This window comes from Drosophila santomea, chromosome 3R (assembly GCF_016746245.2).
Source record: "Drosophila santomea strain STO CAGO 1482 chromosome 3R, Prin_Dsan_1.1, whole genome shotgun sequence".
Lineage (NCBI taxonomy): Eukaryota > Metazoa > Arthropoda > Insecta > Diptera > Drosophilidae > Drosophila > Drosophila santomea.
Window position 1 is genome coordinate 11,105,390 of NC_053019.2, and position 233,398 is coordinate 11,338,787.

The 233,398-nt window shown below is 45.7% G+C and overlaps 19 protein-coding genes and 1 pseudogene across 34 annotated transcripts; 10 read left to right on the forward strand and 10 right to left on the reverse strand.

The window, feature by feature from the left end:
• Window positions 1-12,315: 12,315 nt before the first annotated feature.
• Window positions 12,316-12,906, reverse strand: LOC120454051 (annotated as a pseudogene).
• Window positions 12,907-73,073: 60,167 nt separating this feature from the next.
• On the forward strand, window positions 73,074-142,397 carry LOC120453005 (homeobox protein prospero). Of its 6 annotated transcripts, none has more exons than XM_039637516.2 (8): window positions 79,064-79,141; window positions 83,197-83,245; window positions 114,647-114,691; window positions 115,736-120,389; window positions 120,885-121,839; window positions 122,586-122,768; window positions 127,047-127,191; window positions 127,440-142,397. In XM_039637516.2, exons 4-8 carry the CDS (start codon window positions 116,663-116,665, stop codon window positions 127,617-127,619), a joined length of 5,190 nt encoding a protein of 1,729 aa, XP_039493450.1. In that variant the 5' UTR covers window positions 79,064-79,141; window positions 83,197-83,245; window positions 114,647-114,691; window positions 115,736-116,662; the 3' UTR covers window positions 127,620-142,397. The 6 variants fall into 6 exon arrangements, with proteins under 6 accessions (XP_039493448.1, XP_039493447.1, XP_039493446.1 ...); XM_039637517.2 differs by having other exon boundaries at window positions 120,885-121,780; window positions 122,614-122,768; XM_039637514.1 differs by lacking the exon at window positions 79,064-79,141 and adding an exon at window positions 73,074-73,163 and having other exon boundaries at window positions 115,736-121,839.
• Window positions 90,115-92,106, reverse strand: LOC120453008 (serine/threonine-protein kinase MARK2). The gene has a single exon (XM_039637519.2). It carries the CDS (start codon window positions 92,101-92,103, stop codon window positions 90,289-90,291), a length of 1,815 nt encoding a protein of 604 aa, XP_039493453.1. The 5' UTR covers window positions 92,104-92,106; the 3' UTR covers window positions 90,115-90,288.
• LOC120453007 (MAP/microtubule affinity-regulating kinase 4) lies at window positions 92,299-97,142 on the reverse strand. The gene is made up of 2 exons (XM_039637518.2): window positions 96,986-97,142; window positions 92,299-94,963 (listed from the first exon to the last, which is right to left on the reverse strand). Exon 2 carries the CDS (start codon window positions 94,438-94,440, stop codon window positions 92,299-92,301), a length of 2,142 nt encoding a protein of 713 aa, XP_039493452.1. The 5' UTR covers window positions 94,441-94,963; window positions 96,986-97,142.
• A 1,073-nt stretch (window positions 142,398-143,470) lies between the features above and the next one.
• On the forward strand, window positions 143,471-144,394 carry LOC120452091 (39S ribosomal protein L40, mitochondrial). The gene is made up of 3 exons (XM_039636165.1): window positions 143,471-143,582; window positions 143,647-143,892; window positions 143,953-144,394. The coding sequence occupies exons 1-3, from the start codon at window positions 143,557-143,559 to the stop codon at window positions 144,269-144,271; spliced, it is 591 nt and encodes a 196-aa protein (XP_039492099.1). The 5' UTR covers window positions 143,471-143,556; the 3' UTR covers window positions 144,272-144,394.
• Window positions 144,395-144,503: 109 nt separating this feature from the next.
• LOC120452092 (prefoldin subunit 3) lies at window positions 144,504-145,515 on the reverse strand. The gene is made up of 3 exons (XM_039636166.1): window positions 145,326-145,515; window positions 144,854-145,248; window positions 144,504-144,787 (listed from the first exon to the last, which is right to left on the reverse strand). Exons 1-3 carry the CDS (start codon window positions 145,410-145,412, stop codon window positions 144,685-144,687), a joined length of 585 nt encoding a protein of 194 aa, XP_039492100.1. The 5' UTR covers window positions 145,413-145,515; the 3' UTR covers window positions 144,504-144,684.
• Window positions 145,516-145,647: 132 nt separating this feature from the next.
• Window positions 145,648-148,077, forward strand: LOC120452090 (ATP-dependent DNA helicase 2 subunit 1). Its single transcript, XM_039636164.2, has 2 exons — window positions 145,648-146,451; window positions 146,710-148,077. Exons 1-2 carry the CDS (start codon window positions 145,779-145,781, stop codon window positions 147,930-147,932), a joined length of 1,896 nt encoding a protein of 631 aa, XP_039492098.1. The 5' UTR covers window positions 145,648-145,778; the 3' UTR covers window positions 147,933-148,077.
• Window positions 148,078-148,232: 155 nt separating this feature from the next.
• On the forward strand, window positions 148,233-151,846 carry LOC120451300 (importin-9). Its single transcript, XM_039634866.2, has 6 exons — window positions 148,233-148,498; window positions 148,581-149,228; window positions 149,285-149,703; window positions 149,760-150,311; window positions 150,372-151,160; window positions 151,223-151,846. The coding sequence occupies exons 1-6, from the start codon at window positions 148,360-148,362 to the stop codon at window positions 151,733-151,735; spliced, it is 3,060 nt and encodes a 1,019-aa protein (XP_039490800.1). The 5' UTR covers window positions 148,233-148,359; the 3' UTR covers window positions 151,736-151,846.
• Window positions 151,847-151,975: 129 nt separating this feature from the next.
• LOC120451302 (sodium-coupled monocarboxylate transporter 2) lies at window positions 151,976-154,863 on the reverse strand. Its single transcript, XM_039634868.2, has 8 exons — window positions 154,018-154,863; window positions 153,890-153,955; window positions 153,475-153,749; window positions 153,160-153,409; window positions 152,723-153,103; window positions 152,473-152,657; window positions 152,233-152,416; window positions 151,976-152,181 (listed from the first exon to the last, which is right to left on the reverse strand). Exons 1-8 carry the CDS (start codon window positions 154,375-154,377, stop codon window positions 152,119-152,121), a joined length of 1,764 nt encoding a protein of 587 aa, XP_039490802.1. The 5' UTR covers window positions 154,378-154,863; the 3' UTR covers window positions 151,976-152,118.
• On the forward strand, window positions 154,407-155,074 carry LOC120454054. The gene is given in 3 exon segments (XM_039639060.1): window positions 154,407-154,425; window positions 154,877-154,977; window positions 154,979-155,074. Coding segments are annotated over 3 exon segments (216 nt in total).
• Window positions 155,075-155,138: 64 nt separating this feature from the next.
• LOC120451301 (neither inactivation nor afterpotential protein G) lies at window positions 155,139-157,506 on the reverse strand. Its single transcript, XM_039634867.1, has 6 exons — window positions 157,473-157,506; window positions 157,286-157,420; window positions 155,931-157,207; window positions 155,667-155,878; window positions 155,559-155,599; window positions 155,139-155,412 (listed from the first exon to the last, which is right to left on the reverse strand). Exons 1-6 carry the CDS (start codon window positions 157,489-157,491, stop codon window positions 155,303-155,305), a joined length of 1,794 nt encoding a protein of 597 aa, XP_039490801.1. The 5' UTR covers window positions 157,492-157,506; the 3' UTR covers window positions 155,139-155,302.
• A 490-nt stretch (window positions 157,507-157,996) lies between these two features.
• On the forward strand, window positions 157,997-165,921 carry LOC120451366 (zinc finger FYVE domain-containing protein 26 homolog). Its single transcript, XM_039635002.1, has 8 exons — window positions 157,997-158,410; window positions 158,469-160,256; window positions 160,314-161,592; window positions 161,650-163,349; window positions 163,407-163,665; window positions 163,721-164,790; window positions 164,852-164,979; window positions 165,051-165,921. Exons 1-8 carry the CDS (start codon window positions 158,336-158,338, stop codon window positions 165,478-165,480), a joined length of 6,729 nt encoding a protein of 2,242 aa, XP_039490936.1. The 5' UTR covers window positions 157,997-158,335; the 3' UTR covers window positions 165,481-165,921.
• Window positions 165,922-165,969: 48 nt separating this feature from the next.
• Window positions 165,970-166,720, forward strand: LOC120453426 (D-aminoacyl-tRNA deacylase). Of its 3 annotated transcripts, none has more exons than XM_039638130.1 (4): window positions 165,970-166,074; window positions 166,130-166,224; window positions 166,289-166,521; window positions 166,577-166,720. In XM_039638130.1, exons 2-4 carry the CDS (start codon window positions 166,136-166,138, stop codon window positions 166,684-166,686), a joined length of 432 nt encoding a protein of 143 aa, XP_039494064.1. In that variant the 5' UTR covers window positions 165,970-166,074; window positions 166,130-166,135; the 3' UTR covers window positions 166,687-166,720. The 3 variants fall into 3 exon arrangements, with proteins under 3 accessions (XP_039494064.1, XP_039494063.1, XP_039494065.1); XM_039638129.1 differs by having other exon boundaries at window positions 166,130-166,220; XM_039638131.1 differs by lacking the exon at window positions 166,577-166,720 and having other exon boundaries at window positions 166,289-166,427.
• LOC120453425 (probable ribosome biogenesis protein RLP24) lies at window positions 166,717-167,523 on the reverse strand. Its single transcript, XM_039638128.2, has 2 exons — window positions 167,359-167,523; window positions 166,717-167,288 (listed from the first exon to the last, which is right to left on the reverse strand). Exons 1-2 carry the CDS (start codon window positions 167,437-167,439, stop codon window positions 166,794-166,796), a joined length of 576 nt encoding a protein of 191 aa, XP_039494062.1. The 5' UTR covers window positions 167,440-167,523; the 3' UTR covers window positions 166,717-166,793.
• A 228-nt stretch (window positions 167,524-167,751) lies between these two features.
• On the forward strand, window positions 167,752-169,498 carry LOC120452594 (apyrase). Its single transcript, XM_039636892.2, has 2 exons — window positions 167,752-168,895; window positions 168,950-169,498. The coding sequence occupies exons 1-2, from the start codon at window positions 167,937-167,939 to the stop codon at window positions 169,245-169,247; spliced, it is 1,257 nt and encodes a 418-aa protein (XP_039492826.1). The 5' UTR covers window positions 167,752-167,936; the 3' UTR covers window positions 169,248-169,498.
• On the reverse strand, window positions 169,433-171,711 carry LOC120452592 (exonuclease 3'-5' domain-containing protein 2). Its single transcript, XM_039636889.2, has 3 exons — window positions 171,365-171,711; window positions 170,181-171,308; window positions 169,433-169,918 (listed from the first exon to the last, which is right to left on the reverse strand). The coding sequence occupies exons 1-3, from the start codon at window positions 171,577-171,579 to the stop codon at window positions 169,510-169,512; spliced, it is 1,752 nt and encodes a 583-aa protein (XP_039492823.1). The 5' UTR covers window positions 171,580-171,711; the 3' UTR covers window positions 169,433-169,509.
• Window positions 171,712-171,847: 136 nt separating this feature from the next.
• LOC120452595 (solute carrier family 35 member G1) lies at window positions 171,848-173,680 on the forward strand. Its single transcript, XM_039636893.1, has 2 exons — window positions 171,848-172,088; window positions 172,159-173,680. The coding sequence occupies exon 2, from the start codon at window positions 172,209-172,211 to the stop codon at window positions 173,250-173,252; it is 1,044 nt and encodes a 347-aa protein (XP_039492827.1). The 5' UTR covers window positions 171,848-172,088; window positions 172,159-172,208; the 3' UTR covers window positions 173,253-173,680.
• A 139-nt stretch (window positions 173,681-173,819) lies between these two features.
• On the reverse strand, window positions 173,820-188,351 carry LOC120452591 (DNA ligase 1). 7 transcript variants are annotated; one of them, XM_039636882.1, is made up of 9 exons: window positions 187,630-187,718; window positions 183,696-184,942; window positions 177,293-177,416; window positions 177,040-177,129; window positions 175,993-176,743; window positions 174,817-174,924; window positions 174,467-174,729; window positions 174,189-174,411; window positions 173,820-174,132 (listed from the first exon to the last, which is right to left on the reverse strand). In XM_039636882.1, exons 2-9 carry the CDS (start codon window positions 184,744-184,746, stop codon window positions 173,932-173,934), a joined length of 2,811 nt encoding a protein of 936 aa, XP_039492816.1. In that variant the 5' UTR covers window positions 184,747-184,942; window positions 187,630-187,718; the 3' UTR covers window positions 173,820-173,931. The 7 variants fall into 7 exon arrangements, with proteins under 7 accessions (XP_039492816.1, XP_039492821.1, XP_039492819.1 ...); XM_039636887.1 differs by having other exon boundaries at window positions 184,062-184,942; window positions 187,630-187,717; XM_039636885.2 differs by having other exon boundaries at window positions 183,696-184,939; window positions 187,650-187,665.
• LOC120452593 (trichohyalin) lies at window positions 174,017-203,127 on the forward strand. 2 transcript variants are annotated; one of them, XM_039636891.1, is made up of 2 exons: window positions 174,017-174,150; window positions 201,329-203,127. In XM_039636891.1, the coding sequence occupies exon 2, from the start codon at window positions 201,357-201,359 to the stop codon at window positions 202,860-202,862; it is 1,506 nt and encodes a 501-aa protein (XP_039492825.1). In that variant the 5' UTR covers window positions 174,017-174,150; window positions 201,329-201,356; the 3' UTR covers window positions 202,863-203,127. The 2 variants fall into 2 exon arrangements, with proteins under 2 accessions (XP_039492825.1, XP_039492824.1); XM_039636890.1 differs by lacking the exon at window positions 174,017-174,150 and adding an exon at window positions 200,374-200,521.
• LOC120452596 (peptidoglycan-recognition protein LB) lies at window positions 189,367-197,256 on the reverse strand. 2 transcript variants are annotated; one of them, XM_039636894.1, is made up of 3 exons: window positions 197,116-197,256; window positions 190,024-190,392; window positions 189,367-189,850 (listed from the first exon to the last, which is right to left on the reverse strand). In XM_039636894.1, the coding sequence occupies exons 1-3, from the start codon at window positions 197,219-197,221 to the stop codon at window positions 189,555-189,557; spliced, it is 771 nt and encodes a 256-aa protein (XP_039492828.1). In that variant the 5' UTR covers window positions 197,222-197,256; the 3' UTR covers window positions 189,367-189,554. The 2 variants fall into 2 exon arrangements, with proteins under 2 accessions (XP_039492828.1, XP_039492829.1); XM_039636895.2 differs by lacking the exon at window positions 197,116-197,256 and adding an exon at window positions 194,212-194,845.
• Window positions 203,128-233,398: the final 30,271 nt, after the last annotated feature.

The window sequence follows — 233,398 nt, forward strand, 5'->3', positions numbered from 1 at the left end:
GGTGCACGAAATAACTATCAATATAGTGCGGATGGTGTTGATCGGCGCGGAGTCTACCATCAGAAGGGTATGAGAACAAGGACACTCATTAAACACACACATACAGGACACCCACGCTGGAAACTGGGAGCCAACACTTGCTAACCGAATTTCCGGCTGTAGTTTTTCGGCCATGATGGGTTCATTTTTCAGCACCCATACACACGCACACACACACACATTCATACTTGTGCAGGGACATGTGAGGCAACCACTTATGAAGCGAAAGTTGGCATGCGCACACACACTTACAGAGGCACAGACTCTTAAGGGGGGCAGTTATGTGGGTGTGTGCGTGTGGCGTTCTTTTGCGGATTTTGCAGTCAACTTGAAAGCCAACAGGCAAAACTATACAGCTAATGTGTGTGCATGTGTGTGCGAGGGTGTGCATAATGTGTGATTGTGTGGAAATTTTTGGGCAGTTTCATTTCGTTCATATTTATTAGTTGGCCCAGACACACGCACACACACAGTCACACGGTCACATAAATACTTATACACCCACAGGCAGACAGAGAGAGAGTCATCAAAACAGGACAACAAGAAACGGAAACATTTTTTTACTTTGTATTTCGTATTTTGTATTTTGTATTCACCCTCATCAGTGCAAGTTTAAATGATGTTGCCTGTTCTATGGCAACTATCTCCAGAGTGGCAGTGCAGACAGAAAAACGCGGAGTCTTTTAAAACAAGGCAAAGTTGATAAGTTTACAGTTTATTACGCGTTTATTGGAATATAATATAATATATATATAATATAAAGTAACTTATTGATTTTGTCAAAATATGTATTATTCTTAGAAAATGTTTTATTATTCTTATTATTCTTAGTACATTGGTTGCTTACAAAAAAAGATACTCATTGAGAATACATTTATTTACGAATTTCTGCTTGTAAGATATATTACATAAATAGACTTAGTTTTTATCTTCTGCTTGTAAGATATAGGACATAAATAGACTTAGTTTTTATCTTCTGCTTGTAAGATATAGGACATAAATAGACTTAGTTTTTATCTTCTGTATAAATATTTAATATCAATCTAAAACAAATCCACAACTTATTTCTCAGTGCTCGAGCGTAAGACCCATTTTCATCCACAGATACACAAATACTGTGACACGCTTGGGCCTCAAGGATATTTCCCCCTCTCCCCCCATAATAGTTGGTGTTAGTGCAAGAAAATAGAGGGAGGAAAGCTTAAGACCAGTGGCCTGGAATGGGCTAAGCCTCAGCTCCTTCTAGCCCATTTCCTGGCCAGCCAACAGTTCTGTATCTCAACTATAACTAGTGGACTTCTGGCTGCTGTCCCCAGCAAATGTAATCAATTTTTATGCCATTATTGATGCTTCGCAAGGCAATTTAATTTGGTCAAGGGGTTGGGCGTCGTAGTCGGTTTCTATTTACGTCTGAAAATTGATGTGCAAATTAATTGGGAATTTTTGGCTGATTTTGCCTGGCGAAGGAAATGGCTTCCGGTTGTGCCTGGCCTCTGGATCGAGTCAGCCTTTAAATGGGGGCGTGGCTGGGATGTGGTTGGGATTTCTGGATCCTACCGATGGCACTGGAGAACTTGAAACCAACTGTGGGCACGAAAATCTGAAAGAAATTTATCAACTGACTATATGAATTACTTTTTTTTGAATTACTTTTTTATTATTAATACTGATACTATAATAGAAGTAATGAAAGTCTTGCATGTTCGTATACACATTATGATCTTTTGGCTTTTTGCTTAATTTCTTTGCTAGCATCCTTAACTTTTTTTCTCTTCCATTTTTTCTCACTTTACCGCCCTTTTTACCATGCTTTTATTAGTCCTTTGCGTGGGTCTGTGTACGTGTCCTTTTTCGTCCTCCAACCAAGCTAAATGTGTTTGTGTTTGTGTGGCTGCCGCATTTGGCATTAAACATGTGTGTTACCCATTTTTGTATTTTTATCATTAACGATTTTGTGTGCCAAAGAAGAATCCTTTTGTTTCAGCTTGAACCCTTCAGATATGTGTCTCTGCTTTTGCTTCTGTTTCTGTTCCTGCTGCTGTAATTGTATCTGTGGGTCCTGCGAGAGTCCCTCGGAAAGTGTGTATGGGTTTTTCTGCGATTGTGTGTCCGTGTGTGACACATTTGTTTCTTTTTATAATTATGTCAGCTGCAAGTATTCCTCCTACAAAAGAGTTTATCAGCGCCATAAAGACACAAGTGCCTAATGGCTCTGTCCGCTCAACGCTGTGAGTTGGGATTTGTTTTGCTTCGGGAGTTGAAAATTTCCCTTCCAACTAATAAAAATGTTAATGAAGGATGTGAGGAAATGGCAAGACTTATGCTTTAATGAATGCAAGGAAATGTTGCAGACTTTTTATGCCGAATTAAATGCCAGAAAATGCACAAGAAATCTCGTTTTTCTTTATTACTTTTGCAGGGCTGCTTTAATTTTCGTCATCGAGTTTTCTAAAAATCTTGTGAAATGCTGAAGAAATGACATTTTAGTTCTAGGTTGTAAGATAAGAAAGAGTAGTTTTCTTAGATTTAATTTGTCTCAGAAACAAAGTGGAAATCTGTTATAAGTTGAATTTTACCCTATTCTTTTCATGCCAAATACCTTACTCTTAATTAATTTCCCTTCAGCGATTCTCATCGTACATTTTGTATAATTATTTTCTCGATTGCATTTCTCTACTGCTCCATATTCCTTAATGAATATTTTAATACCCGCCATAAAATGTCTGTTATTTTGCCGCCATCTGCAACAATCAGCACACCACACACACAGATTCAGACGAACGAGTATATTAAGGATTCGCAGTGTTTTCTTATCAGAGGCCTTAATCCCCGAGGGCCACACACACGCACCACACACTCACACATATGAACATGAGGACAGATTCCATTAGCATAAAAATGTCATAAATAAGAAGCACGCTTACTCAGCCCGCACTTATTATCCTCCTACAGAACCGGGGGTTGTTCTCAAATTCAAAATGGCGCCGCTTTCTTATTAGAATCGCTTAGGGGCGGAGGTTGTTCAGCCGGCAGCATCTTCCTGCGTTTTCGGGGGTGAGTTTTCGCACACCAAGCGCAAAAACCAGTTCTCAGACCCTCACCCCTCGACCATGCCACGCCTCCTCTTCTACTCTTGGCCATGGGCATGGATGTATGTGTGTGTGACTGTACCGTCATTGCTGGTCGAAAGTCTCGGAGGCGGCCAAGATGACGTGTTCTAATTGATGTCGCCACGAGGACTACAAAAAGGATTCCGCATCCGGGCATTTGAATATTGATTTTCCACTGCCACCACACCCCCTGGTTTTTGGGTGGGAGGCTGTTCATTAATTAAGCTGACTTTGACGAGGGGAAAGTTTCCGCAGAAGGCGGCGAGATGCCGGAATAGTTGCTCCGTCCAAGGCAGATCCGTAATGCGTGCGGTCGAACATCAAAAGTGGAACATGAAAAGCACTCGGCCGTGGAGTATGTGCGCCCAAAACCACCCACCAATCCCCCAAAGCAGCATGCAAATTGCGTGTGTCCCACCTAATCGGCCCACAGTGCACTGAGAGAAATATTTCTTTACATGTTTGAGAGCAGGCTCCTTTGCTTTCAAAGAAATTTGGGAATTAAAGATCTTAATTTTAGTTCAAAGAATGTATTTCAATACGTTTAAAGAGCCAAACTTTTTAATTTTGATAAATAAACGAAATAAATATGCAATATCCTTCAGCATAGTGCTGATATATTTTAATATGTTGCTAGATCGTGACATCATAATTAATGGCTTTCTAAAAATGTGTAACTGATATTTTCTGCGAGTGTCCCCCACTTTGGCCTTCCACTTAGACGAAATTGAGGCTGGGGGCTTCTTCTTGATGGTTGCGATAAATCATAAGCAAAGAGTTGCAAAAAACTACCAGTCGACAAAATGTTATGTACATGAATGTATTTAGAAGCCATGCTAGATGCGACTTTCATCCTTTGCCATTTCCTGGCCCATTTCTCCCATTTCTACCACTTCTGCCACCGAAGCTTGGCTAAAACTTCTTGGAATTTGCTGCTGCAAATAGTTGGAGTCTCGTCCTGCCATAACCCCCTCCACTTCGTCTCCGGAATATTTATAAATGAAAATTCCAACAAGAACGTTTTCTATTAAATTTCAGCTCCCTCTGCACGAGAAAGTTTTCTTGCCAAGGCCCTCCGTTTGAGTTTTTGGTTTTGGGTTGGGTGCCGAGGCCAAAACAGTTTTCGTTTTATTGCATTACATTATATACGATTCGTATGTACACATAGATAGATATATATCCGTATATATATATGTATATACATATACATATATAGGTTCTTTTTGCTGAGCAAACTTTTTGCTTTGGCAAAAGTTTCTTGCGAATAGAGCGAGACGGAGAGGACCCATTCAGGATCTCCCATTACTTTTCAGCTGCAAAGTAAAAGTTCTTAGCAGCACCTCCATCCCGATTGCCGCCCATTCCCATGGCCATTTACCAAATGTGCCAACTACTTTTTCTCAAGTACCACTGCGGGACATTAAATCCGGCTACGTGCCTCGTCCTGGCCACTGCCACTGGGTTGTTGGATTGTTCAACTGTTGGAGGTATTATGCCATGACCGAAAGTTTGAATAGTTCTTCTGCAACACACGAATTGTGGGTGGATGCGAACGGATGCCTCCCTTTTTTGCCACTGCAATTCGTTTTGGCCCCAGCTATTAGATAAGGCTTGACCCTGCCATTACTCACAGCTAGTCTTGGATGCTTCCACTCCACTGCCACTGCCACTGCCACTGCTACGAGTGTTCTCCTCGAAGATGCTCTTTCCCACACGGAGGTGATTCCACAACTGGACAGCATCCGTTCCCACAGGCGAAGAGGAGGCTGCTCGAAGGTTCCCAAAAACCTGCCTGTCCGGTTGCCGGCCGCAGAAAAGAGTTGAAAAGCTGCCCAAAACAGTGTGAGAAAATCTTGGTCAATTTGACCTCTGACCGGCTAGCAGGAAAGATTGCTAAGGGGTTGGAAAAATTCTAAGATGCTGTGTGACTCTAGGTATCACATGATTTTTTGAACACTTCTCTAACTCAGTAATGGTGCTATTGTCTTAGAACTCTTATTACATTGAACTTAGAAAATAAAATTTAATTTATTTTTTTAAATGCAAGTTTCATATGATAAATTTTGTTTTTATTTTTGAACTTATCAATCGATTGTCGCAACCCTTAAGTCAAAGTGACGTCTGCTAAGATATCTGAGGGCTCTTAGCCCCGTTCCATGATTTCAGAATAAAGTATAATATTCAGTTGTCCAATATCCAAGGAACAACCACAATGACCAGCTCCAACAGCTATTCGTTCCGAAAATTTATCAAATTGGGGGTTGGATTCCACGCAAACTGGATTCCGGAGTGCGGGGGGAAAGGCTTAGAGGGTGGGTAGGCTGGCTGGCGATAAGTTTTTATGTCTTGAGCTGATGGTGTTGAAAAGTTTTTGTGAAACTAAACACAGAATTTCGACCGCCCACCCACAGGTCCCTGAAAAAGGATATAGTTCGGGGGTTGTTGGCCAGGAATATGGCCGCAGCAACTTTTATGCGGGCGTGTGCGAGTGGGTTTTAATGAAAGAGTGTACATACACTCACACACACACACACTCGCCGAGATAGAAGTCCGAACCCCAGGAACGTTTTCTTGAAGGAGCCCAGGCTGGAAGCTGGAAAAGGGTTGGAAGGGCACATCCTTGCCGGACTGGACGGGCTTGTCAGGAGGTGGATATGCCGTTGTGCATAAAAGATAATGATGTTGCCTTAAACTTTTGGGAATAAATAATAGTTGTAGTTCTCCTGCCTGCTGACGCTCACCCCGCAGGCACAATGTCCTTGTTTCAGTCTGGCTGTAAGCTAAGGTTATTATCTTTCAAGTTTTCAAGCCCCATGTGGAAGTGCCACAACAACAACATGCAACAACAACATGCAACGAGCCGTAAAGCGTAAAGGGACGGGACCCAAGGCCTTAAGCTTATAATTAATTGCATGTTTGGTCGAGACGAAATAATCCTTTGTACTGAAATACACCCGACCCTGGTCTTCTCACATCCAGCCATCCTCGCCCCCACACATCTTATGTTTGCCCATGCGTGTTTTTCTGGATCCAAACCTCCCTCTTTGAGGATAGTTCGAGCAGCGCCCCAAAGTTTCTAACACGCCTTTTGGGAAATTCACAGGGAAATGAATGTTATCATAACTCCCACTGCTCCACAGGCTCCCCATCTCCGCAGGCCTATCCACCTACCAGTGACCAGCTTGTTCAACTGTAAAGAACTATGCTGTACAACATATCTGCCTTATACTTGTATATAAATACATACTCGTATATGGCAACTTTTCGAGGACCCCCATTTCTCTGGTCCGTTGCGGTTGCAGCCCGTTGAATGTTACAAAATTATATTAAAATTGATGAAAGAGCCGCTAATTAACGAAACGCCGACCCGTCAAACGGAGCTAATGCAGCCTTTGTCCCTCTGATTTAAAGTGATCCATCTGGGCAGAAGTCGTTCCGGCCTTTATGGATATTAATGACGCGCTTTTGTACGTGGGTTCCGCTGACTAATCAGCCGAGATAGAGCTGTCTCGCAGTTAGATAGCACTGGAAAAAAATACGAGTATACAATACTCAGTCAGTTCAGGTCTGATTCAATTGATAAGTACTTATTCAGTTTCGTGCAAGTTATCATATCATAAGATACTTTATAAAATATTCGACAAAATATGGCGAGATGTTCATTTGCTTAGTAAAAAACTGCTGTTTCTTTGTCACTTTTTGCTCAGTGAGTTGACAGTAATCAAATCAGATTTCGGAAGTTTAGAACTTATTCTTGATTGTCCTTGCAGGCTCAGTGGTACATAGTCCTTCTGCGCATCTCACGCCCCTTGGCATTTTTCGGCTCTATCCTATGACAACCAGAAGCTGGGAAGATTGAGGAGGGCAGGCAGCCAAATGACAACAATGGCCAAATTTTAATTGAAAACTTTAATTTGGCAACACAACGAAGTTTGCCTGGAAAAGCCGAACTGCAGGGTGAGAAAGTGGAGTCTGGACTCTGGATTCTGGAGTCTGCATCTTGGTTGAGGTTTAGGTTTATTTTGTCGCTGCTGTTGGCATTGCCATCGCCGTTGTCATTGCCCTTGGCTACGTCTTGTGCAAAAAGGAGCAAAGGATCTGGGGCTGGGGAGGAATTTGCCAACAATAAAATGCCGAAATAAAACAAGAAATTCAGCTCGGTGTGTGCTAGAGTGTATTTACTTATGGCCAGACAGCATCACTCCTCCAGGCTGTGAGTGTGAGTGTGTGAGTGTGTGTCTTCTGGATGTTGTCCTTCGCACGCTTTGGTCCTTGTGCATCCTTGTTTCTTGCTCTTGATTTCTTGTTGCTATCTTTTATAGCTGCCTTTGCCTTTGCCGTTGCCGTTGCCGCTGCTGCATTGTTCAAATATATGCACATGTCCTTCCGCCTGTCAGCCAGATCCTTTTGCATTTATTTCCAGCGCTCTTATTTATTTATAAAGCCAAGGCTCGGAGCTCGTCTGATTCTAACTGCTTCTTGTTGGGCTGCCATGTAGCTGCCATGTTCGGCTCAATTGTTTGCCATTCTTGGCCATTGTCTGGACATCTCCAGTATTCTCCATTCTGAAACCTCCCCTCCCCCCATCTTCAACTCCAGCTCCAAGTTGGCCGTACTCTTTTGTCGGCGCAAAGTGTGTGATTCTTGTTCATCTTTTGTCTGGGGCCCATTTGAAATTGATTTCTGAATTATTCACAAATTTGCGCCAGTCCTGCCTTCGTTTCGCCTCAATTGGCAGCCTCGCATTAGCCAATAACTTTGAACGCCACTCGTCCACATCCTGCATGTCCTGGCCATAAGTCATCGGAGGCCGCCTCCTTCTTGCCGTTGGCAGCAGCTTGCTGTTGATTGCTCCATCGCCTCCACAGCTTCTCCACTCCACTCTTCTGCCAGTTCATCAACTCAAATTTTATGCATTTTAGATGAGTTTTCCTCACAGTTTGTTTGCAACAACAAGAAAAACCAGCAAGAAGGAACATTTTGTTTTTCGTTGTTATTTTTATGCAACTTGATGAAAATTTTCAACATCAACATCAAGTTTGGGCAAAATGTCAATGGGGTGCCTTGCCTTGGCCAGCTTCTCGTTCTCTGCAGTTTGGAAACTCAAACCCGTTCACCCTAGCATGGCAGCATTTTGTGGCCAGATCGAAACAGGAGCGAATCCTTGAAATATATAAGAGTAATGTATACAAAAATACACCATGTACCGAGTATACAAGTACTTATTTTAAGTAACATTCCACCAAATGTTGAACTGATATAAAGAATACAATATTAGGTCGCTTATTTGCATATCCTGGCGCCCAGCAAATCCGCTCCATGTCCCCCAGAAAATTCATCAACTTTTCTGCATTTTTACTAATTTCAACAGTTAACTTCCTTTGGTTTTCATAGTTAACTTTTACCAGCATCGAAAAATGTTGTGCCTTGGCAAAATTTGAGCAGAGCCACGGAGAAGGCGCCCAAAGGATGTGGAATATTGGGATGACTTTGCTGGAGCGCAGCTCGAATATTCAACTCACAAGTTCAATAAAAGTTTCGACGCTCTCGTCCTTGTTGCAATTTTATTTGCTGGCTGGCGAAAATGCAATTTCCAGGACATGGCTTTTCCGTTTCCAGCCTCCTTGATGCTGATGCTGATGCTCCTGCTGCACCTAAGGCAAGAATTTTCGCCCCTGGCTAATTGCATAAAAGTGGAGCATGCCGTTCGCCTCGAGCGGCGCAAAGCAAGTGTCCTGGCAAAACTCCGATGCAGAACTTTGCTTTTCTTAATTTATTTTGCTCACGAGCTGGGCGAATTATAATTACCAGCCAACTCACCGAACAACAACAGCCAGTGGTGCATTTTGGGGATAGTGTACTGAAAAAAACGACAATACAATTGTATTGCAATATTAAATGTTAAATTAAAATCAGTTTGGCTATACTATATTTATATTTATTATAGAAATTATAGTACAAGAATTTGTTTCGAAATATTTTTTTTATAATTTCGCAGAGTTTTTTTCCACTGTAACTCCAGTCCAGGTTGGAGTTTCGTTTTGGGGTTCGCCAGCTCGATTTATTGGCTTGGCTGGCGTTGAGTTCGATATTAGTGGTCGGGGCTCTCAACAAATTGTGCAGTTAGGCAAACGCCTTCCTGCGGAAGGACGAACTGGGCGAACAGGACGAGGAGGTCGCGCGGCGGGACAGCCATAAATATTAAATATGATACTTTATGCACTGGTCCTGCTGCTCGAACGGAGCTTGGCGGCTACTGCTGCTGCTGCTGCAACCTATCAAATATTCCTGGCTGGCAATTGGCCATCATCTCTGACGCTGCCTTGGCCACATCCTTGCAGGATATCCAAAGCGTGGCTGAATGAGCTTCATTTGCTTGCCCAGATACGCGCCGTATTTTGCATAACAAACTTTGAATGGGTCTGCGATGGGATGGAGCTCTCCGTAGTGGAGCCCCAAAACTAATTAGTCGCGTAGTCCTAGTCGCATCGCTTGGTGTCCTGTAATGGTAAAGCCAAAGGAAAGAGGTCCTCGAGCGAAGACACGTGAGCTGCTGAGTGGTGAAACTTGCTTTAATATTAATAGCTAATTGCGACTAACTTGTCTTTGGCCTCTACGGATCCAAGTTAACAACGCTATAATATACATAATACCAAAAATTAAAGTGAATGTATCTATACAGCTTTATTGATGATTTACAGCTCGAATGAGACCTAACAAGAATTCTTATTTCTGGTATTTTAAATTAAACAGTCTCTGTTGTTTTAAATAATCATTTGTAATTTTCCAAAAATTGTTCTTTTCAGCCTGCATGGCCAATCCACTTGAAGTTCCATTTGATTCACCAGCGGAAGCTGTCTCAGTCCTGGCAGGAAGCTTAGCCATGTCTCTGATCCTTCCACAGATTCATTCGGGAGGTGGAACTTTGTAGCTCATTAGAATATTTTCTGCCCAAAAACTTTCCGCAGCTAGAGAGACGGCATCGAAAAGGACAAAAGAGATAGAAAGCAATTGAATGGGGGTAGTGAGGAGGCAAATGCATGCATTTATTTATAGCGCAAAAGTAAAACGAGTGAAACGAGAAAAAAGGCATTCTTTGTTGGCATTCCATTTAATTGGTCTACGAGTTGTTCCTGTCGAGACTTTGGACCAGCATATCCCGCTCCTCATCCGGCAAGTTTCCCAGGCTCCGCACTCATATGTGTTGACCGCTCTGCATCTTGCAACTGGTTGGAAGCGGCTGGGACCTGAACTGGTCCTGATGGTCACTAACCTTTGGCCCTTTGGCCCAAGCACTGCATGTTCAGCTTCCCAAAAAAAAGGGTAAAAACCTCCAAAGATGCTGCGCAGATTTCTCAGATTTTCTCATGATTTCCTTCGCTTCAAACTGGTCAGTGGCTGGACTTAGACGGGTCAAAGGATTGACGGGCATCTAAGGGTGGTTTTAACGGACAGCTTCAGCTTGGCAGAGGCATCTTTACCTTGTAGGGGTGTGTAAAATGTTCGGCAAGGATATTTTTGAAAAATGGTACATCTAGGTTGCGCACCTGTTCATCATTACAATTACAATAAAATCAATATATCCAAATGATTTTATAAAATAAATGTGGATAAGATGTAAGATGTTTAATGGCACACCACCTTTTTTAATTTATTTTAAGTTAATGCACAAGAAGCATCATTGGCTTGCATATATAATATTATTATATCGTTACTACATTTCTAAAAAATATATGCCTTTACAAAAGTATAGAAAAATACCAATTTGGACATTATTTTGCATATTCAAAATTCGTTCAGTTTCCTTCAAACTCGCTCAGTGGTTATTTAATTTCACTTTGTTTTCCTGCTTTTTAAAAGTGGCGCCCTCTGTTGATTGGCTGCCCGAGCCAGTTCGGATAAATGGTTTAAGGGTTCAGCTTTCAACCACCAGGTGGTGGCACTCCGGATAATTAAGTTATCCAGAAGTGAGAGAGCACTGTTCTCTTGGCGAAATGGATAAAACGAAACCTTTTTTTTTCAAAACTGTAGGTATTTATTCTCATTAACATTATCTGGTACAGTTACATATTTTAAAATAATAATTCAATTATGTGGAATTAATCTCCCTTAGTTTATAAGACTATTAATTAATGAAAATATTTTAACAAAATCAAATTATAAATAAAAGTATTTTGTATTGACAAAATTGGTATTAATTAAACTTTTAAACATAAAATAATATTTTCTTTCTTAATCTAAATTTGTTTACTTTAACATAATGAATCCAAACTTTGAAAAATGTCTTCTTTGCCTCTACAGGTATAATCAGTGAAACCTGATTGAATTCTATAAAATTGCTTAGCAACAATTAATTAAATGTACCCGTTGTCCGCCTGACCTCTCCTTCTCCTGCCATATTGCCCGACCATTCCCCGGCATCCTGTTTTCCATGTTACCTAGCGAAAATCTTATTGGTGAAGGCGAGTCAAGGCGACCTCAAGCCAAGTCCTTCGTTTCAACTTTTTTTGCATTCGCGTTCGGTTTTGGCTTCGCATTCGTCGTCGCGCAGAAAAAGGAGGCAGCGATATAAAATAAATTAAAAGAAAGAGCCAGTAGCAGGACGAAGCCGTGAAGAAGAAGAGAGAAGGTCCTACAACAAGAAGCAGAAGCAGGAGCAGAAGCAGGAGGCAGGCCAAAGCAAAGCCAAGCAAATGCTTTGCATTTTTAAAATAGAAAAGGGGCGGAGCACATTTAAATGTGGCTTGGTTTTTTTCCCCGGCATTCCTCTTCTTCATCGTCCTTGTCGTCCTTTTTTTCACTTGGCTGCTGCCACTTACTCTGCAGTCCAATAAGACGAGGCCAAGGCAAGGAGGCGAGCGACAGAGACGCAGATAGAAACTAGTTGGAAAAATAGATGAGAGGTGGAGAAAGGGTCCTGGAAATGGCAGGACGTGCACTTAAAAGTATAAAAGGCAGCAAAAGAAAATTATCAAACGAAAACAAATATTAATGCCAGTTAAGGGGAAGGAGATGGGGAAAGGGGAAAGGCAAATGCAAATGACAGCTGGTGGAATGAGTGCGAGAAGAAGTGGAAGTAGCAGAAAAAGGACCCAGTGACAAAATGGCACTTTGAGGGCACGTAACGATGGTTGAAAAGGATATGAAAGAATTTTCGCAAACGTAGTTAGTTCGGCTGGGCGGTTGGGTTGTTGCGAAGTTGGGCAGTTAAGGTGGTTGGTTCAACAGCCGCTTGTCTGATTCTCCAAAGGACCAAGCCCCCAAGGACCGAGAATCAAGGACCAAGCGCCCGGCACCGGACTGCATTCATTTGTAAATATTGTAGCCTGCAGGATACGTATGCAAATAACATTAAGAGCATCGCATAGAAAAATGTAATTTCACTTGATTTGCTCAAAAATGCAAACAGAAGAGGCGAGGAAGCACACACACATACACACACACCCACACACATAGGAACCAAACACACACCGACACGAAGGACACGTACACGGGCAGACAGATAACGGGCCATAACATGGTAGAAAGTTAAACGAAGATAAGAGCGAGAAGAAAGGAAGGAAGGAAGCAGCGGCAACAGGAAAAAGTCAGCTCCTGACAGGATATGAAGCGAAGGACGAGGGGCCACCCCAGCTGGAAGGCATTCGAGGACATCGAGGAAGTAGGCAGTTACTTCGATATGACGACTGGAGCGGGCAGTAAACCACTCGAGGGGAAGAGAGCAAATGGAAATCGGTAGGGTGATACATGCGGTCATCTCAACAAGTTTTAAGTCTTTAGCAATAAGCAAAGAATCTGTCAAAAAACCGGAATCACATGGAACTACAAACATAAATAAGAAAGTCAAGGTACTTGGTCACTTAATATTAACCCTATTGAATTACATGAAAAGGAAAATATACATTTTAAAACACAAGGCATTCTTTGAATACCATAGACTGATTTATTTATAAACTTATCAAAACAAGGGCTTTAATGTAATTGGAGTGCTTATTTATTTATATCCCGCGTCATCCGCCAGTTTCTTTATATTTTCATGTTTGGTTTCCTGAGATACCCTTTTGCAGTAACAGCCTACTTTCAGTATTCTGAGCCAGTATCCTTCTGGTCCCCATTCCCCTCGAAGTCTGGCCTGGTGTCTGGCGAAGCTAGCAACTCAATCGTGGCTGCTGCTATACGGGTGTCCTGCTCCTCCCGCTTCTTCGCTGCCTGCGTGTCTATGGAAATATCTTATGGCTGACATCTACGAACATCGTCGGGCAACAATGGCATATTCACTGGAAAAAAAGAGTTGAATTTAGTTGACAGCATACTGTAACGATTTGAAATGAAAAGGATCGATATAATCAATCAAAAAATCTGCGCCATCACATATTCTTTAAATTACGTTTATTTAAATGATATTAGGACTATACAAATTAAAGTTAAACCATTTAACAGATATTTGTTTATTGTTATCTTGCTTATGTCTATGTTTTCTTTTCAGTGCAGCTGCACACACTTACAGTTGGGCGAGCACACCGACACAGAGGCAGACAGTCGGCCTTTGGCTTACATTTTAAGTGTCTGAGGCCTCAATTGCTTTACTGGCTTTTCGACTGCCCAGAGAAACGATGGCGATGGCGATGATGATGACGACGACGATGATGGGCTAAAGTCTGGGGAGTATGGACGGGGATGACTGGCTGGGTTATGCAACCAAGGCGGTGAGTCAATGGACTCCAATTCGTTCACGTTTCACTTTGCCTTGGCCCGCCGGTCGTCCCTTGGTCCTTTTGTTGCACATTTTATCAGCGCTTTAACGTTCAATTCAATATAATGACTCCCCTATGCATAAAACGCCCGATGCACGAGGATTGAGGATGACGGTACGAGGAGGTCCTGGCAAGTGGAACGTCTGTGTGAACGAGCACATACTTTTTATGGCGCCACCGAGGGCAGGCGAGGATGTGAAGCGGGACTGGGGTTCCTGAAGCCGTCGACTTAAGGGGAAGATTTTAATTTGCATTCGTTTGCAGGGCTTGCAGGATGTTGTTGCTCCTGGATGCCTGCCTGCCAGCCTATATTTAATCGTTTTTGCAATTTCTCGTGATTTTCCCCTGCAGTTTTGCTCCGTGTTTGGGGTCTTCGTCCTCGGCGAACCTATGCTTGGGTCCGGCAAATTGTTAAGTCGCCCATAAATTTGACTTGTTCTTGCAGTTTGGGGCTTTATGGGGCACCCACTGAGGCTATTTGCATAATGGTTTATAGAAAAGACAAAGCCGGGGCTTGGGATCTGGGGCCCAGGTTTTGGGTTGCCGAGTCCTCGGGTTCTGGACAAAGAACACGGCACAATGCCATCCAATGCCATCCAATGCCCGGGTTGATTTTTCTCGGTTGTGTTGTGGTCTATATCGCCCACTCCGTGCCCGTGCACCGTTTCGTTTTCTAAAACCGGAAAACGAGTGGCTTTAAGGGCTCGTCTCCTTTGTACGGGCATCCTTGGCTCGAAGTTAAAACCATCAACCACTTAAAATAAATTAAGGCGACGCCATTTTCCTTTCGCCCCGAGAGCATTCAGCAAACAACCCCGAGCTGAGGACCAACGAGCAGGGACCAGGACTTGCAGGATACACAGACACAGGCACAGACACTGGCACACATGCGGACACACATCCCTGCACTCCCCCCAAGATGATGGTCTCCATGCGCCGTGTTGGCCATTACTTTTTCCAGCTTTTTCATTTATTTTTATATTTCTCCGTATATATGTATGTATAGAAACCCGAAGGGATCCTTTTTGCTATTAGTTTAGCAAGAGCTGCAGGGTTGGTTGTGGGCCCTGTCAAGTACAGTTTCGTATTCTTCTGCTTAAGCATAACGAATGTCCTCGCCGGGGACCACTGCCACTACGACTCCCACACATCCATACCCATACCCATACCCATAGTCATACCCGTTGCCATTCCCATTCCGGCTGCCACTTTTGGCCAACATAGTTGGTCGGACAATTCCCTGGGAGAGAAACGTCCTGGGCAAAAGTAATTTTTTACTGTTAGTTAAATAAATGCGAATGCGAAGCAGCTGCAGCAGCTGGCACCGCAGGACCCAGGATCCAGGATTCAGGACCCAGGACTCAGCATCCATGGCCCAGGACGAGGGCGTTAAAAGTTTCCACCATTTACTTGTGCCGCATCCTGTTCGTCCTGCCAGCCTTGTTTCACTTGTTTTTTTTTTGTGTTTGCTGTGTTTTGCTGGCATTTCTTTGGGGACCAGGACGTAGAGCATTGCCTTGTCTCGCTGGCTGAAAGACGTGCCAGGACCTCATCTCTGCCTCGCTCGCTCCCACTCAGTGGCTCCTGCCGGACTGCCTGGCTGGCAAGATAAAAAATTAGTTTGGCGAACAAGATGAATGCCTTTTGCTGATTAAAATTGCGCAGCCAGCGAACCGAAGGGCGGAAAAGCGGAAAAGGCAAAGAAAAACAAGGACAGCTCTTAATGAAATAATATGCCAAAGAAGTTTAAATTATATGCATACAAATGCTGGTTCTTTTTCAAGCTTAAAATCGTTTATTATAATATTCCAATATTGATATAGAAATGTATGTTTTGATCAGCTTTCCGTGCCATTCATGATTGCCCAGATACATCCGCTGTACACCATTGTCCTGAAACGAATTAGAAACCGAAAATACGTTAGAGAGATGCCAGCAAACATTTGCGATTCGACAATGGAGCAACAATTAGAGTAATATTCAAATCGTAAATCATAAATGAAATGATGCTGCGATGGTCGGTGGGTGGAACTGAAGGGCTGACCCCGTCTGGCCAATTATTTGGGCAATTGCGAACAATAATTTCCACGCAGGACACCTGATGGCCACCGCAGTGGGTCACTGTGGGTGAAAGGCCGGGTGGTGCGAATTAGTCGCGTGGCGAGGGCAACAGTTGAACGGTCAATTTTGATTTGCCATAAATAAAGCTTAATTGAATTATTGAACGGAAAGCCGAAAAGAGCGCGAGCGGCACTCATCTGTTGCTTCTGACCCCCGTGATTCTGCACTGGATTCGCTGGTTTCGCTGGTCGGTTGGGCTGCTCCATTTAAATATGAATTAAACCAATTTCGAGTCGATTAATGTCGACGGCTCTCCGCGTTCGATTTCGCCTTTCTCTCTCTTTCGCGAGTGCACAATTTGCATTTGCTTTTTTTTTGGCTGCAATTATATTTATTTTTCGGGGTTCCCCAACCTTTCCCTCATTTCGGCTCGATGCCACTGCATTTTTTATCCGTTTTTTCTGATTTATTTTTGGCTTTCTTCTTTTTGGTTTTTTTGATTTTTTTGGCTACCCGGCACTTTCGATTTCGCTGCCGCATCGGCACCCGGCGCCCAGATTCAGTGTTTCGGATGCGTATGCCGGGACAGAGTCCGGTGATTCGGGGCTCCGGGAATCCGGGACAGTCCGGCTTATTAATGCGTGCATTGATGGAACACGCACACACCCATCCAGCTGACCCACACACACGGACACATGCGTAATGCAGGCGGTTCCACTTTGTTTTTTATTATTTCTTTTTACGTCCGTCGTGTTTGCGCTTTATGTGTTTTTTTTTTGGTTTTTTTTTTTTGGGAAAAACCCAAATAAAAATTGCATATTATGTAAAGAGCGGCGGCGCCGGACGCTGCTCATGTTGTGGCAATGCTACTGCTGTTGTTGTTATTGTTGCTGGTGGTGGGGCGCGCCCAAAAAAAAGTGTACAAAAATAATTCTGGGTGAAGGACGAGGACACTGGCCAGCCGGCGGGTGCATCCTCCTCCACTGCTGCTCCGCATACGGGGCGTATGTGCGATGCTCGCTCATTTTTCTCGCTTTTCCTCATTCCCATTGTATGCTGAGCGTTGGCTGATGGGTGGGTCACTTTCGGATGGTGCAGCCGGAGTAACCGGAGTCCGGCGTTTCCGCATGCATCATCACAGCTGGCAGACGAGCGGCAGACACCGGGCCACTTCCCCGCACGGTGTCCCAGCACTTTCCACTTTCCTCTCATTAAGTGCAATAAACTGTGGACGGGAAAACAGAAATTAACTCCCGCGCCCAAGGAGCCAATTGGCATGGCAATTGTTTGCGCAAATCGGTTAATAAATTCCTGGATATATCGGGGAATCTGGATTTATTTAATCAGCATTTAAGTATTTAACGTCATGAATTGATACAACTTAGTTATATAGTTAGATGTTAATCGGTGCTTAACAGTTAGCATGCAGACTTTTTCCTCGAAAAATTGGAAAGGGATGCTATAAAGTGACTCTTTAAAAAAAAACATTATCACCCTTAATTGATGACATAAATAAAAACGTATAATGCAAAATCAGTCTTTATTTAACTACACGAATAATTTAATTCAATTAAATGAAAACGGGTAAACGCCAAATCGAAAACGTCAAAGCTCAATGAGTTTTTTTCAACCTTTCATGGAAACTAAAAGTAAACTAAAAATTAATTTAATATTTAACTTTATATTTAGTATGGAATGAGCATTAAGTTACACACCATCCTGACCAATAAACTGGAAACTTAATTGGAAAAAGGATGAAGGACCCTTCATATAAAAGTCATTTCTCTCTTCGAATTTCTCACAGCATACTTTTCGGCTGGCGACGCTTTTTATGTAGCTTTTTTGGCGAATTCGCCCCGGCGAAAGTATCTGTGTGTGTGTGTGGGCTGCAGCAGTATGCATTTCGGAGTGAGAGTGTATGTGTGTTAATGCGGCTCATACACGTAATTGGCATTAAATTAAACGCTAGCCCCCCAAGCCGCCCCCCATTTTCCGTCTGGTGTGAAAAAAATGAATGACCCGCCACAGTCTGGCATTCGTCTCTTCTCTCCAGGACATTTTTAGTTTATTCTTTTTTCGGCTGGCACTCACACAGATCCGCATGCATACATACATACATACATATACACACATGCACGTACATATAAGTATGTTCGTATGGAAGGCTGTTGCATCTGCTGCTTATGATAATTGCCGGTTGCACTGCGTTTTCTGGCTCTCCGGCACGTGTCTCTTCTTCAACCACCCATTCTACCCACTCGGTGGGTTTCTCTTTTTTCGGCTGTTTGTTTTTCGCATATGTGTGTGCAGGATTTTTTATCCTTTTTTTGGCCGTTCATTGACATTGTCAATGTCATTGTTGCCATTTGAGTTGTCGTCGTTTTTCCCTCATTTGCTTTTTTCCCCATTTTTTCATTTGTATTTTTATTTTATATCCGCATTCTTTGCAGCGCATTTTTATTTTTATTTTATTTAATTGCAATTTGTTTTTTGTTGGCGCGTGCCACTTTTGCAGCGGCGCATTTTAAGTTCTCTTTTTTTTTTGACACTTTTATGATGTTTACATTATGACGTCACGGGCGGGAAATGTTTGAGCGTGTGTGTGTATATGGAGTGTCCCAATGTTTTCGTTGTATCCTTTTTGGCTGAAAACTGATGGCAGGCCGAAAATCAGCTGTTTGCAGTTTAATTGACGGTTAATCGATGATTACTGCATACATTTCATCAGATGGATTTTGGGGAGAGTGTAAATTCATTTTGGGGCAATATTTGGATTGCGCACAGACTGGAGCAATCTTGAATTAGATTTAGCTCTTAATAATGCAATAATTGTTGAAATATGTTATACAAATTCTAATTAACATTAGATTTGAAAAGTATATTGTAAGGGAGACTGTAGAGTCATTTTGAAAGCCTGATTTCCCTGCTCTCAAATATTTTTTTTAAACAAAGCTAGTACTTTTTGTGTAGTACAAATTAAGGATAATTTATAAATTTAAGGAGCGCGAATTTTAAGTCATGTTGAAATGCATACAACTGACGAACTTTGCTTTACAAATTCAAAGCTTTTCAATTTAAATGAAACGAAAACTTTAGTTAATTGTGAAACTTAAGATTACATATTATCTCTGAATTTAGTAGGCTCTTAATTAAATTTAAATGATTGCGAGGCAAAAAAATGAACTAAAGTGTCAGGTGCATACACACATTTGACGTTTGAGTGAAAATGGTAGAAATTTAAGCAGGTGGATGTGCAAAATTCCCAGGACTGTGTGCGGCCCCTGAAACAAAAGCAACAAATTTCCATCACACTTCAAAAATGTTGAATTTCATTTTTCATTTTAATGAATTTGTGTTGTTGCCGCTCTGATGTTGTTGACGTTGCTTGTTGTTGCTGCTTCAGGTTGCCGCTGGGCGGCCGCACACGCAAATTACCTTATTTAGTGCACACACATCGCCGCATATAATATAATTTACTGTACATAGACCTTTTTTTCACACATATACACACATACTCGTTATACATGCCATATCGCCATGTTGCTGTATGTGTGTGTGTGTGTGTCCTTGTGAGTGTGCGGTTGTGCGTGTGTGGTGGGCTTACATTACCGATGTGGATGTGTCTTTTGTTGTTGCAGTACATAATTTACTCAACTGGTTTTTGGGTTGGCGCTTTTTTCCTCTGTGGCTATCTGTCCCAGTCCCATTGGCATCCCAGGATCAGGATCTCGACCAGGCACACTTCCCCCCTCTCCCCAGCTGAAGTGCTTCCCTCTAACCTTTATCGTCCTGGCTATTCGCTGGCTATTCGCCAGCTTGCATGTGTGTGGGTGCGTGTGTGTGCGTGCCTGTGCGTTTGGGGCCATTTTTCGGGATATCTATTGGAACCGGGCGTACACTACATTTTGAAGTTGATGTCACTTCGCTGGAAGGTATTTCTCACTGAATTTATGGACTTTAGATAAGGAGAATACGCTAAATTGATAAGGAAATAACATAAGACGCAAATGCACTATTAAATATCGGAAAATATTAAGACTCACAAAACATTCAAATTCTTTAAGCTTTCAAGCATATTTCCCTATACATAAACTCAGAGTTCGAATTTCTCGGCTTTCTATGTTATTTAAATAGGTATTAAACAAGCTTCTTATTGTTCCAATTATTTTTAATACGGATCTTGCTAAAATTTACAAAGAAAACCTTTTTAAGTGAATTATAAATGGATGGTTTGCAAGCAACCTTGTGAACCACATGGTCTGCTAGATCCAATTAAAAATTAATATGAACAAGAACAATGTTTGGAATAATGGCGTCTTAATTGGAGTTACTCCAGTGTTTTATTAATTAAAGAATACGAAACGAGCTGTACGCTTATTTGATTTAGCCTCCTCTTTCTGTAGGACTTTCCCGATTCGTTTTGGCTGTCAGTTTGAAGCTTTTCCCCCAACTTTTTGCCTGTCGGCTTAAACTAAAAATGGTAAAATTTTAAATTAAGGACGAGCGCACGCACACAGCTGCAGCTGGAGCAGATCTGATGGGTGTGTGTTAGTGTGCGTGTGTAAGTGTGTGTGTGTGTGTGTGGGGGCTTTGCGGGCATTTTATGTAATGTCGTCTGTAATTTGACGTTGGCGTACGCAGCCTGCATTTAAAATGAAAATATATATATGGCCATACGCTCTGATAAATGTGCAAAGAGATGGGTAATCCGTGCGTGTGCCAAAGCTCCAACTTTTGTGTTTAAGTATCTGATGGATAGGAAATGGCAATCCTGCGCAAAAAGTACTATTAATCAAAGGCCTCGAAAATGTTCGAAGGGTATTGTTTAGCCCTAAATCCCCAACAATAAGCTGCAGCTGCTTTCGAGGATTCGCGGTTTCTATTATTCACGGCAAAAATAATTGCAACTCCCAGCTGCTTTTTCGTCAAATACACCCAACCCTTGTGGCGAACAGCAAAAAGGGGTGGAATGGGCTGCAAAGTCTAAACAAACCCTTAAGCTACCGAAAAAAGGGGGTAAGTTCGCCGGTCGGCCATTTTGGATTCGCAGCCCACAGCATAAAGATGCAAAAAGGTAAAACCTCAGTTTTCACTTTAAATTCAATTCAATTTCGCTTCGCGGAACAGAAAATAAAAAACGTTACAGCCATTGTGTGCAGATGCAAACGATTAAATTGGCAACAGAAAGAAATCACTTTTGCCGCGCTTTTTGCAGCTGCGAAATATCTGTTAGATACAGATACAAGTGAAACTGAATATGCGCCATCTTCGTCTTTAATTCCTCGCAATCCTTTATTATTTGAACAGCCAGCTCTTAAGATTGTCGGGCACCCCACGTAATTATAAGTTATTTGCCGAGCAATTTTTTATTGCGTTTTCCACTTCTCGATTCATGGGGTATTATTCCACGTCTGTTATCTCTTGAGGTGGAGCCGATTACCTGATGAAGCTGCCGCGATAATGATGACAATGTGAGCCGGCACAAACAAGGAAAACTTATTAATGTAATTAATTAAAACAAACAGCTTCAATTGAAACGCGACAGTTCGTACGACGGCAGGGGGCGTGGCCGTGGAAGTGGGCTGTGGGGTTGGGCGGTCGGCAATTAAAGGAGTATTTGGCTGCCCTTGTCCTGCGTCTGCAGGCGACACACATCAAAAGCAGAGGAAAAACGCACACTCCCACAGATATCCTTGCTGGCAAGGGATGTGCGCAGTGTTGCCAGGTTCAAACACATTTTTGTACTAATAATAAACATATGGTTTGTACGAAATAAAGTCTTATAACTGCCAATTACATTTTAAAAAATTCAGCTTCATTTTCTGCATATTTTTTAGATAAAATTCAATTAGCAATGAGTTTTTGGGCATTTCTTAGATCAAGTTTTCAGTTTCAATGTCAAAGTTGCTTTGATTTAAATGCCCCATAATAAACGCACATATTTCAGGTATATTTCTTAGTTTTCCAAAGACTAAGGTCATAAAATGTGTCTGAAAAAGAGTGCGAAAAACAACTGAAGCGAAAAACAGATAGGTTAAATGTGTTTTGCCATTAAAAACGCCCCAAAAAGCTGGATTTGACGTGAAAAGTGCTGAAATGGCAGCACGGGATGTGGGTGAGTGGCTGGCTAGGATGCTTGCTCTTCACACCACGCGCTCGAAATTTAAATCATAAATCATGAGCTTTTCCTCCACGGCATTTTTCATGTTTTTGTTTTCCACCTCCCATCTCCCATCTCCCAACGCCCACACCTCCTTTCTCAAACCACTCGCGATTTTCGCTCAGTGTTTTCTGTTGTCTCTCTCTCGCTCGCTCGCTCTTTCGAGCGCTGCGTTTTGTTTTTCGCATTTTTCTTTGGCCAACGGACTCTGGGGCGCTTTTTAGTACGCATAAAAAGAGAAAAAAGAGCCGCCATTTTGTTTTTTCCACTTATTTTCTCATTTTCGCTCGTTTCACTCACATATAGAAAATAAAATGCCGCAACATACAAAGGCAGTGGCAGTGGCAGCAGCAGCAGCAGCAACAACAATCATCCAAATTGCAGCATACAGAAAATGCGATGCTCCCCTTGGCTCATTTATTTTTCAAAAACCACCCACCCACTGACACCACCCCCCCTCGACCAACCGACCTTAAGCTCTATTTGGGTATTAAGGGTTTTCGCTTGGGTCCTTCGCCAAAAGGGTTTTGAACTGCCTGCCTGCTCCTTGTTTATCTGTTTATATGCCGTATTTTTTATTTTTCGCTTTTTTTGGGGAATCGCTCAAAGACCCTAAATTATTCACGCTGCCCTGTCTACCAGTTTTCCCCTCTTCCTGGGTTTGGTTGGGGGTCCTGTGTCGCGCAGAGGGAGGAAGTCCTGACATGGAAAATTTCGTAATTCAAAATTAACATTTAAGGATGACTTGGAGTTGGCCGCCAGTCCGCTCGCCATTTCCCTTGACGCTTTCTCCTCTGCCGCACGGCGAAAAGGATGCGAAATGTGTACACAAAATTAACGAAAAAAGAGAAAAAGCAGCGTGCACAACAAAAAAGGATAAAAACAGTACAGTTGCGACAAAATGCGAATTTTACTTTGCGTTCGTGGCGAATTTACGCATTTTGAGGATGTTTGCTCAGGCTTCTCGCCATCGCCCTCTAATTAAGTTTGGGAAAATGCTGTTTCTATGTGGGAAAAATGGAATTGATGTCAAGGAGTCCAAGGTTAAATTGCTTGTCAAGTTGGATCTATTTGCAGAATCTTGTTTCTCGGTTTTGGTGTCTAGATGTTTTTGTCTTCACTTTATAACAAAAAATGGGCAAACTTTTTTATATGACTAGTAACCAGCAAATAGTAATATTGCTATAAATTGTTCCTAAATACTTATTGCGTTCAAAAAATATTTACTGCCACATATAGTGCGTCTTTTTTTGTAACAATTTGTTTATTTCTTTTGAATAATTTCAAGTTCAACTTTGAACATTTTTACAAATTAGGTGCTACTTATGCACACAATCGTATATTTTGCTGAACAAACTTCCGGATCCTATTAAATTTTGGGTAGCTAGTTGTAACAACATATATATATAAAATTTTATAATAAAAAGGTTTTCATTATAAAGGCTATTGACTTTGGGCAAGATAAGCCTTAAGCATTTAATTTTAATATTTCATTTGCCTCGCTTAACTGCTGTAACCGATACATTTACATTTCAACTTTAATTTAAATTCACGCTCATTTCCATTGAATAGTAAAGTATCTTGATTAATGAAGGCCTTAAGTGCTTAAATTAAATCAATTAAATTATACATTTTTATTATTCACGTTGATATATCAAAATATTTAACAATAAATAAAGGAATTGGTTGATAAAATTCATTTTATATCCTTGACGTTTCTTTCTCATTTTTCTTTTCTCTTTTCGAGATGCTTCTGCATCTTTGCCTTCCTTGTGGCCAGGATGCAAACAATTTACGCAATCTGCCATTGCACTTTCTTTGCCCCACCACCCACTAAACGGAAATCGAGCGCAAAAGAGAGAGCGAGTCCTGTGAGCGAGTGAGAGAGCCAGTTAGCCAGCCGAAGGATTTCTCTCTCGCCGAGTGACTGAAGAAGCAGAGGAGTTTGAATAAAATAAAATCAAATAATATGCACGGCACAAGAAAAGCATGGATGCCTTGCCATTCCAGCTACACAGCCTCCCAGCCTGCCACCCCCTTCGTCCCGAAAAAGCTCCCCCACTCCACCAACCCCCCCGGAAGTTTCTTTCCCACACACAAGCAAACACAAACACGCACAAGCGCTTGCATACACTCTCACAAAGCGTTCGGCTTCGTATAGAAAAACGTGGCAAAAAGTCGAAGCCACCCACCTGACGCCCCCAGTTTTTGCTTTTTTCGCTGGGGAAATTTTTTGTCTTTTTTTAAGCTCCACCTACTTGCTGCTCTGCCATTGGCTGCTGCTTCGCAGTCGACTGCGAAAAGCAGAAAAAGCAGGAAAAACCAGGCAGCAGCCGCAGCTGCAGCATCGGCAGCAGAAAACAACAAAAACTGGCTAAAAGGGGGAAAAAAGGCTAACTCGGCACACACAAAAACCCCAAGCACACACACACACCCACACAAACACACACACATCTGCACCACTGACGCCTTTGATTCTGTGTTGTTTGCTTTTTCACATTTTATTTTTAACATTTATATTTTGCGTGCGTGTTCTATGAACAGGCTTCAAAAGGAGCAGAGCGGGGGGTGGTGACGGGCGGTGCACACAAAAACACACACAAGCTCGTTGAGGGATATATACTATAGTTAACAGCATTATGAAAAATGAAAACGATTTCCCTTTGCTGCGCTTTTCCTTCAGCCGAGTAGACGCGTCTGTGGTACGTCTTCTCAATATTTCCCCACCCACAATGCACCGAAGAAAAATGTTCCAACTTAGAATAGGATATCTATCCATAATTGCCGTGTTATAAAAAATCCCAATGTTAGTTAAAGATACGAAATATATTTGGCAAGATGACTTTACTTATGTTGTAAAATGCTTTGAAATGGAAAAACACGTAACACTGTTTGACTCTTTACTTTTGGAGAACTTAAATATAAATGAAATACGGCATTCAAAGTAATTCATTCAGTAATTAAATTGTCGTATACCCAATTAAGAGCTACTGATTTCAAGTGAAATGTATGGAGCCTAAAAACCCATAAGACATATCTTTTCTCTGCGTGCACTTTGGGCCCTATTCCTTTTGCCATAGCCCAACTTTAGCCGCTTGGTCACGTTGCACTCGTATCCTGGCATCCAGCAACAATGCGTTCCTACGTCCGTTGAGCGGTGGGCAGTTGTTGAGTGTTTAGTAAGTGGTTTAGTAAACACATTTAGTTATTTGCCAAGCGGCGACCCGGCAAACTGGGAGGCCGTAAAAGGACATGGGGGCCACTAAGCAAACTAACTAAAGCAAGGCCTCCTGCACGCACCGAAGGACATCGAGTGGAGCACTTAATGACACTTAGTGATACTCAATTATCACTGCGGCTCCTTGCTCAATTACTTGGCAAGGCCTCTGTCTTTTCCTGTCCAAAAGAGAAATTAAAAAAGGACTCCTGCCAAGCTCTAATCCTTCAACCAACCATGTAAATGTAATCTGAAAGCTTGGCGAAACTTCCGCGCGATTCACTGGCTGCTGCAGTTTTGGGCCAACTTTTATTAGCTTTTCCGCTAATTGCTTCTAATTTAATTAAATTTAAAAACTTTTGCGCGCCTTTAGTTGGAAAATATAGTGTGCATGTGGATTTTTTGTGGGTACGGCACCTAGGGGATATGGTGGGTTTTTCTCTGTCTATGCTGAGCTGGCAAATGAGTTTGGGCGTGTGCGTCGCATAATAGTTTGCCTATAAATTTTATGCGTCTGCTTGCATTTTGCAGTAAAATATTTTATAATTAAATATTTGTTTAATTAGTGCGAGTGGCCGTCGCTGCAGACCATTTGGGTTTGCTGCTTTTTTGCGAAGGGTCTGGGGTTTTGTGACTGCGGTTCCCGAAAAACTGTTCATTTAATAAGTGGCCAGCATTACATACATTATTTTCCTGCTGCCCAACAGTGTTAGTTGGATACATTTAATATGGTTGGGGGTTGTAATGAATTTTCACTTGTATACGTTCGAATTGGCTGGCAAAGGAGTTTTGCCAAATTTATTCAATAAAATCATGTTTGACTGCAGAGAGTAATTTCTTACAAGATCATTTTTCCTGGAGCAATGTCAATTATTCTTTGAACATTGCTTGTGCAATATAAATTAGAAATTGTGTTTGCAGCTCAACAGAATTGAAGAGATGGAGGCAAGTAAATTAATTACACAATTTATCAATAGAAATGTGAAATATCAAACGCTTTTATAGGTTTAACTTTTAATTGTTTGTAAAGTCTTCTAGCAATAAGTAAAAAATTAAATATTCTGAGTCTATAAATTGTATTAGAGGTAAAGCCCAAGTTCTCTGCAAATATTGTTTGATTTGTTGTTAATAATATTGCTTCTGAGTTTTCAATATTCATTTACTGTGATTTATGAGTGCAGCTCATTAAGCCGACCACTGTGGCTATTCGTATTATTTTCGACTATTTGTAACTGTCGAATATTCCACGGAAAACAGCTCCTTAGCCCGGAGATGAGCATGGACTGGTGTAATTAATAAGCGTAAATCCTCCCGACATCGCTTCAGCTTTCAGCCATTTGTCAGCCATTGTCTGAACCCGGTAATATATCAGCCGGAGATGTGCAAAATACGCTAGAAACCATTTTTGGGGGCCAAAACAAATTGGCGAAAAGAGCGTACGAAATAGCGCTACAATAAGTAAAATTAATGAGCCAAAATGTAATTTTATAAATTGTAAAATGCTTCCGGCGTATCCTGTCTAAAATTTGTGAAACCAAAAAAGGCATGCGGCAGGCGAGGGAAAGTGACGAATTATGGATGCTGTATTTGGCAGAAGGAGCATAGCGGAGGAACACAACTGGTGAAAAGCAAGGGTGAAAGTGGATTTACTTTCGTCTACGTGACACGAGTCCTTGCCCCCCTTTTTGCGGTTGTTGCCGGCGACGATGATGATGAGCCCTGTCCAGCCAGGACCTTCTCCCCTTTCTCCTTTCCGCGCTTCCTCAAGCAGGAGACACGCAACGCGTGGAACGTCTGCGAGCAGATTAACGTTCACGTACCGAAATGGGGGACGGATGGAACAACCAACGCCACCCCACCACACCGGGATTCCCCTGGGTCCTGGCCACGTCCTTGCTGTCAGTGGCAGCAGGAGCAGCTCGAACATGGCGGCCATGATTTTCGAAATTAATTCAACTTGATTTTGCTTTCTTCCTTTTTGTTTTGATCCCTCACTTCGTTCGTCCTTCTGTTTGCATGTGGGGCGTAGGACTTTTTGCCACTGGGTGATGGGGGGTGGATGGTGTTTTTGGAGCGAATGGTCGTGAATGGCTGGGTGCTCGGGCACCGCAGACAAGAAATTAAAATTCATTTCAAAGGCCAAGCGGGGAGAAAAGGTTTTGCCTTTCACGAATATTCAAGGCGCAAGCCTAAAAGTATGCAAGGACCATGGAGACAACCAACCCCCATAAGGCAATGCCAAACAACAACCCTTCTTCGGGGCTGTTTGGTTTGGTTTGGTTGGGTTCGGTTCGGTTTTGTATTTTTGCTTTTCTGTTTTTCCACAATGGCTGCCATGTTTCCTTTTCCTTTTGCTGCAAGCCAAAAACTTTTCTATTGTTTTTCAACTGTCATGATGAACTTTTGCCTTTGTTGTCGCATACTTTTGGCAACAAATTTCCGTAACCCCATAACCCTCTTCACCCCATCCCCCATTCCACAACCTACAACTCGTATCGACTGCACATATTTTATTCTGCTCGACTTAATGCGGGGCGAATGTCATTTGTGCTTTGTTCTTGTTGCGTGTCTGCCAGCTGTCGTCTTTATGGCACAGATCCATTAATATTCCCTCCCAAAAGTGTGTGCCTCAGGTGCTGGCAGCCTTTGTGTCCCGATTTTTTGTGCGTTTTTCAGCCATTGTTTGAGACGCTGCCATAGGAACTTGTCCTGACAGCTCGCCTACCTGCGAGAATTGAGCCGTAAGCTGTTCAATTGCCGAGTCCAGTCGAGAGCGGAAATCTGTAACAAATCATGGCCTCTGCCTTGGCCCAAGGGCATGCCAAGCACAGCGTCTCCATTCTGATTTGTACACTGATCAAAAAAGATCAGTGTGAAGTGTTCTTACACAGTTCGAGATGGATCTTAGATAGACAATTTTTAAAGATATTTCTACAATACCACATACTATCATACATACTATACTATTTTTTTCCTATTTCAATTTTCGTTTGACATTTAAAAAAGTTGAAAATATTTAATTATTATATTTTGGCAGAACTAAATGTAATTTCGTTTGGCTTCTAACTTCTGGCGAAGGAAATGTATCCCTTGATTCAAAAGCTTAAGCTAATTGACTTGCTTTTTAAAATTTTCTTTAAAAAATGTTTAGAATAACATTTCCTATTACTTTGAGTTTTATTTCTTTCTGTGTAAGTGGTTTCGAGTATGCGAAAATTGTTATGCCGTTTCATTTTATTTGCATGTCTCCCCATTTTATGTGCACAAGTTTTTAACCCTGGCGAGTCATAAAATTAAAACCAACGCCGGCTCTTAGGGTGCGACTGGTGGTCCTGGTTCAGTTCCTGATCCTGTGTCCCTGCTCCTGCCGGACTGCCTTTGAAAGCAGACCCACCTTGCCCCAGCCGGAGGCCATCTTGTGCTTCACCTGTCCAGCCGCCCACTTCCTGCCGTTGGGATGCCACCTTCCACTGCCCCATTCTGCAGCAGACTCTGAATGCAAGCCTAACGACCTGGCATTGTCGTTGATAAGGTCCAAAAATGCTTGTCTACCGATTTTTTTAAGCCGGCTCTTTGGTGAATATGGTTGGAAATGGTTAATGTTTATGCAGAGGAAGACTAGAAGGTTTGCGGATGGGGAGGATGTGCTCAGTTGGATTCATCCAGGCGAAAGTGCTTGGAATCCTGTTTAGAGCAAAGTGCAGAAATTTCAGGTCTACAGGTTTTTAAGTAAATATTCGGCTAAGCTTTAAGATAATCCTTCTAAATTTGACTGCTCTTTTCTGGCGTCGTTGTTGTTGTCCATAATCTGTTAAGTGGTGATTGTAAAATTACTCAGCTTATTATTAAAATCAAGTGGACCATTGTGTATGGAATTTTCCCTATTAAAAATCAAGAAGTAAATTTATGTTGGGTTTTTATAACATAAGAGGTTTTAAAATAAATCAATTTTAAAATATTCTTTTAATTAAAAAAAAAAACATTCTTTTGTTTATAAAAAGCGTGGCGTATTTCTCGAAATTGTAAGAAGATTTTTGAGCGAATTCACAAAATGGAACAGCCCGCTCATATTACCCAAAGTACTACCCTCCCTCAAGTCATATTCTAATTTGCATATTCAAGTTGAACAGGACGAAAGCTCAGGACAAAGCTTTCTGATTTGAAATTTTAGAAAGCGTTCCACCTACAACCCCTTTTTTTCCGAGAGATGCGAGCACTCAACTATAGATGGCGCTTCTAGTAACCTGGCATATTAGGGGTGAACTTATAATTCTAATTGATATTATGTATATATATGATATATGTATAGTTTAACCAACCTGTTAGGAAACATATTGATGCATCGATCCAGAGACTGCTACACCTCCTCATCATTGTTCGATTAGCTCAAATATTAAAAAGCGCAAATCAAAATTGGCAAAACTCAAAGCATTTTATTTAAAGTACGAATTGAATAATAATAATAAGCACAAGCATAACATTGATCAACTAAGAGCCAAACTACATACAAATATGGGATTACAGCTAGTAATACTAAAGCTTTTCTTATCGACTAGTTTGGTTAGTTAGTGGGCCTCTAGTTAAGCACAAGCTAAATGCAATTTTCTGGCCGGGTGTCCTTGCTGGGATCTGGAAAGATAAAAAGAGAGAGAATCGGTGAACAAGTTGAACATTTGGTTTCTGGGGACAAAAAAGCCACAGGAGACGACCCGGAATGGACATCTCCGCTTTCCTTTCAGAGGCGCCCCAACGCAAGAGTTTACAACAAATTAAACTTGCTTGTGGGCACTAAAGCAACGGCAACAACACTGGCAACATGGCAAAGTTTTCACTTCAGCGAAAAGTTTTAATAGAAAATTTTAGTTAATAGTTTTTAACTTTGGCGCTGCGGTGGATTTGATAAGGGACCTCCACCCAGCAGCACACAACACATGTAGAACTTTTTAGGAAACGACCGCAGCAACAAAGGAGGTGGCCCCATGGATGAAATGGTTCGGTTCTGGGTTTTGGGGGCTGGGATAATGGGGTACATAGCCAGCCCTCAGCTCCTGCTCGGATCTGCTGGCCAGCGTCTGTCTAATTAATTAAATTCGCTTTTGTGAGGACATCGCCTCGTCCAGCGAGTTCAGTCTAAGCAGCAAGATAAGCAAAAAGTTTCGGTTTCCTTGGGGTGGATAAGCTCAGTTGGACGATTTGAATTTGTGATAACTCTAGCGTGTTTGAAAGCTTTATATACAACCACTTTTTCCGGCAATAAAATAGTATATATGTATATTCTTAGCTAGACTTTACTTACAAAAAATATCTAACTACTCTCCACATTAATAGGTATCTTGTAGCCGATTCCCTGAAACTAGCTGCCCGCTTGCTAATTTCCTGTTTGCTGATAAATAATGCGCCGCACATACAAGGCAGGACATAGAAAGGAGTTAGAACAGCGCTGTCCATCCCCGCGTTATGTAACTTTAGAGCACCTAAAATATTAAAACACCCCTTGAAATCCCAATCCCCGGTTGGAAGGTCTGTTGGTGGCTTTCCTGAGTGACTGGAGGAGCGGCGGTACTGCAGATAAGGCGTAGCTGGAGCCCGCTGGCTTAGCCAGGATGCGCAGGACACGTTGGCAAAGAGCTTAAAATGTGGCCCTAAAATAACTTTGACTGACCTCCCACCCGCACACCCACACACACACACCCATACTCCCACACACACAATTGCCAACCCTCACGTACTCTCGCTGCTAGGATTTAGTATGCCACGCCCACTCCCCCATAAGCCATACCTCCCACATTTTAACTGCTTGGGGCATACATCAAAACTTTGGCTTACGCTTAGGATTTATTTATTTTCATATTTACCGAGGGCCAACACGGACGCACACGCGCCCCAAATGAGAGGGGGCATGGTGGCGTCGGGGCGGTCAAGAGGTGGCGCATTTTGGAGGGGCAGACAAGGATCTCAAGGATTTGCACCTTGTGTGGGGCACACTTCGAAAAATATCCCAGCTGCACTTGCTCCTAACTTTTTGGTTGTTACAGATGGAAATTATTTAGCTGCTTACATGATTCTCATCTCATGTTTTGTTTTTCGAATCTGTTCGCCTTGGCGTGGAATACATAATTTTTCACGGTGCACCTACATCTAATTTAGGTTTTGGCTACCTGGCGCCACTGGCCGTAAAAAGGAAGCTCGACCAAGGGGGCGTGGCAGGTGGCCTTTTTGTGTGTTTTAATGACTACGTGACCAGTTCCCAGGCGGCGTGTCCAGCGCTGCTTGGAGCGGCTTACGTGGCGTATGCGCGTTATCAGCTGGACGACATCTTTTCGGCAAGGACTCGCTCAGATTTTACGTACTCGAAGCTATTAAGAAATGACATTAAAAACCGAGCACTGCCCCCGGCCAGTCCCAAAACCCCTTCACTCGTTGCGTATTTAAATGCGCCATTTGCATATTTATTAGAAGGACTCGACGAGGGTTTTATTTGGTTGAGTATTTTTTATGTGCGCGAATCTCTTGGACAGTGCGTGGCTGGAAATTATTAAAATAAGACAGCGCTACGTAATTATTTTGCACCCTTCTCGCTGGGAACAACTGGGCATTTATGGAAGGCAAACAAAAGTTAATTTAGACGCTGCTTACATTTTACAAGCAATTTACCCGGCGGACAACTCCGAGGTCCTCACATTTCGCCCCCTCATCCTTGGCGGCCATTGATGTCGCCTTTTGCCTCAACCCATACCCACATTTGGTTTGGATGGCTTTGTGCCGCCGACTACGAGGACTTTTCATCCTTTTCACAAACAAATTTGCACTTCCACGCATTCATTAATTTGCTTATTAAGAGCCGAAAGTCTGGAAAGAGTGACGGTTTGTTCAATGTTTCCTTTCCCTATATGGATCTCACTCCTGTACAAATCCGCAAACCCATCTGTGCGTTGAGCTCTTGTCCAAATTTAAGCAAAGTGGAGCCAAACCAACTGAAAACTGAGAACTTATGCCAAGAGCCATAATAATTGCATATGACAGCCTTTCCTTTTGCTGACAAGAAGAACTTTCCCTCGGTTCCCATCCATTTCAACTCCGGACAAGTCGCACTATATATAATTTTATAGTCGGAACTGCTGTACTTGCGGTAGCTGCAGTTCTACATGTCAAATGCAAAAACGAAGATGTTCTCTAAAGGAATTTCTCTGGCTAATAGAGCAAACTCTATGCATAGATTACAGAACTATTGTTCTTAACCTTAGCTTAGTACCCTATGTGGAATCCCAGAGGATCAGGATAAGTGTTTTTGTTAAACTCAGATACAAGTTTTATCTTATAACAGAGTGAAATATAAATCCAGAATGCGTCTTACTTATATGCATGTATCTCTAAGTAAATGGAAGCCACCGCTGGGGCAGTTAAAACTAAAGTGCCAGAGAAACTTACGCAGAGTTAGAGGGCTGATGGAGATGGTTTGTGACGGGGGACAGCGAGCTGGAGAAAGGATAAAGGAGGAGATGGGCCAGGACAAGGCCAGTCGCAGGCATGCAGCAATTACAAAGCCAAGGGTTGTCTCTGGGAATGGGAATGGAACTGAATATCGGGGGTGTTGGGCAATGGACAGTGGAAATCGGTGGGTGGACACGTAGAAACTTGCAAATATAAAATTGCACAATTTAAAACGCAGACAAAAGAAGGAGTGGGCGCGGCGCTGCAAAGCGAACCGAGAATGGGGCGTGGCGGGGCACGTAGGAAGCCGTGCTACGTGGAAGGAACAAGCGGCAAAATGTCCTTGTGCGACTGGGTGTAATGGTGTCCTGTTCGCCATTTACATTTCACATTTCTAGTTTTCAGTTCAGTTGAGTCATTATTTTATTGCCAAGATACGAGCGGGGACTCTGCGTCGACTTCAGTCCACTCAGTCCACTCAATCCACCCAAACCCACACCCAATTCCACATTCACCCACGCCATTCCATACATGAGTTCCAGCAGGACGAGAAGGACGAAAGGACAGATGATGGGGCAGGAGTAACGTCTAGCACCAACAACACTTTTGCTTTTGCATTATTTCCAGAGTGTGGGGAGGGGCTGAAAGGGAGTTGCAACCACGGACGTTGTCTCGTCTCTTCTGTGGATGACTCCTTTCGTTTTCGTCCTTTTGGGACATTGCTACTTGCGCATATGTGTGTGTGTCAGTGTTATTAGATTGTTTCAGCTGAAATGTTATTAGAAAATTTTGAATTCAAATTCAAATGACTTCATACTTCCTGCCCATTTCCAATGGCATTTCGTCCTTTCTGCAAAGGACGTGCACTTCCTTTGTGCACTTGCATTAGTCTGCGTGTGCGTTCCTAGCTGCAACTGTGTGTGTTTTTGTGTGTGAGTGCGTTTACGTATCTGTCTGTGGCTCAGTCTCTTGCATAATAACATGGTTGCTGTGGATGCCTTCTCGTCCATTAAACCTAAAATGTTTGGAGTGCAATTTGGGTTCGTTGTGGCACGTTGGCGCACTTTTCGAGGGGAGTTTAGAGGTACGATGGCAAGGGCGAAATATCCACAAGTGTGGATTTCTGAACCACCTAGGGTACTTTGCTTTCTTAAAGCTTGAAAGAAAAACAAGGGGATGACAAGTTCTATTGAAAGTCAAAGGAAAATGCACTCTGCTGAGATATTAACACAGGTTCTCTTTAGCAATTATCAGTTTATCCGTTTTTCGAAGGGTATTAGATCTCATATTGAGAACACATTAGTATATTAGTAATTTCGAGTTTAGTTTGCCTTTATTTCATAAACCTAATGTAAAACCAGTTTTTTGTGCAAGTACATTACTATATTTTCATTTTCCCGAAATGTATTACTTTTCACAGGACTCAGAATCAAGTTATAAACTTGATTTGAGAGAAATGTTTGGCTCTGGAATGAAATTACTAGACTAAAACGAGTTTCGAAAGAGGAAATTCCTACATGCCAGATGCAAACTTTGCTCCGATCTTGGAGCAATCAATTATTTAATTCCACCAGTTTGCATGAGTTTTCTCCCCGCTCTGACCTCGATGCATTATGCCAGTTGGCAAAAGGAGGAAACCCAGAGCAGCAGCCTTAAGTTTTGCAGGGGAAAGCCGGGAAAAGGCTATTTCAAATATTCCTTGCTACGTTTGCGGCAAGGAAAAGTTTCAATAAAATCCAAGCACACAGGCGGGCTTAGTCCGGATGGCCAACCCCCGGTTCTGGCCATGGCCAATACACAACACCCACAGTAACCGCAGTCGTAACACGGTGGGAGGATATATGTATGCCAAAGTGGTGGATGTGATGGGTTTTGGGTGGAAGGGCAACCTGCAGCGTTTGCAAACTATCTGAACTGAGTTGGGGTTCTGTTGAGGAACTGCGGTAAAGTTGCTAACGTAATCATACCAAACCTTGCTCTGGTTAGATGACCATTGTGGCATATAGCCTCTTTCTCTGTCCGTTTGTCCTGCCCCGTCTCTTTCTGTCCGTAAGGACGGTAAAGGACAAAAGACGACTTTGTCCAGTCGACGGCATAAGATGGTGAACATGGCAGTGGCCAGTGCAGCAGGAGGGTGCCTTTTATATTCAAATAAAATGAAATTACATTGTTTTCAGCAGGCAAACAATTTGAATAGAATTTTAACTTTTTACTATTATTTTATTTCAATGCACACAAAGACAGGAGGCCAGCAAGGACACCCAAGGACCACAAGATGTGACCGGGCTGTAGCAGAAAGGCAGCTGCTTCTCCTTCTTTCCCCCTTCCCCCACTCCCCCTCTGTTTGCAGGATCAGACTTTTGTGAAATGGCTGCTGAGGCCCTTCGCTTGGTATATTTCTTAATTAGAAAGATTTTGCCAAAGGGTTGTTCGGCAGTTCTGCCGCATCATTCCCCTGTGCTTTTTCTTAAACGTCATTAATTTCTCTTGGAAATTTACGTTGCCCCTGGGCAGCGAAGTCTGGTTACAACCCAAACCTTCCATAACTTCTAATTCGACGACCCTTTTTTGATGTTTTTAAGGTTTTAGGCTTGGGTTCCAGCTGGAAACGTGACATCTCTGCCCTTTTGGCGTAATTTATCGTTTGGGGATTTGCGAATTTTTAGTTTTATGAAATCGTTCCGGTCAATTAATTGTTGAAATTACGCCGGTCGGGCGTTTAAAGCTTTAAGTTTGCGAGTTAGAACCAAAACCAGATACAGTGACTGCCACAGCCCCTTTTTGTAAGCCATGCCAATCCATCTGGCAGGAAAATGGGCGGTCTTCAGGCCGGTCAGCGGTCCCGAATGCATTTTCCCCAAACGAAATTTCCAGGCTTTGAAATTGCAAAATGCAGAAATTTTTGCCATCCTATTTTCAGATGGCGTTGGCTAAAAAATTTGCATTTTTGCCCAAGCGAGCTGGCCCAAATGAATGCACATGCACGCACATAGATGCACTCGGAAAAAATCCTCACACACATCCTCACAAAGAGTGATGGAGTTGGTGAGCTGGTGGGGGGGATGGAGTTGGAGAGGGACACATGTGAATATGCACGCCCAGCTCTTTGCCTTTGTTGCATTTTTGCCTAGATTGCAATTTTTTGCAGCCCAATTGAAACTGCAAAAAGCCCGAAACCCCGATCCCGAAACCAGACGCAGCACTACAAATATTGTACATCAAACGTGCGAGTCCTGCATCCATGTTTGTGTTTTAGTGTGGACCTGAATCGCCCGATATTAGGATGCTAGACTTACAGAACAACTTAGAAGCCATAGATAAATTTGATATGAGACTAAACTAGGCAACCATTTATAAATGATCTAAAAAACTTCCATATCTTAAAATGAATTTTATAGTAAATAAAACTGGTTACCTTTTATATAAAATGATTAAAGGACATTGAAAAAATTTGGAAAATATCATGCTATTTATATATTTACCAAACATAAGACAAATAGTTTAAGAGATTAAATTTTAGGGAGTTATCAATTAGGCACTTGGTTAAGGTTCAACCTAATGGCCCTGTGCGAGTTTTTGTGTTAGTCCGGAGTCCTGGGCTCCATCAGCCGGACGAGGCAATGCATTTGTGGAGCCCGAGTTGGAGCAGACAGATCCGGAGTCACAGAGCCCCGAGTCGCAGTCACAGCCGGAGCCTAAAATGCAGTTTTTGGCATGCAACGGGTACTCGAAAAAGGGAAGTGGGGGGCTGTTTGGGGGTGTTATGGGTCCAAAAGCGATGCGAACTGCAGAAGGAGTTGTTGAAAAAATTTTGAAATTGCATTTCAGATGAATAGACGGGTGACAAGGTGGACGGGGTGGAAGTGGTAGGTGGACAGTGCACCGAGGGGCTGTTCCATAGTGGTAGGTTCGCTTCGGTTCTGGCCACGGCCTCCTCCGAAAAAATGGCATCGAACAACGGATGCTGTGACGATGGATGATGGCCCAACTGCCCCTGGATGCTTGTGTGAGTGACACGCATGGCTGCCGGAGCATGGCGGGGAAGTCCCTTCTGGAACTGAGCCCCTCCCCTCCCCCCCCCCTGCTTTTTGGCCAGGCGGCCATTTTGATGCAAATGCATCTCGGGGTCATGTTTGTTGCTTTCGGTAGGCGCACACCCCGCTCTCCCTCAAGAAGCACCACAAAAAAACAAAAAAGAAAAACAAGAACAAAAGATACAAATGGCTTGGCTCAGATTCCTTCTACAAGAATTGTTAGTGTTTTCATTTTTCGGGGGGGTAACATCAAATTGAGCAGAGGTCTTAAGTCGAGAAATTGGATGCTGCTCTTGCGGCTTGTATTTGTGCAGTATTATTCGAAAGCAGCAAAAACAAAATCTGTTCTGAAATTGAACGAAAATGTTTGTTTGTCCCGCAATAAATCGGATTGAGGGTCCTCTGTGCCGAGATTTTGGCATATTGCTAGGATTTTACTACAGAATTGTTCCATCAAACCACAAAGGAGTGAAATATTTGGCAAGATTTCATCAGAACAATCTGAAGTATGAAAAAAATAAATATAGATAAATTAATATATTATCATGGGCTGAATTTGATCGTCAATGAATAAACGGCCGCATTTTCTGCATTTCTGTGTTGTTTTTCGACTGTTTCATATTATTTTATTGACTGGTTTATTTGGGCAGCGTTCTTCAATTGTTTTGTCATTGCGGGGATTCCCCGTTTCCGCGATTCGGTCTGTGTTTTCGCTTTCTGGATGTTTGTTTTGAGTGGCCAGGGGACTAGGTCCGGTAGCCACACATCCATTCATTTCTATTAGTTATTTGTTTTCCGAACGTTTTTGTAATTATTTGCCCGCCTGCCGCATGCTAAATTGCCTGAGTAAATATTTGACAATTTTGCATTTGGCCATTTCAAAGCGAATCGCCAGACCAAATGCACTGCCTAATGACACTGAATTCGGGAATGGAAAGTGGATGGAGGTGATTTTGACGTGTTTACCTTGGCGTTAGTTCGATTAACCACACCCATGGACATTTCGGAGTTCTGCGAGTGTTAAGGGCAGGTCAATCAATGACAATCGATATTGTTGGGCGGCGTGGGGCAGAATGGCGTAAGCTTTATCCTTTTTGGCATCTCTAACTTTTCTAACTACTTCAATTTGCATTCCAATTAAAACCGAAACTTACCCAGCGATGATGGCTCCGTAATATCTGCAAATAGAGAGTAGAAATATTCCATTAAAATAATTGAATAAGTTGCAGCTGCCACATGAGAAGTGCGATAAAATATGGCTTAAGTAAATCCCCACAGAGTGGGGCGGAAGGAAAAACTTTTGCCATGGCTAAAATCCTATTCATAACTTTTGTTTTGTTGCAGTTTTGATTGAGTGAGCATAATGGAAAATTTGCCATGCAAGTTCCTGCCATTTTCGCCCATCCTCCCCATATTTCCACCCATCCAGCTGTCTCCGCGGAGAGTGCATTCGGTCAGATTACGTAGCCTATCCCCCTATAGCAAAAGGATATTCCATGGAGTCCATGGACCCCCCCATCGGGCAATTGCCTCCATTCGCATGCAGAGTCCAGCATATCCATGGGGTTGGCAAAAAGCATGCGGCGATTTTTTCAAATTTCTTTTCTTCTTCTGCACGCCGTAGTCGACTACATCAAAATGCATTTTGGCCAAAAACGGTTCCGCGACGAGACTTCCCCTTCCCGGTGTCAAAACCAATCCCAAAAACAAAGCATCGAGCAGCACTCGGCAAAAATTGCAAATTTACAATGGACCCGGGCACGGGGAAATGGCCCCAATCGGGAGTCCATGGATTCGTACATTTCATCTGCTCCTGCCCTCATCCTGAACTGCTCCTCATCCTGTCGCTCCCTTTCCGCATAATTTGTATGCGCGAGCCGCATAACCGTCTCCCATTCCAAGGACCTTTACCCCTAGGAACCTAACACGGAGAAAAAGTTCAAAGTGCAGTAGGCCGAGAAAACTAGAGAAAACGTTCAGTACTACTAGTAAAGTACAACTACTTTATTAAATGTCCAGTTGCTGTTCTAACATATCTTGTAAATCAAATACGATTCTGCCAAATTCTTTTAAAATAGTTATAAGTTTATAATAATAGAACAAATTGATTGGTATTATAATATCAAAATTGATTGCTAGCTAAGACTTAGTAATCCGACTGGACTTAAAGGGTATATTTCAAATATTTTGTAAATATCTTGCATTTTTCTGCAGTGCCTGAGCTGCAGAGTTGTACTCCTCCTTCTTGAATGTAACACTTTGGGAATCAGTGCAGTGGCCAGGCCGCCGTGGCCAAAGAACCGGCCAAATTACAATGAAGAAAAATTGCATTGCCCGGTGGAGAAGGACGGCAAAAAAAAAAAGGATGAGACAGAGCGAGGGTCAAGTCTCAAATCCCTCAAGGCAGACGTCTGAGTGGGCACTTTTTGCATATTACGCACACTAGACATCGTCACGTTAGCTGCCCCAGCGAAATGTTCATCAAATCAACGTTGCAGCAGCTGCGTCTCGCACTTCCCACCGCCGACATTTGGACACCCCCCGCCCCACATTGCACCTGCCACTGGCGTTAGACCTCCCCCCCGGTCCAAAGCCCCCCTTTGGGCTCAGTTTTGTTGCAACGTTTTATGCATTTTTTCAGCGTCTGCATTGGCAACGTCTGTTGTTTCAGCTCCAAGACAAATGCCACAGTATTAAGGCCTGTGCCACGCCTCCTGCCGCCCACTTCCCCGCCAGACGCTGGAAAAAAATGGCCAAGCTTAACAATCCGCGTTTCTGGATATTCCATTTTTCCACATTTCCCCCAAAACTGCCAACGTCGCGTACGTGCCGAAGTCGCCTTGTCCCGATGTCCCGAACTAGCCCACAGCCGGCCAACTGCAGCTTTCCTTTTGCATCCAGAGAGTCCAGTGGCCAGAATCCTCAGACCCAATCCCCCAGTGCAATAAATACAAAATGCAGAAATGCCTGACCAGGACGAACTGGGCACATCTTCAAGGCGCCCACTCACCCATTCACTCCCCACGCAACATTTTTTGCACTATATGAATTGCATTGCCAACCCTTGCAACCATTTGCGAATGCTACACTGCGCCGAAAGAATCATAATTATGAGAGGTACATTACCTCTTATTGTACATCATATAGCACATTACTTAAGTAGTGAATTTCTCTAAAATCTAAAAGCTTTCAATAAGTTTGCCTTTTATATGTTTAAAATCGAACTTTTTTGTGCAAGATCAACAGCATTTGCCCTAATAAATACTTGTATGAAATTATTATCTTTCAACTTTTTCCATTTAAATATTGAGTAATGAGTTGAATAATGCACCCTCCTTGATATTTGCTCTCTGTGCACCCAGTGACGCCCCAAAAACCCCCATCTTCTGGGGCAGCTGAGGCGTCTCGACGACGAGTCCGTTGATTTGGCATCGCTGCAGCACCGTGGCCATATCCCGTGTCCAATCCAATTCCACTGGCTGGGCCTAACAATGTGCATCCGCCTGGGAGGGGGGCAGTGGGGGCGTGCGTCCTGGGGTCCTTGGGCTCGTCCTGCCACCACTGATTCGTCGTTGTCCTCCACATTCGGTTTGCTTTGTTTGGGATTTGTGGGTTGGGTGCTTTTCGGAGTGAGTCACAGCGCGCGCTGCTTGTTTTGTGCCATTTTTACTGCAGCCTTTGGCTTGCATTTTTTCTTGCTGCCTTCACTTGAACTGAAGTAGAGATACCCATACCCACACTCATACCCACACTCATACCCACACTCATAGCCATACCCATATGCATGCCCATGCCCACCCATTGTCCCTTCGTCCGGCGGAGCTGCAGTTTTTGATTTCACTTTTTGGCCACCCAACTCCGCCCAGTGCTGCTTTTTCCTTGGGACCAAGCTGCACTGAGCTTCGATTCGGATACAGATTCAGACAGTCAGTCAGTCGGGGGGCGTGGTGCTTGGCCCGCCCCTTTGGCGTCATGCAACACTTTCGTGAACGTTGCATACTTTTTTGCGATGCCGTTCTGCAGCAGTAGGCAAATAGCAACATTTTTTTGCCCGCGTCTTTCTATTTTTCAGCTGCAGAGTTTTTCGCATTATTGTGTACCATAGAGAATACACTGGGTGCAAAATGATGGTGCATCTTGGGATCTCTGAAGTAATAACATTTCCTTAAGTACGCTGGTTTTGCAAAGGCATTGTGTATGCTCTAAATTAGAAGGTAATGACTTTCCTTTCAAATCAGCAATTTAGAAATTTAGCTTGTATTTATTATATATGTCACGATCTGAAATTTGTATCAAGCTAAATTGTTGCTTCATTTTGTTGTATTTTTGTTAACTTAGTCGAAAACCAATGGGCTAAGAAATGTTGTATACGTTATATAAACTTAGGAACTTCGATTGTGTCCTTATTATCCTGCAATATATTTCCTTAATGCTGCATTAACTCAATATATTTGCGGGGGCTGCAAATTATGAAAGGTAAACTAAAGGTAGGTATCCCTTTGCATAGTGCCGAATGCCTAGTGCACTTGCAGGCTTAGTCCAGTCGAACAGGTCCAGATTTTAGCCCCAGTACGGGGGCTCAGAGGCAGCAAAAGCAAAACACATTGCTGATTGCATTTGCTTTGTCTGCCCCATGCCGCTGCAACACCACCACCCCGTCCTCGCACCCTTGTCCACCCTGCTGCTCTGTGTCTTGATGTATGTGTGCGTGTGTGGAAAACTTTGGTGCCCAACTGCAGTGCCAAAAAGCAAACTTGTTGTTTACGTTTTGTCCCAAGCCCAAACTCAACATCCACAACCCAATCCCTGTACCCATTCCGCATACCCCATACCCCATAGCCCATTCCCCCATTCGCATCCACTTCCTCATCCTCGCCTGCTAGGCCCATGTGCAGTCTTATGATGCTGACAGTTGTCGCCATTGCTGCTGGTCCGCAGGATCCTCCCCAGTTCTCCTGCAGTCACGTTGCCATTTTGAAATGCAGTGCAGGCGGGAGTGGGTGATCCATAAAGGAGAGTGGCAGTGGGCGGGCAGGGCCAGGACATTTCATTTCTGAAGAATTGCTTTGTCGGCTCGGCAACGTCGCCGTCGCCATCGTCGTCCTCCTCGTCGGTCGGTCTCATCCAAAACAACAGCAACGGCAGACGCAGAATGAGCAGGAGCTGCAGGAGCAGGAGCAGGAGCTGGAGCTGGAGTTGGAGCTGTTGTGGGTGGTCCAGGACCAGTGCATTTGGCCAGGGGCGGTTCCATGGTAAAAAGGAGTGCCGCACGTTGCACAAATGAAATTTTGCATTTTCAATTTTTTGAAATAGGCTTTTCCTATGCCCCAGACAGAGAGAGCAGGCCACCTCCGCTTGCATATCCTGTTCGCAGGACAGCGGCAAGGAAAAAAAGCTCCCCATGGTGACCTGAAATGCGGGGGGTGGTGTGGGGGGCTTGAGCAAAAACCTTCGACTTGTCTCGTTTCGCTTTTGTTGGGGGACGGAATTTTATTTCTCGGCATTTGATTTTGTCGCTTTTCGCTGGCCTGCACATCCTGCACACTCACACACACACATCCTTTTCCCATGCTGAAAAGTGCACTTTTTATTCCTTGCCCACTGCACTCGTCCAATGCATTTCTCTATGGCCTTCTTTTCTTTCTTTTCCAGATGGGGCGCGAAAGTGGATCCCGGGGTTTGGGACGGCTACCCCTGCGCACTTGTTATTCAAAATGGTGGCCATGCCATGCATTTTGAGTTTTTTCTTTGCATTGCTTATGTTTCAGTTTTGTTGCCATGGCTGCTTCCATCGCTGTTTGCTCTTTGCGTTTTGCTCTGTTTTTGTCCTGTTTTGCTTTCAGCCGCCGGTGCAACGAAGGGTGGGCAAAGAATGCAGTTGTACATGGGTTGGGTGGGGGGTGTGGGGTGTGGGGTTGGTGCATCTGCATCTGCAGTTAGCTCTGCGAATTCTTTCCCCAATATTTTGTTGTTTTTTTGTTTGGTTTTTTGGGCGGTTGTGGGTGTGTAGTTGCTCTAGGGAAAGCGCCTGCAATCGATAAATTGAAGAAGACTGCTCCCAGCTGAGCGCAGCTCCACCTCCAACCCAAGCCTACCCCCCTCATCCATCAGTGCCACCACCCATCGCGCACCACCCACAACAACGATGGCATTCGCCTTTATTAGTTTCAGGCTGGAGGACAAAAACTGCATTCGGGGCGGGCTTTGTGAAAAAATGTGAGACTACATGAGATCCCGATCCCGTGCGGAGTTCGTTAGCAGTACATCCTGTGGCACGGATTTGTGCCTGCTGCTCCAAGGACTCTTCTGTTTTTCGGATGCAATTCGGTATTGATGATTTCAGATTTTTCTGTGCAATACTGTCATCAAACGTAATGTATGTACATACGTAAACATACATGCTAAGACCTGATATACTTTTCAACCTAATGCAATCTGTAAGCTATCCTTAGTTATAGCTTACAAATAAATGCTTTCATTTCGAACTAATGATATATACAAGTAACAGTTTCAGTTTCGATGCATATTTTTGGAAACCTATGCCGTGGCATTGGAATTTGTTTTGGTGAAATGCACACGCCTGTGATCAAAGAGTGACTCTGATACCATGATGATGCTCCTCTGGACGCCTCCATCCTGGAACAATGGCAATCAATCAGCCGGCGGACAGCGCTTAGATAAATTACCAAACTGGACGGTCTGCAGCAGGACTCTGGCAATTACATGGCCGGCATTATGAGTGTGTTTTGGGTGGGTGATTGGTACGGAAAATGCATCAATTAAAATTAAAGCTGCCGCATCAGCAACGTGCCATGGCAAAAATGTGCAGCATGCAACACAAAACCAGCAGTGTCGCCCAAACATTGATTAGATACGAGTGCATTGCTCCGAGTACATAGATGTTTGGTTGGTTGGGTGGTTTGGGAGGTGGTTTCTATGTGCTACGTATGGACCCGCATGCATGCATTGCCGTACATGGAGGACGGCTTACGTGGCGTATGAAAATGCATTTTGGCAAAAACATGATTTCTGGCCCGGACTGTGAGGGAGGACTCGCTGCCTGTGCGCCACTGTAAAACCAAAGGGCAAACATTGCAGGCTTTCCCATCGCTTGGTCGACAATGCAAATAGGAAAGCCGGAAAAACGCAATGCACACACGCATACATATACACATACACGCACACACACAGAGCTCCAAAAATAACATTGCACTGGGTGGAGGCCTATAAATTGGCAGCAAAAAAGGATTTTGGTGCGTGGGTGTTGTGTTTAGGTGACTCCCCCTGCCCCCTGCCGCCTGCCGCCCGCCTCCCGCACATATTCGCCCAAAACTCCGGAGGACAATGGACGCAGACGCAGCGGAGATGACATGCATAAATTGCATATCAAAGGTGCATCAGGAGCGGCATCAGCAGCAGCATCGAAATCAGCAGGAGGTGGAGCAGGAGGAGCAGGAGGAGCAGGAGGCGGGTGCATAAAACCTTCTCTATGCAATCCATAGATTTATGCAGCCTAGTCGAACCCCTGCCACATATAGTTATGATGCATAACCCAGAGCTACTGCCATTGCAGCTGCAGCCGATGCTGGCCTCCGGCCATCCATGGTCGAAATGGTTTGGTTTGGTTTTCGTTTGTTTGCCCATTTCGTCCCCAAAAGTTTTTGATGAAAAATGATGCACTTGCCCGACTGCCTCCCAACTCTCCTGCTGCAACTCCAACGCCAGCTGCTTTGTTGTGTTTTGTTTTTGGAAAATTTTCAATTTGCCGGCGTCCAGCGGAGACCAAATTGGAAAAATGCCATGGCCAGGACTAGAGCAGGACGATAGAGGATATTGCGAGTCCTTGCAACAACGAAAGCAACGGCGATGGCAACGGCAACGGCCGAATATTATTAATGAAAATCAATACATAAATTCTCGCCATATTTAGATTGTTTCGGTTATGTGTTTATTTTGTATTATAGTTACGTTTATTATGGAGCCGCGGTTGAGTCGCCGAGGCAAAAACAATGCCGGTCATTTTGGCCAGCCTGTGTTGAGGTTTTGTGCGATTGGGTTCGCTTTTAATCTGGCCATGTGAATAGGCTTTAATTCATTTGAAATTAAATTGCACGCTCTTGTGCCACGCATATAGTTAGGTCTATAGATCATCGTGAGATGAAAACTCTCGCGTGATGCCGTTTTAAAAAATCGGTTCAATGAAGACTTTTCTTTTTGGCCATGTTAATAAAGTCTTCTTTTTCTGCGCATTAAAATGGTTAAAAAAATTCGACCAGGGCTTAGAAGACAAAAAACTTTAAAATTTTCACGTTTAAGGAATTTGAACTACAATCGCAGTAGAATAAATTGATATCTAATTTTTGGCATTACAAATCTCCTTTAAAGAGGAGAAACTAATGCACTGGGTGTTAAGCTTCTTGCTTTATTAAATCGATATTATGATAAAAAGGTTTATAGAACTTATGATCTGTAAATATGTTTACTACTATTACCAGAAGCATTTCCGAATTCGGGAAAGCTATTTTCCTGTTCCTTACGCTCAACGTGTTAAACTCCCAACTCAATCAAGCATACGCACCATTAACTCCTAAGGACGCCCAACATAAAACCAAGACCAAACACACGCATCCTGGCAAGTGAAAAAGGAGGCATAAGCTGTTTAAATTATATCCCTGCGTCTGTGTGCTTCTGCACATACATATGCTAATACCAACACACACACACTCGCTTGGAAAGGACGTGGAAAAATGTGAGTGTAGAGGACAGCGTTTCTGGCATATTTCTATTTGTGTGGGGCTAATGTTAAGGACTCGCATCCGAATCCAGCTTCGGCTGTTTTTCCTTGGGTATATAGCAAAAGACGCGAAGAGAAAGATTGAACAAAAATGATGCTTTCATAAGAAAAACGTAATCGTAAGTAAAAGTCCTGCGATCTGCGGAAAATCCTTTTCTTGGATCGATTGGCAGGCCCATTAGCATCCCACCTCCCCCTGAAGCACCCACATCGTCCTTCGTCCTGTTGCTGCCGCTCTCTCTTGTTCGGCGACCAATGCTCTCTCTCTCTCTCTCTCGCTGCGCAACGATGGCAGTTCGGCTCGCTCACCAACACCAATGCGCAGCGTTTTTCTAATGTCTGTTTCTCTTTCTTGCGCATTAGTTTTAGTGTTTTGCCTCTCGCTTTTTTGCTCCTTTTTGCACGGCCCACACACACATACGCATACATAGCGATGCTGCGCATGTAAAGGGCTCTCACACCCCCTTTAACCCCCTTCACAACCCGCATCCTGTACATAAAACATGGGCGTGTTTGTGCGGCCGACGTCGCTGCCGACGGCTCTGCCGGCGCACCAAAATTTTGTGTACTTTTTTAGGATACCAAATAGGGATACGCACCGACACAGACGCACATCCTTTATGTACTACTGCTGCAAAAAGGGAGTAAAAATGCATTCCGCCTGCACCAACTAAAAATGCTCGTAGCAAAAAACTGCAGGGGTGATACACTGGGGTATGAGTACTGTGCTGGTGTGCGGAAGTGTGTGGGTGTGTGTAAAAGTGCATGCTGCCATTTTAGGCTGGCAACATGGAGCTGCAGCTCCAAAACTCCTCGGCTCTAATGCACCTCTGCCTGCGTCAGCGTCGCTGCTACTTTTCCATTTTGCCACACCCAGAAAAAGTGCATTTTTCTACGACAGTTTTTGGCATTTTTGCACTGTTTTTATTTGACTTTTATTTTTCGCCCCTGTTTCTGTGTTTTTGATTTCCCTTCGCAACGGCTGCCCATGTACAACAAATATTCACTTGCCACTCTTTTTTCTCTATGTACATACATACGTGCATGCATACATGCAGGCTGCCGCCTATGTGTGCGTGTGCTTGACTGTGTGCATGTGTGCGAGTGTGTGTGTGTGGGAAACTGCATTCGGTTGGTGCTAAAAGTTGCACTCTATATGCACATTTTGTGTGCGTGGCCAAAGCCAATCGGGTGCCTGCTGCAGTTTTGTGCTGCTTACTTTTTCTCAACCAAACGACCCCACCACCTTGGATACCCAACCCTGCTTGGGAAATGGGCTTGCAACTCAAGCCCCTTTTTGGGGTCCTCGAGCTGAGGAAATAGACTCCTCCGCCCACTTGGATCTTGGTCTTCCTGCTCCAGCAGTTCGCAAGCTAAAATATTTGGAAGCTATAATTTTTCAATGAGCAAACGATGATGTGAAAACATTTTGGAGTAATTGAATGTGTCGTTAAGACATTTTATCTTATAAGCCAGCAACAGACATTTCGGATTGATAGGGCTTTCAATTAGGGAGTGCAAACTTAATGCTTGATTTGTATAGAATGCTATTCAATTAGGGCCTACAAAGATACCAAATTCACTTCCAATTATTTTCTATGAAAAGTAGAACGTTGTCTTTTTGTCATATCAAAAAGAAAAGTTTTCAGCACATTCTTACAGTCTTTTAAATCCAGTTAGAAATTTTATTAATATTTATAGTAAAAAGTAATAGTTTCCGTAAAATTGTATAAACTAATATTGTCTTAGCCGGTGTTTGGGATGAATTAGGTATCTAAGTATCAACCGTAATGTAAATTATACTTTCATTTAGTAATAATAACTTCAAGTGCGTAGACCGATCCTAATCAAATAGGTTGAAATAAGGATAATAGCCTTTTTCCAAGTATAGAATGAAAAAATGTTTAGATTTTTTTTCCAACCAACTTTGCTTAAAAAAAACATTTTTAATTAGACTTTCCCTTCAAATAAAAAAGACATGAAAGTCTAATCCTTTCAGATCAATGGACATTTAGTCCCCCTTCTAATTTCATTTCACAGTCCTTTCTTTATCCTCCGACTAGAATCGAAAAACAATCGAGGGCAAATGGAGTCAACCGCATTGGAAACAAATCGGATCGGCATCAATTAATAACAAATTAAAACTCCTGCCGGTAATCGACCCCAGGATTCTAATCAAACAAATATAAAGCAACCGGCGGAATGTCAGACCCACAGCGAGGACTGAAAAAAAACATTATTACAATAAAAAATGAACACTGCGCCCACAGAGTAGTCGCTCAGGTTATTCACATTTATAATATATTTTTTCTATATCCTCTCACCCATACTAAAACACACACTCATACACACACACACACACACACATGTCCTGGTGGATTTTGCTGATTTTTTCGCGCGACTTTTGTGCGGGGGTCGGGATTTGTATTTTTTGCATGCAGCCATTTGTTTGTTTGGGTTGTTAGAAAATATATTTTTTGCGAAATTTACGACACGGGCGGCGGTGAAAGGGGAGAAAGCAGAGAGGAGAGAGGAGAGAAAGCGGGTGCCGAAATGGAGAGGCGGCAAAAAATATGCGATATGTGGACGCGCCAGGAAGGAAAAGGAAAGCGGCAACAATTTTTTCTATGCTGCTGCGTTTCGTGTTTTGTTTTGCTCTGTTCTGTTCTGGTCTGGTCTAGTATGGTATGGTCTGGACTAGCTTGGGTTTTTTTAGGCGAAGGACGTTTGAGTAACCTTGTAACCCTTTTCTCGCACTCTCCATTCCCATGTCCTTTCTCCTGCGGTCTGTCGAAAGTGTGTCCTTTAAGCGACTTCCGCTCGCCGTTTCCCCATTAAATTGGATAGTTCTTCATTCTCGAGGGAATCCCCCAATTTTTTCGGCCGAGACTCACCAGGATAAGACGGCTGTAGTTCAGTTCCGCTTCGATCACATCGCGTTCGCTGCTAAATGCCAACTGATCTGCGCGGCGGCCGGTGAAAAAGCATGGACCCAAAAAGGATCCTCTTAGGTTCGGAACCCGTTTCAGTCTACGGATTTGGGTGAAAATATTCATTTTTCAGCCAGAGTTTTTCTTTTGTTCAACCAACAATTGATGACGGAAGATCTTCGCGTTGTCTTCAAACTGGTTTCGCGACCATCGAGCAGCGCCTCACCTTTTTCACCCGGTTCACCCGTTCACCCTTTCAGACTTTTCCCAAAGCAATTTCGGTTAATAACCTTGACAAGGGTGCCTGCAAGGGGGTGGGGTTATGCTTTTTGCCTGGGAACTAAAGAGCCGGCCAAACGGGTTTCCACAGCTTTCAGAGCTAGCAGTCCAGACACCAAGGACAACGGCAAATATCCAGTGATCCTCAGTGTTGTGATCAACACTGAGCACTCGCAGATTATTCGCCATTTCGGGTAATTGGGGTGCTATATTCCTGAACGGGACACCACCTCAAGGGGCAGAAGTCAAGGGTTAATTGATCTCCACCCCGAAATGGGATGGGTTATCTGCGTCCGGGACAGGCATCATCCCTTACGTGCGACCAGCACGCTTGCGCCCTCCGATCTCGAGATTCCAAAATGGGACCCGGACTGGAGTAGGGTTAAATTGAATTTGATTAGGGTTAAAGCTACGAAGTTAAATATCAAGAAAATTCCATTATTAACTATACTTATATCACAACAGTAACATTTAAGGATTTAAATGACATAATAAAATATATAAACAATGGTATTTATTTCACAATTTGTTGATACAGGTATGCTGTGCTTATTAATATATTTATATGCATTTATTTCCAGAGGCACAGGGCATTTGAAACTCCATCGTACGTCCAACTATTTCCAGAATGTATTGCTCTGCATTTAAGCATTTATCTTACAAACAGAAACTGCCTTTTCTAACGAAATAGTTTCTCCAAATTGCTTTGCCCCAGCTCCAAGGATAAACTTTGCCCACAGGATGGGTGCACTGGGATCGTAGGGAGGAGCTCAGCCCCCCGTTAAGAGGAAAGTTTTAGTTTGCGCTTCCAAAAATAATAATTATGAAAATGATTCTCGAACTAGTATGAGCAGCCTTCCCCACATCCAACTTTTTCTTCTGCCACAATCCCTATTTTGCGGAGAAGATTGAGTTTCCCGACCGACTCCATTTCCTTTTGCCCTGCAGCTTGATTCGCGTGTTCCTGCGTTATTAAAATTCTAAAAATATATAGTCTGCGGTGGAAGCCAGTCCCTTTCGTCCTTTCGGCTCTCTGGCTGCAGTTTTGCAAAAGGTAATTTACTAGAAAATTTGATTGCAATTAGTGCATTTTAAAACGTTGTATGAGCAGGGATTTTCGCTGTGTATGTGACTGCACACACTGAGGCACTCAGATACGCCTTTAAAATTTAAGTACTTAGAAGAAATTTCCGTTCGACATCGATCTGGGCGTTGTCAAGGGGTTAACACAAGCCAAGTTAAACAAAGAGCATTAATAAGAAACGCGCTACTCCCTCGTCCTTTTTATGTCGTTGGTTTAGCAATTTGATCCGGCAATGAAATGGCAGACCAGGCGAGGCCATTTCCGAACCCCAAGGACCCAACTTCTTAATGTCATTAATTGTTTAAGCTTACTTGGAATGCAAATGCCCTGACCCTGGCCGCATAAAAATGGCAGGCCATCAAGGCATCGCCACCAAACGAAGCGGGCGCAGGACGAAACCGAAGGGGTTAGTCAAGTAAAACGGAACGGAAAAGGGTTTAATTGTTTTGGGCGCCAATGAGGTTGGCCCGGGTGGCAGATTTAGTTTCAAAACACACTTGAGCCTACGCAACGCATATAATTAAAGGTCTCCCATCCATCCAGCCATGGGGGCTGAGGTCCTGATGATTTATTGTTCGAGAGACAGAAGTTCCAAGTACCGACTCCGGACTGTTGGTGTTTTAGGCAAATTAGAAAGGGTTCTTAGCTGTCTCCAGCAGCTGGGGAGTCTCCTTTTCAAAAGTACCCGCACCAGCACCCCCACTACCACCATCACCCCCACAACCACCATCACCATCACCACTAAAGACCTCGAGTCGTGAGCACTTTCACTTCCTCCCAGTCTGTTTGCTGTCACGCTGTCTAGCTATTTATTTATATTTAGTGTTATGTTTAATTTAGTAATGGATTAGAGTCGGCAAACGGAAGCTGTTCATTACGGCCAGTCACGTAGTGCCGCTAAGGTCAGGGTGATTCCGGAATATCTCCAGGATCTGGCCAAAACCCATCACTCTCGCCTAGTCTCTCTGGGGCCAAAGATTTATGGAGATTGTTCCTTGAAATAATGCTATGCAAATGTGGCATTTACTCCCAACAGCGGTAGTGGTGGTAGATGCTTTCTTCTCTTTTTATATAATTTCTGTTTGCCTTTTTAGTTATTTTTTGTCCCAAGTATACCCCAATCTTTAAAATGTTCTTAGAGCTCCAAAATTAGATTGGTTTTTATTAAGTCCGTATGTATTCTTCCTGCTTTAGTTTCATAGTTAGCTAATACATTTTGCAGATAGAAGAAACTCGTACGCCTTTCTAAATCAATTTCAGTTGAAATACTTTCCAGAATTATTGGTGTGCACTTTTCCTGCTTGAAATTCAATATAGACAGCCAAAATTTCGGTTATGGAAATGGTGTTCAAGGAAATGGTGTCCTTTTTGGCAGCGAAACCGCTCGAAATACAAACAGAAGTTTAATGAAGCAGCACGGCAGCGCAGACCATGGATTGGTTATTATCTTTTAGTTCAGTGCATAACTTTTTCACTCTGCATGTAAATTGTATGCCACAAAACCAGAGTTTTGCCAATGTTGCCCCTGCCGTGGGTTGCCCCACATCCACATCCACAACTACTCTCCCTTATCCTGCTGCCCGATTTCACGTATTTCGGCGAAATTATTTTATAATGAATGTTCGTATTTAGCTAAAGTTTTATGAATGGCTTTCATTATGCACGTTGTAGGAGCCAGTTCAGTTCGGGCCAGTCCTCTCTGAAGTGAACCACAAAAATATGAAAACCACATTTATATTGTACATCGGGCAGCTGTTCCAAAACTTTGTCTGTCTCCCTATGTTGCTGGCCGTTCAGATTGGCGTTGGCTCCACTCAGATAGTGGTTCGCATGGTAGTTCGCGGTGGTTGTGGGTTGGTGGCTACGGTGGGTACGGTGGGTTCAGTGGGTACAGTGGTGTTTGGGCTGGTGCTGGGTGGGTTTTTTGGCGGATTGTGCCGGGCAGCGGCACTTTTTGGGCCAAAAACACAGTTGCTACTAGCTACCAGAAGTGGGCAAGTGCACTGATTTTGGTTGGCGAACTTTCGTAGAGTGGTTTTTCGAAAATGAAATGAAATGGCATGGAATGCGCCACAAAGGATGCCCAAATTGATGAAGAAATTTAAGTATCTAATGGAGGAACGGCACCCCTTCGTTTAAGCCAGCATTTAAAGCATTTATTCTCGTACTTCCTGCTCAAGCCCCTTTCCATAGTGCAGCAAAAGAGCAGTGAAGCAGAAGCGTAACGAAAATTTCAACTTAAGTAAGGCTGAATGGGGCGTCCTGGGGGTGGCCAGTGTGCTGACAACCCTTTCACAATTCCGACTTGACAATTAAGTAAAATAAATGAGGAGTCTACGGCATCGGAAGCTCGGCTACGTGACGCAGTCCGTTGAAGATGCCCGCAACTTTGACACCCCACAAGGGCGGTGGAAAATGGGAAATCAGAGGGGGGAAAACAAGAGGAAAGCCCTGGTGGTTGCCAGCTAGTATTTGTGGCAGATTGTACCCCAAGGTGCACGGCAAGTGCTGACCCCCATCCACCACATCCCTATTTCATACTGCTTCTGCCGTTGGCAGCCATTATGGCTAAACTTATATTTGCACTACGAGAGCACAACAAAGCACAAGTCCCCATCCACCTGCCCAGGACACAAGCCACTGCTCCCCTGCTCCTTTGCCTGATTATCCTTCCGCTGCCGCATGTTTGTGCGCAGTTGCCGAGGTCACTAATGTCGTAAGATGAATCCTTTCGGCAAATGCCTTCAGGGTGCAAAAATAAAACATGCCAACGGTAAGCCCTTCGCCCGCTCTAAAAATTCGTTGTCCTCGCAGCTCGTACACTGCAAGAAAACTAAGGGCTTTAGCGGCAATACACTCTTAAATCAGAAGAACAGAGACATATTCGGAAAGAGCTGGATTTGCCTATCAACACGAGCTGCAAACTAAGCTGCTTACTTCTTTAACTTGATTTAAAAATATATTTTTTTTCAAAAATCTGTTTACCATATTCGTTTGACTCAAAGAAAGCAACGTTTTCCTATGTGTATAACCCCGCCCTCTTTCTGAGCCAGCAGCCGCGTTTTAAATGTAGATTAGTTGTTGTTGTGGTGGGTGCTGGCCTCCTGACATCCTCGCGTCCTGGCATCCACATGCTCTCCGCCTCGTCGAGGAAAATAATGAAAACAGCAACTTTCATAATGAAGGTCCTACGCCCGTCGTCCTTCGTCCCGCTCCACAGTTGCTCTCCATTCCCCCTAAGCGAACGGAGCTCAACTCAACCGTTTCTGTCCTGTCCGCTCGTCTCTTTTGAAATTATAATCTGCCACGGCGCCATCCTGGTCCACAGCTCCTCCGCCCTGCTCCTTTGCCGCGTTGCGTTTATTTAAGGACATGCGCTCGTTTTACACGCTTTGCTCGAAGGACTCGAGGGCGCCACCGGTCCAGCTCTTTACGCTGAGGAGGTACTGGGGTACTTTGTTTTGCCCGGTTTTGTAAATAGCTTTCAGTTTTTCGGCTTCTTCTGGGCAAAACTCATGCCCTGCCTTAAATTTATTCAGCAAATGTCCTTAGTCGACTAATTTGCATGCAGAAATCAAATAAGCTGCATGTTCACATAATGAACACACACAAGTTGGAGCCGGAGTTCGCAAATGGTCAAGTACTCCGGACTCAGGACCGCTATCCTAATTACTTTGACGGACAAAAGCAGCTCGAGGTTTGAGCTATGCAAACACAATGGTTCCGACAAATCAACATAAGCGAGAAAATTGAAAAGTTGACTGCGAATTATTTGCCAACCGGCATCTGAAACTATTCAATTTCCTGCGCCCAAAACGAATTCAATTTGCCCAAGGATCCGGGATAGTAAGTTTTATTGCCACCCCATTGCGGCAGAAGCCAAGCCAGCATTGGTCCTTCGTCCTGCGATGCCTGCGCAGACGGAAGTCACAACTATCCCAAGTCGGCATGCGGGCCCGCCTCCTCGAAACATTCGTCCTTTGCCCATTTCACCCCATCCCAATCCCAAGCCCGAACCCAATCCCAATCCCTGCCCATCCCCGAGAAAGTTGCGACTTTTTGGCCACACCAAAGACGCCATATTAGATTGGAGTTTGCATCGGAGCAGGAGGACAATGAACGGCCGGCTGAATTCAATTTGCATTTTACTGCTAGTTACAAATATTTGTCTGGATAATTTCGAGTTGGGGGAATGAGTTATTGAATTAGTCGAGGGCTTCGTGTGTCTTGGCCAAACCTCCGCCCCTGAAGTGAGTTATTAATTTCGATGGAATGAGGCATCCCGTCTGGCGACGCACTTTAAAGTTTATTTATATAGAGGGTAATACTAAAATTAAAGTAGCAGTAATAGTACTGTAAGAAAATTGCTGTGAAAATTGGATATAATATTTTCATTAGCTAAAGATATCGTTCTCAACTCCACTAAATATATTTAAATATATTTAGAAGATAGCCCACACTTTTCTTGAACAAATAATACCAGTAATATCGATTATCCTCATACAAAATGCATTACTCTACTGACTACAATATCGTACAACTTTTAAAGGAGCGCCTCATACTTACCCTTCTAAGGAAAGGGTTCTTAGAAGGTCCCTTGAAAACTAAAACCCAGAACTTGGAGTTTCTGGGAAAATCCTTCCACTTCATCTCCAACCCGTTTGGATCTGCGTGGATTAACCCTTTTCTCGGCGTAATGTGTGCACCGCAAATATTGCCTCAGACGGTCGAATGAACTCAAGAAAGGAAAGGCCGCAGGGAAAGGATGCTTCGAAAGGACGAAAAGCAGCCAAGCCGGCCAAACCAGACACGCTGTGAGACGATGGATCAAAAAACAGGCAAGTCAACAAAAAAAAATAGTGCAAAGTAGAAGCCAAGAAGATGAGGGGTGGCGTCTGGTCTTAGTCTAGTCTGGTTTGGTTTGGTTTGGTTTGGTGCGTTTTTTATGTCTTTGCTTAGGCATTTTCCTGCTTGCTTTTCCTCCTTTTTGAGGTTTTCATTCCCCTCGCATTGTTGCCAGGTCGGGACTCTATTAGAACCGATTTGAGGACATTTGGCGCGTGACTAGATTATTTCGTCCTATTTGGGGTGCTTGAACTTTTTGTAAATATGTTGAAATGATAATTAGTGCCAGCCAGGCAAATCCATAAATAATCCCGAAAAATGATTAATTACCAATCGAATCCGTCTGTGGGTGCAGCTTTTGTCTGCTGTCCATCGAGTGCATCCTGCTGCCCATTACCCGAAATTTAGCAATTTATGATTATGGCGAGAAATTGCTCTGCCGACGGCAGCTGCACTTTCATCCCGCTGCTGATTTCCCATGGCAAGGACATGCGCACTTCGCCGCCGTGTAGCTATGTATCTATGTATCTAACAACGATGCGGCCATCCTGGGCCATGGTTTCCATTTAACACGCGTCGTTCATGGCGTTCGGTCGCATCGCAGCTGCCCACGCCCGCTTAAATTCCGCCCCGATTTGATGTTACCATCGTACCACCCATGCACCCAACCCACCAGAGCCCTCCTTTTGAACTGAGTTGGCAGCACCTGTCGGGTGGTGTCCTTCCACCCCTTGGCCGGCTCTTAAATCCAAAGCATGTCTAGTTTCTCTTCGCTTATCCGCTTCCCATTACTCTTAGCTTCAAATTCTAACTTCTAGCCACCCGGCAATAGGGGGCGCCTTTCTAAGAACTTATGTAGGCTAAATTATCCATAGAGGAGTTTCATCAAATAAATGAGGGTTGCTTTGCATTTGCTTAGCTAAGGGGAAATCAGTTGAGATTATTTTAGTTTTTGGGAAATTATCTTCCGGGGAAATTGATAATAAATACTTGTTGTGAAATTTACAAGCACGCAATGGGTATTTTTACACCCATATCTTTGATTAATTAAAATTTAAATTTAAATATATAAATTAATAAAATTTGAAAACCTGTGGATTGACACTTTAGAACTTTAAAGGAATAGATGAATGTGTGATATTAAATACTTATATAAAAATTTCATTTTACAAACAAAGGACGTTGGCCAAAAATGCTGAAAGAAAGCCGTTTAAAAATAAACTCTTTTTAAATCGAGCAACGTACACATATCATAATTCTATTTTATTGATCAATGCATTCAAACCAGTTCCCTTTGCCGGCTCAATTGATTTTCATTGGCAAATTGTTTGCAATTTTCCCTTTTCTTTTCATGCAGTTTTTTTCGCTCTGCCTTGCTATTTACCTTGTGTGTCATTGTGTTTGTGTTTGACTTTCGACATTTTTTCGATTAGGCCCCCAAACCATCGAGAATATGTTTGCTTTTGTTATAATTCGCATCCCTGTTGTCTGCCTAGCAGGATAATGTCGAGATGGAGTTTTGGACAATCGCAGCTCACCTGCCGATGTATGGACATCTGTGTCCTTTTGGTTTTGCTAGTCAATTTGCTGTTGTTTTATGCGATTAATCCACGACTATGGAAGCCACTTTGGCGCACATAATTGAGGTTACGTTCGGCTGCGCAAATTGCCAGCATTAATTGATTCTGGTTGGGTGAAAAGGCCCAAAAAATAAAATGTAATAAGCGGATTTTTCATGGCTGCATTTTGGCACATTTAATGTTTGGTGTGGCCACATTTTGGCTGCTCCTGACCTGCTCAACGAGTCCCAAGGATCGACCCCTGCCCCATTGTCCTGCAGCACAAACCAACCACCAAAAAAAGAAATGAAAAGAAAAAAAGTTTGCGGCATGTGTTTGGCTCGTTTTTATCCCCAATTCCCGGCATACTTATGTTTTTTTAACAACTCAGATTTATTGCTCATCCGCGTACCCAGTTAATTGCCTCGTTTTGATGGCCGATTTGCTCATCTTTCGATCTTACAAGCGGCTATCTTAAATCTCGCGGTTTCGCACAGCAGTTGCCTCTTACATAAATTCACGCGGGGCAATGACAATTTTCGGCTCTCCATTTTTTATTACAAAGATGATGGCAAATTGCCCAATTAAACTTTTTTCATATTTGTTTCCCATTGTGGTCTGTCTGTCTTCCAAGTTTCCTGTTAATGACTTATGTGTTTCGCGTTTTATTGGCCCCACGTGACGGACTGGCATTTAACTTAAGCCTAAGAATCTGTAAAAGTTGCTGCTGACCGGGCGACTTTGATTTCATTTTTTGGCACTGCCGGAATATTAGGACATATAACTTCTATATTAGCAGTAAAACCATACCAAAACCAAAAGCCATTTCTTGGGTGGAAAACAAAGATATATTTACACTGTGCTGCATTCGTCATATGATCTGTATTTTTCTACATAGTTTCTAAACTTAATAATAAGTGTCATTTGGTTAAGTTACCTTTCTATTTCTTTCCCTGAAATGCAAGTAAGCTGCAGTGAACTTGCCAGTTGATTACCAGCATAGGTACATACAACATTGCAAGAAGTGGTCTGGAAAGTGTAGGAGCTGTCACCACTGACGTTGGCCAATAATCCGTGCATCACTCATACGAGACGTTGTCGGTGTGCAGGCTGCAGCGCGGCAGCAGCGACAACGAAACGCACAAATTGCAAGTTGATTTAGCTGCTGGCTTTTTTATTTGCCTCAAGTGCAGTCGTCTAAAAAGTGCAGAGGCCGTGTGCCAGTCGCAATTGCAGTGGCAGTCGCATTTCCAGTGCCTGTGCCAACGCATCCTTTTCAAAAAAGAGTCGGAGCCTGATGGCCTGGATGGCGTGGATGGTGTGGATGGCGCGATGGTGTGAGCGCGTTTTCAATCAAAATCGCTCAGGCTCTTGACGGCAACAAGAACAACAACTGGCGAAACTTCAGGGGATTGCACTCGGCAGCATTTTGGCAGCAAACTCGCCAAACTCTCCGCCGCTCACATGAGCGCACAAAGCAAACACTGTGCGGCTGTGTGAGTGCGTATGGCACTTGGCTCTTTATCTTTTTGCCTATAAACGTCGCTGCCACTGCCACGGCCCCTCTTGTCCGTCCACCCCTCACCACCTCCTATTCGAAAATTTCCCGCCTTGGGGCGGCTGAATGCATTTTTGGTCAGCTGCAGCTCGCGACTGGCATTTTTTCTCGCTGCACTTTAAGTGCAGTTTACCTCTTTGGCAGTTGTGTATGTTTGCTTTGCTCCCCGCCCCCCACGTCGGGGACTCCGCCAGACTGTCCAGCCACCACCCACTCCACCCGTTCCACCCACTCCAACCCCTTGGCGACTTTGAGTGTGTGGCGTTAGAAATTGGGAGAAAAAAGTTTCGCTGTGCAAATGAATTCTTACAAAGGACATGGCCCCAAACCGCCCCAGCACACATACACATGCACACTCACACACACATACACTCACACTCGCCTGCATTGCCAGGGGCGGGCAAAGAGGGGGGCTAGAGGTGTGGTCAGGGGGCTAACTGGCAGTGCATTTTTGTGCGTCCCTTGGCTCGCTGACGACCAAGTGGCATGTGGGATTAAACCACTGCGCTTAAGTGCTGCCGCTGCATCCCCGCCTTTCCGGCCTTTCCGGCCTTTCCGGCCTTTCCTCGCCGCATTTCTTTTTCATTTAATTAAAATTATTTGCCTTTGGCCGCGACGGCCACTCGGAACTTAGCTCTTGGGCCGCGATTTTGTGATTTTGCGATTTTGGGCAGCGAGTCTTTGCCGCGTTAAGTGCGTGCGGCGTTGGCCAATTGTCAATTAGCCAGATGCAGACAGGATGCCAAATGCAGCGATGCATTCAGGCGGCACTAACCAAAGCGAGCCACGCACAAAAGTATCAGTTGCACGGCAAACAAAATGGCTTTCAGGATCGGGCTAGTTTTGCGGATGTTTGGATGCGGATGGGAAAGAACCACATATATGGCCAAAATAATTCACAACAAATGTATCAAACATTTTGGTTCAATGATTTCTCTTAAAAATTAGAACTCAAAAAAAACTAGTCCGATTTTAACAATCATTGGATTAAAAAATTCGTATTCTTTAGGTTTCTAAATATTTTGTTTATTTATAGAAGCAAGTATTTATTACAGTGCATTGCATGTGTTTCAATGCAATTATTTTGCAGCGCACCGCTCAAAAAAGGGAGGAGCACAAAAGATGCCGAATGGAAAAAATCAAAAGGCTCAAAACAGAAACAATTGCACGAAATGCTTTTTATGTTGCCAATTACATTCAACGCACAGGATCCAATGAAAGCGGACACTCGTCAGCGGAATGGAATACCTTTGACCGGAACAGGAGGGGCTGCAAAAAAAAAATCAAAGAAAAAAACAAAAACAGGACCTTCTTGGTGGCAGCAATTGCCATTACGCACACAATGGTCGATTACCGTCTATGCCCAGCTGCCTGGCCTCCTATTAATAATTCCAAGATGCGTAATTATTGATTTTCCATTAACACTTCGAGGCAGGCAGAACGCAGAAAAAAAGAATAGATAAAACCGTAGGAAAAAACGGGGAAAAGGTTAAGAGTAGCGAAGCGAGGAGCACGCATGTGGATGTGGCCCTCACTTTGAACTTAGGCAGGACGCAGGACCTCGGCCAGATCCTGTCGGCCGTCTCGCAGCGGGAAAAACTCCATCTCGCCTGTCACCTTTGTGACAATTAGTCGGCGGCGTGTGTGTGCTTATTTATTAATAAATATTTTACACTTCGACGCGTGGGGTTAATTGCAGAGATGCGTGTAGGAGGACTCAGCTGAGCGAGAGATCCTTTAAGCCGAGTTCCAGTTTAGCCTCGACATCCGCAAGATACTCCCTCGTTGCGTAATTAAAAACTGGCCTTCTGCTTGGGGCTGTGTTATTAAACTTGGCTGCGAATTGAAAGTCAAACTGTTTAAGACAATGTACAAACACACTTTGAGCCCGAGATTGACAAGGGTAGGCTCATGCTGCGCTGGATACGAATATAGCATCACAACCCTTGCCCATTGTCCATCCTTCCAACCATCCAGCCATCTAGCCATCCATCCATCTATCCATCCATCTGGCTGGCCATCGGAACATCCACCAACGTGACGCTAATTTTCTTTGATTACATGTGCGCTGCGAAGAGTCGAGTCCAGGAGCTTGAGACTACGGGCATCCGGGCATCCTTTGTGCTCTGTCTTACGGCGGAAACGAAGCGCCTGCAATGACCAACTGAACTTCAAAACTTCGACTTGACCAGCGGCCAACCCTGCAATTCCGCTTCCTTTCGCTTGATTATCGAGCCAACCCATGCCATAGAAATCAGCATTTTTCATTCATCCACCTCGGTCGCCGAGGGACTTTAAAATGTGTTAATTTCAAATTATTGCTGGATTGTAAGAACGAGCAGTGTTATACCATACCATACCATACCAGCCAAGTGGCGGCAAATGAAAATCTTAATTAGGACTAGCTGACCGGCTGGCCAGCCCATTCAACCTTTGACCCCGGGGCAATTGCGAAGATGTGAGCTGCACGTCCAAAAGCCGGACACACAGAAATAAATACTATTTAATTGCAAATCGACATTGACATTTATTTCGTATATTCGTAATAATATATCTTTAGATTTGCTACTAAATATCTTAAATATCTAATATGACTTAGTACACTTTACCAGGATCTTAACCACTTTAAAAGAGGTATATAAGTAAATTAATATGTTTATGTAAATATATGAATATGTTTTCAAACCTGCCTTGTCAGCACAATCCTTCTTTTTTTCTCATTTCAAAAACGATTTCAAAATAGATTCCTCCGCTGAATTGAAGGGTCAATCGAATCTTGACGTCCTCGCACTCACTAGCTCCCATCTCGAGCTCATTCACAAAGTTCTGGTGCATGCGATTTACAGGACGACGGGCGGTGATTGATGGCCGCCTAAGCAGGATGAATTCATATTTATATCCGCACATTCATTTGCATTTGCATGCGAAGTCAGTGTAAATAGCTAAGCCGAACAAAAAGTCCTCTCGCCAGAAAGGAACTTTTGCCCACATGCACTTGCGGACTCTTGCCCATCCAGCATAATGCTGGATGAATGCCCTGGGTTGCATATGTGGTGGGGTCGGGGGCTTGGGATGTTGAATCGGGAGGGGCTGGGTTGGAGGTCAAAGGGTGGTCCTGTGGAGCCGGAGGTGGGCTCAGCTACTTTGCGCTCGCTTTGTGCGACTGCCTCTGGTTTGCGCGTGGAAATGGGAATTCTTTGGTTTGATTTTTTATTTGGCTGTTTGGTTTTGGCCTGCTGTTTGGTCCGCTCCGCACGTCATCACTAAAAAGTTAATTGCACGAAAAATAAGTTAATACTCGACGCCTGCTCCGTGCCAGTCCACTTCGATGACCGCCGCTCCAGTCGCTGTTTAATTTAATTAGTCGGCATCCTTCTGCCACCGACCCTCAATCCCACCGACCCACCGACATCCACATCCACATCGCACATGTGTGGCGGTCCCAATTCGAGTTCCAGTGCCATTGCCCCGCTCCTATCGAGGCGGCTCCTTGTCGTCCTGCCGACACGTCCATGTGTGCGAGTCCTTTCGACTGTTTGTCAATGCGATTCCGTGGGCTGGGCGGCCTGCAAGTCAATTAGCAAGTGTTTTAATTGCCTTAAATTTGCATAATATCTGTCAACAAGGCAGTCCGGCTAAATCCTCCTGCACCGATAGTTGTTTGCACCGTCTTCAAATGCGACTCGTTAAGTTTAAGAAGGCTTAATGAATCCTTTTAAAAAGTTATGTTTCTTTGTCTAGTCTTATAAATCCGTGTACATTCTTGGGTCAAGTGAATATTTCTTTCTACTTCTCTAAGTTCATTTAAGTCCATTTTTCCTGCCATTCGCTATGCCATTTGGTCAGCAAGTAAGGCAAGTTTAGTGAAGATTTGCGTATTATATTCAATTAGTTGATTCTGACAATGGGTCAGCCAAAGGGAGCTCGGCCACGCCCGGATTAATCCCACATTGAGACCCTGCTTCGGGCATTTCAATTAACCCGGGACGCACCTTAAGCGATGGCCAGCACAAGACAATTTCCATGCCATGAAACGTCCTTCCCATACGATCTGACCTCGTTTCGGCGAGCAGAAGACGCACAACTAATTAGACACATGCCAGGACATTAGACACACATGTGCGGTTATGGAACTTAACTGCTTTCGTAACCTGCAAATGTGTATCTGTGTCTGCGTATCTGTATCTTTGTCTGTGTATCTGTGTCTGTATCTGTGACTGTGGCTGACTGACTCTAACCGCCAGCTAGCTTGACCGTACGCAAATTACTTGTGTCATAAATTCCGACCGCCGGAGCGACAAGAAAAGTCGAGCGGCAGCCCGAAATAAAACCCGAGGCTTACGGCTCGCAAGTGGGTCGAAGAACTGGGGCTTGGCCAGCTCTCGGGTACTCACGTTTGCACACTCACATGCTGGCTACATGTTTTCCTATCCAGTTTATGGCCACAAAGTTTCGATAACTCAAAGGGCTGCCAGCGACCTTCATAAAGATCTCAATCTTAACGATGACAATGCGAAAGTTTTCGGGCACTACTCCCCTCAAGATCCCCCGGAAACTATGTAGTCTCGGTATTCATATACCGCCATTGTCTTCGCGTTAAGTGAGACAAAAGTTGACTGAAAATCCCAAAAACCGAAGGGAATAACTACATGCAGGCAGGCAGGCAGGAACACCTTTCCAAACCGGTTGCCTTATCGAAGCCCTTTGAATGCCTTTTGGGGGTTGTGAGATGCAGGAGCTGCGATAAGCCTAATATGCGTTTTCCTAGGCTGCTCATTACGTTGGCATAGCCCAAAGGACATTCAACTACAGTGAGCCCTCTAAGCAGTTTAATCTATAAATATTGGGTTAGTTTTAACTATATAAGTAGAGGCGTCATCATAGATATCTTATTCCGCTAGCGTATCCCTTACACCGATTGTTAGTTGCTTTCAGGATGTTTCACTGTACTACGGCAATAAATTCATAAACACTTTGGATAGTTGTAATGACCTACCCTGCAAATAGGGACGTCCACGGAACAACAGGACGAAGGCCGTTCGTCCTTCTCGGCCGTTTCTTAATTTGCGCTACGTGATGGAAAATAGAGGAAATAGTGGAAAAGGGGTTTCCCATTTTGGGGAGCCCTTTGTTTCCGAGACTCATTGTGTCTTCAAGATTAACATCGCACCGTTTTCTTGCTGAGTGATGGCGAAAGTTGCACCAGTTATTCGACACTTCAGCCAGTCAATGAAATGACCTTACAACGATTTTCCGTTAATGGGGAAATCATGAATGAAATTGCGTAAAAGCGGTTGCCAAAAAAAAAAAGAACGTGCAGAGCACCCATTGAAAGTGAAAACGTGTGGAAAAATAATAACAATAACGAAAAACGGCGAAAAAAAGCGCTGTGGAAAAATGAATTATTTTCGCATATTGGGTAATCAATTAAAATAACCCGAAAACAAAATAAAATAAAATAAAATACGCAAACTACTCATACGGACGCACATTCGCCTCTACGTGTGTGTGTGTGTGTGTGTGTGTGTGCGGAGAATGAGGCAGGACATTGTTGCCAAAGGGGCGGGGGGTGGTCAGAGTGGTCGGTGGGAGGTGGTCGATGTTGGCAGACAACCTCTGCCCGTGACCCCATTCCAATGGGGTGCGTGTTCATTAACCGGCATTCGCATTTACTCACACACGTGCGTTTACGCATATAAGTATGTCCTTCGGCCCACCGCCCACCGACCACCTACCACCCACCAACCACTCCCCCCACACTGCAGGTCATCGGACTGCGACAAGGACCTGTGCCGGCATTTTTATTTCGTTTTTCCGCTCGCTCACACCATTACAACCTACCACTGCATGTCATAATAACAGCCAGCGGCCAACGCAGGCCCAACAAACAGCTGTAACCCAAGGCCGCTCAAGGTCAAACCATAATCGTTGATAATGAAAATTATTTGTTTCACATTTCCTTTTTTACCGATTTCGTTTGCGCGATACTCTTTTTCGGTTTTTTACTGCGCTCTGTTTTTTATATATTTTTTTGGCCAACCGCGTCCTTGCCGGGCATTCGTTTTTGTCACTTGTTTTCTTTAATTTCCATTTAATGCAATTCACCCCTTCTGCCGTAGCTGGCGCCCATTCATTGTGTAAATTATTGCCGAAAAAATAAAAGGCCAAAAACAAGGAGGGAAAAATCGCGTGCGCCCGAAAGTATGCAACATAATTAAAAATCAATGGCATACAAACAGATAAAGGCCAGCGCCTGCATTTTGGGGCGGCGGGGGCGTGGCAAACAGCCTGATTTCCACATTAACAACCCACCCAACGCGGCTGGCTGCAATTTATTTTTGATCGTTTTTTAATTTATTTTTTATTCGCATAAAAAGCGCAACAAAAAAATTATGAAAAAGCGCGCGAACGTGCAGCGCACAGCAGAAATCAACGAGGACGAAATGTGGGCAAAGCAAAAAAAAAAACATCAACAACAAAAAAATGAAGGCAGCCGAAAAAAAGAGAGCACAACAAAAAGCAGGCCAAACAACGCCGGTCAGCGGCAGGATGAGCAGGACGAACAGGACGAGCCCACACGGATGTCCTGGACGGCTCCCCGTGCACATTTTTGGCGGTGTGGCGGCCAATGAACAGTAAAACTGTTGCTGCGGTGTTGCAACGTCAGCAGAGAGCGCCCCAAATGGCCCGAAAAAAAAGGATAACCAAATGGCAAAGTGTCGAAAATATAAAAAGGCCAATGGTGGAGTGGAAATCGTAGCGGAGGCTTCCCAAATAGAAGGTGACTAGATGCTAACACTAAAGCACTATGGAAATCCCTTCAATGTTCCGACTAAAAATGTTTGCAATTTAAGAGCGAATATAGCCCATTCATATGGTATATGTTTTGGTACTCTACTCTGCTCGCTCCTGTATTTAATTCCCGTTGAGCTGCTGCTGTCCTTGCCACCTGTTCCCTGTCGTGAGCTCAGGTGTAAGGCGACTTTTCTCGGGAAATCAGCTTAAACACCTCATGGGACAGAGCGTATGCAACCATGTGTTGCATGTTCGTATCGAAAGGATGCAGCCTTTATCTTGCGCCCTCCAACTCCGCATCTCATTCATATTGGTTCGCGTTCCCTTTTTTTCCGTTTTTTTGCTGCTAGTGTCCTGTATGAGCGAGAATCCGCTCACCGCCCATTTGGTTGTACCTTTTGCACCGGCTTGTAAAAATCACGTAAATATATTCAAATTGCAAAATAAGGCCGGTCAACTCCGTACGTATACTTATTTATATATATATTCCGTAATTTTAAGGACTTTCCTTTTTTTTTCGTTGGAATTAAATAATACAACTTTCATTATCATACAAATATGATTTTTGTGATTTTACAATTATAACTACAACTGACTTTATATCAGGCAGTTGGTAAACAAGAAAAATAATGGAAATATTTTTTGTATCTTAAATGTGTATAATTAATCATTTAAATGGTTGATTAAAGTTTTAATTTTCTAGATACTTTTGAAGCTTGTGGTTAGCAGCATAAGAACTCTTGGAAAACAGACTTGCAGTCTGCTGCAAATTGCAGTAGTGAAATTGTCTATGGGGTATTTAGCCCCCATTGGACACTCCCCCACTTGGTAAATCAGGAAAATTACGACCAAGAATCACCCGGCTTTGTTTGTTTGCCATCAATGGAAGTTTTTAATTTGCTGCACAACCCTTGCCGACGACTTCAACCGCCTTTGCCTTCGATTGAGCTCCCTTTTTGGGCGGCAAAGTGCAGTTTCGGCCTGCATAATATGCACTTTGCACCGTTTTTGGCCCAAGGGGTTGTTAGCCGACCTGCAACTTGTCTATTATCCATGTATCCGGCCACGTAAAACGCAATTACCCAAACAAAACTCCATCAGTGCAGCGGTTTCTTCAGCCGACATGTGTGCAAATTCATGCAACTTTGTTTCGGCCTGCGTTATTTTGGCCAAAAGTTTTGTGTAAATTGCATTCCGAAATTGCCTTTAAGATTAAAGTAATGCGAAAGAGTTGGAAATTAGTTTTCTGTGGCAGAAGGGGGTCCGCTGACGCCGCCAGGTGGGCGAATCGTTCAGTCATGACGCCACTTCTTGACCCCGAAAGTAAGTCATACCACGAGGGGTGCGCCCGGATGACTTAGGAGATACGAGTTACGAGTATGTGTGTATCTGTGCGTCCTGGCTGGCGACACTTGTAACCAAATTGACACTAAAACCAGGACTCGCCAGCCACTTCCTCCTCGCCGCCTCGCTCCCAAATGAGCCAGTCCCAAAGGCTTCGAAGACGGCGACGACAACTTTGGCCGCACCTTTGCTTACCCACATGTGGCCAGTCGGGTAAATAGTGCGCCACTCCACGTGTGTGTGTGTGTGTGTGTGTGACTGTGTATGTGTGTGTCCATGGTAAGTAAACAATTTCAGTCGCAAGGATTTCATTATCCTTATCACATGACAAGCGGAATTTTTTCGCACCACACAAAAGCGCAATAGCGGCAAAAGATGTTACGGCTTCGTTGGCGACCCGAAGGCGATGAATGAATGAGTGTATGTAGCTTGGGACGCCAGGACGTCGCCCAGCTGGCGTGTAATGTCCTTTAAGTCCTGTTCGGTTCAACTTTAATTACAGAGCACCGCCTTTGATGCTAGGTATGCGCTGGGCATGCTGAAACTATGCTAGGTAGGTATTTTCGTGGCTTGACTACGTTGAAACTTTAGAATATGCAGACCTAGAATATACTATATCAATGATCTGAAAATTAAGTCCTTTGACTTATGAGCAATATAATATATATACATAAACATACTTTACAGGATATAAGATCCACTATTCCTGGCTGTAATTACAGTGTTGTTTATGTTGGCGCTCTTGTTGCCTTGGTGGTTCTATTGTCTCTTGAGATACTCCCCTATGCGTGTGTGCGGCCGTGTCCTTGTGTGAGTGGCACTCCTGTGTGCTTATCCTTAACGGCGGTTGAGCAACTTAACTATTTGCATGTTTGCCTTTCGTTGTCGTCGCTGTGGTCTGCGCCTAGTTTAGAGCCCTCGAAGATGACGTCGTCACGCTGCTCCTTCCAGGACCTTGCTGTTAATTACGGCAGGACAAAGGCGCCTCGCGAGCTTAATTGATATGCAGTTCTCTTCCGCTAATGTCTTTATTAAGTCAACTTAGCTAAAATCGGCAAAGAAAAGGAGACAGCACTCGCCTTAAACCGGTTAAGTAGAGCAGAGTCAATACCAATTATTCGTCAATCAGCGTGGGGTGGTGGGTGGTTTCAGTGTAGAGTGGGTTGATTGGGTTGGTACGTGAGTGGTATGTAACGGAAACGAAGTTCGCTTGCAAATTGCGGCTAAAAGCAACTGCCTCCGTCACATAGACAACAGCAGTAGCAACAACAACAGCAGTAACAACAACAACAACAACAACAACAATGGCAGGGGACAACAAATTGATATATATGGACAAGTCCGCGGATTGACAAAGCAGCTGCAGCGTAAAAACCCAGCCATGTTGCCTGTCCGTTAAAATCTCCCATCTGCCCCAGCCTTGCCACTCAACTCCCCCTCAACTCCACCTCCCTCTCCCCCCCATTTCCTACGAAATGTAGCATTTGAGGCCGATGCTGCTGTTGTCGCGAAAAGTGCATTTTGTTGAACGTTGAACGGGGCGTATGAGCAACGCACCAAAGGAAAAATAGAAGGGGTTGGCAAGCGGGGGGACACGCCGCGTGGGGGGGTAGAGTGGATAAGGGGTCGTAAAGGAAGCACAGCGGCTTCGGCGACTGTCGCAGTTGCATTGAATTTTTGCCATTGCAACGATAGCTGACAGACGCCAGCCGTCATCCCCCACCACCCGCACCACCCCCAAACCCCCCACCAACGCCCACACACACAGCCGCCCCTTTGGTAGGCGGGGCATTTTTGTATTTTTTGCCCTTTGTTTTTCAAACGCAAGCGCGCATTTTTAATGCAACAACAGCAGCAACAACGCACCGATTGCATGCCAGAGCGAGAGGGCACGAGAGGGCAGAGCGAGCGAGCGAGAGGGCAAGGAAGGGCGATGCAAATAGCGAGTGAATCAGTTTTATCCGGGCTTAGTATTTTGTTTTTGCCCCAAAACACCTCACCCGATGATGCATTTGCATTTCTGCCAGTGGGATTGCAGTTAAAAATATTACACATCCAAAGTTCAAAGTTCGGTTGTAGGGCATCCGTTTGCATGTCCTTTGAGCTGGTCCTCGGATCCGCTTGATTAATTAAAAGCAAAATATGTTTATGGCCAGCAACAGTTCCTTGGGGGATAATCGGATGCTGGCCGGTTTAAAAAAAAGCGGCGTTTGTGCCGTGAATTATGCAGATCCTTTGCTCCACTCTTGTGATTCACACTTCGCGCGAACAGGAGGCAACTGTACCGCTTGACACTTGGCAGGACCTTCTGCGGACAAAGGACTAAACGGCAGCCCCTTTCCGCTGTCCGCTGTCCGCTATCCACCTCTTCCTTTCACCGACATCGCTGATTGCATTTGCTGCAACATTTTTCGTTTGGTTTTGTTTGCCGTGCCGTCCATTTGGGAGAAGGGGGGTTTTTGGGCAAGGATGCAACTGCTGCACTGCTGCAATCTCCTGGCATTCGAATGGACTTTTGTTGTCGTCGTCCAAAATGCAGCTGTCGCGATGCATGACCACCCCGTCACGCCTCCTGCTGCTGTTCCTGTTGCGCCCGCTTGTTTAGTTTTTCGCGCAATTTTCCGCGCTGCTTTTGTCATTTTCGGGGGTTTTTTCCATCCTGCCTGCCTGCCAGCCTGCCAGCCTTTTAGGCGATATTTTCGTTATATAAAGAGCCCTGGACACGGACCCATGCTTTTAGCCAAAGACCAGCGCATGCAAATGCAACTGCAACTGCTGCAGCATCAGCATCAGCAACATCAGCAGCAGCGCTTTGGGGAATATGCAAATCAGCCATCAGCAGCAACTGCAGCTGCAGCTGCAGCAACAAAAGGCTCAAACTAGAAATGCTTTATGTGGCTATCCTGGTTGGGGGATTGAATCCCCATCACAGTCCACTCTCTGCGATGGAAGGCGAGCGCATAATTGATGCTTTTCGGGCCACGACCAGCTTTGCACGGCCATTAATTTGCTATCGAATTGCTCTCAACTAATTGAACAGCAGCATAATGCGAATTTAATGAAGATCGCAGTTGGGTTGCAAGGGGGCAGGGACTGATGGCTGATTAGAAACCAGATAGTAACAATTTGATACAACAATTGTTTATGTTGCCAGGCTTATGCAATCATTCAAAAAAGGGGATGTACATTGTACATATTTTATGCTTAAATAGGCTAGTTTTATATGAACCTCAAAGAGGATATATTTTTGAACAGAACGCAAATAAATCGAAGTCTGGTTATAAAAAACATCGATTATCACTCGATTATAAACGTAGAATAAAGTTGGATTAAAAGGCATACTTTCCGAGCAATGCCCTAAGGGGAATAAATGTAATTTGATGTAACTTGAATATGCAGATCAGTATTTCAATCGGCTGAAATCGAAATGCCCTAGGAGTCGCAGTTCTGTTTGACTTTTAATATGATTTCCGAGCATAGTCGCCGTGTGCCTGTTGCGGCTCGCGAGCTCATTATTTAATGATGACCGGACAGGACCAGGACTGGTGGCTCCATGGGCACGAGGGGGTGGCAACCGCAGCAGGTGGCTGTGGCAGCCTACCATCCTCCACCAGCTTTGCATTTGTGCATAACAACTTATGAATCCATGAGCTATCTGGCAATCTCTTTATGAGCAGCATTCCCAATTTCTCTCTGCTATCGTACCGAGCCCAACCAAACCAAACCAAACCAAACCAAAACCATATCGAGCCCGAAGCAAAAGCAGAACGGGCACAGCGGCAAAGTCAATAGCCAATGCCATCGATAAAGCCATAAACTTCATGTACTGGGTGGGTATTGTGGGTGGGTGCAGTGCCTATCCGGCCTAAACTGCGCCACCTAGTCCTATTCCCTTCGCGTTCCAGCCATTTCCGGGAATACGCGGCGTATGAGTAACGAGCGCGATGCGTAGGATTAAATGCAGGCGCTGCCTAGTTCCGATCTGTCCCTCCTCGTCTATATATCACTGAAATACATATATATATACATATGGACACATATATCTCCGAGCACGTACATAGAGAATTGCAGTGGCTGTCGCTGCAATCGCCCACCAATTTTTCTCCGCTTTTTTGATGCGCTTTCCCAGAACCCCCATGTGCATGAGTTAGTGGGAATTTATGCTGGCTCTATTATTGTTGCTCTTGTTGCCGCGTATCCTTTTTGGCGGGGTTTGAGTGCGGACGACGCTCTACATTTTTTCCAGCTGCAGTTTTCTTTGCTGGATATTTTAATGCCAACTCTGACGATATACCAATACCAATACCAATGCCAATAACCAACACCCATAAATGGCGGCAAAATAAAATACGAAAAGAGTGTTGAATGCGCGCGGAGGGGCAACATAGAAAACTTTTACGTTTCGCTTAGGGTTTTGTTTTATTTTTTGCTTGCAGATTTCCCTTTTTGTTTTTTTTGCGTTTTTCATTTTGTTGCTTTGCCACTGCAAATGAAAACGAAAAAATTGCATTTTCCCCGCATATGGACGTGTGTGAGAAGCACGAAATCAAAACAAAACATGGCCACATGGCGGGTCCTGTCGGCTTTCGGTTGGGGGAATGGTGTGTTGGTGGGCTTGTGGATGGGTGCATGGATGGATGGATGGATGGATGGACGGATGAGGGGGCACCAACAGTGCCGAGCCAGGAGCAACAGCTCCCACAGCTCCCTCCCTGCAGATATATCTGTATCTGCGGAATGGCATGGTCCATCTGGCGGGAAAGGGGCTGGGTTTTAGGTACACTTAGGCTCGATAGCTGCAGCTTTTCGCCACCCAGTCAGTGGGCAGCCATGCACCATGCACCATGCACCATGCAGTTGCCCAGTCCAAAAACCACCTCATCAGTCGCTTGGGGGTTTGGGTGTTGCATACTTTTTGGCGTTGTTTGATTTTTAGGCGCAGCAAAATGCGTTTTGCTCTTGATTGGAAGTGTGAAGAGTGTGGGGCGGCATGCCAGTGTGGGCCAGCGCGTGTGCCAGCGTGTGTGCCAGTGTGTGTGTGCGTGGTATGTGCATTGTCCGTGTCCTTCTCTCAGTGGGCATGTGTTGGTGAGGACGCCGCTGCCGCTGTCGTCGCGCTTTGTTTTGATTTTTCGCGACTGAGCGCGCCGCGCGTTGCTGTCTGTTTCTCTCTGTGTTTTTGGATTTGTCCAGCAATGCATATGTGCGCCCACTGTTCTAGTGGGTATATGTGTGTGTGTGTGTGTGGTTGTGTGCGAGGTTTGCATGTGTATGTGCACTAGCAGCTAGGAGCAGCGCTGACGTCGCAGTCGCAGCAATTTTTTGCGCCAAAGCCAAACCAAAAAGGACGAGGACAATTCGGTTGGCGCTGCAGCTGCGACGTAGCCGCGGAATTTTTTTGCGCGTTTCGCGCCCGGCCAGCGGCCACTTTCATCCGTATCCACGTATCCAAGTATCCACATCCGCATCATCCTACTCCATCAGCGTTACCATCAGCGGCCGAGGGGCTGGCGTCCCTCATAATCAACGCGCTGCAGCGACGACGCCATCGACATCGACAGCGGCTCTGGCTGTGACTATGGCTCTGTGACTCTGGGGCCCGTCATCGTTAGCAATTTTTGCCAGGACATTGCAACAGAAAACTGCTAAACGCGAAACAAGTTGCGGCGCTTTTTTCTGCTCCTCGGGTTCTCGCTGTCTCCCTGTCCTGGCCTGTCCTGAATCGAACTGAGCCGTGCTGCCAGGATCAGGCAGCAGCAGGCAGCAGACAGCAGGCAAGGCACATCAGTAGGCAGTGCAAGGCAGGCAGGCAGGCAGTCGGCAGGCAGGTCGCCACTTCTCGCAGACTTCTTCGCATCTGCATAAATCAAACCCAGAGGCAGTAGCAGAAGCAGAAGCAGTTAGCCACCCCAAGAAAAAACTCTACAACAGAAATATAGAAAGAAGAAAAAAACACACAAACAACCAATCGCAATAGAAATAGAAAAGACAGACATCGAAGCAGAGAAACGATACGAGAACGAAAAAAGTGCCAAGTGAATGTGAAAGTGAAAGTGTGTGCAAAATGACTTGAAGTGCAAGACTAGACACCAACACCAATAACGAAACAACACCACCCAGCCTGGCCCACTCTACGTATACGCAATGCGGCCCAGGCGCTCATACGCCCCGTTGGCCCGCCAGCCCTTCGAACTAAGACTCGGGCTGGGGCTCGAACAGCCAACGCTGGCCATGCCGTCTTGAGTGCATTAAAAAACCCGCCAAAAACCCAAAAACAAACCCAACCGGCTTGCGCCAAAGACAATGTAAGCGCCGGCACTAGAATGTAGAGCAGTTTTTTCTTCATTTCCCAAAACTAACTAACAAAACCAGCCAGCCAACAACAAATAACAAAATAGACAAAGTTACATTTTTACCAATATCGAATAATATTAATCACTTGATAATCAGCGCCAGTCAAACGCAACATTTCGTTCGTAAACAACAACTACAACTAGCCACAACAAAGCAAGTCAAAGCCAAGAAGCAACCAAATAAGCAGGCAATACCAGTCAGTCCGTAACGTCAGCAGAAATACGAAAACGAAAATAAATAAGTAAAACGATTGAGTAACTCCAGTAACTCCAGTTTCAGTTCCGCACCGATTCCGATTTGAGCCAAAATTAAAACGTCTGAATTTGATTTCGATATCGTCTGGCCCGTTCCGTCTTCAAGTCTCGGCCAAAGGTTCGTCATCGTCCCGACACACTCTCAGTTTCTACAAATTCAGACGTAGATCCTTAGTTAATTCACCTTTTGTATTGTGCATTTCGGCAAGAGAATATATTTGGAAAGCATCCAGGGAAGTCAAAAAAAAAGAAGGAGAAGAAGAGCAGAAGTCAACACTCGAAATCGAAAACTACGAAATTACCTGAAAATTTTTAAACAACCAAAAAGTCTATAAATGCAACAAAAATTACACGCTAAATTTTACAAGTGCAAAATTTTCTTATAATAATTTATCAAAAAAATAAAAATAAATTGAAAAAAAATTAAAAAAAAAGAAGCATACAAAAAAAAACGGAACTTAGTGAGAAAATTGATCAAAGTTTAGAGAGAACATTAAATGCAAACGGAATATCAAAAAATTGTTGTGATGTGATATTTTTTCGATGTACTTTTATTTGAGGGTAAGTAGCGAACACTAATCAATTTAACTTTCAATCATAATTTTAAGACTTTTTCTGGTTACCTTTCCTAAGATTGCTCCATTCCTTCCATTCAATCATTTAATCATTGGTAAATAATTAGGTAAATAATAAACTTCGAAGCGTATACTTTTAGTTTGAGGTATTTTATATGTGGTTTGATTATGGAAAGTATCTAAATGAAAAATAAGCCTAACAACCTAACATAACATTAAATTGATTTAATAGGATAGATTTTATAGGATAGAAAATGGCGAATATAATGTTGAGCATTTAAGAAAAGATTATTGTTGATATCACCACTTTTGGAGGAGAAAGACATTGAAGACAGATATTAAATGTATAAGATGATTTTATAAGAATGAGAAGTATTGAATCCTACTTCTATCTTTCTATTTGAATCTTACTTGAACTGCTTACTTTTGCTACTTACTTGCTTATTTTTCTTTTATACTGATCTTATTCCAATGGTTTATTTGTAAAGTTATTGTAAAATGCATTTGTCTTCATATATTAAAAAAAAAACTGAGTTAGAACGAATTGAATGCTATAATCACGTTACAGAATTGTTTTTGCAATTGACAAATTTAAAAATAAAAGAATTATATTAATTTATTGTATACTTAATTTCATAGTCTTATGGCCAAGATCAAAATTATATTCTACGGGCGAAAGAAAACAAGGGAAGTACAGTTTTAGTTACTTAGCTAAAAGACATGTTTATTTTAAAGAGCCAAAATAATGGCCATATTGTTCAATATAAGTAATTACTTAGAGAAGAAATATCTCCTTTGAGTTTCTTGGTCCAGTGGGTCTGAAGATCGCAGAGGGCTTTCTCCGCGATTGAGCTCGGCTCTTATTCCCAAGGACTTCGTGTCCTGTCGTCGGGTGACGGCGTTCAGCTGCAGCAGCAACATGCAACAGCATCGTGTTGCTGGTATGCATGCGGCTCTCCCCAGCAGCAGCAGCAGGTTTAGTTGTAGTTGTAGACTTTTTGCTTTTCTACATCCTCACACACACATCTACATCCGCACACGAACACACACAGCAACACACACGAGTGCAAGACGCGAAGTTTTGGAGCCATGCACATAATGTAAACAAGGACATGCGCAATGCACCGCAGTGGCCTTCCCCGCTTCCCCAACAGGAGAAGTGCATTGCAGGCAATGCAATTGCCAACTAGAAGATAGCAGCAGCAGCAGCCAAAGGGGCAGTGGGTGGTTGGGGAGGATTTTGGGTGCTTTTGGGTGGTTGGGAGATGGGGTTTTGCTGGGTGGCTGCTTCATTTACCAGCGGCTGCACTAGTAAATAGCAGATGGCAGCGAAGTCGGCGTCGGCATCGCTGTCGACGCCAACTTGCCACAGTTTAGATGGGCAAAAAGGAAAACTCCAAAGAGCCAGAGAGAAAGACAGAGTGAGAGACAGAGAGGAAGAGGGAGAGACAGAGAGAGAGAGAGCGAGAGTGGGTAAGAAAGAGAGAGCGAGGGTCTGCGCAACGAGAGTGGCGAGTGCAGCCGAAAGGATGCAACGCTGCAAGGCAATTGCACTCCAGGACTCTCACACACACACACAAACGCATCCGCAAGCAGCTAGACTGAGGCGGTTGCTTCTTTTTTGGTTGTGTTGTCTCTTTTCGGCTTATTTTTAGAAGTCCTTTGCCCCCCCACAAACCCTTTCCTCTCTTGGCTGCATTTTATTTACTTGACCAAGCCTCGGAAATTTACATGGCCATCCGGGGGAGGGGGCTGCAGTGTCCACAGCACTAGCAGTAGCAGCAGCTGTTCCTGGAGCCCCAGCACGTGCAGCAAGCAACTGCCCTTCAGCCGCCTAGCCACCCAGCCACCCACCTGCCTGCGTGATTTGTGCGTTGCAAGGATGCTGATGCCGATGCCGATGCCAATGCTGATGATGATGATGCTGATGGCGATGATGAGGCATCTCGTAATGTTCTGGGGCCGAGAAAAGGGAGCAGGAGAAGGAGCAGGGAGCAGGTGGTGGTGCAGCTGCATTTCCTAGCCAGCACCGCCGTGCGTGGTTGGTCGGCTCAAAAAGGGTCGGCGGAATTGAGTGGGTTGGGCTGGGTTGGCTAGGCTGGCTGGGCTTGAAGTGTGGGCGCGTAGACATTGCGTAGAGTTGGAGCCAAGTTTTTTCTATTTCTTGATGGGGCAGGGGCAGCCTGGTCCACCCACATCACCCACTCCTGCTCCTCCCTCCCTCTCCCCTGTTGGACCGCGCTTCATTCGCACATCGAGTGGTCAAAGTACATAGATACCGTATGCCCGTATGTGAGTGTGTATGTGTGTGCGCTTTTTGCGCGCGCGAACTTTTGCCAAAGGAAAAAAACTTAAACAGAGATGCTTTTACATACGAAGGGTGGGAGTTTTTCGGATGGCTCACTGCATTTTGCGCGTCTGTAGCTTTTTTTGGCGGCCGTCGATGAATGGGGTGCGAAGGGATGGGGCGTGGGGTGTGTGGTGGTCCCCGGCCTGGTGGAGGCCATGTACGCGTCGTCGTTTGCCAAAGTCCGTGTCCGTGTCGCGATGACGGAACGCCGAGCGAACTGAACGCAACGCAACGCAACGCATCGCATCGCATCGCATCTATCGGCATCGGAAGGCATCGGCCGGGCACCGCAGTTGGCATACGGCTTTTGGACGTCTTTTGAGTAGAACATTGCTTTTTTATATTCTCGGCTCGACGCACCGCACCGAGCAAAAGAAGTAACGCCAACGCCGCGTAACGATAGCTGCCGCTCCAGCGAGGAGCCGCAGAGTTGGTCCAAGTCGTCGACGGTTCGGTTCAGTTTCGGACTTGCTTATTTTCTAAAAAATCCAGCAACCAGCAACTAGCACACACACACGCCGTGGAGTGGAGTGGAGTGAGGCCGCATTATTATATATAAAATATATATATTGCATATATATATATATATACGGTATAGAATATAGATATATATATAAATGGGTGCAAAGTGCGCGCGCGTTTGCCGCCCCCAAAGTCAAACGCCCATGCCTCTCAACCCGCTGAGGGGCTGAGGCTTCAGTTGCAGTTCGAGTGCCATCAAATACTATTTATATACAATAAATGAAATAAAATATATACAAATATATATATATATATATATGTCTAAAAATATATGCATCCGGCCGCGAGTGTCCTTTCGTGTGCGTTCGTGTGTGTGTGTGTGTGCGTCAGCGGGTGTGTGTAACAATAACAGCTTCGATTGAAAGCAAACAACGAAATTCTAAAGCAATCATCTGATTTTTTTGACATATCCAATTGATTATTAAATACTACGCCGCTGCCCCCATAAAGACCAAAATTTAAAACGCTTCATTAATTCAAAACGATTCGCTGACATCTTGAACCCAAAGATCCAGCTTCGATTGCAACAGTCCAGTCAACGGCGTCCACTCGTCTGCGTCGTCGTCTGCTGGCATCTAACTTATAATTCGAATGCCCCAAGATGCTAGTCCCAAGAAAACTGAATCCTCCGATAAGCAAGATGCTATTAAACTATTAAGATTTTGAACGGAAAACCCAAAAAAAAAAAATAAGTCTACTGACTGACCTCTCATGTTTGCACACACTCTGATCCTGGTGCAATCCAACAGAAACTGCGAGGCACTGCAACCGATCGAAAAGCCGCCAGATTTCCACAGCGATCCTCTGGAGCGGCTGTCTCAGCTTTTCCAGTTGGACTGCTCGCACCGTTCCGCGTTCCCGGCGACGGCGACGCAGACAACGATGCTAGAGTGGCCAACGAACTGCCTCACAGGACTCACCAGGATCCTTGCGATCAGCCAGGCCATTGCCGTGGACACGAGAGAAAATCTAAACACCGCCATGTATAAATAACATCAGTAAATTGTCCTGTACGTGATCGAAAATAATCATGACCCATGCTCAACGCCCCCAATGCACTTGTCCATCATAATATCATATAATATTGCACATGTGGGATACTAATTTATATTATTAATAAGGAGCTGAGTGTTCTTAATATTTGAGAAGTATATTTTATGGAATTGATTAGGTAGGATGACCCTTCAAAACATAACAAACACTTTTTCATACGAAAAAATGGGTTTTTTTTCCTAAAGGACATTGAATTTTATTTTATACACATTGAAGAGCTTTGGACTTTTTTATGCTTAAACCCAATTTATTATTTGGCGTGTCCCTATTTTATTGAAAATTAAAAAATGTTTCCAATTTTCTATATTACAAATAGATATTGATATACATTCAATAGCTTTTACAATATTTGCTTTTACTTGTCGCTTCTTTACCGCTCTGTTTTCATAAGAAAAACTACTTGTTAGCTTCATTTGAGTACCTCTCAAGCTTCAGCACGTGCTTGCCCGCTAAAACATAAAAAGACTATATTAGAATGGGGCCCATTTGTTGCAACTCGAGATATTAAATGACACAAGCTTAGAGTCCTTTCCCCAGCGAAAGTACCGACGGCAACTCTGAGTGCTTTCTTCTCAGCAATCTCAGAGTAGGGTTTTCATCTTCGAGTATCTTGTGGAATGCATTTTGAACATAGGGGAATCTTCAGTAGCGGAGAATGTTCTGAGAATGGCTTTTTGAACCATGTGGGGATGCTCTTTCTGCCTTCCCCCCTCACTAACACTTGCCTAACCAGGCTCACACACACACAGGCACACAAAATCCCCTGCCCATTCTCCATTTTGTCAAGCTGCCCCAACTGGCAGCGACGTCGACGCCAGCAGCGCTGCTTGCCCCTCCATGAACGAGTATTTGAAATGCGCACTAGCTCTAGCTCAAAGAGCTTATGTGCCTGTGTGTGTGCGTGGCTCCCCTCCGATGTGGCGATGTGTGCGTGTGGGAGAGTATCCGGTTTCGGGTGGGTGGGCAACTCAGGAAGTCCTGGCTGCGCTGCCGCTGCCGCTGATTTTATTTGCAAAGCCCCACTGTGTGTGCTTTTGCCGTTGCCTTTGGCTTTGCAATGCCTCCCTGGGAAATATACTCCTCCCCCCGGATATTCGCGTATTTTTTCGCGGCTGCGGCGGGCAAACATTTTTTGCTGCCAATACACATACCAGCGCACTCACACCCATACACACACACACACACTGGCTGGGGCAGAGAGCCGCGGCAACGACAACGCAACGACAACGACAACGACACCGTCAGCGGTCGTCCTCGGCCTATTCGCGGCGAAATAATTTTTCGCATTTTTAGTACAAAGCTTCACATCAACGTCGTCGTACAAACAAATTTTTATTTTCGGATTTTTCAATTACGTTTTCATTTATTTTTAAGTATTAAGTTTGCGTGCACTCAAAAAAAACAACCAAAAACAAAAAGCAACTAAATCAGCAACTAAAACTCGAACAAAATCATAAGGAAATTCATACCCAGAAAACAGTTGATAGATCGTGTGTCCAAACATCGAAATCAAAAAACAAAAAAAAAAACTCATTCAGACCACAAAAGAATCGAACCACATTTACCGGCTTCCAAAGAACGATTCTCAAGTGTTTTTTCGCCGTATCTCCAAAAGTCTCGACTAAACTCTCAACCGGCAGGAACTCTCGACGATTCTCAGTTTGTTATATGTTTGAACTTGTTTGCCCTCCCACAACACAAAATCATCAGTCCATTTTAGTTATTTAAAATATCAAAAAATAAAAAAACGAATAACGAATGATATTTGAAAAACAAAGATTACGAAAAAGTCGCGAACAAATTGAATAGAATAAAACACTAGATGAACAAAGACACAAGTTACAAAATTCAAATGTAAAATCAAAAGTACAAAGCAAAAAAGATTGTTGGCAACATTTTTATAAGTATATATACGTATTATTATGATTTGTATATATTTTTTATACGAACTCAAAACTACAGAGTCCAAAACTCAATTTTGATACGCAGAATTGCAGAATTGCAGAATTGCCCATGTGATGCTCCGAATCCTCCGACGGGTAAGCAAAAAGTGTGTGTTATCTTCTCCTGATTAGAAGACGCTGGCAGAGCGAAAGAGAAGGGGCGACAGAGAGAGAGGGCGAGAGAGTGAGAGAGATGCGAAGAGAAAGGGGTCCTGTTCTCGGACTTCTGCTTTCGAAAGTGTCTGAACCGGCAATACGAAGAATGCCAGCAGCAGGCTTCGGGTCTTCGTGCCTTCGTGCCTGATTTTCGGCTGCTTCGTGTCCTGCTGCTTTCTAATTGCGTCCTCTCTCTGCCGGCGTCTGTGTGCGTATGTCTGTGTCTGTGTGTGTGAGTGTGAGTGTGTGCGACTGTGAGTGCATTACATTATCCTGAGGCAGCGGGTACACCTACACCTACGCAGCAGCTTCGGCATCCGATTCCGAATCCGCTCCGATTGCGACTCGGCAAGGACCTCAGCTTGCTGCGGCCGCTGCCTGCCTGCTTCTTCTCTTCTAGTTCTTCTTAAGCTACGCGCGCGTACGGTCGTACCGCCCGCCCGCCCGCCGCTCATCCCGCTCGTCCCGCTCGTGGCCGTTCGTTTTGGCCATCGGCTCCTCCTTGGAGCGCTTCTTCGTGCAGGTATGCGTGCGGTTGTGTGTGTGAGCAGGCGCACACTTACTTGCACTTACTGCGTGTAGGAAATTATCTGCTCCCTCTGTCGCTGCCGGCGTCGCCTAATACATATATAAATAATATATATTATTATATGGGATATACATATATTTAAAAGCGACGACGCTCGTGTATATAGAAAAGGCAGCTCGTTATCGCAGATGCCTGGATAAGGGATGCCAGGGAGTAGGGAGAAGGACCGCCTGCTTGCAAGAAAGTGTAGCACACTTATGTGGGCAGACGTTGACTGAAGCAGCAGCCATAGCAGCAATAGCAGCGGCGGCAGCTGAGACGGAAACGGAAACGGAGTCCGAATTCTCGACTTCGACTTCGACTGAGGCAGCGCCTTGGTCTTCTGGCACTTTACTTTCGCAGTCTAGAATACAAAATTCAGTACGTTTCCAGTCACGCGCGCTGGCAGAAGTTTTGCTTGCGTATGTCTTCTACCGACGACGTCGACGAACGCCGCCTCGACTTGTGTAAAAATTCCAATCACTCCACATAAATTATTAAAATAAAATAATAATAAAATATTAACAAAACAACATAAAAAAAAAACAAAAAAAATAAAAAATTGTGTAGCGTGCATTAGCTGTGTGTCTGAGTTGAAGCATCAATTCAAATCAGTTTCAAATCAATCAAATCTAAGAAAATATAATTATTTTAAATCAAATAAATAATAATAAATATTTAAATTAAATAAATAAATCAATTTCATTATCACATAAACTAGAAATAACTATTAACAGCCTAGTTCAGCCAGCTCAATCGTCTCGCCCATCGAACCCAGTCACAGATCCTCCTCAATTAGCTCAGGTGTCGCTGTCTTGTGGTACGTGCAACTTGCGGCGCGTTTATTCGCTGCCTTCTTTCGCGATTAGCCAACCAAAGGGCCACACACACTCTCCAACGAAGTCCAAAAAAAAAAAAAAAGAAATTGAAAAAAATACTAAACAAAAAAACCATCGAACACACCAACACACACGTAATCGGGCGCCACTTGCTGCTGTTGCTGTGGCATTGGTGGCCACATTGCGCATACGACATGTTAGCCCGCAATTATCCTGCCTGCGCATTGGCAGGCGTCGCGTCTTAGCTTTGACGGGGAAAAACTTGGCAGGAAATTATCTAAAGCGCTCAAGGCAGCCAGAGCCTCAGATTCGCCGCAGCCCCGCTCAACTTAGTCAGCAACTTTTCACAGACACTCGCACTCACACACACACACGTACACCAGCCATACTTATACTTATATAGTTGAGATATAGAGGGTCGTGTCTAATTTTATATAAATACTCTCACACAGACCCTGGCACACTCGGAGCCGAATATGAAAGCTTTGGGGCTTCGTTTCTTGAAAGACATTTGATCGTCTTGGCTGGCAGCGAATGCAGCGCAGCAGCAGCGGTCAGTTAGGAGGTTTGTCCTTAGTCAGTTGGTCACTCAGCTAGGGAACAACAACAGCGCAGTCCACATTAGTCAGTAATCAGTAATCAGTTACCCGTTCAAGTCCACACTTCGATGATGGTACGTGCCAGGTTTGGGGATGATGAGAACATCTCAGAAGGATGTTTTAAATAAATAACTTGCTGAAACTGTGACAAAGTGCGCCCAAATTACGACTGTGAAAAAAACAACACAAAAAAACCAACTCAGAAATTAAATGTTGTGAAAACAGTGCTACGAAAGTAATACCAATAAATGACTAAATATATAAAAAACATTAACAAAATAAGTTTTAGAACTACATTTTTTTGTGGTTTCTTTATATTCACTTCTAAGTTGTTAATCGTAGTAATAAACCAATCAAATTTTAATTTCTTTACAATTTTAGATTGTATATTTTAAGCCTAACATTATTAATTGTGTAATGAAATAGATTTTTTTCTCATTTCTGAAATCTCTAGGAATATTAGATTTTTGTTCTGCTATTTTTTTCATCTATTAAATATATTCTTTTTTTCACAAACAGAATACCGAAACCTAGCTAAAAAAAAACAAAGCCATAAAACACACAAAAAAAGAAAAGTCTTGCAAAATAAATAAGAAAGAAAAAATGATCGAAATTCTAAATTAAACTTCTAAAAAAACGAAAGCGCTGCGGCAACAAACCTTTGGAAAACCCCTTTGAAAGAAACGTATAAATTAACTAATAAATGCAAAATAACTAAATTCATAAAACCGGAAATGCTCTGAAACAGTGAAAAGTGTGGCATAGTTTTCGGTGTGCATCGACATGAAGTGACAACAAATGCAGCAAGCCGTGCGGCGGCGCCTTAAAAATAAATGAATCCGCTAGCGACCAAAGAAAAGTTTTTAATAATTAGTGAGCCCTGATGACCCCACTCCCCGGCCCCCGTTGACCGCAGCGCTAGAGTGAATTGTGTTCGCCCCCCCCAAAGTCCCAAACGAAAAAAATTACCCCTGAAAGTAAAAAGTCTGTGCACAGCGACTCGGCCAGAGAAATGAGCCGCCCTCATCCGAATTCCGAAATGCATCACCAGCGACCGGAGCGGTCAGCGGCACCCACCCGCCCGCTCCTGCTCCTGGCAGCGGTACAGTTCCGCTCCTCGGGAGCGACTGGCGCTGCCGCCGCTCCAGCCGCCAGCTGCCAACGCTGAACACACGGCCGCCATGAAGCGGGGCGATCCTCTGAAGCGGCTCGATTCGCACTCGCCACTGGCATTGTAACTTAAATTAAGGGTAAAATATCGCAAATGGTATTGGTGCAAAAAAACAAAAAAAACCAAGCAAACAAACAATGAAAACAAACCAAAAATCTAAGAACATTTCATCCCAACTCGAACTGAACATTCAAGAAAACCTTATATGTTGTGTCTATACAAACCTATACAATAGTTTTAGGCAGTTGAGAGCGCAGATAAAATATAGAGAAGCTGCAAGTTTTTACATATTCTAAATTAATTATTAATTTATTATTCAAGATAGAAACTGAACGTAAAACAAATTTAAATCTATCAGTATATTAATATTAATAAATATGTTCAATGATGTGAATTACTTTTGATATTTTTGAAGCTGAAAGTCAAATATTTATTTTATTATTTTTGGACCCACACCAATTATTTGTTATTGCAGCTTCGTGGATCTAATTTATTTGTACCTATTAATCAAACACTACCCATTTTTTGTCAATACCACATTTATTTTATTTTCGCTTGCAGCTTGTGACTTGCAAACCCATCCAATTACTGATAAATATTAAACCGATAAAACCGCTAAATAGCTCGCACTTAAAACAATCCAGTTGAGTTAGCATTTCGACAGCAAGAGAGACAGATTCCTTAAGACATAGGGCTTGTGAACTCCCCCCCTTTAAATTCTCCACAACATTTTCAGCCTACCATCTGAACCAATTGACCAGATTACTAATCTCACATTTACGTTGCGCCCTGTGCCATCGTCTGCTTTCTACTTGCAGGTTACACCATATCGAGAAGTTATCCAATGAGAAAGCCGCTTAAATTTTGGTAAGTCAACTCCAGTGTTCATCCTCTTACTTTAAGTCTGGGTCCAGTCTTGGTCTAATGAAACGCCTTTGTGCTCGAGTGGACTTCATTTTTTAATTAGAAAGTCAACACACACACACACACACAGACACACACACCACTCACACTCACACACTCACGGGGGTGAGGCGAAGTATCCTTAATCGAAAAGTGCTGGCATATGGAGAGGCGCCTTTGTGAGCTGCAGGACTCTGCAATCCCCGCTCGCTTGTTTGCCTTTGTTTATTTGTGTGCTACTTAAGATGAAATGGCAAAGAAAACTGACAGAGATGGTTGTTGGGCTACTAGGACTACAAGGACTACTAGGTGGTGTGGAGGGTCGGGGCAACTGAATCCCGCATCTGCCCTGTGTCCGTTTCAATTTCTCCTACCAAGTCAGCTCTTCACGCAGACATTTTCTTTGACTTTCCACCCGCCAGGGCTGCTGGGAGAAAATAAAAAAGGAAAACAAACAGAGGCGTCTGGGCTAGAAGTAGTAGAAGAAGGCGACTGTAGGGAGCAGTGTGCAGTGCAACAGCGGAAACGGAAATTGCTGAAGTTGCATGTGTGTGCCGTGTCCTTACCCTCCTCTGCTCTCTAACGTGTGCATCTCTCTCTGTATGTGTGTGTGTGTGTGTAATGAGGCACCGTGTTATCCTTTTGCTGACAGCAGACGCCGCTAGTTGCTGCGTTGTTGGATTTACAAGCAGGCTGCAATTATTTTCAGCTTAAGCGACAAAATAGAAGGAAGCAAGTCTTAAGCATTTACCATTTCCCAGTCTCGTTATTATCCAGCTCGATGCCGTGTAAATGAGTTTGCTGCAGTTTTTACTTGTTATTGCCAACTTCACTGCTGCCTGTTCTGCTCTTATATTTTTCTCGTTTAAATCCACTCGGAGTAGGAAGTTTGGCCCTACGGCTTGAGTTGCTCATGTGCAGCCATCGCAACCCCTTTTGCCTGCCTGCCTGTCTTCATTCCTTCCAGTGCATAAGTAAGTGCACCCAAGGCTACTTATGAAAAATGCTAAATTAAAGTTGACTTTTAGGCGCACAACGCTGCGGCATTCCACCAACTCATGCCCCTTATATGTATGTAGTTAGCTACCCAAGACCCGGCCAAGTTGCTGGTTTCATTTGTTTTATTAGCTGCGAAGAAAGTTTCACGGCGACCTACACAAAATGTTTAGTACATTGTACGAAACACGGAAACTTTGGCCAGCATCCAGGTGGAAATGTCATGTAGAAAGTTTTGGGCCTTCGAAAGTTCGCAGCATCGAAACCTTTCGCCATGCACGGCCAACTCCTCTGATGGTCGGCCGGAAATCGTTTTAAGAGCGGAAGTGAAAATTTCTACCATGCAGCTGAGCGCAACCATCTAAATATACATCTATACATGGCCCTCGAATAATCTCTTATTGAGACCGAACAATATAAAAAACACACAGTGTACGAGTATGTGGGGCGGGCATAGAAGGTGGGGGAGAAGGTGGCGGTATGAAACGCAAATTCATTCAATTGCGAAAAGAAAATTACCCTAAAACGCGCCACAGAAGCCGAAAGAGACAGAGACAGAGGCAGAGCGCCGCAACAAGTCACGATGATTATCTGGAATTAAATAAAGCACACATTCGCGGCATATAGTATAAACCGATTCCGATTCCGAGTCCGACTAAAGTATCCAACTTGCGCCGGCCAATGGCAGCGCTCACTTGAGCGGCGACCAAGTTGCACGCCTCGCTGAGCAAATGTCGCGGCCCTCGCCGAAATGACCCTACAGCCCGCTCCTCAAAACAACCAACCACCCAGCCACCCATCCACCCACTGACCACCCCCCGCCCAGTGGAAACTACAACTACAGCAGTCTGCTCGGTTCCGTTCTATTCCGTTTCCAGCGCTGGAAATTAAGTCAGCAAATGACTTGTAGAATATCAACACATGTCCAGCGTCCGTCCGTCCGGCTTTCTGTTAGTCTGCGATACTCTACCAAATAGTACGTTGAATTCTCTAAGTGGAATATATATGTGGGGTCAACATAAAAATTATGAAAAAATCTTGTCCTTAACTTTTTACTGATTAGACAACTGCAGCTCCCTGGAAAACGTAGTAGACCATAAATAACTACATGAACATTTAATTGATCATAACTGAACAGTAGATAAGATAGGATGATAAAAGCAATTAGTGTATTCTTTATAGTTGACGTTGGCATAGATAACATATTGAAATTCCAGATTAATAAAGCAAATACTAGGTAGCTGATCAGAATGTTCAAGCTATTTCGTATGCCAATGTAATTTGAAATGGAAGAGAACGAAAATCAGAGGGCATCCAAGTAACGCAGTGCTGGCTAGAATAGATCTTTCTTGTTTTTGTTCGCCTATTTCGGACATTGACAAACTATTGCAACAGATCAGCGGTCGAGCAGCAGCCAGGCGAGCAACAAGATAATCAAGTGTAATTTATTTCGTATTTGGTGCGCGCCATGCATGAGCTCGAGCACCACGACAAGTGCGAGTGCGAGTACGAGTACGAGTACGAGCATCTGTGCGATGTCATCTAGTTCGAGTATCTAGTATCTAGTATTTAGTATCTAGAGAGTAGTCCACACACACACATACACACTTGCATGAGACAACCATTTGGCGTAGACTTATATAAACTAGCAGGCGAATCAAGCCTCAGCCCAACCCCCAAAACTAGACCGGATGCACGAGCACTTGGCGTGAGGCGATCTGAGTCGATTTGGACTGGTGTCACGTCTCATATGGCGAAATCATTCAAGCATCCCATCCCATCCCATCCCATCCCATCCACTGCACTGTGCTCTGGTCAGATCTGGCTTTATTCGGCGCTATCTCGATCGCTCGACTGCAGTGCACTGCTCATGCCAAGGCTCTAAGCTACACTTGAAATATTTGGTTAATAGAAAACAATGCAATTAAATGGCCATTATCATTAGGGTGTGGGGTTACTGGTTCTATATCTCTTATATATTTATCAATTTTTATAATTCGCCAACCATTTTCATTTCAAGCCCAATATTTGATTATCATATTTATTGTTTTATCTTCAAGCTAGCTTAAGTAAACGTGATTACTGTTAATCATTTGTGGCATAATTTCCAAGCAAACAAGCCGCCCATAACGATATTGTCAAGTGTAAGTCCAGGCGGAAGCCCAATGCTTTCCACTTTCCCACGTGCTCCGGTCCACAACAAGTGGTCGAGACACACCCTCAGTCCACTAACCCATCCCCTTTTCCCGACTCGACCCGGCCACACCACACAACACCACTCCATTTCCACTGCCACATCCACTGCCCATTTCCCTCGCCATGCAGCACGCACCAAAGTGGCCGAAAGCAGGGGAGAGCCAGCACAAATACGTATTAAAACGTTAATAATATGCGAGGGCCGGCAACTCATGACAGCTCCAGCTCCAGCTTCAGCTTCAGGTTCAGCCCGCGAAAGTTGCCGGTTGCGATGAAAAGCCGCAGACAGCGGAGCAGCCGGCCAGGTGAAGGTGCCTGCCTGCCTGCCTGTCCAGCGCAAATCTTTCAAGAGTAGTTCCGCTTTTTTGTTGTGCCCACAGTCACGGCGACACTTCCGCTGCTGGGTCATTTAAAAGGTGCCGTGGCAGTGGGTGTGGAGTCGAACGTGGACGTGGAGGTGGAGGTGCTGGGGCATGTGTCACCAAGAACTGGGCACCTGAGCTGCACTGTTTTCGGCTCTCTGATGATTATCTTCATATTGTTTACAATTAAAACAATGACCGGTTTTCCAAAGGGGGCGGAGGCGTGAAATGTGCGGCACAGACCAAGTTGAAGCCTCACTAGGCTCCCAACTACCGACTACCGACTCCCGACTACCGACTTTTGGTAATTACTTTCGGGCCGGGCGGAAGTGCTCACCATTTTGTTTGTTGTTTCCTCGACTTTATTTCTTACTGCGTATTGGCCAGTAATAATAATGCCCAAAGTTTCTGTGGGCCGGGTCCAAAGTTTCGTTCTGCCAGTTGAGCAGACTGAATGTTAGTTTGGATTGGTATAGCATGGTATGGTACGATTGTTTCGTACGAGAGTGGTGGGGGTAGTGGGTGTATTTCTTTGCGCTTCCGTAAGCAGCAAAACGGTATTTTTCTATATTCTCCAGTCGCTGGGGGGCGGAGAATTGATTTCGCCGCGCTTCGCATTTGTTGACTTGACTCGGACGGCTTGATTTAAGTAGGGGAAGAAGTGAGCCTCTATTATGTCTTATAAAAAAAGCTAGACGGACGCCTATTGGTTGTCTTTTTGGAGAGCGGAACAGACAGAAGAGGAACCTCCGCCAGCTAGAGGAAAGTCGGAAAGTTGAGCGGGGTGACTGCGACCACAGAAAGTTTGACCAGGCCGAGCTCTAATCAATAAATCACTTCAAGGTTTTCTTAATTAAAACTTTTCCCTTGCGCCCAACCACAAAAAGACTTGTCGAAACATACTTGTAGACCAAACTTTTTACACAATCCATGGGAAAAAAAGGACATAAAAATTGATTAACTACCGGGCGACCACAAAAAACAAGGACGAGCGCAAGCAAAGTTTCGAACCCTTTCCAATAAGAAAAAGTTTCGACTTGAGCAAGAAAAGTGGCAGCCAAAGAAGACACAGCAATAAGGATCGTAGCAGGGATATGAAACTATTGCACATAAAAACTGAAAACTATTAAGCGCTTAAGTCAGCCGGAAAATGAGACAAAATAGTTGGCCAACTAAGCTCCGGCTGAGCACAAAGTTGAGGAATAAGCGAGCCATTAATTAAGGGTTGCGGCATAAGAAACTAAATCATTTTGGGCTGGGTGAAAAGAAAAGAACATTCGAAATCGCATAGTACTAATTGGCAAGCGCGAAAAGAACAATGGTAAAGAAAAAGCCGAGCAAAAAGTCAAAGATGAAAAGCCTGGAAAATGTTTCTTAAGCGACCGCAAAAGGCCGGCGAAAGGAAAAATGTGAAAAATCAAAGGAAGCGACGGCCCCACTTGACATTACAGCAGGTTAAGCCCCATAGCACGGGTCTCGGTTACAGTTTCTTGTGGCACTTCTTGGGCCGTAAAATATTTACCCAGGGTAAACAATACAAACCGCTCTGGGGAAGGAGAATGGAAGTGGGCGAACCTTTTGTCACTACCAAATCTCGGCTGGCCCTGAAAACTTGGCTATTGACATAATTGTGGGTGGCAGTGGCCCAGGATTCAGGACTCAGGACTCAGGACTAAGAACTCAGTACTCCGTACCCAAGTCACACTCAAGGCGTTGCCGGCAGACACTTGAAGGCGGTGATGCCCCCACTTTTACCGAAGAAACGAAGACGAATCCACCCTCAATTAGATGTGAAGAGCCTTGGCTTACACTTGGCCAATTTGGCACCCAGTCCACTGGATAAATGGGTTTAACTTGCAGTTACAGTTCAACTTCCATTTACACGCTCGTTACGAGTTGTTGCCGCAAATTAGCCAGGCTCTTTGTTCTGCGAGACGTTGCTGATTAGTCCTAGATGGCTTTCTTATTGGCACTTCCGGGCGAAACTTTTGCTGCACACTTTGCGGGGCATTCCAATTGGAGCTGGGGCGAAAGGATGAGAATGGAGTGCTTGGTTAGTCTGTGGCGTGGCTATCTTATCGGATTCAGTCCTTGATAAACCTCAACTGTCGCCGTCTATATCTAATCGATGGCGCGCGCTTTTAGTTAAATTATTGACTCGACCTGTTTGCATAGGCACTTTTATTTGCTTCAAGTGCTATTTCGATTTATCAGCACCATCTATATGCATATATCTGTATCCATATCTATAAATGCGAGTGCGGTTTACCCTTAAAGCAAACAATCGAAGCTCTGCTCCGCGTTCTAGTCCCATGCAAATAGACCGCGAGTAGTTTTGTTTGCATTTCGGTTTCGAGCCCAATCTTATCAGTCGGAAGGATTGCGATTGGAATGAGGGCTAATTGCTGGGCTGGCATTGTGGGAGAAGTTTGCCAGGAGTGGGCATGCACATTAATGCACTAGCTGGCTGTTTAATTTATGTGCGACCTGTTACTTGCAGTTACTACAGTCACCTTCTTCCGCCAGTTAACGAATTAAACGCTCTGCTTCCGCTTTCAATGGGTCCAATCAGTCCAAAAACCACCCTTTTGCCCAGGTAACCCACCCCTACCTACCCTACCACCATCCTTTTCCCAACTCGGTTCCCACCAAAAACACATAGTCGTCGTTCCTTCTGTGGAATTTCCCGTTTATTGGTTTCTTTCCGGATATTGTTATGTTCGGCTGTGAACGCCTTTTCCTTCCGCCGCTCGACGCCTTCAAATTACCACCCCCAACCCCTTGAACTAACCTGTAGTAGCGGGTCCTAGGTAGTTGCTGTTCTTGCCTCGACGAAAAGTGCAAAATGATTGCGGTTTCGTGTTGCTCAGGGGGACCTCCCTCCCTCGGATATTTTCACTTGCAACCCCCATCCAAAACTCTCTCACCGCTCCATTTAATGTCGAAGCAACACGCAAGTTGAAATTGTTGCTGCTGTTTTGTGTGTGTGGCCCTTTTAATGTTCCAGACAATTGGATAATGTTTCTTTCTCTTAGGTGATCATAGCAAAGCAATTAGAAATCATGAGTAAGCCGTTTTTATTTTTAAGGTGTTTTTAATGTAACTAGCGAATAAAAAACAGTAGCAAACTTTTTATATATACCCTTATATAAAATGTATTTATTATATATTTATATGAGAAAATGTAAATATTAAAATGATAAAGCGATCGTTATATGTTATATCGTAATTTTAATGGTTTTGACAGTCCAATTTCAAGATCAGTTCAGAACGATCACCTTAGCGCAAACACATATCCATCAACATTTATTTGTAATACTAAATTTAAGTCATTTTAATTAAAATACCATTAAGACATAAGGTCGATCGTCCATTCGGGCAGGGCTGCTATCTATATCACTTGCGATTATCTATGCAGGAAGGAATCCTTTTGGGATGCGCTGAACCCCTTGCCTATTTGGTGAGGTTCCTGCGCTGCTCATCGATGTCCTTTTCGTCCTTGTGGACTGACTTGCGAACAAAGCGTGCGGACAGCTTTGAGAAGAAGCCCACTCGCGAGTTGCGTTTTGTGTCGTCGGCGGATGGAGGAGTCTGGAAGTTGGATGGCAATTTAAGCACCTTTAGGGGAGTGCTTTTCGCGTCCACCTTTTCGAAATGAGTCGGGGGTGGGAGTCTTCTGGTGGCTCCTGGAACTTGATTCGGGGTCTGCGGACCGGAATTCCGAATGTGGTGTGCGGTGCTGGTCAGCTTTTGGTTTACAGCCAACTTTCGTTGGGCACTCAGTAGAGTTGGCTTCACATCCACTGAGGCAGCGACTCCTTTCTTGGGCAGTTCGGGTTGTGGGAAAGTGGACGGCTCGGAACGTCTTGGATTGGCGGCCTTTGTGGCAGTGCGGCAGATGAATTTTGAAAGCGGTTCCGAGGGTGGCGGAGTGAGGGCATTGGCCAAACGTGGAGCCATGGGACGGATGGAAGCGGCGCCAGGCTTATTCGGTGTATGTTTGTCCGGTGCAAAGGTCACTTGGCTAACGGTAACATTGGGGGAAGGTACAGAGACACGAATCCGACTGCTGACTGGATTAAGTGTGGGAGCATCCCCAAAGGAAGCTGCCGATTTATCGCTGGAGGTTGTAGAGCGCGGTTTAGCTATGTCAAGGAGCATATAGGTGCAATAGATGTCGTCGAACTGCTGGTTCTTCAGCGACTGCTCTACATCACGCAGTTTGTGACCCATGTTGGACAGCAAATCCAACCGATATATGTCCTGTAGATCCATAGGTTTCTCCTGAAAGGGCCTCAATTTATTCCCTTCCTCGTAACCCATGTTAATCCACCTATCCGCCATGACTGCCGATAAAGTAGTACGTTTCGTGGGACTCAGAACGAGGAACTTCCTAATCAGATTATCGCACTCAATGGATACGTAGTAGGGAACACGGTACTTGCCCCGAAGAACTCGATCGCGTAGCTCCTTCAGATTCATCCCATCGAAGGGTAGGGAACCACTCACCAAGGTGTAGAGCACCACTCCCAGTGACCACGAGTCCACCTCCGGTCCAGAGTATTTCTTGCCTCTGAAGAGTTCAGGAGCTGCATACGGTGGACTTCCACAGAACGTCTCCAGTTGGGTTTTGGGGTCAAAGGTGGTGCTGAACCCGAAATCAGCGATCTTCATTTTCATATGCTGGTCCAACAACAAGTTCTCCGCCTTAAGGTCGCGGTGCACAATGGACTTGCTATGGCAGTATTCAATGGCAGACACCAACTGGCGGAAGAGCACCCTGGCATCCCGCTCTGGCATCCTTCCGTTTTTTAACAGATGATCGAAGAGCTCTCCACCGCTGACGTACTCCATGACCAAGTAGAGGGTCCTTTCCGACTCGATAACTTGAAAGAGGCGCACAATGTTCGGATGGTTCAGCATTTTCATGATCCTGACTTCACGGTGCAACTTCTGCCGTGCAATCGTATTCAATGTAGTTTTATCGATCAACTTGATGGCCACTTCGCGACCGGTGGGCAGATGAATCGCCAGCTTGACTTTGGCGAAGTTGCCCTTTCCAAGTGTCTTGATGATCTTGTACACTCCGTAGCCGTTGCCATTTACATAGGACTGGAACTTAAGGTTCGGCGTGCCTCCACTGCTCTCAGCACATCCGCCCACATCCTGGGCAGCTGCAGGAGAGGACGTGGCTGTGGTGGACTTCGATGTATGGGGACCAGGATCGTTCTCCTTGTCGGACGTTTTGTCTGTGTTTGCTACCGTCATTTCTGGTAGGATTATTTTTTCTAAATCTCAGCAAAGCGTTCGCCGCACACTTGTAAGGCAAACTGATTTGTAGACTTTTTCCATGGACTTAAGTTCGTTAGAATGCTCGGGCAGGGCCTGCTGTATCACTTGTATCATTATGTATCACTTAATCTTCCTATCACCGTGAGATGCCCCAAGCCACCGGATATCTGGCTATTTGGTGAGATTCTTGCGCTGCTCTGTGACATCCTTTTCGTTCAAGTGGATAACCCTTCGGCCGAAGCGTGCGGTCAGCTTGGAGAAGAAACCTACCCGCGAGGCGGGCTTGGTGTCGTCCGCGGATAAGGGTGGCGTCTGGTAGCTGTCCTCCTCCCCGCCGGCGCCACTTCCCGATCCACCACCCCGTTTGCCATTACGAGCCTGGCCGAAATGGAAAGTTGCCCGCGCAACATTGTGTCGGGTGAAGGGTTTGTCGGAGGTCTTTTCCACGGCTCCCGCTCCTGGAATCCGTTCTAGCAGTCGACCGCCGATGGCCGGCGACTTGGGCACCACAAGTGGAGTGACCGCAGGTTCCGCTTTCTCGTACAGGGTCGTGGGTCGTCTGGAGGATCCCTGCGCTTGATTTGGAGTTTGAGCAGCGGGGTACTGGAAGCGCGGAGGAGTATTGGCCAGCTTTTGCGTCTGGGCCAACTGTCGCTGGGCACTCAGTAGCGTGGGCTTCACATCCATGTTGGCACTGGCCCTCTTTGACTGTGGCGTGTGCGGCAGACTCGAGGGCTCCGGACGTCCTTGGCCGCTCGAATGGTTGGTGGCCTTGCGGGCTGGTGTCCTGGCTGGAGTGCGGCGTGTGGGCTTGGCAGGCGGTCCTGTTGGCGGCGTCGAAGTGGGCGTATTGGGGGCATTTGCCAAACGCGGAGCGATGGGTCTACTCGAGGCGGAGGAGGAGTGGATGGGCGGATTCTTGTCCAGCGCAAGCGTGACATGAGCTATGGTAACAGTGGGCGTGGTGATATTAGGAAGCGGGCTACTGACAGATGGAGTAGTCAAGTCCACTGTTGGTATAGCCTCCGGTTTCGCACTGCGGCTCGAGGAGCGCGGCTTGGCCACGCCCAGGAGCATGTATGTACAGTAGATGTCGTCGAACAGTTGCCCCTTCACCGACTGCTCCACATCCCGACGCTTGTGACCCATGCTCACCAGTAGATCGAACCGGGCGGCATCCTGCAGCTCCATGGGCTTCTCGCGAAACGCGCGCAATCGGTCGGTTTCATCGTGGCCCAGATTTATCCACTTATCCGACATCACAGCCGAAAGCGAAGTGCGCTTGGCGGGATTCAGGACCAGGAACTTCCTCATCAGGTTCTCGCAGTCCATGGAGATGTAGTAGGGCACACGGTATTTGCCCCGCAGCACTCTTTCCCGCAACTCCTTCAAGGTGCCGCCATCAAAGGGCAGGGAGCCGCTGACAAGGGTGTACAGGACCACTCCCAGTGACCAGGCATCAACCTCCGGTCCGGCGTACTTCCGGCCCATGAAAAGTTCTGGGGCAGCATATGGTGGACTTCCGCAGAACGTTTCCAGCTGGGCGTTGGGATCGAATGTGTTGCCGAAACCAAAGTCCGCGATTTTAATGTTCATGTGCTGGTCCAGCAACAGGTTCTCCGCCTTCAGATCGCGATGAACCACAAACTTGCTGTGGCAGTACTGAATGGCGGATACCAACTGCCGGAAAATCACTCTGGCATCCCGCTCCCGCATCCTTCCGTTCTTGACCAGGTGGTCGAATAGCTCGCCACGACTCGCGTACTCCATCACCAGGTACAGTGTCCTTTCCGACTCGATGACTTGAAAGAGGCGCACGATATTCGGATGGTTCAGCAGTTTCATGATCTTCACCTCGCGGTACAGCTTCTGCCGAGCACTCGTATTGAGTTGCGTCTTATCGATCACCTTGATGGCCACTTCGCGACCGGTGGGCACATGGATTGCCAGCTTGACCTTGGCAAAGTTTCCCTTACCGAGTGTCTTGATGATCTTGTACACGCCATTGCCATTGCCATTGCCATTGCCGTACGACTGAAACTTGACATCCGTGCCTTTACTACTACAGGCACCGTCGCCAAGATCCTGGCCCGCTGGCAGAGTAGGCGTGGCTGGCAGGGCGGTGGCATTTGCGGTGGTGGGCGTGGCTGGCTGGGCAGTGGCGCCAGTGGTGACAATAGTACCCGTAAGATGGGATTCCGGATCGTTCTCCTTATCCGACGTTTTGTATATGTTTGCCGCTGTCATTGCTGTTTTCTCACTCTCCTTACCCGCAGAGAAGTCTAGAATACCCAAGCTGTTATCCACGGACATTATAATACTAGAAATTTAGGAGCTCCTAGTCTGAGGCCGATTCTGATTGCCCAGGCGAAAGTTGATCCTCCTATTCAGTGGATCTTCAAGTGTGCCGAGCACGCGTCGTTGGATGGAAACTATCGCCTCCCCTCAAGCTGTAATTGCTGGGTTTCGTCAGTCATCAGTCATCGGGGCCGTTGTTTGCACATCTGCTCTATTTCGTCACCCTCCCGACAGCCTGAGCTTTAAGATAAGAACGCGTGTTTGCAACCCTCAGCCACCCCAATACCCATGCATGGCTGATAAGCGACTCGTCCTGCTCCTTGCGGCAGGATCACTTTGTCTCGACGCACGACCGCATGAGTCGGTAGTTCTTTCAGGAGGCGCTATCAACAACCCCCTGCTTCATATGGCACGAGTCTTTTGTGATCCTTCGCTGCGATCGTGTGCCCCTGTTGTTCTTGTTTGCGACTGGCGAGGATATATCCCAGCTGGTGGTATTCGGTTTCCTTGGTCAGAGGAGAGGCGTAGCAGCTGCCTTCTGTTGAATGGAGAGAAGAATGATTCGATTAGATGTTGCGAGTAATCGGAATCGAGAATTTCATGGTTGCTTATTATAGAAACTCTGTATTGGGATAATTTCGTGACGAATGAATGAAGCTAATAACAAAATTTACATATAATCCCGTATTACAAACTTTTTTCAGTAAAATTTTGTTTTCATAACTATTTCAAAATGTTTAGTCAGAATTTGAATAAACAATTTATTTTTGCAATCTTAACACAATTACTTCATGTTCAGCAGTGTTCCAGTACTTAAAATAATTTTGTGAAAGGGAAAGCAATCAGAATTATGACTAAATTATTATTCATACGAATATTGTTATATGCGAGAGTATATACATTTTCAATATTTCTCTAATCGCTTAGAAAGTTCAAAAAAACATGTAATATTATTACATTACAGTCACCAGTCTCATTTCTGCTCTTATCACATAGAATACAAGCTACACAAAAAAATTAAAAATTTGTATATATTTTATGTCTTGAATTTGTAATATATTGAAGATCTATAAAACTATTTTTATAGGCCTTGCACCACTGTGCACTAAGTGATTGCTCTCTCCCCTAACAACAGATTTTCAATCGACCTGAAAAACTAATCTTTCCCTTTGTGACAAAAAGTATTTTCTTCGGCTCTCTGTTCTTTCAATTATGTTTTTTGCATGTCCTGCCGATCCCTAGCTACACTCACACACACGCACGCGATTACCTATGAGGAAACTACCCTAATGGGTTTTACCTAGCTATGGATGTATTGTAAAAAGTGAAGTACTACAAAGGAACGGGTCCTTAATCTGCCTTTTCTTTTGGCCCGCTCGTTCGCTTGCAGTTCTCTCTTTTGCTTTGCGTTTGTGTAACGATTTCAGGTTTTCTCTGCCTGCTCCTTTGTGCGTGCGTGTGTTTGTGTGTGTGTGTGTGTGTGTGTGTGTTTTGGTGCCTGCGTGTCCTTGATCCTGCTGACTTGTTCTGCTCGCAACCTTTTCTCGTCATCCCTGCTTTGCCTTTTGTGTCTCGTCTCCTTTTCCTCCGGCTCTTCGCTTCCTTTTTCAGCTCCTTTGCTTGTATCTCTCTCCCTCTTTCTCTCTCTCACTTACGGCTTATGCATATGTGTGTGTTTTTGAGTTTCTGTGAAATGTTGAAATTTCGGAATTGCAGCTGCTACTTTTGGGTAGTTATTATTTTTGCCTGCTCTTCTTGTTTTTCTTCCCCCTATCATCTTCTTTTCTCTTTTTCGCAATAACAACAGCACAGATCTGTGGAAATTTGCCATAACAACAAGAGTAACAACAAGTACTACTTGGCTTGGCTTGGTTTTATTTCTGGGAACTGCTGATCTGTGATCTCTTCGTGGGCCAGTGATCGCTCCCCTTTTGCCGCCAAGTTCAATGCACCCCACCTAGGGTTACCCCCACTTTTCCCGCCCCACACCAGTCCCCTCCCCCTCTCTCTCTCCCTTTCGATTTTCCCAAGATACCAACACATGTCAACATGTGCGGGTCTCCGTCTCCCATCTCGTTTCCCCCTTTTTCGCCTTTGTTTTTCTGCCTGCCCATGGGATCTTTGGCTTGTTTTTTCCGAATGCCTCTTCGCTCCTCCCTTTTGGTTTCTTCTATTTTGATTCTGGTTCTCTGGCCGTTCTTCTTTGTTTTTTCCTTAACCGATTTTTATCCGCGCCAGCACTGAGTCATCGGCGACTTTGGGGATCTTCAGGCGCCTCATTCTGTCTGGCACTCATTCGTTAACACACTTACTCTGCACAAAGCGATCAGATACAGATACAGATACATACAGTTGGTCCATTAGCTGACCTTAATAAAACGCCTCTTGTATCGAGAACCAAAGAACGCCCCCCTTAAAGACACATACAACAGACGCAAGATAAGGCATTTCGGTACCCAAGGGATATGGATACAATCTGGCTTATCTGGTGCCGTGGATGCGAAACTCAGAAAACTCACAGTGACCACCGCGTGCTTGCTTAATTACACTCTTTACTTACGCATCGGTCCATTGGCGATCCCCCCTGGCGGCAATCAAAAACGAATTAGCGCTAATCCAGTCCACACAAGTGTACCATATCGCTGCGTATCCGTATCGTTGAGCGAGAGCGAACTTTCAGATACAAGGCGCGCCGTAGTACTGAAACGCATTGAGCGGAATATCTGAAGACAGGTCTTGAACGTCTGAGACGGGTTGCTGAGCGGAGAGCGAAGAGCCAAGAGCCAAGAGCGAAGAGCGTCTTCTTGCGCTCTTCTTATGCTCTTCTTATGCTCTAACTCGCTCACTGCTCTTCCTCCATTACCTGCTCTTCCATCGCTCGCTTCTCATTCCCACTCATTCGGTGCGGGCTGCTCTGAAGGTCGTTTCCTTGAGCCTTTCTTGAGGTGTGACGTCACGGCTGCGAAGGGGAGGCGGCACTTCGGGTGCCTTCGTCCGTCCTCCTTCGTCATTGTTCGTCTTTGCGGCGAATTTGGCCTTTGTCGTGGTATTCGTCTTCGTCTTCGTTTGAGTTTCTTCATTGGTATGGGTTTTCTTGTGGTGGTGCTGTCGATGATTGTTTGTGTTGCCCCGTGTGTGTATGTATGTGTGCCATCGAGACTTCCCCATTCGTCGTCAACAGCTGTGTCGTCATCGTGCCATCGGTGTGGGAGTAGCCGATGGCCATATCTGTCTGTGAAGTCCGAGTGGTATTGGTGCACCAATAAGAATCGGCCAGTGGTTCCAGTGCTTCTTGAACAACAGCCCCATCCCCCTGTGCCCCCGTCTCCATCTCAAACCAATCCGTTGGAGCGGTCTGTTTTGGTAGGGAATGATTAAAAAGTCACCACAACAAATAATAATAATAATAAAATGCATTTCTTTTGGCCCGCAAAAATTTCTTTCATTTGGCATCGCTTTGGCCGGCTGAAAGGAAAAATTATAATGACAAAGTAGGCGACAAGAAGGGGTGGATGGGTGGGTGTTGGTCCGATTGTAGACGTAGACGATGATTATAATAACAGTTTTCTCTGATTTCTCCTCGATTCCCGATTCGTAGTCCCCTCCTTGAAGGCAGGGCTTAATTAAAAAGCTTTTGGCCATTCACTTGGAACAAAAATTAACCCTAACTTCAAGAACATTTCCATTCAGCGTGCATATCGTCTGAGTGCAAGAAAATGAGAACTTTTAATTCATCGCCATATTCAAGTACTTTCATTTGTAGAAACTTGAATTTCTTTTTTAATAAATTAAAAAGGTTAATTTATTTTAAAGGAATTTTTGTTTCAGTGCTTCTCTTGGCTTGGCAGTTGGAAACTAACAATATTCTCTCGGCTTTGAGATTCGAAATTGAAGGTGTTTTAGAAATTTTGGTGAGGGAATTTGCATTTAGATGAAGCAAAGAAGCCAAGACAAGTAGGCCACAGTGAAATGTTAATGAGGAAGCGGGTAATTCAGCATGCAGTCGATAAGGCGGCTGCCTTTGGCAAAAGTATCTGCCAGATACACGTGGCACGCACACCAGCTGACGCCCCAAAAATAGGTGAACATAATGCGATTCCGATTCCGATTTCTATTCCGACCGACAAATCACAGTTGGCCACCAGAGGACACGCGCCACCTGATCAGGATGCGATATCTATAAGGAGAGCTCTTTCTTCGGCAATATTTGATCGTGCTGAATGCGGAAAAAGCAGATTGCAACTGCAGCTGACTTCGAATGTGGACAAAAGGATCTCCGGCAAACAAAGCAGCCACAGGATATGCGATACAGCCACTTTTGCACATTGCCCCGATGAGTTATGGACTCCAGATTGCGGACCAGAAAAGGCCAGCTTCTTGACAGACAAATGCGGGTGCATATCGATTTCGACTTCGGAACGGCAGGAGCGATGACTCCTTGGGCCGTGATCTGCATTTTTGCGTCCTTCTTGCCGCATCGCGAAAGGTGCAAAACGAAGGACGAACGTGCCGCAAAATCTGTGCGGCGACTTAGGTCTTTAATTGGGTTTTGCGTTTCACTGTCGATATTCAATAACAGCTGGCTCTCGGCTAAATACACAAATTAACCCATTCAAACAATGCCTTCTTGGAAAGTGTCAAATTCAACCTCCGATCAAGGACCAAACAATGGCCAACCAAATGAGGGAAACCGAAATGCATGCATATATCTGTATATATGTATATGTATATATCCCGGACAATAAACGAAGAATCACAATTTTCAGCTGTCAAAGGAGGGGGTAAAATCTCCCGATATTCATCAAGAAAACGGCTGATTTTCTCACAGTTTTCCCGGGGCATTTTCGTCAATCATTTGTCGGCCACTTCAGCCCTTTGGTGGTGGCAAATCCTTTGCACTTACTTTGCATCGCCGTACTCTGTGCAGTTAGATCGTTCATTCATCTATTCATTCATCAGTCCGCCATCCCCTGCCCTCAGACGCTCTACCTGCCATTGTCAAAGAGTTTTCCTTTCGATTTGGTCGCAGTTCCACTGCTTTCTAGGCTTTTTGTTATATTTTTGCATAGTTTTGCCGACTTTGTTCCTTCCCGGGAACGGGGCGAAGACTGCTTAGGGATAAACAATATTAGCTGACTGAAGGATTTGCATTCGGCATCCCCCATTGTCCTGACGGCGACCCGAAGAATTGTCAATAAAAAAAATATTTTGCCCATGCGGCATTTAGCCTCCATCTCCGCCAAATGCAACACTTCTGCATTTGCCCACATGCGGAATAGATAATGATGGAACTAATCCTTTGCCTCTCACCAGAATCGCGATGGCTTTGCTTGCCTTGGATTGGCCTAATTGAAAAGCGGCGGCAATAACAGGGACAGGCTCAGAATAAGAGGCATCCGCATAATGCATTTCGGCACAGCAATTCGGAAAACTGAAAACTGAAAACGGAAATCTGAAATCTGCATGATGCAAGTGCATCATCTCATCTGTGCCATGTGTGGGTGCACAGAGAAAAACCTTTTGAAATCGAGTAATTATATCAAGCAGAGGAGTGGGAAAGTAAAGACAGGTTCATTGTGGTAAATTAACCTTGTATTTTAAGGATTTTTATTTAAACTACTAATAAATTTAAATTATATGATATTTAGGCTAGTTGTTCCTTGATAGTTCTTCCAAGTGTAGTTGTGGCCCATGTTGGAGGCGCCTGGGGACCAGCTTATTAGCGAAGATTGTCAGTCAGCCGCCGAACAACAACGGCAGCAACAACAGAAATTGATTACCAAATGTGCACGGCTTTCGAGTGGTTTTAGGCCTAAATGGGAGGGCAGGGAAGGGGGGGTAAAGGACGGATAGGCAGGCTAATAAGCACAAAAATCCACATAGAGCAGCAATTCCTTTTAATTGAAAATCTCGCTCTCGCGAGCTTCCCCTTTTCCCAATTTCCCACTTTTTTGTTGTTTTCATTTTCGCAATTTCTTTGCGGCTGCAGTGCGTTTAGTTGATAGGAGGGCGGGCCAAAGAGGGGGCGTGGCTGCAGCTCCAAATGCATTCGATATTGCATTTTTTTCTCCGGCAACATGCAAGGATAATAAGGACTTTAGCCAGCTTGGGACTTTTTTGTTTTCGAGCTGTTTCATTTTTCTCTCTCTGTCTTTTTTTTTTTTGGACTGATTGACTTGCGAAGCGTCCGCTTAACCATCGCCTGCTGCCTCATATCTCACACCATTTGGCGTTTCGTTATCCTGGCGAAGTTGATTGCAGCAAGGACTTGCGTCTACATTGCGGCCCGAAAAATTGCATTGGATGCATTTGCTGGGCAAACAAACTGCCGAAACAAGAGTCATGAAAAAAGTTTAAGGGCCCCAAACTCGTGGTTCTCCCGCTCCGCGTAAGACTCGCTGCATGTGCAATGCATATTAGCCGAGTTGTGTCCTGAGTCCTGCGACCTGCGTCCTGCCTCCTGCCTCCTGAGTCCTGGCTCATGAGTCCTGCCTCCTGAGTCCTGAATCCGGTGCCATCCTCGGCCTGTGCATTGTCCTTTTGGTCGAGCGCCTTTCCCGCCTCCTCCCACGGCGTTGGGTTTTTTTCTGCGGCTGCCTTTTGTTTGATTTGCGAAATTGCAATATGCTGGCTGTCTGGCTGAGCTCGTCTCGTCCTGGTCCTTCGGAGACCCCACCCCACCTCACCAACCCCCCTACATACGCAGGATAACTGCAGTTAGACTGCAGTGGAAGTGCAACCGGTTTTTGCCAGGACATTCCTATTTCGGGGTTAATATCTATATTCTTTGCTTATTACTTATACTCTTCATGCTTATTAATTAATTTGAATTGTGTATACATTTTTTGTAAATTGTTTATAAATGCTTTTTAATCTGTTCACTTTATTTTAAATGGTTTTCAGTTCAGTTACTTTTTGTTTGTTGTTGCTATTTTTATATATGTATATTAGGTTCTTAATTTGGCTAATTATTACTAAACAAGTATCTAGATTTATTAAAGCAGTAACATTTTTTATTTGACCTATTGAAAAGTAGATTCTTACATTTGATTCTGACATCGTTTTTGGAGTTACAACTGCACACCAATTGATTCCTTTAACTATAATATATTTACCCCTCGCCAACTCTTTACCAGTGGGGCGGCTTGTCGAAAATTCACTTGATCAAATGACAGATTATCCCCATAAATATTTTAATTTGATTCATTTGCAACCACTCGTAGTTCAACCCCCCAAAGCGCTGCAGCTCCTTCCCCGACATCAGGTTGATGTCCGGTCCCCCCGTTTCCAGCAAAACCTTTTAATTCGAGTGCGTTTTTCATCATCAACTCCGCTCCATTCCTGCGCTCCTTCGCTCCCCAGTTCCCTGCCCCTTGGCCAGATTTCCGTTTAGGTCGTGGCGCACTGAAAGTCTTGAGGCTACGCCGGAGACCCTTCAACCGACTGCGCCAAAATGCACTGGACGTTGGTCACGACGCGGAGCAGAAATCAAACAATCAAACAAAATGAAATCGCCGGTCTGCCCCTCTTCGCTCCTCGCCCCTTGTATTTTTCTCCCTAACCTGCTTCTTTTTTTCTTCTTTTTTTTTGATTCTGCTGCTGCTCGCGAGTTTTTGTTGGCTTTGTTCTGCTGCTGCTTTTGTGCACACGCCCCCTCAAAGTCCAGTTTTGCAGTCATCAAGTTTTGCGCCCCCCTTCTCCTCGCGGGGGGTGGCAGAATATTATACCCCTCTGCTGGCGGGCTTCCGGCTGCCCATGCTTCTTTGGCATGTCTTCGCTTCCGTTGCATCCGTCCATCTTGCCCGTCGCCGCAGTGCTCCACTCCGCTGCAGTGGCTGCCAGACGAAGGAGCCACCCTTCGAGGACTTTTCCAACCCCCCAGTAACAGAAGCAGCGGCAGCAGCAGTAGCACCGAAAACTCCAACTCGCCCTCTATATATTTTATTTTTAATTAATTAATGCGAATGCAAAGTACAATTTCTACAAGGAAAACTTGTTTTGCAACTCGCTGGCAACCCTTTTGGGCTCGGGATCCACCCAGCCGCCCTTAGCCGCCCATTGCCTCCCATAGCCACCCCTGGCCCCCCTTAGCCACCCCACCACTCAGACCACCTGGCTGTGGCGCCTCCAAATATGCGGCGAAACAGCCGTGTGGCAGGCTGTGAAGAAATGCAGTTAATTTACTCAGAAGTAGCAGGGAATTGCAGTGGGAAAAGCGGCTCAAGTGGGCGGAGGGCTGAAGAAAATTGCTGCTGCAGAAAGTTGCTGCTGCAGTTTCTTTTGTTTTTGTGTGCACGCCGTAATGTATGCAACATAATTTTTGCGCTCTTAGCTGCCGCTGGATGAATTTTTGTTAGTACTCAGGTGGGGGGAAAAATCCTGGGAAATGGAAGGAAAAACGCGAGGAGTTGCCTGACTGGATATGCAGTCACCTCCTTTCAGGCATAGCGCGATATGTGTGTTCGTGTTTGTGTGCGTGTGTATCTGTATGTGCGATTTTCTGAGGTAGTTGGCGCAGTTGAAAAACTTTGCTCCGTAAGGTGAGTGGGGTTCGGAAAAACCCTTACAGCACTCGTTCTGTAGGCCTCCTCAGTTTTTCCAGGTTTTTATACACATATATATATATATATTTTTTTTTTTATTTTTATTTCGGGGGCGCTGGAAAATGTTGCAAAAGTTATTTCTTCACGGGTTTGCCATGGCTCTTAATGAAATATCTGCATGGATGCGAGTGGATGCAGTTGGCAGCAAAGTGGTCTCCACGGGTTACTTAATAGGCAACAGCCAGCTCACTGGCCGGGCAATAGACTCCGTACGTAGCTGCACAGGAAAAATAGTTAAGGCGTTTTATACATTTATTTTTCGGCATATTTGTGACCTATTTAAGAAGCATGCACCTTCTTTGGCAAAGCGTGAAAATTGAATGTATAGTTCATCTTAGACAATTAAATGGCAATTAATTGTATACGAGTATATCAGGCTTTTTCTATTTTTTGCGGTGTGGGCTTTAAGGCCGAATCAACTGTGGGGAATCGGGCTGAAAGTATACGGCAGTTTGGGCGACAGTTCAGCGACACGCTCAAAAGCCTCAAAAGGAGTGCGGGCACGTCTTTCAATCTGTGACTTTTGCGCCAGCACCAGCGCCACCCTATGCAAATAGACGGCCCTCCACCTTGAGCAAAGAAGGATAAAAAGAAAATGCAGCAAAAACGCAGCTGCAGGGCCGAAAGGGGGGATGGGGGAAATGGCGGTGTGCCGTTGCCGCTGCCGCTGCAGACACATTTTAATGATGCATGCAACAGTAAACTGCAATCAGATATGCGCACATCGTTAGTCTTCAGCATCAGCCGCCGTTTGTTGATTATCTTAGAATGGAGAGCACGGCAAGAAAGATAACCCATACGCCCCGTTGGCCGCTCAACCTGTGCACTTTCCGCATTGCATGGAAATTTATTTGCCGAGCAAATAAACTGCAGTCTCCTGTTTGCAAGAAGTCGGTCCCCGGATTCTTGGCCCCCACTTCCTTTTATCCAACTGGAAGGCAAAAGGAGGGCGGCGGGGCAGAAGGAGCGAGCGAGCGAGCGAGAACGGTGCAGAGGAAACCCCTAACGGAGGCACTTTTTTATGCAACTTCTTCAGCACGAGTGGTTTCCCAAGTTGACGTTTCAAATGTCAATTGTGTGCTTAACTGCATTCTTTTGACGACTCCGTCGTCGTCGTCGTTGGCTTTCCTTATTTGCCCCGTGTGTGTGTGTGTGTGGTGTGTGTGTTCGCGTTGAGTTCCTCGGAGTAGGGCAACCCGTCTCGGTTCCAGAATCCTTCCCATTCCCAGGCCCCTGTCTTTGTCTAATTTTGGTTTCTTTTTGTTGCAAATTGCGGCCTAAGCGGCCACGGGTGGCTAGGATGGGGTAAGAGGTGAGGTGAGTGAAGGGCAGAGGTCTCCTTCTAGATATCGCCTTCGCTGCTAGTTGCCAGCTGGCAGGCACTTGCAGGGAGCACAGGACTACCACAATTGATCGACTATATTATACTGTGTTTCATGTTCTATTAAAAGCACCTTATGTTGGCATCTATGTTATCTATGTGTTGAACTTACTGTAAGCAATTATACGTATTTTAATATTTTTAACTCCCTTTTATTTATTAGTTAGTTATTAGTTAAACAAACTTTGAAATGATTCTGAAGTCGTATATACCCCACTTGCAGCATCTGGGACTGGGCACGCGTAATTTCTTTTCTTTGGCTTTCACTTTGTTTGAGCAACGTTGCAGCGACTTTTGCCAAGTCGCTGGGAAAATATGCCGCATTCACACACACACACACACAGGGCCACACACACACACACTCTCGAAAGGAACAGTGGCCCAGAGTCAGCGAGTCAGACTGCAATCTTGCCTTCAATTAAGCTTTGACAAGTGCATTGCACACAGGAGCAAGGGGAGGGAGGGTAGGTGGAGTCTGGCTTGGGGACTGAGGGGGCTGAACTGATGGGGGCTGAGACAAGGAGAAGAAGAAGTCGCATGAGCTGCAAGCAGCCAGCTGCCTTCCACAAAGCGCATAAATATGAATGAAGGCAGGACGATGGACTCCTTGCCGTGAACTGGCCAAAAAAAAAAAGAAACGAGAAGTGGAGAGGAGAGAAGAAAACAGAAGGCAGAGCCCGGAGTGAAGAACTGTAGAAGGAAACGCAAATAAATGAATTGCACTTTTTCTTTGCTCGAATTTTCTTCTGGCGCCCCGTTTCAATGGGCCGCGCCTCAATGGCAGTGGAAAAACTTTGCATATTGTGTTTATTCTATGCCCGCGGAGATAAAGAGCTCCAAGCTCGCAGCTCCAAGCCAGGTGGAAGTCGCAGGCGGAGGCAGAGGCAGCCTTTAATTAAGCGGGTCCAAGTCGCAGTCCGTTGGCATTATGCCCAGATAATGGCAAGGCCGAGCTGTAAAAAAGGGGCCAACGAATGGCGATGGGCGATGGGCGATGGGCGATGGGGGCGGGGGAAGACAGATATGAAATGCAAATTATGCGGCGAATTGTGTGCTCATTAATTAAAATTGAACCAAACTGAGGCAAGAACGCAGCCTGAGAAAGAATGAGAATGCTCAGCCATCAAAGCGCCAGCAGCATCATTAGAGCCCGTCCAGCTTAACCAGCCAAATCCTTAGTCCTCAGTCCATCCTTCCATCCTTCATCCTTCATCCTCCATCCTCAATCCTCCTGCTTTCCAAGGCTCTCTCTCACTGTCCACGCCACTGCACTTTGAGGTGAACACTCAAAAGTTTTTTCCCGCCACGGAGGGGGGGGCGAAAAATTTGAGAGAAATATTATACATATATTACTTATGGTCGGGGGTCTGAGTCAAAATGCAAATCTTGCAGATTTTTAATTTCTTTTCAACGAAAATTTTATTTTCTGTTTGCATTTCTTGTTGTTCGCCCAGGACGTTGGCAGGACCAACCCTTTTTTATTTGCCATCCTGCCAAGGATCCTGATGGCCCCCTCCACCGTTCCTCTCGAGATGGCGTGCTGCTTTTAAGCTTTATTATTATGTATTATAGATTCATATTATGCACTTTTTAATTTTTTTTTGTCTGACGTCTCAGGACTTGAGACTCTCCAGACCGACAGCCTAAAATGAAATGCGTTTTGCCACAGCGGTTGATAAGATGGGAGTGCTAAGCTATTCAGAAGTCATGTATACACTTTTGATTTTATTTTTAAAGATACCTACCAAGTTTAAAAAAGAGTATATAATAAGTTAATCTACTATAATTAGTAGTTGCTTTATATTTAGATTATTTTATTGAACATTTATTGGCTAGAGAACTAAAAGAGATATATCATATTTCCCAAAATATAGTTTTACAACTTAAGATGCTTAGTACGTAATACCTCGCTACCAGTTAGGGTATTGAATAAAGTACTTCTTGGACTGGGCAATGCTGCTGCACTCAGACCTCGAATGTCCTTGCCAGAAGCCACCCTTCTGTTCGAGAAGTCCTGCAGTGTGGGTTGTCTTCTGGTTGCATTGCCACAAGTTGCTGCTCGAGATACCCACCCAGTGAGGCACGGCTCCTTTGGATGCTGCCTCCTTGTTCTTGTGCAGTGCCTTTCAAGACTTTTTGCCAGCCTTTCTTGGCAACATTTGGGGGCGGCTTTTGGGGTTGCATCTGTGAGATACATTCGCGTAATGAATTCGGCCCGAGGGTGGCGACAATGAACTTGCCTGCATTCGCCGCACCAGCCCCACCCCACCGAAAACATGTTAGGGCGTTGACATGTCAGGGCGAAGTATTCCGAAAATGACTTACAAGGCTCGCCGGCTAAAGGAAACCCAGAGCCAAAAAACGTAGTACTTCGGCGAGGAGAACTTCACGCATTGCTTGTCAGGAGGCCAGGAGGAAAGGAGGCCAGGAAGCCAGGACCTCGCGAGGGGGAGGAAAGCGGGTTTGTTGTCGGACAGCTGGGAACCAAAACTGCCGATTCATGTAAAGCTATGCCGGAAAGCGCCTTGAAGCAGAACCAAACGAAAGGAAACCATTTCTATGCATTTGCATGGCGATCGCGGAGCGCAGATCGCTGAGATCACGGAAAGCGGAGGAAAAGGCGAGGGTGCGCTTTTCACACGGTTCGCGCGGAGGAAAAGACCCAAGGGTCGGTCATAATTTTTAATAATTTCCTTTGTTTAAATAGTTTTTCCTTTGGCATAACAAATTCCCACCGCCACCGCCACCACAGCAGCGGACAATTGAAGTGTTAGATGCAAAGATCCAATTGCCAGCAAGTGGCTGTAGAACAACACAGATACGCACAAGATAACTTGATTGCACTAATTTGACTGCTGCACCCAAAGAGCACTCTATTATACATATATATATGCATTGTTCCCATGGCGGACTAGTTTCATAGTTCCGCATCGGACAGTTCCCAGTTCCTTCTTCGAAATGCAGCCCAAGTTGAGGTCTCAACTGGTCTGCTGGGGGTTGCTTCAATCAACTTCTGACAAGAAGTGTTAAATCTGCACTCGCTGCAATTGCGGCTGGAGGCCGCTTTATTAGAATATCCGGCAGCTTAGGCTGCAGACAGCCTGTCTGCAGCAGCAGCAGCAGCAGCAGCAGCACCATTACCATTATCACTATCTGCCCTGGTCCACATTGTCATAATTCATAAATCAACTAATTCTGAAGTCGTTGGGCCAGCACAACGACAGTAACAAATAGCTTCCTCCCCGCCCAAAAAAAAACACAGTACACAAATCTGTGACGAAGACAGTTGGTTTAAGTCGAAAAGTTCTCAGGCCTGGCAAAGTCAGGAAGAAGACGAAACAATTAAAGGGTTTCGAGTTGCCTTAATGAACCGCAGCCAGACAAAAGGTCAAAGACAAGACCATCATCGTCATCGTGAGCGTAAACAAAGGCCTAGAAGGCCCAAAACCAAAGGCAAACAAAGGTGGGCCCCCACAGCCAAACAAAAGCGAAAGGGAGAAGACGTCACGGCGGTTGCCTGCACTTCCTGGCAAGGAACAGCAGGCAGAGGCTACAAGACGCCGCTGGGTTTCAATTACCAGGGTCCAAGACCCAAGTCCCGAGTCCCAAGTCCCAAATTTGAAGATTTCTCCCCGCTCCAAGATGAGTGACCTCCCTTAATTGAGCGTGAAGCGCTGCAATACTTTGACACCTTTATGACATGGACATGGACTTCGACAGCGCCATCCACATTGCATTGACATCGAAATGGATATATGGACAGTAGATATTGACTACGGACTGCGGACAGCGGACAGTGGACAGTGGACAGTGGCAACCCCCTAAGACAGACGGAACCGAACGGGCCGATGGACGACACTAATGAACATTAATGTTCGTATTGTGTAATGTCGCGACTTTAATGTAAAGTGCAATGAAGCAATGCAAGGCCAGGGGGTAGTAGTGCATCCACCGGATGCACTCATTAAGTGCTGCAGCCTTTGACTTGCGGACCCGAAAGAACTGGACGCAAATGCGAGCTGAGTTATGATGCCAGCTGACGAGCTGTCAGAAGCGTCATCCACCGCGGAGGAGGTGGATTCAGTGGGTTGGGCCACTGCGGCGATGGATTGCTGGAATGGGGTTACTGCCGACTGGCCGGCAAGTGGTTGTTAAGTCTGATTCACGGCTCGATTCGGAAATCAGCGGGCAGCACGTGTTCCCCTGCTCTTAGCTCTGTGCTTTCTGCTTTCTGCTTTCTGCACCCTGCCCTTACCCTTTGATCTGACCAGGGGCCACTCGGAGTGGTTGGGGGGCTCCTCTGCCCCTTTCCCCCCTAGGTCCCACTTGATTTTGCTTCGCGTTGCGAAAACCATTTTCCACAAATTTAATTCCATTAATGTCGCAGCAGGAGCAACAGGAGCCACAGGAGCAGCAGTGTCGTTAGCTCATCCTTTGGCCCTCCTTTCACTGCTCGCGCTCCTCCAGCGGTCCTTCAAAGGTTCTTCAAATGTCAAGCGGCAAGAGGCCGGGCAGGATATTCTCCAGCAACTAAATTATCATAATGAATCTCGCAACTACTTGAGTTTTGTTTGCCCAAGCGGCAACTCAACTCGGTCCGAGGAGGGTTAAGCGATGGCTCTGCTCCTAACGATTTTTTAATTGAAACTGTCACTTGTCGAGGAGCCAAGGATGGCCAGGATCAGGATACAACCGCAGAGGGTGGACAGCCGCAAGAACGCTGGCTCCTATCCTGCTCATCCTCTACGCCTGAAGTAGTTTCCATTGCAATTACGAAGGAATTAAATGCAGTTGCAGGAAGATGAGTGGCGATGCTATGAGAACGACCCACAAATCGGTTCTAAAGTTTTCCAAGAATTTCATCTCCGATGCATAAATCAACTATTGTCTCTGCGCCACAGACATGGCCATTGTTTGATTAAGAAAATCTTTTCCACTCAATCCAAACACAACGAACTGGTTGAGAAGGAGGAGCCAGCTGGAACAATGGGAATTGAATTTTATGCTTTACAAGATTTTATTGCGACTTTTCGACTCGACGCCTCAGCTTGATTCCCAGTCCCCAGTCTGCTGCAGTTTGTTATAAAAACGAAAAGCGAAAGCGAAAACGAATCGCAGTCCGCCTTTATTAGCAGCAAATTTCATTATTCAAGTCAATTTGCCTCGGAGATGCCTCGAAAACTTGCTCGATAGTGACCCCCCACTTGGCTGGGCTCTTTGCATGGGTTCAATTGAATTAAATGCAATCAATTTGTTGATACGCAGATGAATTTAAACAAATTTAGCCCGAGAGTGTGCGGCGAGCGAGGCCAGCTGAGGATGACTCAGCCGCTTTGGTGTCCGGAGCCCAGGGTCCCATGTCCCCGGTTAGTCACTCCGGCGGGGCAAACGACACCCAAGTGCCGTCCAAGGCTCTGGACATGCAATCAGAGTCACCCCAACCCCACCCCTTGCTACTCCGTCGGATCCTCTGGTAAAAAGCACAAAAAACAAAAAGTATAAAGCACAAGATAGACTAAAAGGGAGTCCTGTGTACAACCTCTAATTATCTCAAGCCATGACATGAAGTCATTTCTCCCATGTATCCTATTAATGCCAGCGCTCACGCTGAAATTGAAACTTCAAATATTTGTACGCGGCTCAAGGACTCGCCGGCAGGACTCGACGGCCAGACTCGGACATGTGTGGGTAATTTCCTTAATAACCGCCAGCCTATCGCATTAACATATCTCGCATTTGTCATAAAAATAAGTCAACCACCGGCACCACCCATCCACCTACGTTTGCGTTACCTTTACCTACTCACAAAATGGCCCAGCTGGTCTCCGCGGAGGAGGCGTTTTGTCAAGGAAAACTGAACCCCCTCTTCAGGTGGGTGGGTGGCGGAAGGCGTTAGGTGGAATGCGAAGGAAGGAAGTGTTTATGCCTGCTCATGTGCGTCTCGTAATGACCACGGCTAAATGGACACATTACGCGCCGGACACACGAAAAATTGAATTATTCAAGCAAGTTTCGGAGGCGTCGCTTTTGGAGCCAAACGATGTTGCGTGTCAAAGTTTATACCTTATCCTAATTCCTAAACTCATTCCCAGCTCCGCACCCACTCCTTGAACTTATTTCGAAAACGGGGCTAAGAAATACGTTACAAAAGCCAGCGGCAGCCGGCCCAGAAAATAAGTTGGAAAAACCTAGAGATGGTGTGAGTGCAGCGAGTGCCTTAAAGTTCCACTTGGTGACTTTGAGACGCCGTTTACGCTCAATGCTCATGCAGCACACGCCAGACCCAGGACACAGCCCAAAAACCCATACCCCCATCGTAGTCTGCCACCACTACTACCAATACCATAGAGCCTGAACCCTAAGGAAATGTAACGGCCGACGATCGACGACAGTTGGTTTCCCAGAGCGTCTTCAAGACGTCCGAGGGGGTGACTTATGCGGAAAAGGCACCCGACATCTGCCAGCTGCACGGCTCTCTACCTCTGCGGATCTACCTCTGATTGCAACGTTAATAGTGCACCGACAGGGGGTTACTGCCACGCACCAAAGCGGATGTTTAGGGGGAAATCACTGGGACTTTAGAGTGGGTATTACTGCTACCTTCTATAGAACTTTCATCGCTTGGCGGGACTGTACTCACATTAGTTGGGAGCGAGTGCAAAAAGCACTTACGATTAAGAGCCGTAGGAGCAGGAGCTGTGGGCGGAGAGATGGGGGCAAGTATCATTTGGCTAACGCTTGAAATTGGCTTCGTGACGCTTATCGCGATCAATAAATAATATACGAGCAGCTCTAGACAGAGACGGGTAGCAACGGATGGATAGATACACGAACGACATCGAGGCGGAAAACAAAAAGTATCTGCCAGATACATTTGAGTAATTTGCGTCGTTAGTGCCGGAAAGAGAGGCAAAATAATAATAATAAAAGAAAGTACGCTTGATTACAATGAAAATGTTTTTAATGCCCAAGCTCCTCTCTCTGCTCACCTCCCTATACACCCACACAGAGACAGAGAAAGATATCTGCATAGATAGGCGAAGCAAAAGGACACACGTTAGGCATGCATTTTCCCCCATTTTCCTTTCTTTTTTTCTTTTTTTCGATATCAAAAGCGCGATAAGCACTAGACACGAATGTGGGGAAGTGGGTTGTAGTGGCCTGGTGTGGAAGGTGGGTGGGTAGTGGGTGGCAGGTGCAGGTGCAGGCTTGCAGGTTGGACAAAAGCCCGTCGTGGGGCGGCAGAAGGAGGTGGAAAAGCCTCAAAGTCGAACGCGACCAGCGACAACGACAACGGCAACGACCACTGTCCAAACAAAAGTCAGAAAAATTAGCAGTGGGAGCCGACTTGGCCACATATGGCCATTTTCTGGCCATTTCCATTGCGTGCCTGGTCGGAATACTAGTACGTATCCGTATCTGTATCTCGTCGTGCTCGTGTCTATATCCCTAGTATCCCTAGCTGCTATGTACGGCAGTGTGTGCTATCTAATCAAGCGTCGAAAGACAATAAAAGCCAACAACGCAGCCACGACAAACAGCGACCACAAAATGTGCTTATGTCTGAAAACGACAGCAGGACAAGACCATCCAGTTACGTGGAGACCAAAAGTATACCTCGGAATTTCTGGCGCTAACAGTGATTTGCCATAACTTTTGACATTTATAAATCATTTGGTATAGCCTTAAAATTACATTTACTCAGCTTTCAACTATTTTATGGTTAAGTTATGCAGAATACACTTACTCAAATTTAATCATAATTTCCAAATTTGGTTGTTGTGACAAACGCATGACCAACCACATCCCTCCCCTAATTGAAAGTACCCCGATCAACGAAAAATCACAGAGAATTCCGGGCAGCCTACTTCTGTGCGGCTAAGTGCAGCGGGAAAACCTTGCCGGCCACCACTCGAAAGTATCGCGCGGATGTCGTATCTATGGACCGCCATATGGCGAGCAAACGGCGATATCTGTGAGAGTGTTTCCATGTACAAGTATCTGTATCTTATCTGGCAGTTGGGGTATTAGCCAAGAAGCGTGCACCCCATCCTCCAGCTCTAGGGCTCCGAAATCCAGCAGTGGCCATAACAATAACTGAGACTGGGCTGACATCATAATAATTTGAGTTTACTGCATCGCAATCCCGACAGCGAGACCTTTTGGCAAGTTCGTTGGAAACTTTTCGCATAAAATCCCTGTTTGAGACAGCGACTGGAGAAGGCAGAGAAGGACATTTTCTTTTAGCACAATTCGCATCACAAAGTTGCTGCCAATTCTGGTGGAAACTACCAACTGCCAACAAACTTTGCAGCAACATAATTTTAATGGGTTTTGTGGCAGGATTAGAGCTAGCAAGCTGCATCTGCATTGCCAATGGATGCCAAGACAAGTTGAAAGGTGTTTCTGAACTTTATTGATGTCGTCGACTTCGGGCGACTTCCGCACCACCCGTTAGGCAAATAGGGAATGCTATCAGGTAAAAATCGGTTCCCGACTGGATGGATGTCAAATGCCACCACCAAGCACGCCCTTTGGTTCCGTCTGCCTGGGCTCGCCTCTTCGCCTCCTCGATTCCTTCTGCTTCTGCCCCTGCCCCTGCTCCTCATCCTCATCGTCGTCCTCCACCTCCACCTCCTCCTCCTTCCTCCAGCGATCCCCAGCTTGTGCGCACGCGCATTGAGGCATAGACGAGCGAGTCCAGGTGTGCTCCGATCATCGTTCGTCGCTCGTGGCTTCAAGTACGTGCCATAAACACTTGCACACTCGAAAAAAAATACCCGAGAAGTTAGAAGTTACATTTTTATGGGAGAAATCAATCACAACCGTTTCAATATCAAAACATAAAATAATATAATTTAAAACATGAAAAACCCATATTTTGGAATTTTTTCAACTAATCTACTTATTAATATATAACAAATAAAGTCAAATACATAAAATTAAAACTATCAATGAAAAACATCCATAAATGAATTGTTGAGAAGAAAACCAAAGTAATTATTTATTTCAACTTTTTCTTAACCGAATTCAACCCCCCTTATCCTCAGTGTACCGAATCTCCCCTTGCTCTCGAGCCATAGTTTGCGATCATCAGCTGTTGGCTGTGGCGATCGTTTCCTTCCGCATCCGTATTGGCATAGGGGCTGCAGATTTTGAGCCGGTTTCGCGTTGCTCTTCGTGATTTTCCCCCAACCAATTGTCCATTTTCCGTTTTCCGGCGAATCTCAGCTCGCCAGATTGCTTTTTAATCTGGCAGAGTGGATCTTTGAAGCGGAATCGTAATGCCTAATTGCCACTAGTTCGTTATTGGGACAGTTTTTGTTTTAACGGATTTTAGGGTCACTTGACCGTAACACAACACCAAACCACTCCCCCACCCCCTGCACCTATCCCAGTGGGCTCTTTATGAGCCAAAGCATATTTTAATGATGACACCCGACCACGAGGAGGATAGGATGTACGGAACACATGGCCGTGCCACACTTCGGTCGTTTGTGCGATGAGTACATTACCGTGTGCCGCGATCTGTGAAGGCACATTCCAAAGCACACTTTGAGATATATGTACATTCATATATGTATATTCATACCCCGACAGTGCCCCGACACTGCCCCTCTACAAAACACAGGCGCCTCCCTCATTTCCAGCGCATGCAAAGTATCCGAAGTTAGCGTTTTCCATCGGCACATGCACGGAAAATGTGTTAAGGTCGTAATTATCTGCGCTGTCGTTTGTAGGTGGAAGTTCGCCTCAGCTGGCAACTTTCTTTGCTCCTCGTTCTCCTTTCTTCTCCTCGGCCAGCGCCATATGGTCTCTATGGCCCTCCATTTACTCCTTGCGGGGTTGAAGCTAGAAAGAAAGGCCCATTGATAACGCTCCTAGATGTACGCAAACCCATTCCAAGGTGCATTGAACTTGGAAATGCCGACTGTCTATGGCAGCAATTGAAAAGTATCTTGGCAAAGCGTTCCTCGAGGAAAGGTGGTTAACATAACGAGGCAATTAAGTAGTTTTCTTCGACTTAAGTATGCGGGCGCGTGGGCTCAATCTACATATCATCCTATCTATCTTATTTGTATAACACTTGGAAATGGATTTTAAATTGAAGTCTTATAAAAGAAATGAAATCTGGTATTCTCGCGATATATTAGGTATATGTACCTTGGAAGTACTTAAGTAACTTTTAGTTGTTTTTCCATTTAACTTAATAACTTTATTTCATTTTCTCTTACAGGAGGATCTATGATGGACGACAGAGAAAAATAACGCTTTGTTTGTGGTAAATTTCTGCTATTTCCAATACCTCGATCTACTATCTACTGTGCATAGGAATGCCCCTGCCCTCCTCTAGACCAAGCCCAACTTAATAAGTCCTGCATAGGGGTGGCTGTTTACTGATCCTGTCCCCTTGCCCGTTGCCTCTTTACCCTCTTTGCGTCCGTTCTTGTCCCTCCGGGTTGTCCTTGCAAGCTGCAGACTGGAGGAAGTACAGTTTGCCCAAAAAAGGGATCGAAGAACGGAGGGGTGGCATCCGTTGACATTGACTTGAACCTACGGGCTGCATTCCATTGCACTCGCAATTGAAATCGAAGGGCCCGAAAGTCGAAAACGCGGCCTGCCAAAGGGGAGGATTCTGTTTGGTGGTTCTTGGAAAATGCACATGGCCCCTAGACACTGACGACTCGTATACTCGTATACGGTATACGAGGCATTTAAGATACACACACTAAGTGTGATCGATAGTCGATGCTTTGACGCATTTGGCGAGTTCCAAAGTCCCCATATTGATTATTTCGAGTGCTTACGCATTCGACCCATGGCCATATGCAAAGTATCTACGTGTCTGTATCTGTATCTGTATCTGTGGCAGAGAAAAGTAAGTCAAACTTGTTTATCAGCGAAAACGAAGTGACTTATCTTTATTTTGTACAAAAACAGAAAGGGGCGGTTAGACTCACTGACTCACACTTACACTCACATCACCCTCACACTCCCACCCCCACTTACACACTTACACACAAACACACCCACATATACAGAGACGGGCAGAGAATAAGCTCAAGTGGAGAAATTAGATAAAAACCTGTCTGGGGCGGGAGGGTTGGTGGGCTGTGCTGAATTAAGGACACCACCCGGAGTAACCCACCCGCCACAGGCTCGCAGGATCTAACAGCCATCCCCTGGACAGCCCCAAACCGAGCACCAATCAAGTGGCCACCCAAACCAGAAGCTTTTGGCCAGCCACTTTTACTTTCCATTTAAACACTCAGACCCATTTTTCCACAGCAGCTATTCCAACTTACGCCTTCCATTAATTTTACAGAAAGATTTTTTGAGCGCAAGCAAGGATTATTAAAACGAAAACCAAGCCAAACCAACTAAATACCCAAAACGACAAAAATCGACAAAAAACGACGAAAAACGAACAAAAATCCTAAAATCCATTCGCAAGTTTTTCGGGCAAAGCATCGAAAAAACACTTTTGAGATTCAAAAAATCAAAGCGAAACGAACAAAAACAAACTGGAAAGGAGCAGAAAAGACCTAGAGGACGAGAACGGGTGTAAAACGAAGGGAAATACAAATCAAATTTAAATAAAATTAAATGCAAAGGACATTCGCATGTGTGTGGTGGTGGAAAGAAAATTCAAAACAAAATTCACAATTAGAAAACGCAGGAAAAAACGTAGAAAACGCAGACACAAAATCAAGAGTGCCAGCAGCAACAGCAGCAACCAACTGTCAACAGCGGGAAGAATTTTGAACTGGAACATTTCGACCAAAAAGTTTGTTGGGCGACAGCAAAATTTCAACGTTTGGCGCACTACAACACAGCAGCAAACAGCAGCAAGGACATCGCGGCCAGGCAGCCAGGATTGCAGGAGCGAGCGGTTTTGAAAGCGCAACACACATCGACAAACCCTTCACACACGGACTAGTACTCACACTCGGATCGGAACCAGGATACCTTTTGGCTTAGAAAGCGGCCCAAGGAAGAGCCGCAGCCAGAACCTTAAGCTCGAAATCACGCATACGCCGCGGCGAACCCGCGCTCTCTCTTTGCCGGAACGAAGGGGAAGCAAAGCCAGAGCAAAAACCGACCAGCCAATCCGAGGAAGCGGAGAGGGTGCCAGAGGGTTGCTGAGGGGAAAGCAGGCAGCGAAGGCAGCAAAGGCAGCGAAAGCAGGGAATTCATCGAGAGCTGAGAAGCGCGAGGCGAGAGAGCTGCTGCTGCTGGTGGGCATCATCTTATGATGTCATCAGAGGAGTACGAGGCGGACTGTTTTGGTTTGTACAGCGATGAGAACAACGTGCTGCTGAAGGCAACCGAGCCGGAGACAACTTCCACCAAGCAGCAACATCAGCCACAGTTACAACAGCAACAGCAGCAACCACCGCCGAGCAGCAACGGTCACACGTCACCAATACCCTTACAAGTCAACGGCGACGGCAGCGCGGCGAATTGCGGCGAGAGCGCCAAGACTAATACAAATACAGGCAGCCACAGTCACAGTCACAGTTACAGCAACAGCAACATCAACATCAACATCAACAGCGGCAACACCAACACAGACGCAGACAAGGAGCAAGAGCGAGAGAAGGCGAAGGAGAAAGCAAACGAAGAGGAAGCCGAGTCCGACGATTCCGACGACGACGTCGTGGTTGTGCTCGAAGGCTGCGAAGGCAACGCCAGCAGCAGCAGCAGCAACGCCAGCAACAGCAGCAGCAACAGCAACAGCAACGCGAGCAGCAACAACCATAAGGCAGCGGCCACGACGACGACGACGGCAACGACGGCGAACCATTGTAATCGCAGTGGCGGCAGCAGTCGCAGTCATCGCAGCGCCCGCAGTAGTCGGCAAATCAGTCAGTCAACGGCCGTCGGCAAGACAACAACGTGCGCGGCTAAAAAACCAACAGCAGCAGCACAGGCGACAGGCAGCACGACAACAGCCAAGAACTCGAACGTTAACTCGCACTCGCACTTGCACTCAAACTCGAACGTTAGTTTGAACGTGAACGTGAATTCAAACGGTAGCGGAAACGGAAACGCGAACAACAGTAAAGTGAATCGTCGTTCGCGTCAAAGATCCTTGAGCAAAGACATTAACAATCAGCCAGCGAGCAGCAATAGCAACTGCAATAGCAATAGCAACAGTAGTAACAACAGCAGCAACAGCAACGGCGGAGCAACGGCAACCGCTGCTGGCTTCATGAGTAGCGCTGCCGCGGCTGCTGCGGGTGCCGCTGGTGGAGGAGCCCTGTTCCAACCACAATCGGTCAGCACGGCCAACAACAACAGTAGTAGTAACAATAATATAAACAATACAAACACACCGGCTAGTATTGCCACCCACTCACCCACGAGCAATTCACCAGTTTCGGGCGCCAGTTCGGCATCGTCCTTGTTGACGGCCGCCTTTGGCAACCTGTTTGGTGGCTCCTCGGCCAAGATGCTGAACGAGCTGTTTGGCCGCCAGATGAAGCAGGCCCAGGACGCAACGAGTGGCCTGCCCCAGAGTTTGGACAACGCCATGCTGGCCGCCGCCATGGAGACGGCCACCAGTGCCGAGCTGCTGATCGGCAGCCTCAATTCCACGTCCAAGTTGCTGCAGCAGCAGCACAACAACAACAGCATTGCTCCCGCGAACAGCACGCCCATGAGCAATGGCACAAACGCATCGATCTCGCCGGGATCGGCACACAGTTCGAGTCACTCGCACCAGGGTGTCTCGCCCAAAGGTAGTCGCCGGGTATCGGCCTGCAGTGATCGCTCCTTGGAGGCGGCAGCGGCTGATGTTGCTGGAGGCTCGCCGCCACGAGCGGCATCGGTCAGCTCGCTGAACGGTGGAGCCAGCAGTGGGGAGCAGCACCAGTCGCAGTTGCAACACGACCTGGTGGCGCATCACATGCTGCGCAATATACTGCAGGGCAAGAAGGAGCTGATGCAACTTGACCAGGAGCTGCGCACCGCCATGCAGCAGCAGCAGCAGCAACAGCAGCTGCAGGAGAAGGAGCAACTGCACTCCAAGCTCAACAACAATAATAACAACAATATTGCTGCCACCGCCAACAACAATAACAACAACACCATGGAGAGCATCAATCTGATCGACGATTCGGAAATGGCCGACATCAAGATCAAGAGTGAGCCCCAGACGGCTCCGCAGCCACAGCAATCGCCGCACGGAAGCAGCCACAGCAGCCGGAGTGGGAGTGGCAGTGGGAGCCACAGCAGCATGGCCAGCGATGGCAGTCTGCGACGCAAGTCCTCCGACTCCCTGGATAGCCATGGGGCGCAGGACGAGGCTCAGGACGAGGAAGATGCTGCGCCCAATGGCCAGAGATCCGAGAGCAGGGCTCCGGAGGAGCCACAGCTGCCCACCAAAAAGGAGTCCGTGGACGATATGCTGGACGAGGTGGAGCTTTTGGGCCTGCACTCCCGCGGTTCCGATATGGAGAGCCTTGCCTCGCCCAGTCACTCGGACATGATGCTGCTGGACAAGGACGATGTCCTGGACGAGGACGACGACGATGATTGCGTGGAGCAGAAAACATCCGGCAGCGGATGTCTCAAGAAACCCGGCATGGACTTGAAGCGCGCTCGCGTCGAGAACATTGTATCGGGAATGCGATGCAGTCCATCCTCCGGATTAGTGCAAGCAGGACAACTGCAGGTAAATGGCTGCAAGAAGCGCAAGCTCTACCAGCCCCAGCAACACGCCATGGAGCGTTATGTGGCCGCCGCAGCTGGTCTGAATTTCGGCCTCAATCTGCAGAGCATGATGCTCGAACAGGACGATAGCGAGTCCAATGAGCTGGAGTCGCCGCAAATCCAACAGAAGCGTGTCGAGAAGAATGCCCTCAAGTCCCAGTTGCGATCCATGCAGGAGCAGCTCGCGGAGATGCAGCAGAAATATGTGCAACTGTGCTCGCGCATGGAGCAGGAATCCGAGTGCCAGGAACTTGACCAGGATCAGGATGTGGAACAAGAACAAGAGCCGGACAATGGCAGCAGTGATCACATCGAGCTGTCGCCCTCGCCCACTTTGACCGGAGATGGTGACGCTAGTCCCAACCACAAGGAGGAAACTGGACAGGAACGACCCTGTTCCAGCTCGCCCTCACCATCGCCCCTGAAGCCCAAGACATCGCTGGGCGAGAGCAGCGACTCGGGCGCCAACATGCTGTCCCAGATGATGAGCAAGATGATGTCCGGCAAGTTGCACAATCCGCTGGTGGGTGTGGGCCATCCCGCCCTGCCCCAAGGATTCCCTCCACTGCTGCAGCACATGGGCGACATGTCGCACGCGGCCGCCATGTACCAGCAGTTCTTCTTCGAGCAGGAGGCGCGCATGGCCAAGGAAGCCGCCGAGCAGCAGCAACAGCAGCAGCAACAGCAACAACAGCAGCAGCAGCAACAGCAGCAGGAGCAGCAGCGACGCTTCGAGCAGGAGCAACAGGAGCAGCAGCGCCGCAAGGAGGAGCAGCAACAGCAGATCCAGCGCCAGCAGCAGCACCTGCAACAGCTGCAGCAACAGCAGATGGAGCAGCAACATGTGGCCACTGCCGCCCCCAGGCCGCAGATGCACCACCCAGCGCCCGCCCGCCTGCCCACACGAATGGGCGGGGCTGCTGCCCACACGGCCCTCAAGTCGGAGCTGTCTGAAAAGTTCCAAATGCTGCGCGCCAACAACAACAGCTCAATGATGCGCATGTCGGGCACGGACCTGGAGGGACTGGCCGATGTGCTCAAGTCCGAGATCACCACCTCGCTGTCCGCTCTGGTGGACACCATTGTGACGCGCTTCGTCCACCAACGGCGACTGTTCAGCAAGCAGGCGGACTCCGTGACCGCGGCTGCCGAGCAGCTGAACAAGGACCTGCTGCTGGCTTCGCAGATCCTCGACCGGAAATCGCCGCGCACCAAGGTGGCGGACAGGCCCCAGAACGGACCCACGCCCGCAACACAATCAGGTAATAATGGTTCACTACTCCTAGCTAATAGTCAAATGCCCTCCCAAACGCCCGCGAGCGGTTCGAGTGCGCAGCAGCAACAGCAACAGAATGCACAGCAGCAGCAGCAGCACCAGGGCTCGCAGCAGCAGCAACAGAATGTGGTGCAGCAGCAGAATGTGGCGCAGCAGCAGCACATGCAGCAGCAGCAGCAGCAACAGCAGCAGTCGCATCCATTGCTGCCGCCCAACTGCCAACAGTTGATCTCCGCCCCCCGCCTAAATGGCAGTCAGTTATCCTTCGCATCGCCCGCCGCTGCTGCAGCCGCTGCAATGGGTCTGCAGATGCACCATGCCGCCGCAGCAGCAGCAATGTCCGCCCAGCAGCAGCAGCAGCAGCAACAGTCGGGGGATCCCGGCGCGAATACTAACCCAAACAGCGGGCCAGCAAACCCCACTAACAGTAGCTTAAGTACCCTTAATATACCGCCACCTCACATTCGTCCTTCGCCCACAGCGGCTGCCATGTTCCAGGCGCCCAAAACGCCACAGGGCATGAATCCGGTGGCCGCCGCCGCGCTCTACAACTCGATGACCGGACCCTTCTGCCTGCCGCCCGATCAGCAGCAGCAGCAACAGACCGCCCAGCAGCAACAGTCCGCCCAGCAGCAGCAGCAGAGCTCGCAGCAGACGCAGCAGCAGCTGGAGCAGAACGAGGCCCTCAGCCTGGTGGTGACACCCAAGAAGAAGCGCCATAAGGTGACCGACACGCGCATCACGCCGCGCACCGTCAGCCGCATCCTTGCCCAGGATGGCGTGGTGCCGCCCACCGGAGGCCTGCCGTCTACCCCGCAGCAGCAGCAACAGCAACAGCAACAGCAGCAGCAACAACAGCAACAGCAGCAGCAACAGGCGTCGAATGGCGGCAACAGCAATGCCACGCCCGCCCAAAGTCCGACAAGGAGCAGCGGAGGAGCCGCATACCACCCGCAACCGCCGCCACCACCACCACCCATGATGCCCGTGTCCTTGCCCACCTCCGTGGCCATACCAAATCCCTCGCTGCACGAGTCCAAGGTCTTCTCGCCGTACTCGCCGTTCTTCAATCCGCACGCAGCCGCTGGCCAGCCAACGGCGGCCCAGCTCCATCAGCACCACCAGCAGCACCACCCGCACCACCAGTCCATGCAGCTGTCCTCGAGTCCGCCGGGCAGCTTGGGCGCTCTGATGGACTCCCGCGACTCGCCGCCGCTGCCCCACCCGCCGTCGATGCTCCATCCCGCCCTCCTGGCCGCCGCCCACCACGGCGGATCGCCGGACTACAAGACCTGCCTGCGGGCCGTCATGGACGCCCAGGATCGCCAGTCCGAGTGCAACTCGGCCGACATGCAGTTCGATGGCATGGCTCCTACTATATCCTTTTACAAACAAATGCAACTTAACACAGAACAACAGGAGTCGCTGATGGCCAAGTGAGTTTCCACCTAGTCCACCGTGTGCAGCAGAAACGAGACAGAGAGAGAGAGAGAGAGAGAGTGATAGAGAGGGGTAGTGAAAAGTAGTAGTTGTGGTAGAAAGGGGGGGGGGGCCAGGTACTTAACCCGACCCCGGACCTCGCTTACAAAACGAAACCAATCAAGTGTCTTCTTCAGTTTATTTATTTCCCAACTAAATTCTTTTATAAAATGTAATCAAAACCTTATTTATTGCCCCGCCGCACACTTAAGCCCCAAAAGACCCTCAAGTCATCATCATCATCGACTTGGCCTGGCTTGAGTTGCATTTCGCAACAGCCACAGAAATGGAAAAAATCAATGACGAGCAGCCAATCGAAAGAGCTGCACTCGTTGGCCTCTTACTAACCCCCATTCCCATTCCCATTCCCATTCCTATACCCATACCCATACCCATTCCTCAATCCCAATCTCAATCCCCTTCCGATTCCGATTCTGATTCACAGGCGAGCTCAGCTTTTTCAATCAGTGGGCTGAAGGAGGAGAAAGCGGGGGCTTGTGCGGTGGCACCCTTAGACATTCATTATTGGCACTCGAAAGTGCAGCCACGTTAGACATTGCCAATCCAATCGAATATCTACATATATCTACATCTCTCTCTCTGTGTGCTGCTCTGCCCCACACGAACATGGAAATTTGGAAAGACAATCGACCATCCGACACACATATCTCATTCATATACCCTATATCTATAACGCCACCAGACATTGCGAATCCTTGACTCCTTTGCACTCTTCTACATTGACACCGATGCACCTGCGCAAGGCCAAGCTGATGTTCTTCTGGGTGCGGTATCCCAGCTCCGCGGTGCTCAAGATGTACTTCCCGGACATCAAGTTCAACAAGAACAACACAGCACAATTGGTGAAATGGTTCTCGAACTTCCGGTAAGTTGTGCAATTAACATTTTTAGACCTAGAGCTAGCCAATATGTAATAACCATTCAGCAGCATTCATATTTATGATTTCGTTACGTCGCTTGAGTTTTTGGTCTTTTAAGTTTTCTGGGAGTTAGGCTGAGCAGGGGCTTTCGTTACACAAATTGATTGCCCAAATTCGAGACTGCCACCTGTCGAAACCCTCGACTTGCACTCAAGAAGTAGTCGCAGGACATGCAACACCATTCGGCTGTCATTCCGCGACTCCAACTGTCAGTCCGTGAAATTGCGCAAGAAGTTGCCAAAAAGAGCAGAAAGAGCAGACGACTACGGAAAAACGACAGCTGCTAGATAGTCCGTGGTATGGGGTAATTCGGATACTCGTATATTCGGATATTCGGTTATTCCGTGAAAGGAGTGGGCTGTTCTCAATGGAACAGAGCCAAAGTGAAGTGAGGTAGGCCCGCATGCAGTCGCCGTGATTTGCGCGCCAAATCCGGGCCGCATCTGTCCGCCCCGAAGAAAAACGGAAAACAGAAAACCGAACACAGAGCGTGGCACAAGGTCTCACCTGGATTTGTAACTCGCAACCCTCAATCATCGCCGGCTTAGCAGCTGCCCGTCCCCGATTTGTCTAAGACATGCGCAACGTCTTAAGGAATTGTCCGCAAGACACCCTAAGAAATTCCCCTACCTGCGCGCACAAGCAAACTGCACACAAAAGACAACAAATCAAGACCCGGCACGCTCGGGGTTTGTTCGCAATTCTCGTGGTCTCGTGGTCGGGGATTTCTTATGGGGGTTGCTACCCTTGCGTTGTGTGCCTACCCTTACCCTACTTTGCATGGGAATCGGGGAGTTGGCATCTTGTCTTTGCCTTCGACTTCGACGACTTCTTCGGCGAGAGGTTAAAATGGGTGGGAATATTTTTTGATTTCCTAACTGGTACTCGATTGTTTATTTTACTTTTTTTTCGGACCGTAGGGGTAGTTGGAATGTAACGGTTTTCTTTGCGTTCCTTTCTCATGCTGAGTTCCTTAGTTTGATTTTAGTTTTCTTTGTTCTCGGGGAAATGCTTTCCCTCCTAATCGTTTGCCCCCTAAATTAACCTAGGAAATGAATACTTGTAACCGCTTTCTGCTCTCTCTTAGCAACTAGTTAATATTATGAGTTTCCCACACTCACAGACACTTTTGCGAACACACAGAAGCACATACACAGACACTGGGGCTGAGTGCTCTAATAACATGTTGCCTAAAGTGGCCACTTAAGAAAAATGCAAGGGGTTAGGTCCCCCGTTTAGGATGCCGGTGCATATGAGCTGGAGAGTCCGGAGGATGAGCGCCACGATGATGAGCTGCCACTCGAGCTGGAGAGCCAAGTGTGAAAATAGCGGAGAGCGAGGCCAAGAAACTTGTGGCGCTGGCATATTAAAAAGTGTTGCCTACTTAAGTGGGCCCCACCCACGCGCGCACACACCAAACACCCATTCACCCCGTCCCCTCTGCCACATCTATGTGTGTGTGTGTGTGAGTTGGCTAATTAACAAAAGTGCCTTTTGTTCGAGGTCCTCAAGCAGGCCACTTATATAATTGCATTAGCTGCAGTAACTTCTTTTTGTGCTCGCCAAAATGCAAATAATGAAAAGAAAGCGGCAAAGGACATGCATTCACACAAACACACACACACCCACATACATATGCAACCACAGCCCCACGGACACTCAGACTCCTGGCGGGCTAATTAGTTTGTTTGCCAGGATACATTCAGTGAGTTTCTTTGGCCGCTTTTCATGGCGGCAGCTACTTGAGAGTCTCGTGCACAATGGCCAGGGCCCTACTGGCAAAAGGCGCTCAAGGATACGCCCACACACATACACACATACGCTCACATACTCGCACATCTCCCGCTGTTCTTTTTCTGTGTTTTGTTTCTCATCGAGCCGCTTTCCGTTTTTTTTGAGGTTAAGTGTCCTTTTGGCGCTTAGAGCAGCTCCCCAGCTTTTTCCCACCGCCCTCCACCTACGACGCGTGAAAAGATCTTGCTGACAACAACAACAGCAACAACAACAACAAGTACAACAGCAACAGCAACAACAGCAGCAGTTACAATTATATAAATACACACACTCACACATGCTACATACCACATTCAGACACTCAGATACGATACACGCTCCATTCTGTATATGTATATAGACGTATATGACTTGTACAGATGCTTATATATAGATACAATGCAAAAGTGTTGCCAATTACTTCATTAATGTATGAGGTAGAGATGTCTGCATATGTGTGGGTGAGTATGTGTGAGCTTATTAATAACATTCTACTCGTTCGTATTCGTAACCGTAATCCGTGATACGTGATTTATTGCGGAGGAAGTGAAGAAGAAGAAGGTGCAGCGAAGAAGGAGACACACGCACACACAAACAAAAAGTACACACACACACGCAAAAAACACACACAAAACACACAAGCGCTCACACACAGTCAAGCGAAGTGAGAGTGAGCAAGAGGGCTGCGGCGTGGGTGAGAGATGAATGCACTTGACAAAGCAACGCCTGCCTGCCTTTCAACAAGTGTTTTAGTGGTTCTGCCTTTCCCATTCCCTCTGCCTCTGCCTACACCTCTACCTTTACCCCTACCTCTGCCACGCTCTCGCCTCACTCTCTCTTCGTGCGTATATGTGTGTGTGGGTGAAGGCCCAAATAAATAGGCTACGAAATATTATATGCAAACTAATTAGCACTTCCGTCGAGCCCCAACGCCATCTGCATTGCATCTGCACATCTGCAGTTCCACTTGCACGGCTTATTATCTAAATTAAGTGGCGCATTTGAAACCGCCAAGCCAAGCTTCCTTTTCCTGCCACATGTGGTCGCTTGCATAAGGATCGCCTCAAGCTCCTTTTCACGCCAGCCACAAAGCTAATTGCAATTCAAACCAAACCGAGCCCAACCAAAACGGGGCGGGGTTGAGATCCCGACAATCCCTAATAACTATGGACACCCGGCACAATGAACTGTCACACAAAACTGTCACACAGCGATTCCTTTCTTTCGGCCACGCCAGGCCAAGCCATCAGCCTCATTATGAAGCCATCCCAAAACCACCCACCCGATCCCAGCACCTCCTGCACCCTCCCCTCCTCTTCAAGTGCCAGTGCCTCCGGGGAGCCGCAAGGGGGGCGCGCCAATGGGCTGGGGGCCTGAAGGAAAAGATTTTCTATTTGCGCACTCTGCGCTTATTGTTTGGAAAATCAACACGAGCGCCGTGGCACAACATGAGAAATGCATTTGGCGCTGCTACTGGGAAATCTTGAAATTAGCGCGATTATCGGAGCGTTGTCAGAGGGGGTCGATGCGGGTGCGGTGGGTTGGGGGCGAAGGACTCCAAAGGATTCCCTGCAAAAAGACAACAATTAGTGCGCGGCAGACAATGCAGGATCGGTGAGAAGAGAGGAGAATCAGGGGGTTTGGTGGCGAAGGAGGAGGAGGAGCCGCAGCAGCAGCAGCAGCAGCAGCAGCAGAGGCAGTCAGGCCGGAAGACAAGCAATCACTTACAGTTGCCAAGTAAAGCATATACCCCCAGTGCTATCCCCCTGCCACATCCTCGCCATATCCCCTTGCGAATGGCAGCTCACACACAAATCACTTGACTAAACAAGGCGACGCAGCAGCAGCAGCAGCAGCGACAGCAGCGCGCTGCACTTGCTAATTAAATCCCCAACCCCCAAGGCAGTTCTGGGATAAAAAATAGGAAAGAAGGAATAAACCGCAGCTAGAAGATGCCGCCCCGACTTGCAATTGTTATTGCCCCACCACGAGCTGCTGCTGCACATTTGAGATTTATTAAAAATTCTTTACCCACCCATACATACCCACACCCACACCCACACCGACACATACACGACGCGCCTAAGAGTATGCAGCGAATTATTAATAATGTCATACTCAAACAGCTATCCAATATAATGCATTAAGGGACCCCTAGGCACAGAGTGAGCGAGATAGCGTGACTGAGCGAGTGGGTGTGAGAGAGAGAGAGAGAGCGAGCGACCGAAGCATTAGCGATTTCCTTTGAATTTGGTTTACCACTTTACGACTTTCCTCCTTTGTTTTACCCACCTCTCTCCTTGGTTCGAACCTTGATTATTCTTTCATTTGCGTTGCGATTTTGTAAATTTGAATGCTGAACTGAAAAATATAAAAATAGAATAGAATAAAAAAAAAAAACCAAACAGAATACTGACCAAACCAAACATTCCTCATCTACGCATCTGCAGAGAATTCTACTACATACAAATGGAGAAATATGCACGACAAGCTGTCACCGAAGGCATCAAGACACCCGATGATCTGTTGATTGCTGGAGATAGTGAATTGTATCGCGTGCTCAATTTGCACTACAATCGCAATAACCACATTGAGGTATGCCAATAACCACACCCACACCCACTAAATCTAACACTAGCCCACTAACACTGACCACAAACCCCCAAAACCCCGACTCTACATGCACACACACTCCCATTTTCCCAAAAAAAAATATTAATAAAAAAAAAATTCAAAATGAATAAATAAAGTGTGTGTGGATGCGAGCGTTAGGACCACTAACCAGATGAAACCAGTGAAACCCCTTTCGGAGTCAGTCGCTAATCGAGAAAATCGGTCCACAGGTACCCCAGAATTTCCGCTTCGTGGTCGAATCGACTCTGCGGGAGTTCTTCCGTGCAATACAGGGTGGCAAAGACACCGAGCAGTCGTGGAAGAAGTCCATATACAAGATCATCTCGCGCATGGACGATCCCGTGCCCGAGTACTTCAAGTCGCCCAATTTTTTAGAGCAGCTGGAATAAGTGGAGGAGTTGGCGCTGCCGACGCTGCCATTGCCGCACCCACTGGGAATGCCACCGCCCATCAGTCCGGCCTCCACCTCCACCAACTGCAGCACCGCTACAACCACCAACTCCAGGCCCGGCAGCAGCCACCCGAAGGCGAAGCGCAGGCCAAAGCTAAAAGGCTAAACCTGCGCAGGAAACACGACTGGATATGACCAGCTAACCAGCAATAAAATCAAGGATAAACAATTCGACAAACAGTATCCACACACAGGGCAGAAACTTAGACATAGCTGAGAGATATGCAAAAGCACACGAGTCGAAAACGCGTTCAGAAAACACATTGAGCAAAATATTTTTTCAAAAATTTCCAAAACCACACAACTAAATACACACACATACAATTACAACACACATGAACCTCAGCAAAAGAGCGACAAGAAGATGAAGCATGTGGGCCACGGATATGCAAATCCGGTGGGCCAATTGAGCAAAACCAAAACTTAACATAGAGCAGCAAGTCTTAATCTAATAATGTGAAATAGTGCAAATTGAAAGAAAACCTGAGCCACACACCTGAGAACACCCACACACCGAGCGTAATTTACAGGCAGTGTAAACTGTACTCGCCGTTGGTTTGTTAGTTGAAATTTTTTTGAAAATATTTACAGCAGATTACGTATACGTATGAATATTTAACAAATAGTTGAGCCGTCTAATGATCTACCGAAAGTTGACACACATTCCACAAGGAAATACCTATACAATAACCACACGCATTCCACGCACACACACACAGAAACACACACGCTCGCATCGGTACAAAGTGTGTGTTCATTTGAAAGAGAGAGAGAGAAAATCGCTCGGCCAAACAGAAAATGGTTATTTATCGCACTGCTTGGCCGACCGACTTTCCGGTAAGCAGTTTCCCCGCCCAGTTGCGCACTGCTTTACAAAAGCAGGCGCAGCTCTGACGGCCGGAAATCGGGAATTAATCTTAAAAGTTTAAAAGTCACCCGATCACTAAGGTTGCTACTCCCCTATATCCCCCATTTAAGCGCTAAGCATATATTCGATGTCTATTAAGCGAAACTAAAAGCAAAAAACTAAAAAAAAATGTTAAGAAATTTGCGAAAACTATTTAGATTTTTAATGAGAGAGCCAGAGTTATTTGTACGAACAGCGGGCGTTAGGGTAGTTAAATTTACCATCTTATCTTTTACAATACGTTATGCGAACCTTCGACCAAAGTTAATTGTTAACATGAATCCCTTGAATACGATTTATTTTTAATCAATTCTTTTCCTTTAGTGCCCCACATTTAAGCACGCATCTTAATTTTATAGAATAATCAACAAACACACTAAAAACACACCACAAACACACACACACTAGTCTGTTATTTATGTAAATAATTTATACGTTTAGTTAAGTTAACGTTTAGTTTAATTAATTTACTTTACTTGGCCTTGAGTTGCAACAAAACAAAATATACACAAAACACCAAAAATACCAATTAAAAAAATATGTTTTTTTCTTACTCCTCATTTTAAGAACATATATATCTTAATGGCCCCATATCTGGCTGGCTGAGATCGATCATGCACTTCTCACTCATCAGCACAGCAGACACAGCATGGAAAGTGGGCGGGTTTAGAGGGATATGTTTGCCTGCTCTCCGTCCGGCGACTTTTGGGGCTGGGGCGGGCAAACCCTGTTGTTCCTGCAGCTGCAATAACTCATCTCCGATTGCAACTGCAAAGCGACAACAGCAACAACATCATTAACTGCATGCAAAACATTTGAATATTTGGCACAGACAAAATCATATTCCTCGAACGAAACGAACGCAGCGAAATCGACAATTTCGGCCCAACAATTGCTCCGAGGAGCTCCATCAGCCAGCCAGCCAGTCAGTTACCAAGTCAGTTAGCCAGTTACTAAGTTAGCCAGCCCCGCACCCTAGCGCCCTCTGGTGGGAGTTTAGATTAGATTGGATGGAAACACCGCCACAAGGAGCAGACGAGATCGCACCCCAGCAAACTTTTCGGCCACAACAATGATCACGAAATTATTGAACAATAGTTGAATTTTAGCTAAAACTAAATTGAAACGAACTAAGCGAGTTTTTTAGGCTAAACCAGAGTTCCCATGGGGAATGTGAGCTAAATTTGATTGCACTTTGGCGTAACTATGACAAAATTAGTCGCGTTTAAGACGGTGAGTTTCCTAATCCGAGAAGCGAGGTCGAGTGAAAGAAGAAACTGAGGTTCTTCAAAACGAAATTGAAAGTGAAATTCAAGTTTGGATAATTGAAAAATAAGAAATGCATTTGCGAAATTAGTATTTAGGGAATCGTACAAAGCAGATGAGACAGGCAGAGGCATTCGCTAATCGAACTGAAGCTTAAGTTTATCGCATTACCAAGTTGAGTTATCTTACCCCTTAGTTTCACCCATCTTCACCGCAGACAGAAGTCGAAATTCAAGCCCGATTTTGGGGCCCCAGGAGTGACGCGTTGATTGTTAATGCCTTTACAAAATTTACGAAGGAAGCGGCTTTTGGCAATGGAGTTGAAATTTAAAAATGAAATTTGGAATGAAATTTGGAAATGAAATTGACATTGAAATTGAAATTGATCTAAATACAATTGTAACTGATTTTGTGATAGAAAAGTAACTAACAACAAACTAAAAATCGAACTAACTTCATTATTGTTTCGGATAAAACCAATATGGAGGCTTCGCGCAGAAGCCTCCATACGAAATTATTGATTGATGTAAAAATAGTTAAATGACAATTGCGAGACGAGCGAAATTATGAGACGAAAACCATTTAGGCAATTTAAGGCGTATTAACAATAAACGTTTGGCTAACAAAACTTTAGGCGAAATTTTATCTTTAAGCAAAATTCGAAAATAGCGAGAAGCATCCGTATCTAAACCGTCGAAATTCAGAGAGTTAACAGTAATACGAAGCAAAAAGAAAAAAACTACGAAAAATTAATCACTCAAACCTTTCTGTTCTGTTCAGTTTGAATCAGTTGTAGTCAGCGCTTTCTTTCTTTACCTCAAGGAAGGCGAATGAACCGATATACTTGCGTACCAACAAATGACACAGGAGCACACTTACACTTGCGTATATTTAATGCAACATACATATTTCATACATTTATACTAACATACATACTAAACATACATACTTAAACTTAAGTCAACAAATCAAAGGGGCGGACCACCAAAGGGTCCGTCACGAACGATAATTGGTTAATAAAAGCGAAATTAATTGAGAAAACAGAAAACACAAATGACGGCGCTTGGATTTTTCTTTACCAAAATTTAACCCCCACCTTTTGGCCGCTTATAAACTACCCACATTTTTGGTTCAACTCTCCCCAAAAACCAACCAAACGACCAAACTCCGTCAGCAGAATTTTTGGCTTTTGTCACCGCAAAATTGGAACTGATTGGCAAGCACAACAACACCACCATCACACACCTCACTAACCCACAGCCACGAAACAACAATTTCAACTAATCGGTGGAGCGCAGAGGCGAGAAGGGTAAGCTAAATTCATTCTAATTCATCTTATTCGAGCGACGCAAACCAAGCGAAAGAGACACCTGGCGGACGCGGATAGCAGTTGCGCCAGCCTTCAGCCACGCCCACCAAACTTCGGAATGCCCTTTCGAGAACCACTAGGAAAGCGAGTTTATTTCCTCCAGATCAATCTTTCGGTGTTGGAAAAATTCCAAAATGAACTACAGATCAGCCATAGGCCCAAGCAAAGTTCCTTTCTCGTTTTTTTGGCCAAGCTGCTGCCGCCGTTCGCCAGGTACAGTTTACACATGGAACTAAGTTAGCATAAGCATTTAGATTAAGCACAGCAGCAGCAGGAAACCAACCAGACGAGAACCGGAAATGGACATTTCCGGACAAAGCAACCAATCAGCGACCCGAGTGACCAGTGTTGGTCAGCAGAACGAAATCAAGTTCACAGCACAGCAAATCCAAACTTAAACCATTAATGAACACCGCACGCAAACCGATAACGAAAACAAATCGATCAAATGATCGAGGCAGACGATGGGAAGCGAGATCGAGATGGAAGGCGAGATAAGTATATACCTACTACACGTAAACCAATTACCAAATATAAAAGCAGACGCAGCCATATGCAATTTTAACTAGATTTTAAAAGCATTAATACCGCAGAATACCAAGCAAACCAAAAGAAAATTACCCAAAACATACCGATTACTGATTACTGAATGAAAAAAAAAACAAAACCGATAACAGAAATTGATCAGATTTGTACATAGCGACATTTAAATACAACTACATACACGTAATTAAAATATTACTACAGTCTAAGCATAAGCAAACCCCAAGCCCACTCAGAGCCCCTGAAAGGGACATTCTGGCCATGGCCAGGACGATATTCACTCACAGCCTTACCGCATTGAAAATGCTCGCATTGCGATTTCCGTTAGGAGGGAAGGAAGATGGAAGAAAGAAGGAGTAGGGGATTGAGATAGAAGGTGTGCCAAGCCGGAATCGGTATATATATCAAGCAGATCCCCTTTGGCAAGCCCACACACGCACAAAACACTGAAAAGCAAATCAGTCAAACTTACACGTAGGGTACATACTCCATGGTATAAATCAAAGCAACTCTATTCGTAACTTCAACTTCAGAGTAACCATAAGTTAGTTAAACATCCTTGGTTTGGAAAACATCTGATCACAAGACAGAAAGGACGAAGAAAAATAAAAAACACATAAATTTGCAGTTTTGGTATACATGAAAATGAAAAATGAAACGAAAAATCTTTTTAACGATGAAATATTTCCAAAAAAAAGGAAACAATTGCGTTTTTTTAGTAGCAAGCGCGATTCTCAAAATTCCCAACAACTTTTGGCCAAAAGTCGAGTCACCGAACAATAAACAAAAACCGTTTGGATGTAAAATTTTTATCACTTATTTGGCGTAGGAAGAATCAGACAGACGAGTGTAGAAGAGGAGTGTATGAAGATTAAGCCGTGGTGCATCCGAATGAACCACATCTTTATTTACAACAAACTGCAATAGAGCAGCACACAGTGCGAATACTTTCGGCATGCACTGTGTGCCTGCACCAATGGACTTAGTTAAACAATCAAAATTCCTGCAATTATTGCAACAGCAACCAGTATTACTAACATTTTTCAGTTGATCAATCAGGAATCAATTTACGCATCCTTATTTGTGAAGTTTATGAAGAAGAGGTTAAAACTTTTGGCTTATGACGTAAACCCAACTTTTCGGCCGCAATGAACATTGCCCATGGAAATTCCAAATTCGAATTGATATATATATACAACAACATCAAAAAGCACACGAGAAAGTATAAAAATATAAAGAAAATGTTGCATAAACCCCTAAAAAAAACGATAACCGAATAAAAACAACGATAACGATAAACAAATACCTTAGTAACCGATAACAGTGAAGCAAGGGAGGATGAGAATTTGCAATTAAGTTTTAACAGCCAACAATAGCCAGGGAAACATACACAACTCGTATGTGATATTTTTAAGTTAATCTCTCACAGTTTTCCACAACCACAATAAATATTTTTACTCAAATATACAAAGCGAAAGAAGCATAGAAAACCAAAAAAAAAACCAAATAAAAATCGAAATATGAAGGAGACAACAACAAGCCCAATTAGAAGCGACAATACATAAAAAATAAAGATTGGTATTAACAACAGCACAAAGCACTTCCAGCAGCAACTTTTTTTGGGTTGCGTACACATATCAAAGATAAATACGCTATATATACTATATGGAGCGATAGGAGAGAGATATTTCTTTTTTGTTGAGTCCTTAAGCCATCCTGAGTTCAAATTTTACACTGAATACCATATAACTGAATATTTACCCATGATCGAATACAAATATAAATATATATACATATAAACCAATACCAAAACTAATCCATAAGTGTTTATAGTTGAATTTTGACAGGAGCGAATCAGCGGGAGAATCAGATTTTATGCCACAGTTTCATTTGCAATAGTCGAGCGTGCCACGCACGAACCGGGATAATTTATAGTACAATACAATGCAACAAGCAGACAAAGAAACAAATAAACAATTAAGCAACAGCAACCAATAACTTTTTATAAAACGATTTATATTTTTATACTCAAACGAAATCAATCAACAACAACCGCAGCAATAGCCAATTAGCCAAATAAGCCAAAACTTTTAGTTCGTTCACCGAGATTTTCAGTTAGCAATTAACGACAACAGCAACAATTATGTTCTCATTTACGAATCAGCAATCGAGCGTATCTGAGTGTCCCATTCGATCCCATCCCAGCTGTTATATATCCGATCCCCGGCGCAGCCAAGCATGCCACCCACACAAGAAATTGCCAATAGAAGTGCAGTCCACGTGCTGCCAGTGAAAATATTTCAAGACGAAGCCCCGAAGAAGATGCCTGCCTGCTGAACCCGAGGGAACCGAGACCAGAGACCAGAGACCAGAGACCAGAGGAGTAGCCACAAACAAAACTTTATGCAAATCGTGCTTGGACAGTCCGGGATCAGGATATATGTCAGCTGCCGGCGGGTCAATCAGCCAAACGGGAGCCACACACTCAGATCACGACTCACATAGACAACAAGAATAAGTGATAAAAACCCTTTGTTTCACAATTCTCTTACGAGCAGGCCCAAAAGGGCCAGAAAACTTTGCGTGCGTTTAACTGGTACCGTTCCTGGTAACACAAAGCCAAATCAAATCAAAAGTATATACAAATACATAGGTGTATCGCATATCTGGGGGACGTGCAACGCGCTGCGAACGAACTGCAAAACTCCTTTGGTTTACTCTCACACAATAAAGCAAACAGTTACAGATACAGATGCACTTGCAGATGCAGCAGCAATAAACAGGTGAAAATTGACAAATCGCAACTCGAGACGGGGGTCCAACATGGCCCCCAGACAATAGCCCAGCAATATTATTATTATTTCCCACTCGGCGTCCTTTGTAATCCCCCGAGGATTAAAGGTGCGCCACCAGCCGTCGTCAACTGAAGTACAACCAAAACGAAATCGCACCCATTGGCACCACCAAGAAGCAAGCAGCCGCTGCATTAGTCCCCCACCCCCACCAGCACAGAAAGATAAACACTAAAACTAATTAAGTAAGTTACCAGGAAAGGGCCCAGACGTTTGTCAAAATTCTACACGAAATTTTATGTAAAACAACTGTAGGAGCAAACGAAAAACGCAATTCCAACGAGCCAACGAAAGAGCTAAATAAACGAAATAACAAAATAAACGATTTTCAGTTTCAAGTTTTTCCTTCTCGGCCATCGATCCAAGTTTCGATCGATCGCCCATCCTATAATTTAGTCGAGATAAAGGCGTGCCACGGGGCGTGGCATGTGTACAATATGTAAAGTAATTAAAAACGTAAACCATGTAAACGAAGGCGATAAGCGAACAAATGAAACAACAATATTTATACAGAGACTGCAAACAAATGTGATCAGATATTTTATAATATATAAGTTTACATAGCAATCGACAGGCAACATCGACTATAACTATAGCCGATGCGATGCTACCGATCAAATCAAAAGCCAAGAACAGCGATAGCTACAAACACAGCAACAGCAAAAGCAAAAGCAACTGCAACAGCAACCACAGTAGGCGTTAAGGTAACCGTTAGCTAACCGTAACCCTAACCGTAACCGTAACGAAACGAGAGCCGTAAACGTAAGCTACCGATAAACAAAAAAGTATTTATAATGATATTTTTTACAATAGCATATACAACTAAATATAGCAAAACGACAAACAAACCGAGCGGGAGCCGCAGCTAGCGACAGTACCCCAAAAACTCTCTAACCCCTAACCCATACCCTGTAATCCTCCAAAGCCGCGTTTATCCCGAATGTCCCGAAGGTCGAAGCTGCGGCCTCCACGCGCAACAGTTGCCTTTCACAGAAACAATTTACCGATTAAGTTACCAATAGTGAAATAGACAAGCCAAAACGGTGATCACGCCCCCGCTGATAAGCCCAGCAAAGGGGGCGTGGCGCCGCAGTTTTTCCAGCCAGTTTTCAGTTGAGCATTTCCTCAGTTCGTTCGAGTACAACAACAACAAAGGAAGAGGGCAGAGTAAAGTTCTTAAGTTCACGGTTCATACAAAGATTATACTTAGTTTTCGGGAGTGGATGAAAGTGGATGAAAGTAGTGGAGCGAGGAGCGAGGAGTAATGGATGCGGAGACAGTGAAGCGTCGAATAAGAAGTCTTAGGATGGGGTAACCAGTAATATACAGAAAAACACATGTATAAAGCAATCTTATATATGTGACCAATTTGTTTCGATTTAGTGAGTCGAGTTCTTCAGTTGGATCAACAAAGTTTGGCAGCATTTTCAGCCTGAGTTAAGCGATTGAAGCGATTGTTATGCGAAATTGAACAATACTTGAGTTCTGAACAATAGTGCCGGTAACATTTATACGATAAGTGAAACTATATAAATAGACATATATATAAAATACATACTCTAGACGTCGTAATCCGTATTTCAGCATAGCTAACAAATGTTCTAAATGTACACTGAGTAATGAAAATCCGGAACCCAAGCAACAAACAAAAAAAAATGAACAAATTTCGAGAAATCGAGTGAGTGAGAAAGTTAGAGGGTATTCGCCTGCGCAGCATTTTCCGAGCGTAAACTGCAGATTGAATATTACCTGGTATTGGCCGAGTGACCCCACAAAACCCCCAAAAAACCCCAAGTAGCCCCGCCCCCCAGCACACGAACCACACTCAACCACATTACGATCCACAACCTTATAAATATATATAACTTATTACTTATATAAGGAAATAAACTCAAAGCAAGCAAAACAAAATAATAATAAAATACAAATACAAGATAATGGTAGTTGCTATTTTAAATATGTATTACAAAACCAACAAAAATACCAAAAAAAAAAAACAAAGAAAACAAAACTAAATAAAACCGAATGTCAGTCGAAATAAAATGATCTTCAGCGCAAGCAGCAAAAGTCTCTAGTAAATGTTAAGCAGGAACCAAAAGCCAACCTAAGCAACAACAGCAGCAGCAGAAACCGATTCAGAAGCAAAAGCCAAGCAAAAGCAAAAGCAGAGCAAAGCAAAAGCAACAGCAAATCAGTCAGACACACCTATATATTACCTTAATATATATACGCAGTTTGTTCCAAGCCAAAGTCAGTACGAGAAACTATATGATATTTGTATGCTTTTTTACTCACACCATATAAGCCAAGTGGAAATTGGGACAGATCGGCAGCACCTATTCGCCAGGATACTCCGCCGCCGCATTTAGGTTTAATTTACGCACTCAGACACGCAGACACAGAACACACTCGAAAAAAAAAGAAAGAAAAACGGAGATACTACGAAATTGAATGTCAGCATAGGTATAATCGTAACGAGAATCAACTAAAATTTATACTCATAGCTTAGCAGTCGCCGTAATTGATTTATATTTTGTCAGCCACACGAAGCAGAATCAAACCGACAGACAAGACGAACTCAACTAAGCTAGATACAGATACAGATACAGAATATCCAAAAGATACATTAAATAGAACTCATCAGCAGCCACCTAAAACAGAAGAACAACCCCAGTAACTACAACAACTTAAAGCCGTTCAACCAACAACAATATCTAGCAGGATCAGTTCACAGATGCAGCAGCTTACTTATAGTTTTTCAGGATAATAAAGATAACGATACATACATATTTATAGCCAAGCCCAGCCCAAAAAAAAGGAACTCCAGACTCCCACAATCAAAAGCAGCACAGGTACAGATTTCAGAGCAGGATCAGAGGAGAAATGAGGAGGAATGAAAGGAAAAAGGATGAGGAAACATTTCAATCAAGTGGTAGCATTTCGAAGAACGTTTTAACATTTCGGCTTAGAAATATGTAGAGAAAAATGAAAACTTTCGGCTCAAAAGCAACGCGCTGCATTTTGCAAAAGAAAACCAACAAGTATGAGAATTCTTGCAAATATGCAAGACTAAACGAATACCTAAATGAAGTAAAACACTCTCGGCTAAGACTTTGGCGTGAATTTCGGAAAATAAATGAAGAAAAACTCAGACGTAGATTCAGATTGCGACATCAAAAGGGATATAAAACCAAATGTGACCAAAGACGCGGTGCAAGTGGCCCAGTAGTTTCCCAGATACTTTCAACACTCGCAGACCCCCAAAAAAATCATGTTTAGGTGTAAGTGTAAAATTATATATAAACGTATTTCGGTAATGTTCCTAATAAACATATGACACACATTCGCTCACAGACAGACGTGTGCGCATATATGCATATGCAAAAAGGATATATGTGCGGATAAATTGCAGTTTCGGCCACACAGTAAAAATTCAGCATTTAACAGTTTGGCAAGTAAATTAGCGGGTATAAACAAAAACTAGGAAACAAAAATTGGTCTGCGAGCTCGATTTAGCTGGCAAAAACTCTCAAAGACTGGGCTGCTTGCAGAAACATTAGAACATGTAAAATGAAATTACCTTAATTGTTTACAGGCAGCATTCTATGAGGAGATTACTTTCAGATCAGTTAGATAATCTTATTTCCCGTTGAAAAGTGGACAACATCAGTGCTTTTCAATCAGTGACAACGCGTTTAAAAGCCCAAAAAAGAATAAAGAAATCATGCAAGTACGAAACAAATCACGAAATGAACTAAATTAAAAACCTCTCGGCCATGTTTGGATAATTCTCTCTCGGTGTAAACATTCAGGACAAATTTACAAAAAACACAAAAAAAAACAAAAACCAAAAAGAAAAGAAAAACTTTAGGATTAAAAAAAAAAGGGAAAATACGAATTCAAAATCCAAAAATTATACGCAAAATTACTGCATTTTGGAACACAAAATTACGTAACAAAAACTTAAGATGTAAGCGAAAGCAGCGTAGAGTTGCATTTCGGAAAGCAGTAGAGGAAGCAGTAGACGAAGCAGGGAAGTAAGCAGTAGAGACAGCAGCCTAAACCAGAACGGGAAAATGGAAAACTTTGAAAGAAATTTTGAAAACGTGTTGGAAAAATATCAGAAAAAGTACAAGCTTATTTTAAGCACCTTCGCGCCTTATCTTTAAGAACGTAAATAAATCGATGCAAAATGAGAAAAAAGTAACCAAAACAAAGCGATAACAAAAAACAAACTTAAATTAACATAAATTTAATACGAAAACATTGTACATTTAGAAAATACGAGCAAAATTGAGCAAAGTTTCGATACATCTCCGGGTAGTTAACCTTATCTAAGCTTAAGTTTGATTCTATCCGGCTAAATTCGGGCCCGGATACTGCAGAAAGCACCTTTAGTTTCCCCTCAGTTCGGGTTTTATGAAAAAACCAGTCCTAAATTGTATACACAAGCAAGGAAAGGATAATACGAAAAAGCATTAGATGAAAAAGCTGAAAAGAACATGACTAGTCGACAACCAAGGCAGTGGCGGGAACTCATTGGAAAAATCAGTTCCGGTCCTAGCTGACAATTGAAACCGAATAAACAACAAACAAAATTCCAAAACATTGCAGCAGCAGACTTCAAAATTATAAAAAGATAATTAAAAAAGCCAACCAAATTAACAAAATTCAAAACTGCGGTTCGGAGCACATAGGAAAAGTGTATGAAAGTATGAAAGGTATGATTAAAATAAAAATCCAAAAAGCTAAAGCGAAGATTGAAAGAAAAAGTAAACTTTTGTGTTCCCCAAATCTCTGTAAATGTTTAAATGTATGAAAGCAAACCAGTCGAGGACACTACTTGAGTTAGGTTTTGGTGGGGCTGAGACCGACTTCAAAATAAGATGTGTATGTAAAAAAAAACTAAAATGAATACTATAAAGGTAACGCTATGAATCCTAACCCAATTGCCCTACATTTAGTTTTAAAACTTAATATGTATCTAAACCTTGTCCACTATCCACCAGCTTACATTCGTGTATGTAAACCCCATTTCATTGTGTTTGAGATTTTCCAACGATCGATCAAGTGCGATTCCTTCTACGCTCTTGAGTTCCTTCCCCAAAGAACCTCATCCAGACAGATCCGTTGTGACTTGTGGACCGGGCCAAGGAGTGGCCAGTTCTCAAGCCTCGAAAATAAACCCAAACTGCCCGGCCCAGTGGCCAGTAGATCGGCATTTGGCGGGTCGGGCAACTCCAGGACATCCAGATCCGTTTCGCACCATAGCACTCAAGGCAATACAAACAACCAGCGGCTAGAGAGAAGCAAAATGAAAAGAAAAGCAGAAGACAAGGCAAAGGACAAGTTTCGAACCAAGGATTTCGGTAACATTTCGAACGCAACTTTCGGCAGAGTTTCGAACAACTTTGGATTAGGCTTTTGTTGTTAATTTGTTTTTTTGCGACCACGTCTCCATAGCACTCGAGCAACATGCAATATGCAACAGCAACATGCAACAGCAACACACAACACAAGCAGCAAGCGGCAACGTGATACACGAGTTGAGCAAGTGAAAAGCAATTTTTGAAATGGGGCCACAACGTCCGATCTAAAGTGCCTTCAAGTAACAATGAAAACAAAAGAAAACAAAAAGAAAATACCAAAACTAAAAACTGTTAATTTTTTATGTAACTAAAACCAACGCGGAGGAAGAAATTATAACAAAAAAAATTGTATAAAGAAATTAATCGTGTAAAAAGTATAAAAAATTTAAACAAAAACTAAGCGATGACGATGGTGAACGCGAAAGCGGAAACGAAAACGTAAACGAAGAGAAAGGGCTCCAAATAGACCGGAAAGCAAGCAAAAACCAAAACTGCTCTATTCTTTGGCCTGGTCACACTGTCCCTCCGAAGGAACTCACTTAAGTTAGTTGGAAAAAGCGGAGGAAATCGATCGCAAATCTCATAAAACCCATATTAAGCATTTACATTCGCATCCCTCCCTAGCAAAAAGTTGTAATTGACTACCTAATTAAGCGAAAAAATATGTATGTATTTAGTTGTAGTATGTAAGCGAATGGAAATTCACATAAAACTCGATTTAGACGAACATTATGTATGGGAAAATTAATGATTTAGACTAGCGAAAGCAGCAACAAAGGTTTGGATATAGACACCACGAGTATACCCCCAATACCCCATACATACGCCTATAGCGCTGAGTTGCTCATCTATCAATGTACTTAAAACCACAAGAACACAGCCACACTGACACTTGCATGTACTATGCTACATTTAATTTAGATTTAGATGCGAATAACTAAGTATTCAACTCAAAGTTAAGCGGAGAACAATGCTAGATGAACTGGGAACGGCATACTGACGAGGTGGCAATTAGGTATAGAGCGAACTATATTTAAGGACTCGGAACTAGCGACTCTCAGAAAAAAAAAAAAAAAGAAAACGCGAGTGCGCAGCGACACAGGATCGCAGATAAACTATAAGACTTTCCAGAAACGAAGGGGGAAACCTGCCGTTTCCCACTTTTGTGCTTTTTCCTACCCCTAACACACTGCAGACACACACACACACACAGGAGATCTTGAGTTGGCAGCATCGTAATCGTTTCTTTAGTCGACGATGGGAACGAACTAGCAAAAATTAGCAAAATTTAAAATTGATTACGTATTACACGGCACACAGCACACCTCCCACTCACTCATACACACACACGCACACCCACACACACACACTCACCCAGATACTCCATGTATATAATTATGTATATTCCTTTGAGCTGAACATTGTATAACCGAACGATTACGATACCACACAAATACACACACATGGAAAAACCATAACCTAAACCATCAGAAAACAAGGACACACCGAGGTGTGTAAAGGGTTCTTTGCTTACAACTTTTCAAACGAATTAATCCGTTTCGGCCAACCTTTAGGATTGACAAAAGATCGCCATGAGGAACACAGCCCCGCCCACTCTGCTCTAAAATTCAATGAGCGGGGGGCGGGAGAATGCATCGTTTCGGTTGATGGATGCAAACGATCAAAAATGTATTGGCCCCCAGGCCAAGTGAAACCAAATCGAGCCTAGAAATTGATTTATGTTCTATTAAGCAAGCAAAAACAACATGCGAAAATTGTGAAATATAGAAAAATAAAAACTTTCAGTTAAAATACAACAATAGACCGGAATGATTTCCAAGCAATAGTACAAACAACTTTAGAGATAACTTTTATAATGTAATTGTAAACTAAGTGGTGGAAGGCGAGCTCCGGAAAATGCAAAAGGCGGGGAAAAATGCCAAACTATAGTATTCCTCGAAAAACTGAAAAATCTGGAGCGGTGTGAGAATAAAATGGGAGGAAAACCCCGCGAATGCATATACGATTTACCCTAATTTATACTGAGTTGAAATTTTAACACACATTGATTTGAAATTTGATTAGTGCGAAGTAAGCGAAATTGAAGGCCATCAGAAGCCGATGACATTTTCGAAATTCCAACTTGACATACGAGCATGCAATGCCGCAGGACCTTCCCTTCGCCAGAAGCTGAAGGCCAAGTAAAACGATTGAATCAAGTCACTTCACACACAGTTTAAATTTATAAGAATATGTACTTACAATAGGAAACGTCTCCCAATTTTCCAACTTCCCGATTTCCCGATTTACCAACACCCCCAGTGTCCCCTTGCCCCAAAAACTCACACATTACTATTTACCACAATATGAAAAGAATGCAAAGAAAAGAAAACCAAAAGTAATGGAAAAATAAAATCAAGCAAAGCAAACATATATGAATGTAATACGCGGTGGAAACATACAAAGTTGGGAAACGAGAAAATTTCACAATCGACTATGTCGCGTATAAACTTACGATAGTACGATATACTAACTTTATATGATTAACTAACTCATTTCGAATGAACCATAGCGATATATGTATAAGCCACGTTTTGGTTTCGGTTTCGATTTCGGTTCCGTTTTATACTTTGGTTTGGTGTACACTTTTGGAAACTTCGGAAACGCATTTCAGGCCAACAAATTGAAAATAAAAGAAAACATTTTGGACCAGTTTTGTTCCCGCTAAATCGGATAAATCGCTCAAAATTCTACATTTAGCGCAAACAAAAATTGCAATTAAATGATTAAAAGACCCGAAAAACGGAAAATCGAAATTTGGATTTACATTTAGAGAATGCATTTAGCGCAAAGCAAAAGCAAACGACACCACACCACACAACACCATCACCACACAAAATGAATGAAAATATGTATGAGAAAAATTCAGTATTTCGGATATAAGCGAATATAATAACATACAAATTTATATTTATGCAAGACAAAATCGAAAGACATCATACTAAAAATGTGTAATGGAAAGGAAATTGTAAAACAAGAGGAAAACACTAAACTACAATATGACATTTTTAATCGAAAAAAAACAAAACTTATTTTATTGAAAAATTATGTAAAATTTACTAAGAAAAAAATACAAAAAAACACACAATAAAACTATATTGTTTATTTTCATCTTTAAAAATAAAGTTTTAAAATCGTATAAAAATAGTAAATGCATTGTTTTGAGTTGGCAAAGTGAATGGTAAGTAGTGCAACCATTTGTCTATTCCGATTGCGGCTTGTATAGTAACAGAAGGGGCCAAAAAAAGATAAAATGTAACAAATCTGTGAAGGACTTAATTGTACTACATGTCGTATGCGTAATTCTAAAGGATATTTAAAATAACGTCTCGGCGGTATTTTTTGGTATTTCCTTTCTACAATACCGATTTCTACATTCTACATTGGACCTATCGATTTTCCAATTGGACTAGTCAATTGAGGAAGGACCATCACTAGCGTATTGAACAGCAACCAAAACAGCTGTTTGTACATTACGCAAAGGTTTTTTCCACATTTGTTTATTAAAAATGTCGCTGCTGGGCGCCTTTGCGAGGTAAGTGGCCGCACCTGGTCCCTAAGTACACAATTGCTTACTCTCCACCTGTCCTCTGTCTCAGATTGGGTCTGCAGAGAAGTGGCGGCGTCGCCGGTGTCGCAGTTGCACGTTGCCTTCACACGACTTCTGTTCTCTGCGCGGAGCCCCTGAAGAAAAAGAAGAAACTGGATCCGCAGATTGTCAAGCAGCGCGAGGATCGCAAGAAGAAGAAGATCGAAAAGCAGATTCGCCGGCTGGAGAAGAATGCCCGTCAACTGAAGCCCGTGGAGGAACTTGAGGTTCCACTGGAGCTCATCGATGAAAAGGAGTAGGTTTCCATACGGGTTTCCCTCTTTAGACTGAGATGTAATGCTATCCCATCCTTCAGCAAACGGCAGAGAAAGCTAGCCCCACTGTCCAGCGCCCAGTTAGAGGAACGTGCTCTTCTCAAGAAACAGTGGGCACACTACAAGCACGACGAGCGCGTAGCAGACTTCCAGATCATCGACCGGCTGGTCCAGGCACAAAACAAAGCACTGGCGGAACTGCGGAGTGAGTCCGAGGAGCTTTACCAGGCGGCCATCGATATTGATCCGCAGCTGCTGCCCGTCGCTGTGAAAGGACCCGTTGCCACGCCCCCCATTAAGGATTACGTCAGTCCCGATGGCGACTACCTGCACCAATCCATGAAGTGGGAGGTCAAGTGAGACGTGCAAGTGCCGGATGTTAAAGATTTCAAATAAACTGAACCCTAAATCCAATATTTTGTGAACACATCATTACTCTCAATGAAATGAATTCGCCGTTTAATCGGTTTAGATGCAGTTAAATGACTTTTCTGAATTTTCCCAAAGAAATCAAATAAAATCAATAACTTCTGGGGCGTAAAGTAAAAAGTAACCAAAGTAAAATATTAGATTCCTTCGGAAGAGGCACCTCTTTTGGAGTCAACTTGATGCGTTGTGTTGCGGTTTTATTGTTATCAGTGGAGAACAAGAATAAGCCAGGTGGAATTGCCTGCCGAGCCCTTGCGGTGTACTGTCGAAATAAATAATACGCGAGAGACGTAGCAGTGGCTGCTACCAATGTTGATCTTGGGATGGGATACGGGAGTGGCTTCTTAGGATGGGGTAGTGGCGGTGGTCTTGGCAGCGGCCTGCCGCTTTTTCACGCCCCAGTTGTATACCCGCGCCATGTTTACCTCCGTGGTTGTGATTTGATCTCTGAAATATTAATATAGACAATAAGTAAATACAACAGATGAGTAGAAGAACAGCACTTGAACTAACCTTAGAAAGTCCTGATCGTGCTCCACGGACTTCAAGTTGCCAACGGCCGATGTGATGTTCTGCTTAAGCAGAGCCTCCGCCTCGTCCAGCGGATACTCCAGCATTACGCTGGCCCCCAGCCAGAGGTAGACTGTTTTCGTGGGCGGCACCAGTGTCTTGATGAACACCTGGTCGCTGAGCAGGAATTGCGTCTCGCGCTCCTCGTCCTCCTTGCGAAGCACGTTGACCATTTCCAGGGAGCGCTCCAGGTCCGGAATTTGGGACTTCAACTTACGCCGCCGCGCCTCCAGGTTGTAAGCCATGAATCGGTACTTGCCGTGCTGCTCGTCCAGTCGCTGGAGCGCCTTCTCGCAGTTTTCGTTCTCCGGCTGCGCCATGAACGAGTCGATCTCCTCCTGCAATTGTCAAACGAACGTGAATTAGCCTCCAGTGTCCAGCTGCAGGTGCACGCTTGTAGGTTAGGACCACTCACCAGGAACACTGCCTCCGGGATGCCGGCGAAGGTTTTCTGGTTTTCCGGTAATTTGGGCATTTCCACCGAGTCCATTATGCCAGTCATCCTTATGCCTTTAACTGTGTCGTCTGCAATTGCAATTTAATTTCCAGGAGGTCAGCCTGCCGCTGTAAAAGTCGATGAGTCAAAATTGGGATGGAACAATCGATTGAACAGCTGATATCGATAGGTGGACATCTTGCAAAAACAAAATTAAATTATATTAAATAAACTGCTTATAATACATAGTGTTTTGACTTTGACATTAGATAAACATTAAAAATGGCTTAATAGGTTTAAATAATTTTCAAATCCCATCGTAACTGTCATCCCTACCTAAATCGATAACCACTCGCAGCGTCGATAAACGCGCCCGCCCGCTTGTGAAATTAGCGGAAAATCAGATCTTTTGCAATCTTAAATGGCCGCAGAATGAGCTCCTGGAATCCAGAGAACGATGTGGACCTGCTGTCCGGTTCCGAGGACGAGGAGGAAGTGTCCATGAAGCGGGACTTCCATGGACGCGAGGCCATTCTTTTCGTGGTGGACGCCAATCTGCAGACGGCAGGCGTGGAGCGGCTGTTGGAGGCACTGAACATCATCCGGACGGCCTTTGTATCCGGAATGCTTGTGAACGACAAGGACCTTATCGGACTCATTTTCGCCAACACCAAGCACAGTCCGCCGCCGCTGGAAGCCAGTGCCTTGGACAACATCGTAATGCCGGATAACTGCGCTGTGTTCCTGCCCCTGCGGCAACTCACTAAACCCATTGTAGAGCACTATCTGGAGTTCATGGGCGGAGTGGAGACACAGTTTGCCGATGTGTATGGCCTGGCGGAGCCCGATGGCTGCGGACGGTTTGACCTTATGATCCGGCTCTGCATCGAGATGCTGGAGAAGTGCGGCAAGAAACTAAACAACGCCAAGATCGCCTACCTTACAGACGTTAGTACACCTCATCCATCGAGCAGCAATCACTTCCAGGCTGCCCTGCAAAAGGCCAGCGATCTGGAGGGCAAGGAGTTCGAGTTTCATGTCATTCCCATGGTCGATGACTTTGACTATGAGCCGTTCTACAAGGAGTTCATTACGCTGTCAAGAGGTACGTCCTCAAACTTCAATTTTTGAGTAATTTCTTAGGTTATTTAATGTACGAAATCTGTTCCCCTCGTTGGCGTTCAATTTTCGCCTGTAAGGTTTTAAGATTTCGCAGATCAAATATAAGCAATCATTCACCCGCGTCCAAGTGAAGCACAATTGGTTCGTGGTTTTGGATTGGCTTACAAAATTCCTACTTTCAGTAAATAATATTATTCCAATTTAAACATTGGTTTATAAATAATGAAACATCTTTTTACAGCTATCGAGCTAGACGCCTTTCAGGTGCCGGATGCCCAGATGCTGCGCGAGATCCTGGCCGATCGCAAGCTGAAGCAGGATTTCCTTCGCCGATGCCTGGGTCACTTCAGTTTTTATCTGGGCCCCAACCTATCCATGTCCGTACAGTACTACAATTACTTTCAACGACGCGCCTATCCGCGCAAAGTGCAAATCCTGCGAAGGGACAACAGTGTTGTTCGCACCAAGCGGGTGATTACGGTGCAAAAGCAGAAGGACGATGGGTCGCAGGATATCGAGCATGAGTACCAGATTAAGGTTACGGACGGTTGGTACACTTGTTCCGTGGGCGGGAAGGACCTGCGCATCAGCACGGAACTGATGAACAGGGTGCGCAATCTGCACAAGCCTCAAATGATGCTGCTGGGCTTCAAGCACCGATCCTCTATGCCGGAAGTGAGCTACAGCAAGCCGTCCAACTTTATGTATCCCGATGATCAGAGCATCATCGGATCGAAGCGTTTGTTCCGGGCTTTGTGGGAGCGATGCCTGACGCGGGACAAGATTGCCATATGCCTGTTCATGTGTAAGCGCAAGTCCATGCCTCGCTATGTGGCTCTTGTGCCAGTAGAGGCCCCGGATAATGGGGAGGAGAAGAGCTACCGCTCTCTGCTATGCGGTGATGGATTCAAGATTGTTTACTTGCCGGAGGCCAAGCACATCCGGCACATAGACATGCAGGACTGGAACAATACTGAAAACACTGCTGACGACAAGAAAGTCGAGTTTTTCCAAAAGATTATCAAGAAGCTGCGCGTTGACTACCAGCCTAATCTCATCAACGACCCAAGTCTGGACGCCCTGCAGGCGAATCTTCTGGCCCTTTCCCTGGACTTTTCGACGGACACCAAAGGCCTTGACAATCTGCTGGACACCTCACAACTGGACAAGCGCATTGAAAAGCTCCTGCCAGACTATGAGATGTTCGCTGCAGAAGCGGAGCCCCCCAAGAAGCGAGCCGCAAAGACCGCCTCAACGGGAGAGAGCGCTCCTAAAATGGCCAAGATCGACGATGAGCACCTCAAGGAATTCGATTTCGTAAAGGGTCTAATCAAGGATAAAGATCTGACGAGTTGCACGGCCACTCAGCTTCAAATTATTCTGCAGCACCACTTCGATGTTACAATGCCCAAGTCGTCAACGAAGGCAAAAATGGTGGCCAAAATCGAGGAACTGCAAAATTAGTTAATAGCCATAAAGTGATATATCTGTACCAGTAGTATCTAGTAGTACATACCATTAGTAAACATAGAATTGCTAGTTGATAAGAAAGCTTTGTTGGCCGAATTGTTAATTAAATATATACCAACATAAATATTTATGAAATGAATCATTAAATGTTGTTTATCAAAACAGATTTTAACATCGTTACATATTTCCAGTTAAAAGAGGCAAATTCGTATAAATGTTTGTTCTCAGCAAGCTTATCAATTTTTGAAAATAGCTAGGAATTTTTAAAAATCGATTAAATAATCAAAATATTGTCGTCACTAGATTAGCACAAAGCAGTGTTGTGAAACGCTTGTTGACTACATGTGATAGCGCCGCGCCGGCTTCTTTTGTGCGAAATTTGGACATTGCGAATTAATTTATTTCGAACCACTGCCGCAGAATGTCGCTGCAATTCCAAAACGACTGCGGGGACTCCGTAAAGCAAGCTATCATCGAGGAGCTGCAGAACCTCCTCAGCTCGGACACAGGAATCCTGCAGCAGGCGGAGAAAAGGACCAAGCAGCTGGAGTATACGGAAGGTGATTTGGCGGGCAGCTAGATTGGCGTGGCTTGGGCGCGGTTCACATGTAGCCCCATTTTAACCATATCATTAACTTGCAGGCTATGGCGTCTACCTGTCCGAGATCATTATGAACCAGGCGCACGAGCTGCCGCTCCGTCAAATTGCGATCGTGATGCTCACTCGCTACGTGGAGAACCACTGGACGGACGACGACGACGATGTCAAAGGAAAAGTCAACGGCTGCATGGCCAGCGAGCAGGCAAAGCGAACCATCCGTAACATTCTACCCAACGGACTGTACGATCCCAACTCCAAGATACGCTCCTCGGTCGCACATACCATCTCCACAATAGCTGCCACGGATTATCCACATGGCTGGACGGAGTTGTTCGATATTATTGTGAAATGCCTGGGCGGCAACGAGGACTCCATACACGGTGCCATGCAGGTACTGCAGGATTTCAGCTACGACGTGGAACAGATCAAGGAACTTGGTCCAGTAGTCATACCCGAAGTCTATCGCATTTTTGACTCGGAGCAGAACTACTCCATCAAAACAAGAGTATCGGCCATCCGCATCCTGAAGCCACTTTTCGCTTCCATTGCAACACTGATCACCAACAAAGATGAGCAGAGCACCATGATGAGCTCCATTTTGACTAACTTCATGGACAAGCTAATGCATTACCTGAGTATGAACAGCGGTGCCGGTTCCAGTTTCCTTCTTCGCTCGGAAATCATCAAGGGTGGGTTTTATTTCGTCTTTCCTGAAAGTAAACTAAACATGTTTGTCTTACTTTAGTGTTCACCCATTTGGTCAACGAAATGCCGAAGTACATCAACCCCTTCATGGACCGAGTTCTGCCCATAGTCTGGCAGCTACTCACACAAATAGCCGAGACTTACGTGAAAGTGTCGGTGAACCAGACTGAAACAAATCCCCTGGCCAGCGGTGACAGCGAGGAGGATGACGAGCAGACCAATTTCCAAACACTGATCATCCAGATCCTTGAGTTCATCAACTGCATACTGACATGCAACAAACTACGTGGCAGCATCAAGAATGTGCTGGCCGACCTTATATACATAACCATTGTTTACATTCAGCTGAGCGAGGAGCAATTGGAGGACTGGCAGGATGATCCGGAAAAGTTCGTGGATGATGAAGACGATGGCGGTGTGGAGCTCACGGTGCGCATGTGCGGCCGCGATGTCCTCCTGGTGAGTGGGAAAACACTTTATTGAAGACCTCACCATCAGATTAATATGTTTCCCAGGCCATTAACGACGAGTTCGGAGCCAACGCTATTCAGCCATTGCAGGAGGCATTGGGCAGACACTTTAGTGTGGCCGAGGCAGAAAAAGCGGCCAACAATCCCAACTGGTGGAAGATCCAGGAGGCCTGCATGGATGCCGTGCACGCTTTCCGCGACGTCATCCTCGGCGGCGAGTCTACGTTTGACCTCCTCAACTATTTGACCATTGTTCGGAATTTGCTTGTACACCAGGAATCTCCGCCACTTGTTGGTCGTGCCCTTTGGACTTTGAGCATCTACTCTAAGTCGGACCTGTACAATCCACAAATGTTGACCGAGATCCTTGATGTTACGCTGTGCAGCCTGTCTCCGGAAAAATCACATATCCTAAGAATCAGCGCAGTGCGCACCCTGAATGGCTTCCTGCAGGCGAACGAAACAATCGATGGTGAGAAGCGAACCTTGTTGGTCTCAAAGCTGCCGGGTTTCCTTGAGGGAATTATGGCTTTAGTGCCGGGTTGCAGGGCAACAGTTCTAGCTTTGCTTATGGAAGCTCTGACTTTCATGGTTAAAGTAAGTGATTAAAAAGGATTAATTGCCTGCATATGTAACCCAATTATTTTTAATTCCCAGTTCGATGCTGAGTTTGCCTTTGCTAGCCAGGCAAAGATTACTCCCCTGGCCATTGCTGTATTCCTAAAATACACCGAAGATCCTTATGTGCTTGAAACTGTACAGGATCTTATCAAAGCTCTGTGTCAGCGCAAGGAGTGCCTGGGACCGCTACAGGAAAAGTTTATACCAACTATCGTGAGCATTCTGGGGCTGACAGGAGCAGCTTCCACGGAAAAGCAGGATATTGCACTAGACGTTCTCAACACAATCGTCCGCTACACGGAGCCGCCGCTGAACAATACCCTGCTGGAGACAGCCTTTCCGGCGATAATTAACTGCGTTTTACACACGGACGACCATTCTGTCATGGTAGCCGGCGGCGAGTGCCTACGCAGCTTTATTAATGTGTCCCCGGAGCAAATCTGCAGCTATAAGAACGGCGAGGGCATCAACTGCATTATGCAGGTTGTGGCCACTGTGCTGCTGAATCCGATGAACAGCGAAATGACGGCGGCCGGCCAAATTGGACGCCTCGTCATCACTATTATCACCAAGATGGGAAGCATGCTCGGCCAGAATGTGGACATGTTGCTGAAGGCTGTGATAAGCAAAATGCAGAACCTCGAGTGCCTAAAAGTGATTATGAATCTTGTTTTAATCTTCGCCCATTTGTTCCTGACGCAAATGGACGCCGTGCTCAACTTTCTGTCCACCGTTCCCGGACCCAACGGAGAGCCAGCGATGCAGTTCGTTCTCACCAACTGGCTCTCTCGCCAGAACTCCTTTTTCGGAAACTACGAGCGCAAGGTAAGTGAACTTACTTCCAATTTCCAAACTTACCTTTATTTTACTAACTTTTCTTGTTACAGGTCACCACCATGGCACTGTGCAAGCTGTTTGAATATGGTGTGGCCACTCAGGACAACCGTTTGACCACAATAACATTCAAAGAATTGGTGGACGATCCCACTGATACGCGCAGACGTACTCGCTCCGTGGCGGCTTCAACCCAGAAGTGGGTAACAATTCCGGCGCTCGTCAAGATCTTTAAGGTTTTGATCTCCGAGTACCAGCACTTCCAAGAGAGCAAGACCGACGAACCTCTTACGGACAGCGAAGAGGACGGCGATGATGAGGATGCGCCCGGCAATCCGGCCAAGCCGCGTTACATCTCCGATCTGTTCGAGGCGGACGAGGATAACGCCGATGACGAACACCTGTTGCAGGAGCTGCTTAAGGAAACCAACTACCAGGGCGACATAGCCGACAACCTGCAGAAGTTCCTTACCACCTTCACGCAGAACGAACATTTTCCCACTTTCTATGAACACCTCACTGAGGGTGAACGTCTCATCCTGCTCAGCAAGGTCCAGCAGAAGTAGGGTATAGCTCGGAAACCTCTCTGTGTGTGTATTGTTCGTAATATTGTGTTATTCATATTTATGTATTGTTGCTAACTCTTGAAATGAATATACATTTATATATTTTATTAAGAAGCTAGTTTTGAGTGGAGATGAAAGTTTATAACGAAATCATGAAATTATTAGTGGGTAGTTTAGGAGGCTTTAAGAATTCGAACCTGTTTGGCTAACGTTAAAGAAAATAATTAAGAAACCCAAGTGTTTGGTTATAAAAAATCAAAAAATGTAGTTATATATTTTGAACTTGTAACATAACAATACGGATCGAAATTGTTTGGATTAAAATGGAAACTTTTGCCCAGCTTTAGATGCTGGTGTAGCCAGCTAGGATTGAGTTCGCTTGATCATAAGGCCACCTCGTCGTTACGGAGCTTGTGCTGCAGTGGAATGTCGGGCTTGAAGGCATCCTGTGGGGATATGAAATGAGTGAACCATTCGGCAAGTTTCATTTAACTTACCATGTGCTTTTCCGAGCCAAAAGCAAAGAACTTTCGTATGCAGGGCGTGAGCAGCACTGGATCCACTTTGTTGGGATTGTTTTTGCCAAATACAAAGGTGCCCAGCAGTGCCACGATAATCGTAATGGAGGCACCGAAAGTGGTGTACCACATGTACGAGATCCGATAGAGCGGAAAAATGTCCCTATAGATTTGGAGAATCGTAGAAAATGCTCTAGTATGTGGATATTGCATTCTTACTCTGCAGATGCTGCCAGATGAGTTGTGTTGGCCAGACTGGTGGTCATATTGAAGCTGTAGTCGCACTGCTCCACGTTTAGCGGCTTCGTGCTGTAAGTAATGGCTCCAGAGGCGATGGCCCACTGTGCATTGAGGCTCACCCAGGACATGGCTATTAATCCCATAATTCCGCCAAGCAAGGCGCTCTGAAAATGATATGAGATTTGAGATACTATAGATCTGCAAAAGCTATTGGGTTATATGAAATCACATTTCCATTGATCCAAGGCAGGAAGAGACCGATGGTAAAGATGCCAAACAGTGGACCGTTCGTGATCGCCTCCAGGCTCATGGTCAGCTGGAGGACAGTGCCCATGTGCTCCACCACGTAGACGAGACACACGCAGAGTACACCTACTCCGACGACCACCAGCCGCATTATCCAGTTGATCGCGGAGCTGGAGAGCGGCTTCTTCACGTACGGCTTGACGAAGTCCTCCAGCACCACGGCGGACATGGAGTTGAGGCAGGTGGAGAGGGAACTCAGAGCGGCACTGAAGACGCCGGCAATGAAGAGGCCAGTCATGCCCGGAAGCTCACCCAGGGTCTTCATCACGAAGAGAGGCAGGAGCTGATCTCGGGCCTTTGCCAGCTGGAATGGAATGGATATTCCATTAGGTAAGGAAAGGGACTGATGACTGAACAAACCTTGGTGGTCAGCGGATCACAGTTCTGGTAGGTGGCGTATATTAGCAGACCATTGTAGCCACAGAGCGCCATTAGGACGAGCACACCGGCGCAGAAGATGCACAGCGCCTTCCTGGCATCGCCGAGCGACGGGAGTGACAGGTACCTTTGGATCATGTTTTGTGATACTGCGTTGGTCTGCGTCCAGTAGACGATCCCTCCGAAAAACAGGCACCAGAACGTGTGGCGCACAGTTGGATCGATGCTGAGGCTGTAGGTACAAAAAAAAGCCCAAAAGGATTTTCAATTTGAAAACATGAACTGTGATAGACTTACTCTGGCGCCTCCAGGCGATCGCTGTTCCAAGCCCGCTCCAGAACCACTCCAGCTCCTCCAATGTCGCGGGTGCCCTTTATTGCCACCAGGCACAGCGCACCCAGCATGGATATGGCTTGCACCACGTCCGTCCAGACGACTGCCTTCAATCCGCCCAAGCTCGTGTAGAAGACGCAGATGATGCACACGATCGGCGTGATCGTGTGTACTCCAATTCCCGTCACCTGGTTGAAGGCTAATGCCGGAACATAGATCACGATGGGCAGATAGGCTACCTGTAGGATAAATGGGATCACCAGTGAAGGTTTAATCAATGAAGTTCAAGTGCATAGTAACCATTTAGGTAAATAATTTATCCGTGAACAAAAGCGCAGATAAGTGAATAATGGGTTCGCCATCTCTAGCATTTACTCACGTTCATTATGGCAAACATCACGGATCCGTAAAGGCGTAACCTCCGATCGAAGCGAACCTCCAGATACTGTCCAGATATAATCCAAAAGTAACTTGGCAATTATCATAGTGTTCTCAAATGAAACTCACCTCGTATGTGGAGGTGATGTTTAGGTCGTGAAATACCGGCAGATAGAAGACACCCATGGCCACGCCCATGCCGATGACGCCGCAGGATACGTAAAGGTACTGGACGCCATAGGAGTACACCTCCGTGGGCAGGCCGAGCAGCGTGATGCCGGACACAAAGCTGGCCACCAACGAGAAGGCGATGGGAATGACCAACATCTTTCGCCCTCCCAGCATGTAGTCGTCCTCGGATACGGACTTGTTCATGAACCCAAAGTATATGCCGATGCCGATGCAGAGCAGGAACATCGATACGAAGGCCACATAATCCGGCCAGGCGAAGCGCTGCAGCTCGCCCAGCACCTCCTCGATGTTTGACATGGTTTCTAGCCGCTGGATGGGATGGATGGATGGATGTCCGACTCTCAGGTCGGTCGATGGCTCACTGAGCCCAGATTTGGGTGCCTCTGCTTAGGCGGCTGTGATTCAATTCAATTCCGCTCAATTATCAATTGTGGGGTAATTTAGTTTTTGCGGGGCACGGGGCTGCGACTATCTTTAGTTAAGCCGGCGGGTCGGGAGAATTACTACACCTCCGTCTCTCAGTTCCGGGAACGTTCCATTGATCATCGCTCCACTTGGCGGGCACTGGCACAAATCCCACTGGGATCGTTACAGATCCCCTTGTAGACAATTATGTCACTGTCACCCAGTACGCAAACTGATCTTTCGAGAATTCGCCAAGAGCACAGGCGCCGCACCTTAATCTCAATCTCGGCACCAATCACACAGCCAAATCCCGGAGGTTGCACCACGGATCGGCATGTCCCACCGCCGGAGTCGGAAGTGTAACGCCTAATTTTTACTGATGTTGCACAAGAACTGATTGGGAGCCATGCGCCACTCGAGGTTTACCACGTATATAGTCATTCATAGAACCACCTGGCAGAGAGCCAGAAGATCGACCGTGGGGTTCGGAGTGGGATGTGGGATCAAGTGCAAGATCACCGGCAAATCGGTAGGAGCTATTGTTCAGAGCACTACAAAAAACCAGAACATCCGAGAAAGTATTTTATAATGAAGAATGCAAGATTATATAAAACAGCAAGTTTGTAAGTATGTTAGTACAACACATATAATGTCTTAAAGTATTTGAAAAATTTAAAACATGTTTGGAAAGTATTTTTGAATTTCTTAAAAAAGTTCTTAACTACTTTGATAATGTAAATTGTAAACTCCTGATTTCGCTCAGTGCAGTTGTCCCTCAACTTGAACGCATTTGCATCAATCTCCCAGAGAATTTCATTCATTTCAAATCGCCGGCCTGCAGTTCGCTCTTCAGAATCCAAGAGGCGGCTCTCAACGCGATGGCAACCACCACCGAGTTGGGGTTTCCCGAGATCGGACGTGGCAGGACTTGGAGGAATAAACCAAAAAAAGTAATTATTATTTATTTATTTACTGTTTAGACAATTTGTATGTGATTAACTAAGTTTGAATACTTGTGTATGTAATGGAATTTGAATTTGAGTTTAAATAAAATGGAAATAATAAGGACTTACCACTAGCATCCACCACCCGCACATTGGATACCCCTTGTAACCTGCGAACGAAATGTTTTATTATATAAACGCTTACATTTATTGGCAATCAATTGGGAACACTTTTACCTCAATTGCGAGTCCACGACGCTGCCGAGGGCGCATGTGCCAGCAGGATGATGGGATCCCAAGCCAACGTGCCGCATCAGACACTCCAGGTAATGATCCGATGGACGGTTGTCGAAGAAATCCCTCTCGAAGGGACCGAAGTTGGAGCACTCCTGCACGCGCGGCCAATGGATGCGTGGTTGGAGTGTAGCAAAGGCGGTCGAGTTGACCAGCTGAAATGGACTTCACGTAACAACAGGCTTACAGAAATATTTAACAACTTACCTCGACTGCACTTCGAATGGCGGCAATGGTGCAGGCCACATCCTCTTCGCTGCTAAGATAGTTCGGATCTATCAGAGGATTTCTCCGCATGTGTCGGTTAAGGAGTCCCACAGATCCGCGTGACTTTGGCTGCAGGCAGCTGGAAATGACCACGAATCCCTCCTGGGAGGCATTGTAATATCGTGGAAACAGCGCCCGGAATGCTGGGCCCTTGAAATTCGATATTGACATCAGAGCAGACTCATCGATGGCGCCGGCTCCGAAGAAGGTTATGCCGTAGGGCGGTGACTCCGATCCTCCATAACTGGCCACATTTCCCAGCACTCCAAAGTTTCCCAAGGGTCCCGTGCCCGAGCTCATATAGTTAATCAAAGTCATGGGATTCAACAGAGTATTCTGGTTAAGTGAGGGCCCAGTAACTCCCATTGATACAAAAAGTGGTAGATTGAAGTGATCGTGCAGGTTTTGGCCCACCAAAGGCAAACTATGTTGAACGGGAATGCCCAATTTGTTCAGGGCGGATACGTCTCCGATTCCAGATGCCATCAGGAGCTGCGGAGTTTGGTAAGCTCCGGCGCAGAGGATTAACTCTCTTCTTATCTCGATGCTGAATTCTTTCTCCCTGTTCTCCTCGTCTTTAATCCCCACGAGAATCGAGGTGGCTTGGAGGAACGGGCTTGGGGAAAGTTGAATCCGTTTAACCAAAGCATCGGGCAGCAGTCGCAGATTGGAGTGATGGATCACCGGGTTAAGGAACTGCTGTACCACTGAATGACGCATGCCATTCCTTATGTTATACAAAGAGCGTCGAAAGCTCCAATCCTTGTGGGCAAACTGCGCCTGCGCTTCGTCCAAAGCTTCAGTTAATTTGGAGTAGCGACGGGGAATTTCGAGCATATCTGGGATCTTGGGCTTGGCGGCGGACATGAAGGATCTCATTTGGGCCCAGCCCCAATCGCTTAGATTGTGAAGATCCCGCCAGGAATCAAAATGCGGTCCGTGACCATCGAAGTGCAGCATGTAATTCAGATTGGCGGAACCACCCAGTCCTTTGCCCCTCGGGAGGCACTGCCTCTGTTCGATGAGACCTTTGGAGGAGTGTTTCTGTGGCACAGAAAGGAAGGACCAGTCATTGATGCCTTTTTGCTGAAAGGTGGTCAGCAAGGGAATCCGACTTAGAAGGCCAAACTGACCACCGGCCTCGATGAGCAAAACACTCCCGTTGCTGTTCCTGGCCAGCAGCGATGTGAGTGTGCTTCCTCCCGTTCCAGCACCCACTGCATGTGAAGTAAATAGTGGTACCAAATAAGTTATGATACAGTAATCTAACTTCTTTATTCACATCAAGCACTTACCAATCACATAGTCGAATGCGAAGTGCCGCTCCTCTGGTGCCAAGACATTGGGAACGGAGTTCTTCAGCAGAGTGCCGGCCAGGACAACGATGACGGAGAGAAATCCTATTACAATCCCCGCCAAAACCAGGATCTCTGCAAGAACAAACCCTTTAGATGCAGTTTCCGACAATACTTTGAGGCTTACTATGGAATTTCAGGCCCATGCTGTTCTCTGTGATGACGAAATCTAACTAGTCAGAATGCGAGAACCGACAGCCGTGGACTTGGTCTAATCCAATTAAAGCCTTCAGGGGGTGAGATTTGGTTGGGCGCCAAATTTGAATACAGTGCACATCGGTTAGAGATGAGCTGTTGGCGAAAGATGGTCGCTAGTGATGCGTCACATTGAATGGCTAGAAATAAATTGATTAATAAATTGATGGGATTTCTATATGAATTCTAAATTACTTGTGTTTATGTACTGCATTTCTAAAATACTTAAAATCGTTGATTTTAGCCGGATTTAGTTCGGTACATATTACAAAATCAAATGTGTAGCTCTTCTTGCTATTTTACACAAATATATAATATAAATTAATTTAAATTAAAGCCTTGTCTGTAATATGCTTTTCTCCACTAGCTTTTCCAGCGCTTTTCGCGCCAAATCTAGCCAACTGCACTTCGATTTTGGGAATGCTATCGATTTGTTCTCATCACTGGCCAGGCAACCGTAAGCCACCTAAATTCTTTGTTTTTGCATTCGGCTGCTCCGAAGATCGACGGAGTCGGATTATTTGATCGACTCCAAGCGTTGCGAGGTAATATGCAGGCCTCTCTTATCAGTCGCCAGTGGAAGCCTGAAGCCAGAACAGCTGCTAGTCGGTCAGCAGTGGAAACAAAAGGCGAGCTGTAACAATAGATCCAGATAATCAGCAGTGGAAGATCATCACTCGGCAAAGAGACCCAAATCAGAACAGAGAAGTTCGAACAATGAACTAGCATTAGCACCAGTAAAACAGCAGAGCTCAGAAGAAAGTTGCACTCCAGAGGAGCCACAGGTGTCCCGCGATGGACGACCAGCAGGAGGAGAATATGCAGCAGCTTTTAAATTTGTTGCCCAAGGATCAGCGGCAGATCTTTGAGGTGAGCGGAGAAAACCAACAAACACAAATTAACCCACTTTAATATGAGCTTTTTACAGATCTTCATACAGTGGCTGCACGGCAAATCATCCGGGCCCATTCAATCCCACCAGAACGCCCTGCTAACTGTGCTCCAGACGTCGCCCTATCCCGCCCTACAACTGCTGCAATTGCTCCACAAACGGTCTAAGCTGCACATTGGCCAAATAATTTCCACCTTGCTTCGTCAGCTGCTAGATGGCGATGTTTCATCTCCGCGTTCTCTTTGTGTGCTGGCCAATTTTCCGGCGAGCGTTTTGGAGGCGGCTACACTTCGTCAAAAGTTGATGACTCGTCTTGTGGTTCATTCCGTAACCAGTGAGCACTTGATGCTGGCAATGTTGTCACGCAGCGATGGACAACTTCTGGATGATCTGCTGCAAGAGCAGCAACTGACCATGCGGACGCAGTGTACTGAGGCGGCGCCAACTAAACTTTTAGTCCTGTGGCTGGCTCACAACCAAAGGGAGCACTTTGTAGCCAGTGTGTGCCAACATCTCAAGGACTTTCAGTGCTTCCAGGATGCCACTTTGAGGAACAACCTGCTTATCCTGCGACTCGCCAATGAGTTTGCTCTGGGCCCGCAAACTTTGGACGAGCTTGGGTGCCTGGAAAAATTCTTATCGGAATTTGATGTCAGCGCTGTTCCTGAGGAATTGCAGGAAGTTCACAGGTTTTTCTATGCTGACTTTCAACGCCTTTCGATTTTGCTCAATTTCCTGCGTCCACGGGAGGTAAGCAAAACGCTAAGAGTAGATGCCCTTCTGCGGGCGACGGGCGTGCTGCCCTTAATCCATGAAAATGGTATTAGTTTCGAGCACCAAGAGCTACAGCGTTTACTTGAGGATACTTACAAATGGCAGCAGCTGACCCCTGCACTGAAGTGTCACCATCAGCAGGAGGTGGAGATTCTGAGCTACTACACCGCTCTCTGTCACGTGTACAATGTGGTCCTCGACCAGGGCGAACAAACAACGAAGACCAAGCTGGTACAGCTCTCCATGCAGTTAAGGCAACTGCATCAGCTGGGCACCTTGTGCTCCCTGTTGGAGGACATCTTCCTGTTGGTTTTTCTTCGTTGGGAACAGCTTGAACCGAATACTCAGAGGAAAAGGGAAGATGACGAGAATGACGAGGAAGATGATGAACAGTATGTCGATGATGACGTTGCATCGACATCGCGTCCAACCGCTGTTCACAGCCAGCGCACCCGCTATGGATTCATCTGCCGATCGGCCCAGTTGCACGCACTTTTTACCTTTCTTAAGGCATTTGTCACCAAAAAGCTTCATTCACAAGACTACAAGTGCGCCCCGGAGCATCAAGGCAGATTTCAGCGACTGGTGGATGCTATTAGCGAAGCTTTGTGGAAGCTGGGAGTTTTGCAAAAGATCGAGCAGTCGCTGCTCAAGTCGGCGCCATCCATCAGCTGCCTTCTGGAGCCTGATCAGCTACTCCAGTTGGTTCAACTCCATAGCACAGCCAAGGAGAAGGCCTCCAGCGATGACGAAAGCCGGGAACGCAGTAACCACGCATCCAGCCTTAACCGGAGAAAGGCTCGAAAGCAGCGCCGGGCGGTCAGCTTTAGTGGAGGGGTAGCTGGCAAAGCATCCGTGGATGGTGGCCTTACCATGGAGCAGCTGCGGGCACGGGCACAGTTACTTAGTGGCAGTGGCAGTAGGAAAAATTCTTGTGTTACCTCTCCATGTGAGCGGTCCATTATCCCCAAAATGCTGAGCACGCCCGAACAATTGGCCATCATGGCGCTGGCACTGAAGAATTTTAACGATGTCAAGCAGATCATCGAGGTAAGCACCAATCAACAATACCATCTGTAACAGTAACGAAATTACATATTTTTTCAGACGTTTCATCTGGAGCAGAGCCAATTGAACCGTGAACTGCATTTCATGGAACAGCAGCAGCTGGTGAAGCAGAAACTGTCTGCCATCTACGCCAACTACCAGATTTTAGAGGGGCAGCAGGCGAACTCTGGGGAGACCACCGTGGAGCAAATCAAGGGCGTGGCAGCCAAGGGCTTTGAATTGTCCAAGATCATCAGCGTTGTGGACAACTTTGCGCAGGCTCAGCGTCTTCAGCAAAGCCCAGAGCTAAAAGCGCTCATTCAGCGGCACAATTCAAGCGCACAACAGGGACTCCTTCAGCAGTTCGAGGAACGCAATCTGAATTCCCTAATCATATGCGATCTTATTGTGAACCTGGGCTTCAATCGGGAAATCACAAGTAACCTGTTATTGGTCATTCGACGCCAACAGCAGCAGAAGAAGGGCAGCGATGAGGCGTGTAGCTCGTCTGGTTCGTCTGATCTCGGAGCCATGAATCTCCTGCAGAATCTCTGTGAGTGCATGCGTTTGCTTGAGCGATCTGGTCAGCAGGCTGCGCTGAATGAGTTACTCTCTCTAAAGAGTTATCCACTGAGGCCGGCAGTCTTGGCTCTACAACTCCAACGGGAGGCTGCATTCCAAACGCTCTACCAAAAGGAGCCATCCGAATATTCGCATGGTCAAGAGCTGCGCTCCAACGCCAGTCAATTCCAACAGCTGCGTTCGCGCCACAACTACTACGCCCGCTTCTGCACATATGTCCAACAACTAGGCCGCCTCTTGCAGCTCAGGGATCCCAACCTGGAGTATCACACAACACAGCTGCTTCGCAACGATCCCTACGAAGTTATTGGCGAACTGATCTACGAGTGTGGCATAACACCCTTGGAGATCGAGGCAAGTGTTTCGGCACTACACCTTAATCTCGTTCACGTGATTGCTCTAAATATTTGCCCCCAACTGAGCGAGGAACCCACAAAGCGATTACCACGCGTTGTGGCTCCGCAAAAGCAGGAATCTATTCACAACTATATTTCGCAACACAATCAGTTGTTGGCTCAAGTACTGCTGGCCATACAGCTAGGCAGTCTTCCCGATGGCGATGCGGGACTAAACTTCTCTTTCTTGGGTCAGCTGGTTCATCTACCTGAGGTGGAGGTTCTGGCCTCCATGCACGACGGGAACCGTGTGCTGGCCGCATTGAACGCATACAAGCTGGAAAGTGCACATCTCGACCAGTTGGTGACGGATCGGGAACAACTATTGCAGATTCTCCTCCTTGGAATAGGTGGACAAACAGGTAGATATAACCAAAGTATTTTCTCTTTCCACCTCTTTAAGCTTTCGGTTCTTTCAGATTCCCCAAAGCAGCTTAAGTCTCGGATTGACCAACTTATTGGGGATCTAATCGAAAAGGATCCGCGAAATATACATCTCGTAGTCCACATGGGCAATCTCGGACTGCGAGCAGAGCTGCTCAAGGAGCACTTCACGCGCATTCCCAGCAGTCAGCAGGCCAAGGAGCTAATAGAACGAACCCTGCAGCACCGCTCGGCGGCTGAGGCAATCGCCCCCGCGCTTCGCAGTGAACTGGAGCACACGCTGTCAGACATCACCATATATGCCAGAGTGTCGGCTCTTCTGAAATTCGAGAGCTGGCCGCAGGCCTATGACTTTGGACGTCAGACGCCGAATGTGATCTTCGAGCAGTTGCTGCAGAGACGGCGATTTGGTCTCTGTTTGGAGTGGAGTCGAGTGGTATTCCTTGCTGGGTCCGCTGGACAGCAACGGATGTGCCTGCTCACCCTGTTGGATGCTCTTTTGGAATTGAGGGATGGCGAGGAGCTGGATGAGTCCCTTTTGGGTATTGTGGAGATGTTTCCACCCAACCCATTGGTGAATTTCCTGGATACACACAAGGATAAGTTTAGGTCGCTGCCGCTTCTGCAGTGGGTAATTGACTACCTGGAGTGTCACGCCCGTGATCCGCGTCTCTACAGAAACTATCAGCTTTCCCTTGAGTTCCTGCGACAAATGGATACCACTGAGCGGTCTCAGTTTTGGAAATTACTCCGTCATCCCTTGCTCATCGTAGAGCAGTTGGTGATGAATGCTCGCTTTGAATTGCTGGGAAAACTACTAGATGCGGCGCGATCCAAGTTGCTGAAGGAGCGACCATTAGGTCCATGTCCGTACTGTTTTGAGAAAACAGGCCATGTTTACGATGTGCAGTCTAGTGCAGGTTCAGGAAGTGGAGCTAGAGAAACACCCGCAAAGTTACGCTTTCAACTGGGACAAACAACATCGGAGGCTTTTATTCTGCTGAACTTTAACTCTTACCAGCAGGATCACTTTGTGGGCCAGGATTGCTTGGACCTGTTACTGCGAATTTATGCCAGCAAAGCTCTGGACTACCATGTGGCAAATGTGCGTGCTGCGTCCGAGCCGAGTTCTCTTGGCACAGATGTGCATAACTCACTGGACTCACTATGTGGTGCGTTCGTAATGCCCAAGCAAGCACCCAACCGCCAGCAGTGGACGCGCGATGAGGAGGCCAGCCACTGCATGTGCTGCCGACGAGCAGCCTTCACTATGTTGATGCGGCGACATCACTGCCGTAGGTGTGGGCGGGTGGTGTGCTACGCCTGCTCCACCCATCGAATACGCATCCCTGAGCTTTACGACGAGCTGGAGGTGCGCATTTGCAACGATTGTGCGAGCAGCACGGCTGCCAAGGATCAAGGAGATGGCACTTCTAGTGAGCGAAGTGCTACCTCGGGACTAGGATCGAAGTCTTCTGGTCGGAGTGATTCCTGCAAATGGCAACTAAGTGGGATTATTACACACGATAAGCTGCTGCGCGAGGAGTTCTCCTATGAACACGCTCCCAGTGTGGCTCTCAGTTTGTCCATACTTCGCAATCATGTCGAGCAGCGCAGCTGCGTTGATTTGCTGCTCTTCCACTGCCGCAAACTGGAAAAGCTAATCGTGCCCAATCCAGAGGTGGACTACGGCTTGGTGGCCAAGATGATAAACTGTCTGGCTTTCGCCGCAAAGGTTGGTTGTCCGTCTATAACTAAAGAAGTTGTAATTATATTGTTTCACATATGCTAGGTTCGTGGCGCACCAGTAGAGCTGGAAAACATTCGTGAGCACTCGGAAATTATTATGGCAGTGGTGCAGCAGGGCTGTGAGTCTCTGATTCCAACTGGACCACTCAATAACCACAATCTGCGCAAGCTCGCAGACGCTTTGGTGGAGGCGGAGCATTGGACTCTAGCTCTGGAAGTTCATCTGAAGTGTGGTTTCGCCACCACCGGCGTAATGGCGGCCCACGGACTGGCCTGCCTTCGTGCCGGTTGCTATGATGCAGGTAAAATCAAGACATTACCGTCCTAAAACCAAAAATAAGTTAAACTCTTTTTTAGCCCGCGAAAAGTTTGCTCACTGCATGACTCGCCTCTCCAGTGAGCAACTGAACAGCAGCATCTGTAAGAATATGTTCGGAGTGGCTTCGGCGGAGGCAGTGCTCTTGCCCAGAAAGCGGCCACAGCGCGGTCCAGCACTTCTCCAGGAAATCCTACAGCTGATAGCCGCCATTCCTCAGATTCAACCTCAACCGGAGACCCTTCACCGTGCCTCGCTTATTCGTAGCTCAAATTCTTCGCTGGCCTCACTTTTCACACGGCGTCGGGAGCCCTACGTTCAGCAACGTCCGCTCCAGGAACCAGCTTTAAACATCATGAACGCGCTGGCAGGACTTAAGAACTTAGCCAAGGGGCACTATGGTGGCCAAATGCCAGTTAGCGAGGAAAGTCGCCGGCAGGAGCGCGGCTTTGAAGAATCACTGCACTATGTGCTTACCTACGGCAGTAACGGCGATATTCTTACCTTTCTAATGCGTCGTGAAGAGCTGCGGGCAGCACTTCGCTACTGGCAGCACCAGCAGTTGGATGCGGATCTCTTCATTCATCACATTTTCTACCCCCAATTGGCCAACGGCGGTCTAACCGTTTTGATGGACGAACTGCAACAGCTACACGATGCTCAATTCACTGCTTGGCGCCTGCCGTTGCTGCAGACCTGTCGCCATTTGGAGCAGCAGCAGCAACTCAGTTCGCTGTACCAATTGCAGCTGCTGCTAAGGGATCCCATCCGGGCCAGCATGACGTGTGTGAAGTTCTACGCCCTACAGTGCGAGAACTTTCAGAAGCTGCATGCCAACGCCCAGCACTTGCTCGCGGCCCTCAGGCACCTTCAGGGAGAACTAGATATGTCAGAGTGGGAGCACCTGCAACGACAGCAGGGTCGCAGAAACAGTGTAAGTAGCACAGCGAGCGTTAGAGGTGCTTGCTTTGCCATGCAAATGGATGCCAGGGCTCTCAATGGACACATCAATACCATCCGGCGGCAGTTGGAGGTGGCAAAGTTCTTGGACAAGTGTGAACGAGAACAAGCTCAAGATGAGCCACTGAAAACTATACAAACTCTTAAGCAGGTACTGTCGAGAATTATGCTTATTCTTACTTTTACTGATAGCAAAATTTCCCTCCACAAAGATTCGACTGGAGTCCAGTCGAGGAACTCTGCCGACTCTGTTTGAAGGCGCTGCAGATCGTATACAAATTTGCATTCTGATCCTCATGTGCGGCAAGAACATAGACGAAGGCTTTGGCCTGGCTTACGGGTAAGCATATTGATGGGAAAAACGTGACCACAATCCTCGTTAAAATTGTTTTATTTTTTCCAAATACTTAGCATTATGCAGGACTACAAGCTGGCGGCAATAAAGGTGTTCGGAGCCACTGCTAAGTACCTGTCGAGAAATCAGCGCTTGGGTGAGGTAGAGCGCCTGCTGGACTGCATAGGAAGCAATAACGGCGGAGGCATTTCCACGGAGTCCGACGAAATACTCTCGATTGCCATAAATGCTGCTGTGCACAGCAGTGCTCCAGAGACCAAGCAGATGCTGGACCGGTTGATCAAACGCATCGGCAGCGTGGAGCTGCGGGTCTCCTCCTACATCTACATTGGGCAGCTAAAGTCCGCCTATCTGCTGGCCAACAAGCACGAGCGATTGGCGGATATCCGGCGAATCCTGCGGCAGGCCGAGCTTACCGGTCAGGTTCACATCAAGAAACTGTGCGAGATGAAGCTGCAGCTCAGCGCCCCGCCAACGCTTCTGTGATATCCTAACCCTCGAGCAATAACATATTATTAACTCCTTGTTTCTGGGATTCACTAGCTGTGATAAATACCAAATGATGAATTTCTATCCTTGAGACCTCCTGCGTTCTAAAAGACCATTACATATCTAAGCGAATTCAAGCTCAATTCAATTGAGTGTCAGATGTACATATATTATTTGGAATTGGAAATCATCATTTGAGTATGCACCTAGTGAGGACCAAAGTTATTTTGTAACTGGTCCAGCATAGATCATTCGTTTTTAGAATTTAACATATATGTAGATCAATTTTACTCTTTCCAAAGGGCCAGCAAGTATTTCACCCTACAGCTCAAAAAGACTCTCCCAGCAAGTAACCAAATTATATTATTGATTGTACTGTATTTTATATTTATTATGTTATTTTTTATATTATACTGTTATATGTTTATTACCCAGAAACACGCGCGCTATTTTTGAATTCTCTGGGCGGCTATCAACACTGCACGTGACAGATTTACCAGCACTGCAATAGACCAAAATAAGTTGTAAATAAATATAAAAATCAAGCAATGCGGGCGGTCATACAAAGGGTTAAGGCGGCCAAAGTGACGGGTATGCAGGATCAAGTAGTTTCCATATTTGCTATAGTCTTATACTGCTCCCCTAGTGCTGGATGAGCTGGTGTCCTCCATTGGACCGGGTCTCTGCGTGCTGGTGGGGATCAAGGCCAGCGATACCGCCAAGGATGTTGAGTATCTGTAGGTAAATTCCACTCTGATGATAACCATCCTAGTTCTAGACCACCTAACACCGCTCACCATTTAAGTGTCCGGAAAATCTTGGCACTCCGTTTGTTCGAGGAGGAGGGCAAGCGTTGGCAAAAGTCCGTCAAGGATCTGAACCTGGAACTGCTGTGCGTCTCGCAGTTTACACTTTATCACCGCCTTAAGGGCAACAAACCAGACTTCTCGGCTGCCATGAAGGGCGAGGAGGCGCAGGAATTGTACAATCACTTCTTGGATCGACTTGGTCAATCCTACGACAGCAGCAAGATTAAAGGTGGGTTATGGAAACAATCCAGCTGGTCATATGTTAATCCCACTCACTCTAACAGACGGCAAGTTTGGAGCATACATGCAGGTGCATATAGAAAACGATGGACCCGTGACCATTAATTTGGAGTCCCCCGAGCAAAAGGATGCCGACAGGGAAGTGGACAAGTGATTGGCAAATATACAAAGACCATAGACAACATTTATGTACCACGGGGTTTTTATTTAGTGTATTATTTAGCAGCAACTTAAACCTAGAAAAAATCAGCGTACTCGTCCTTAGGCTTCTAACATCTCCAGATCTTCGATACCCAGTCCCTCCTCGAGCTTCTTCTCGAGTTCGCGTGCATCCACGTAGGTGATCTTCTCCTCAGGCAGATCCTCTTCCATGAGGGCGGCCTCTTCCGCCGCCTCCTTGGCACGTCGTTCCTTCAGGCCGGCGGCTGGAGAGCGAATCAGGGACATGTTGCGCTGCACATCCTTGACGTCCATCTGTATCTCGATCTCGCGACCCTTGCGCAGACGCTCCATGACGAAGTGGCTGGTGCGTTTCTCCTTGATCTCCGTCACACGCTTGATGGCCTCCAGAGCCCTCTGCCAGGTCTCGCGGCTGTATTTGATTGGCACGTTGCGGCGCTTCTCGAACTCGAAACTGGGATCGATGGCCAGCTCTTTGCCGGCGGCTTTGCGGTGCGCCTTCGTCCATCCAACCTTGCGGGGATTCTTCTTCCGCTTAAAGGCCTTGTGGCACTTGCCTCGACAGAATTTGAAGATCTACGACGGAAAAAGGTGAAACAATATAAACATTGGAGAACATGTAAACAGGACAGTTAATCGTTCCTACCTTGCAGTCATTTCGCACGAAATTCACCCCGTGGCCTGGGTATATCTTGCTGGAGCAAAAAAAGCACGTTTCAATGCGCATTTTCGCAAATTACGACGAATAATTTGCGAAAAAAACAAAAGCGCAAGCAGCTAGCACGTGTGCTGCTGAAGAAGAAGAGAGATGAAAATATATCGGTACCCAGCAGTGTGACCAGAGGGTCACTGCTTATCGATAACGCTACAAAACATTGAAAATAGCTAGAAGTAGCCAAAAACTTATATATCCAAGAAGTACTGACTAGTTGGTAGGGTATTAAGCGATCTGAGAGATGTATTGTTGCTTTGAAATTAAGTTATTTAAATTGTAATTAACTCCGGGTTTTTGTCAAAATTGTGTCTTTCCCAATATGTTTACATTAATTTAAATTGCTTCGATGCATCTATTCTCCGCTAACATCGTATCCAGTTCGCATCAGCTGTTGCGCCAGCTGGTCGCCCGCTGCTGCACTGGTCACACCGCCAGCATCCAAACAATCCGAGCAGACCCAGAAAATCGGACACATCACCGAGAACGAGATCTTGCTGACGTGCGACCAGATGCAGAGCCCTGCCTTCGCGTACCGGGAACACGCAGAACACTCGCCGCGCGCCATGTACATGCGCGACTGGCGGTCGGCCCTGCGGACGCCCACGTACCGGATCGGGAATCGGACGGTGCGCTTTAACTATCACTTTGCCCTGCTGATCGTTTGCGCCGTCGTACTCGTCCTGCTCTTCTACTTTGCGCGCCAGGGATCGCACTCCTCCTCCGACGGCTACTGGCTGCGACGGAGCCTTACAGATGTCCGAAGTCTGGACAATGGTGCGGTGGTCCATGCCTACAATGCCACATATCCGCTCACACCGCCTATGGTGCTGCGTGGCGGTGTCATAAACTACCGGATAGCCATGATTGCCGACCTGGACACAAACTCCAAGGTGACCAAGGGTGATGGGAGCAGTGTGTGGCGTAGCTACCTAAAGAAGGGCTACCTTACCTACACGATGGCCAGGTCAGAGATCCAGATTAGCTGGGACGACGGCGCGCCTACAGCCCTGGAATCTGCATTTGCCCTTAAAGGCCGCGGAATGGAGCTCTCAGAGCTGGTTACATTTAACGGGCGCCTACTCAGCTTCGACGACCGCACGGGTTTGGTGTACGAAATTGTAAATGACAAACCCATTCCTTGGGTGATCCTGCTGGATGGAGACGGACACAGCGCCAAGGGCTTCAAGGCCGAATGGGCCACAGTTAAAGAGCAAACGTTATATGTGGGCTCCATGGGCAAGGAGTGGACGACCAGTGCGGGCGATTTCGAGAACCACAACCCCATGTACGTAAAGGCCATAACTCCGTCGGGAGAGGTGAGGTCGCTGAACTGGGTGGACAACTTCAAGCAGTTGCGCCTGCAGTCGATGCAAATATCCTGGCCGGGCTACATGATCCACGAGAGTGGAACTTGGTCAGAGGAGAGACATCGCTGGTTTTTTCTGCCTAGGCGATGTTCTAAAGAGAAGTAGGTATGCGTTTTAACCTTTAAAGCCATAACTTATCTATCTATTTTCGAAAGATACAACGAAACCAAGGACGAGCACATGGGTTGCAATCTCCTGGTCTCCGCCGACGAAAGCTTCACGAACGTAGAGACTGTACGACTCGACAGTGAAAACACCATGCCCACGCACGGCTTCTCCAGTTTTAAGTTCTTGCCCGGCACCGATGACTCAATAATCGTGGCTTTGAAGTCGGAGGAGCTGAATGGCAAGACGGCCACCTTTATCACAGCCTTCGACATTACGGGCAAGACGCTGCTGCCTGAGATGCGGATCGAGACGGATTACAAGTATGAGGGATTCGAGTTTATTTAGCTCGCCATTCCACGCCACGACACTCCACTCTGCTTCGATCCAGGTGCTTCAGTTTTAAGCGTGTACATAATGTATTATTGTCCCATACGGTAAGCTTTATATTTATAGTCACCTAGGTTAGTCCAGAGATGCTCATCTGCCTCATGAACCGTGACTCCTTGTCCTGTCTTGTACCATAGCACAAATCAAATTTTAGTTTATTTTTATTGAAATTGAAATATAAAACGTACAAAGCCGGTGGCAAACTCAGAGATGTCCTGCGTCATATTTCTTTAACCTTTGCATCCAAGCCGGCCACTAGAAGATCGGCTTTATCGACGCGTCCTTCGCTGGCACGAACCTCCAGTCGATCGGCGTTGTGGTTGACGTTCCAGAGTTCGGGCAGAAAGCGCGGTTGCATGGTGTGCAGAAAGTGCTCCCGCCACAAGCGCTCCAGCTCCACAAGGCCGCCGAATTTATCGCGATATTGCTGCACTACCCGCTCGCCATGCTGACAGTAGTCGGTGTTCTCCACACGGTATTCCACATTGGCTGCTTGCTGCAGGAGCTCTTCAGTGATGTCCGTTTGATCGGTGTAATAGTCTAGGAGGGTTTGCTGCATTTCAGCCTTCTTAGCAGCGGGTATTTTCGCGCCATGGTGAAGTAGGGCCTTGCCAGCGGATTGGACGCGTCTGAAAGTGAAGGAAAAACATTATCATCGACTCAATGAGAACTTTTATATATGGGCACTTATTAAACTAATAATGTTCATTTCATTATCAGAAATGTTTAGGAAGTAAGGTGCTATAAAGCAGACAAAATTTGTCAGGAAAGATCATTGACAAGGCATTCTACATGCCTTTCAATACTCCAATTAGCTTAAATATGGTTGTGAACTTATAATTGAGTTAAAAAGAAAGCTCTTATATTTACCCAAAAATCTTGAGTACTTACTTGAGCTGCGGATCATCGTGGAACTTGACGGATCCGTCTTCATGCTTAAAAGGAGCTTCGCACTGGTCGGCCAGTTTACTACGAACCCGTAGATCCGAGATGTTGCTCAGCTGGTGGCAGGTGGGGCACAGAAGCAGCACATCGTGGGAGGTGTGAGATTTCATGACCAGCGGGAAGTGTTTCCTGTATTCCCGCGGTACTACGTTCTTTCGAATGTACGCATCCCGGTCACCGCACACGACGCATTGGTTTTCTTTGGGAGTTTGGTAGTAGCGGCCCACATCTCCCACCGCTCGACCCGCTGGTTCGAAGTTAAGGCGCACGGTAAAGGGCTCTTCGTTTATAAGAGTGCCCAGATTTTGGCTGAGATACCAAGACGCCTTGCGCCTGTCAATGGTGCACAGGAGTTCGCCGTCGGGCGCCTGCAGCAGGCAGTTGTCGTAGAAATCCTTGGTTCGGGTAGCCATTTGCCGGTATGGTTGCTTTTTGGACAGCCATTTATTGTTTTTCAATTGGGTTGAGCCCTTCGAATGAGTCACTCCACCGCCGGTCGGGTTGAGTGAGAAACCTTTCGTAAAGTCCACGTCGAGGAAGGGTTCGAATTTGTTGCGCAAGCTATGGTCGTCCAGTTGGACTCGTTGCCAGAAGTATTTTGGTTGCAGATCCCTGCACAGCTTGTGATAAATGGCCACCGCCATAAGTGCATCGTTGGCAGCATAATCAAGCTGTTTTGGCTCCAAATTCTTGGCCTCCCAGTTGGAGCAGGCCAGGCGCCAGTGCTTGTCCAGTTCATAGTTCAGATGAGTTTTGGAAAGCTTTCCAAGTCCCTCGGGCTTGTGACCTGCCATTACGCAGAGGAAGCGCAGATCTAATGTGCTGGCCACACCCACTCCATAGTCATGAGAGAGTTTGACGGCATCCTCCTGGGGTGCCACGCCCACTTTGATTACGGCATCGTCTTCGAGAAGGTCCCGCAGGTCCTTGGGTATTTGTTTCATATGGCACAGGCGAAATAAGGCACATAGACCCCGGTGGGAGCTCAATTGGAGCAAGGCCACTGGCCTGCGGCTGCCGTCCACGGTGATCCACTCGCAGTCGAATCCGAGGACTTTAAAGGTCTGGCAGTGACTAAGGAGCAGAATGTGAATTTCCATTGTTGTGAAATAAAAGTTATTTCTACTCACTTCTTCAGTTCATTCAAAACCCATTGCGTGGCAGGATCCTGAACGGAGTTGACCACTTCTATGTGTCGCTGAGGCACCAGGCTGCCGATGGACCACACGCGACGCAGTGGACCCAGCAGCCTCTGCCTGTGCCGCACCAGAACGAATACCAAGCCTACTCCTGCGGCCAAAATCGCCCATTTTCTGTTGGTGGCGACTGCCGATTCCCGAGTCATTGTTTTCCTTTCGGAGTTTAACAGCTGATTGACTGGCCTGCCAACTTAGTTTTCACAATTTGTAAAGCCGGTCTAAAAACATGCTGGAATATTTGTAACAGTAATTTGAATGTGCTACGCCAAAATTAAGTATATAGGTAAATTAACGCCTTTCAGTTATAACAAAACTTTAGCACAGCCATTTTTTACAACTTTCAAAAGTGAGTAAAATAAATCGAAAATAACCGTTAGAAGCGTGTATCACAATTTAAAAGGGTGGCATTATGGGCTGCATAAAGGAAGTTCGGGCTGGCAACTCTGGTCCACAGGGTTTTCCGAAATCTGCGTTCGCGAAAAGATTTAAAATGTTTAATTAAACGCATTCTGCGCATGAAAACAATGAATAAAACTCAGTGAAACGGGAGGCGGGGAAACGATGTGCAAGTGAAAACTGCGAAAAAGGGAGCAGCAGAGAGCGATATAGCGCGTAAATAAGGAAGGCAGTCGAAAAAATCGATTTTTCAGAGCAGGTTGGCCTCCGTTATACACCCCACAATCATACACACAGTTGCACGCAAACTTATGCTGATCCTTTTGCAGGATGCTGAAACTTTGAAGGAATTCAGAAACTGTAGAAACAAATCCCCAGAATGCCGGAAAACCTGGAGCTGCAGCAGTTCCAGGAGGGCCCCCCGCCCCCAGATCCCGCCCCCCGTTGGCTGGAGCGCCTGCAGCGTCGATTGGGCGCCGATTGTCCCTACTTGGGCATCCTGCTGGCCACGCTCTCCTCGCTGTTTTTCTCCCTGTGCTCGGTGATTGTGAAGGGACTGGTGGACGTGAACCCCATGGAGCTGGCCTCGTTTCGATTCGTTGGTGTCCTGCTGCCGGCACTTCCCATCCTGATATACACCCGACAGCCGGTGTTTCCAGAGGGCAAGCGGGTGATACTGCTGCTGCGCTGCTTCATGGGCACAACGGGTCTGATGCTCAGCTTCTATGCCTTCCGACACATGCCCCTGGCGGATGCGAGTGTCATTATCTTCTCCACGCCCGTTTTCGTGGCCATTTTTGCGCGTGCCTTCCTCAAGGAGCCGTGCACGCTGTTCAATGTGCTGACCATCAACTTGACATTGGTCGGTGTGGTCCTGATCACGCGGCCACCCTTCGTATTCGGAGACACCGCGGAGAGTGAGGATGTTGCTGGGAAGACGTACGACATCTGGGGTCCTGTGGCCGCCATATCATCCACACTCTTCGGAGCCAATGTGTACATCCTGCTGCGGGCGCTCAAGAACCTGCACTTCTCCGTAATTATGACGAATTTCGGTACCATCGCTCTGGTCTACACGCTGATCGTTTGCGGATCCATTGGAGCTGTGTGCTGGCCCAGCTGCGGACGGGATCGCTGGCTGGTCGTTGTACTGGGCGTGTTCAGCTTCCTGGGCCAGATCCTGCTCACTCTATCCTTGCAGATCGAGCAGGCCGGACCAGTCGCCATTGCTCGCTGCGCCGACATCGTCTTCGCCTTCATCTGGCAGATGCTCTTCTTCGGCGAGACTCCCACCGCGTACTCGCTGGTGGGTGCCGTGATGGTGATGGGATCCGTAGTTCTGACTGCGCTGAAGAAGTGGGCAGGTACCCTGCCACGCGAGTCGTCGCTGAGGAAGCGATTCAGGCTCATCCTGCTGGAATGAAGTGGTTATACAGTGGTTTTAACAAAAGAAGTTCGCGGTTTCTCCCCCGTCTTGACATCGTTCTCACCCAATCCCGGCCAGCATCAGTGGCCGGCAAACAACTTAGTTCATTCATCGTAGACTCTACTTATATCAAGGCTCAGATCGTAGATTAATCAAAATATATAAGAAGGGACGCGTGATATCCACTCCACTCATAAGTAAATACTCGTAGTGCGTGTTTAGTTTAGCCAATTTCGCCGATTTGTTGTTTTGTACATTGTTATACATGCTTAAAATACGATAATAAATACAACTTATGAGTAAAATAGAAATCAGTTATAATTTGAGTTTCAACTTTGCGCTTTTGCCGCCGCTATATTGGGGTCTACACACCAAATTTTAACTGATTATTTATATTTTTTGTTTAATAAATTATAAAAATGAATAAAACATGTTTTATCAAATTTAAAAATCTACAGCAAGCCCACATATTACATTACATTGTAAGTAATCAGCGACATGTATAATGTAGACGGCGCAAAACCGATACATCGATTGCAGAATTAATTTTACTTCCACCACTAGTTTTTCGTTTGTTTGTTTGTTTATTATTGTTTATGTTTATATTCTCGAAGCACACACACTCGAAAAAAACAGAGCAAGGAACGGAAACAGAAACGGAAGACAAGCTGAAGGACTAAAAGCCCAAATCGGCAATAACCGCGTCCAGTTCGTCCTGCAGATTGGTGGCCCGCGATCGCACCTGCACAATTTGATCCTGCAAATTGTCGACGTTCGCCTGGAGCAGCACATTGCACTTCTTCATCGCCGCGAACCGGCTCTCGTGCTTCTTCACCCGCGGCTCCACATTCGCCTTCTTCGCGGAGTTGGGCGAGTCCTGCGGAACATAAAACAGGTGAGCTGCCTGAATAGTTTACAATTCCCGGTGCCTACCTCTGGCTCGGACTCGCTGCCCGTCTCCGCTTCACTTTCCTCCGATTCGGACTCCTCGGACTCGTCGTCGGATTCCTCCTCCTCCTCGCTGGCGTGCTCCTCCTCGGCCTCCTCCTCGTCCTCGTCCTTCTCCTCGCCGTCCACATCGTCCTCGTCCAGCTTCATGGAGGCAGCCATCTTCTGCACCTCCTTCTCCAGCTTCTTGAACTTCTTGTTCTCCTCCCTGGCAATATCAGTTGTTCACAGCTTAAAACCACTTGTACTCAGTTTGTACTCACTTGAGGATCCCCTGGTTCTTCTTCATGGCTTGCTTAAGGGCGTCCTTCTCCTTCTTGGCCGCCTCCTCCTTGACCTTCAGTTTGGTGAGCTTGCTGCGCAGGATCTTCAACTCCTTGCCAGAGCGACGCTCCCTGCGCTCCACCTTCTTCTCCTCCGGCTCATCAGGATCGCTTTCGCTGACCTCAGGCTCCAGTTCCGGCGAGCTATCCCTTCCGAAATTGGCATCGCTGGGTCGACGCGACCCGTCTAAGGATCCACCGCCCTGCATTCGCAGGAAAACGGGAAAGAAGGGATACACAGATTAGTGAGTGGATTAGTAAGGGGAACCTCGACCAGGGCCTGACTTTACCTGGTGCCGTGCTGCATGGTAGTGGTCGTAGTGGAAGCAATCGTCGTAGTCGTCGTCGTCGTAAGCAAAGCAATTACTAATGTGCGGTCTGTTAGTGCTTGGTGTCGCCTTTTGCAAGAGAGCGTGAACGGGTTAATCGGTTAGTTGTTGCGCGGAGTGCAAGAGCAAAGCTTCCAGGTGGAAAGGAATGGCGACCGGACGTGTCCTAGACGGGTCATAACACAGCTTGGGTCTGGGGGGAAGCGGGATGCGGGAATCTTTCATGCAGCATGCGTCCGGCAGTTGGAGTTTAAGGTCGTCTACACACGAGATCTTTGGGCATTGTTCATATGTAAGTCCCATTTTATTTCGTTAGAATGTTTAATTTAAGAATGAATATTTAAATGTTTAACATGGCATGGCCAAGTCCATCATTGGATTAAAGAAAAAGTCTTGAACATTTGAGCTTTTCCCAGAAAGTTGATTTTTTTTTGCATGGAAATGTGTGTCAGCAAACAGATAGCAAAGGTAAGGGAAAAACATCTTTGAAAAGTATAAAGTATGGCTTGCGACATGAAACACAAATCGAGCTTTGATAAAACATGGTCAGTTTCGAATTTCATTTTTCGGTTGCCTTTTGTAAATAATTTTATTATTCAGTTTGTCTGATTCCGTCTCTACATCATGTCGTATACTGCATTCAATCAGATTTCTGGATTTTTTTTATTGGATCTTCAGACTCGTTTGCAAACCGTATTTAAGCAGGTATTTACGCACTAATAAGTAAGTTCTTGGTGATGAACAAGGTGTGCCCCCGGGTAATCCAATCGCAGACCCATCCCACAATTGTGTCAAGTGTTGTCAGCTGATCTGTTTCTCTGGCTACAGTGGCTACTAGGGCTACAGTACTACTAGGGATCTAAGGCGGAGTCTACGGATTGCGGTGGCTTCGTTAGCTGCTCCCGTCTACTTGCCGCCCTCAGCGGACGCAGCGAGGCGACGCCGGCGACACTAAAAACAAGAAAGAAGGACTAGCTTCCGAGTCCGATGCTTGGCATACCCTTGGAGATAGTTATGTTAACTGTACACGAACATTGAACTCAATTGGTTGTAATCCGTAATCCTAGTCTCAACTGACAACACTTTCAGCAGAATCCCAAAACTTTGGTGCCAAACGCGATCTCCAAACGGACTTACCTGCAGAGCTGCTGCTAGCTTGCGCTCGAGCAACTGAATCTGGCGGCGCTGCTCCTCGATTTCCGTCTTGGCCTCCACCAGCTGCTCGGCGGTGCTCTGATAGTTCTGCTCCACCTCCTTGGACACCTTGCGTGCGTCCTCCACTTCGCGCTTTAGGGAGTTGACGTAGGTCTGTTCGGCGGTGGGCGTGGGATCCATGGTGGCCACAATCACATTGGATCCGTACTCGAGATTCTTTTCGCGTGATTTCTCCCGTTCCAGTTCGGTCTCTAGGGTGCGGATTTTGGCCAGCAGCTTCTTGTTCTCGCGATCCTGCGCCTCGCGGTTGCGCAGTTCCAGAGCCAGCATTTGTTTGGTGCTCTGCAGATCGTCGCGGATCTTGTCGATGTCATCCAGCTCGTCGGGACTCTCCTCGTCGATGGACATGGCCGATACGATGCTGGGCCGTGATCCGCCGGCTCCCAAGGCCGTGGCACTGCCCGGTCCGAGCGCATGGCTGCTGGGCGCCTCGCTGAGCATGTTGATCTTGGACTGCGACTTCTGCAGCTGTTCCTCGATGGTCATCTGTCGGCGGAACTTGCGCAGACCGTCTAGCACCGGCTTGCTGCGATCATTGGTCTTGGTTGGCTTCAACTTGATGCCGCCCTGGATCTGCTTGAGCAGCTTGTTGTGCGAGTTGCCCTTCTCCGTCTCGTAGATGAACTTGTCGTCCAGCTTGGTTATCGACTTGCACGTCAGGATGGGCTGAGATCTATAGAGATTTGTATTGTTATAATATAAATTTCCAGAACAATTTTTATTTGCACTTTTGTACAGAGATATTCCTATTTGGTTGCTTAAACTTGTGCACAAAGGTTTAAGAGCTCATCCAGTTTTCAATTAAGCTTTAAGCAAAAGTCATTAACAATCGACGGGTAAAGTGGCGTTAGCACAGCAAATAGCTCAACGTACATTTGTGGTTTTAAATAACTTCGGTTTCCATTCCATTTTTAATTATCGGGAGTATTGGAATCGTTAATTACTGCACAGCATGCGGACACCACTCACCTATCGTTGCAGGCCACATGGCGCAGCTTCTTGCCGCTCTCCACCTCCTTCATCATCTCGGACCAGTCGGGGCGCCTTCGGGGTCGAGTCCTGCGAATCGAAGCGAATCGGAATTATGGCCATCCTGTGCCTTAAAGGGAAAAGCTATCCCGATGCAGGATATTTGGGGCTGCAGTGGCTGCTGGGTTTGCTGGGTTTGCTGGGTCTGCAGGAGGTCAGGGGTCAGGGGTCAGTCGCCGGGCCTTCCACTCACCTGAGCTTCTCGAGGGTCTCCTTCTGTGTGCTGCTGAGCACTCTCTTCTCGCCGGGGGCTAGGGGCGGGGGCGGCGGTGGCGGGGCCTTGGGCACCAGCGAGGGCAGCGGCGGCGGGGCGGGAACTGCAACAATAAAACACGGAATGCACCCAAGTGGGTGGCGGTTATTCTCTGCCAGAATGTTGGGTGGAGGCACTCGTTGTAAGTGGTGCAAGTGGGCGCGAGGTTTGGTCGTTGGGCATTAGAGCAAATCGCCGGGCGCTGCGTGCACTCGCGGTTATTAAATATAATTTTAATTTAATGAGTTTGCAATTTGTGTCAGTTGTTTGTTGTTCTTTCGGCTCCCGCGGGGTTCCTTAGTCCACCCGCCGGAGCATTTGCCACCCCACTATTTAGCAGTGCTTTGCGAGCAAAGTTGCACCATACATATCAATAGAGGGCAAAGAGAATGAATGGGTTTACACTTTAAACATTAATGGTTATTTATTCCTCTTCGGGCTTCCTAAAAGGTTCTGTCTCTACCAATGCCCCAATTGTATTGGTTACAATCTATTTTCTACTTTTCAACTACGCTTTTAGAAAAATAGCAGCAATTAAATTACTTTAATGCCAATTCTAGGCATTTCTAACATTTTCTCTACAAACTACTTTGTCAGCTGGATTATATGTTTTAAAGAATTTATTTTTAGAATTGCCCACTGTCTTGGAAGATGTCAGTTTATCATTTCCGCTTTCAGCTAAACACAATATGAATGGAAAAGGCTTATAGTCTGTTTATCTGAAGTTTCGCCTGGTGTAGGGGGCACCTAATAGGGTGGGAGCCTAGACACATGGCTGTCTCTGTCGGAAGTTGCAGCAGAGATTGAAAAGTTAGTGCTTGCCTCCGCTTCGGCCTCCGCCACCGCCTCGTCCTCGTCCCAGTCCTTCTCCCCCGGCGCTGTCTTGTCATGGAACGTGGACCTGGCTTTGATGGTGTTTTATTGCCTTAACACCATTCAATTCGGCTCACTGGGGGCGGCCGGCGGTGGCACCAAGGCGGGTGGCACAAAACTTTGATTGCATTTTTTACTTTGTCGGGTTTCGCTCGACTGGCTGCCGCACTCACTAGCCTGGGTTTTAAGTTAGTTTAAACTCTTCTGGCTGGGACCTTTTTCCGCCTTCACTTTATTTCTTATTCGTGTTCGTCTTGGTGTTCTGTTAACGAGGCCAATTAGGATTGGCAGTGTGTGCGAGACCCCTTGCAGCCAGCTGTTTCTAATAAATTTCCGCTTAAATTGTTCGCCTAACAATCTTCACTTGGCGATGTAATGCCTCTGATCCGGCGACCTCCCGTTTGCCCCGTGTGTCCACCAATCGCTCGCAAGTCGAGACCGTCCTCGCTACTTGGCCTCGTAATTAACAATTGAAAAAGTTGGCCACTTTCGATTTCTTTCTGACTCACACGCAGGCGTGCATCAAAATGATTTTCTTTCATAATTTTTTATCGAATGCTTTGCATTCCTTCATGCTTTTTTCCTTTCGGCTTGTTGTTCAAAAGTGTAAAAGTCAAACAACAAAAAGAAGAGGAAAACAATGAAGGCACCACCAAGTGATGAAAAGCTGACAAATCTGTTAATTAGCTTTGTTTGAGTGAGTCCTGGCAGGAAGAAGGGGCAACGGCAGGGGGCAGGTTGCAGGAGATTGGATGCTTTATGGGTGGGTGGGTGTGTTACCAAGGCCACCCCGAGCTTTATCCTTTGTCTGAGCTCCGGTTCAGTCTGCCTTCTCCTTTTTCGGTTTTTCGCTTTTTCGGTTTCTCGGTTGCGCCTGGCTGGATCTGCACTTAATCTTTAAGTGGTTGGCTGCCTTTTGCGGTGCATTAGTATCCGAAATACTTTCCGAAACCCCCTTCAACCTGAGCGAAAAAGAGGTGGATAACTTGGCGAAACTGGAGAGGTAATGAAACTAATCCGAACTCGTGTTACTTTGCTGAATAAAATCAGAGCGAACGACCAACTTGATTATTGTCTAGAGCTCCGTTACCTCAAGCTACCGATCCTGCTGCTGCTCATGAATTTTCCCCAATTCCATTCCCCCATGTCTGCATGTTAATGAACTGCTTCTGGGGGGCTCTGATTAAAATACGTGGTCAACTTTTGGACAGCCAATTGAGGACGCGTTTAGTGAGCGTGAGTTGCGCTCAATTCGGTTTAGTAATTTATGGACAAAAGCTCTCCCCTTAACCACTAAACCCGCCTTCGAACCCCTGGCAGTTATCCTAAATCAGTGGCAAACAAAAGTGGAAGCGGGCAAGAAACAAAAGAAAGCACAACAACATCACGCGAACTGAAACGAGGGAAGGGTGCCGGGCAGATAAAAGTCTTCATTCATTCATGTCGACAAAATTATTTCTTATTTAAATAAAAAGCAAGCACTGCCACTGAAGATGAAGAGCAGGAGGTCCTGCTTCTCGGAGCTCTGAGCTGAGGCTACCCACTTAATATACCGCAAAGCCCGCACTTACGACGTCGCAGAATGAATAGCGGGGTATGTAAACATAAATTTTGCGAGCTCACTCTCGGTGTGGCATGGCAGTGTGGCATCCTCCTCATAAAGCGCCCTCCTCCTGGCTCATTGTGTTATCATCAGCGGAATATTCTATGCATGCACAAATGTTGCCGTTGTCATTGAATCAACCCGGAGGAGTGTGGAGTGTCGAGTCTTCAAAAACTGGCAAGTCCCAGCTAACTGGAGTGGGAAAGGGGAATCTTACTGGTTACTGGTTACTGGTTACTGCTTGCTGGTGGCTGGTGACTGGTTCCTGAGAAGTGGAGTCCTGGTCATGGACTGCTGCCAGCCGCCCGATGAGTGACTTCCCAGCTTCCCAGTTTCCCAGCTTCCAGGCTGTGCTCATTCATTGTCTGCCGGGGCATGATGAAGCACCGCTCAGCCAGCTCATATATTTCATGGCGCAGAATGGCAGGGAGTCGTTTCCCCAAAGCTCCCCCGTATGATTAGCGTTTCTGCCTTGGCCAGAACGCTGTGCGAAGGGGCTAACAGGGATTACATGGGGCTTTTTGTAAACTATTTGGAGCCCGATTAGCTCGGAAATGATGCAGTTGTTTCACCGTAAAATTCCAAGCGTTTCTCTATGATTTTACCCCAAAACCAAGTACATTTTCCTCTCTTCGATGTACATTTTACTTATTTTAGAATTTTGGAATCAGCTTAGGTTTCGAACTCTGTAATGTTTTGCTTTTACAATCATTAGTAATCCCAAAATATAATCTGCTCAAGTTTGTTGATTTAGATTTTAAAGCGTACTTCTATTTCCAAGGTTTCCTAATCCAAAGCGTAATTCTGCTTTATTTTGTAGCATTTGTATAACCTCTTTATAAGTTAGATATCATTTTATTTTAGAGCTTTCTTTGTTTACCAAACACTTTTGCCGTTTCCGCTAGGCGGTAATCTTCATTTAATTTCCTTTGTGCCTCCGGAGACGAACCGTAAGTCCAATTAGAAAATTCAATTTCAATTTGGATTTGTTGTGGCGTCGTTTGGGGGACACTAATCCAATTATGCAGTCAACCATTTCATTGTCGCCCAGTATAATTATGGCCAACAGCAATTGGCCAATATTAGCAAATGTGTATGTGTGTGTGTGTGCCACTGAGCTTTGAACCATTTCCTTTTACGTCATTTTGACCACGCTACATCTAAATTTGAAAGAGCCTAATCATCTTTTATGCTTCGCTGGGTGGGCCACACACAGAAAACCCAAAATGAAAATCACCCTCACCTATTGAAAGTCGACGTTTCTAATGACAGCCAGACCCTATTCTGCACCACCATCACCAACCACCCACCGCACCACCCATCGCTTGACCCTGGCAAACCACGCGACGAAAAAAACAAAAAAGAGAGCTAAGAGTTTTCCAAAAAAAATGAAGAAGCAAGGAAATATGGGGCGCAGCCGTTACATGTCTCGCATCTACAGAGGGATACATAGAGATGAGGCTCATTTAAATAAAAGAAAATATTTTTCGTCCTGCCGCTTTTGGTCCTTTGAAGACATTCGAGCCTCTTAAGAGGGGAACTTGTGGCCAGCGCCGTCTTTTATTTCGTTTTGTTTTTTAGTGGCGGATATTTGAATATAAATGGCGCATTTAGTTAGACTCTATCAAGCTCATTGCCATATATCTTTGGATGCTTTCGGCTCGGCCCCCACTTGCCGCTCTCCAGGATTCACTTCCAATTCGAGTCCGAGTTGCCTTTTATCATTCGATAGTTGCGAGTTTTTTCGGAGCAGGAAACTTAAGAGACCCGCACGCTGGCCGGCCGTGTCCTTGTGCCTCCTCGCCATTCCTCATTTGGCTTTAAAACATTCCATTTTATGTTGTAGTTTTGACAGAATGAGCAATAATCATGAATTTTGTCTTAGACCATAAAAAAGTACCCACTCCACTTTGGACCCTTCCTCCCAAGACTTCACCCGAACACATTAAATAAATGTTTCGCCCTCTTTTCCTTGTGTCCTTCTGTGCTGCTCCCTTTTTTGTTATTTTTGTTATTTTTGTCCTGTTTGATAGGGTGACAGCTTTAAAAAGGACGAACGATGCTCTGTTTTATTTTTGGCGGACATCGTTTTTTGGTCATTTTATTTAGTGACCTCTTTGGCCAGTCTCCGCCTCTTCGATCCTTTTGTTTGTCGGTCAAGATTAGGAGGCATTTGCGGTCACGTTATTGCCCACTGATTAGGTCGGGGACAAAGGCAAGTTAACTGCCTCACACGTAGCCGTTGCCGTAGCCGTTGCCGTAACCCAACCCATTTCCCCACCAGATTCTAACGAGCTTTTCACTTCATTTTAGTTGCCTGCCCCAGGGGAAACCTGGAGGTCTGGCTTACGGACAGGCTTTCTGCAATTCAATTTTGAGGCCAGGTGACAGCATGCTTATGCAACATTTGGTTTCTTTTTTTTTTGAATGTCTTGCCCCTGCCGCCTTGCCGCAAATTGAGCCCAGCCTCGCGGCAGGAAAGTCCATTACAAAATTACAACCTTCTCGAGTTGAGTGTGTGGCAATAAATACGGAATTAGACAACATTTGCTCCGGCATACCTTTTCTGCTGTTATGCTGAACGCCCTTTCGAACGAGCGGATGGATCCTACCCGGAAAACGAGATGGTTGCCCAAATAAAACCCACTCGCAACTGCAGTCAGGCAAAGAAACACTTTGCGCCTCTTTCGGCTCAATGCACAACACTCACTAAAATTTAATAAATAAAAAATGATATTTATATTGCTTTATAGCCTTGTTTTTCCCACTGTTCCTCCGTTGTGCTCGTCCCATGTCTGTGTGTGCTTTGTGGTTTTTGTTTGGGGCGAAACATTTTGATGAAATATTTTTTACACATTCATTTCAAGTATATAAATTCCCATATTCATTTCTATACGAGTATGTGCCTTCTGCATACAGACACTTGCATATCGTACATTTTCCTGCGTTTTTATAAATGAGCAGACAGCGATGCTTGTGAGCGACAGCTTACAGACATTGATGGCAGCGTGAAGCTGTATCGCCCGTTGGAAATGAAATCCTACAACGGACATTGATATCATGACCAAACTAGTTCCATAGCTTTTGCTTAACTGCGCACCGAATCACCGCTTGATATTGTTGTGCTCGACATTATAATATTGCTCGAAAACTATCCTTTTAAAAAGAATCTCACTTTCAGGAAGTAACTAAATATTGAAGGGCATTGGCCTTCATGGCGTATGCGTAATGATTACTTTTATGCATGTATTAAACAAAGGATAACTTGAATGCAAACGAAATCTTTTGTGTAATTAAAAAAACACATTTTTAAATACATGTAAATGGAATATTTGGTTACTAGCACTTTTATAGTCACTAAATGCGAACTAAAATTATAATATATTTAACTCATACGCCCCGTACAACCCCTGTATGCTTGTTACCCTGAATGTTGCCCTTATAAAAAATATTTACCAAACATAATTTAACTGTGACACATCTAATCTTTTGAAAATATTCTCACGTTCCCATCCCCAATGCGATTTTTTTCGCACATATCGCTCAGCCGCCGTGGTGACGCATTATTTGTTTTGTTTGCTGCTCCTCTAGTGGCCTTGCCTTTTGGCCAGGGCCGACGAAAATCGGAAAGGCAGCAAGCGAAAAAATATAAAATATATATCCCCACAGCCCAACCCCACGTCCCCAACGTAAATTAAACATTTCTGGTTAGAAATTAGACATTCAAGAAGCAGGGGCAGAAATTTACAGCGCTTGTTGAGTCGATCCATTCGCAGAGGTTAATCGGGTTAATCCAGTCGGGCATCGGGTTAGGTTCCATCACTGGAGTTGGCTCCGGATCGGATCGTATCGGATCGGAAAACTTACCGCTCTTGATGCTCGGCTCGCGCTTAATGGACGCTTTGCGTAGGGTCTTGGTCGTGAACTCGGGCTTGGGCTCCTCTTTCGGCTCTTTGAGGAGCTCATCGATCTTGGGTACCTTCTTGAGCACGGGCCGGATTTTGGCCAGGTCGTCGGTGCTCTTGCTGGGCAATGGCTTCTCCTCGCGCTTGACGTGCCGCAGCTTGGGCTTCTCCAATTTAAAACGGCGCCGCCGGTCGCGCTCCTCCTCCGTTTCGCCCTCCTCAGCCTCGTCGTCGTCCTCGGTGGCCATCTTTTTCAAGGACTTATCCCGCTTGACCACCACGCTGCGTAATTTGGGTTTCTCCACGGTAAAACGTTGGCTCAACTCACTTTCCGGTTCCGGCTTCTTGTTGACAGTGGTGGGTCGCAGTTGGGCCGCCTTCTTCACGTGCTCGGGCACCTTCTCGTCCACGGTGGTGTCCTCTTCCTCCTCGCTCTCCTCCTCTTCGGACTCACTCTCCTCTTCGCTTTCCTCCTCTTCAGACTCGGTCTCCTCTTCGGTCTCTTCCTCCTCCTCGCTTTCTTCTTCCTCGGAGGAGGATTCGGGTGGTGGTGTCGGCTCCTTCTTCTTTTTAAGCGCTGAAGTGGTGGCTACTGGCTTCTTGGGCCCCACGGTGGGCGCCACTTTCTTGACTGGCTCCGGTGCTTTCTTGGTATTTACAGGTTCCGGTGTCTTCTTGGTCGCAGTTGTGCTTGTGGCCAGTGAAGATTTCTTTACAGGCTCTGCCGCCTTCTTGGCCGGTTCAGTGGTCGGGGTTTTCTTCGCGGCTGCCGTGGTAGTAGCAGTTGCCTTTGGCTTGGTTGCAGTGGACTTCTCTCCATTTTCCTTGGTCGTCGGAGTGGCGGTCGTTGTCGTCGCTGTTTTCTTCGCCCACGGTGTGGCAGTGGGCTTTGTGGTGCTGCTGGTGGCAGTGGTGCCGCCGTCGTCCTTAACCCATGGCGGACGGAATGTGGTGCGTCCGCCGGGCGCACTGCTTGCACTGCTCGTCCCCGCACGGGGCGTCACAAACGGCATTTCGTAGTCGCTTGAACTGCTTGCGGTCCTTCGGACTTTTCTAGACTATTCCCTCTGGTGGTTTATTTTCTTTTCCGGTGTTATTGCTGTTAAATTCTCCAGGGCACGATGTCGTCGCCCGTCTGTTCGCACACTCTTTTTAAATAATTTGCCGTGAATTCTTTGCTTGTTTTTCCCGCTTCTCTTAACGTTGCTGCTGATGAAAACACAAAACTTTGCACATTAGCACCGTCGGGGGAAGTTGTCGAAAAAGTTCTTTCATTCAGATTTTCCGTGCTTTTTTTCCGTTTATTTTTCTATTTATTTTTTTATTGTATTTTTTTTTTTGCTTCGCCTTGATAATTCTATTTTACGCGTATTTATTTTCTAATAGATTTTTATGTATTTTTTCCCGTCGCGAATTTGTTGCTGAGAATTTTATTCGTGGTCCGCTGCCGACGATGAGCAACAGCTGTTTGAGATACTTTCAATCCGATTCTATTCATTTCAATTCGTGTATATTTGGGTATGTTTCATTTCGAATTTTATTTTTAACTGAATGCGCTCATTAGCTTTGCTAGCTGTTGTTCTTGTTTATGTCGCTGTTTCTACTAAGAGACAGAATATAGGCCTTTGTGTCATAGTCATGGACAGGGACATTCATGGATGCCGAATGAGATGGAAATAGGAATGTGGAGAGGATGAGGGGAGGTCGGCCATGGGGACTGATACAAATGCATCAACAAATCCCAACTGAGTGGAATGCTTTTGCAGGCTCTCACAAAAACGCCTACAGTTGGAGCCGAATGTCTACATTCCAGGATATTAATAGTAATCGATGCTAAACCTAAACTTCTGTTTCCTTATCGACTTTTAGCTTGTCAAATTATCTATACACAATTTTTAAACGAGAATGGGAATGTTTACTTTCTCAGAAAACTATTAAACAAACATATTGTACCATTTGCTGGCGATTTCCAATATTTATTGCATATGAAAACCAATTATGATGGAATGATTAATGTGTACATATCAAATGAATTTTAAATCAATTACTCAGGGTCGAGAGAAGTTATAACTTGAATTTATGCTGATAAAGCAAAGTGCAGAAGATGGAAACTATTCGCTCTTGCAGAGTTTTCTTTGCTTCGCGATTTTCTTCTACCGTTTCACTATGTATTTATAATGACCTCATTCCTGCGAAAATTGTAAACAACAATTTGCAACTTTTCCTGCTCTCTAATTGGGCAAAAGGATAGCAAAACATTCCTCCCGCTTGCCACAGCAACTTTCTGTGGCCACTATTATGTTGGCCGCCACTGTGCTGCGTGAATGTCCAGCTAAACGCCTGCGTATGTGTGTGTCCGTCCGTCTGTCCGTCTGTCCGTACATATGCACTCCAATAAACAGCACAAACAAGAACAAGAACTAGAACAACAACAGCAATAGCAACAACAACGGCGCTGTATGGGAATAGAGCAACAAAAACAATAACAGAAACGATTTGCTCTGCCACTGGCTGCGATATGTAAAAGGCGAAAATATTTAATTTTAGGTTCTTTGTGCCCGCCGAGAGTGGAAAAAGTGGAAAAAAGTGAAAGACACTGGCGGTGAGAGGAGCGCCCAATTGGGAGAGACAAAACGGAACCAAATCGAAAGAATAAAAGGAAACATACATATCTCTGGCGCTTTCGTCTTTCGCCTTTTTTTCTATCCATTCACTTTGTTTTGTTTTTATTCAACTGGCTCGTTTCACAAAGTAGACAGAAAAACGTACACAAAACTGGGTGTACGGAGCGAAAAAAGGCCAAAAATTTTGGGATAGAACGGGGCTCTCGGGGGTCAGAATGAAATCCGAATTCGTTTCATTCCATTGCCATTCCATGGCCTGGTCCAAAACCAGCCAAAACCCCCTCCTCCACATCCTCCACCATTCCCCATATTCATTTCCATTCCACTCGTTTGGGGGGACGATTGCAAATTTTTTGACCAGAGCGACGAACGCTTTTCTCGGTCTTTCCTGCATGGAGGCGTTAATTAAACATGACATGCAAATAAAAATTATACTTAGAAATACAGTTCACCCTCCATTGCAAGAATAACCGACAAATGTATCTCTATCAAGCATTTATTTTCATGCCTATCTGCCAGTTGCATTTTGCTTTAAATGCATTTTAAGCGGTTTCCACTCGCAGCTCTGGTTGGCAATGTAATTAGATCCGTAAATCAGATCCATTAACCATTTAAATGCACATGAACCAGGGGAAGTTATAGGGAAGTACGACTGTATTTAAAAAAAAAGGCAACAGAGGATTCGAGAGTAAAGCGAGTAAAGGAGCGGGCGAAACAAAAATGCAATTTCAATTAAAATTGTTAATGAGACTGGCTAATTTGACGCAAAAAGTTGCGCGGAACTGTGCTCGGAATGGCAACTAACAGCTAATTCCCGGCCATATTTCATCCTAAGATTGCCTGTCAACAAAAGTGCCTCAAAATATCGGACGGGATATTTTGGGAACTGGCCATTCATAACGCCCCTCCAGAGAGATTTATTAGATCGATTGGCCAGTGACAAGAGCTGAAGCAAAGCGCTTTCGCAAGCACTGCGCATTTCGCCGCCCAAATGTACACGAATCTGTGGCGGTGCTATATTTTTGGATATTTCACGGATTTTTCAGACATTTCAGATTTTATTATGTGTATTAATTGGTTCATTCGCTCGCTGCAGTTTGCGTGGCACGTTCGCGTCGTTGTACTCTATATATTGCACAGATATACATATATCTATAGACGTTGTATATTTCTTTGAACTGTACATGTGTGTGCTGGTTGGGTCAGACACCCGCACACCACCACAACCGCAAGCACACACACGCACACCCGCACACACACCGGCACACACACCGGCACACACACACACGCACTGACAGTGGCACGGACTCTGGGAGTGAATTTTCAGCAGCGAAGGCAACAGTGCCTATGACGGCGTTTCAAAAACTAAATTCATACATTTTCCAACGGCACGGCGATGGCTGAAAAATTTGAAAATTTTCCCGCTCGCTCTTCGAATTCCGCTCTCGGGGGATTTCGCTCATTATCTCTTCGTTTCGGTGAGCACGAAATGAAGTGAAATGAAAATTTTGTTGACCGACAGAGGCATATTTTTAGCATCTTTTTCCGATTTCGGCACGGGATGTGGGGATATGCGGGTATGTGGTTATAGGGGTATGGCATGGCGGATTCGATTGACCTTATGGCAGGTGCAGTTCAATGGAATTATTAATAGCCGGCTATGTGGCCCATCCCCCAAGGATACCACTCGGCCTTACGAACCCCCTTCGATATCCGCTATCCGCTCATTAGGCGCCTCTTATCAGGCTGCTCGCATTCAATGGACCACAATTACGCAAGTTTCTTGGGCGGCGTGGGCGTCGCAGCTAATTTTCGGGGGGAGTGGGTGAGTGGGTGGGTGGTGCGTCTTACCCTGTGATAAAAACCACTCGTCTAGAAAGTCCAAACCCATTAGTGCTTCTGTTCGATGGTCCGTTCTGTCCCAATGCGTTACTCCTCTCCGAATCGCTTTCAATATTTACATTGTCTACCAAGTGGTTGCTTCCCCGTTTCACTCGTGTGTGCTTGACATTTCGGGGGAGCGGTGCAATCGATCGATCGATCGCTTGATCGGTGCGTATCTGTATAATTGGACCCCTTGTTCGCTTATCGATTGAACTAGGGCTAAGTAATATATGATTATAAGCTAAAGAGATGAACTGATAGTCTGTAAGTAAGCATGTTATCACCTTATCAACGGGTTGATATTTATAGCATTTGCAAATCGAGTTTCGGCTGAACAAATTGCATTTTAATTGCAGTGCAAGTGGAATCGCTATCGATGAAAAGAGTTACTGAACTACTGATAAAAATTACTGCCTGCCGCCGAAATCAATCAAATATCTCCAATAGAGTGAAAACAAATGATTAAAGCTTATACTCTCTGCCGCAAATATTTATTTAACTTGCAATGTAGGTTATCAATGGCATGTTTTCAAATTTTTTTCATACGAATCTGCGCGAAAGCACGCCACTAATTGTTTTGCCTTGTCAGCATCAGCCAAAAAGTATGCCACATTGAACGGAAAACATTCCCGCGCACACAAAATATCCGAGAATTTTTCGCTTAAACGAGCCGTTGCAATTTTTTTGCTGTCCATCCCCGTCCATCTAACAGCATTTCGGCAATATTAATTATATATTTATTTATTTCACAAAACACATCGCATATGTTTGGGGCGACTTTAAAAAGCGGCTTAAAGGCGATTGCGCTCTGGGTTGGAATGCCAATATGCGACTTCCCCTGGGGCCTTATTAATTCATCAGTTGCTCCTAGATTGGCTCGTCCGCATGTGAGGATTGGGGGTATTGGACCCCTAACTCCGCATCACCCGCATGGCGAGCCAATGTCAAATGCCTGGAAAAACCTTTCGATGTGGCTGGGTCGCCGACATTTTCAGCGCCGCGTGTCGACCAAAAACTTCGGCCATCGAAATCGAATTTGACACAAATTAATTGCTATTTGATTTGACAAGTGCGAACTCGGGCAGGGGGTCATTGTGCGGACACAAAGAGCAACAACAGCGGGGGTTATGTTTAAGTGTTATCATCTAGAAATTGCTTTATTTGTGAAATGTTAGAAGAGACATCTAATGAATACTGAATGAACTCCTTGGCTTTGTGCGGGGAGCCTAGCTCGTTGTGGCTTCTCTTAAACTGTTAAACTCTTAAGCTTTGCGAGGGCGATGAGAAATCTCCATCCACCCACCGTTGGCCCACTAGACCTTGGGCGCAGCTGGCGGGGATTGGGCGAGTGGCGTTTGTGTTGCCGCCTTTGGATGGACGTGGGGCTCGACAGGCGCCGCAGTGCTGCTAACTACGCCTTCGGTTTCGTTTAGGTGGGTAAAGTGCGGCCAGCTGGAGATCTCGGCAAACAGGCGGCCTCCAGGACACTCGGTATCCCGCACCTGTCGGTGGCCCAGCAGCTTGTAGGCGGGGTCAATGTAGCCCTTGAACACCCCGAAGGAGATCAGGTTCCTGGCCGCATCCAGCATCTGCTTGGGCGGCAGTTCAGCTGAAAGGAAAATAGGAATGGAAAAATAATTAGTACAGAGTTAGGGAAAAGGACAAACAAGGTTCATTATCCTAATGAGAGCAAATCAAACGGAGCTGTATTCTTAAAGTTTCCAAAGCTCTCACTGCTTAAAAGAGACAATCTTTTTAAAGTTAAGAGCTAGTGTAGCTTACTTCTCCAATCTCCGATCAGCACGATGCCCACGCTCTTGTCATTGTACTTCGGCGCATGAGCTCCGACGACATTGAATCCCCTGCCGGTGTAGATCATGCCATCGCCGCCGATGCCAAAGCTATATCCGATATCGTTCCATCCGCGCTCCAGCTGGTGGAAGTCCTGCATGTCCCGCATGCTCTTCATGCACTCCGGAGTGGAGTAGCACACGCCGGGCATGTACGAGTGGTGGATGATGACGTAGGGCGCGGGTCCCTGAAAGTGGTCCACGGACTTGGGCAGCCGGGCACCCCAGTCGGATCTGGACAGCAGTCGGGCGGTGGCCACACCATCGCCCAGATTCGCCTGCTGCATGTGCTGACTATAGCCTGCAAATGAAGATACAGTCAGCTGGGATTAGTGGGGTTGTCAGTACGTGGCACAAAAACTATATTTTCGCTGGCAAAAACAGACACTGTCAGTCAATTCACTGTAATTTTGAGGAGCGGTTGGGTACATCCCACATGGTAAATTTGGCTTTTAAATTGTGTTTTGCGTGCGAGCTGTTTGTTTACATTTATTTTCGTGCATTCCTTAGCGCGGCGCAAACAAGTTCAATTTGAACTTTTGCCATGGTTTATATCTTGCCCCGAAAACTCTGCCACTTCCAAGACACTCGGCATTTGTCGGCCCTAATTGCAAAAGGGGGGCGTGTGTACTGGGGAGGGGCGGGTAGCCGTGTGGTCTGCGGTTCTGCTACCGTACATCGCTCACATTCCATTGATAAATGATAGTCGCTCTCGGGTGCGGATGCGGACTAGGATGCGGATTCGGATTCGGATTCGGATTCCCCGCGAGGCGCTGCTGTCTGCAGAATTCGGCGGCGGTAGCTGCGGTAACTGCGGCTCCGACGACCCACGATTTTCAACTGACGCGTTGACGCGGAGCTGTGGACGCTCACCTCCACGACTCCCAACGCCGCTGAAAATCCCCGTTACGGGCTGAACAAAAAACAAGTCGCCGATCGGCTCCGATTGCCAATAGCGATCGTCATCAGCTGCCGCTGAACGCGAACCAAATATGCTAAACTGCTGTTGTGATAGGTGATTTTTATTTGATTTCGCATTTATACATATGTATACTTGCTTGACATTCCCTGGTAAATGTTGGGCATATCGGTTTCTGGGGGGAAAAACTAATAGAAATGGATATCCAACTAAAAAGGGGTATTTTACCTATTCAAAAATAAATATGAAAAACGTGGATTTTATTTTAAAATTGTGGTAAATATTTTCCAACGCTTTGGTAGCAAAAGTAAATATTTGCACTGGCAAACGCAAAAACTGTGCGCTTTGTTTGTATACAAAAACGCTGATGAGAGGCAGATAAATGTGTCTATTTGTGTCTATCAGTAGGGCATTCTCGATTCGTGTTGGCCGAGTCCACATCACCGTGACTCAGCTGAAAGCGCTCAATGCGAAATGTTTAAAAGCCAAATGGCAGAGGAAGTGGCCGAGTCGCCTAATCGCAACAGGTGCTACAAGTCTATGGGTATCATCTATCAATGGCGTGAGCTTTTGGCCGTTGACACTGCGGGTGGGAGAAAAGGTTGGATACCCAGTTCCGTTTGGCCCTGATTCCCCTCATCCCGCTCCCATCTGTCGTGAGTCATAAATGCAAATTGAGACTCCAATCCGAAAACTATTTCATTCAGCTCTTACTGCATGCATGCTGCCTCAGCTGGCAAACATGGGGATGCAAACGAGGAAGCAAAGTTCGAGGACTGCCATGTTTGCCGGCGTCTGCCAAAACTTCTCCGGCCACGCCCACAGCGGCCGTACGCCCCCAGCATTTATATGCATACGGAAAACTTGGGCGGCGAAAGTGGGAGTGAGTGAGAGTGAGTGGGCCGCTGGAATTGGCGGAAAAGCGAAAGCGACGGAAACAGGAGGCGCAGCACTTGACTAAGTTAATAGCGGCAGTTTCTAATTAAAATTTACGGGCAGCGAAAGTTGCGTGGGCGCACAGTTGTCGTCAACATAATAGCATCCGGCTGAATTACACTAATGGTTGTGTGACGAAAGGACCTACCATAAGTCTTTCAAGTTTAATTTTGTTGCTATGACTGCATCAAGCGTTTATATGTGGGTTATTTCATAGACTTAATCACAATAAACAAATTGTTTTGGATACTATCAGCTTGGCATTTGGAAGACATTAAATGGGTTAATAAAATTAGCAAAGTGCTAATAAATGTTTGGCTATTACACTTAAAATAAACATAAACATGTGTGCTGTGCTAACATCCAAAAATAGCCGAGTTTGCGCAGGTGCCCAAGTAAATATTTGTTAAAACAGTTAGTCTTTTTCGTAAAAAAGAGTTTATGCGTTGAAAACTCTCAATTAAAATTTACATTTTTATAGCAGCGATTGTAAGGATATCGAGTGCTGTTCTTAGTGCGAGTTTGAGTGTCGCGTCGCGCCCGCAGTTTGGCACCTATCCGAGGTCCTGGAACCAGGATGCTGAGTCCTGGCTCCTGGGTCCTGGACTTCATTGGCGGCACGTGCTTGAATAATAAACAGAGCAGGAGCACTGAAACGCGGGATGTGAGGGGACTTTCAAATCGTCGACTGCTTAATTTATGCTGCTTAGTTTTTAGTGTGTGTGTGTAACATGTTAATTACATTTATATTTACAGCCGAGCACGAAGAGCTCGAAATCAGCCCGCTCCCCTAATTGTTGTCCTAATTACGCGGCCTAATAAAGTAAACACACTAAACCCGTTGGCCTAATCAATGTTGCAAACTTTGTGGCACCAATTTGGGCCACATTCACACCACCCCAACCCCCCGACACCCCACCACCCAAAATGCCAAAACTATCGCCTCAGAAACTAATTTCGCTGGCGGAGGCGCAAAGTTCTTTGATAATATTCGATTAATACCGGCGTTGCGCTGCGCTGCTGATTAAATTTTCGCATAATTGAAGTATTTAAATTACCAGCGAATAATTAGAGTGGCAGGAATTACTCACACACACTCATACGCACACTCACTCACTGGCACTCACACTAGCATTCAAACTCACAATCACACTCGCACTATGAGTGCGACTGGTGGAATGCAGTGGTCCCTTGGGTAATTGTTTGTTTTTAATCAGGCAAAGCACATAATAGAGACATTTCAATATTATTATGTTGACGATGCCGAAGAGGACGTCAGTCTGCCATTAAACAAATATCCGTACATTGTACATTGTTTCGGGGAATGTGCGAAATTAAGTCACGCTCGATTACAACAAAATTGAAAAATCAAGAGGCAAAAAAGCGACCGATACTACCCGTACAGCGTGAAAACAAAAAGTACCCGGAGCAACAAACAGAAAAAATTGCACAATAAAACCAGAAAAAAGCGAAAAAGCAATAAAACCAGAAAAGAAAGCGCAGGTTCTGGCTCAAAAAACCGAATACATTATTGCCCTTACAATAATGTACCTAATATTTATTCTCTACATTATCTGATGAACTGATATTGAATTTACTATTTTGAGGATTGCCATACACTTGGATAAACTTGATGAATATACTGTTAATATAGTATTATTATTATATTATTCTATTCCACAAAACTCAATAACCTTCGAGAAATTAGCACATTACGTGCTTACTTTTCGCTTTGGACATGAACGCAGGGAATATTTGGAATTTGTTTATTTAAATTTTTGTCATTGTTTCATATGATTTTGACTCTCATTGATATAAGAGATATTTTTTTTTTCGGAAATTTTGACGTTAAGCCGACGATCTCGATAAGCGACTCTCGTTCTCGGTTAGGGTGCGTTAATAATTATGAATATTAAAATCAAAAAACCATTTCACTCGCTCGCTGGCTGTCAGGCCGTAAATGACAATTTTGTTAAATGTCAGTAATTAATTGAAACAAAAAATCACATATCTGACAGCGGGCGATGTGAGTGGAGTGTGCATACATTGTATATCGAACTCCTATCACAGCTCAGTTCGCTGCATATATTATCTCTGGGCTATCAGTGCTCAGCTGGCGCAGATTGCAGTTGCTTGGCGCTCAGGAATTCAAAAAAACGAATCGATCGAATAGCCCCACATTCCGCATTCCGGCTGCTATCAGCACATTTAGTGTTCTCAGGACCTTGGCGATAAGGAAAAGACTCCCTAACACCCGGCACTCACCCATCATCGATAGCAGAATTAATCCCAGTGCTGTCATGTTGCTGCTTTTAGATGTTGTGCTGCTGTTGCTGCTCCAAAGTTGCTGTTGCGAAGTTGCTGTTGCGAAGTTGCTGTTGCGAAGTTGCTGTTGCGTTGCTGTTGCTGTTGCGTTGCTGTTGTTGCTGCTCTTGTTGCTGCTGTTATTGCCGCTGCAATTCAGCTGCTTAGGAACTGTGACTTGGATTTAGGAACTTTTGTGTCGACTGCTAGTCGCTGTTGCTCGATTGCTGCTTGTTTGCTTGTTGCTTGTTTGTTTTTTTCTTTGTTTGTTGGTTTGTTTGCTGGCTAACTGCTACCGTTCGCTTTGTGGCAAGAGTTGTGCGAAATTTCGACAGTGTGTGAAGGTCAGACTTTGGTGCGGTGCGGCAGCGCTCACATAGCCGCGTTATGCTTCGTATCAAGCGTATAAAGCGCGAATGTTGGCCAGCATAAGGGCGGGCCAGAGTTTATAGAAAAATTCACACACCGAATTCGCACCGCTGCTGCTGCCGTCGCTGCCGCTGCTGCTTCTGCCTCTGCTGCTGTCGGCGTCACTGCTTCCGTTGCTGTTGCTGTGGCCGCCGTCGCTGCCGTGGGAGCAATGCCAAACAAATGGCTAATCGCATGGAACTTATGGCCCCAACGCCCTCGCCACTCGCTCTTTCGATTTTGATTTCGCTCGGAGTGAGCTTTTTTTTAACCGCCTCTGCCTACCGCTGCTGCTTCGGATACCGCCGCTGCCTCTGTTACCGCCGCTGCCGCCGTCGACGTCGCAGCTGAGTTTGATAAAGCTGTTATCAGGCGGCGAGTTGCGCTAAGGTCACGCTGCCGCCCTTAGGGAAATTTAATACGACGATCGATCTAGCGCTTCGTGTGCGGTGAATTACCCGTGCCACTGCGAATTCATTGGCCCCATTCAAGCGCATTTCAACTCCTCCGATCGCCGGTACTTTTTCTTTGCAGTCCGAAGGGTTCTTTTTCAAGCTCTGCGGCTGCGAGGGCTATCACACGTGTCACTATGAGTCGGCATTCCAAATCACAGATACGAGTGCAGAGAGAGAAAATATTTGCACTAGACAAGCAGTACAACAAGTATTTGTTTTATTCAGTCAAACGTTTTCACTTCAACTAAGTGCATTTAACTCTGAAAAAAGTTACATTGCTTATGCTTGCATTGAGTGATTACTGTTCATTATTCATGTGAGAACTTGTTTAAAAATCATTACTTTTCTTCGCGTGCACGAAATGACTACACTTTGGCCCAACACTTAGATAACCAATTAGGGGTAATCACTGAAAACGTTGCATAGACTATAGGGCAAAACTCACGCCTCGCAATCACAACTTCCGACAAGCGTGAGTAATTAACAATTTCCACTGTTAGATGACCGTGATACGGATCGTTGATCATACGGATCAGAATGACACTCCATACATCCATACACTTTCAAGCAGTTCAATATCGGTCATTCTCGAAGGTCGCCGCTGATAAGAACCCTCTATCGAGGGCATAAATCAGACATGGGGTACTTTTTTGACCAACTCTGAAAAGCGTAGTTGTAGAAATATTCACGCAGCTGCAAACTGATTTTAGCATTTGCCAATGGCAAAGGTTAGGTTATTTTCGAATCGCCCTGTGGCGATTTATTATTGTCACTGTTATTTGCCAAAAGTGATTTTACTATGAGTCATCATTTGTGGTTTTAACCATCTCTTTTAAAAATGTTAATATTTCGTAATTTGAGCACACATCTGGGGTTTTACTTCTTGCGCTTTGATAAATTAATGAACAATTTCCATAGCTGGAGGTGACAGTGTATTGTTAAATATTTTTTGCAGTCCGGAAATTTGGTTGATGCCATCTAAACACACGAAAGTCACGAAATAGAGTTCAAACAAAGGCTGACAGCTCGCAGGTGTGATACGTCTTCTTCAGAAATTCCTTATATGATATTTAAATTTAATAAGCTCTGTATATCATTACAGTATTTGATTTTTAAATGAAATAGTTTTTGAATGTTTTTACATGTTAATAGTTCCAAGTGTCTTAATATATTGTTCATACAGTCAGAATCCCTAAAAATGTCATTTCTGAATCGTTTTAGTGGTTTGGGCTTACTATGATTTAAAAGTAAGGAGAGATAGGTCCTATCAAGGATTATTTTTAATGCTGATATTCTTCGGGTATGATTTCAGTTTTTCCGGTTTTAGAACTCGAAGCCGTGACTTTTCAACTGGTTGCTGTGACAGCATCACAGCCCTAGTCGTTTTATTCGTGTTATTTGCTTTCTTTGACCACCGCCACCGGACATACTCTTTATTTTAATTTGTATTCGTGTGATTTACTTTTTTGTTGTATTTTCGAATCGGGGATGCCCCTAGGTGGTATCGCATTAATTTTTTTTGGGGGAAGTCCGCTGCAAATGCGGTTGGTACTAAATTGCTTTAGTCGGAGTGTCGAGATCGGATGGATAGACAAATTAACAGCGTTTTATTTTCCGTCGTCGATTTATGGCGAACAAGCACATTCCATCTTCATCTTCCTCTCGATCTTAATCTGAATTAGTTTTTTATTTTTTTTTGTTTTGTGTGTTTTGAGAGCGTGCACACAGGTTTTTCAAGTCGAAAATTTCGGGGGATAACCGCCAGATGCGTTCTGGCGCCTCGTCCAAAGGAAGTCCAAATCACCGGGCTCATTTTCTCCACCTCTGCTGTCTTACTTATTTGCTGTTTATACTTGCGGCAAGGTAAACACGCAGACCACACCACCGCCCCACTCCCCATAAGCATTCGATATTTATTACACTTCAAAAAGGGGAAATTTCTGAAACGCTCTTTGAAATTGTTGTATAGTTTGAGCAGCCAAATAGTTGTGGCTCCACTTACCACAACTTGTGGCCAGCTGTTGCTGCTCCCAATGCTCCGAGTCCATGAGGATTGCCGTGGAAGTTAAGCTAGAAGTGGATACGGATCCAGACACCTTGTCGCCCATGTGGTGTGCTATTGTCTTTGATGCTAACTGAAATGAGGTCCGAAGTTCCAGTGGACATAGCTCAACGGGTGCCTTTGATTAGGTCTTGTAATCTTGAGTTGCTCTTCCTTTTGCGAGAGGTCCATCACTTGGAACTTCGTAATCCCGCAGCCTAAATAAAATAATACGTACTTTTTGAATGTATAATATTTATTTTCATGTGCATCGGCGCAATTTGATGAGCCCATTTAGTTGGATACAAGGCTAATAAAGATATTGTTACGACCCAGGTGTGCAAATCAGATAAACACACAGCGAAAAATGATTACTTTTGTATCTTTTACTTCTGAGTGGATTCTTAAAATCATTATTACGAGGTTTTTGTTTAGAAAATGTATCAAGACCTTCAAAAATCCCCCAAATAAATCGGGAATATAATTAAAGTGCGATAAAAATCAAATAAAATGAGTTAATTTATTGCTGCCTGAAAACCCCCGGATAGAGCATTGCGCGTTCGACTTTCGGCAGCTGGAAGTGATGACCATCGTGCTCATAACTTACCATTCGACTGGCTGCCCGCTAATCGCACATCTTATCAGGGTATTAAGTGCCGCTCACTAACTACGCCTTGGCACGCTCTCCCACTGAAAAATGCCAAGGGGGGCAGAAATCACACGCAAAATCACAGGCCTTCTTTTATTTGATCCCCCCATCGCACCACCCAATATTCACAAGGTGGGCTATGGGGTACTCACCCAGGTAAACATTATCGAGCCAGAAGCCAGAAGCTTTACACTCTCGCACATTAGACAAATAAACGGGTGTCTCTGCGGTTGTGTGTATTACAATTAACAAAAGTAATTGCACTCGCTTGGGAATCCCCGGGGCCACAATGAAAACTCTTTGATGGGCTAGCCATGCAAGAGTCTATCTACACGGCGCGCAAAGTAAAACACTATAATTTCTATAATTTCCACTCGGATACTGGCCCTATCTGTTTTCAATATTTCATTTTCACTATCGCCATAATCGCAATCGTAATAAATGGCTCCCAGGCCCAATGAATATCAGGCAATAATGAGAAGTAGAAATTTAATGATATGAATTCAAGGGCCTGGTTTTTCTGTTTTCTGTCCGTTGCCATTCGGCTAGATAACGTAGGGGGTTTTATTTTACTTTAAAGTTCTCTAGCCGCGAAAACTGACCTTATTTAATTTTGATATCAGATTTGAAATTAATGGGGTGACTTTTGATCGTGATAGCATATAATACATTGCTTTTTTCTGAGTGCACACTCATTTCGATGTGTATATGTATGGCAACACCCCCAATTGAAATCTTCGGCTGTGCGAACAATTCATCAGATGTCGCCATATCATTGCCTGTGCTGATTAGTTACGCCTTGCTGGTTGGCAGGAAAACTCGTCCCCCAAAAATGGAAGACACCAGCGAGAGGGAAGTGGGGCGCAGGATACTGCTGCTGGTATCCTTGTAGCGGCACGCACATGCCATATATTAGGACGCATAAAATGACAAACGACTCGCGAGGCGCGTAAATTGAAAACTCGCTGAGCCTGTGCGAGATTGCCTGTGGAAAGGAACCGGGGTGAATGTGTGGAATGGGGGGGTTTGGGGGTTCGGAGGGGGGCTTGAAATGGGTGGCGGGGAATTCGGATTTCGGCGACTTTTTGGCTGTTTGTTATTGCTGCCTGAGCTGTCTCACTCGCTAGCTGGCTGTCGGCCAAAACTTTGCCAAAGTATTCAAATTAAAATTTCAATTAAGGAAGTGAATTTGTGTGTGCCGAAAGTGTATTAAGTCTATACAGCGGTGGCATCTTGGCATTTCACTGCTTCTGTATTCTGTATTCCACGTGTGCCTCTCCTGCCACGCCCCCCTTCTACACATCTACAGCCGCCCAGAAGGCTGAAAACCGAACTGAACTGAACTGAGTTCAACCACACTGAACAGATCTCCCATCCAGCTGAAGCTGAAGCTGTGGCTGTAGCTGTAGCTGTAGCTGTACCGCCTACAAACAGCGTCGTCGCCTGTTGTTTGATTTATTGCCAAAGTTTGTCGTCTGTCATATGACATAAGGAGTACTTTGTTGGAATATTTTACATTTTACGCGCCCCCAGCTTTCCCAGCACCCCCACACACCTTGTCTGCTGACATTTTCGATTGAATTCGAAATGAGAACGAAAGAGGCTTTGATCGGGCCTCTGTGGGCATTATTAATAATGCAATCAATTTGTAAACAATTTGGCATATATCAATGCGCTTCGTGCTGGCCATAAATCTTTGGGAAATTAGCTCAGTCACTCTGCCCCTGCTGCCGCAAACTTTTGCACTTAAAAATATTGCAAGCTAGTGTTTCGCGTGAATAAAGTTTTGTGGCTTTGGTGGTTCAAACATTTTCCAAGTGGCCATAAATAAAAAGGGCTGTTTAGCTTAAGTGTACATGGTATCATTAGTTTAAACACTATACATTTTTAATCGGAAGATAGTATTTTATAGACGCACCTTTTGAGCTTTTATGCCACAAGTTTATGTACTTGCACGTTATAGTTGCATATGTAACAAGTATATTTGGGACTCTTTGAAACTAAGTTTTGTTATGCCAAGTTGAATACAGTTTGGGCAAAGAGTGAACGAGTTTTAAATGGTTATTTCTTCACTATATTTCGAGCCACAACAACCACATATTTCGCTGGGATTTGCCCAAGTACATTTTGCGAGTGTGGTCATTTGCAATCCCGCCCCTCTGACAGATTGCTGGGCCGCCCTCTTGATGGATTGGCGGCTGGTTCTGGCCTGGAAATATTCCGGGAGCAGGGTCATGGCAGCAGGCCCAGCTAGCCGGGAGTGTGGACAGGGGGCGGTGCCAACTGATTTTGCCATACTTCTGCGTTTTGGCTGCTCCACTGGCTCCTGCTGCTCTTCTGATGCTGCCTTCTGCTGCTGCTGTTGCTGCTGCTTTGGCAGTTAGTGACAGCTGCGGTGATGGCTGCAGTTTGGGGGCAAAAAAAAAAAAAAAATGAACAGAAATGGAGAGCCGGGAAAACCATAACGCTTGTCCGTTTGGCAGCCATGCATTTCCCAGCAACGGGATGAAATTGGGGTGGCAGGCCTTTGACCGAACGAAGAATGGTATTTCTCTGGCGCTGTTTGCCCGAATATCTGATATCCAATGGTCGGAGTAGGCAGCTTACAAAAAATAAAAGTCAACAAGAGGGAGAAAATGGCACTCGTACAGTAAACTTCCAGCCTTCAGATCCCAGTATCTGCGGCGTGGTGGCAATACATATATCTTCTTTACAAAGGTGAGTTCAGAGTTGAACATCCTTCAGCTAATTGAATGAAGTTGCCCCATTAAGTGTGTGTCCAGCTGAGATTCTTCCCTTGCGGAAGGGCAATCGCAAATGGAGGTTCCCACTACCGTTCCTTGCTCCCTGTTCTCCTGTTCCCTGTTCCATTCTTATTGCCTGGCTCGCCTTGGCCCCAATTTAAAAGTTTATGAACTTGTCAGCCAACTGGCGCCTCCCTACTCACTTTGCGTTCTCTTTTTATACCCGTTACTCGTAGAGTAAAAGGGTATACTAGATTCGTTGAAAAGTATGTAACAGGCAGAAGTAAGCGTTTCCGACCATATAAAGTATATATATTCATGATCAGGATCAATAGCCGAGTCGATCTGGCCATGTCCGTCTGTCCGTCCGTCTGTCCGTCCGTCTGTCCGTCTGTCCGTCTGTCCGTCCGTATGAACGTCGAGATCTCAGGAACTACAAAAGCTAGAAAGTTGAGATTAAGCATACAGACTCCAGAGACATAGAAGCAGCGCAAGTTTATCGATTCATGTTACCACGCCCACTCTAACGCCCACAAACCGCCCAAAACTGCCACGCCCACACTTTTGAAAAATGTTTAGATATTTTTTCATTTTTGTATTAGTCTTCTAAATTTCTATCGATTTGCCAAAAAACTTTTTGCCACGCCCACTCTAACGCCCACAAACCGCCAAAAACTGTCAGTGTTGAAGACTCTCCTTCGCACTTCTACTAGCTGAGTAACGGGTATCAGATAGTCGGGGAACTCGACTATAGCGTTCTCTCTTGTTTGTATTTCGGCAGGAGGAAGGAGAAGGACCAAGGGCCAAGGATGTCGGGGCGCCTCAACCAGCAGCACGCGGCGTATGCGCATCGCATGGAGCAGGAGAACAACCGGGTGCAGGCCACACAGGCGGTGAACAGCTATTACAGCCATTGGGGTAAGGTCACATCGCGCTTCGAGAACTGGACCAACAAGGAGTACTACGAGAAGGCGGACCAACAGCTCCAATCCCGTCGCGATCAGCAGGAGAAGCAGACGGCCCTCAATGAGCGTCAGTCTAGACTTCGCCAGCTTTTTGCCTCGGAGAGCGAGGAGTACAACAAGGAGTTGGAGCGACGTCGTCGTCCCCGGGAACCGGCTGGAGGAGACCTCCAGATGCTTGGCCGGGTTAACCAGTCGCTGAAGGAGCAGGAGCAACTACGTCGCAAACTCGAAATGGAGGCCAAGTTGTACGGCCGCTGGCGTCATGGCGTGGACGATGAAAAGCTGCTCTACCAGTCCAAGTCGGACAACGAAGTTCTGGCCAAGCTCAACTGGCTGGACCGGCAGATCGAGAGTCAGCAGCAGCGCGAGGAGCAGCAGGCTCTAGCCGCGGAAAGGCAACTGCTGTTGCAGCAGGAGATCAGTCGAACGGAACAGGCTCAAAAGGAGCGCCAGCAGATCAGGGAGCAGCAGTTGCGAGAGCTGCGTGCTCTGCAGGAATCGCACATGTCGGAGCTTCGTCTGCGACAGCAGGAGGCGGATAAGTTGAAGGAGGAGGAACACCACTTCCAGCTCTTCCTGGGGGAGCTGGACAAAGAGCGGGAACTGCTGGAGGAGAGCAGTGCCCTGGTGCTGAAACAAGTCGATTCCGGACACGCATACAACCTCAAGAAGATTAAGGTGTTCATCCGGCAGCGTAGTGAAACCAGTCGCAAGCAGATCTCCCTGTGCATTAACATGTTGCAACGCATGTCCAAGTATGTGGTCAAGACGGAGGAGCTTAAGACCCTGCTGGACAGGTACCGCTCTCAGTTGGAGAACGAGGAACTAGCCTGCGCCCAGATTGAGGCCATGTACGAGTCGGAGGCCAAGTACAACCTACAGCGCTGTGAAGAGAACTGGCGGGAACAGCACTTGCAGCGCTACGGCGAGCTGAGCAAGTTTATTGACCAGGAGAAGGATTGCCTGGGCGCCTTGCTCCAGGAGAATGTGAGCCAGCAGCAGACATTGGTTGAGCTGCGGAGCCAGCATCTGACTGGAATCGAGCAGGCCAACAAGCAGCTGGAGCAACTTAACCTGGAGCAGGCGGACCAGGTGGCAGTACCATCGTTAACCCACCTCAAGGAGGTGGAGTCTCAATCTTCAGTTTCCGTGGCTTCCGTGGAGGAGAATCTGCTGCCCAAGGTAAACGATTCCTTCTCCAACCTGAACCTGGACGTGTGGAAGGATCTGCCCCCAGCTCGCAGCGAAGTGGACATGCAGCGCCTGAACAAATCCCGCTCCCTCAGCGTGGTCACCTCGCAGACAGCCGCTCCTCCGAAGTTCGCACGCAAGCGTGTGGCCTGGACCTAATATTTCGTAGTTCCCGTTTAAATTTTAATGGTATTATTAGACATATTGCTATTTTAGTCCCCGTTTAGCAACAGTTTAACTTCTTGTGTAACCCCTTTGCACACTATACCTACAATCCACTTCATTTCAATACTCGTACACTCCATCCCGATGAATACCACTCCACCCAAGCGAACACCACTCTGTGCACTTGTAGTTGATAAGGCTGATAGATAGGCGCTCCCCCCGATATGGGGTAATAAATCACTCAATTTGTGGACCTGCAGAAAGTAAGGCTTTAATTATTGGCAAGTTTAAAGCGGGCCCAGAAAGGGCTTTTCAGCCAGCTTGTAGCTACCACATATCTGATTTGGCACATACTGTGTTAACTCAAATGACAAATTTATCTGGTAAGTGCAAATATTGTCAATGGAAAGAAGTGGCAATAAGTCAAAATAACAAGCCGCTTAGTGCATTTCGTCTAGGGAAGTACATGTGATGGGCGTGTGAAGTGCAGGGTGTTCGGATTTCAAATTGTCCAATTTTGGCTCCAGATGCGATTAGCATTCAATCGAAATTAATATTTGTAGATTCAGGCAAGTCCCTGGACAGTTTCCGGTGGGAGGCTCTTGCAGAACACGAGTTGGAGTAATAAGGTTACACATACACATTATTTAATGCATGTTATTCATCATCTATTTGAATAGATTGCCGGCACTCGCCCTATCTTCATTCCATCAGCCGTAAGCTGCTCCTAATGGCCAAAATGCTCGCAAATGATGATGAATACGTTTCAATTACTTCACTCAGAAGCAGCATCAGAATCAGAATCGAAATCGAAATCTGAATCTGAATCTAAATGGGAATCGGGAGTGGAGAGCGTAATATTCTGGGGTATAACTAAAGTACGGTATTTCGATATTATTTGATTGCTGTCGCTGCCTGAGTCCGTTTTCAAGGGGGTCCGTTCGTGCATGAAATATTGGTAATTGATATCTGCATTTGTTTTCGGACCAAAGTCATGCTATCGAAAGACGCTTCACTCGATTTTATGGCCATAAAAGCCAGGTATAACAAGATGAGGCCACGTGCATAAAAGGCGTTTTGCATATGCATATATGTATGTAGGTAGATGGAGCAAAATATGCCAAGCGCATCGCAGCGCCTTTGATTAAATTTCTTTGAGTGTTTGGGGCACACAAAATGCAATTTCATTTGCACTAATGGCTGGCGTCGCTGCCTCTGTCGGCTGCACTTCCGCTGCCAGCAACAATGCAGCGCCGCAGCAGCGGAGGCAAACTGGGCAAAAAACTGCAAAGCAGAGCGAAAAAACAACAAAACGAGCGAAAAAAGATTGTTAAATTGAATTAAAACCAACAGCGCAGCGGGAGCGGTGGGCGGTTGCTGGTGTTGGGTGGTGGTCGTTGGTGGTGCAGTGGGTGGGTGGGTGCTTGCCGCCAGCGGCGACCAAGCGGAAGGTATATCATGATGCGAAGAATTGCATGATGCTCCGAAGCAGAAGCAGAAGTGGCAGCAAAAGCAGCAGAAGAAGTAGGAGTAAAAAGCCTTCACCCCGTCTACGGGTATTCGTCTTTAATGGTGTTACTGCCACGGTGGCCATTACCAACTCTTTGGGCCATCTGCACAAGGTTTGTTCAAGCAATAAACGCAATTTGAAGGCTTGTCCCTCCACCCACCCATCGCAGCAAGAAGCCCTCAAAAGATTACAATGTTTGTCGGGCGTGAAAGAGAACTGCAACTATAATTTTTCGCCAGAGCCCTTAAAATGGGTAACAACCAAGTTCAGAATTCAATTGTATCTAGGGTAAACAATCACTTTGAAGTTTCTAAAAACCAAGATTGCTTTGGCGATGCAATTACTACACAAATTCAAAGAAAGGCGAAAAACGAAATAATCTTTAAGTAACTATGTTGTATAATTATTGGTTGAATGTTTAATTGGTTGACCCACCGGGATTAATAATTAAAGCCCAATTAAAATTCATATGTCTTATGCATCGTAAATATCATATTTATTTCAGCCACATTTTAAATGTGTTACTTAAAGTTTACTCATGCACTTAAATTTGATAAATTATAAATGGTATTTGCTAAATTTAAAGTAATTAGACACTCATGGAAATAAAGAATGTCTGGAATCCGGTAAGCAAGTATATGCTTTCAACTAAAAAACAATTTTTTCATTCTAAATAAATGGATACTAATTGAGGATTAATAATTAAATTCTTTACTATTTAATTTGTTTCATGTAAAGTGAGTGCGCTTTCCTCTCATGTGGTGAACTTATTGCAGCAATTATCATAACATAATAAACGATGCTTGGCCAGCATAAATAAATAAGCCCAAAATCCGGTATTTGTTAATTTCATCATTCGCATTGTCAAACGATCAGTCAGTCAGTTAGACAGTTAGTCCGTCCGCCAGTCAGTCATTCATTTGTGCTGTCAGTCAGGTTGTCATCCCAACAGTATCTCAATTCGCACAATCAAGTTATTTGCTTTGGCAGCGGAGTGTATGTGGACTAGGGAACTAGGTAGGTGGCTTTTCAGCGACTGCCATACAGCCACACAGACAAACGGCCACACGTGGAAATGTGCGTGGAAATTCGGGGGAAATTTCCGCATCAAAGAGTTTGCGTGCGCTGGATTTCTGGCAACGTGTTGCCGTCAACGGATTACGGAATGATTACAACAGGTGCGGATTGACTGGGCATGGGCAGCATACATCCTCTCTCTCTTGGGTGGCATAATCTGTCAGCCAACTGTCCCTTGAACAAGATTAACAGCGGATCGGAAAGCGGATGCGACTGCGGATGCGGATGAGGATGGCAAGGAGCAATTGGGCCGCAAAGAAGCAATAATGCGATGAAGTCGACGCGTGCCCACGTCTGACACACCCACACTCCCACACACCCACATCCGCATTCAGATCCACACAAACCGGCGACTCAGGATTCAGGACTCAGGACTCGAGACAGAGAGAGAGAGAGAGACTCGGGCTCAGACGCACAGGGCCTTTTCATCCGGGCGACATTTACGTCAACAATTCAGCAAACAATTGGCAAATGTGGCCATAAAAGCATGACAGTTTTCACTGCCATAGTCGCTGTCCTTAACACCAAAATGCCGCCGCACCTCCTGCTGCTCTCGCTACTTTGAAATGCACAAAGCGGAAACGGAAGCGGATGCGGAAATACATGTACATATATGCATGCATGTATGTGTGTGGGTGTGGGTGTGTGTGTGTGTGATGCTGCTGAAGCTGCAACTTGTAGTTGTAGTTGCTGCCTGCTGCCAGTCATTTGTCTGCCCGCCTGCCTGTCCATTTGTACCAACGTGCGAGTGATGGCTGGGGCCAAAAGCCAACTGTCGCCAACAGACTAAGCCCGGCCAGGCCACACATAATGTTGGCTAAGCCTTCAGTCAATTGCATTCAAATAAGCGACCGACACAAGGAGTGCGAGAGAGCGAGACCTTGCAGTGTGGGAAAAACGTCGAATGGATTGTGCGATGAGCGAGGTGGCTGCGGGAAAATGGTTGAAAAATGCGCTTTCCTGGCCCCCGCTTACATATGCAGGGCTTTAGGCTTTCAGCTCCCAGCTCTCAGCTCTCTGGCGGCAGCTCAGCAACTCTGGAATGTTCAATTTCACCCATGGCCAAGCTCCGGCATCGTTTCATGTATCACTTTATGGCAGTGGTTGGGGATTGCGTTTAAAGTTTAAACAACTTTTGTATTATCTGCTCGGCACTCGCTAGTCTGCAGTCGGTTGTCGGTAGTCGGTAGTCGGTAGTCGGTAGTCGGATGCCGGTTGCCATGGCTGGCACACTTCAATGCCACTCCCAATCGCAATCCCAACCGCCAACAGTTTGCTTCATTACTCACCCACCCCACCCCACTTTCAACTTTCCCCTTCCCGTACTGCTCCGCTTCCCGACCATGGGTTTTCCCTGTTTTTAAGCATGCAAAAAATGCTGCGTAAATATGCCAGTAAAAAATTAAAAGCAAAAAAAAGGGGAAGAGAAAAACAACAGCAGCAGCCACAACAATAGCAGCGGCAGCAGCGGTGTTCGTGTGAACCGCAGCAGCAACAGCAACACCAACTCAAATCGGATGTTTTTGCTCTTTATGGTGCTGGTGTAACATGCTTGCCATTACACACATCTACATGTGTAATTCAGTTTCAGTTTCATAACTAAAAAACCATAAAACAAAATTGTGTACACACCGCACCACACCGCCCCGCCCAAACTACGGAATCCCACAGCTGAGTGAGCCACTGAGTGAGCGATCCCAAAACCAAAGCAATCCACGCGCCAACCACCCACGCACCCAGCCATAAAACCACCCACTCAAACACAGTGCGCAAAACAGTTGGGGATGGGGCCACGAATGCTGAATTGCCAATTTTAACCCACTGGTATCATGTGTTTCTATGCGTTTGTTTTTGTTCAGTTTATAATTAAGCATAAATCCGTTTCACGGCTGATAGGACTCTCTAATTTGTGTGCATAAGCTTGGCTTATTGGTAAACATATTTATATAGTACTTATTATTAGTTTTTTATATAGCACACTTTTTCCGGAGTGTAGGCAACATGTAGCAAATTATTAGCCTTATATTACATCTACCGAAATTACATTACATTTTTTAGTTTTCGCCGTGTAGTCAAGCGCCCACAGCAAAACAAACCGAGAGTATGAAGAGGCAGCATGGCAGTGCTGGGATAATCAGAAGCGTCGACTGAGCGGCTACAGTGGAGATTAGCTAAATGAAAAGCCCTCAAAAGGCAGCTCATGCGCGTGCAAAGAGGTCGCAAGTTTGTTCTGCGGCCAAACTTCCCTGCAGCCACAAAAGGCCAGCGGGAGTGCAACACCAACAATGGCAGCTTTTCAGTTTCGGCCATGATGATTCTAAAATTACCTACATACACACAGAAAATCTTCATTTTACTATTTACCATTTCTCTCAGTGAACATGAATAAATGAATGACTTATCCACTGAGAAAGAACTCGTTCGCATTCGCATTAGTCACACGTAAATAGACACGAAGGGCGATTAAATCATTGGGGAGAGTCCTTGGGAACCACGTGAAATGAAAACCTAAATGCCGTAATCTTTATTGACTTGTACTCAAATATATTCAAGCACTCATTTGCTTTGGAATCGAAGGACGAATAGAGACCTCAAAACCGAAAACCCGAAAAAAGATATATATTTGCAAACAAAGTAATCTTTATTGACTGGTACACAAAACTATTGAGCTGAAATTTAAATATTTATTTATGTAGATAAAATGCGTTGGGTCAATGTGTGCATTTCCAAATTGAAGAATTGAAGAACAATTAGTATGCATGATTTGTTTTGGGTAATGAAGTCGAAATTTAAATAATATCCACAGATTTCCACACGCTAATGCACTTTTTGTTGCCAGTGCATGAGGCAAATAAATATATATCTTTTTATCATGAATCCGAATGTTCAGGCGAATGGACAAGGTCCATTAACTAAGTGTAGTCATTTTGCATTTCGATGAAAGTCCTGCTCACTGACTGCGGCTTGTAAGTGAAGTCATTCGCCACTTTGCACTAATCTGCGCGCTCATGGCCGAGTTTGCATTTAGGCTGTCTCCACTGTGCGCCACAGCAGCCACTACAGCTTTAAAGTTTGTGCAAAAAATTAGAATTCATTTGCAGGGACACAGCACTCGAAATGGCCGGGAAAGTGGTGAGCAAACACACAACCGAACTGAGACCATAAAGTACATAAAACTGCCCAGCAACAAATGCGACTGCAAGCACAACAGCACACACACACACCCACACCTACTCCATACACAAACATACATATATATGGACCTCTCATTCGGTTATTTCGCATTCAGAAAATGGCACTAATTATACAGTTATACAGTTATATGCGGCTTGCAGCGCCGCTGGGTTGCCACATTTTTGGCCACGCTTCCTGCTTGCCATTATCTGCCACCCGGCATCCTGCAGCCACGTCTATAGTGTCGCCATCACCATCGCCATTCCATCTGAACCCGGCTGGGAACCTCTGGCGCCCCTGGAACCTCACCTGCAACGGTAATTAACGTTCTCGAACGGAACCGACGACTTGAAGCGTTGCCCTGACACAGGTGCCACGCCCCCACTACCCACCCACCTCCTCGTCACCGTGCAGCCCACTTTTGGCCAAGTCAGAGTCGCAGTCCATTGGCAGTGGCATGCCAGTCGCAGCTGCAACACCTGCAGACAAACGACAGCGCCGAAGGACGCGGTGCACAGGACGTATACGTAACTTTTGTAATTAAAAGCATCGCACTGCAGCAGCAGCGCAGCGACTGAGCGGTGACAGCGGCAGCAGCGCGGCAGCGCTGTGGCGACAACAATGCACTCATGCAAAAAGCTGCAGCTGCAGCAGTGGCAACGACAACGAAAACGTTGGCGGCAGCTGAAGGGGCCAGCAGCTGCCTCTTAGTTACTCGCCAACAAAAGGACAGAGCACCAAGAGCAGGAGGAGTAGGAGGAGAAGGAGCAGGAGAAGGAGCGGCTGGAGGAGAAGGGTCTGCCCCAAAGGGACTCCAGAAGGGACAAACAAAGCTTGGAGGAGCGCACAATGGTTTTTTGGTCCTGGGGTCGCCGTTTGCCAAGTGGGTTGCGGCAAGTCGCACTCTCCACACTCAAAACTAAAACGCCCTTCAAGTGCCAAACATTCCTGCAAGGTAGGGAAAACGCAGGTTGGATTTTAAATGAAACATCTAAACATTTCTATTGTTTTTCAAGAGCCAAGTTAATTACATTACATTAAATCACTCAAAATGACCACAAAATATTGTTTACTACTGGTTGCATACCACTTATAGATTTAATGCCATTCATTTGCCATCAGAACTCGGCCTTTTTCTTTCGATATCGATTTTCTTCGAGTGCAGTGCATTTGTAATAGGCACTGGGTGGGAGTTAGGCGGCAGAGATGAAAGTGGGTCCTAAATGCGGTCGCGGTTGCCAGTGACTCGCTGTTCTTGGAGGCGTCTTAGCGGGTTGGCCAGGCCGCAGTATGCGGATGCATCCGCAGCAGAAGACAGAAGACGAGCCGGGAGACACACATAAACTAGAACTAAAGCTGGATAAAATAGCAACAGCAAAGAGCAGCTGGCATGCCATCTCTCATTTACTAAATCAGAATTCTGGTCTCGGTGGCACAATTTCAGAAAGTGCCGCCAAGGGAGCCAGCGGGCAGAGCGACCTGAACACACCTGATTCCGGCGAGATGATGATCAGCTGCCCGGCTGTTTGCCACTCCATTCGAAGATGCGTATCTGGATGCGAAAGCCAGATCTCCATGTGAGACATCCGGCTCGGTTCGCACAAGTTATGGCAGCATTTAGCCTGCGGTTTAACCCTGTGGCCATCCGGATGGCTGGATGGCTGGATAGCTGGATGGAAGGGGGAGCTCGAACTCTATCATTTAGTCGCATCTCTCGTCATTGTTTTTCATGGGCCTGCCTGGATAGTTGTCTCTGGGCCTGGCTTTGAGCTGCCAGGACTGTACAAGGATGGCCTGCGGGTGCGTGGTCCTGCATAAAAAATTGCCAAGTTTAATTGATAAAGTTTCTCGGTTGGTGCCATGACGCCGCATTAAGCCACGTTGTCCTTTTTGAGGTTGTGGGTAAAGGGCTAAGGGGAAAGACCTAACAGCTGCGTTGGGAAAAAATCTGTTTGTTCAGCTTCAACTTTAAGCGTTTACGTGTGTATCCTGTCGCATGTCCTTTGCCCTGGCGAGCTGGCGTACTGATTCCCCCGTCGCTCGTTTGCTCAATCGCAGCCAACTACTTTCTGGGCCCATATTGCCGTGCATGCTGGGCGAAAATGATCGAAAAAATATTTCAGCTGCATCTATAAGTTGTATTAACTAATTTATGAATTTATGAAAATGCTGGGAATGTGAGGAAGGAATTTCGAATATAATGGGTGGGTGTTTAATTATAATATTTTGTTACTACTTCTATTATAATACTATACTAATATGATCTAATAACTTTCTGAATATTAAGTTACCCACTTAGTTCTTATTTATTTGTATTTCCTCTCTTACTAGTAACATACGTTTCTCTACGTGTCCTGATCCAGCGAACATGTCCTTCAGTCGCAGCTCGTGTGATTTTCCCCTTAACCGGACGAGGCAATCAATGCAAAACAAAAAATTTTATTCCATCACTTCATCGCCGACACACAAATGTATAAGTTGCCCTGGCTGCCCTGCGGCTCGCACACGTGGTGTCTTCGTCATCAGGTTGTGCCACTGAAGAAATCCCGGGAGCCTGTCGTGGATGTGAATATGTGGATTGGTGGATGGGTGGATGCCTCGCCTGGTCACGTCCTGTTTGGCCGAGCTTTTATTAAAAACGCTATGCAGAGCACATTACAAGTTAATAATTCCCGGGCCGATCTGTCGAGATGTATCGCACACGCATTCATGGCGGCGGGGCAACGACCAAGCTGGTGGCATATGCCACACATTCGTCGTGGTGCTGAAATATTTTGCCCCTTGGCCAGGCGCAACATGAAACGAATAATTTTTATTATTCCCACGCCCGCGGAAGGACAGTTTCCTCGTCGTCCATCTGCTGGGTGAAACGAGCGTTCCATCCATCCGGGCCCCGGCATCCAGAATTCGCCATACCAAATTGAGCAGCCAGAAACCCGCATCCGCATGGAATCCCTCGTTCCGGGGAACGTACGAATAATGGTGTTTGTGTTCGAAAATACATTTATTTGAGGGCGTTGTCAGGGATTACGAGGGGCGGTGGTGGGTGTGGCAGTGGCAGTGGCAGTGGCAGCGAGTGTGGGTGTGGGCATCCGTATGCCCTTTCGCTCTGCGGCTGCGGCAGCGGCAGTTGACACAAATTGTCAGTTCATCAACGCCTACCGGGCGTATGCGTGATGTGGCAGTGAACGAATTGAGGAAGCGGCAGCAGCAACAGCAGCAAAAGCAGCAGTAGTAGCCGCAGCCGCTGGCAAACGAGCTTCGTTAGCCAACTGAGCCAACTGGGCCAACGGGGCGGATGGTGCGTATAAATCCTGCACGTTTAACCATAACCGAATCGAAGCTAAACGAGCACTACTCCACCTACTCGCCCCCTCGAGTTCGGCGATGGCAAGTCCATTGTTGGCCATATCAGTTTGGTCGTTGCTTTTGTTCGCAATGTCATTGTTATTAACTTTTTATGGCTTATTACATAAGCAGCGCAAAGCCGTCTGACAACGCATACGTGACAAATCCCAAAGAAGGGCCGCAAGTCTTGTGTGTATCACTAATTAAATATATAAAGCGAATGCTGGCCATAAATAAAACAATAAAAATCCAGCTGATTGCCCTGATAAATGCTAAAGTGCGGACGATACCTACAAGTAGAAGCGATATTCGAATTTCGAATCTCAACCTTTCGAACCCTTGACCCTGGCCAAATCCCTATCAATCGGCCGGATTTGAATCCAAATCCAATTCCCAGAACAATTAGTTCCGTCAGCTGCGAAAAAGAAAAACCAAACCCAAGCCGGAAGAGGGATTTTCGCACGCCGAATCAATTGACAAAAGGTATTAAAAGTTTCGCAGCTGAGGCGGAAAAAGTTTCTGCCCGTACCGAAATCACAGCAAATGCTAAACAGCAATTCCCCCCAACTTTGTGCCCCATTAAATGGCAAACCAATATGAGGGGGGGTGCGGAGGGTGGCGGGCCAGGCGGGAGTCTATATCGTAAATTGTGCGAGACGCAAAATGAGATACGTAGTTCGCATACCAAAGGATTTGTAAGTAAAACATTTCTGATTAGCTGCCTGCCGGGAGGTCCTTCTATTGCCTGTGTCTCTGTGTGTGTCTCTATGTTAGTGAGGGTGTGTGTGTGTGTGTGTGTTTGTGTGCTTGTTTCGATGCCCACTGGCTATTTCTATTTGATGTCCTGTGCTGACCTCGCTGCGGTTTCTCGAAGGATCCCCTTCCATTTGCTGTGGCTCTGTTCGTTTTAGCCGACACTAGAAGTGCGCAAGCATAATAAAATCAAGATACAGATACGATTTTTGGGGGCAGGAGCCGGAAAGTGCGGAGAATCCGTATATCCAGAGAACCAGAACTCGGCTTTCGCCTCTGTCTCTGCCACTAATTGAACTTGTGTGAACGTATTAAGGCTTATGTGTGCGCCAGTGTTTGTCTGGGCTGGGTGAGCTTGAATGCTTGAATCCTCTGCAGCAACTCGGAACGCCTGGCAGTGCTTAGGATGAATAAAAATATTGTGTTAACTTTGGAACAACTCTCGGTTCATATAACAGCCTGAGGGTGGGCGTGGCAAGTGGCAAGTGCCGAGTGTCGCCCCCACCCCCTTCCACTCTAAGTGTATTTGTTTCATTTGCCCTGAATGCTAATGATGGGAAAATTTGCGAATTTGCGCCAGGCAAAGACGATGGCTGGCTGGCTGGATGACTTCGACTGAATCGAAGTCAGCTTTTGACTATACTCGCACAAGACTGTCACTGAGTCGCAGACTGAAATGCTAATGATGTAAAAAGCTTTGCCAAAGCTGAAACAAACGACAGCCGTTTTTGGGGGACCTTGTCTCGAAATGAGGAAACTGACTTAACTTAATTGAAGTTGCTGATGGCTTGGCCCCCAACCTTCGCATCCTGCTCATCCAAATCCAAATAGTGCCCTCCATTACACCCCTATTTCAGGCAGGCCATCTCCGATCGGAAGCTCGCTCGAAGTGATTTCGTAATTAATGAATTAGTGGGGCTCTGTGTTAGTGGTTATCCCTGGCCATGGCCAGAACACTTACCATGTTACACAGCGGAGTTGCACAGTTCCCCGAGAGTTCCTGGGGTTGAACAAGTTTGCTGAACTGATTACAAACGAAACTTGCCCCGCTGACTGGCTGGCTATTCCATTATCGTGCTAAGAGCTCATTGATGAGCTGGTGCCCCTCCGCAGACGCTCGTTGAGAACACTTGCCGTCTGAGTTATGATTTCATTAGAATCTATCTTAATGCCCCACCCGCGGCACCTTGCATAATAACTCATTATGGCAGCAGCATTTAGCCGGCTTTAATCGGTTTTATCATCAGTTGCTTGGCTGCATTCCGCTCTGTGGCTCTCCTGTGTCTGCGAATGTAGAGCATTTCCGGCTCGTTAGCTTCACTGTACTGCGCTATGTGCTGTGCTGTGCTGTGCTATGCTGTACTGTAGGTGTACGTGTACTTGCCATGCGGGCATCTGCCTGCGGTCCTGCTCCACGTCCTGTTCCGGGTCCTTATTGCTCCTGCTTGCTGCTGCTGCCGCAGACAATGCTCCATTAGCATGCAGCATATTTTAATTAGCCAAATAAATTCACCATCCCCCCTGCCCAAGTTGACTAAAGCTAAAGCTCTCTCTCTCTCTGGTCCAGCCTCTCCCTTGGCCAGGATTTATTGGAGCGAAGAAGCCGCATTAAAGGCTGAACAAGTCAGAGGGAAGTGTTTGCGACGTAAGAATACCTACTTAAATACATTATAAGTAAGCAACATAAATTGCTTTGCCTGAAGAGAATTCATTTTAGTTGCATTAAATTTATAAAAATGTGTGTAACATATAAGCCCCTCATTAAAACATTTCGGCGAGCTATCATTTGATTCTGGTTTGTTCATTAAAATGAATATACAATGGCATGTAGGCTATCTCGACCACTTCAATTACCGAAATTTCGATATTCGAAATGTAAAACACAATTGTTTTATTCATATCCGTAATATATTATGTTAATGTGTCTGCCAGTTACATGCGCCATTATGAATGCCATATACCATATACCCAAGGACACTGCTCGTAACGGGTATGAAAAGTATACAAAACACGTCGGACTCCCTGGCGCCTGTTTAATTTCACTTAACGTTTAACCTGCTGCCATTAATCGAGCGCAATTAACGCGCCTTTAATGGCAACTTTGGCCGGCTTCGCAATCAGTTGGCCAACACACACACACACACACACACACACGCATTGACTGGCTGGCACACACACACAGTGAATGTAAACACATCCCTACATACATGCATATTTAATTAGGAAAGTCAACGCTCAGTACTCAAAGAAGGTTAACTGGAAAAGGGACGCCAGGGAAACGAGGAGCGGGTGGAGGTGGTCAGGAGGCAGCAATGCGTCGCTTGATAAATAGCCAATAATTCTTACGCAGCCGTGGCTCCTCTCCTCCGCGGCGCTCCTCACTCAACCACCCACTTCAGCCACTGAGCTACTGAACCACCCAACTAACCACCCACTGAACCGCTGGGCAAACGCTCGAGGCTCGTTGAGAACGAAATAAATTGCCGGCATGGCATCTAACCTTGAGCGTGTGTTGTGGCTATTATCATTCGTAATTTGCAGCAATTAGTTGGGGCTCAAAAATTCTAAAGCAAACTTTGTCGGGAAGCAGCAACAACCAAAACAACAACAACAACAGCCGCAGGGCGGGGCAGTAACTAGGATTGGAGCCAGCGCCCACGTGGCTCTGGCCGGAGCCCAAAGTCCTGGCAGAAGGCAAAAAACAAACAGCGGCAAAAAAGAATTTATTGAGCTGGGACCGACCAGCTTACATATTTATAAGGCACATTAAATTAATTTACGCATGTTTGTGCCTCTCCAGGCGGCACGGCCAAATTGGCCAGGTGGTCGGGGCACGGAGCTCTGTTTACAATGACCACAGCCCCGCGGGGGGAGAAGTGGGGTGTTGGGGTGGTCAGCTCAGTGGCCAGTCGCCAGTGGCCATTGATGGGGTCTAATGCTCCCGGGACAACCGAGACGGCTCACTGAACCTCAAGCACTCGAAGCGCCAAAGTGCAATTGAATCGGTAATTACGGTTTTGGTTGGACCAACCAATGCTCTCACGTAGTTTGGGAATCTTTAATTTGCCAGCTGACGACATCTAGTTATGTAGCTCTCTTAGAGTGCATTTCATGCGATAGAGGCAGGTGAAACTAGTTTTCAATTTCGGAAGTGCGAAATTACTTTTCTCCTTTCAATGCCAGTCAGTATGAAAGGAACTACCCTTTAAAGGAGGACGTCAAAGTAATCAGTGGCGTGTCCAACTGGGTGCAACTGCAACTCGCCAACTTCGAGTGTCGCCAACATATCGATTTAGCCAATCAGTAGCAGCCATCTTGTTTTCCATTCAAGAGGATGTCAATGGGATTTCCCCATCGTGCAGTCCGTTTCCCTTGCGCCAGGAGCCTTTAATCTCTGCCGGAGTGCCTTTGGTATGGAAAGTGCAATATGTGTGTGCTCGCATAAAATCAATACAAGATGATAGCCTAATTCATGCATTCATGGCATTTTGTCGCACTTTTCCCGCTCCCCCCGTCCAGTGTCCTTCCTGGCAAGGACACTCATACGCACACAGCATTTATAACAAACAGCCAGACCAACAACAATTAGTTCTATTGATGGAAGCGATGCCATAACACATATGTCCCAGCATAAATAATAGATTCGAAGCCGCCACCGCACCACATCCACATTCACATTTTACCAACGTAGCCAACCCACTGGAGGCACAGATGTACACATGCAAAGTTTTTCCTGTCCTCCGAATCCATTTCACACTCGCACACCAGCACACTCACACAACTCAAGCCGAAGGCAAATGGTGTGCGACTTATGCTGATCCGTATGCCACTTCCACTGCCACTCTTCCGGCAGAAAGGAGTGCGGGCGGGTCTTGGCCCGGTCCCCTTGTGTTAGATAAATTGCAGTTTAAACCTACTTACATGCATGTGCTGCTGGCCCCACCCCCAAATGCTAGCAACTGCAGAATGGGTCCAAACCTCGAAACTGAGACTGAGAACGAGAATGAGAATGAGACTGCGACTGGGTCCACGATTGCCATAAACATTTTGGGCGCAGTCAGCAAAAGGAATGTTTCCAGGGGCACGGAGCTCACTGCCTGCACTCTGCAAAAAGACCGCAAAATCAATTTTTAATTGGCAAATTTGCCGACAAACAACTTTTGTGCAGTGTGGTGTAAAAATTGAACATATATTCGCTGAATTGTGCTACCGTTTAAAATTGCAATATTAATATTAAATCCCATGTTGTTCTAAGCAAAATTAATTTGGGCAATTAATTGGCCTAAATCATTTTGAAAAGCCATTATTCGATTTTGAGTAAATAGCTTCGATTTATGTTCAATATAATTAATACAAAACGTGATTATGTGATAAAGCCTCTATATTAAAGCCACAACAAAATCTCTCCAAAAACTAAATCCCCTAAGCTAACTATTTTTTTAAGCGTAGAGCTGGTTAAATGAAATGGGCTGCAAGCGCTGCCAATGTTGCATGCCACATGTGAATGCATTTCCCCAACTCCGGTGCCATTTTTTTGACTGCCTGCCAAGCTAAAATTGGAATAGACTTCGGCTTAGTGTGCTGGCATTGTACGAGTAAGCGGCTCAATATATTTTTAATATACTTAGTTCGTTGGCGACATTGTGCTTTTGTGGCGGCAAGACGGGATGGGGGGCAAACCGGGTTCAGACAGTCAATTGGAGCTACAACTACAGAGATGGCGGTAAAAGTTAATACGATTTAACCGGCTCAGAGGCCGCAGACAACGAGCAGCTGAAATATGTAAAATATGCTCGAACTACGCCACTCTGAGTGGGGCCCAAAAATATGTATTAGGCCACTTGGCTGCGGCTGCCACTCGAGGGCGGGGCTCAGATTTGTTGAGCTCATTCGCTTCATGAATAATTTGGGCCACAGCGTCGGCATCCCGAGGGTCCTTTGCCCTGTCCCTGATCCCTCGACCCGGGGATCCCCATTCCCCATTCCCAATCCCCAGCCACATCCTCCCGCCCAGCGAGCTAAACAATAAACAAATGGGCAAAAACATATGCAAAGAGTTTTCGCCTAGGAGCAGCGTATTCAAATAGAGTTGACAGACAGAGTGACAAGTGGCTGCGTGGGTGGGTGGCCGTGGCATCGATGGCGTCATCGGCGGAGGGTGGAGGTCTGGGTCCTTGGAGTCGTCGGCATTCTCACAGTTAGCAAGTCATCCAGTCATCTAGCCATCAGGCGCCTCCGAACAGCAAACAAATGGTCTCAGGTCGCAGCGCGATAAAAACGTGTGAAAAGGCATTTGGCAAAGGCCGTACCCTCATTCCCATTCCCATTGCCATCCCCATCTCCATCACTATGCTCATCCCCCGGCCGCTTGCTCATCCGCAGCCTCTTTCTCATCTCGGGACTGACATCCTGCGTCGTCCCGGTCCATCTCACTTCACCTTTTGGCAAATGATAGTTTTTATCGCTCTGACCCCGGGACTCGAGTGTTTTTCGGTGCGATGAGTTATAGTAGCTGCAACCAAAAGGCTTTTGCTTTTGCAAGCGAAAAAAAAAAACAACAAGCAGCTAGGAGCTGCCGAGAAGGTGTATATGTGGCGTCCACATATGACCATCGGCCATCACCAGCCCCCAGTTTCACCATCAACATCCGTCTTTGGCTGCTCCACACAGCTTTGCCGCTCTTCGAGGGACAAACGTGCGCTCAATCCATCACTTGGCTGTCATTGCCGTCTTGGCCAGCATCCCGGCACTTGGTCTTCACTATCCGCCATCATCCTGCATCCCAGCAAGAGCACAGCATCCCAGCTAGCACAGCATCCCATCATCCATTCTGGCTGCAGATAATGTTTATTGGCCTGCTAGCTGGTTAATTTTAATGCCGCACACAGCCTGATTTATGACCCGGCGGTGGACAATTGAAGGTCCTTGCCAATGGCAATACAATAAACTGCACTTGCCGCTCCCGATCCGGATCCCGCTATCGCCGTCTCATTAAGTGGGCATCCGGCAGAAGGGCAACATAAAAAACTCGTTTACCTGCATTAAACGAAACACTCAGCAGACGGTTCAGGCATCAGGCATCAGGCATAAAGGAAATGTGACAGCTTCTGTGGAGTAGCGAATGGTTGATTCTTTGTGTTGGTACCAGTGGGTGGATGGGTGTGGGTTGGGTTGGGTTGGGCATGGTGCTCCTGTGGAATCCCAGACGGATGCCACAAGTGCCCCACTGCTGCTAGCACGTGAAGAGGAAAAGCTGGCATTCTGGCATCCTGGCAACGCCGAAGCCAAGCTTCTGTTCGCCGCCTTTGTGTCCTTTTCCACGCCCCCTGCAGCGCAGAGCCGAAAATGCAAATCAGCTGTAAAGCGGTGGGCGCTAAAGGGCGAAGTGGGAGGGGGAAGGGGGAATCTCCCCCAGTAGGAGGCAGCCAGGCCCCACAGCCCCCATGTAATTGCGCGCACTTGGCGGTTAATGGGGACGACAGGAGCAATCTCAAAAGAAATGTATGAAATTTGTATGGGGCCAAGGCGGGCAAAAGTGCAGTAGCCCATAAAATAAAAGGAGCAGCATCCTCAGGGATGGAATTCTATTTATTCTTTGGCCTGCTGAATATCACCCTTGCAAGGTGGATGCCATGGAAGCTCCTGAAAGTGTGCTATGGTTTCGCAATTTTAATGAAGTGAATCATTTTATGAAAGAGAATTATGAAGGTTAGTATATGACAAGCTGTGCGATGATTCTATAAGTTGTAAAAATGAATGGATTTAATAACTATTTCACATTAGAGGTATAAAAATCACAATTTTCACACCCATTTTGCAGCATTGTATTGATATTTCTGATTTAAGACCACTAAATATTTGGGCATTAATCGGGGAAAAGCAAGCAACCTTAATCTTCTTAGGTGAATGAATGTCTATGGCAAGTCTTTTATTCAAGCTCAGATCGATTATCCATTTTGGTCATTCGTGGCCTGGCCAAGGAGAAGCTTCCATTTCCACATCGCTTACTCCTTTTGTAGCAAAGTTTTAAGGAATCGGTGAACCTCCAGGTGCATTGTTTGCCCTGGATTTCCAGCCCTGGCTTTGTTTTCCTAGCCAGTCGACTTAACTCATCTCGAGTGGAGGCATCTCGTCACCTGCTCCGCTCGTTCGTTCACTTCGTTCACCACGGATGTGCCTCGGAATTATGCGTCAAATGCTCTACTTCAGCTCAGACCGCCATGTCATCGCATCCAAGCTCCTCCAGAACCCCCTCTTATCACTCAGTGGGGTCTCTGCCGCTCAGATGCCATTGTTATTGTTGCCGTTCGGTGCAGGTTAAACGTTGCGTATGCGTGATTTACATGCGCTTTGTTTGGTCTTCCCCTTTGCTGCGGTTCTTGTTATTGTTATCGTTTTCGCTCGGCCAAAGCCAAAGCCATATCCTTAGCCAAAGTCGGAGAACTGGAGCCTGTCAACTGTGAACTGTAACAAAAATTAACAGTACGCAAACACGGTGTTCGGCATGGCAACAATGCACAGAGCAAAATTCCAGCAGCTTGCAAGCCAAAAACTAAAAATCTGTGATGAGATTAATATCTTTTTGATTCACTTTAAAGAATAAATTCGGCATCGAGAAGAAAACAAATGCTTCTTTAATATTAAATCAATCAATATTTTGCTTATCGATGTTACTTTGCCTTAAAATGTTGAACAAAAGCCAACACTTAACATATCGATTACCATCTATTCTAATTAAATCAGTTCTCAATTTTAATTAAATCATTCCGGGCTATTATATATATATATAGATATATATATATTTATGGTTTTTCAGCAACGTTTCACACATTCTCTTTGGTGCAAATGCGGTGGATATAGAATTACCCCTATCTCATTCTTCTTCTATTTCCTAATTAAAAAACCAGCATGTTTTCTTCCTGTGCATGAGTATATGTGATGTGTGCTGTGTGTGTGTCAGCATGTGTGTGCCTCACATTAGCCAATTATGCAGACGACGCATTTAACGTGGCCAAGAGCCAGCAGTCAAGGCAACCAAGAGCAGTCAACCAGCCAAGCGACTGACTGCGACTATACTGAGCCGCTTTATGCCTTTTGTTACCCGTGTATCAACTCGGCAATTTGTAAGCAATTTACGTGGCACGAGCTAATTAACTCGCCATATTTTCTATGCCTACAAAGTTTCAATGAGACGGGCTAAGCCACCGCCGCACCACCGTTAGCCATCGTCATCAGACAACATCTTCGCCTGTTTTTGGGTGACCCACTGACTCGGTGACTCGGTAACTCGGTGACAAAGTTCCCTGTTAGCCCAGTGACTTGGCTTGGCCAAGAGAGCGACATATCGACAGAGAGAAAGAGAGCGAGAGCTGGCTAAGAGAGCGCGCTAAGAGAGCGAGTATCCTTATTCCCGATGCGGGAGAAAGTGTCTGCAACATTTAAGTAAGTTGGCAACATGTTGCGGGCACTTTCAATTATCTATGCGATAGAAAATTAAAATAATGAACAGTGGCTCACACACACAGAGACACACACGGACCAGCACACACCTCGCTGCACATGTGTGCGCGCCATTCAAATAGGTTAGGAAAATATGTAAATGCTGCTGGCACATCGTATATGGGAAATATATGGAATATGCGAGCTTGCGACCACCTATAGATGTATAGATGCGAGTGGCAAGTGGGCGAGGAAATTGCGGCATTTACGTGGCGGGCCAAGGACTCGTCTCTGTCTCTGCTTTTCCGCTTTTCCGCCTTTCTTCTCGTCTCGTCTCCGCCTCGCTCTGCCCAGCTCTTCTCGGTTTTTTGAAGTTTTCGCCTCATGGCTCATCGAGCACTCCTTTCCCCAGCCGCCGCTTCGAACTCATTTTCAGTCACACTCCCCTTCGGCAAGGACACCCAAAATAAACATAATCTGAGCCGGGGTGTGTGCATGGAAATGCTAAAAGCGTCTGCCGGCAACAAAACCAAGAACAACGTGGCACATTATTTAATCAAGCGAAGAAATTGAATAGGCCCTTAAAACTTTTACCCGAGGCACTTAACCCCCAGTGAAAATGGGAATTGACGACATCACCAGCCAGCCATCCAGCTAGTCAGCCAACTTGAAGAATTCCAACCCAAAAAAGCCAATGTCAAAGCCAAAAAAAAAAAGAAAAGGGGACATCCAACAAGTCCAAGACGCACCCGAAAGATCCAAGAATCCAAGAGCCAAATCCCCTGGCCAGACGAGCAGAAAAATGAGCTGATAAGGGAATTTCATGCAAAATTGGTAAGCCAACAACCTGATTACTTAATTGCCAGTTTTGCGGGCCCGACTTCTGCACGGTGTGTCTGGGAGTCATAAATTTTACAGCTCGAAGATGTCGCTGCAAATGGAGCATAAAGTGTTCGGGTGAGTTGTGACCTGATAGTCGGGAACGGAGGGCGGAGCCCTGATTTGTGGGCGGCAGATGATGGGTGAATTGCGTCAGGACATTTGACAAGGGTCGTTGAGAACATCAGACGTCAAGAAACCACGCACGTAAGTAGTGTTAAACGGTTGCCAAATGCTGGGACTTTAAAGCGTGGCTGTTAATTTCATAAAAATGCATAATATTATAATACCAATCTACTGAGAAACGTGACATATTCAGTGGATATTAATACTCGTTGCAATTACGCATATACGCTTTTAAATTGATCTGAAATATCGAATTTTCAGCCCCAACCATTAGCCCAATTGAATTGGGCTCTCATTTTCGGCATTCGCAAATGCCCCGATTGAGTTTTCGGCAGCCTACTGGTTATGGATAGGTTTTCCCGGCTGCAAACTTAATTTTAATTCTCACGCTTTACCCAACTGCCATTACATTACAGCGAAGCCCCTTGTCAGAGGTCGGAGTTTTGGTCCGTGGGGCATGGAAAGTGGAAGTTGGCGAGTCCTGGGACATGGACATGGGACGGAACATCGGCGAGCAGGAGTCCCGGCCCTTGGCTGACCATTTCCACGGCTTCCGTTCGACTCGGTGGCTCACTCGAATTGCTATTTGATTTCAGCATTGATTTATGAGCGTGTCCGGTTCACGTAGACCCCCGTGCATAGCCTGCGATGTCCGCATCTACATCCGCTTATCCGCACACCCGTCCACATTCGCATTCGCATCCGCATCCGCAGTCGTGTTCGTTTTTGTGTTCGTGTTGCGCTGCCTTTGGCAGATTTGCCTTTGCAGTACGCTCAGTTGAGCCGGCGACTGGCAGCTGATTGCCCAAAGTCAGTAAATTAAAGTTCATTCAGCAGCTCAAAAGGTTCGAGGGATCGATTCCTGGTAACTGGTAGCTGGTTCCTGCCTGGTTCATGGTTCTGGCATTGACGCACATCTGTAATTTATTCGCTGGCAAAAACCACAAAAGCAAAATAGATATTTATTAACATATAAATTATGCATGTGATTGGCCTCAACGGCCAACTCGATACGGATAGCGGTGATGTGAAGTGAGTTAAGGTGGTTTGGGGTTGGGGTTGGGGTTAGGGTTGGGGTTTCTGGACAGCAGGTTCGATGATTAATCGACTGCCTGGTGGCGGCCTTTTAAAGCCAACTGCTAATTTTCGAATTTAAATTTTCCAGCGAACGTGTTGGCGCCCTTCGCCAAAAATACCCTTTTATGTCCTTAAACTGTTCCATCGGAGCACAGATAAAGTAGAGGCGAGGATAGTTCTGCCTGTCACATAAATCGGATCAATAAATGATGATATTATGCTACCGCAGGGACACATTCAGCTGCCACACTGCCACAGAGACATTTACAGTGAGAAAAATAGTGAAAAAATGCGTGTAAGCGAACAAGCTTTAATTTATAAAGAGAAATTGGTTTTCTTTAACCTGTAGCTTTAATTAGTTTCTAAAATACTTGATTAAAATCTTTAAAAATATATTAGATGTGTTTCTTATGCTTATCTGTGTCCCTTTTAATCATTTTCCACATCAAAGTGTGAAGGCAGCACGTGATTTTTCCGGGTGCAGGGGATCCCGAGACTGCTGCCAAGTTGTAGGTGGCAACACATTAAGATAAAGTGACAACGCCTCCATGGAGCACAGTGGACGTCGAGGATGCGCGAGGATGCCCCAGTGGATGCAGAAAAGGGGTAGCTGAGGGCGTGGGGCGGATCGAGATGACGGTGAAGATGGAGGTGCCTGATGGGGGACTTTGGGTGCTGCTGTTCTGAAGGACAAACAGAAATCAGGCGGCAAACATCAAGAGAAGCGGCCATGGGTGGGGTACACAAATGAATTGTATACATGTCCCGCTTCGCGATGGAGCGCCAGTGTGTAAGTGCGAGTGTGAGCGAGTGTGTGCGTGTGTGTGTGAGGGTGTGTGTGAGTGTGAGGCGGATAAGCTTTTATTTTCGCTTGGAATTTTATGCGCATCACGCATACGCACTGTTACACACAGTCGAACGTACTGAGATGCCAGCAGATAGCAGCAGATAGCATAGATGTGTGCTGCGAAAACAGAGCGACATGCACAAACGCAAACAGTTCCTCGCTTCGCATCAAAGGACGTAGGGGGAAGGGTGAAGGGGGCGGGGGCAAGGGTTCTGGCTATAATGACATTTAGCTTTTGAAACAATGTAAACAGCAGCAGCGGCGAAAACAACGTCGAAGTTCAAAGTTGGCTCTTGCTGTAGGCCGCCGAAAGTTGCCCTAAGTACCAAGGCACACACACTTGCTCGCCAAACGATGCGAAGATGCAGGAGGCGGAGGCGAAGGCGAAGGCGGAGGCGGAGGCCATAGAGGCTTCTAAGGACTCATCCATGACAAAGGACCCAGAGTTGTGTGCCCTGGAATTTTGCATGAGCCGCCAGCCACCGCAAATAGTGAAGGGATACACAAGCACCCACCATCTGCCTCCATCTCTTTACCATCTCCACCATCTCAAATGCCCAGGTAAACTGTCAAGTTAAGCCCTGTGAGAGGCCATAAATTGCCTCCGGAGGTGGAGTTGAAACTAGTGAAACCGACAAGACGATGACATTAACTAGGCCAGATATTGAGACAGCACCGAAACGGATATGAGGCGCCCCAACAACGAGGCCATTCCTCACGCAATCGGACAACCACCTGCAAAGAGGCCTCTGCCAGACCATAGATCCCAGTTCCCAAATGCCAGCTACCAGAGCGGGTCAAGTTCCATTGCTGGCTTTGATTAAGTGCGGCGATAACAAGGAGAAATCGTTATCCGGGGATAAGGCAGGGTATGCGGGGCAGTCGAGGCAGTTGGGGCACTTGGGGCGGCGGAGTTATTGTTGGGCAAATTGATGCTCTCACGTGCAGATGGATGGCCGCAGTCGCAGTCGAGGCCTTTATGTATACTTATAGGGCTATATAGCAGGCACTCTCCACTCGCCATTGTTCGCGCCGAGTATTCAAATGACATATTATATAACATTGTGAAAACATTTACGCTCGCTTGTAAATATTTCAATTTATTTAATGCCACCCAGAAGCAGCGAGTGGGTATCTTTTATGTGCATCTAGTCTAGCACACCGCACTGCGCATAAAGAAGGCATAAAGAATGGGCTGCCATAATCATATGCCAATAAAAAGTCGGTTAACAGGACTCAGTTTCGGTCTTAGCAAGGTTTTAGGGTTTTCGGTCCAGGTTGGGGATTGGGATTTGCGACTGGGAGTGGAACTGGGAATGGGACACGTTATCATTATGCGCTACATCGCTTACACATGCGGCCATGCCCGAGTAAATGGAAGGGCCAAGGTTTGGGGCTTTATAATACATTTAATTCATGGCCAGAACAAATGATGTGGAAATGTAAAATAGATGCCCGTCCACGCAAGATGCCGCACCAACACACACACTCACGGCCAGACAAACTGGCGCAGCATGTGGCCACTACTGCACAGGAGAAAAAACCAATAAAGTTTTTGCTACGGAATAAAAATGCTTATTTCGAAATGCACCACTTTGCAGAGGAGTTTGGCTATTACGTAAGCACTTACGAATATCTAATTGGAAATAAAATCGCATAGATCTTTTATGGTTAACAGTTAAATTTATTTAAATTAAAAGCCGAAACAATATCAGTAGTAAAAATGGTAACCAAACAATCCAATGAAATGTTCTTAAATTTTCTTTTAGAATTTTATAGTTTGTGGCCTACCAGTAGACACCCAAGCTTTCTACCGCCTAATCTCAAGGAATATACGAGCTGTAAACGCGTTGCTGGTTGCAAATCTTTATGGCAATCATTCCTTTTTCTGTGTGTAGTATTCAGTAGGAGCGATAGCCATACAACATAATGGTGGGATAATCGCCGCCGACACATGCACACTTGAAATGTCAGTGGATTGCCAATTGCCCAAACCCTGTCACGTTCCAAATGCCCGGTCCGATGTCCACGTTGATGGCCAGCCGGATAGGAACGGATTGGATAGGATCAATTCGAAGCGGCAGTCGAGGGGAGGACTTCATTAGCTGCAACGGCAGCGTTTAATTTTTATGCTCATGTGCCTAAATGCAATCCAAAGCCGGGAGTCCCAAGTTTGCCAGTGCTCGCTTTTATGGCTTCGAAGCCTTAACGAGCTCTAATTGAACTGGGAGGAGCAGTATCGACTTTGAAAGCCACGAGCCGTTGGCAGTGTAATTGGCTAACTGTTATTGTTAACTGGAAAATGCCGGAGAGCAGACGGCAGACCAAAGTCGGTTGAAAAATCGTGCAAGGATGAACCAATTTCATTGAGAGCAAAAGGAAAAACCACTAAAGAGCTCAAAGTGACTGGAAGAACCGAGCATCGGGTAATCAAAATTAAGTCAAAATAACCTAAACATGACAGGCAGGAAAGATGTTCAGCAGCGAGCATCAGTTGCCTTTTGGCAGCATCACTCATACGCCGTGTGGCACAGGGGAAAATGCGAAACTTACACGCATGTGTACACTAGTGGGCGAAGCCACTGTCATTAACTGCCTCCTGCTAATGAAAGGAAATATCCTTCACGACATAATCTCATTATACTTATATACGAGTATATGTATGTGTCTTTTCGCATATAAATAAATTCGCCCGATATGATGGGTTCGGCAATGGCAATCAGAGAGGTGTGGGTCGAGCCACATGCTCCGTGCATTGTTATGACTGCCTGGGCTATTAATTGTGCTTAGTTCGGTGGGGCGCACTTAGTGTCCCGGCACTTTGTTAATCGCATGATGGAGAGCTGGCCAGATGGGAGCCAGGAGTAGTACTGATAAGGCAGACAGGATGTGCTCCGATGTGCCCCGATGTGCGTATTTGCTCGGTGTCTTCATATTTCACATACATATTTCAGGCATTTATGGCCTGGTATTTGCTGGCATTCGCCTGGTGCTAAACTCTTCCGGCTCCGCACTATTCACATCCCACAGCCCCCATTCATCTGACCTTTGAACTAGATTTCAATTAAAAGTGCAGACAACAAGGGGGCAGAAGATTGCAGAATGCAGGACGCAGGACACTGGTGGGCTTTTTGTGGCATTTACTTAGCATTTACTTTTGTTTAAAACTATAACATGCAAGCAAGTTTCATAAATCACGGCTCTAAGCCGGCCAAAGTGAAAAATCGTAGCCCCAATTTTAATTAAAAGCGTGCAAAACACGATACCCTCATTCACACACACACACACACAAACAGACTCACACACAGAAGCACACACACACACATATACACCAAGTCGTACACAATGTTTTCCAAGGAAAGCCTGGCAAAGCCTTGCCTGAATAATGATTGAAAAACAAGGCAAGACTGAGGCTTCCCTCCCACCCCCGCCTTTCCACACCTCCTGGCCAACGAGTTGTATAAACTGAAGAATGAAGTTTGTTTAAAATAATTTGCAGGCTGTCCAGGCTTAGACCCCGTCTTGAACTCCATCCCCCAAAAAACCCAACGCCGCCGAGGAATCCTTTCCAGCTCAGGGCCAACGCCTCCGCTTTGTTTACTTATTTGCAGAGCCCATTTGTTGCCGGGGTACGTGAGACCCAGCCGGGCATGTGGGGGTTAAACCCCCTTCCTGTCGACGGCGGCGACAAAAGTCTTTAATTTCTGGCCAATACCAACGGCAACGGGAACGGCAACAGCTACGGCAATGCCGACGATGCCAAAAGCTTTTCAAAGCCACCGAAACGGGGGCGTTAACAAGCGCCAGAGACAAAACTTGCCGTTTATTTCCAACTACAACACGGCTAGATAAAGCCACACAGCCAGATGCACTGGAAAAAACAAGCATGTGTTTCAAAAGAAATATTGTCATTTGCTCTAGTTTCACTTATGATGTTAAGAAGGAATGTGTTTAGGAACACATTTGAAAGATATACATTTAAATATATTTGAAAGCAATTGCTGTTCTCAGTGTATGTGTATTTGGATAAGAACAAGGGGGCGTGGATCATAGTGGGCGGTGGAAGTGGGCAAAACGCTTTGAATCCTCTGCAGCCGCAGGGTATCAAGAGATTAGTTCTTGCACTTGAGCAAATATGCAAGGATCCCAAGTTTGTATTCTCTTAATGAGTCGTCTCCAGTTGGACAATGGAATGAATGGCTCGGCGAAGTGGGGCATACTACGAAGTCGTCCTGATTTGAAAAGCATTCCACCTGAAGGTGCGTTGCTATTCGAGCAGTAACAAATCCTCAATTTCTCATGTTGATTTAAATCAAACATTTACAAACACGTTATGAACCAAATAATTGTGAAAACAAGTTAATTGACTTGGCGAAGAATAAGCAAACTAGCAGTGAATCTACTTTGGTGAATGTCATATGATATGTGGCTTGATAATTGGATGTGGGCTACATAGGGTACAGCCCGATTCGAGTGTATCCAAGGGACTTACCAGGCTCTGCGGTGCAGATAAGTATGCCTAAGCACAAGTTGATATCGAGGTATGCGTGCCGTCATAGTCATGGCCTAATAGCGTTTTGATACCCGCACATAAACAACAATGGCGCAACAACAACGTGAGGCCGTGAAGCAGCGGCAATGAGAGAGCAACGACAATAAAATGCAAAAGAGCCAGCCGCCCACAAAGCACCCAGCCACCCATCTGCCACCCCCTTTGGCGCCACTGGAGAGGTAATCCCAACCTGATGCTGTCTGTTTTGTAGTGTCTGCGCCTGTGGCCTTCATCAGCGCTTGCTGAGCGGAGCGGGTTAATAGCGAGCAATGGCAGGGAGGGTGGGGGATGGAGTGGCAGGGCCAGAGGCGGGCGCAGGGGGGGTTTCCGGGGATAAGGCCACCCACAGTAACAATACTTAACGCTTTCATTTTGTCGATTACTGGGGGAATTACTTTTCATTTAAGGCCTTGTTATCACAGTTGAAAAACTTAATTGTTTTCCCCAGCCCAGCTTTGCTCACGAAATATAATAAAAATGTATATACTGGTACATACATAAGGGTTACAAGTGCTCAAAAATTTCAATGGTAGCCCAGAATATTCATCTTTTCCGACTAAACTCTTTGTCCACTTTGTTGAATACAATAAATATCTGATTGCTTTGCAGCAAGCCCATCTAAAAATACATCATGTTCAGTGGTTTTGCCAGAAATTGACTTACAATAATTACCCTGTTTTTTCCAATGAAAACCCCCTCGAAATTGAATCATCCTTTGCCACTGAGGTGCGGGCAGAAGCCAGGCATTTTGGATTACGTAAAAGTAGGCACTTATTATGCTGGCAAGCACTGCGAGTTGCGATTTATTGTTTGACGTTAGCAGCCGCGTGTTGCCGGCGCTTTGAGGTCACGGTTTCAGCTCCTGCTCCTGCTCCTGCTCCTGCTCCTCCGTAGCGATCCCCTCCAGCTCCGTTCGCTACTCCGGGCTTAGCACAAATGTTGATCTAATCCAGGAGACGGAGACGGAGGCGGAGACAGACAAACAACACATGACGTGACCGTGCCGGATGCGGATGTGGATGTGGATGGGGATGCGGATACGGGTGCGGATGTCGGGGCGGAGCCATGACTACGCCAAATGGCAAAACAAACTCGAACTGCGGCTCCGTTTCCGCATTTCGAGGTTGAGTTGCGGCCCTGACGAATTGCACAGCCTGCCTGCAGTCGGAAAAGACGGGAAAAACAGGAAGAGACGGGAAAGGCCGGGAAAATGCGGAAAAGGGGACGCGGCGGTACACGCGCGTTAAGTGGTGCAGTCAGGCGTAGAAGTTTGCGAGCCAATCTGCGGAGCTCCGTTAACGCATTCGCACATCCATTCCCGTCTAGCCGCACTCCAATCCATTTAACTGCGCTTCATGTTGAGAAATCCATTTTATACCATCTCCTCCAGACCTCCCTCATCTCCTCCAGAAACGTTGTGAGATATTACCCAAATGACCTTTCATCTGGTCCCTGAAATGGCATTTCAATCAATTCATGGGCTCCACAAAATGGCTGAAAACAACACGAACATGGGGCCTGATGCCGACCACTTAATGTCACAATAAAAATGTAACTAACCATGAAAATTACATGTTTCCCAGCAATTTGGCATTTTGACCTGATCCTTCGCCTGACGTCTGCATATGACCTTCTGCCCCCTAAAAACCCCATTTTCCCCATTTTCCCCATTTCCCCAGCCAACCCATTTTCCCCAAACCAAAGACCCAGCAGGAACCCATCGTTCCTCTGTGATGTTTGTCCTTTGAGTCCAACCGAGCCGAGTTGAGTTGAGTTGAGCTGAGTTGTGCTGAGATGGGATGTCCAGCGGATGGGGTGAGGTCAAATATGAAATGGGTGGCGGCGGTGGGTGGTAAAATCGAGGATGTGGCACAACCAATATTTATCAACAACGTAACGTTCGTGTTCGACTCACGGACAAACTTCTTAAAACTGTTTTTTGCCGCTGCTCGGTTGCTTCGATTGCCGGTGCAGAATTATAGAAAAAATCAAATAAAACACAAATAAAGCAGAAAAAAGTGTACAGAGTGTGATGGGAAAAATAAAAATAAAAAATAAAATTGTGCTGGCAAAATCAAGCGACATTCCGAGCAATAAAATTGACTTTTTTATTTTCTTTGTTGGCAGCCAAAATGAAAGTACTGCCGCTTATTCATACATGTCCCAATATATATATATATATATAGATATATATATAGAGCGATGTGACCAATACCTAAACCATACCCATTATATAATGTATAAATGCGAAAGTTGTCAACGCTTACATTCTTGGGTCGGTTTTCTGGTTCTCGGTCTCGCTTTGTGTGAGCTTTCTATTTTTATTTTTCCCAGTTTTTCCAGCTACGTTTTTCACTTCAGCTTTGCATCGCAATTCGAGTGGAAAATTGACATATGTTTACTTTGTTGCTATTGCTGTCGCCGCTCCTGGTTTTCCCCTGCCCGGCTTGTTGTTGTTGTTGTTGCCAAAGTTTTCTGCTGAAAGTCGAGCATCATTAGATTGGTGCGCTGTTAGCATTCGAGACTCTGCAACGAGAGGTACTTAAAACTGAATGTGCAGATCTCTCTGGCCTCGAATTACGACCACTCGAATACTCTAAGCTTAAGTGATAATTATGGCTATTAAAGTAGTTCAGTCTTAGCAGAGCCTCTTAAAACATTAATTTTTAAACCTCTTTTTTCTTTTTTTAACTTGGTTTCCTAAACGCATTCTGTTTCTATTGAATTTACTGTACAAAAAACTTGCATTGTTCCCATTTCCGAGCTTGCAACTTATAATAGGCAAAACTGCAAGCTTCTCTTCAGCTTTTCAATATCCAATATGGCCTCCGATTGATTGAGTTAAGTTCGAGAGTTTCATAATAAAAACCTATTTGCTTGGACAATTTCAGCAGCAGGCTCGTGTGCAAACAAAGAAGCTTTTAATTTAATATCAGTAACTCTCAGATCCGGCATAAGCTTTTCCCTTTCCAGACGCCGCTTAACAGCCTTTGTAGCTCCTCAAAGTGAATCACTGAATCCGCAGCCCCAACTCCGCATCCATCTCAGGCTCCACTTCATCTGCTGCCGCTGCAACTGGCTTCGAGGTCAGGGTTAATGTTAATCCCTCTCCGGCCGGATTACGGCGCATTCTGCATTCCCTTTCAGTGCGTGCTCAACGATGTCTTCATCCTCATCCGCATCTGCATCTGCATCTGAATCTGCATCCGCCTCCGGATCCGCATCCGGATCCGCAGCACTGCTTGAGCGGCTATAAAAAATTAAATTAAATTATTGAGGCATTTTATTACATGTTTGTGCTTTCTTCTGCCGCATTTCCCCGCCCCACGCCTTTGCTGCTGCTTTTGTATAGCCTTTCATTGCTTTCACTGCCATCGCCTGAGCATATTTATCAAGCAGAAAAGTATTGAGAGAAGCCCATCACGATAGTTGCTCCGCAATGGGAAACGGAGGAAAATGAGAATGGAAAAAGTCATAGGGGCTGAGGGTTAGTATCAACAATTGGATATCTGTGTTTGTCGGCACTGGCTTAAATTGCCCATTGAAAGGCCGCCGAGGGCAAACAATCGTAGATGCTTTTGCCGTAGTTGCAGTTGCAACTACCAACTACCAAGGCCAACGAGTGCTGCAGTGTCAGCTCACCGATTACACTAGGCAACACGGTATAATGTGCACTAATATCGAACATGCATGGACTTAATAGCTTAATATTAATTATAAAATAATAAAAATTGTATCTTTAAAATCCATTCAATATATTATGCAGTTTATGAAACATACAAAACGAGTGCCTATGCATTTATCAATATAACAGAAAATGTTTTATAAGTGAGTCAAGATACAAATTGCATTTGCACCCCACAAAATAACCTTTTAATGCAACAGATTTTATATTTTTCCGCATATCAGCACACACACCAGAGAAGTTGCTATAAAAAGTTCCGAAAAACATGTTCTTTTTGAATAATACATGGTTCAGTTTTTGTTTGAATTGTCACGCAATCGGAATGCAGATATATCGCTGTAGATATGTACATACATATATGAAATATGAATGACACACAAATATGATGAGTCGAAAAAAAGGATTTGCCCGTTAGCTAGTGCTGCTATTATCCAGTGGCTCTGTTCAGAAGGGGGTCGCCATAAGAGAGGCGGTGCGGAGGGGGGGTGCGAAATGATGGCAGAAAGTTGCAAAGTTGCCGAAGGCTGAAAAACGAAAGCCCATAAATGATTAATGGCCAAAGTTGCATTCGCATTTTGATGGCCCAAACAATTTTCATAATTTCAAGCGTTCGAAATTAGTCAGCTCTTTTCGCTCGAGTTGCATCCGCGTCCGCAGTCTTTCCGCATTTCAAATGCACATTAATGGCCATTTATAACAATTTTTGGCTGCCAGCTCCCCCATCCTAGCGATCCAACCAACTGCCATTGCAAATGAAGTGTAAAGGAGATAGGTGCTGGAATGAAAGGATTGCGGGGTTTCCAGGGTTACTGGGATTCTGCGTTTCTGGTCAAAATTAGAATCGGAATGAATGCAATGCTGCTGCTCAAGTTGCCAACCAGGAGCGACATGAGCCAATTTACATAACCCAGAACAACAAATAGTTACAAATTGAAAACTTTTGTCTGCCAAGATTGTAAGCGATTGTCTAGCTTCCCACATTCCCACACCCTCCCCTCTCGTGTCACCAGTTCTCCAGTTGCCATTGTTATAATCAAAGTAGTAGCTGAATAACAAGAAAAAC

Bases quoted from the DNA above. Each gene is read 5' to 3' on its own strand.
- LOC120453005 (XM_039637514.1), top strand. From the start codon at position 116,663: ATGATGTCATCAGAGGAGTACGAGGCGGACTGTTTTGGTTTGTACAGC. The intron at 121,840-122,585 runs GTGAGTTTCCAC...TAACGCCACCAG, and splicing joins CAGGAGTCGCTGATGGCCAA to ACATTGCGAATCCTTGACTC. The intron at 127,192-127,439 runs GTATGCCAATAA...ATCGGTCCACAG, and splicing joins ATCGCAATAACCACATTGAG to GTACCCCAGAATTTCCGCTT.
- LOC120452593 (XM_039636891.1), top strand. From the start codon at position 201,357: ATGTCGGGGCGCCTCAACCAGCAGCACGCGGCGTATGCGCATCGCATG.
- LOC120453008 (XM_039637519.2), bottom strand. From the start codon at position 92,103: ATGACGGTAGCAAACACAGACAAAACGTCCGACAAGGAGAACGATCCT.
- LOC120452595 (XM_039636893.1), top strand. From the start codon at position 172,209: ATGCCGGAAAACCTGGAGCTGCAGCAGTTCCAGGAGGGCCCCCCGCCC.
- LOC120452092 (XM_039636166.1), bottom strand. From the start codon at position 145,412: ATGACTGGCATAATGGACTCGGTGGAAATGCCCAAATTACCGGAAAAC. The intron at 145,249-145,325 runs GTGAGTGGTCCT...TGACAATTGCAG, and splicing joins TCCCGGAGGCAGTGTTCCTG to GAGGAGATCGACTCGTTCAT. The intron at 144,788-144,853 runs GTTAGTTCAAGT...TTAATATTTCAG, and splicing joins CACGATCAGGACTTTCTAAG to AGATCAAATCACAACCACGG.
- LOC120452592 (XM_039636889.2), bottom strand. From the start codon at position 171,579: ATGACTCGGGAATCGGCAGTCGCCACCAACAGAAAATGGGCGATTTTG. The intron at 171,309-171,364 runs GTGAGTAGAAAT...TCTGCTCCTTAG, and splicing joins GTTTTGAATGAACTGAAGAA to TCACTGCCAGACCTTTAAAG. The intron at 169,919-170,180 runs GTAAGTACTCAA...CTTCACTTTCAG, and splicing joins CACGATGATCCGCAGCTCAA to ACGCGTCCAATCCGCTGGCA.
- LOC120451302 (XM_039634868.2), bottom strand. From the start codon at position 154,377: ATGTCAAACATCGAGGAGGTGCTGGGCGAGCTGCAGCGCTTCGCCTGG. The intron at 152,658-152,722 runs GTGATTTCATAT...TATCATTTTCAG, and splicing joins TGCCTTGGATCAATGGAAAT to AGCGCCTTGCTTGGCGGAAT. The intron at 152,417-152,472 runs GTAAGAATGCAA...CCAAATCTATAG, and splicing joins CATCTGGCAGCATCTGCAGA to GGACATTTTTCCGCTCTATC.
- LOC120451301 (XM_039634867.1), bottom strand. The intron at 157,208-157,285 runs GTAAGTGCTTGA...CTTCACATGCAG, and splicing joins CGCATTCGACTATGTGATTG to TGGGTGCTGGAACGGGAGGA. The intron at 155,600-155,666 runs GTAAAAGTGTTC...TTTCGTTCGCAG, and splicing joins GTCGTGGACTCGCAATTGAG to GTTACAAGGGGTATCCAATG.
- LOC120452594 (XM_039636892.2), top strand. From the start codon at position 167,937: ATGCAGAGCCCTGCCTTCGCGTACCGGGAACACGCAGAACACTCGCCG. The intron at 168,896-168,949 runs GTAGGTATGCGT...TATTTTCGAAAG, and splicing joins AGGCGATGTTCTAAAGAGAA to ATACAACGAAACCAAGGACG.
- LOC120451300 (XM_039634866.2), top strand. From the start codon at position 148,360: ATGTCGCTGCAATTCCAAAACGACTGCGGGGACTCCGTAAAGCAAGCT. The intron at 149,704-149,759 runs GTGAGTGGGAAA...TATGTTTCCCAG, and splicing joins GCGGCCGCGATGTCCTCCTG to GCCATTAACGACGAGTTCGG. The intron at 150,312-150,371 runs GTAAGTGATTAA...TTTAATTCCCAG, and splicing joins CTCTGACTTTCATGGTTAAA to TTCGATGCTGAGTTTGCCTT.
- LOC120452090 (XM_039636164.2), top strand. From the start codon at position 145,779: ATGAGCTCCTGGAATCCAGAGAACGATGTGGACCTGCTGTCCGGTTCC. The intron at 146,452-146,709 runs GTACGTCCTCAA...ATCTTTTTACAG, and splicing joins GTTCATTACGCTGTCAAGAG to CTATCGAGCTAGACGCCTTT.
- LOC120452591 (XM_039636882.1), bottom strand. From the start codon at position 184,746: ATGCCGTTTGTGACGCCCCGTGCGGGGACGAGCAGTGCAAGCAGTGCG. The intron at 177,130-177,292 runs GTGAGTGGAAGG...TTCGATTCGCAG, and splicing joins GAGACCCTCGAGAAGCTCAG to GACTCGACCCCGAAGGCGCC. The intron at 174,730-174,816 runs GTAAAGTCAGGC...CTGCGAATGCAG, and splicing joins ACCATGCAGCACGGCACCAG to GGCGGTGGATCCTTAGACGG.
- LOC120452596 (XM_039636894.1), bottom strand. From the start codon at position 197,221: ATGGGCGACAAGGTGTCTGGATCCGTATCCACTTCTAGCTTAACTTCC. The intron at 190,393-197,115 runs GTAAGTGGAGCC...CTTCATTTGCAG, and splicing joins ACAGCTGGCCACAAGTTGTG to GCTATAGTCAGCACATGCAG. The intron at 189,851-190,023 runs GTAAGCTACACT...TTTTCCTTTCAG, and splicing joins GCTGATCGGAGATTGGAGAA to CTGAACTGCCGCCCAAGCAG.
- LOC120453007 (XM_039637518.2), bottom strand. From the start codon at position 94,440: ATGTCCGTGGATAACAGCTTGGGTATTCTAGACTTCTCTGCGGGTAAG.
- LOC120451366 (XM_039635002.1), top strand. From the start codon at position 158,336: ATGGACGACCAGCAGGAGGAGAATATGCAGCAGCTTTTAAATTTGTTG. The intron at 160,257-160,313 runs GTAAGCACCAAT...ATATTTTTTCAG, and splicing joins ATGTCAAGCAGATCATCGAG to ACGTTTCATCTGGAGCAGAG. The intron at 163,666-163,720 runs GTAAAATCAAGA...ACTCTTTTTTAG, and splicing joins TGCCGGTTGCTATGATGCAG to CCCGCGAAAAGTTTGCTCAC.
- LOC120453426 (XM_039638129.1), top strand. From the start codon at position 166,032: ATGCGGGCGGTCATACAAAGGGTTAAGGCGGCCAAAGTGACGG. The intron at 166,075-166,129 runs GTATGCAGGATC...CTGCTCCCCTAG, and splicing joins TAAGGCGGCCAAAGTGACGG to TGCTGGATGAGCTGGTGTCC. The intron at 166,522-166,576 runs GTGGGTTATGGA...TCACTCTAACAG, and splicing joins CGACAGCAGCAAGATTAAAG to ACGGCAAGTTTGGAGCATAC.
- LOC120452091 (XM_039636165.1), top strand. From the start codon at position 143,557: ATGTCGCTGCTGGGCGCCTTTGCGAG. The intron at 143,583-143,646 runs GTAAGTGGCCGC...CCTCTGTCTCAG, and splicing joins CTGCTGGGCGCCTTTGCGAG to ATTGGGTCTGCAGAGAAGTG. The intron at 143,893-143,952 runs GTAGGTTTCCAT...CCCATCCTTCAG, and splicing joins GAGCTCATCGATGAAAAGGA to CAAACGGCAGAGAAAGCTAG.
- LOC120453425 (XM_039638128.2), bottom strand. From the start codon at position 167,439: ATGCGCATTGAAACGTGCTTTTTTTGCTCCAGCAAGATATACCCAGGC. The intron at 167,289-167,358 runs GTAGGAACGATT...TTTCCGTCGTAG, and splicing joins TCGTGCGAAATGACTGCAAG to ATCTTCAAATTCTGTCGAGG.